The following is a 276,150-nucleotide window of genomic DNA, read 5'->3' as shown; positions in this document are numbered from 1 at the left end:
TGACAAGACAATTACTTATTTCTTACTTTTGGAAGAAAAAACAGTGTAAACCTCTCTCTAGGCATTCTTGTCCTGAAAGACTGGGAAATGTATTTGGAAGTGTATTTTGAACTCTAATGACACAATGGCTATACAGGAGAAAAAAAACTGTGCTTCTTGCATTTTTAAAATAGTGAAATACTTATATCATAATTTTCTTAGAAAATGGTATTTTAGAGGAATTACTGATCAATAAATTAGGGATAACCTAATAGAAAAGGATCAAGGTTGATAATAATATGAGTTAGGGCTGCAGTCCCTTCTCTTGCAGAAAGACACCACATTTCATTGCAGTTGCATTGTATCTTCTGGCTCCTGGCACACAAATTCGCAGCTGTTCTTTCTTTACTGAGCAATCTGCTCTGGAAAAGGGCTTACTCCAGTTGCTCTGAAATTGTTTTACAGTGAGATGAGGTCTACTCACAACAGCAGAAACACAAAGTGACCATACTGTTGTCTTTGTCATGATGCTTCTTGAGCTTGAAATCATAACAAAATCCATTAGAAGTGTGTTTTTGAGAAAGCATGAGACAGAGTTTAAAATCCATATTCTGCTTACAACAGGCACTCTTCATCTTGCCTCTGGAGTGATTCTACTGCTTCAGTCCTGTTTCCTAAAATTTTTTTATCAACTTCTGAGGACTGTGGTATCTGATGGAGGAAAACCCACAGTTTTAGAGTCCCTCAGTATTAGTGATTGAATGCTGCTGCTTAAGGAAAGAAAAAGAGCATCTGTTGAATTAAGACCACGTCAGGGTTGCCTTTTTTTAGGTATATGACTTTTTGCAGATTCTTCCAGTTCTACGGCTAATAAAATAATTTTTTCTTTTGTAGGTTGCCCACTTGTTTTATAAGGCCCAGCATAAGGTCGCTGGTAAATAATGCCTTTTCAATTTAAAAGTCTTTATTTTAAAAGCCCCCTTATTGTGGGGCTTGCTTTCTTCTTCATTCATATCTGTAGTTTTCTGCCCTTTTTTCAATCAGATGTCTTCTGTCCTTTTCCTTCCTCACTCCATATTTTCTTACACATGATCTCTGACCGTCTCCTCACACAATGTATTGGTCATTGTTTTAGTTGCAGCTTTGGGGTCTTTTTCTGCAGCATGTGGGAACATTTCTGTTAAATATTGCCCAGGATTTGAGGAAGCTCTTGTATTGTCATGATACCTTTACATATGCTTCTCTTTTCAGATATTACTTATATTTGGTGTTATGAACAAAAAAAAGTAACCTTTTTTTTAAGAGAAGGAGCTGCAGAGGAGTTTTGAGTTGAGCTGGGAATTGACCGTTGGCCAGGAGTTCTTTGTTAGTAAAATGTTGTAATCGCCAGTTGAGTATCCTTAAGTATCGCCGTTTAACTCTCTATTGTGGAGAATTCTTGTTTTTCAGCACCACCCTAGCCTGTTGCCAGGAGGATGACAACCCCCCCTCGGACGGTGGGGAGAGGGGGATATTTGCATCTCAGGAGACATGGAAATTTATCTCCAAACCCAGACTACCTTGGGACAGGACCTTTACCAAATCCTGGAAAATGCCCCAAAAGAGGTGAGCTGAAGCAGAATTTAGAGGTCAGGGTGGTGTCTGGACAGCAGGGCCGAGGTCCGAAGCCGGCAGAGACGCTTGAAAACCTCGGTCACTCCTCGCCCCAATTAGAACGATGCCAGTCAGACCCAGGACCCCCTGGACTGAAAACCCCGACAGTGAAATTCTGAGTATACCCCCACTGCCTTTGCGAGGACAGGACTCCCGGCCTCGCCTCCCTGGGGACAGAATTGCACATCCTCCTCTTCTGAATCACTGCAGGGAGCGGCGGCAGAACTCTGCGGATCTGCCATTTTTGAGCTGATCACTTTAATAAAGGCAATAAAAGGAGGGAAATCTCCTGCCCTGTTTATTTCATTTGGCTTCCTAGTATGTTTTTTATTGATGTATTTAATGATAGGTCGTCTTAGCAGCAAATGAAGCAAAGGAGGACAGCTCAACTTAGCACTCATACTGACGGTTTGTGAAGGGAAGGGCTGGGAATTTGATGATGTCCTCTTCCTCAACAACTTTTTAACTGACTCAGAGGTATATAATTCTGAAATATTATCTGCTTTTTTCTAATCAATGCCTTGATTGCACAAGTGATCCTAATGACCCTTTACCGGGGGAATGGACCCATCACTCTTTCCATCGCATCCCCGTCTGCGGGGCGGCTAAAAGGAGGGAGAGAGGGAAAGATCGGGAATGGTTCTTACAAAGCGTGGCGGTTCGTTGCGGTGGTGCTGCTGCTCCGCCGGGAGGTGCCCGTCCGTGTGCGGGGTGCAGTCTCGCTGAGCCGCTCCGTGCCGCCGGTAATTGCCCCCGCGCACCGGAGGATGGACCAGAGAAAAACAAAAGTTGTGAAAGTCTCAATTGTTTAGGAATGCTCGTCACTCCGGTTAGTCCCCTTGCTGCTCTACCACGACTCCATGAAACAACTCGCCAAGGCGGTTTCTAGGAAGAGCGATCGCTGCAGAACGGCGTTTGGTAAGGATTGCATCCACGGCACGTCCAAGGGATTGAGTCACGTAATGGTCCTCCACCGAAAGCATTGCGTCGGCCGGTTAGCTCAGTTGGTTAGAGCGTGGTGCTAATAACGCCAAGGTCGCGGGTTCGATCCCCGTACGGGCCATGGTCTTTTTTTCCCTTGGACATGAGGAGATCGCTGACTTAGCAGAGGATCACTTTATTTTGTTTTAGAGGCGGAGGGGTAACACGAAAAGGAAGGCGGTACCCCCCAAGAGGAAGCTGGACTTGGGCGGTCATGGGGGGACAGTGAGTGCGAGGTGGGCCGCCGCCTCTCCCCATCCTACCCCGCTCCGGGGGCCAGGCCAGGCGTCAGCAGTATGCGAGGAACCCGTGGCAGGTCAGGTGGTACGAGGTGCTAGCGGGGAGACAGTAGCTTTTTCACTGACCTCCTCGTTAGTATAGTGGTTAGTATCCCCGCCTGTCACGCGGGAGACCGGGGTTCGATTCCCCGACGGGGAGACAAATTATTCCATTATCTCTTCGAAAGGGGAGAAAAAATCCCGCCCCGCAAGTTGCTTTTATCACTACCGGCTCCTCAGCGAAATTCGAGGTGGGAGACAAGTCCTAACCTGGGAGGAGCGGGAAGGCAAAAGTGGATGCCTTACAGCAACACAATGGAAGTGGCTCAAGCAGCATTGTTCTGCTCTGTGATCCCAGCGCAGATGCTCAGTGCTGATTTTCTCAAACAGAAAGTCATCTTTCCCTTCTCATAAGGTAACACTGAGACCTCAACCCACATCAGCCAAATTATGCTGCTGCAGCACATCTTAAACCATTTCCCCCCTCTACAATCAACAAGACATCATCAAAATACATGTGATGAAGTACTAACTTTTTCCCAGCTTCCTGAAAGCACATTTTAAGGTGTAATGTAATTCCAAATACTCCCTTTATTCTTTAAAAAAATGTTTTTAAGCATACCAACATTTTATAGGAGTAAGCAGTGCTATTTAGGCACAGATAATGCTTTCATTTCTTTCATGTCTTCTTTCCATGAAGACACCACAGTAGTCTGCCATTTTGTGGTCATCTAAAGCATGCAGAGTAGTCCTGTGAGGTGTTCACCAGTCCTTCACAAGGCAACAGCAACAGGGGATGACAACGTTAGCCCATCAATCTAAAAGAAAGTTCACACACTTGCAAGTTTTAACAAGTCTACAGCATAATTAAGGCACGAGGTAAGAGTATAAACAGACACACTGAAACACCATGCAAGAGCAGATTGAATGGGCTGGTTTGCAGGTATTCCCGTTCTCTCAGAATGGCTCAGTGGAAGTAATGAATCTCGTTCATGATCCGTGTCAATGCACCCAGTCTTTGGGATTTCGCAGAACTTCCAGAATTTCTGCTTCTTTTGAGCTCTCTGGTGGGTTGTGCATGTACTCCCACCTGCAATGAGAAGAGAAAGTCACTCGGCCCAGCTGGCAGCCACTTCTGTACCAGGCTGTGTTTGGACTGGAGTTGCCTTTTCTAAAGATGCAAAGCTACATACACAGTTGATATTCTTGGCTGAGATGACAGATATGGTTACAAATCACAAGTTCAGTAAAAGCAAATAATAATGTCACCAGGGTGGACGGGAGAAATGTTAGCTTCATCTTTTTACCAACTTTTGAAAAACCTGGAAGGAAAAAGGAAAGAGCAGTACCCCATTTCCCACAGGGCATGCAGGTTTATTTGCAAAAATCTTGTAACAATCTCTTGTGACACACTAGTATCACAAGGAAGATGAACAAAAACAGGAACCCATGGAATTCTGACAATGACAGACCTTTTTCCAGAATCTGGACTAGAAGCTCTACGAGTCTTTGTTGAATCTTGGTTTTAAGAACAAAAGTGGTGAAAGATCCCTTTTTTTCATTGAAAAAGCAATTGAAAGAGACCCAACAGAGAAAGGAAAGTGTCAGCAGTCACAGAGAGATCCTCCTTCCATTTTGCCCCACAAGGAATGACCCCTTCATGCTGTGAAGTGAGCTAGTTACATTGATGAAAAAGAACATACCCAGACAATCACTGAAATTATGTCAAAACATAGAACATGCTACACCACCAGGTCAGAGACACATCTGGTGTTGTCAGTGGGATGGAGATACATGGTGAGAACAGCACTGCCTTCACGGTTACAAAGCAGCAGGCAGCTTTCCTAGCAGAGGGAGGTTCACTAGTAAGCTTTATGGAACTCATGATAGGATACCCAAAACCACCTGAAAGTGGGAATAAATAGTAAATGACCAAATCTGCTGGTGTGTCAAGCATAAGCAAGATGGGTTAAAACCTAAAAGGACAGTTAAAAACAGTATTTAGCCAAGCAACTGAGCAATAAAATGGCAGGTGAAATTTACTGTTGATTAATGTGATGGACAGAGAAAAAAGTTGCACACAGATTGAGTTAAATTTTATTGCCCAGAAAAGACTTTGGCATTGTAACAGTTCTATAAAAAAACTACCTCAATGCTGAACAGCAGTCAAAACCAACATACAGAATATTAGGATTGTGGAAAGAATAATAAATTAAAATACTGCTATGCCAGTATGAGTAAGGAGCACACCTGCATCTTGTAACCAGATAAGTAGCTTATATTGTGTATTCCTTATCCCCAGTTTAGAAAGGGCAAAGAAAATTAAAGCATAGCAAAACTGGTAAAGTATGAAACATCAGCTGTACAAAAGACTAAAAAGAGCAGGAAAACAAACTGTCATCCTGGAAAGCAAACAATGAAAAACCCCCAGAAACCTTGTAAAATAAAAACACTTATGGAGGAAGTGAACAGGAAGAAAATCATGTTACTCAGTGAAAAGTCAGATGAAGTCATCAGGTTTAAGCAGAAAACAAAGAGGTACTTTCTCATACAACACAGTTAGTTAAACTGTGGAGCTCCTTGCCCCACATTTGGCAGGACTGCCAGAGGCTCTCATGGTTTCTAAGGGCTACTGAACAAAACCCATGGAGTGAGAATAATAAATCTATCAAGAAGAACTAAGCAAAAAAAACTATAATTTTTTTTTGCCAGAAAATCTCTGCCACTACTACTGGCAACTAGGTGAGTGCAATGGAGAAGCATCTGCATTTGCAGAATAGAGAACTGTACTTGTCCAGTTCTTGTATCAGGCATGAACTTGTCACTGTTTAGAGACTGGAGACCAGGAGAGACCTTCGATTTAATCCTGTGAAGTATTTTACTAAGAACAGTGCCTGCTGCAACTCCACATAACCACACCCTTACCTTGCAGTCAGTGGCAGAGACATAAGAATGCTTTCGATTCTTGATCCTGGTGTCAGGAGGCCAAACTTTGTACCTCTGTCATAAAGCAAGTTGAACTCTACATACCTAAAGGAATGAAGAGATGCAACAGAAAAAAACCCCTAGTTTATTAGCAGAAGTTGGTTGTGCTTTCTTCAAATGGCAGACGTCACACAAAGTTGGGGTCAACTGTTCTTTAGCATCCTCTGCATAGGAATGCAGGTGTGACCTTGCCACTCCACAGAGCACAGGGAGAAGTGACCTCAGCAAAGAGACTAGAGCAGACTAACTGTTCTAAGGAGAGCAGTATATGCAGACTCCTGTGCTGTACTGTACTCCTCCCAGGCCTCAGCCCTGCTGGCAAGCTTGACACTACATTTACCTTGGTTTTTCTCTGTGGGGTTATAATAAAGAAAGGCCTTAAAGGTAGTGAAAATAACCAGAGAAAAAATTCTACTGTGCAGTCCTCCATGCTGAAGGACACATAAGCAGCAAGGCCAGAACAGTATTTCCTGGTTCCTAGGAAGATCTAGAAACAGCAGAACTCAGCTTCAGAGTGCTGGCTGGGATTTTTAAGTGATGAAATAGATAATTTTCTGCTTCCAGCATAGGAACAGACCTGTGACAATTCATCAGGGATTATCTCGAGAGCCAGTACAGGGTGTTCATACTTAAAGATACAGGAAGGGAAAAGCTCTTATCCATGTGCAGAAATGGGAAGCTTTACCTAACCCCATAACCTGCAAACAGACCCAGGGAAATAGGCCTCAAGAGCTGGTCCTGGCTGCAAGTTAGAAAAGCTATTTCCCCTTTTAAACTTTGCAGGTTTGCTAAATCCCATCCTTAGACTGGATCCTGAAAGCCCAATGTTCCCAAGAACACTTCCACCAAATAAAGGACGCTTGCTTAAGTGACCAACAGCTGCAGGCCAGTGATCTGAACTTGAATGCTTACACTCTTTCCATGCCAGTCTCACATTTCTTTGCAGAACAGGTAGAAACTAAAGACTGTAGTTAAGCACAAAGCATAGTTTCAATTCTCCATAGACTCAAACAGTCACAAGACATGGAGAAGAGAGTACAACTGTCTTGACCAATGTACTTAAGCTTTTGCAGCATTAACAGTTGGTGACATTAAGCATCCTCCTAAGTATTTTACAGTAACCTTGGACCATGCCAGAATAAAGAAATCCAACCCTCTGTATTCTTTTACACATATCCTCAATTCCTTTACAGGAATTTCAATGCCAAGATCAGATGGCATAAATATGTATGTAAGGAGCTGAAAGTACTCAAGTACAGTTACTTTCTGACTTTTGGGGTTTTCGTGCATTACTTAATAGGAAGCCACCATTCCCTCACCCTTAGCTCCTCATGTAACAGGGCAGCCCTATGTATACTACCTCTGGGCTGCAGGAGAGGGCAGGATTCAGGACATGAAGCACACCCACACCCCTTGGCCTGTTACACAGAAGCTTCTCTTGCCTTTTGAAGGAGTTGAAAAGAAATGGTGGCGCTTTGTTTGGGTTGCTTGTGTTACAACATGGGACAGTGGGAAATGCCTTCTTTGCACCCTGTTTAGCAATCTAGCATTGAATTTCAGAATTAATTCTATGCACAAAAATGCTGAAATTCTTGGTGAGCTTTTTTGGCCCACACAACCTGTAACTATGAAGAACTGGCTTTTCTCATATTTTTTTCTTGCCAGCCCAGTCCACCTCCTGTGTATACTTTTGTTCCTCCAGTACTCACCGTCCTCTCCGAAGCTGTTGCCATAGCTTTTCCTCTGGTGTGAAGGAGTCATGGCAGTGCTTTTTCACAATGGGAATGTAACAAGGTACAACAGCTTTGGCACAACTCTTAACAAACTGGAATACTTCCTCCTTGGAGGGAGAGTTCATATCATCAAAGAATATGCCTCCAATTCCTCTACGCTCACCACGGTGCTTGATATAGAAGTAGTCATCACACCTAGAAGCAGCATCAGATGATTACTAATATGGTCCAGAGTATTCAAAGACATGAACCGTATGCCAAAGAGCTGCATGCTGCAGGACAGAACCAGTGAAATACTGCCCATAAGTCAATTTCTGCAGGGCTGGGTGTCCCACTGTTTCCCTGAGTGCCCAGAGGCAGGACGGTGCAGCATCACCTGGAAAGCACTCTTGTGTCACTTTCAGTAAAAACTCTGATTAAATGGTCTCTCTAAAGATAAACATCATCACAAAGTCGCTGAACACAATGGCAAGATGCATCCATGTGAGTTGATCCAATCCATATCCTCTCCCTACTCGGAACAGGGACATCTGATTTACAAACTTTCAAAACTAAGGGCTCTTGATAGATTCCATTCCCGGCATTATATGTAGTTCTCAAATTATTTGGACAGCTTTCATATGAACTCATACTTGGAAGAGAATTTATTCTCTTTGCCATCCAAGTAAAAGAATTTTCTTCATCAAACCAAAAGTAATCTAAGGCCCCAAGACCATATAAGAAAGCAACTGTCACAGCATCCCTCCTTGGAAAAATGCTTTTTAATAGTTAAAGCTTGAAAGACTGAGTCATTATAGCAGTGGCTTTTCATGACTCATGTTTAAGTTTATAAATGAGTAAGGGCAGTTTATCCTAAAAGCAATCAATCTCTTTTGTATTTACAGGGAGTATTTAGTTGTGAAGTTACTGTAACTTGAATGACTTAACTCCATCTTTCTTACAATTCCTTGCTTGGGTGTGCAAGTCTTCACACAGAGGAGAAAGCAAAAGGAAGTAGGAAGCAGGAACCATCAACATCAAGAAAACCTGGCCTTCCATTAGGACTAGTTTTCCACAATCCACAATTGTTCTCAAGCATTATTGTTGTGGTTTGAGAAGAAACGAAGGGTTTTTTGAGATGGTGTAGTCACGCCAATCGGTGCTCAGATTTTAATATTAGCACCTAGTTTGTCCACTGAAGGCAAAAATATGCCTCTGAAAACACAAGGAGTTAAAAAGCTGTGAACTCCCAAGAGAAACTCTCTTTGGGTTCTGGTCTTAGAAGAGAGCAGACCTTCCCCTGCCCGGCTCGGAACTGGGAAGGGGGAGGGGAGCCATGTAGCCAGAGGGAGGTAGGCCAGGCCTGGGCTGAAAAGTAGAAGAGCACTGCGAGGCTTCGAGGCTTCGGGCAGCCATCCCCCATTTCCCTCCCCCACAGAGGGAGAGAGTTAGAGAGAGCAGCCTGTGCCTGTGATAGCACGGCTGGCGTGAAAGAAAAGCGGGGGGGGGTGCCCAGCAAGGCAGCCAGCCATGGGAGTTCATGAACCAAACCGGCAGAGCCTGAGACTTTTAACCCTTCTTGAGATAATAAAAACCTTGCAAATGCTGATTCTTCCTGAAGTTGAAGAGATAAAGTGAAATAACGAGAAAATAAGCAAGTGAAAAACATTGAGAGAAGTTGAGAAGAATCCTAGGTGAGAAGAGATGATAGAGTAGCCTGTAGCTTAACTTTTCTTCAATAGCCATGACAGAACCCTTGAGTTCCTGTGACAGAGAGACTGCCTTCTAGGGGGAGGCAATGGCTCAAAGCCAAGAGAGTGCAGTGATGTGAAAGTGTGAGGAGGGCGGTGGTGGTGCCCTCCGTCTTCGAAGAAGAAAATGATCTCTGTTCCAGAGACCCCTCAGCCCCAGAGGGTGAAATTTGGGAGGGTCAAATGTCCCAAAAAAAGAGAGACTGTGCTCTTTTTAAAACTAGACAAAGCATCCTTAAAGAAAAAACCCTAGAAGCAGCTCTGGTCCATGTGCAGTGGTGAGAGCACTGGACATGGAAGGAAAAGGTCACGATGGCAAATGTTCTCTGGGCGGTGCCACACGTGACACGGAAACACGAGAAGTTTTGACTGTTTCCTGGAGAAGTCTGTAGTGCAAGAGAGACTCCTCTCTTCTCGAAGAATTAAAAATTAATTATCTAAAGAGTAGTAATAGACAGAGAACGAGTGATCTAAAGAGTAGTAACAGAATTAGAAATTTAGTGGGGGGAGGAGGAGAAAATTTAAAAAGTTTTGATCCTCTGTTTCTGTGTGTTTTGTAGTTTTAAGTTAATAAAGTTTTTTTTTCTTTCAATCTTAAGTTAGAGCCTGCTCTGCTCTGTCTCTCTGATCACATCTTACAGTAGACACCAGAAAAAGAAGTATTCTCATAAGAGCACTGGCATTGCACCAAGCTCAAACCATGACATTTATATATGGCATAGCCCTAACAAGAGAGACATGGAGATGTAACAGATAACCTACACTATTTTTTTATTCACTGGGATAATCAGTGTTTTCTATTTCATGACAGCAGAAAGAGATAGGGAAAAACACCGAGTCAGAAGCATAAAAGAGAATAATCATGACAAAAATCTTAACTCTAGATCAGGTAGTCAATGTGGTAAGTGTAATAATGTTTATCTTTAGCAAAGTGAGAAAACATCTCCTACCCCCTGCAGCTGGCATTGCTAACCTACTTAAGCAGCAAAAAAACAGACCATTAAGGTAGCTTCTCTAAACTACCATGCAAAAAATCCTCAGACAGCAAGACTGTAATCTCAAGGCTCTACAATTTGTCTCTCTACTAAGTGGTTGCCACCCAAACTATAACACCCACTTTATCTCCTGTGCTCAGACAAGACCTAGTAGCTTTCAAAAGTGTACCCCCACCTTCCTGCATACACAGCTTGTGGCAGATAGGATTATCAGACACAAAACAGCAAGTTCCCACTTAGTAGTGGAAGATCCCATCACTTGTATCTCTCAGCTCAAGAAGAACATTCAAAGTTTGCACCTTAGAAAATGTGCTGTTAAACTCTCAGTGAATGTCTCACCAGAGAAAAAAATAGAGCTTCATCAAATTATGAAGCTTCTACATTAAGGACAATGTCCTTCACATACCTGGAAATTACCTGGCTAAGAAGGCCAGACTGAAGGCAGAAAAACAAAAGTGGGATTTTCAAAACTGCTGTGATGGCCCAAGAGCTCACCCTGAATCATGCACATTTACCATGAGTTCAACATAAAGAGAATTTGTGCAAGTCCATGGGGCAGAATTCTTGTCCTAGTTTAACACCAGAGGCTAAAAGGAATTTTAAGTTGCCTAGTGCAACAAAACCTTGATGAGTCAGCTTGGTTTTTCTTTGGGCTGTAGACTTACAATCCTAGTTGTCAGCCCTCCGACTTGAAAAATCCAGGATTCTGTAAATAAGATATTTCTTTAGACAACATTTTGTCTCAGTACACTGCTGATTTTCATTAGGGCTTTCTGATACTTTTCAAAAGGCAGCAGAACCCACAGTTCCGAGCGTACACTTAACTGCCAACATCCAGTGCTGCTTTCTGCTCCCCCCAAGCACTCCTTCCTCTACATACCATTTCTTGTACTTGGGATACAGCTTTAGATCATGCTTGTCACAGGCTTCTTTCAGAGTCTTGTGAAAATGAATGGCATCCTCTTCATTCAGGTAAGTTGGAGTGAGGTCAGTCCCACCACCAAACCACCACTGTTTAGTTCCTGTAGCAGAGGCAAGCAGCAACATATTTCTTTTAAACTTCTGAACAGCAACTTGTGGTTCACCAAGAACTAACAACTACTTTTACAATACAAAACATCATTTTTCAGTGGTGTCCCTAAACTTCAATAGTGAAAAATCTGACTACAAGGTAGTGCAATGATCAGTGACTTTAGGAAAAGATGAAACAAACTTCAATGTAGTGGAAACCATTTTGAACTATTGACCCTGACTACAGGGCAGCAGTTTCACAAGACAGGCTGGTGACTCTTGACAGCTGGGAGCAAACTCACACTGGTTCTTGATCTCTTACCCCAGCCATGCATTCATACTTCCTTGGGGCACAGTCAGACATTTCATACATTCCTCATTGGACTATAATCCTTACCATCTGCTTCCTCAATTTCAAAGTATCTGTAGTTGAAGTGCATGGTTGGAACATGAGGATTCTTTGGATGGATAACCGAGCTCACACCCATGGCACAAAAAGGCAGCTTCCCTGGAAAAAAGGTGCACAGAAAAAGCCGTTCAGTTTTTCAATAAACTTCATTTGTTATCATTTAAGGAATAGCACTATATTCTCTTAGGCTCCAAGCCGCAACAGGAAACTGTCTCATATTGGGGTCACCATCATTATTAATCAGTGGGCAAGTTACTTCTTATCAGCTATTTCTTTGGTATTTGTTCTAAAACGTGACAATGCTTTGGAGAACTCACTAGATGAAGACCACTTAAAAGATAAGGCACTGCTAAGGCTTTCTACCACCCCCAGTCCTCACAATTACCCTTTGTTACACAAAGGTGTGTTGAGTCCTCTTTAGCCTTCAGGTGTTGTTGGTTTTCTCCCTCCACCTTTTTGGTACATAATTCCTGCGCTGTTTTGCTGTTGCGCTACAGCCTCATTATTGAGAGGCACCTGTGCCTACAATACATTTCTCATAGCAGCATAACGGAGAGAGAAGTACTCCCGTACCTGGCTTTCTAGGGACATGAAAGTCCACCTGTCAGGCTTACTGATTAGAAATCACTATGATACAAATGAAAACCTTTGAACTTTCATCAGTCTGGCCTTCCTTATATTCTGCTTAAAGGCCAGGTTGTTTTCAGGGTACCTGAACAGGAATACTCAGGTAAACACGTCCAGGTTCCCTATCGCAACTGCGCGATAGTCGCCTTACCATCCTTGGCCTTCAGAGACTTGCCCCTGCTCCGCATCTGCCGCGCTGCCTCCTCGGACAGGAGCCCGGACACGACAGACACGTTCACACCCGCCTTCTCGAAGACCTCGCCGTCCTGCAGCACGCAGCTGATGCCGCCTCCGCCTGCCAACGCCAGACTCCAGGTCAGGGTCACCGAGGGGTGACCGAACCCGCGGTGCCGGTATCCGCGCTCTCCCCCGCGGCTCCCCCGTACCTTCCTTCCTTTCCCAGCTGTCAATGGCGAAGGAGGCTCCGGGGTCCAGGTCGGCCAGGGCGCGACACATCTCCGCCTGCGTCTCCATGATGAGCAGCTCCATGCGGCTCCGCAGCTCTCGCCGCCGCCGCCGCAGCTCCCGCAGCCCGCTCACCGGCGGCGCCATGAACCGCTGCCGCAGCTCCTTCTCTTCCTCGTCATCCCGGGCCACCGCAAACGCGGCTTGCCGCCGCCACAGCCCCAGCGCCAGCCCCAGCCCGCCCAGCGCCCCCACGGCCGCCAGTGCGGCCCGCCGCGCCCCCCAGCTCACCGGCCCCGGCGGCGCGGAGCCCAGTGCCCGGGAAAAGGCGAGGGCGGACGGGCCACGGGCGGCCCCACGGAACAGACGCGCTGCCGCCGCCATAACCGGCACCGGCGCTGCAGTGCCGCCGGGGCGGAGCGGGGACGAGCCGGGGCGGGGCGGGGCGGGGGCTGTGCTGGATTTGAATGTGTTTTTGCCCACGAAAACGAATAGGGAGAGCACCTCTGAGATCGTTTCGTCTGGTCTGTTGTCTATCACCACATTGTCAGCTAGACCACAGGGCACTGACTGGCACATCTAATCTTTCTTTAAACACCTCCATAGACAGTGACTCTACCAGCACCCTGGGCGGTCCAATCCAATGTTTAATCACCCTTTCTGTGAAGAAATTCTTCCTAATGTTAACGTAAACCTCCCCTGGCATAGCTTAACGCTATGTCCTGTCGTCCTGTCGCTGGTTGCCTAGAAGAGAGTAATTCCCACCTGGCTACAAGCTTCTATTAGGTAGCTGTAGAGAGTGATAAGGTTACCCCTGGGCCTCCTTTTCTTCAGGCTGAACAACTGCAGCTCCCTCAGCTGCTCCTCATAAGACTTGTCCTCCAGACCCTATTGTTCTTCCTTGGACCTACCCCAGCACCTCAATGTCCTTCCTGAACTGAGGAGCCCTGAACTGGGCAGAGTGTTTGAGATGTGGCCTCACCAGTGCTGAGCACAGAGCAAGAATCACTTCCCTAGTTCTACTGGTCATGCTATTTCTGAAACAGGTCAGAATGCCATCAGCACACAGCTGGCTCATACGTGTCTGTACGAGAAAGCCCATCCACACTGACTGCTGCGTAAGAGTGCAAGCATCCCATAACCCTCCCATCTGGATCTGGGCTGCCCATTGTGTGAGGGTGCCGTGACAGGGAGAGGCATCAATGAATGCAGCGCTCAGGTGCTACACCTTGCCTGGTGCAGCTGTGGGAGAGAGGACTGTGCTGTCCTTGTGCCTTTAAAACATCTCTGCATACTGCTTACAAATAACCTGATATTGTTGATGCAACTATGTGGGGCTGCAGAGTCATTTTGTGAGTAATGGCTTGTGCAGGGCCATTTACCCCTATTCCAGCTGGGCATTGCTGGAATAGGGGTAAAGTTGTATAGTCCTGTGAACCATGTGGAATTCCTCTTCTTGTATGGCATTTCTGGTTTTCTACTCATAGTAATGAGTTTTTAGATCCTGAATAGTTTGTGGGACCACCAGTTTACTGCAATAGGATTCTTCCCCATGGATCTTACAGGGCACATGCTTACACATCCTTTCTTCTTTTTAAAGTTGAAGCACATGTTGTTTCCTAATATAGTGGAGGAACTAGACACACGTGTAGTGAAAGAGCTTCGATCTCACTGCAATTACAGAGACATGGTTGGATAGCTTGCATGACTGCAGTGTTGTCATGAAGGGCTACACCTTGTTTAGGAGAGACAGACCAGAAAGGTGTGGAGGTGGAGTTTCCCTCTCTGTGAGAGAGCACTTGGAATGTATTGAGCTCTATCTTTGGGTGGAGAACAAACAAGTCAAGATCTCATAAGTTAGGAAAAAAGGGCAGACTAATAGAGGTAACACTGTTGTGGGTGTTTGCTACAGGCAAACACCCAGCATGAGGTCTTCTACAGACAACTTGAAGCAGCCTCACAGTCACAGGCCCTGGTTCTGGTGGGGGACTTTAACTACCCTGACACCCGCTGGAGAAACAACAGGTGACAGAAGTGATTAAGGGTCTGGAGTATCTCTCTTATGAGGAAAGGCTGAGGGAACTGGATCTGTTCAGCCTTGAGAAGAGATGACTGAGAGGGGACCTCATCAGTGTCGATGAATAACTGAAGGGAGGGGTCAGGCTCTGCTCAGTGGTGCCAAGCAATGGAACAAGAAGGCATTGAGTAGAAATTGAATCACAAGAAGTTTTACCTGAAGAGGAGAAACAACTTCTTTAATGTGACCAAGCATGGAAACAGGATGCCCGGAGAGTCTCCCTCCCTGGAGAAGTGTCTAGACACAATCCTATGCCATGTGCTCTGCGATCTCCCTGCTTGAGCACGGAATTTGGACCAGATGATCCACTGTGGTCCCTTCCAACTTACCCAGCCTGTGAATCTGTGAAAATAAGAATTCAAAATAACAAAGAGGAGGTCTGTGTAGAGCCAGGTGTTGAAAAGTACTGCATAGCACAGAAATGGCTCAGCCATGCAAAGACTGCACTTTGGTATGGGACTGTTCCTTGGAAACAGTAATCTGGTATTTCTGAACTGATTTGCACCTGTAATATCCGAACATAGATCAATTTCAAGTGTGGCTCTGAGGAAAGTGTGGAGATTAATCCCTATTATGGATCTGGGCTTCATTATCAGAAACGGATCTCAGCTTGTCTCTCTGAGCTCGTCTCTCTTCTGCCATCAGCTGGAGAACATGATCCCTGATGAGCAAGGTAAGCCGACCCAGTGGAGGTAGGAGTGTATGTGTTAAGAGAGGTCTGTGGCTTGTAAATAGCCACAGTGCATAATGCATACTGTTTAGCATCAAAACGTTTAGATGTATTCAAGAAGAAACTGAGCTATCACTGCCAGCCCTGGATAAAGAACTGTGGAAAGAGCAGCCAAAACCTCTAGGATGGTAGTGCCCTTCCAAGCTCTTCACTGTAGTAAGCTCTGCTCTTTCAGTAGTTTTTTTTTTAAGACATTATTAAAAACAAATAAATGTCGGGGCCAAGACATGTAAAACACATTCCTGCTGATTTAATATGTTGGTGGGTTTTTTTCTGTACTAGGTTGAATGCAATCTTTAATTGATAACATCTGGTACTTCAGCTAGAGGGGACCTCTGGAGGTCTCTAGTCCAGCCCCAGGGGTTCACCATTCCCAATCTAGATGAGGCTGCGCAAGGCCTTCCTTGTCCAGCTGCAGTTAGAAAAACCTCTTTCCTTGTTTTTCCTGGGCTCCTGCCTCAACACTCCACCACCCCCACCAGGAAGAATCTGGTGGGAATTTCCTTTGCTGCAACCACATTGCCAGGTCAATGTCTTGGTCATGCTGGTGAACTTTAGAAGCATGACTGGTTTACACACTGGGATTGCTCAGGCTGGATGCAGAAGCCTAGTCGGGCTTTCACTCTCTGTTGCTGCTGAGGAGTGACTGAGTGTAAAACATTCACACTGTTTCTGTGCTAAATCCTATCATGTTAGCACCTTGTGAGGACCTCCTCTCTGGCATCAAATTAAGGCTGAAATGTCAGCCAAGTACTGATATGTGTGAGATGCTCAGCAGTGATACAAGGTAAGAAAATGGCAGCTCACATTTTGATCTGCTTTTGCAGTGCACAGTGATAGTGTGTAGGGTGGAGTTTAGCTTAGGGCCAAGACTTAAACCTTGAATTGGTCTTGCATTTACCTGAACAAGAATTGTTCTGGTATCTGGAATCTGAGGAAATGTACCTTTTGCTTTCTTAGAGAGCTACATGAAATCCCAAGGTTTTGGCCTCCCTTAAAATCTCTATGTCAGTTTTTAAAGTGTGACTGAAAATATGCATGGTGAAATGAATTTGATTATTTTGTCTTTTAGCGTGTTGTCTATTTTCATACCTGTATGTGTTTTGTTGTGAGGGTCTTGCAATAGGTTTTGTTTTCAGTGACAGCAAAGCCATTTAGATTTGCTTTGTAGACAAAACCTCTACTGGTGCAAGTGACTGTGATTCTAGAGAAGGTTGTAAGGCTACAGTGATTTCAAGTAGATTTGAAGAACTGTACTTCTATTTACAGTATTATGTAAGGTGACCTCTTATGAAGAAAAGAATGCTTTTAAGTTGTTGTTGTTGTTTTCCTCTATACTTTGAAAAGAGTTCTGAAGCTTCTCTGCTGCTGCTTGTATTTAGGTGTCATCTACCTTGGTTTTATTTTTCTTTCTACTGAGAATTTATGGATAAAAATGATATTAACAAAAGAAAAAGAGATACTGCATGTTCTAAGATAGCAAAGCAGGATCAGGTCTCAATGCACATGCTTTCACTTAGGCTGTTGGATACTTTTATTTTGAGTACTAAATTAATGCAGTTGCTTAACAGAAAACAGGAAGAAAAAGATGCTTTGAGAACCCAAAAATTCCCCATCAACTGGCATTTCTCTTACTTCTGAAATTGAAAGAGCCATTTTCATCCAGTTCATCACACAAAGCATTGATTGTGACTTCAAAAAGCTTTTGAGGGCTTGCAGTTAGATAAGTACTCTTGTTTAACAGAGGTCATCTCATAGGTTTTGCATGACACTACAAGTTGAATTAAGTTATTACCTCAGTATAACAGTGAGAGAGAAGTGAAAGCTTTGGCGACTGAGCTGAAACAGTAGGTGCTGCGAAGGTTGTAAGAGAAAGATGAAAACCTTTCTTTCTGCATCTATTATCTCAGTAATTTGTCTGGATGGCAGATACATAGGAATCCTCCCTTTTTTTTTTTTTTTTTTTTGTCATTTGTTTTAAATGCAGGATTGATTCCCCTGGGTGTATGAAGGAAGGAAAGGATATCCGCAGAACAAGAAGCTGCTGGAATTCTTCCAGGCTAACTCCTGGGAGGTAAGAGGAGATATGCAGTGCCTTAGGAAAACCTTTCTTCCACTATTGATTGATCACCTTTGCATAGTTAATAAAAGAGAAGTGAAAAAGTGAAATATAGAGGTTTGCACCTAACAGTTATGCCCCAAAGTGTGCTTGCATGCAGCCTCCCCTGGAAATGCACCAGCTCTCCAGGTCAGGTACTACATCTTTTCTGTGGTGAGATCCATTGTTTTCCCACTTCCTCTGTGCCCTTCCTTGAGCTCTACCTTCAGATTTGCTGTCACACACCACCATCTTCATAAAACATTAGGAATTTTCCCCAGTCATAACTATTGCATATGTGACTTCATCCATGAAAAGCCAAAGGATGAGAGAGGTCTCCCAGATTTCCTTTCCTTGGAAAAGGAAACATTCTTCCATTGTTTCCTTTCCAAGGAAAGGGAAACAATGGGCAGAAGTGATCTGTTGGCAAGAATTCTTTTCGTGTTACTCCCTTGCCCCAGTGTTGCAGTAATTTTTTTTTTTTTGTAGCTGTTTATACACACTAAATGTAATGTTTGCTGTTATAAAGGTCCATCCAGAAGCCAAAATACATGGTTTTCTCTCCTCCCTGGAATAATAGGTACATTTTTTTATGGTTAAGCTAAAGCACTGGCTGAATCAGCTCATAGATCTTGAAAGAATTGTGTCTGCAGCTAGTTCTAAGTAACAGACATACATTGTGGTAGTATAATTGAAACTTCTTTACTGTTTGGGCAGCTCAGGATTATCAGGAAGACTAGAGGCAGGGAAGGGTGGGATGCATATGTTGAGAAGCAGCAGGGGGGTTTAGGACAGAAAAGCAATTTCTATGGGAAAACGTGCTATGCTCACCCTTGCTGACAAGGAAAGTGACCAATTGTCTTGGTTCAGGGCAAATCTGGGAGAGAACTTCCAAAGGGCTCTTCTAGGAAATCGGATTCTACCACCCCTCTCCCAACTGGTCCGGGAGAAAATACCTCGTGGAGAAAAGTGGAAAAAAACTGTTTATTAAACAAGAAAACCTAAACAATATTAAACAATAAAACCCCTTGCTGCTCTAAAAGAGATGACAAACCCCAGAAAGTCCCCTCCCCAGATTCCAGTTCAGCTCACTCAGTCCCTTATCAGTCCCTCCGGTGCTGGAAATGCCGCGGACCAGGGCCTGGCCCGGTGGCCACTGATGCGAGCTGCTGGTGCTCTTATGGTTGTTCAGTCCAGAGCAGGTGTGAACAGGTCCAAAGAAAGGGGAAAAAAGGAAAAAAAAAAAACAGTCCAGGGAACTTCTTTGCCTCAGCTAGCTAAACTAACTAAAACCAAAAAAAAAAAAAAAAAAAAAGAGCCCTGTCCCGCCATCTGTTCATCCACAGACAATGCAGTCCAGGAGCAGGGATGTGGAGGAGTGAGTTCAGTGTCTGAAAACAAACTGCGCGCCTCCTCTCCCCACCTCAATCCTTGGAGCAAGTCTTAAATGTGCAAAACTTACTATTCAGCATAAACAGAACAAGACGATTGGGGATAAAACATCTTATAGTCAACCTAGGACACCAATATTAAGAATTGTGGACAGCACACAAGAGGGCTTCAGTGGTCATTGTAAAGCTGGCAGTTTGGGACTCATGATGATCCCTGGCTCAGGCATTTTTAACCTGGTGCAGTGGGACTCATTCACTGTCTGGTAGAACTGTAGGCTTAATGCACCATCTTTATCTGATCCCTATGTAGTATATAGCAGAGATAATTCATGCTATAAATGTGTATAAAATATTGTAAGATCCAAATTATGTCTTTGACCACCCTGGCTGGGCGCAGAGTCTTATTTCTATTCAGTTAGTTCCTGGACATCATTAAGATAAAATCAAGTCCGTTAACGTATGATTGAAACCTTCCAAGGCCATGAGTGCTGACTTCCCAGGAATGTCTGAGCCACTCATGAGAACTTGCACCTGGGGAGATTGCATCTACCAACTCAAGCAAGGCCCACTCTGCTACATGTGAAAGAAGGCTATTCTGAAGAATTTCAGACAGCCATCCAGAAATCTGGACTGGCTTTTGTATATTTCTGCATCTGTATGGTCCCAGTTATACATGTGAAGGGACACAGGGGAACCTTCTGTCATTTCTGCCTCAGGCAGAATAAATGGGATATAAGCCAGCTGCATGAAGCATTCGGGGTGAACCCGCTAAGGAGACGCTGGCACTCTGTCAGATCCAGGTTCACCCAGTGCCGACTTCCGGGGTTGACGCTGCCTTGGCTGTGGTGGTTTTTCAAAATTCTATTTTTGTTGTCGATCTAATAAATCTTTGTTACATTTTTTTATAAATTTAGCTGCCAATTTGATAATTTATAACACTTACACTGTACTGCAGGGATAAGTTCAGGAATTCTATGAAAAATAAGATAAACCGCTTTGTCTCCAGAAAACTAATGATAAAGCCTGCTTAGTCCATTATTTGCCGTCAAGTAAGAGGTAACTCTTTTCTCATGCTGTTAGTTCATAGAAGTTGTAACTACAGGTTTTGCCAAGGCCATTGTTCAATTACCAGATCTAACATCTGACCTGACTGAAAGCAAGCCAAATCCAAAAGGAAGATGCCAGGAAGCAGAAGAATAAGGCACAATACTTCTGCCAGATAAGTTTCCAGACTATGTGTGTTTTCACTTTGGAGATTTCCTGAACCTGGTGTGATTGATCTGGTTAGTGACTGTCAACAGGTCTCTCTTCTAAATGCTTGTTCAGTCTCTTCTGAGAATTTTCAGCAGCTAAAATATCCTCAGGCAATAGCATTGTGATCTGTGGGTCTTGCCTAGAACACAGCTTTGGTGGCTTCTTATTCTTCAATATCTGAAGAGACAGTGAAGAATTTCTCCTATCCATGCCATCAGGCCTGTCTCTGCACCAGAGTAGAGGATCATAACCCTTTAACTCCTAGCATAGTGACCACTGTCCCCATCCACATGCAAAGGATGTGTCAAGAACACATTGCTTACCCATGAAAATGCATGTGTTTCTCAACCTGAAATTTCATCAGCAGGCTAGTGGATTCCTAAATGAACTCACTGCCTTCAGCAGTTTTTCTTCTCTCAAAACTCTAAAAAACAAAGAACAGTGTTTTGTTACTCCCTGTTCTTGTGTCTGGTTTGAAAGAAGCACTTCAAAAGGCCAGACTTGGTAAAAGTCTTGGCAGCACTCAGATTGCAGTCTTGCCTAAAGTCAATCATCACCTTTTGAATCACAGCTTTCACTTCCTTCATTGCCTGAATTTCTTAATCTTTCACCTCACATTGGTTTAGGTCTGTGGATGAGGAAATGTCACCAAAGCGGAAATATCATACCAGAGATTAGCCTGAGAACTGCAGAAACAAGTCTAGGCAGGAGTGCTGGAGACTGGGCTAGAGTGGAGAGGTGGTGCAAGCCCCCTGCAAATGGGGGTACTTTGAGGAGAGCAGAAGCAGAGAGCAGAATTCTCTGGGGAAAAGGTTGGGATAGTTTGTTTGGAGACTACTAATTTTTTTTTTAAAGTTAGTTTTCCAAAGCAGGCTGAACTTCTGCAAGGGAGCCCTCTTGAGTAAGTGTGGGTTGCAAGGACTGAAATGGATTTGAGTCAGTGTACTGAAAACCACAGAGTCAAATTCTAACTCATGCTAGAGCCTGTCAAGAGCTTACTCTGTACAACTCACTACCAGAGATTTCAAAAATGTTGATAAGGTATAGGATGTTGCAGGGCAGCTGCACCATCTCAGCATTAGACTTGCTTTTTTTTTGTCTATTTATAAAAACTTGGCCTTCTTTCCAGGGCCTGCCTTGTCATGAGTTCTGTGGGATTTCATTGTCTTTTCAGCTTTTAAATGAAATGGAGTGTCTTACACAATACTGGATCTTGGCTCTGCATTATCTTTCCCTTCTGGGTACTACTTCTGTTTCATTCTTTTTCAGTGTAATAAGCTCCATAGCACTGTTTTGATGCTTTTCTTCCCCTGTTCTTCAAAACTACCTTGAAAACCCCTGGCTAGACTGTCACATGCTCATCACTGGTTTTCCGCATGGATCCCATATCTGCTGATAACACAAGTCCTTACATTTGTTGTCCTGAGACTACTTTTCATGAGAGAGCTGTTTTCTACTCATTTGTGTGTAACACTCCTGCAGCCTCTTCTCTCCCACAAGTTTCAAACTTTTTCTCTCTTCTAGACTTCCTCATTCTCCACTAATGTAGGATATGACCTGTCACAGGAGCATGGTGCCTGCTTTTGTTGTATTTAGCTAGAAGAAGAGATATAAGACATAAAATATTAAGCTCTCTCAGAATTGTGCATCAAGTTCTGTAAACTTGTGGAGCATTATTTGAACTGTCCAATATAACAGAAAAGTGAGTTATTTTTTATAGTGCTGTAATATTTCTCTAGGTAATTCAAACCATATACCATACTCTCTATTAGACTGTGGAATTGTGGAAGATACTGTTCCTAAACATATTGACTTATTCCTGTTTTATTTCCATGGCAGTTTTGTCACAGGACTATAGTGGTATTATCTACTGGATGACTTTGAGGGCTTCATGAAAGCATGAGCATTTTAGAAAGCAGACACCTTTCTTGAAGAATAATCATACAATATAGAAAATAAGCAAGGTTCTTTAATAACTTTGTAATTTTTAAACTGACTGATTTCTTGCTAATTTGAAGTCAGTGTTATCTGAAGCTTAGTTATTTCACTTACACTTGTAAAAGACAAATTACTTAACTGTTCTCTATGTTTTAATGCTTGCTGTCTACTTTTTTGTGTAATTTTTGACAAGTTCTGCATCAACTCAGGTTGCAGGTTACAGCTTGCATGGAACAGATTGATATATTTGATTGACTTGTTTAATACTTGTAGTATATGATGTAGATAATTCATGCTTTGGAAACTGCATACAAAGTACAAAGATCCAACTATGCCTCTGACCCCCATGGCCAGAAGCAGGGCTTTTCATTTCCAAAAGATTTCCAGGACTCACACAGATAAAATCATGACCATTAATGAATGAATGAGCCTTTCCTGGGTGATCAGTGACCATTTCCCAAGAATGTCCAGAACATTCACCAAACAACACCTGGAAGAGATTACTAGAGCTGAAAAGAAGACCATTTCGAGGTCTGACCCCCATGGCCAGAAGCAGGGCTTTCCTTTCAAAAGATTTCCCAGACAATCATGACCATTAACGAATGAATGAGTCCTTCCTGGGTGATCATCGACCATCTCCCAAGAATGTCCAGAACATTCACCGAACACAGTAACATCCTGGCTACGACTGAGAAGAGGACTATATTTCAAGGAGCCGGACAGCCATCCAAGCCTATGGAATGACTTTTATATGGGACTGTATCTGTATAGTTCCCATTATACATATGTAGGAACTTACAGAAATCTTAAGTCATTTCTGCTCCAGGCAGAATAGACTGTATATAAGCTGGCTATCTGGAGCAGTTGGTGTGACACTCTGGGGAGACACTGACACTACGTTGGTCTGACCCAAGTTCACCCAGCATCAAAGTCCGGGGTTGATGCTGTCTTGGCTGTGGTGGTTTTATAATATTCTATTTTTGGTTGTTGATCTAATAAATTTATAAAATTTTTTATAAATTTGGCTGCAGATTTGATCATTTACAACAATACTGATGTCTTTGGATCTTGAAAAACACTAGCATGTTTCCCAGCCCTTTTGGAAGTACTGGAATGTGAGCTCTAACAGCTGTCATCCATTAGTCTGAGCATTTCTTTGTTAAAAGTACAAAACCCTGGGCTTATTCTGCAAGGGAGACCTATTGGATCGCTGAAGCATTGGGTTGTTATTTAGTGAGTTCAGAAACTGTTGAGATTCAATTAGATTCTTTTTCTGGAAGTTTTCTCTGTATTGTGGGTATGGTGATTGAAATAAACGGGGCAGGCAATCTTTCTTCTTCTAATGCCTTCATTAAAAGTGAACAGCTTAAGGTTGGGAGGTGAAATAAACAGGGCAGGAGATATTTCTCCTTTTATGATGTCTTTATTAAAAGTGATCAGCTCAAGGCTGGGAGGCCCGACGGATCCACAGGTTCACCGTTGCAGCTCCCTGGAGTGACTTGGAGGAGGAGGCAAATGCAGCTTTGTCCACCAGGGGGCAGAGCTGGGGGGGCATGTCCAGCCTCACGAGAGCAGCCAGGGGTATACACCCCCAGCATCCTGATTTTCAGTTGGCAGCCTCGGGTCCTGGCTCTAACCAACATCTGCTTAAGTTGTGGTGAGGGGCCATTAAGGTTTTCAGAGTCTCTGCTGGCTTCTCACCTCACCCCTGATGTCTAGAGACCACTTTGATCTCTGAATTCCATATTGGCTCGCTGGTTTAGGGGTTTATTAATTGCGTTTGGAATAGGGGCTTGCCCCATTGCATTTTGGCTCTAAACTTATCTGCATATCAACTCCTGGTTCCCTCCCCTCCACCTCTGGGGGGATGCCATCCTCCCACCTGGCCACAAGCAGGGTGATGCTGATACAATAGAGTGAAATCTCAACCATAGATGGCCAACGACCCGATACTTAAAAGGTGATTTGACAAGCAGATAACAAAAGCACTCCTCCGCCATAACTGGTTAAACTTGTAATTCTACTTTTGGAAAATAAAAGGGTAACCCTTTTCTTGTTCATAACAGTCCCCCCTCTTTTTCTTTGATCGAGCTTTAACTTAAGCTCACATCAACTTGCAATTTTTAAATTATGAGCATAGAATTTACCAGGCTTGCCTCAGTAGCATCACATTCAAAGCGCAACCAGGCTTCTCCTACAGGGCATCCTCCCAGGAGTTGCTGCTCAAGTGGTGGTATTCTGGGCCAATACATTTTCTCATCCTTTTGACAAAAAGACCAATCGGGAGAGGTTAACACAATCAGGGTTAAAGCTGGTGTGGACTCTCGACAACGAACTTATTTCTTCCTCCTAGAGGAGTTGGTAGCATTTATTGCATGGCTCTCCTGGGCTCCCCTGAGAACCACCAGGAATCAAAGCCATCATTACTAACCTTCCCAAGAGTCCGGTATAGGTCATCTTACACAGCCTCCCCACCTGGCCTTGCCTCTTGGGGTTTTTCCAGCCCTTTAGAGTCCCTTTTACCCATTCCTCTGGTTAAACCTCTCTTGGTCTGTCCTTACTAATTTGGTCTGTCTCGGGAAGGGTACTCTGTAGAGGACTGACCTGGTGTCCTTAGTCCTAATTTGGGGGAACTTAACTGAAATTACTCATTAACAGCCCTAACTTTTTACAACCTTTTTTCAAACACAGAACTTTTTAAAACACTTTAAGATTTGTTATGATTCTGATACCAATCTATTTCCTCATACAGTTCAGTCTTTTTGACTCTTCCTTCTGAGAGTCAATTTTAAGGTTTTTTTTTGGTCCTTTTATAACAGTATACCCTGGTGAATTAACTTGTGATGTGGTTGACTCTTGTCTTGAGTTAGGGGGTGAGTCATCTGGAATCTAGTCCAATGCTAGAAGGTGAGAGGGAGAAGGTGAATCCCGGTCCAATACCAGAGGAAGACTGTGGTGTTGAATCCTGGTCCAATGCTAGAAGAAGACAGTGGTGCAGATTCTGGCCCAATGCCAGAGGATGTGAGTGATGTGGTTTCTGGCCCAATGCCAGAAGGTGAACCAATGCCAGGAAGGGAGAGTGGTGTGGGATCTGGTGTAGTGGGTCTGACTCTTTCTTCTGGTCGGCACAGTTGAATTCGCCATGAGGTGTACTTGAAAGGGGCTTGTAAGTATAGGCATTAATGATTTCTTTAAAACTCAAATCTCTTGGGTTAAAGTTATGTATAATTGGTTAATTTCTCTTTTTTCTATAGCTTGCATGTTTCTCTCAGCTTTTTCATACTCTGTAATTTGCAAGGAGCCATATTTATTTCTGTTAGCTAACATAACTCCAAGATAGTGTTTGGGAGTTCTCTTCTGGTATGCCTTTTTCTCTTTTTTTTTTTTTTCATCTTTACTTACTAGTTTTCTGTTCTATTTTCAAGATCTTATCTACTCATCTTTTGCCTCTGTTTCTCAATTTCACTAACAGGTTAATAACTACCTTTTTAATCACTCACACTCATAACAAACTTTTTCACACACTACTTTTCAACACAATACACTTCCCTCTAAGAAGATGTGCACAATCCACATTACCTGTACTTTCATTCATCTACATTCACTCAATTTCTCATTCACCTTCCCACATTCCTTCACACTCTCAAGACACATAGTGCATCTCTGCAGGCCATAGACACCCCTTCGGCTAAAGCCCCCACCTACACAGGGACCATAGCCTGATTTGCAGGTCACACACACCCTACGGCTAAAGCCCCCACCTACACAGGGACCATAGCCTGATTTGCAGGTCACGCACTCTTTCCACTGTCCCTCACTTCCCACCCGCCCGGGAAGTTAAGGCTGACTTTGTGTGACTTCACTCTCACACACACTACAAGAAAACAATAAAGTACTTTTTGATCTCACATCACTTATTACAAATTTAGGTGTTACTGCCCAATCCTGGTGCTATTGGATATCTCTTCACCCAGCTGTTTTGTCTAACCCTAGATGTCTTAGTGCATTGCACTATATCTTCTGCTACATTGTTAAGACAGGCTTTATGTGCTCTTGTATCTACCACAAATTCAAATCCTTCATTTAGGGGTCTCCTAAAGCATACCAAGGGCTCCTCTCGATGTTGCATGGGATCCCCTAAAATATAGAGCCCTTGAAACCCTTAATAATCACCCCTAAGAATCCTCCCTAAGTCATCTTGTTCCCTGGCTATTGCCTCATCAGTACTGAGCTTTCTGCAAAACTTCCTTATATGACCTATCCCTCCACAATAATAGCAGCACTTGATTTGTGGTCTCTCTATTCCGCTTGCACTTGACAGTACTGCCCAATCCTTGCCTCCTCCTGGTGGTAGACCCTCAGATTGTGGGATAGAGTAGTTTGCCCCTACACTTTCTCTAGCTACTGCAACCATGATCCTGGCTTTGGCCTTTGCTCTTTCTTCATCCCTCCTTAAATACACCTTTAATGCATCTCTCAGTAACTCATTAATGTCCTTCTCTTGCCAATCTTGAATCTTTTCCAGTTTTTTTCCGTATATCAGGCCAAGATTTGGTAACAAATTGGACCTTTAGTAACACTTGGCCTTCCGTGGTGTCTGGGTCTATTTTGGAATACAGCTGGAAATTCCGCTTTAGGCGATTAAGCCAAGTAGTAGGAGTTTCATCCTTCTCTTGAGCACCTTCAAATGCTAAGTTGGTATTAGTTCCTTTGGGAACCAGCTCTTTGATCCCCCGAATTATCAAAGACCTATATTCCATCATGGCCTTCCTCCCCTCCTCCTGATTAGGGTTCCAGTTGGGATCCGTTAGTGGCAATTTCTGTTCCCCTGATGGCACCTGGGGTCCGGGACAGTTATCTTTCTCCCAAATTTTTATGCCAGCCACCCTAATCATCTGGACCTCTTCTGGGGAGAATAATATATTCAGAATGGAATTCATCTCCCCCCAAGTGTAGATATTTGGACCTAAGAATTGATTCACTTGGTTAGCTATGCCCACTGGGTCTTCAACTAAATACCCTAACTCCTTCTTGAATCTTCTTACCTCAGAAGCAGTTAGAGGAGCGTTCACAAAGCCAACACCTCCTGCTACCCCTCCCATAGGAACTTCTCTGAGGGGAGTCTCTCTACTTTGGAGGTCTTAGATCAGGTATTGCAGTATGGCCCATCCTCAGATACTGAACTACCAATCTGAGAGACATCAGGATTCCCCTGAACTCTCTGCAGGTCACCAGGTGTATTTGGTGATAACAGTTTACCAGGCAAGGAGGCATTTGTGTCCCAGCTAGGAGGAGGTAAAGGGACAGCATTCGCAGGGGGAGCAGAGCCTGAGTGCATATTAATCAGAGCTTGAGAAGAGGTGGAGAATGCAGCAGGTGGAGTAGGCACTTGTGGTGCAGAATGAACTGGAGGAGCCGAAGGAGGTGCTGAGGGAGTGGTTACTATGGGAGATACTGTGTCTGCCGTAGGGGAAGCCAAAGGGGTAGAAGAAGGAATTACAGGAGGTAGTAATGAGATAGCAGCCGGGGGAAAAGCTGGATCTGCCCTTTGAGGTGCCAGAGGAAGAGGATTATAAGGTGGAGGGGCATCAGAAGGCAAATAATCTAGGGGGTGCCATCTTTTACTAATTCCAGCATCCTCTCCTTCATTGCCCTCTTTCTTCCTCTGCGCTTTACAAATCTGCACACCCTCATCCCCAATAGCATTCTTTAACCAACAAGCTACATACAATAATTGCTCGGGATCAGTACCCCCTTGGATCCCGAGGACAGCTGGGGGATTCCCCTCCCCAGCTGTCAGATATTGACTCATTTGCTGACACATCCACTTGTCTCTTGTCCCACACCAAGGCCATCCTCCCTGCACCTCTAATTCTGGCCAGACTTCTACACAGTACTGGATCATCTTAACCTTATCTAATCCCTTCGTGGCCTCTATAGAATCCCATCTCTTCAACAGTTCTCCTAAGGGACTATGGGGAGCTATATTTTTCAGCCTCTTACCTGTCTTCTTGCTATTTTATCTTCCCATTTTTTTCAGGTCTCAACACAAAAACTCACAAAGGTGCCTCTCCTTGAAGAGAAATCCACCAGAAGGTACCTATTTGAGGAGTTCCAGCCTCTACTGAACTCCAAATTTGCCTGAAGCTCAGGACTTTACCTGACCTCCTTCGTCAGGAAAAACAACTGCCTAATTTCACTACGTATCAGGACTTAAAACCAGGCCTCCTTCACCGAGGCCTGACCTCTTTTGTCAGGACTTAAGTTTGCCTGCAGGGCTTTGAGCTTGCTCGAATCCTTCTCGAGACTTACAATCTGCATGACTTCCTTTGTCAGGACTTAAAACAAACCCTGGCCTCCTTTGCCGGGATCTGTGCGTGCCACTTACCCAAAATTCCTCCGCACGCCTGGAGGGGTGGGGCCCTCTCTCCCCATTCGGAGACTCACTCACACTAATTCTACACGATTCCCTCCGTTCCCGGCCGGCACCCTCGCAGGAGTCTGAAAATGCGGTACAAAGAGGCCCCACTCACTTCGAAGGTCTGGAAATAGCCAGCCGTCGTCTCATTCATACACCACTCACTCGTCCCCACTCCCGCCATCCGGGGCTCCTCGGGGTCACTGATCCTGAGCTAATCTTCTCTGATCCTGATAGCCAGCTGTCCTGGAGGTCACTGGGTAGGTGTCCGTCCCAGTCCTGGTGTCCTCTTCAGGCATGGCAATCCCGGATGAATCCCCCAGATTAAATTAACAGGGCAGGAGATTTTTTTTTTTTTTTTGATGCCTTTATTAAAAGTGATCAGCTCAAGGCTGGGAGGCCCAACAGATCCACAGGTTTGCTGTTGCAGCTGCCTGGAGTGACTTGGAGGAGGAGGCAAATGCAGCTTTGTCCACCAGGGGGGAGAGCTGGGAGGGGGGAATGTCCAGCCTCAGGAGAGCAGTCAGGGGTATACACCCCCAGCATCCTGATATTCAGTTGGCAGCCTCGGGTCCTGGCTCTAACCAACATCTGCTTAAGTTGTGGTGAGGGGCCATTAAGGTTTTCAGAGTCTCTGCTGGCTTCTCACCTCACCCCTGATGTCTAGAGACCACTTTGATCTCTGAATTCCATATTGGCTCGCTGGTTTAGGGGTTTATTAATTGCGTTTGGAATAGGGGCTTGCCCCATTGCATTTTGGCTCTAAACTTATCTGCATATCAACTCCTGGTTCCCTCCCCTCCACCTCTGGGGGGATGCCATCCTCCCACCTGGCCACAAGCAGGGTGATGCTGATACAATAGAGTGAATTCTCAACCATAGATGGCTAATGACCCGATACTTAACAGGTGATTACATCATACAGCTAACAAAAGCTCTCCTCTGCCAGAACTGGTTAAACTTGTAATTCTACTTTTGGAAAAAAAAAATGGGTAACCCTTTTCTTGTTCATAACAGAGGCCCGATGGGTCCGTGGTTTTTGCCATCGTCACTCCCTGGAGTGATTCAAAGGAGGAAGAAAATGCGACTTTGTCCACTAGGAACCAGAGCTGAGGATCCTCTCCTCATGAGAGCAGGTAGGGGTTTATGCCCCTGGATCCTGACCATCAAGTTTGCCATCTAGGGTACTGACCTCAGCTGAGGTCTTCTGTAGTTAGGGTGAGGGACGACCAAGGTTCTCAGCATCTCTGCAGGTTCTGGACTCTTGTCCTAATGTCCAGACATCTCTTAGATCTCCTAATTCTGTTTTGGCTCGTTGCTTTGGGGTCTTTTCCAGGATTAATGGGGGTTCTGTCTCATTGCACTCTAGGTAAGAGGTTACTTTGCATATACTCCTGAGGTCTCCTCCCTTCCCACCTTCGTGGGAGCGGATGGGGGGATGCCATCCTCCCGGCAGCAGGCAAGGGTGGTACTGAGAAAGGAGAATTCTCAACAATAGATGGTTAACGACTGATACTTAACAGGTGATTACAATATGCAGCTAACAAAGCACTCCCCTCTGCCATAACTGGTTAAACTTGTAATTCTACAACCTTTGGAAAAAAAATGGGTAACCCTTTTTTTATTCATAACAGTGATAGCAAAAGATAAAATGGATGTTTTATCTTTATGTTCTTTGTTTTGTCTCTATATCTTCTTTTGTACTTGTAAACCAAGTTTCAAAAGAAAGATGTCTGCTAAGGAAGGCAGGAGCCTCCCCTGAAATGAAAAATGTAACCCCCCTGCCCCCTTCCAAATTGCTATAAATTTTAAATTAAGGGGCTGCCAGGCAAAAGAAATATGGGAGCAGGGAATAACAGTTCTTTAATAGGGAAGAAAATAAAAGATAAAATAAAAAATACAGTAAATTAAAACAACACATGATAGTCAACAACATGATAGTCAAAACACAACCTTGACACCCTGTTGGTCAGGGTGTTGGTAGCAGTCCAATTGGAATTGTGGCTGCAGTCCTCCTGGAGTGTTGGGTGTGGTTCTATTGGAGCAGGGATCCTGTAGAAAAGATGTAATCTTCCTCTGGCGATCCAGGGAAAGAGAGCAGCTGTTCCTCTGGGAAATCCAGTGGAGAAAAGCCGTGCTGGTGTTCCAGAATCTCCACATTATATCGGGGTAGAAATGCTTTGTTCTCTCCTCTTGGTGGAGCATCCCATAATGGGATGCTATAGTTCTTATCAGTTATGTAGTGACATTCAATAGCCTGTTATCAGCAGATGTCTCCCCAGTTGTGGAAGAGATAAGGAAAACTGCCCACTTAACAGGAGACAACTGCCATACAGGTGGTAAATAGAATACATTTTGCTTAACAAACCACCACATCAAGCCACTTCTCCACAGAAGACTGTGGGACACACACTGGTGATTTTGGTTCCACTGCTGCTGACCTGGTATTCAGCTTATGGTCTGTGGGTGACTGGGGGGGATTATTCTATCACAGAACAAGAAGTCAGAGTGTCTACGGATATTACCAGGAGCAAGCTTAAAGCAAGCAAAGGCCAGTTCTTTTTACACAGCACAGTTGAAATAAACTCAGACTGAGAGGTGCAGGGTGTTACAGAGACCAGGGGTGTAAATAAGCTTAAAAAAGGAGCTTAAAAAAGAAAATAAATGCACAGATGTAAAAAGAGCTTCTGGCTCTGTCTGTCCCTGAGCAGTGAATTAGCAGACCTCACTGTGATGTATTAGAAGAATAAATCTTGCCCCATTTTTTTTACTCTTTCCCAAAATACCCATTACTGGCCACTGTCAGAGGAAGGAGCCTGGCTTTTTATAGGTTTGGTGTGATTCACTGTAGCTGTCCTTAAGTCATTGACCCCCCAACATCTGGGAAGCAGGACTCAGGATTCATGGCTAAGTGCACATTTTCTAGCATGCAGGAAAAAAAAAAAGTGAAAGTCCTCAGCCACACCAAAACCTGCTCTCACTTTGTTAATATGCAAGGTTAATCAGCATAAACACATCTGCTTGACCTAAATATACTCCCTAGACTAAGAGCAGAAGTGCATTAGATCCTGGGATGGTTTGAGAAGAAAGAGTAAAACAACATCAAATTACTGTTAATTCTGCTGTGTTCTTATTTGGTTAGCTCAAAAATTTTCAGAGATAGCAAGAAAAAATATGGTTTCCAGTGTAGTGCAATGCCAGGAATGTAATCCACAGTTTGTCCTTAATCCCATGAAGATCCTCTCAAATGTTTCCAGTGCTTTGGCAGGAATATTAAATTTCAAAATCTAGGGTGCTTGCCAGAAAGAGAACATAAAAGGTTCACAATAAAGCAGTGCTCCAGCTCTATGCTTCTGCAGGAACAAAACAGCCTGTCAATATGGACCATAACTTTCACAATAAAACAAATTAAAAGGGCAATTTCTCCTAAGTGTCTTACAACACTCCTTTCCAGTACTAAAATAAGCACTGTTTGGTACCTGATGACAGTTCAAGGAAGTAAGTGAAGGTGATTGGATTGTGAGCATATTGAGCAGTTATTTTGAGCTAAAAGTACTTATCTGTGTCACTTCCAGCTCAGCTCAGACTGGATCCTGAGCCCCAGAGCCTGACTTCTATTTTTTCTGTTGGTTAGAAGGAACTTGCAGAATACAGCAGAGTTGTTTCAGATTCACTCTGATACTGCCATACTTCAAAGATTGCTTGTTTTGTTGAATTTACCCTAAGAAGGTAAGTTCATACTTTTGTAAACTAAATACTTGACTACACAAGGAATTCCAATAAGAGAGAGTTGGAGAATTGTAAAGTCTTGAATATATATAATGTCTCTTTTGAAGCATGAATTACATGGAACTCAATTCTTGCTTTATTTTTCAAGGTGAATTCCCATTTATCTGTAATTTAGAGAGTGAGCTTTTGGCCTTTTATAATGAAGTTGTTATACTAGGGTATTGGCGTGGGTATAAGCTCCACACTAGGGAAAGGGAAAAAATATAAACTCTTTATTTAGTTAGTTTATACTAGAAAATTTTCAGCTTACATCAGACATGTTGATTTTGACACATTTTCTTCTTTCAGAGACAGTGGAATGGGTTGTCCAGAGAAGACATGGATGCCTCATTCCTGGCTTTGAGCAACCTAGTGGAAGTCTAGTGGAAGGTGTCCCTGCCTGTGGCAGGGATTTTGGAAGTAGATGATCTTTAAGGTCCCTTCCAACCCAAACCATTCTATGATTTTGTGATTCTCTCTGTCCCACATGGCTGCTTTCTGGGGTCAGCAGAGAAGAGTCTGACATTCTCATTCCTTCTAGGCAATTCTCCAGTTATTTCTGCAAGAAACAAAATGACCAATTATTTGTTTAGTAATACATTTGTGTTTTACTATTCTATTTATTCCTCTGGCTTTATTGAAGAACTGTCCTTAAGATCAGCTAGAAGTTAATTTAGAAATTCTAGCTATACCTTACCCAAAATGCACATTTTACATAATACCAAGGGTGTTTGGATGTCACTTTATTGGCTATTATTTTCAAATAGGAAGAGTATGAACTTCAATCTCCTGATTTTTCACAGTGCCCACCCCATTTAGGGCCATTGATGTTATGATGAAGTAAACAAAATGTGATGTAGTTACATTAAGCTAGTACCAGTATTCTACTGCCACGCTGTTTAGCACCAATGCTAGGAAGTCTTCATGGATGGTGCTGTACTTTGCTGGTGCCTCCCACTACAGAAATATACTAACTCAGGCATGAATGTCACAAAACCAGTCTTATTTTCGGTCAAAAATGGAGTGGCTGAAAAACACTTTTGTCATTCATATCAGACAGTTGCACTTTTTTGTGGTGGCAGGAAAGGGTGGAGAGGAAGAAGTGTTGACCTCAGAGTTGCTTTCATGCTTATCTTTCTTGCTTTTTCTTGGTCTGAGGGATATTTATGTCTGCAGCTGGGCTCACCTGCAGCTGCATGTCTTACAAAAGGAAGAGCTATATAAGCTGCTGAATTTTTACCAGATATGTTAGAAGCCACATCCTGTATCACATATATAATTGCAACCATAAATGACAAATAGGACACATTTTACACTTGCTGCTCATGTTTTGCTGAACATAACTATGAGAAAGCATGCACCTTGCTATTTTTATTCTTTCTTACAGCTCTGTTCAGATGAAAGGTTTTGAAAGAATGATGAAGCCAGAAGGAAGGTGACAGATCAAATACGTGGAGGAGCAATGCACACTCTGCCTCTCTTGAGAAAAAGGTAGATAGAGTTCTGGAAAGCTTTGTAGGCACGAAGCTTGTCAAACACACAACACATTTTTCAGAGGTAGGCAGGCATGTATTCAGGAAAATGTTACTGGCAACATGAAAGTTGCTTTAAAAAATAGCAGCACTGCTTTCTAAAAGCAACTTTCTCTTCCTTTTATATTATAAATCACTAGTTACTTTCATCAAAGGAAACTATAAGATATATTTTTCTTGTTAACCATATACCTAGTTACTTTTTTTTCCTTTTGAACATTAACTTGATCTTTTGTTAAAACAATACCACAGGGTAACTCATTAGTGTTGGGAGAAGGGGGGAGGCAGTAGCATTGAGAGAGAAGCAAATGGAGGTTTCTGACTTATTATTGTCAAAAATGTATGTGGCCAAGTGACAGCATATTTGGCTAATTTCACACAGCAGTTATTTTGCTCTGTGACCTCTGTTTTCAAAACCTTGAATGCTTAACTCAGACTATATGAAAGCAAGTAATATACATCTACTGAAAAGATATCTTTCAAAGGCTCTCTGGCAAGTCATCATGTAAACCCAAGTTCTTCAGCTGCCATGTTTGCTGAGCACCTGTGAAGGAGCATCAGCTGCAGAAAGAGCCATTTCATGTGCCTGTGCGGCAAACGTGATATATTGTATTGGGATTGTAATGGGAGGGACTAAAATGCATAAATAGTTGAGTGCATGGGATATCTGAGGCTAAACCTACTGAATAATTAGCTTCATGGTAATCAGAGGCAAAATATCCACCATTTGAACAAGAAATGCTGGCCTCTTTCCTGGGTACAGACAAAAAATGAAACAAAATTAACTGGAACACAACCTCAGATAGGCTTGGATTCCTAAATGAAAGAAAAAGAAAAAGGAAAAAGACACAAATTCAACAACTGAATTCAAAGTCTTCAGTAGGTTTCAGACAGCATGGCAGGATCCAGGGAGGGTGGGGCCCAAATATTTTTTTTTGCAAGGTTTGTTGGTGTACATTATAGCCCTTGAGAAATTGTGGTAATCACGTATCTTCCCATTAAGACTGACTCTTTCATTATACTCTCTACTTCTTACGTTATGTTGTTCAGGTTCAGTAAAAAGCCTCCACCCCTGACTTTAGGCATACGGTTGCATTGCTTAGTGCTGGCATAAATATAAACAGCAGCAGTTTGGGGCTCGCGCTGCTTTTCTGGTTTGTTTGTTGTGTTTTTCATGTTTGCTGTTTTTTCATTAACAACATTAACAACGTGGATAGTATATGGAATGCTTTAGCTGAGAAGAAATTGGACATTCATATTTTTTTATTAGTGTTTTTAAGGTATGTTGGTCCAATCATATTGACTGTAAAGACTGAGCAGTGATTAAAGAACCCTTTGCAGAATGTGGGTGAGTTCTGCTTCACATTACATTCTGATGAGTACAAGGACAACTACCAACATTTTCAGAATGTTTGCTAATGCTGCAAGCTTCAATGTCTGGGACATTTTGTAGGCCCTGTTAAAAGAACTTGGATTCATGTTGTCTGACCATATGTCTTTAAAAAACTATTGCCAACCAAAAACACTGGCCCTGGGATCTTAGAATGTGTTCACTTCTTAAGTCAAATAGAAAGATGCTGAGGACTTGCAGCCCTGGTTCTTACTGCTGAGAGCTACTTCCCCTTGGGATTTCTGAAAACTGGCAGAATGTGTTTCCAGCCAAGTATCCAAAAATGACTGTTTGAGTAATTCAGCAGTAAGACACTTGGGACTGAGCCAGTGTCGTGGTTTAAGAGGAAATGAAGTTTTTTGTGATGGTGTGGGCAAGCCAATCGGTGTTCAGATTTAATATTAGCACTTAGTTTGTCTACTGAAGGCATAGATACGCCTCTGAGAACACAGGGGTTAAAAGCTGTGATCTCTCTGGGGAACTTTTTCTTTGAGTCCCGCTTGAGAGTGAGCAGACCCCCCCCCCCCCCCCCCGCCCAGATCTGGCTGGGCAGGGGGGGAGGGGAGCCATGTGGCCAGAGAGAGGTAGGCCAGGCCTGGGCCCAAGGGTGGAGGAGAACATTGCAAGGGCTTCGGACAGCTATCTTCCATTTCCCTCCCCCCCCACCCGGAGAGGGAGAGAGAGACAGAGCCGGTGCCTGTGGTGCTTGTGATAGTAGCCCGGCGTGAAGGAGAAGGGGGGGTGCCCAGCAGGGCAGCCAGGCGTGGGAGTTGATGAAGCAAACTGGCAGAGCGAGAGAGAGCAAGATGGGAACTTTGCAAAAGCTGAGTCTTCTTGAAGTTGATGAGATTGAGAAGATGTTGAGATTGAGGAGATGTTGAGAAGAATTCTAGGTGGGAGGAGATGATGGAGTGGCTTTGGGCTGGACTTTTCTTGTGTAGCCACGGCAGAACCACTGATGTTTCTGTGACACAGAAGCTGCCTTCTAGGGGGAGGCGATGGCTCAGAGCCAAGAGAGTGCAGTGATGTGGAGGAGTGTGAACAGAGACGACGGGTGAGGAGGGTGGTGGTGGTGCCCTCTGCTTCGAAGAAGAGAAGAAGAAGAAGATGATCTCTGTTCAAGAGACCCCTCGGCCCCAGGGGGTGAAATTTGGAGGGGACAAATGTCCCAAAAGGAGAAGGACTGTGCTCTCTTTGGAACTGGACAAAGTATCTTTAAAATGAAAAACCCTAGAAGCAGCTCTGATCCATGTGCAGTAGTGAGAGCACTGGACATGGAAGGGATGTGGCGCAAGAGAGACTCCTCTCTTCTCAAGAGACTGAGAATCGATTATCTGAAGGGTGGCAGTGGAATTGGAAATTTAGTGGGGGGAGGAGGAAGAATTTGGAAGGTTTTCATCTTATGTTCTATTGTGTTTTGTGTGTCTTCCTTTGTAGTTGTAAGTTAATAAATGTTTTTTTCTTTTTAACCTTAAGTTGGAGCCTGCTTTGCTCTGTCTCTGATCATATCTCACAGTAAGTGCCAAAGAAAGAAGTGATCTTGTGGAGGCACTGGCATTGTGCCAGGCTCAAACCTTGACAGCCAGGCTTCCTGTTCTGTATTTATGCAATGTGTAATATTATAGGGGTCTGGATCCAGTGTCTTATGAGCTATGCAGTACACCAGATATTAATAGTAGTCATAGCTAAGAAATATGGCTGCTTCTGATTTTATAATTTTCAAATCTTGCAGAGCTGAATGTAGAAATCCAGAGTCTCTAGACTTCAGTCTTAATTATTTAAGCAGCAGGCCATCCACTGCAGTAGTTATTCAGTTCTAGACATAGCATTTCCCCATAAAGTAAAATAAAAACAATGAGATACAAAGAAAATACTTGATGCAGTGTCTGTTGTTTTGTTTGCTCAAATGGCAATTACAATTCTGTACTGTGTAATTGGAAATGAGGCCTCCTACTGCCAGGTCCAATACAAACATGCTGGAAGGTACCATCTTTTCCACACAATTCTCTTAAAATGAGATTCCCTGTAATATTTGTACTGGGGGACTGAGATTATCAGCAGAGTTTAAGGAGTGGTTAGGAGATGGGACATTGCCCAAGCCATCAATTTAAAGATCATTCAAAGAGCACTCAAAGTCACAAGATTTATTTAAAATACATAATAACTTAGAGTTCTTCTCTATTTGCCATGTTGCTGGGGGTGGGGGGGTGTGTCAGATTTTTCAGCTTTAGATCTTTAACAAGGCTTATGAAAGACTACTTTTATCAAAGCAGCTTAAGGTTATGTGTAATAGTCATGTGATCATATGAGTTAGTCTTCAGACAGAAGAGCAGATATTACACTGTTAAGCAATGTAGAGTAGCATTATTGCCCTTTTAAACTACTTTATAGCAGCAGTGAAAGATACTATTTCTAGTAATTCTTCATGAGAATATGAATGGACCCTCTCATGGCTGTAATCTCAAGGAATGATAATGAGTCTTCCCTATAGCCATAGGGAGATCATATTTTGCAGGATTTTGTGGGGATAAAGCACTTATTGGAGCAGCACGCATCTAAGTAAATGAATGCTTCCTTGAGGAAACATCCAGGTTTCTTTGCAGGGCCACATGTGTGTCATGCAGCACTTGCAAAATACCAGCCATAATTCAGGCACTCTCATGACTCTAAAAGAAAAGATTGAAAGTGAACATTGCTGAGAACCATAAGGATGTACAACCATCCTCTTTTCAATCTACTCTTGTTGGCTCTTCCTCTGTGACTGGCAGGATTCATGATAGTAAAAATGGGGTCTGAGTGAATTGGTTCCAAAATCTCCTTTGTGGGCTTGCTGTAACCTGAAAGCCACACACACCTAAGCTGTAAAATGCAAAACCTCTGTCAGCATTTCCTCTCCACTATACCTTGCAGAGGGAACTGTCAGGCAGCACATGTGGACCTCCCAGCAAGTCTACAACCAGCATGCCAATGGCCACATACTCCAAATCACCTGAGTTCAAGATAAGGCCTTGGCACCATGTGAGCCTTACTTATACAGGAAAGGAGTATCCTGAGTGAGTCTATGCTTTGTTTCCATTCTTCAGTATCCAGGTTAAACCAAATCAGAAGATACTAAATTAATTAGACTAGTATACCTTATTTTTCCATATAGAAGTTGTATATGTACATTACTATTTTATCATTATCTAGAAGCTAAAACATATATTTGTACATCAGAAGGTGGCATGTGATGAATTTACATTGGCATTCACCTGAAATAACAGTGGAGAGAGCAATTCCAGATAGAACTTGGGATAAGCCTCTTTTGTTCCACTATGATCTTGTCTATAAACTTAAACTACTGTAGCCAGCTGAAGTTACACTGGCCTGATGGCTGTCTTTACCCATCATAAGATCCCCCTTGGCTTTGGAGTTTGGGCGTGGAGTTTTGGGGTGGGGGTTTTTTGAGGGTATATTAAAGAATCTAAATTGCTTTCACTCCTTATGAACAAAAGGAAAGCAACAGCAATTAGGAAAACTCCTAACAAGATAGAGAAGGCTATAATTTTAAGGATAGGGAAACCTGAAGTTAGGGATTTATCAGACATAACTTTCTTGAGGTCACACCAGAGCCTCCAGCAAGGCAAGGATTAGAATGCAAGATGTTCTGGCTTCTTTTCAGACTTAATTCATGCCTACAAAACATGTATAAGGGAGCAAAGACAGAGAGGGACAGTTGTTTTATTCTTGAGCCCATGTGGCTGTTCCATAACCAGTCTCTGTCTGTGTATGCAAATGTTCAGATACAGAGGGCTCAGTTCTCCCTTCTGGACAGCAGAATTCAGATCTAAGCCTGGGGATGTGTATGCTCCAAGACACACCGTATTCTAGGCCCATGCATTGCTGTATAACATTAGATCACATAAACAATCTGCAGTGATGTAGGGACCTTTCGGGCTGAGGAGCCCATGTGACATAATGCCCCCTGAAATAGTAAGCACCAGGTAGCCATGATGTTTCTAATGCCAGCAAAAAGCAGCCTCTATCCCAGGTAGTTTTCAAAAGTGAAAACTGAATTGTACAGGTCTGCAAATTGGACTGACAGTTCCAGCCCTAGTAATGTCACTTCATTTGGGTGGTGTGTTTATTATTTTTATAGTCATTCAAGTATTCTTACTGAAGAAATTCTGGAATATCTTACTGTTTTTTTTTTCTCTTAATTCAGTCTTATTCTTCTAATACATCTTCAGTTCATGCACATTTTCCTTCTTAGTTTTCTTCCTTTGCTGTGTCTCTTCCTATCACTGTGTTTTTCCTTCAGCTCACCTCTGTTCCCTCTGCACTTTCTATTCTCCTACTAACCCCATTTTTTTGGTATGTACTGAATGCGTATTGCCATGGCATAATAGATGGCAATATGTGAAACCACATGGTGTGACAGTGAAACTGTGTAGAACCATGTATTTATTTTTGTTGCATGTGTGTTTATTATAATACCATGAGGCCTCAAGTAAAAAACTACTTTAATCCAGACATGTTAAACTCACCTAGTTGTTCTTCTAGCTCTGCCATTCTTCAGTTTTAATTGATGCAGACAGACTGGAAAGTGCTTAGATCAGAAGGTAACACCATTAAATATTTTCACCAGCATTCTGGCTGACAAAGTGCAGCAAGTGCATATTCCCAGTCAATGAAATGACACAAAACCACTGCTTTACCAAGCAGTGCTAGGTTTTAAGTATAACAGCTTTTATGCCTTATATCTCTTTCATTCCACCTTGTGATCTTTTTTCTAGTGGTCACCACGTGGACTCTAATTAGAAAAGTCTTCTGAGGCAATTGTTTTATCTGCATTTTTCCCGGAAAAAGCTGATGTCATTGCCCTTCTAAAATAATACAGGACTGAGAAACCAAGAGGAAGATGATCAAGACAGTTGCATGAGATTGACTCAATCAATTTATTTTAATCAATGCATGTACTGTTTGTGCATATTCTTCCTAAGTCATCAACAGCTGAAGCTAGTTCTGTCTATTATCTGTGGTTAATTAATTTCAGATTGTCAGTCTACTTTAAATCAGTACAACCAAGTAAGAGTATAGAGTTTGAGTGGACAGACACAAAGCTTGGCCAGCTGTACTATTCTGTGGAGTATGAGGATCTTTGCTGAGATTCTGAAGGTAAATAAATGCATGAAGAAGTAATCTCTTCCCATTGAGGCCTTGAGGAAATTTACATTGATTAAAATGGAACAAATACCAGCAAAATCAACAATGGATTCGGACAATTGTGCAAAGACAGCTCTTCTCAGTCATTGGCTTTGGGAACAGGTAGCTACCTTAAAATAAGTTTTTTTCCCTTTTCCACCTCCACCCCCTGATCCTCCTTCCAGCAAGACCTGTTTACACAGGGGTGCAGCAACCCAAGCTTTCTGCTCACTATCTCAGAGAAGAGCTGGTCTATAGAAGGCTTCTTATTTTGTTCCCCTTTGTAAAACCTAACTTTCAGTCCAAATCAGAGTGTTTCAGTGGCTTTCAGGAGGCTTTCAGTGTTTTAGATCAGGCTCACAGATTCTGTACCATACAACAAAAGCATTTTTTTAATTCTTTAGGGTATTTTTCTCTTTTGCTTCCAGGGGTTTTTTTGGAGGGCATATCCTGGGATCAGGGAAGTCTTTTTCCAAGTGACCGAAGACAGAAATGTGAGTGGTAAAAAGAAGACTGAAGAAGGAGAGAAATCTTTTGTGCCCATATTATTCTTTTCATAGGGAGGAAAGAAAAGAGGATAAGAAACTTGAGGAGAAAAACTTAAGTATGGGAATGGGCTGCTTTAATGCAGAACAGAAAGGAGGGAACTTGGCAAGAAAATATGCAAGAAAACAAGACTACTGAAAAGGCATCCACACAGAAAATAGTTGCCCAAGATAAGAGGTAGATTGTACCTCATGTATGAATTAATACAGAAATCACAAATTTAAACAAATTGGTGTATAGTGAGAGTAGTTTGTCATTTGTGGAGTAGCTAGAATGGCTTTACTAGACTTCTCTATTATTTTTCTCTTCAACTGCTAAGAAATTTGCATCATTCCAGCTATACCTTAACCAAGAGATCTGATTTAAGACCAAAAATGGCATTAATGAAAAGAGGAGAGTGAACAATGAGTGAGAGTGTGTTTGACTGTCCTATGACTGTGTCTTGTGGTTTTATTACAGAGAGCTAAAGCATAATCCAGTAGATGAGACAGATCAAGAAGAGCTTAAGGCTTTTCTAGATAACTTACATCTTTTTCACACATGGCCACTTCCTGGGTAGAAGCCTTCAGAACTTCTGCTCCATGGGTGAATGTTAATACCCAGGACTCTAAAGTTTTGCCTCCATAAGTTCCTTTAAATCTTGGTTATTCTCTACAGTTGATCAGCCACCTGCTGTGGACATTCCTGGGAGATCCAAGCTCAAACAGAAATACCTGTGTTGTGATGCTGTGTTGGCCAACCAGTGCTCCAAGGCTACAAGAGAGAAACAAACTATTTGCCTTTCTTTTTAATTTTTTTTCTTTTCAGTTCCTTGCAGTTTCTCCTTTCTTGAGGTGTGTGTGGGGACACCTAACAAGAAGCACTGGAAAAGCTGCTGGTGTTTTGGAGATGGTGCTTATGAGCTCTTAGTGTTGGTATTAGCAGTCAGCAGCTGGGTCAAGTGGCACAGACTGGACAGCACTAGTTTTCTGAAGGTATTTTCATTTGTAGGGATCATTAATGCAACTTCATACTCATTAAGTTACTCAAACAGAAAACTTGGACTGGTTTTGGAGCTATTTACATTAATAGTGTATTTCAGTGATTTCCTTCTCAGGACTTTAGGGAGTGTGACAAACACTTGGTAGATCACCCTAGCAATGCTTTTCTACAAATGTTTGGCACCTCTTGAAAATCTGAGTCACGTCCTTTGCAGTTTCCAAATTTCACTGGTGGACTCCCTATTAGTACTTGGCACCTCCCCACTCCAGCAGTACCCATGCCTACCTGCACACCACAAAACTTTCATCATACTAACCCAACTGAACTCTGCAAATGTTACAGTATTCTAAGCAGTCAACGTCCACTTTTGAGCAAAACTCTAACTAAATACTGAGCCTGATTCCATTGGTGTTTTGGACGTTTGTTGTTAATAGTTTTTAGTGATTATACTCATGTAAGCCAACTAAAATGAATTTTGAATCAAGATGCTTCAAATTCACCTGTAATTTTTCCTACAAAATTGCTGCAATTAATCACGAGTAATTACTGCGAGTAATTACAAGTTAGCAAATTTACAGACTAAAGATATTCTTGTAGGCAACAGAAGAACAGGACAAACAGACAAACTTACCAAACATACTTCATTGGTCTAAATATGCTATTACTTCTGACAATTAGGTTTGGGTCTTTTGCTGTTAACATAATAATTTTTTGGCAGGTTTGTTACTGACAACTGACCATACTGTATTTTGTAACAAAACATGCAGCAAGATGAACCATTAGATGCAGCTGAGCTTCCTGGCATGCAAATAAATAGCAGAAAAATTGTATTGTATGTATGAATAAGTTTGGGGTTTGTTTTGTTTTGTCGTTTTAACACTGTTGTATCATAACCATTTTATCCCCACAGTTGATAAAGCACACTCATCAACCCAGGTAAGTGTGAGCCCCACCATCCTGCATAGGTGAAACCTGCACAGAAACCTGTACTAATTTTGTCAAAACCCCAGCTTTTTTTAGCTGAAAGTAAGAACCAATAACAATAAGAATTGCTTTATAAACTAGGGTGGGGAAGAAAAGTCCAATGATGGTTTATTTCTCTTTACATTGGTAATTGCAATGTCTGTTCCTTTTCTGCAGGCATAACTATCAAACGCGCTGATCAAATAAGTGTTTGCTTACTCCAAAGTAGGACATCTTTCATCCTTAATTTTTTTGCTTTGCAAGAAAAGAAACGGTTACTTTAAATTCATAATACAGAATTTAAACACATGCATGGGAGTAGAATTGTTTTAGACCAATACCAGGATGGTCAAGCCTGCATTTTGTTTGTTTGCTCTGTATTTAAATCAGCTTGGGTGTCTCTTTGTTGCCTGTGAGGACTGTATATACACTTTATCTTAAAGATGATGGTAGAGTAATTAATCTGATTGCACCTCTGTTGAATTCCAGATTATAGTGTTGGAGTTCAAGAATTCTTTCTCAGTCAAAGGTATGGGTTGGTTGTTGTTCTACATTTTTTTGCCTCCTGTTGTTTAGGAAAAGCTGGTTTTGCTCAGTCTAATCAGCTCAACAGCCAAACATTGAATCTCCAACATTCTCAATAAAACTGAGCCCTAAAAAAGTGCTGAAGTAAAAAAACCAGCTGTACCAGTGGTCATACTAGATCTAGTTTGGCAAATCTCCACATGGGATTTTTCTCACTGTAGTTTTAATATTTTTTGTCCTTTAAATAGCTTCTAATCCTGTGGAAAATGTTTTTGGAGATGCATATTTTTTAAATCAAATTTTACATTAATAGGAGGCTTTTCCCACTGCAATATCTGCAGACAATTAATAATTACCTCTTCTTCAGACTTGTATTTGCCTGTCTGTCTTTCCAAAAACACAATTCTGATGCTTCCCAAACCAGAGGCAGGAAGAGAAACACAATTCCCATCAGAGATGACTTTGAAAATCGACATTTCTGTTTTCATTCCAGACTGCATTGACAGATAATTGCTAAGCTCTCCAAAGAACAGCAATTTGAAAAATGTTGGCTTGCTGATTTCAACAAATTAGGACTGGGGAAGATTAAGAAAATGGAGTCTTCTAATTTCAAAAGCCTCTGGGTTTGCCATAGAAGCTGGGGCTTGTTTGTTCCTTCCTTTTCAGACCATGCAGTGGGATGGCAGGAGAGGGAGAGGAGCACCTAAGATTCTTTGATTTTTAGACTAGTGGGCACAAGGAATCTGAAAATCCTGGACACTCCTCCCCTTGAAGGCTGCCAAGATCTGCTGGGCTCCTAATATTCCTGACTTTGAAAGAAAACAAAATCTGCTAAAGAGGCTGACTGCAGGCCAAGACACTGGGAGCACTCCCCAAAGTCTGTTTGTTGTTGAACTTACAAGGATCTTAATGACTAAATCAATAGGAGTTCAAGCAGGATCCCAAGGAAAAAGTGCCTCTTGACTTTGATTTAAAATGTAATTTTTAAAAGATCACTAGCAACTACAACAGTAGATGAGGGGAAGCAAGCAGTCTGCATAATAGTAGCTGAACATTCTAGGGAACACTGGCAGCAGTGACTGGCTGCAGAGTCAGATGCAGCTAATACGCGTTTTCTCATGGAATTTCTGCCTCTTGGTGTCTCACAGTGACATCACATCTGTACCAGTTTAAAACCAGTTTAAACCCCTTCCTTAGTTTTTCAGCTACATCTTGTCCCGATCTTCTTATTCCTAAGCTCTGAAATGCTTTTAGTAAGCTGTCAGTTGTCCACAGGACACATGGATCACAGCAACTGAAAACTGATCTGAATCATGATGTGTCTGAATTGAACTGCAGTGTTGGCCCAAAAACCTCTTTTTCCAGATACCTTGGACACAAATAGAAGTTACTGTAAAAAAGCAGGTAATGTTTGTTGAAAAATTAACTAAAACTGTGCAGTTTCAGAAAAACCAAACCAACCCCTTTCCAACAATTTTGGGGTTGCTTAAGTCACTCTTCTTTCCCTCCAAACAGCCTTGTCTTCTTCCTCTGTCTTTGCCTACTGGTCTTGAAAACCTGAAAAAATCAAGATGTATGTCATCATTTATGTGGGAGCAATTTGCTGTCTTGGTTCAAGACATGACTGAGCATTGTTTTGAAGAGGCCAAACAAATCACCTTTTTTGTTTGTAAAAAGCAAAAAGTTTCCACTTAGAATGGCACATGACATGATTCACTTTCCAGAAGCTTCTTAACACTGAAAGACGTTTTGATAAATCTTAAGATAATCTAAAACAATCAGGCAAGTTCTAGTAATAAGTGATAGTTAATTTGGTGTATTTTAGTTATCATCCACTTTGCAGGCATTTAGATGGTAGGTAAAATAGCCTGTTCAGAAAGCAGGCTATGTTACCTACCATGCTGAAACACTTGTTCACAAGCAGTGAATAAATACTGGATAAACAACAAGAAGAAGAACAGACCACTGGAGTACAAAACTGGAAACACAGGAAAGAGTAAAGGCAAAAAAGCTCAGCCTGGACAAGATAAAATCTTACAAGTCCTCTTCTTTCTGAAAATAAGTCTTCAATCCTTAGTATGACTTCTACAAAGACCACCTCTGCTTCTGAGGTGGTAACTTCTGCAACTATTGGCATCCTGTGCTACTTGATTCTTCCACAAAGTTCACAGGACCCTTCTCTCCAATAAAGTGCACCTTTTGACTTGCAGAATCAATGATTCAGATTCTGCTCTCAAATTTCTCTATCATTATCTCTGTAATGCTCTGCTAAAAATCACTGATTGTGATTTCTTGCCAGCAACAGTGGCACAATAGTAGTGGAATAATTGTCATGTTTATGGTCATGACTCTTCAAAATTATGAGAGTTACAAGAACATATCTACTTGTAGGATGTGGACTTTACTGTTGACTTTGGATCAAACTTTCTGTCTCCTAAAGGTAGATGTTTACTTTATAAAGCATTCTTGGTTTATCAATTCAGCTCTAAGTATATATTTAAGCAAATCTTACTGGGAACACTCCACCAAGGTTGTCTTTGTTTGCTGTGGGGTATAGGGCTAATTCCTGGCAGCTCTTACCAAGTACGGCAATGGGAGATTCTTAACAGAGCTATTTATTTAGGTGGAATTATTTTGAAATAACGACCACATGTACATTAGAGTTGATTTAAAAAGAGACTTCTGACCATCCCAAATATTGTGCTACCCAAGTTGGTCTAGCTTATGGGACAACTTCATAAACTGGCAAAGTGAAACTTCTTGTCACAGGTAATTTAATTCTGTAATTATCTTTTCCTTCTTCCTATATGCCTTCAGGGCAAGAATCTGCTTTGGTTTGGAGCAGATTCATAAGAAAGTTAAAAGAAAACTGAGCTTCCCAATTACTAAAATAGAGAAGAAGAAAAGAAATTAAACAAACTTAAAAAGAATCTTCAGAAGAAAAAAAAAAGCTTGTTAAAACAGGCAATGAGGTAGATTCTGCTTTTTGCTGTGAATAATAGAGGGGCAGTGCCTGGTTTTCACTACTTCCATTGCATGACAGCTGGGCTTCGCTTGTACTTGCTGGAGATAAGATACTTCCACATGGTCATACCAAGTTCAACAACCACCTCAAAAGCACAAGTAACGATGCAAACATCTGCTGTGCCAGGGAGGGTGTAATATATCTGAAAGCTGCTTAATTCTGGTTATATTTCTGTAAGAGAAGGTGTGAGATTGCTGCTTTCTATCAGCTGGGTTACTAAAAGCACTCTCCGGTTACGAAGAGCTTTCTTTTTTGTGTGTATTTGTAAGTATTCTGACTAAGCCCTTCCCTGAAGAAGGAGAAAGGTGAAATGCATTAGTCTTCAAATGATGCCAGTTTTATTGGATGAACCCCACTCTATGAGGCATGGCCATGCAACTTTGCACTGTGAGTTTGTTGTTCAAAATGTCCATAAAACATTTCCTTCATATCCCATCAATTTATGTTGTGTCAAGGGTCTTTTCAAGTGCTTTACAACAAACTTGAGGGTTGTAGGAAAAGGCCCAAGAACCAAAGGATAATGTGCCGCAGACAGAGGGGGAAGAAAGCATGGCAAGGGTACCAACAAGTCAGCAGGTTTCTGCTAAGGCAAGGAATTTACTAAATTCACAGTCAGTTTGTATTCCTTTGTTCTCCTGCCATCCTTATTTAGCTGCTCTCACAAGACAGACTGTCCATGCTCAGTGTAACACTTCTCTGTATCTTCTCCAGAACTGCTTTCTTCTCAAGTGTGAGAGCACAAATCATACACTATGTTCTGGGGGAAGCACCACAGAGAGTTCTGTACACTTGCATTACTGCTTCCCTGCTTCTGCTAGGGAAATACTATCTAAGGCATGTTCTCCTTTTCTGTGAGTGGTTGAAGATTTATTTATTATTTACTTCAATCATCTTTGCATGTTCCAGCTCATTTGACTTGTGACAAAACTGTCTTTAATCCTATGTGTCTCTACTCTAAAGCTATCTTTGTTGACCAGGATTGTTTACTATTTCTTACTCCTAAGAAGCTTTCTGAAGTGGTTTTTCCCCCATTTATTCCGGTCTAAAGTGTTTCCCAATAAGATTTTTTCTTGCTGGGAATATATACTTTGGGAGGTTTTGTATCTATGATCTAGATCTATTCCAATCTTCCTTCACAGTCAAGTATTCCACTCCTCAGTCAAGGTGAATTTGCTAGTGAGTTTCCTTACTTTGACAGTTTGCCCTTTGCTTGTGTTTGTTATTTTGTCCATGGAAATGGAAATGGTTGCTGAGTACTCAGCCCAATGCAGTTTTCTATGACCAGTTCCGTTTTAGTGTCTTTATTGCTTACTAATTTGAGGTTGTCTCTTTTTTGTCTCAGTGACTAGTGAGAAGGAATCTGGCAGCTATCACATACACGGCTAGCTGGGCCCAAGTTTATTATTAGAAGCATTTGTTTTCCCAAATAGCATCTGGGAAGTTAAAACTGGCCATGTGTTTCTATAATAACATTTCAGTGACAGACCTTTTCTTGATTATATTTTAGCTGCAGACAAGAAAGGCCAGGTTTCAATGATGTGTCCAAATCAAAAACAGCCACATCCCAAAAAAACAGAAGCTGTGAGCAGATGGCTTGAGCTGCTGGAAGTGGAGCTTCCTGTTTCCATACAATGGGGAATTTTATGATTGATTAAATCATGGTGAGTTAACTGACAGATGGCTTTTAATAAATTGCAAAGATCAGCTGATGTTTTCCACTTGCATGGATGAAATGGTAAACATTGAAATAGAAGGAGTATTGCACTAAGATTGCACATGGCTTGGATATTGGCTATTGATCATATCCACATAGGTCAGGTCTAGCTTCCATTTGGAACAGGGGCAGAGCAGTAAAAAAGAAAAGTCATCCATGAGCTATTGTTTTCCTAGGTTACAGAGACTAAGGCAGCCTTTTCTGCCATAGGATTGCTCTCTTCAGCTTGGAGTGCCATGAAGGGAGGATTCTTTCTCCTGTGTCAACAAAACCCCAATTTTGTGGGGGTTCCTACTGATTCTTCCAAACTGTGGCAAGTGACCATTTGCTCACTAGCCATGGCATTACCTGGCAGGAGTTGTAAGTGGGTAAGTCAGTCATGGAAAGGAATGCATTTGAAATTTTCCCATGTTTTGCTTACATCCAAGACTTTGAGTGCAACTTGAAGTCTTAAAAGTAAGAAACATGCAAAAGTCTTAAAAGTAAGAAACACTAAATTAGCATGCTGTTCACAAATGACAAGGCTTCTAGCAGTTTGTCATAACATTTCTGAATTACAGAGGCTCACCTACCTTCTCACTCTCCTTCTCCCTGGTATCTAATCATAGCTTTTGTATTGCTTTTATAGCCCTGTTTTGTGTACTGACTTGCTACATCACATTTTCAAGTAAAGACCTGTCTGAAGAGTACCTGCCAGAAAAACTGTGTATCTGTTCCTAGATCTTTAGCAGCAAACCAGTAAAGAAATCCAGGCCAGTTAACACTGGCCAAAGAAGTGGGCTGAAAGTTTGAAGGGGAAAGGTCATATATCTGAGAACTGCAGTAGCTGCCTGAGCACTGTACAGATGAAGCCAGCAGGACACAGGACAAAAACTTGGGGGTCTGAAAGCCAGAATCAGAGGCTGGTGGAGCCAGCAGGAAAAACAGGGAAACATTTTCATAAAAGGCACAGAGAAAGAAACTGGGCATTAAGCTGAGCTTTAAATGGCAAAGGCATCTTACATGCAGGCCTCTCCTTGGAAAGGATATAAGGAGAGTGGGTCTTGGCATGACACTGTAGGACTAACAGAGCTATCATAAAGGGGCAAGGATTCCGTCTTCCAGAAGCAGCTTATGTCAGTCATCTGAGCACACAGGTCAAGTGGGTAGGGACCCAGAGCCACAGGATCAAGGACTTGTTCTATCTGAGCTCAGTGGCCCCCGCATTTGGCACTGGGGAGTGACCTGGTAGTAGACTGCAAGTAAGAGTCTCCCACAGCCCAGCTGCCCCCCTCAGCTGCTTAACTGTCCCATGCACCCCTCCACCTCTCTCCTTGTCCCAGATTTCCCTTGTGCCAGATGCCACAGCTGACATTCTCTGGAAACAGAAGTCCAGTGCATACCTGCAAGCTACAGGGAGGGGTCTGCTGTGTCCCAGGCAGACGGGTAGGAGAACTGGATCCTGAGAGGTTTGTGTCCTACCAGGGGAGGAAGCAGCAGCTCTTGCCTGCTTTGCTGCTTTCAGCACCATGAAGCTTCAGTTTGAGTTACCCACAGACACACATAGAGGTGGAGTCACTCAGTATACTGACATGCATTGGGAGGATGAAGGGACAAGCAGAGAACTTGAATTCCATAAGACACTGTAATTAAATGGAAAAAAGAGAACAATTGGTGCAGTGAAACCTGAGGTTTAATGTTGCTCTTGACCTGGTGAAAACCATAAGCTGCTCAGAACATATTTTCTGAATTTTTAAACAGTTTTCCTTTCTCCTTTCCACTGTTTTGTTTGCAATGCTCTTCAAGTGGGTGTGCTTTGACCTATTTGTTCCTCTGCATATGCCTAATGAAGCACAAGAATGCCTAATGCCTATTAGATAATGTACTTCTTTATGGGTTTATAGATGTTCACACATAAACACATGCATTAAAGGCTTCACTTTGGTTGGCAAATAGCACATTGTAATGTGCTCACCACCCCAGATTGCATTGTACTGGGGTAAAAATAAAGGGAGGCTGTCGCAGCCTACCTGGGTTACTTCCATGACATTTCCTGCCATCATGTTTTGCTTGCTGGTGTCCTGTCTCCCAGACTGAGTGTAGGAGCACTGCACAGCCCGGGGCAGGGGAAACCCCTCTGCAATTCCCAGCAAAGGCAGGCCCTGGGGACTGGGAGAGCAGTCACGACCATGACTTTGGTTCTTTGGTTGTCTCAGCAGTTCTTTGATTGACCAGGTCTTGAAAAAGTGACCTCAAACCAGGTGGGGGTTGTACACTGTGAGCTCATGACAAACACTGTGGGCTCTGATGAGATGTGCTACAACCACTAACCACATTTTTTAAAGCTCGTGGGACAGGCTTCAGCAAGTTGTCTCCTGGCAAAGTGTCTCCGGAAGAAACATCATGCAACCACAGACTGATGACTAAAGCTATGTAACGACTGGTGCTTACCTCAACTGGAGCTGTAAGTACAGTGAAGAGCACCTGGGGGCAGCCCCGAGCACCTAGGCAAGGGAACTGGAAGAACCTCAGAACCCATACAAAACATAGTGCTGAGACAGGTTTTGGAGCTCAGGAGGAAAGATTTGAGCATGAGTGGAACTCAGGGCAGTTTTCATGGCATGACATAAAGATTAGGATCAGACTGTGATGGTAGGCAGTAAAGCTAGAAGACGGGTGGAGAAGGGATCCCAGAATCCCAGAATATTCTGAGTTGGAAGGGACCCACAAGGATTTTGTGACAATCTGTATTTCTATAAATGCATTATCTGCCAAAGTAATTATGAAGGGTGACAGTTCTGTTGCATTTTAGTTCAAAGAACAGACATGTATGATAGATATGGTGCATTGCCTACATGCAGCTTGATTAGTCATCTTCCTTATTGGATTGATGGGGAAATCACTTTTGTGATGCTGCAACTTTCCATTCTCTTTATTCCTTCTTCTCTCTAATTTTGATTTTCCCAATTTTCCCTTCCATTTCCTGTAATTTTTCCTCTTTATTTTTCTCTGATTTTGCAAGCTGGGATAGAGGCAACAACATTTTCTTAGTTTAGTAACGGCTTAGGAGGTACATGGTTTCTCCTGGAACTAAAATATGACTACATTTTATTCAGATTTATTTTAGTTATTGTTTTACTTTTAAAGGTTTATGGGGTTTTATCTTTGGTTTGGGGAGAGATTTGTGTCTCAGGAGTGTTGATTTTCAACTGAAAGAGCAAATCTGTTGACTTCTTGGTCACATGCATTGCATTTGTTTGAAGGAGCATTCATTTGATTCCCACATAGTCATCCATTTCAAAAGCATTTTGAAAGATTCTTATTGCTGTCAAATAATTTGTTTGCAATATACTATCCCAGTGATTCCTTATATTTTCCTTGTACTTTGTGCCCAAAAATTCACTGGGTTGCAGATTAGTTACTACTTGCTTGTACAGATTATTTGGAAAACAACTAGGAACTAAACTTTTCCTGCACTATATTAATTATTCAAATTGCCATTTGAATCCTTGAATTTAGCTCAACATAGTTAGATGACAACAAACACCAGCTTTCATTCTGTTGCTGATGTGGGACAGCTACAATTGCCAGAAGAAACCAAAGTGAAGTTACATCACTGCAAGTTGGATTATTACGTTACTTGATGAATATAGCACAGTTTATTCCAGATAAAGGTGTATTCAGCTACCTTAGAATCAATTATTTGTATTTCTTACACACACTGCCTTTAATGGAAGGGAATAAAACTGTGAGTGAACTGTATCTGCTATGGACTTTGGGCTGCAATTGTGAACACCCGTCTCTTCCTAGAGTTAGATGCCTCATGCAAGATTCTGAGAAAATAGGCAAACACTAAACTTGCAGTCAGCTGTAAAATCAAATGACTTCTAAGTTGCCACATGGCACCACCACAGGAATGAACACTGCATGTGTCTAGCTTGCTTCAGAGGTGCACCAGTAATTTGTACCGGCCTCTGAGCCGTGGCTCAGTCCTGCCCACAGCATGTTTGTGTTCTTCCTGTGCACTTCAGCCTGCCCAGAGATCCCTGCTGGACTGGTACTGATACCCCACCTTAGCCAGTGTTAAATAAGCTCATGCCCACGAACTCATGCACAAAGTTGCAGCTGCAGCACATACATCCTGTCTGGAACAGAGGCAGGAATACCATCCATTTCCTCAAGGTTTCCTGCACTCTTCTGTGGTGAATAGTCCCAACATCTTGTTCTCCAAAAATCGGGTACATCCTGAAAGTCCAATCCTGTATCCTAAACAAAGACAAGGCCTTGCAAAAAAAAGCAAGGCCAGAACAAAATAATACTGGACTACATAATTTAAGAATGTCCTGAAACATATGAGCGGGGGGACTGATATGAAATCACAAAATCAGTCTTCTAATATATCCTAATTCTGAGTCCTTTGTTGTTCAATCTTAATGATTTTTTAAAAATTATTTGTGTGCCTATGATACCTAGATGAATTGAAAGGGAAGGACTGAAGAGCTGACAGCTAATGGGAAAAGATATAGGAGAGTTAAATAAAGTAACTTTAGAAGGCACACAATTTAGCTATATACTTGGAAGAAGCTTGGTTTTGTAAAGGGCAGGATGTGAAGGGTGAAGACCTGAGGGGCCTCTTGGGAGAGGGGGAAAAGTACTAAGGTATTTGCAGCTCCAGGGAAGACAAATTACAGAGGTCTGAACTTTGGTTCCCAGCCCAGAATACATTGACAATTATCTCGGCAGGCTAAAGACTAGAATAGTCCCTGAAAAATACACAAAATTTCCCAGCTTTCAATCTGTTATTTTTATTACGTGTACACATAGGCTGTAGAAAACCGCTGCTGAGAACTGAGTCCGCTTCTGGTCATTCCCAGTGACAGCCATCAAAAAGCAGGAGCTGCATTTCCAATTAAGGAAGTATCTTGTTCTGATACAATGCGAAAAACATACTGTAAGGTCACTGAAGCATCATATAGAAAATTTTCAGATTGGAAGCGATCAGGATCATAAAGACAGAAACAGGAGAGGGCAATTAAATTATTAACAACCCCTCAGATTTCTTCTAGCATGATACACTCCTCTGGGCAAAACACAGCATTGATGCAGCACAGGATTCCAAACAAATTCATTTTTTCATTCTCTTTATCAGAGGCAGAATTATTTAATAACTTTGGTTTGAAATAGGAAGGTCCAGCCCCAAACTCTCGGGCGCTGAGGTCCGGAGAGATTTTCCAGGAGCCCAGTGACTCCCGCCTCCGTTGGGTGGGGCTTCATTTTGCTCCTGGCAGCCGCTCCTCAGGGGGTAGTTCTTCTCCCGCCGACTTTCCCTAGGTTTCATGGCAGGGGGCAAAACGTGGGGAGGGAGAATCCTGCCCCTGCAGGATCCCAACCCCCCTCGACATACACACGGCGATGATTAGTTACTTAACAGATGGTAATTCTGTGGGAAGCGTGGGTAGTTCGCTGCCCCCCGGTCTGCGAGTCTCGCACCCCCTCTCGGACTGTCGGGGCGGGGGATAGGCTCCGGCTGCCGGCCCGAGGAGCGGGAGAAGGAGGTGGAGGAAGAAGAGTAGTGTCTGCGGCTCCGTGGGGAAGTCGGTCAGAAAAGACACTACTAAGGGGAAGACGTAGCACTGCTTCATCTGTCTTCACGTGAATATCTCCTCCACCTGGTGGGCTTTGGTATAAATGGAAGAGGAATTTCAGCAGGCTTGAGCTAAACAACGTTTCTGTGTAAAGACACAACGTGCTTCCTGCTACGTTTTCTCTTGCAGATGGGGTTCAGCTGAACAAGCCCTCCTCTTGAATCCCGTCGTAAGCACTACCATGCGGGAATCGGGCTGGACCTACCAGAGGCTGCAGCAACAGTCTGGGCGGCCCTAACCAGAAGCGATGAGTTCTGTCCTCTTCTCTGATGATTTAAAGATAAAATAAGCTGCTCTGTTAACAACCGGTAAGTGAACACCCCTGGTTTATCCAGTATAGCTCTGTAAACCATTGCACAGACTGAGTGGGACTCGTGGACGGTGCCAGAACCCATAGGACTGGATGCCTTGGGAGTCTTTGTTCCCGAGTTTGCCGGCCTCTCTGCCGCGGGACACGTGACGGTTTTCGGGAGACGTTCCCGGTCGGACACGATGGATCTTGGGGGTCTTTTCCAGCCTTAACCGTTCCATGACCTTCTTGCGTCATTTCAGACGGGAAAGCTTTTAGCTTTAAACTCATGTAGAGTTTGTATGCATGCTTCCAATTTTAAAATTTCCTTCAGGTGAATGCTGATGGCAGCAGTTGCCAAAAACATTGTTATTCAATGTTAATTACAGCGTGTTCAAAGGCAGAGCTAGCTCTTTCCATACATCAGCTTGTTCCTTGGTGAAAGCACTCAAGGAATTAAACTGAATTTCCAGAGGGATGGAACCTGCCTCTACAAGCCTCCTTTGAAGAGAATACAATTTTAGTCTGTTTTGAGAGCTGGTGAGATGAGACGTCCCAGACCTTTCCCAGAGATTCCTGGGAACTTCACGGGAAAAAAATCTTAACACGGCGGTGTAGCCCGGAGCCTGTTCCCGGTGGGGATGAGCCCAACAGAAACCGAAGTGCCGCCGCCCCCCGCTTTCCCAGCGGCGCTTGGATGCGCCTGATGCCGCAGAAGGGCGTTCGGCGCCGGGGAGCGGGGCACAGGCCGGGCTGAGGCGCTGCCCGGGTCCGCATGCGGGGTCGGGTGTCGCCACCTCGGGCAGTGGGGAGCGCGGGAGGGTCCGGCGGGCAGCTGTGCGCCTCCGCACGCAGGCGGCTCCGGGGGGAGAGCACTGACTGGGGGAAGGGGCCGCCTGACTTTCCCCGACTGCTCCTGGTGGGCTCGGGGCGGGGCAGCCGCCCGCCATTCCCCAGCCCCCTGGAGCAGCTCCGCTGGCAGGCCGGGGCGGCGGGCGGAGCCGCCTCGGGGTCCACCGCGGGCGGTGAGTCGCGGCGGGCGGGCGCGGCGGCGGGAGGCGAGTGCGGGAAGGGGGGGTGGGGAGATAGGGGGATAAGGGGCGGCGGGGCCCGGTGCTCCGAGGTGGGCAGAGCAGGGCTGGGGGACGCTGAGCTCATGCAGGCAGAACAGCCCCATGCAGGGGGAGCGTCCCAGTGGAGCTGACGGCGATCCGTAAGTAAAATAGAACGGGAGATTTCGTGGCTTCTGCTGAATTGCTTGGGTCGGGTAGTCCCCGACTGTTTTGCCATGGCTGCCGGTCGGGCAGGTTCGGATAAAAGATTGCTTCTAGCGCGGGTGCAGAAAGGGAGCTGCTCCTTGGAAATTCTGAAGGCCTCGGGGAAGGAACAATGGCTTTGTGGGTAGACTCTGCCTGAAGCTATGCAAATCCATTATTTGCGTTTGAGGAAAGAAACAAACCCAAGAAGTTTAATGTCCGCTGCCTTTTTTTTTTTTTTTTTTTTAAACTATTTGTACTATTATTTGACAGCGGGGGTGGTGTTTCAATTTTAGTCAGAGCAAGTGGTGAGATCAGTCCTGCTGCCCTTTCTGAAAATTTCCAGGGAGATGAGTGACTGGTCTGAGATTTGTGCCTGTTGTGTTGTTACCCAGCTGAAACTTTCTATCTAGTTTTTTTTCAGTTTTTGTCTCTTTCTTCATCCGTGTTTTACTGAGCTATTCTCACATAGTGTGATTGCAGAGCGATTAAGATTGAATTTAGTGATGGGATAAGATTACGTTTTATAACCTGGTAATTCAGGTGAACTATCTGGAAATGTTACAGATAAAAAATTTGACAATGTTACAGAGAAAAGGTGTATATATAAATTATTACTGGAGAGTGCCATGGTACTACATGGTCACTCCTAACCTGAAGGAACTAAATCCAGAGAAGTGTTGAAGGAAAAGGAAATGTGCACGGAGCAGGGTTTCCTACCCATCAACATGCAGTATACTTGACTGACTAGGTCTCGGAAGTGATGTTTCTGAACGTAAAATAACTCTCCTTTCACATGTAGGACTTCACGAGCTGTAGCTCTGGTTTTTATTTAACTTAAATAAATTTGCTTACCTTTTTTTTCCCAATCTGATGCAGTACTTGCTCCTTTACCTCATCTGTCTCTGCTGAACTGATACAGTCCATTAAGTTACATTTTAGGCTTATGGCTGTTACTAAGGCAGCAGAATTAAAGGTGTCTAAGTCTCAGGTCTCCGTGAAGGCCATACTGGCTTTAGCAGACTTCTCATGCTTGTGGGATATATGAATCATCCCCCGAGGCTCATGAGTCGCCCAGTCTCCATATCCCTCCCTGTTGAAAAGGTGCTATCCCTCCCTGTTCAAAGGTACGAGGAAAAGCTCTTCTCTGGAAGCAGTTGCCAGTTGGGGATGTGCCCATGGGAACAGCTGCAGAGTGTTCAGTTGAGACACTAGAACCTGAAAGCTGACAGAATGATCACCAGTACCTGAGTCCCAAGTTATGAACAGGTGGGGAGATACTTGAGAGTTAGTGTTTTTGGCTAGAATAAGGTGTTGGACAAGACATTATGTTGAAATGTACTATGCGTATTGTTAATGGTTTTAGGAATTATGCAGTGGAGTTGCCTGTCTGAAGAGGAAAATACAGCGGGTGAAGTGGTGACAGATCTCCTTTGCAGCAGGAAGTGCTTGAGATGCTTCTCCCTCACCTTCTCCTCAAGACATTGATAGCTTACAAGCAGAAGCAGCTTTAGAAGATTTTAGATGATTGCTTTCTTCCTTAGGTGTTCATTTTTGGTTAGAAGCTGTTGTGATACCTTATTTGTGCCATTAGTGCTTCTGTCTCGGGCTTGTTCTCTTCATTGGTTTCTGAGCATGCTGTGATCGGTGTCTCTTGGTAAAAATTTGGTTTGTCTTCCCAAAACAGGTTTGGAAAAGTTACATAAACCTGCTTTGGCTGATTTGTGGTTTTCTTCTTGGTGTTGTTTCATATGCTCCTGGGTGTTGATTCAAATACACTGGCCTGGAAGAGGATGCAGTCAGATGGATCATTTGAAGATAAAACTTGTGAGACCACCATGAGTCTCAATGAGGTGGTCTACACCATCGACTTAAAAGGGCTTTTGAGGAAAGGCTCTTGGTTTTGTGGGCTTTTTTTCATTCCTCCACAGTATAGCTTGCTAGCTGTAGACAGGATCTAGGTTTGTCTTTGTACATTAACATTTAAGGTTATTTTACTTATGAGCATAAAAGGTTGGTTTTGCTTCCTGTATGATGTGAGGTACTCTGCCTTGGTCCCCTAGTTTAGTGCATTTTAGGGATGGGCTCAAGACTTCTTGAAATACCTTTTTTTACTAAGAACTTTCCCTGCAGATGTTTTCACTGTTTCAACTAAATCAGTTGAAGTATGCCCTGTGTTTTGAGGAGTTTAGTTTTTCAAGCTTATGACATGTAATTTCTCATTCATTTGAATCTAGCTTTATAGATAAGCTATAGTATATTAATACTAAGTAACTAATTTATGGGCTAACTGAATGTACAGAATTTTTCCTTTTTCAGAGTGTCTATTTTCTACTATCAATTTTCTCAAAATATGCGAAGCTGTGTAGCAGAATAAACCACCCCCTAAACTTTCCCTTTGATCAATTTCTTCTACTTTTGCAATGTTACATATGGTTGCTTGCATACTTATTCCCAGTCTTCAAGGGAAATGAAAATAAAGCTGCTTGAACATACTATGTGCTGTGTGAATTTCCTAAAGCTTAAATTTTTATCTTACCCTCCTTCCAGAAGAGCCTGAAACTTCAGCTTTTCTTGATTTGATGTATATTGAGGTCTAGAGGAAAACAGGATGTGCATGCTGTTGTTTTCTTTGTAAGTCACTTTTCAACAGTGCTCACTTTGCAGTTTAGTGTATTAATCACTGATACCAATACCAGTAGTGGTATTTGTACAGAGAGGTTGAGAAGTGATGGACAGTTCTAGCTAGCATGGGCTGTGAAGCAAAAGCAGGGAATGCGTGGGTCGCATGCAGTGTTACTACCTTTTGAAAAATGAGTTGAAAAAATGCAGGTACAGAATGTGGTAAAATACTCTGCAGCAGTACTTTCTTGCTGTGTTCTGTACCTATCATTCTGAAATACCATGTCCTTTTAAACTTTATTTTGCTCAGGTGGATTGGCTCTTCAGTGTTCCAGACTTGGTTGTTCTTTGGTCTTGAAGGCAAAAATGAAGCCTTGGTATCCTGTGAGGAAGACCCTTTACGGCACTGTCACAGAGTAAGAAAACTGTGAGTGTCCCTGGATAATAACCTAAACTTGTGTGGAACTGTTCAGTTATATCTGCTCCCAGCCCGAACAGCAGCAGTAGAACTGGAGTATGGTGTACCAGGACTATTTTTTACATTCCAGTGTAAATAGAGAGCCAGGAAGAGCAAGGTAAAAAAAATGGAATACCCTCCACTTGCCCTGACTTTGAAGGGAAGGCTGGAAAACTACAGATCCAGTTGATCTTCCCTTCTGTTAGGAGGGCCAGAATGTAGTAATCTAGGCACTGGTTTTAAGAGCAGGTAGGAGTGAAATGATGGTCTCTCTTAATCACTGAAACTCTTAATGTCTCTTGATTTATAGTGTAAGTTTCCATTTCCTGAGCTGCAGTATTGCTTTCTTTTGGGCCACTAGCCAGTAGGAAATTTTATTTGTGAGGTGTGTGGCTAGCAGTCTTAGATTTGCACAGACTCTTCAACTCACTTTTAAAAGAATAGTTTTACACCTGTGAGTGCAGGTCAGAAACACTAAAATAGGGATCTACTGCAGAGCTTAGAAAAGCTCTTTGTTGGACTGGATCTGCAGACTGACGTTCGCATTGCAGAGGTATCCAGATGCTGCTTGTTTTCCCTGCTTTTTGAAGTCCTGAGGCCAGCAGTGAAATGAAAATGGTGTGAAGGGCATGAGCTTACCCTGGGCCTTAGCAGAGGTGGGCAGAGGAAATGTGATGGCCATTTAATAGTCAATATGGAATATGTGTATGTGTGTGTATAAAATACAAATTGCATCATGTGGGATGAAGGGAGAAGTCCCTTTCCCAGAGTAATAAAGAAATTAAAGTTGGGTTTTTGCCATAATATTTTTTTCTTTTCAGGTTTTTTTTTCCCCTCATGTAGTTGTGCATTACCATAACTCCCTCCTGGGCAGGTAATTTTTGAAGGTGGGTTGTGCTGACAGTTTTTTGCCTGCAGGATGATGTGTGGGGGGAATTGACCTGTTTCAGAACAGTGACATCCAAGCACAATGTGAGGGAAGACCCTGTGGGTTTTTTTTACTGCAGTGAAGAGATAGGAATATGTTTGCTGGCAAGGAGCTGTTGGTGAATGAAATCTTGTTCATCATTTGCCATTTGTTCAGACAGGTATTTCCTGGTTCTTTGAAGTTACAGAACCTGTCAGCCTCGTATCATCCACCAGTGGCGCATCTGAGCACTCTGAAAACATTTCTGTCTCTGCAGTGCTTGGGTAGTCTGAAGTTGATGTGTGGGACTAAGAGTAGGAGAGGGTGGTGTAGATGTGAGATACGCTGTAAGGTTAGTTTGAACACATTTGCACAAGATTAAATGGAGACATAATATTAAATCCACTTGATGAAGCATGGGAACAAGTTAGGATTTGTCCACGTTGCTGAATGTGCACAAGGCTTGCTGGCAGGTGGTAGCTAGTCTTGATTGTGCCCCTTGTGTAGACAAGTTACTGCCTTCTCATTTTGTATCTGGAAAAAGCCTGGGGATTTTTTTTTTTGTTGTTGTTTGTTTTTAATTTTCCCTTGCAGGAAACTGTTAAAACTATGGCTAGCTTTGCCGTATTTAGTAAGTCAGGGTGACACTTGTCTCGGCTTAGAAGCTAGAGTGCTCTATAAGCCCCCTTCACTACCTCCCAGTTTTACAGCCACCAGTGGCAGTTTTAATTTTCCATTCTCAGAAAGTTGAGATGTGGGGATGTGGGTGCAAAATGGGAATGAAAGAGAAAATGGCCATGAAATACTACCTCTGGGTAATCATCTCCTGCTGTTACTGCTGGAGACAGAACTGGGCTAGATGGACACTAGTCTGACATAGTAAACTGTTTCTTGTGCTTTCATTGCTTGCCTTCTGCTATGGAGCACAAGCCAGGTGTGTAAACTGGATTTTGAGTAGCCAGGTGATTAAAATGCTGGTTAGCGTACATACCATTAGTACAGTTTCTCAAGAGTGACTGCCTTTTCTTGCAGTACATATTAAGGAAATACTGTTAATTCATTTTCATTGAAACAATTTGAATGGAATAGTTATTTTCATTCTTGTGTGCTAACGGCACGCTATAATTTGTTTTCAGTTTGGGACATTGGTTCTTAGATGGCTTGACCTCCAGCTAAGGTAGATTTTATATTAAAGATTTCTCACCTAAATAGAAAATGTTATTCAGAGCTTTGCAGAAAGAAATGGAAAGTGAAATAGAATATCTCATTCTTCAGTTTTCACAGAGAACATTGCTTATAATAAATACTGGTTAGTGTTGAAGTGACTTTTTGAAGCTGGGTGATGGAAGTTAGCTAACACGACCTGTTAAGTGGTTGAAAAGGGTATCTAAGTTGTTGAACTTCATACAGCTCTTTTGGGAAATTTGGACACCTACATGTTTGTGCAAGGCATTTCAAAATTAGAGCGCTTTTTTTTTTCCTCAGTGGCTAGATGCTCTTATGTACCACATAGCTGTGTGACAAGATAAAATGAAACCATATTTTTGATGTCTTTATGTTGTATGTACTTTCTGATATTTAATGAGAAATGAATTTATAGAGCTTTTTTGTACTATCCAGCCTAGTGTTTATTTTTGCAAAACTTGAGGAGGTCTCAAATGTACTAAGTTCCTGATCTCTCACATTTGACTGAAATCAGCCAAAGGGGTTCAAAAGTTTTTTAGGGAAGGAAAGAGAAGGGCATGCATGCATACAAACAGGGTATGGTTGCATAAATCTCATTTCATGCTGAGAACACATGCAGTAGTACAGAACAAAAAGCCTTTTACTGTATGGCATTTCATGCTCTGATGGAGTTCTGCGTTGTCTGTGGCATGGATAGCAATCTGATATGACATGGTGGTGCTGGAGGCTGAGCTGCATTTGGCATGGTCCGGGTAGCAAGAAAAGATGTCAATAGGCAGCACAGCCAGTGCAGTGTATATTGCTCTAGAGAACTTCGAAGTTTTATGCTGAAGGAAATATTAGTGTTTTATCACTGGTGCAGCATGGGCCAGTTTGGTTATAGGAGAGTAGATCTGTGCCACAAAATCCATTGCCCTGCTGTGATCTCATAGGGGCGTGAGCCGTTGTCTTATTGGGCTCTTACTCTCTTGTCATCAGAGGAGACACTCTCATGCAGCCCTGAGTGTATCCAGTGCTCAGAGATCAGGTAGAGGTGGATAGTTAATCTGTTTAAAGTTACTGTGGTCCTGAAGAAACTCCTCTTCATTTTGCTGTAGCATTTAAGGACTGGTGAAACAGAATTGAACAGCAAAACCAGATGCTCTGTTTCACCTACAACAAACCAGACTTGGATTGTAAAGGAGCAAAACAAACTGGCAGAGGGAGCTGTGATATGCAGGAGAAAGTACTCTGTGAAGCCACTGCTGTAGCAGAAACCAGATCTCACTCTCCTGCCTGGCTGCCTTTGTACCTCATTGCTCTCATCTGGGATTCTAGGAATTTTAGCAGCCCCCAGCAGGAGGGCTGTGAGACTGGCAGGGAGGGTGCATGGGTGGGGTGACAGGCACCTTTGACTCCCCTAAGTTTTAGGCATGACTGTCCTTTTCAATTATTTTTTAAAAAGAAAAAGCCGTACATCAGTAGTGAGGAGGAAAGGGGTTGTGTTTAACCTTCTATGAGGATTGAGGTCTCAAAGTCTTGTAGATGGGTGTCTCTGTATAGCTCTGAGAAAAGCATATAAGCCTTCCCAGCATGCTTTAGTGACTAATGTAGGCAGCTTTTCTCCCAGACAGATGGCAGTTGAAGATTACAATGAGATATAATTAGCTTTCCTCTTGCATAGGTAAGAAAACTGAAGTGCATAATTCAGGGCTATGAGCAGCACTGTAAGATGGATACCCACTAAAAGTTTGCGCTGCAGTACCGACTGCTGTAGCATCACTTTATTGCTCTGAATACACAGAAGTACGTAAATGAACATGTGCAAACTTTTCTGCAAGGAGCTGAATTCTGTTACAGCAACTAAGGGTTGCCCTGTGAAAAATTCCATTTCTGGGTTTACACTGTTTACCCTGCTCATTTGTTCTATGTTATGAATTTGATTTCAGCTTTGTTTAACGAAACATGATGAATGATACTCTAAATGCTGAACTCAGATACACCTTCATCTGTGTTTCACTTGGGAGTCTCACTACCTTAAAAACAATTTATCTTTTTACATTTTTATGCATGTAGACTCACTGGTAACCTTTTCCATTCAGAGAAGATGCCAGGACTTTACGCAGTGTTAAATATTGTACAGGCCTACATTTTTCTGCAATGCTCTGTATTTTGTAGCTCACAGTCCTCAGGATATGCACTGTTTGAATAATCTATGTGATAGTTTTTCCTGTCACATTTAAGAAACAAAACAAAGCACTAAAAGTCTTTAGGGGATCAGATACAGGCTCTGATGCAAACTGGATGACTTTTTTTTGTGAGTTCTAAAATATTTTATGTCCATAGAGCATTCTCATGAGCATTACGAAGTAGCTCATTAGAGCTTTTCTTATGGGTGGTTTTGTTGTTAATGTAAATAATGTATTTGAGCTGTAATGCTAAGAAAACAAAGTTGTGTATAAAGAAGGCTTGTGAAAATAGTCTTAATGTTTACAACATTCAAGTTTTTCCAGTGTGGCACTGTCAGTTTTGGGTTAGTTTTCTGATGGTAGTTAGCACTGAAGTTTTGTGTTCTGATTTTCATCCAAAGGCAAAGTCAGTGCATTCATTGAGAGCACTGGGAAATGTAAGGCTTTAACATTATAAGAGAAGCTGCTCAAACTGCTGGTGTACCGCAGATTTTTCCTGAGCTGGCAAGATCCCGCTGTGAGAAGCTTCCAAGATTTTGTAGTAGTGTGGGGTAAGTGCTACCACTTGTCTCCATTTTCCTCCCTTCCTGAATTAATTTAGCTTTACACTTTTCACTTACTTGTTTACTGCATTCCTGAGAATCCCAGAGCTCTCTTCTGCACAGATGCCTTGCAGCAGATTGACTTGCAGAATTTGCTACTGGGGCGAATTGCATCACAAACAGCTGGTGATTTAGGGGATTTTTTTGGTGGTTGGTTTGGGGCTTTTTTTGGGGTGGTGGTATGGAGGGTTTTTATTTTTCTTTGGAAGTTGAGGCAAGACAGGGAGCAACACAGCAAAAATGAAGAAATGTATTGTGTTTGGGGCTCTGACTACAGACATGTTTGGCATGTTATTTAAATGAAAATTTAACTGTTCAGTTTTGTATGCTGGCCGGGTGCATTTTCACACCTATTTTTTGGGCTTCTTAATCAATACAAACCTGCTTAATGTAACCTGTTCCTTTTTAAAGTGTGGTGACAAATGGACCATAAAAATCACAGTAAAAAGCTGTACCATCTAATGATGGTAGTCCTAGTGCATTTGAAATTTATTGCAACTTGGGTTTACAAATGTTACTGTGAAAACTAGTCATATAAAGGGTGCCTGTTTCTGTTTAGGGACAGATTCTGACACCAGTATGGATCAGAATTGATACTGTTACAGTGAAGTAAGAAAATAGTCTGATCTACTTAGGATTTATTGGCATTGTAGATGGGGGGGGGGCATTTAATTCTTCAGGTGCTGGCAGTGAAGCTAGTAAATTAGCCCTCTGTTATCCATTGGGGAAAAAAGGCAACAAAAACCAAAGCATATTTTTTCCATGCCCTTGAGAGCTCTAAATTTGCTTGTGAGTGGGCTTTGGTGTTGTGGTTCTTTGTGTGGTTTGTTTCCTTGGATTTTTGAGGGGGATTTATTTTAACCTGATGTTAAGATTTGTTCTTTGTTTCCCCCTGACTGGTAGATTTAGTTTTATAATTCCACCCATTTTAGTGAGAGCTGAGGTTAAATCACTAGCTCCAAATCAGCCAGGATGTTTTAGATATCCTAGGCATTGTTAGAAGACAAAGTGTGGCTTGTTTTAAGGTAAACTTAATGCTGTTGTGAATGTGCATAAAATAAATAACAGATCAAACTTTCTGGTTGGACCTTTATTTGCTTAGGTTGATCATAGTTCCTGGAGGAGAAAATGACGTGCCAGATAGGGTTCGTAACTGAACTGTTTTGAAACCTGACTAATTTGCCTTTTTCTAGCCATTTCTCTTACTTTTTTCCATTTTTTTATCTCTGGGAAACCTAAGAAGGATTGCTGGTTTGACCTCAAGCCTCTAACTCGGCAGGCACTTGTGGACAAAGCAGCATGTGAATGAGTGATGGGTTATGTGATTTAGTACTGGGTTGTGTATCTTTCTTTTAATAATTTTCTATTTTTTTCCATTGTGTAGTATTTCTGTGGTCTTGGCTTTTTTAAAATGAGGTGAAGAGGCAAAACTACTCCATCACGATGCTCTATTCCTTGCAGGAAGAGCAACTCAAGTTGACTGAAACCTTTCAGTTGTGTAAGTCGAAGTATGAGAAAAAAATGACCTGAACTCTGACCCCCAGAACATGTTTCATGGTTTGCTTATTGCAGCAGTGAGTAGCCAATAGAAGGAGCATCCCTTCAAATCGCCCGGCAAGCCTACAGCACTGCTTGCAGCTGGGGGCACTCTCTTGGGTTTGGTTACCCGGGAGGGTGCCTAGGGAGAACTGTCCCATGTTGTAGTGGACACAGCTCCCTGTTGCGGACGCGGCTCGCGGCAGCAATCCAACAGGAAAGAATAAGGTGACTCCAGCCGAGGGTTAAACCAGCCCTATTGCTGGGGAAATTCCAAGGCTGAAGCCAAAAATCACTGGCTCGAAACAGTATATTAAGGGAGCTGGAAACAGGGGTGGAGACAACATCGGGACCAATGAAAGACAAGAAAGGAGTGGTATCCGAGGGAGTGACAACAATAGGAGTACATAAGGGATGGGACCCTGGTGCCTGAGCCAATCACCCCACGCTCCAGCTAGAACCTTCTAGAGGGAAGGCAGGGAGCGCCGAGTGACAGGCAGGGCACCAGGGAGAAGTCTAGGGAAGGATGCATTGGGATTTGGGAGGAGCGGGGGTGATGGGCAGTGAGGAGGAGGGTGGCGTGAGTCAAGCCTCAGCCATATAAACTGAAGGGGGGAAACAGAGCCATGCACATACAAACTGAGGGAGAAACAGAGCAACTTAACACAACACAGCAGTTTATATTTCAGTCCCTTCTGGAAAAAGAGCTGAAAGAAAACGGAAAACAGACTGGGAAGGGCAGTGTTGTCACCACAGCTTGCAGAAGACCTACCTGGATTTATAGTACTCTGTTTCTTTGTTCTTTATTATACAGACACCTATGTTGTGTAAAATATAATTAGCAACCTAGGTTAGGTTGGCTTTAAAGGTTAATCTGGGAGAATGTAAGAGGGCTAGGAAAAAATTTATCAGCTAAGGTTGTATTACTGACTTCGTGTATGTGGGTTTCATATATATTTTTTTTAAGATATAGTTAGAGCTGGATTCTTTTATGTTTGGTTAAAGCTTTGGAAGTTGAGGAAGCAGAGCTATTTGTGCTCAGCTCATACTTGTGTTTGACTTTGTGCACACAGGTTAGCTTCTAACCAAACCCCAAATAATTGTTTGTGTACTGCATGGCATCTCTGTGGCCGCTGGCTGTGACAGAAATTGCTCATCTTTATACGAGTCCACGGGAGGAAAAAGGAGGGAAAAGAAGTGAAGTGTGCTGCCGGGAGGGCTGTAGAGGGTCAGGACAGGGCAAGTATATGGAAACATCTCTTCCCAACTTATGTATGCCTTTGCATAGATTGTCTGCTTCTTGTCCTCCCTCATCTCAAGGCACAAAGACAGGCAAGAAGATGAGGCTGTGGACTTGATCTTACTTTTGATTGTTATTATAGGCAAGGTTTCTCGAAATCTGTGATAGTGACAAAGTACCAGTTAGATGAGAATCCAGCAGTTATTATTCTCTTTCACCTCAAATCCACAAGTTGGATTTGGATCCATCCACTTTTAAGCTTGAGTTAGCAGTGTTTAACTGTGTGTCCATTATTGGACTAAATAGTGAACCATCTGGGAACATTAAAGAATACTGTTTTCTATCTTGAAAGGAAAAATAATTAAAACTATAATTTACCAGCTGAAAAATATCAGTTCAGTTATTTTTTTTTTTGTGCTTGCAGTTTTAGTGGTGTGTGTGTAGCATGCCATGGAGCATGCTGTCACTTTGAGCTGGTGCCAGCCATCCACACTGCACTGTGATAATAAGCCAAAATACTAGCTCAGATCTCAAGGGTGGCATAGCAGCCCTGTGATAGCCCCAAGCTGGAGGTGACATATTCTGCCTCTCAGTAGGGCTAAAGAACTCGGCCTGAATACTGTCCCTATTCAAGGGCCATTTCTGTGGAACCCAGTGCCTGTGGTCCCTTGTATTTTGCTCACCAGGATTTTCTGGCAGGATGCACTGGCTGATGCTTTGTGCTTGTGTTTCTCATCTGTGGAGCTGATATTTCATGTCAGTTAGAAGTGATGTGAAATTTTGCATCAGTAGGCCCAAAAGTGATATCTTTGTGAAACAGTGCACATAATTGATTGTGGTGCCTCAGAGAGCAGGATCACAGCTTTTTTTTTTTTTTTGCAGCCAAATTGGGACCTCTTTTAGTAAGCTTTAAAAAGCTTGTAACTTGACCTAGGCTTGTACGTATGCCTTTGCTCTCCAAGACGAGCAAAGGCATATGTACAAGCCTAGGTCTGATGAGTGCATGCAGCCTCTAATTTCTTTCAGATTCTGCCCCTGCTGTGGGTTGTGTGTCAGAACTCCTGGGTCCTCAGGCAGAACAAGGGAGGAAGAGGGAAAAAGCAGTTAACCACTGAACAGATAACACTTTATCTCATGCAGTAAGAACACGGGAGTCTGAGCATGGTGATGAGACTGTAAGTCAGGGCATGCGGGTCTTTTGCAGCTTTTGCCAAACCCTCTGTATTGATAACATGTTGTCTTTGAAGGCTACAAACTTGTGTTTTTCTGATCTTGTTTGATCTGCTGAGCTGAGAATGTGTGGACCTGGAGATACGGATTGGAGAGCTGTAGGTCTATAGGTGCTGTCATCTGTTCTGCCCAAAACACAGGGATGAACTGTGCTTGTTCCTGCAGCCTTTGGGAAGGCAGGTAACTTTCCTCTTCCAACAGATGTGCTTTCTAGGTAAATTAGTATTAGCAGGGCTGAAAGTACAATAGACTTAACTGGACTTGAAATCTTTATCAGTATCCTTTAGCCAAAGGATATGCTTGTGTAGGGAGAGTTTCTGAGATTATAAATGTGTCTGCACAGTAACACCAGTGGGAAAGTGATGCAGAGATCTTGTAGACTCTAGACAAAAGCAAACTGAAATAGCAATCATTAGTGAAAAATACTAAGTTGTTTTTACATTTTGCTTGGCCCAGCTGGCAGTTATGTTCTGAAGAACACAATACCAGTGTCTGTTATTGAAAGACAGAAAAGGAATAAAAGAATCCTGAATTGTCCACAAAGTCATAAATGTATTGCTGTCTCTTATGGTACAGAATATGTTTCACCATTAGCAGGATGATGAAGAGGAGGGAGATAAGTGCTTAGGCCCTAAAACCAGTCTATTGCAGCCTGCCCTGAAATGCTGCACTAGGTCAAAGATGGGCACAGCTCTAGTTTGTGTCTCCGCAGTAAATTAATGTCAACAGAGGTTACATTTCTGCCTGTGAGAGCTGATAAAGAACAAAGATTGACTAAATCTTTTAAACATCTCTACTGCTCTGATATCATATCTACTGGACATTATTGCTTGCTGTTGGGTACTTGGAGAAAAGGTTATCTTGCTATTTGTTGTCAGGCTTGCTGCAATATCCTTGGACAGAGAGAAAATGGTAGGGGAAACATTGGAAACTTTCCTTAACAGAGAGAAGTTGTGTTTGGAGAAAGACTGTCTTCTTTTTTTTTTTTTTTTCTTTCCTCAGGTACCTGCATACTGTAGAAGTAAAATGGGTAGCTCGGTGTTTTCTTGGAGAGGAAGAAGGCATCAGTTGTCATAGACAGCAAGTTGTTCCTCTGTTGCTTATCCCCATGTTGTTGGAAGAGATTAGGGCAGAAAGTGTTTTATCTTCCAGTGCAGGGAGTAACTTTGGCAGCAGTTACTTGTATATGTTGTATGATGTGGTATGATGCTGGCAGCCCTTAGTGACATTTTGACACAGTAAAACTTAGGTTTTTTTAGCGTCATGGCTTGTACAGGTTTTCAGGAACCGGAATAACTGCTTTGGTTTGGTGTGGGGCACAACAGATTAACAAGAACCTTTACCAATTCTGATGCTGCTAAATGTACAACTTCAAAAGTACAACTTCAAAATTAAGTCTGTGTTGTTTGAGAGTTAGAAAACTAGTTTTAATTCCGAGCCACTTTACTAGGATAACCCAATACCTCTTGCTTAAACAATATTTCTGAGGACTTTTTGTTTCTTAAACTATGATGATAAAGAACATTAGAAATTATGACAATTTCAGGTGCATGGAAGTGAGGGAAAGCTCTGAACTGACTTCAGTACCTTTTAGACGGTGTGGCATGCTGTTGGGTAGCCTCTGCAGCATTCCCTTCCTGAAGAGGGGGAAAATTAATGAACAGTGTAATTAGGCACATACTTGGAGCAAGAACTGAAAGAGTGAATAGTGTGAATAGATGAATAGCGTTTAGATTTGGCAGAATACATCTGTGCCATAATGTGCTCATGTTTTACAGCTTGAGAAAGATGATGATGAGAGAGCTCCTTCCTCAATTATCTTCTTGCTGCATGGTTGTTTCACTGGGCATGTGCTACATCCAGACCAAAAGGAAGCAGTGCTGCAGGTCACAAGCTCAAAGCCACAAAATACTGACTACATCTTAAAAATTCTGATGCTTCTTTTTAAACCTTTTTTAGGTTTTTGTGTGCTTTTTGTGATGTCCCTTTAAATTTCAAGTTTTGCTCAAAGCATGTTTTCAGGCTCACTTCCTCCCCCATAGCTACAAGGGCTAGGAATCTTAGGTCCCAGTGAGCTGAAATTTTCAGGCTGTCACTTAATGGCACCACCAAAGAACTTAAATTGTCTTCTGACAGTTTATGGAGCTAAGATTGTTTTAAGCTGCCTAGTATTTAATTTAGTAGTAGCCACTTTATAGTTAAATACTTCTTATCTCAACTTCAGTAGTAGTCAGAGGTACTTTACAAAATAAGTAGGACGGATGGAAAAGCCTCCTGCATTGTGCTATTAACACTAGTAATTTTTAAGGAATAAAGGGAGGCTTACAAGAGTTATGAAAGAAGGGTGATGAGTGTGGTCATTTGACTGCCTGGTCAACAGGTGTAGATTCCTGCAGGGTTCGTTCTGTGGCATCACTGCATTGTCTGCAAATGTAAGTTGGAAGATAAACAGAGGGTGTGAGATAGTGGCTCATAGTAGATACCACACTGTACTTGAATAAAAACTAATTGTATGTAATAATGCGCCTCTGACAAGGATTGGGGTTCCCTGCTTCCATCAAGGGAAGAAAATATTAGCCTCAAGTCTTATGTAGTTGATAGATCATATACCCAAATGAGTTTTTCTGGTGGGTTGATGGGAGCTTGGGGGAATCTTTCTGTCAATAGGAGATACAGGCTGATCTCTGAGGTTGTCTTAATACCATAATAGAGTCTTTCTTGTCTAATTCTGTAATTGTCTCTGTCCTCTGGGGGAGGTGGGAAGTTAACCCACAGAAGTTAGCTTAGATTAATATTAAAAAAATGCCCAAGCATTTTTTGCAGCATTTCCATATCCCATTGGTTGCTTTTAGAAGATTGACCAGCTGACACCATGATCATCAGACATGGTCATACTGGGTTCCTTGTTCCTTTCATTGTGGAGATCACTGTAAGGTTTTAAGAAAGAGGAGGAAATTGAGTAGTTGAGTTCCAGTGTTGTCTTCTTCATTTTTCTTAACTGATTGACATTGACCTAAGGGAAGGAACCATGGCCTCTGTCACATGATTGCTTCAATCTGCTGGCTCTTGTGTTGAAGTGAATAAAGTGGAATGGAACTGCTGTTTTCCATCTGAACTGTGTCTTCTCAATTCCCTATTTTCTTGCATCTCTGACTATGGGAATTTTCTAGCGCGATATTTGCATCGTAGGAGTTTGTTTCCCTTTGATTAACTTTCTACAACACTCAGCTGTTTTAAAACGGGAAGGAAGAGCTGGAAGATGCTGTCATCATTAAAAATAGTCCCAGAATAATTTCTTCTGTAAACAAGACAATGGTTCTGTTTACTAAACCAGATTAAGAAAAACAGTCTTCTTAAGGAAGACTTTCTTGGTTACAGAACTTTCTCTGAAACATAGAATGAAGTCAGGCACTGGGGCATGGGATGGTGAGAAGATACTTATATAATTAAAGACCATTTGATGTGTCTTAGGGCTGTGTTAGGTACACTCTTAATGATTGGTTGTTTGGAGCTGGGGTGGACCCATTATCACAACTGTGCTAGGCTGAGTGTCTAATATGTAAAACACAGGAAGTTGTTACAGATCCCTTATTTGGGATCCTGTTTGAAGAATGATGCTGACTTCTCTTCTTGTGTTTTAATATTTTTTTTATCCAGGCTGTATGAATGTCATTGTAAACACTTTGCAAATTGAACAGTTTCGTTTCTCCTCTGTGAAAAATACTGTTAAAAATTATATTTTTGGTTTTTAGTAGATCCTTTATGGGCTGCTTTTCCTTGTCTTTTCTCTGTTTTGTAGCTTGGTCTGACTCTTCAGCAAGGTTCTTTCTTACACTGAAGTCAGCAAAATCAGCAATTTCATCAGTTGCTAGTTTAGCAACTTTATCTAAACAGCTGGTTTGTTATGTTCTGTGTAGCTGAAGTTTGCACTGATTGAATTAGGGAGTAAGGCTAAACACTTGAGTGGGATGTTCTGGCAAACTTTTTCAAAGCAGGCGGGGTAAAAATACTAATAGTGAAAGGAAAAAAAACTACTAGAGAGTGCAATGTCTTTTTCAAGTAAATAATAGCATCACTTAGGTTGGAAAAGATCAGGGAGTGCAACCATTAGCCCTGCACTGCCAGATCCACCACTCAAACATGTCCTCAAGTGTCACACCTAGACATCTTTTAAATACCTTCAGAAATGGTGATTCAACCACTTCCCTGGGTAGACTGTTCAGTCCTTGACAACCCCTTCAGATTTTTTTTTTCCCTGATACCTACTTTAAACGTCTGCTGCTGCTGAAGGCTGTTTCTGCTTGTCCTGTCACTTGCTTCCTGGGAGAAGAGACTGACTCCCACCTTACTAAATATCCATTTCAGGTGGTGTAGAGAGTGACACGGTCCCCACTGAGCTGCTGCTTCTCCAGACACTTCACCAGCTTTGTCCTTCTCTGGACTTGCTCTGACACCTTGGTGTCTGTCTTGCAGTCAGGGGCCCAAACTGTACAGAGGGTTCAAGGTGTGGCCTCACCAGTCCTGAGAACAGAGGAGGGAGTCTTCCCTCATTTCACTGGCCACCCAGACCAGGATGTCATTGGCCTTCTTGGCCATGTGGGCACACACTGGCTCACATTCAGCCAATGCTGACCAGCACTCCCAGGTTCTTTTCTGCCAGACAGCAATCCAGCCACTCTTCCCCCAGCCTGTAGTGCTGCTTAAGGTTGTTGTGACCCAGACAGAGGTCTTCAACTTGGCCTTGTTGAACCTCCTCCAGTTGGCCTAGGCATGTCCAGCCTGTCCAAATTGTTCTGCAGGGCCTTCCTGCACTCTAGCAGATAAATACTCCCATTCAGCTTGGTGTTAACTGCAAAGTGACAATCAATCAATCCCCTTGTCCAGACCATATGTTTTCTTTAAAAATATTAAAGAGCATTGAGCCTTGGGAGCCCCACTACTGACTGGCTGCCAACTGGATGTAACTGTTCCCCACCTGTGTTCGGGCTCAGCCAGCCAGCTTTTTCCCCAGTGGAGGGCACACTCGTCCAAACCATGAGCAGCCAGTTTGTCCAGGAGAATGCTGTGGGAAATGCTGAGAAAGGCTTTACGAAGGATTTGGTACCCAGCATACGCAGCCTTTCCCTCATCCTCTGTACAGGGCACTCTGTCATACAAGGAGATCGGGCTGGTCAAGCCAGACCTGCCTTTCATAAACCCATGCTGCTGGGCCTGATCCCTCACTTGTCCTGTATGTGTTTTGTCTTGGCACTCGAGATCATGAGCCAGTTGCTGTTAATGACACATGACTGAACCCAATAGGTGAGTTTTCCACTATTTTGGAGTTTGAGGGAAAAACTCTTACTGAATTACTGCAAAAACTTAGAGATGGCTCTAGAAGTTGAGAGTGACTGTCCAGACAAATCTGCAGCGAGCCTTCAAGTAGAGTCAAGGGAATTGGAGCTGAAAAGTGGCAGTGCTACTTCCCAAAGAGAGTTGAAAGGTTGGAATTGCAACAGCTGCAGCCTGTGAAGTATTTCCTCCAGAATAGTGCAGGATAACCTGTAGGATATACTTAAGGTTGATAAATTCTACTTCGTTCATTGCCTGGCTTTCTTACTGGTAGGTACTGTTACAAAACCATATCTCTAACTCTACAACTAAATTCTGGTGCAAGATATGAGTGGAGAAGAGTAAAGAAGTAGTGGCTGGTTGCACTCAAGTAAAGTAATCATGAGACTGTTAGGGGAGAAGTGGAATAGTAGGAGGCTGTACCTGTCAAGTAAATTTCCATAGTAACTTGTGGCTAGAATGGCTACTTTGGACTTTCACAAGATTAGGCAACAGTAATTCATTCACAGCTACTGATAAGGCTGCTCACTGTTTAAGATGTGAGCAATACAGGACTAGATTTTCCTTGAGTCTGTCTTGCCAGATCTGTGTTTCAGATATTTCTCTGTTTTTCTTTTACTAGACTCTGTAATGAGGTGAAAACTCTATTTGAAAAATGGATCCTTTCTTTGATAATTCTCCGTAATTTCACAAGTTCAACAGATGGGATCCTAACTTTTCTTCCTCACTTTGTAATGTGTGAAAATAACATTTTTCTGTTGCTTAAGCAATTAAGTTTGGCTTGTATCTGTAGCTGAAGACTGCGCAGACATAAGCAGATAGTTTCAGTGCAGCTTTAAATGTCAAAACTGGGCTTTAAGAACATTCAGTGATCCTAAAAAAGGCAGTAGAAATTTGTGGCAGGTTCTGTTTCATCAGCATCAGCCTATCTGCCTCCTGCACTGTGTCAATACTTGTTTAACTGTGTAATTATGGAAACTGATAGCGTGTGGCACAAGAAACAGGAGAAGCACAGGCACCTATAAAGGCCAGCTGGTTTCTTACGGCTGCCAGTGGACAGAAGAGTTCTACTCTCACATGGCCTTGGAGACAACCTAGAGTGAACCCATGCTTCTATGCAAAGAACACACACATGGTAGGTGCAAAACAGCATTCAGCTCCTGGCATTGGGTCATTGTGTGAGAAACCAAAGTGGAGGGATCACCTCTCAGACTTCTGGTTGTAGAAAATGTCTATAATAACAGTAACTTCTCTTTTCCAGATGCTTTAGCGAAAGTTCATGCATTATTTCATCTAGTGTTTCAGTTTCCTCCTTGGTTTTTTTTTTTTACATTTCAGGTTTGTTAGTCATGAAACGAATTCTTCTGGTTTTTATCCTGGCTGCTGCTGTTATGTATGGTATCCTGCATGGAAATCTGTGGAGAAATAACTTCTATTGGTATGGTGATGCTTTGTTCATTTAGAGTGCAGACAGCTCATGGCTGTGTGAGAGATGTGTCTGTGAGTTCTTGTGTTGCTCCATAAGTGTTGCTAGTTATCATAAGTGATTACTACTCTGTGTGTGTTTTGTGGTTGAGATCTTTTGGTACACTGAGGAAATCGATATGATTGTTTTGTCCTGTCACCTGTTCTCCTGTGTCACTTTCAAACCTAGTAATTAATTTGAGCCTGGTTGTATGGAGAGGTCAGGACCTCAGTGGTAGGGAGCCCCTCTGAGGTTCGTGAAAATAGGTGTGCAGGTGAGGAGTTACATGAAGTGCAGAAATAAGGTGTCCACATTCCCCTCCACCCCATGTGGGCTTTGTGCTAGTTTGTTCCATTAAATGTTTGATAAATGATGTGGGAGAGGCCTTTTCTACACATGGGAATAACTGCAAGTGCAGGGGGCACCTTTTGAAAAGCTGAGATTTGTTGAGGCCCAGCAACAGCCCTTGAGGGCATTGAGGCTTCAGTGTCTCCAGGCTCACAGGACAGGTGGCTTGGGACCTAAAATTTGGGGAACTTACTTGAAGAAGTTGAGTTTCCATTGGTCTTTGCACAGCTGTGACCAGGACAGACCAGATTGTTAGGAAGATAAGTGATAATTTTTAAAAGTAGTGGTTAATGTGCTCCCTTTATCTTGTTTATGGTGTACAATTGATACAAATAGCTTTCTGTTGTGGTTTCTATTTACAGCAAACCACAGTGTTGTGACATTTCCCTTTTTTGCAGGATTAGCTTTTATGGACAGACTTCCTCTGTGAGGGCTTCTCCTTCCTATGTGACTAGTGGAGTTACAATCAGTTACAATCAGTAAGTTCAGCAGTTGAGTATTTTTGTGGTGGGGTTGTTGTTTTCTTTTGGTTTTGGATAGGTGGGAGGGATTGAGGCTAAAATCTGTAGCCTTTTTTGATAGGCTCCCTGCTCAATTGTACAGTTCCGTCCAGTGGCTATTGCTGTTACAAACACAGTAGTAGGGTGTTTGTCAAAAAGGAATTTGTTCATGTTATGTTTCCAGTGTTTGTTTAATATTTATGGTCACTTCAAATTACTGTCTCTAACAAGCAGTGAATTGTTGGAAGGACATTGGCTTACAATTTTCAAATCTGTGCAATTCTGAATTATACCTGAACAAAGTTAGCACAGCTTGGAGGGCAACTTCAGTGCTTAAAACTTACTAAACCAGAAGTGTGTTTCAGTTGTTGTGTTCAAGTGTGTGTATAGGCAGCTCTTATGCTTGTGACTTCTTGCAGTTAGATTTGTGGGACTAATGAGCACCTATGCTAAAAACTTGATATCAGGCCTCTCTTCTCTCTGAAGCTGTGCTGCAAAATGCCATCTGTGGGGCTGATGCTGGAAAGCAGCAAGGTGGCCAGCTGATAGATTTCACAGGGTGCTTTCTCAGCATCAGTATTCACGTAAGAGCTTGAGGTTACCAAAATCAGTTAACCTTAAGGGTCTCTCTGGTTCGTGGTTCTGATGTGGTGGTTTCATCCTTCTGTCCTTAATGCAGGACAGCGGCACATGTTGCTCATGCTGAACTTTACCTTCCCTTTTGGTCTTCGTATTTGTGATTAATTGGGCTAAATCTCCAAGTCAGGAGTGTGCTTAGGAGTGTAAGTCTTTACCTTTTTATGGGTGGAATGACTTATCTCCAAAGAATATAATTGTCGTTAAAGTACCCTATTTCCTTCTCCAAACAAGTCTTTGTCTCCTCCCTGAGAAGTGATGGGGATGCTATCTGGAGTGGTTGCAGGGGTGATTGAGCCCAGGAGTCATGCTTCTCTGGAGGTGGGCCTCAGTTCTCACTTCTGATTATGCCTGCATTGGTACTTGCCAAGCAAGGGAGGTCACAGCTCCCCTTGGAGCAGCTGTGTGAGATAAAAGCCTTTGCTAGTAAAAGTAATTGTGCTGCAATTAGAAAGTTGCATCTCTAGCACACAGGGGGAGGGAGTAATGAAATCTTGGTGTGATCTTAACTCCTTAGTCAGCTTTTACTAATCTGATCTGTCCAACTTCCCTTACTTTGTTTCTGCTACCTATTCCTGGTCTTGGTATTTATTTGGAGTTGTTTTTTTGCAGGCTGCCACCTACGGCTGTCAAGAGGAGGAATGCATTGGACACTTGTCTCCTGAAACCAGCATTTGAATCTTTACTAGGGTGAGTCTTTGTGAGAATTGAGATGGGGAAGGAATGGCTGTGCTGATTGAGATAGAACTGGGCTATTTATGCATTTTGGAGCAAACATTGAGTAGTGCCATGAGAAAGCTTGGAAAGATTAGACCAAGAACTGGCTGAAGGAGTCTTAAGCCTCTGCACAAAGACACTGTGGCCTTTTTTCCCCCCGGTGCTTTTCTGTATAAGAAAATGTGGCTATAATTTTAGTGCTGTTGTGGGTTTAAAGCACATAGAAGCCTGTAAACTTTGTGCCGCTCAAAGCAGACTTGCAGCCTTTGAGTTTTAGTTAGCTCCTGGTCTGGTGAGGTGATCCTAATTCCCTTGCCCATGGATTGTGCCCAGGCTGTCTGGGTGTTGGGTGCAGCAGGGTAGTTCTAGTGTTCATCAGAGGGGCAGGAATGGGCTCAGAGGTACGCAGCAAGAAGAAGGTACATGCAGATCTAGGACAGTCTCACACATTTCTGTAATTTCTTTATACAGACAGTTTGCATGAGCTGAAGATGTGTTCTGTGCATTTTGGTAATAGCCTGGGGAGGTTGAAAGGTTTTCTAAACTCTCAGAATTATTTATTGGAAAGGAGCCAGAGCTAGAAAAGCTAGAATTGAGGATCTTTTCTCAGTAGGAAAATTATTTATTATGTCTAAGCTTAGCAGCTGTTTCTGAACATCAAAGCAGGTTACTAAATTTAATATGGATATTTAGTGCATCATGTCTCAAAGCTAGCTGATCTTGCTGAGTTAAGCTATGGCCCATTTCTTGGTGTGTGAGCTATAGTGTTTTGGTTTTTTTTTTTTCCTTTTTACTGTCAGTATCTTCTGACTACTACATAGAGCTTAAAGAATGAGGTAGTTGATTAGGGAAACTGAAAGAGAAGGTTTTCTTAACAGCTGTTAATGTTCTTAGTGGACAAACAAGTCGTGCTGACTGGGACTTTTTATGATTAATATTAGGTTTTCTGATGACTGTATACTTCTGTGTTAACATTTTAATCTAAGACCTAATATGGAGGATCCTTCCAAAGTCAACCAGTACACTAAGTGCGTGCTTAGTTAATTCAAACGTGAAGCCAAGGGCATGATAGCATGTGACATGTTTGTGTATGCTGTTCACTCAATGGGGTGGACTTGGCACTAAGGCAATAGGAGTGCCTTCCCTGCTATGAGAGACCCTTTTCTGTGGTTCCTGTCTTCCAACAAAGAGGTGACCCATTCTTTTTAGCATGACTCTTACAAGGTATAATGTCATCATGTTCTAGTTTGCAGGAAGAATGTGCTTTTGAGTCAAACCTTCTTGTGATCCCCCCACACCGTGCTTCTCATCCCAGGGTGGCCCTTGTGTGAATGCACTAGGATCCTTTCAGACATCTGTTTAGGCTGGAAGATGCACTGCAGGAGCACAGCCCATGTGGTGCAGCTGCTAATGGCTGGGACCCTTCTAGAGTTAGTCCAGAATATAAAATACCCAAGATGCATGTAATGTGGACATGAGAACTCCATACTTTTTTGCTGCTTGGATACACCCCTGTTGCCCCAAACAACTTACTAATGTCAACACAGTCATACAGTGTCACTTGTTTGGAATAGGAGTGCAGCTCAAATCAGAAGATGGTATTTTCAATTTAAAACACCTAGCTTCAAACCCTGTTCTTATTTATTCGATTGCCATGTACAATAATAACTCTTAATTTTCCTTTCTACCTCTATTATTTTCAAAACTGAAGTTATTCACTGTCTTGTTGGGTTATGTATTCTCTTAAATACGTGGTCTCGTGGTGTAAGCTTTAACTCACACAATTTTAATGAGTCTATATAAATTGAACAAATAGACAAGTCTTTTTATCTCACTCTTTGCCTATATTTTCTGTTACAAGATCTTATGCTTTTCCATCATCTGTTTGCTTTCCTTGTGTTCATGTTTTTTTTTCTTTTAAAAATGAGTTGATAATACGATAAAAATGAATTACCATTTATATAGTAAGTATAGAGAGAGCTTTTCACAAAGCACTTGCATGAATTACTGGCTTATGCAGGTACATCATGCGATTTTGAAACTTCTTCTCTTTTTCCTTCCTCAGTGTTGACAAAATATACCCATTCCTGTGCGCTAATGATTTTATCAGAGTGGCAGAGTTCCAGGGGAGCAATAAGTTTGAACTACCTTATGGAATAAAGAGAGCAGGTTTGTATTTCCCATGTACCTTATTTTTAATCAGAAATACCTAAATGGTTTGTAAAGCCACCTGATCTTTCCTGTGCACTGATGCAAATCCTTTTGGGGTGTGTAGCAGTGTCTTAATGGTTTCATTCAGTCTCTCTGACCTTGCACCTTCCTGTTTTTAACAAGTAAAACACTGGGTTGGGGTTGCCCCTCTTAGCAGAGAAGCTCCAAAAAGGTGTGAGTGAGGAAGAGTGGACCTTATTCAGCTTCCTTCTGTTTGTATGTAGGCTGGAGTGCTAGAGATACTCAGCTATGCTTTGCTAGGGGAAATACTGAGTCAGTGTGATGGGCTTCAATCAAGCACACCTAAACTGGTTGGAACCCAGAGTCCTACTGAGGCAGAAGTCCTCAGGTTTAGGCAGTTCCATCACTGAAGTTTTCCTTTTGCTGTCCTGGTTTTGACTGGAATAGAGTTCATTTTCTTCTTAGTAGGTGGTGCAGTACTGTGTTTGGGATTCAGCATGGGAATAATGTTGACAGCACATGGATGTTTTAATTGTTGCTAAGTAGTGCTTACTCTGAGTCAAGGACGTTTCCCATGGAGCTCTGCCAGTGAGCAGGTGCAGAAGAAGCCGAGGTGAGGATTGCCAGGACAATTGACCCCAGCTGGAAAATGGCTATTCTGTGTCATATAACATGTCAATACTTAAACAGGAGGGGCTGGTTGCTGCCTGGGAACGGGCATCAGTCAGTAGGTGGTGAGCAAATGTATTCTCCATCACTTGTATTTCTCGGGTTTTCCTCTTTCTCTTTCCTTTTCCATACAAATGTTAGCTTTTTATGATGCTTCTACCTTTCAAGTGGTGGAGACTCAATGGCTCTGTGGCGCTAATTGCCATCTGGGGCTAAACCACGACACTGAGCTCGCTGCTCCTGCTGTGGAAGGGGTCACAGGGGGGAATTGATGGCACTGCCTGGCTGCTGGACCTGTTGAAAGATTTGCTGGCACATGCCCACTGCCCTTTTTGGTCAGGCTAGAGTAAATAGGGCTGACACCCTAAGAGCCTTAGCCACCCTTTTGGAAAGAGTTGTAAAGTCTCAAATTTCAGAGTTTCTAACACTAACAGTGCACCTTCCTAATCTGGGCTTTAGACTTCTGATTTGCCTTCCATCTGTGGAATGAGTTGATTTCTCCTCTGAGGCAAATTAAGTGTCCAGCAGGAGCCTGCCCACGAGGGGTGGGCTGGGAAGGTGTCTCTGTCTAGCTTGGCCACATTTGTCTTCTCCAAAGACATGTAATGCTGTTACTGTCCCTGGCTGTATGAACACTCGAGTCAGCTGAAGGTGGGTAGAAGAAAAACCAAAGTCAGTTAGGATGTGGATCTTGCAAATTCTTCCAATTCTTATTTACTGTAACTAAGATTTTTTTAATACAGATCTCATGCTATTTTGTATTTTAAGGCAGAAAAAACTCAGAGTGGAGCTGTGATAAACCTCATTTTCTTTGGCATCATTGGTTGATTTGTGGCGCTAAGTTCCAAGTGTTCTGACTTTGATGCTTTTATGCACAGTGCGCTACTGTGTTTAAAAACATTGTGGTCAGGGTGGCATGCTTATTTTTATATTGCAAATACTGAGTGTTTTCATTAGTCTTGTTTATATTTGCTTTTTAGAGCAATTTTTTCGTTTAGCTCTTTCAAGACTGCAGAACTGTGGCCTTTCCAGTGAAGAAGACAGGTGAGATGGTTTATTTGCTACTGTTTCTCTTAGTTGTATTTTTAATATTTAGCACTTACCTGAAAAGGAGTGGCTGTGAAGTTATCCTGAAATTGCTCAAATTAGTCAAGACATGTAGTTAGAGCAGACTTACAGGGTCCAAGCTCTGTATAGCTGATTCCAAAGTTTCAGTAGGCTTGGTTTTACACTTCAGTAGTACAAACATGCAAGAAAAATTAGTCTGTGAGAGAGCTTTAACTTAGAAATTTCCTTTTATAAGAGCTTTAGAAATTCACCAGCTGAATGCAGTCCCATCTTCCTGTAGTATCTTTTCATACTTAGATTGAATGTGACCTCCTCTTGCAAATTCAGTGTAAGATGGAGAATCTTTGAGATAAGCAGGTGCAAACCAATGTCTGCTTCTAAGCAGAACAAATCTTGGGCATATCCCTGTGCCTCTGATCTGCTGGCTGCTGTGCACCCTTGTTCCTACATACACTCAGTTTCCTTTTCCTTCTGGATGAGGGAGACCTAGGAAGACAGGAAAGGCTGTCTGTCCTTTTGGAAGTGACAAGGGTGTGGCACAGAAGGGAGCATGCCTGAGATAACTTGCTTCCTGTGGATTAGATAGATTAAATTAGATTAAATCTTTAATTAGAATAAATCTCTTGTTGGAAGCCATGTCTGCCAGGTATTGTTTTGTTTTGGAGGGCCTTTGTGTTTGTGTGTCTTGTTTTTTGCTTGGCTTTTGTTGGGACTTTTTGCAGGCAGGTTTGGCAAGTAGACTAAAGTCCTGTGTTTGCAAAATGATGCAAATGACTCCTTAGATTTGCAGTGTAGCAAATGGGCTGACAGCCTGCCAGATGTGATGTTAATACACACATTTCTTAATAGACTTGAATGCACATAATACTGAGCTGGGCTGTACTTTTGTTTTTTTAATTACAGAGATCATAAAAGATTGCTGCTTGAAGCCAAATGTCAGAATCACAGTTTAATTAAACTTGGGTGGAATATGTTCAAACCTAAGGACTTGTTTTAAGACAGAGTTTTTCTTTTTTTTTTTTTTTTCCCTACTGTACTCCTACCTTTCTCTGTGTTTAGTCTGTTTCTGGGATGTTCAAGTTTACTCTTAAGGAAGAAAAAAAGTAAAACTCTGTATTTTCTATCAGGAGTGTAATAACGGGGTAAATTTATACCGAATTGGCTGACAGAAGTTGCTCTTTTGTCTGTAATTTGAAGGAGAGTGCCAAATGTTATATTAGAAATTCCCTGAAACTTTAAGTTTAGGACCTTAATTATTTGTGCTTTAAAGCAGAGATGCTTGTATCTTTTAAATGGAAATGCTTGTCCTGTAGATGAAAAGTGAGGAAATTGGTATTCATCCTTTAAATGTAGATCCTCTGAGATGATCTGTAGTTCTGGGAAGTGTGCTTCATTTCATTAAAACTAACATACTTCAGTGGTACTGAAGCAAAATGAGACCTATTACTATTTAATAGACATTAATATAAACAAATCAAGAAGGCAGTGACTTCTTAAAATATATTCTTTCTAGATCCATCAGGTTTTGTGTACAGCACTCTTAGGGCGTGAATCACTGTAGTCAGGAAGAGTTTTAATACATATATTTGACTGAGATATAGTGGCTTTTAAACTCTTTAGGAATTAGTCCTAACAACGTTCTCCAGTAATAAAGAATTATTAGGCAGCTCTGTAATACTGTTGTCCAATTCAGCCTTCTTGGCAGAACACAAACCAGATTTCCCTATAAATGTTTTTAAGGCAGACAAATATTAGACTAGATAAGAGTGAAGTCTGTGGTGCTTGTATAGCTGTATTTGTGTACAGCTTAGGTAAATCTCTACACAGTGAGCCACAGAATTTTTTTCCCCCCAAACTAAGATCAAATTCTCATTTTGTAAAGGTGTGCTCTCCCAAAGAGTTTGGAAATGAACAGTATCATTGACTTCAGTTTGATTGTGACTTCAGTTCCTTGCTGAGTGCCCTAAGGTTTCTGAGCTCAGCAGTTCTTACAAACGCATTTACACAGTCCCGAGTCAACAAAATGTGACCTCTGCATCCTCTTTTCATCAAATAACCTCAAAGGAAATAATTTGCATTCCTCAAGTGACTACGGGGGTGTGTTGAAGGCATGGAGTCTGAGATCTTTTCTTTTTCCACTGAAACAGTATTTCAGTGGAATGTGGAGGATGCAAACCTGACCTTTAGAGGCTACATTTCCATTTAGCTAGTTTTTCTTCTATAGACTAGGAAAATGTTTGTTTTAGCATTTCACCCTATAAACAAAATACATAAGCCAAGGCCTGGCCTTGAGATTGAGGCTTTTGTGCACAACCTGAATGGGGCACTGGTTTGAGTGACTTACTCCCTGCAGACATTGGAGGTTAGTTACCATGGTGTTTATATTGGCATCTATTTATATTTTTAGTAATCTCTGACATATAAAGGCAATGTGTTTGTCACTCAGACCATTCCTACAGCTGTTGGTACAGCCAAGGTCTTCATATTTGTCACTGTCACAAATACTGTGCTACTGAACATCCAGACATTGCAATCTGTTACATTTTACTTGTAGCACAGCTGATGTCATTTAAAGCTATCTAAACTAATTTCTCTTCTTGTCAGTATACTGACTTGGAGAAAGGTTGAGTGTTTGAGGTTGTTCAATTTGAAAACAGGAAAAGGAATTTTAAGTGAGGTTGTTAAAGTAGCAGTAACAGTCTGCTGAAAATTTGTGTATTGACTTGTGATCTGGTGTAAGTAAAGATCAGTTTATTTAACTTAAGAACCTTTAAATGCAGTTCAGCCTTGCTACATATTTTTTATATCTTTGTCATGTGTTCATTTTCTATGATACTATGCTCTGGTTTTTAACATAAGCAGTTTCCCCCCCTGCTTATTGTTGTTAGTGGGCTCAGTACTACTATTTGTTTGACTGTACTCGTTTACACTTCTTCAGGCATATTTGATCTGCTTGTTGACTTTACCTATTTGAAAAGTTCAAATACTAATTTTAGATTTTTATTGGATATTTGATGGCAGCTGATAACTTTGTTTTTGAGTGTGCATGTTATGAAGGGCACTGTAATTCAAAAACTTAAACTTCAATTTTCACTCTTTCTGTCCAAGTAGTACTAGTCAACTCTTAGTCATAAACAAAGTCTAGTCTGCATTTGTCAGTAAGAAAAAAGCTTAAATTTTCCTTGAGAACAGGTACACAACTTCTGTAGCTGAGCAAACCTCAGCTGCTCAGCTCTGAAGTCGCATTTTATTTTGCCCTCCATGCCCTGAGTTTGTCCTGCTGCATCATGACTACAGAAAGGGGAAATTGTATACCAGAGTGGAAGGCATTATTAATTGCTAGAGATTAACTTGCTGAACAAGTATCTTAAATCAGCTCTTCCAAAAGTTGAAAGGTATGTAATAAGGAATTACTTTAAGTTAATCTACAAGGAACAGAAAAAGCAGTGCCTCCTCAAAGTAAATGATACAACCATATGCTAATCTTGTGCTTTTTGCCCCTCTCCCTCACTCCACCCTCATCACTTACTGATCACATTTTTTCATCCAGTTTTCCCTTTTCCTTCCTTACTTTGAGCTCTAAGCTATAGCTGTAAGCTACAAGGTGTAATTCAGGAAAAGGGCAACTTCTGCATTCTTACTCTTGCTGTAAATTGTATGAGGCATATGTTCATCATTCTGCTTTCTTAAGATACTTTCAGACTAGATAGAAAAATAAAACAAAAAGGAATGGGCAAAAAGAGTAGAGAGGGAAGTGATTTAGGGGTGTAGAGGGAGTGAGTGTACTGCAGACAGGATGGTATAACAGGTTTTCACCCCTCTGATTTTCAAGATACCAGGTCACTTGAGTTATGGTATTACCTGGAAGTCTTCTAATGAATGCTTGCCTTCTACTCAGCTGTTCAGGAAACAGTAGAGAAAGGTATGCTAGCTTTTTTCATGAAACCCGACCCTGAAAGCTGCATTTAGAGCACTGGTTTTATATATGTGTGTGTGTATATATATGTATGTATGTATGTGTTTGTGTGTATATTTAAAGGCAACTATCTCTGCAGAGGTTGTTAATTCTGTAGGAAATTCAGGGAACTGCTTTGTACATTGAGATGTTGCTCAGTCTTGGCTGGAACTAGCTGTTTTGATTGATATTGAATAATAACTCTCAGCTGAAAAAACAGGTTGGACTGTTTGAGGAGAAAGAAATTAATTAGTTTGCATGAAGTGCCGTGTTGGGAATTCAATATAAATTATAGTGGTTTTTGTGACACAGTTTTGGTGTCCTGAACCTAGAGCAAGAAGTGGCATGGAGCCTTTTTCTTACTTGAAGAAAGAACTAAAGGAGTGGGGTGTTACTGTGAGGTGACTCATATTTTCTCATTGTTCCTGCTGCAACTAAATTGAATGGCTTTTGCTCTAAACAAAGAGGCATTTTTACAACAAAAAATGATGTGCTTATTCTGAAAGGAGTTTACAGTTTTACGTGTTTGATTTAAACCTTCCTAAAAAGGCAAAATATAATGAGTGAAAAAACCAGGAAGCCTATTTGTGAGCTCCCCCCCTTTTTTCAGCATTGAAACATGATGGTAAAATCTAAATATGCACTAAAAAAATCTGTGGTAACTTTGAAAATCTTACCCTTAAACTTTGGTAAGTTTAACATCTCTGCAATACATATTTTGCATGCTTTTATCTCTGAATGTATTGTAAATTTTAAATTTCTCATTTGATTTGATGTAGTATAAAATCTTATTTTTTAGCACATAGTATTTATAGGCCTAGGAATGGTGTCTAATTTGAATCTGGTCATATAAGAATGCAACCTTTAATTAGAGGATCGATCTTGATCTTCAAGGGATCTTGTTACATTATGGCACCATGCACAGTCACTTGTGTAAACATGTTTTGACTTTGACAGCACCTTTTAAGTAGAGGGAGAGAAATCCACACTATAGTCATTTGTAAAGCTGTCATGTGTCCTTGGGCTGAGATTTTTCACATGTACAGTTCATAGACCTGTAAGGTGAACATAAATTTTGCTGCATTTTTGTGTTGGAGGTGTGCAGTTGTATAATACTGCAGAAGCACCTTAATACTGAGTTAGCTTTTCCAGACTGGGACAAGTTTGAAGGACTGTGGCAGATAATTTATCAAATGGCACCCATATTACGAACTGGTTAGGTGATCTTAAACAGCAGACCACTAGAAAAAGGAGATGTGTAAAAACAGTTTCACAAGACAGAAGCCAGTTATGGACTTTGTCAGTCCTTGAAATATGCCTTTTTTTTTTCTTTTTTAAAGCAGCCATAGTACATGATATGGGATTGAATCTTTGTAGGGGCCAAGGGCTGCAAAAGATAAAGGAACTTACTTAAAAAAAAGCCAGTTAACATGCAGAAGTATTATTAATAATATGAAACCAGGGAAGTCACGTATATTAAAACTTCTCTTTGTTCCACAGCATTCCCTGTCGACGGTGCGTTGTGGTTGGTAATGGAGGAGTACTTCGAAATAAGACATTAGGGGAGAAAATTGACTCGTATGATGTCATAATAAGGTAAATGCTATCTCCTTTTCATTTTGTGTACATGGAGCAACGGGTAATTCTCCAAGGCCAGGTACTCTCTCTGCCCTTCTCTAGTGTGTGTGTGTTGGAGCCAAATCAGATTTATGCTTGAGTGATACATGATAAGCAATTGTGTGACTGTATTCTAAACCACCTTGGCCATGTTCCCGTGTGTTCTTGATCCTTCTGAGGGTAGAGGGTGAGTGCACCTGATAATTGCTCCTCTGCTGTGTAATGTGATACATAAATGCTGGGCTGCTAAGCTTTTGGTTACCCAGACGCAGTGTCTGTCCTGCAGACTAATAACATGTGTGGCAGCCACTGCCCAGAAGAAACACGGGTGGGGCAGTCATTGATGTCTCTGTGCCTCTGTCCTCTGCAGAATGAATAATGGCCCTGTGATAGGGTATGAAGAGGATGTTGGGAGGAGGACGACTTTCCGCCTTTCTTACCCAGAATCTATCTTCTCAGATCCCATCCACTACGACCCTAATACCACTGTTGTTCTCATTGTCTTCAAACCACGGGACTTGAAGTGGCTTTGGGAGATACTTGGTGGTCAGAAAATAGTGAGTTCAATTATTCATGTGCCTTGGCTCATCTTGCCACACATTTCTTCTGTAAAATACACATTTGCTTTTAACTGTAGTCCTCCCAGCTGAGAGGGAGGCACTTGGTGCCCATGGTTTAGTTGAGATGTTAGGGCATAGGTTGGACTCAATGATCTTTCACGTCTCTTCTAACCTAGTCATTCTGTGAATTCTGTGAGGAGCTCTGGATCTCCTTGTAGTCAGTTTATTTAATATCCCTCTTCCATAAATGCTTTGTGTTGTTTCTAATGCACATATTTGATCAGTTCCTCACCACTGAGCAGTTTACCTCTGGGAAATGTATTTTTATCCTCTTCCTAGTGCTGTTTGATATTTTAACATGCATGCTCCAGCCATTTCCCAGATTATTTTACCCGCTGCACTTGCAGGAATTGCAGAATAATGTTAAAAGTGACCTCTCTCAGGAGGTGTTAAGTCCAAAGTCTTTTTGAGTCTTCTTGATTAAGGACCAGGTTCAAAGTCATACTGGGCTCTCAGGGCACTGTCTGAGTAAATTTTGAGTATTTCCAAGGGTATTTCTACAAACTCCATTTCAGTGCTTCAGCACACTTGTAGGAGAAAATTTCTCCTTGTCCTTTCACTGTGTGCTTCTGAGAAGAGTGTGATGTCATCTTCGTTAACCCCTTCCAGATAGCAGATGATGGCCTCAACAAACCCAGCCTGCTCAAACCATTTTGTTCGCTGGGAGCTCTGGCCCCTTGGCTGTTGTAGTGACTTCTGCTGTTTGACACTCTCCTGCACAGAGGGGGAGCCCAACACAGCATTTGTGGGACTGCAGAAAGGGCACAGTGCAAAGTAGTTGAGAATAATAGCAACTTCTGTATGCCTGTTGTCTATGCTCTTACTAACATGGCCAGCATGCAGTGAGCTTTATGGCCTCCAGGGCATATTGTTTGTACATGTTGTTCATCACGGACCGTTCTGCAAAGCTGTTTTCCAGCCAGCTGGCTATGGCTGCAGCAGTCTGTTCCCTGTTCCAGGAGCAGGTGGTTTTGAACTTAGAGAGATTAGGCACTTTTCTTCTTCTTTAACTCATGCTCTTGGAGTTTACACTGGTTAGAGTTGCTACAAAACTAAATTCAACTGTTTTCCATTGTTAAAAATATGTATTTACTTGCCTGTCACAGAGCACGAAGGGCTTTTGGAAGAAACCGGCTCTGAATATGATCTACAAATCGAGTCAAATCAGGATTCTTGATCCCAGCATCACCAGGAAAGCTGCTTATGAGTGGCTTCATTTCCCAACAAGGTTTCCTAAGAAGGAGGTATGTTTTTTTCTTTTGTCTCTTCTAGTTTTGTGCAACCAAATATGTATTTAGAGGCAATTGTATCTTTATTACAGTAGACTGCAATGTAGAAAACCCTTTAGGTTTGCATTAAAGTAGTTTGCCATTTAGATGGTGGTTTAAGAAAATGGGAAAATGGCTAGCTCTGTGTACCAAAAGTACCTTTTTATGGGTTCTGTCATTGGTATGAAATGAAGTTGCTTTCCAGACAGACAAAATGCCTTTACTGGGGAAGACAGGCAGGTAATGCAGCATGACAGATCCAAAGAGTTTCTAGAAATAATTGGGAGTCTGGATATGAATTTTGGGTGGTTTTCTTAAAAAAAACCCCAAGGCACACAAAAATACAGACAAAAAAACCCAAACAAACAATGAAACCTCCACCAAAAACCAAAAAACCAAAAATAACCCCACACCAAACAAACCCTCCCCTCCAAACCCCAGAAAAGTGGTATTTCTGGCACTCTGCAATTTCATACTCCTGGGACTAGGGAAGGGACTAAGGAACACGGAAGATATTCCAGCCCTGTGCTAATGATGAATGTCTGGCAGCATGGTTGTACTTACTGATTTGATGCCAAGCATTGTAATAATATTTGGACATAAAAATAGATTTTAATTGTCAGTTCTTGATGGAAAATTGTTTTTGATGAAAGGTAATGCTTCAGGCTGGGAACCTCCCTTGTGCAGTCAGGATCAACCCTGTGCTGTTTTGCACAGAGACAGTTACCTGGGGTTATATCCCCACTTCACCAACACCACCTAAGTGACACATGTGGAAATGTCAGCAGGCTGCCACTGTGGAGTGTCTGCCACAATTTTTTTTCTGGTTTACTTTTTCTAATACTGAACAGGTGTCACGGGGGTAGGTTTTGTACCTCTTTCTAAAATTTCTTTCTGTTTTCTGAGCCTAATAGTGGTTTTTTTTCTCCCTTACTAACACTCAGACTTACCGAAAATACCCATTTTCGTAGGTGCTTGCTTGGGCCTCTGGCATTTCAGGTTTTCAGCCAAGGGTGGCAAGAAAGCAGCATAGTAATTGAATGCCTGACTAATCTCCTAAATGGCCACAGAACGCACATGGCCTCCGTGGGTCCAGAAGTCCCTCCTGACTCTTCTGGGGCTCCCCTCTCAGGGGGAGTGGATATTAAAAGCAGTGCTGTCAGTGAGTCAGAGAGATGTGCATGGTGTCAGCTGGTATGGAGGCACAGGCCCCTTTGCTCTTCTCCTGCCTTTGAGTGCCCTGCACAGACCTAGAGTCCCCTTCTGTGACCTCTGTACTTATTGTGTGCCAGGAGTTTTGCAGTTCCTCACACCTGTACAGTAAAGATCAATCTCAAGCATGCTCTTCCTCCCTTTTCCTCACATCTCAGAGGTGGGCTGTGACTGGGAGATTACAAGACCCTGCAAATCTGCAGTGGCCCTGGCACAGCTTGGTTAAGCTGCAGGTCACACCATAGGCTCTGTGGGCAGGAAGGTCTCACACCGGGGCCCTCTGTACTATTGCTTGTCCCTGGGAAGGGCTGGTGCTGCCTTCGCTGTCCTGCGCTTCAGCCCCCTCTGCCTGCAGGACATGCCAGCAACCACTGTTTCTTTCCCTGCTGTCCCTGCCTTTTCCATTAAAGCAGTCTCATGTTCCCAGTGAGCACATTAGTGCATAGCCAGCAAGCATTTCTGGTTGTTAGTAGAGCTGGGAATAAAATCAGATGTGTTGCCCCAGCACCTCTAAATTCAGTAAGTGTAGTGGAGTCATTTCAGGGCTGTGCCTATTCCCATTATGTAGGCTGAAAATAGTTAATTACAGGTGAAGGATATCTGGATATTGCAGGATAGTACATTTTAAAAGAAGTTGCTTTTAAATGATATTTTTTTGAAATTAATTTTATGATACTTACAGGTGAACAGAGGTAGTTACAACCTGTGGTATTCCTGATATTTCCAAATAGCGCTAAATCCTCACATGTAGCATTCCTGCCATCGTTTTGGGGTCCTGTTTATTATGGATGTTGCAGCAGAGTCACCACTAAGTTTATGATGTTGGGCCCCTAGGGCAGAAAGTTATTTTTCTAACTGGCAGGAGCCCTGGGCATGGTGCACATTTTAAGCAGATACTATTTCTGGAATACTCCAAGAGTTGCATAAACATACCAAAAATTTTTCCATAAAAGGTGATAGTTCCTTTCTGTGACTGCAGTTAGGCTTTAAAGAGCTGAGAATAGTAACTTCTTCCTGGGGATTTTTTGTGTTGTCACAAAGTGTTGTCACAAAGAAATACATTGACCTCATCTGCCTTTTCTATGCACAGAGTTGTCTAGTACTGGTTTGTCTGCGTCTTTTTCAGAGACAAACTGAGCCTTGGGGTCAGCGTTGGAAAAAAAAGCCCGTGACTTTGTGCTCAGTTTGAGGTTTGACTGCAGCTACTAAGAGCATATGATAGCTCATTTGCTCTCTGAGAAAAATCTTTCTTTAGCTAAGAAGGGTATTGGTGCCTGAAAGTTTTGTCCATTTCTGGGGACACCTTTTCACCTTAGCTTCGTCATGGTCAAATGAATGAGTTTATCTCTCTCTAAAAAAGCATACCTCATTTGCTTCCCCAGATCATATTAGCCTCTGCTGGTAGCTGGTTCTAAGGAAGTCATGTATCTGAATACAAGATAGGGCAGATAGTTACATGGACTTCTTCTGTGCTTTTGTGAGAAATGCTACCTTTTGGTTAGGTGCTCTTAATTTTGCACAGTTAAAACCTGTTTATGACATGCTCTTCATTTTACATTGCATTTGCTTCCAAACCTATTGTAGGAAGAAATAATTTTATTTACAATTTTGTTTCTTCTAATGGGGATAGCATGGGAAGGTCTAAAGCAAAGTTCTTCTGGAATTTCCCTGCTTTGAAGAACTGCAAATTCAGTCAAATTTCTGTAGTCATAGCCTTCATGCTTTTTTAGTTTGTTGCTATGAAAATTTTATCATATCGTATTGTGTTCATCTGGATCTCCATCGTGTGGCAACTTCTGAACACATCTCATAATTCAGTCAAATTTGAGGGGGTTGTAGATTGTTTTCCAGGGTAGTGAAGCCTGCCCAGTTTTATGAAAGTAGCTGCGCAGAGCAATGGGGAGACTTCCTGATGCCTGTGTGAGGGGAAGGGCTACACTGTGGGCTCAGCCCCCACTAGAAACAAAGGAGTTCCAGAGATGCCTGTGGGGCTGGCATGACAGACACCCTGGTCATGGGAAGCCTGTGGGGGCAGTACCTTATTTCTTTAGACAGGAGGGGATCAACCTCTAAAATGAAACATCTGTAGAAGACCCAGGTTGCCTGATTGCTCTTGTCTCTGTTCTTAAGTTTGCAGTTCCGATCAGGCTGTCAGGTATGTATGTGTGTGTTGTCTTTGTGTTTTGTTGCAGAAACCTAAGCATCCAACAACGGGGCTAATTGCCATTACACTGGCATTTCACATATGCCATGAAGTCCACCTGGCAGGCTTCAAGTATGACTTCAATGACAGAAATAGCTCTTTGCACTACTATGGCAATGAAACCATGTCTCAGATGATGCAGGTAACTAACACTTGTTTGTGCTGAGAGTAATAGAGCTGGTAACTGGGGAAGGCAATTCAATATAGATAGAAGTGTGGTCTGCAGGTCAGAAGGGCCTCCCACCTTCTCCTGGTTCAACTGCTTGTGGGTTAACATTGCTTGAGTATCTTCCTGTCTGCTGTTGTTTCTGAAAAATGTAGAATACTGATCTTTATGTCCCTTGTGCTGTACCATATTCTGCAGTGTCTACATGCGATGTACATTTGTGTTGTGTTTAGCTTTGCTGGTGTTTTCCTTAGGCTGCACAGCTCTTGTCCTAGAGACATCTTTGTTAGCACTGTCAGCACATGAGTGGTGGTGTTTCTTTTGGTGTTGTCTTTTTCCTTGGCACCTACTTGTACTGTATGTCATAGCTGTCAGACTCCTTAAAAGGTAGAAAGAAGAGCAAAGGGGAATGGAAGGAGTTAAGACCTATGAACTTGTATTGGTCTTGCATAGGAAAAGAACTGAATTTTGGAAACAAAGTAGAAAAGAAAAGCAGCTCTTGGAGGAGGGCAGGAAGAGAAGGAACTGCTTCCAGGAGGTGGGGAAGCCACAGTTCATCAGGAAAGGGAGCCACAGGAGCCTGGAAAACATTAGTAATGCCTTTTCTTCCCTGCTGCTTTGCTAAGACCATTCCTCTTTTTTCTTTTATGTCTTGCTCTTGTATTCAGTTGTCTTCATCTCTGTGTTTAAAGCAACCTTGTCTTAGCCCTTCACTGCAGTGTGAAGTTTTCTTTGCCATTTGCTCAGAGCATATGGGTACCATTTTCCTTCTCTTCTGTTTGCTGAAGAGGAAGGGTAGAGACAATGCCCATAGGAGCCTTCCACGTTTTTCTCAGAACTCCTAGATGCCTGCTATTCTGAGATAATTTTCCTCTGACACTGAACTTGTCTTCTTTTGGAGGCTCCTCTCTGCAGGTGCTTTTCTGCAACATATACTAAGTTTGAGTAAGGCTGATCATTAGTTGAATAGACATCTGCAAGTTTCCTAAAGTATTGAAACTTCAAAAAACAAACTATTAAACAAAAATGTTCTTTTAGTTCTTTAGTGGCAATAAATCGCAAATATTACACTACATCTGTATAATCTTTTATGCAGTATACATATTATAATATGTATACTGTGTAAAATATATTATAATTTTAATTTACAGGATTCAGTGTCTTTAAGTAAATTTACTTTCCTTGTGCTGCCCTCCACTAACCGTTGTGGTCTCCTATGTATTGAGAGCCTGGATACAGCACAGAAGATGGGTTGCTTTGGGCTTGCTGAACCTAATTGGCAGGGTGCATCTGAACTACAGGTGCCTGATGTGCTCTTCAAGAAACTTCACTGAGCTTTGAGGATTACTCATTTTCTTACTGCTTGTTTTGTAAACAGCCATTGTTCTGAATAAGCAGGGCAGGATTTAAGAGAATTAATAATGGCAGGATTTCTGTGAGACCACATTTCACCTTTTCTTATCACCAAGGGATCATCCTTTTCAGTTGTGTCCTTATGGAAATATCTAATCTAGTTCTGAGCATCCTGTTTTCTTGGGAAACTGTGCTAAGCCTTTGCTAAGAAGACTTTTCCCCAGATCTTTTCTTAGCATCTTCCAAGTATCCCAGGTAATAGAAAGGAACAGCCAAGTGATGCTGCTAGTTATAATTTGATTTTATAATTAATTCTATTATTCCCTCACATCTCTTTAGAATGAATACCACAACATCACCGCCGAGCAGAAATTTTTGAAGAAGCTTATAGACAAGAACTTTGTGGTCAATTTGACGTGAAAGCTGAATTGGAAAATACAAGGAACAATCACTATTTTCAAGATTTGAAAAATGTTTATTTTTTTGTATGACATTTTTATTTTTTAAGTGCAACAATACTGTTTACTGTTTAAAGGAGCCCAGAAACCTCATCAAGGCAAAAACTTTTAACTGAGGGTAATAGACTGTTGCAGCGTTAACTGAATTTCTGTGAGGCTATTTAATAGTGGGAAAAGCATGAAACTTTCAACTGAAAGTATCAGGGATATATGAAAATGTGACGTACCTCACTTATTTATCAGTGAGAACTCTTCGAAATTATTAATTCTTTGGAATACTTTTTTTTCTGATACTGTCCTCCAAAAGAGTTCCACTGACAAGAGACTGAGATGACCAGTGTTCATTCAGTAGGTGGATGTAAAGTCATGACTATCTGTCTTCTTGTATGAAAATTGCTTTAAAACTATGCATCTAAATTGTTACTGTGTGTTTTGGAGAAGGGGGAACATACAGACTGTACAGGTTTTGTTCTGCCATACTCCTGAGGAGAGGATGTCCACCTTCAGGCGAGCAGCCACAGCTTCTGCACTGAACATCAACTCTGAGCTTCTGTCTGCCTTTGCCAAAGGTGAAGACCCTTTGTCCAAATTGTGGAGATGTTGGTGTTGACAATGCTTGTGTTATACCCATTTCATAGAATAATAATAATCCCTGTGCTGTGCATCCAGTAAATTTAACAGTTGCTGACTAGAGTTAAAAAAGAGGGAATATGAAGACTGAAGAGCTGTCCAAACTACCTGTGTGTCAGCCCCCATACCGCAATAGAAATACCAGCTTGGACAGAGATATTCATGCCTGAGTTTAGAGTCAATGTTTGTTGGAGTCCTAGTTCTCCCGACAGCATCTCATGCATTTTTTATTTAATCCTCAAAAACAGGTGGATTTTTCCAAATGAGGACAATCTCCTTCCTCAGATGTTGTAGTGCATCAGTACAAGCAAGGAATACTCCCATTTTTGGCATTAGAGTGTGGTAGGGAATGTCCAGGATGTATCTCAGCTGAATTACCATTTGGCATCTGTTTACCTCTTCTGTGTTGATATTTAAGTTTGAAGTGTGTGGATGAACTAAATCATTTAGCAGTGGGAACTTGCTCAAGATTTTAGTTGAAACATTTAATGGGATGTTTATATTTCCTGTATTGGTTTGTCTCTGACAAGCCTATGAATAAATGAAGTCTGCTTGGGAACACACTTTACAGCATCAAAGAACAACAATATGCAGTTTCATTGTACTTACTGATTTGATGCCAAGCATTGTAATGAGCTAACCAGCAATTTGGACATAAAAATACTTTTTACTGACACTTGCAGTCAGTAAAAAAATACATAAAAATAGTGACTGACGCTTGCAGTCCCAAGCGTCAATGAACAATGGTATGCAGTTCCAGTTCTCTCACAGGACATCTATATAAAATTTTTATTTTAATTATGGCAGAATTTCTGGAAGATTTTGTGGTTATCTTTATCAATCAAACCTGAAGAAAGCACAAATAAGTCCACTTTTAAAAGTCTTTGAAGTTAGCAGGAATACCGTTGTTGCTTTTCAATAAAATTATATAGAGAGGACATTTAGGAGTGATGCAAACAATGACAATATGAACATAAACCAGGGTATTTGTTATTTTCAGAAGGTGAGGATTGCAAGTGTGCTGAAAACAATTTATTTTACTGCAGCTATGTAGAGGAATGGCCATTTGGGAATTAGGGGGGGAGGGCAGTGTCGCCTGGAGAGGTGCCACAGTTGAAGGGAAGGAGGCTTGTGTTTTCACCCAGTGATTCCTGAACTTTGGTCTGTTTCAAACAAGCTGGACATACCTGAAATAACTTGAGATGTCAGAAAAATCTGTGGCATGGGTTGGGGAAGGATGCAGGTGTGTCCCAGCAATGGACAGGGTGTGCTCTGGTGTCTTGTCTGCTGCATGTTGCTTGGCTGCAGCTGCACTCCAGCTGTGTGCAGGGTGGCACCTGGGGGTGTGGAGGAGAGGGGAGCATGTCCCCAGGTGTTGGAACAGGTGACACTGGTGGTAGAAATGGAGGCAGAAGGGCTCTTAATTTTTTGTATTTCCTTTTTTGGAGAGATTTTTGCTTGAAATTTTCAATACAAACAGGTGGGGTTTAAGAAAATAATAGTGACATTATTGTCTTTGTGTCTCTGCCAGCATTTATTTCTCCTGGTTATTTCAGTTAATTAAAAAGGTTTGTTAGTGATTCTGCAGCCCCAGAACTACAGTGATTTAAACTCCTGATAATAGTAATTCCACTGCAAAAGCTGCTGTGGTGAGGCTTTTTGCAGACATAGCAGTGTTCTCCAAGCTGTTGTTGCAGAGGAGCCCCTGGTAGATCTTAGACTGTGTTGAGAGCCAAGGCCAGCCGAAGTGGGGGGCTGCCCCTTCACCCTCAAAACCTGTGGTTGCTTCCAGAGCTGGGGCCCCCTGCTCTCCCAGTGGCTGTTGCCACAGTCCAGCTGCATCCATGTAATGTCTTGCAGGATGCTGTGCTGGAGGAATGTTTTCCAGGAGAGCTGCTGAATATGTTCCAGACACTGAGGAGAGTTCTTGTGATGGTACAGACTGCATCCCTCTGCTTCTCCCCCTCTGTCTCCAGTTCCAGGAAGTGGGTAGGGAGCTTTGCTTTTGAAGATGTGGTTATTTTCTCTGATTTATTTCATCTCCAGAGATACTCTTCCCACTAATCTAAACTGATTCCTTCTCCAATTTTTCTAGTAGGTTTTCTGTTTTTTTGGGGAAGATGGGATTTGGATTCTAGCTGTAGTAGATCAAACAAAATAATTGGAAAAAAAGAGAATCCTCATGGCAAACAAATGATGTCTCCCAAACTCTTTGTACTTAAAAAAAAATCCCTTTAGTCTTCTTCACTTTTGCCACATCAGCTTTTTGATCTCCCTAAAATATTTTTTAAAAATAATGTTTGGTGTTCTCAATGAATTTAATATGTTCTCTACAAGCATTTGTCAATGTCAGCTGTTTCTTTTCATATTCTAATAAGCCTTCCCATGGTATGGCTGACTTATTTTAAAAATTAAGCAGTATTTCCAGGAATATTTTTCTCCCACTTCTGTGCTCCTCCCAGGGGTGTTGAGTCCTCCACAATTACTGTCTGTGGGTGGCTGGGTAACATTTTGAATGAAACTGTTCTCTCAGGATCAAGCCAAGAGCTGATGCTGCTGATAAACTATGGGGCATTTGTGGTGGTTTTATTTATTTTTTTTTTTGGGGGGGGTTTTTGTTTGGTTGGTTTTTGGGTTTTTTTGATTTTTTTTTTTTGAAAGCCCAGCTTGCAGGCCAGTAGCTTTTCTCCTCTATAATAAGCAGTGAGCCAAGTCATGAATTTTTCTCGCCACAAGATGTTTTGTAGGATCCTGTGTACACCAGCCCTGTTCCAGCACCTGCTTCATGTACAGCATTCATGCTGCTCTGCCTCAGGGACAGGTCTTGCTTTGAACTTCATTCAGGCAGGAACACCCATATGTAGTGTGTTTCTCAGCAATGGTCACAGATTAGTGTCTCTTCTGTCTAGGCACACATTTTCACAGGTTTTTTGCGGTACCAAAGACTTAACTTAGGGCTTTTAGAATAAAACAATAATGTTAACACCAAATATTTAGATAGTTTCTGAGCCTGAGCTGCTATTAAGACTTTTTTTGCTTTTTGCCATTTCTGAAATTGAGATCTGCACTGAAACTTCCCTTTAAAAGCTATCCTGTTTTTTTTTTAATCAAATCAGGAGTGAAACTGCCAGTTTTGAATCCCAGGGTGCTGCCAGCTTTATTTCTGTCTGATAATGATGCAACTGTGTAGGTCTCCAGTGTCTCCCATCATTTTTTCATCTGAAGTCAGATGTTCTCCTCCCTTCTTATTCTGTTCCTGTTCTCTGGCAGATTGCTGAATTTACAGCAAAGGTGCTTCTGCATTTTACCTGCCACCCCTCTCAAAATTCTCCACTGTCAGGTAGTCACAACTCTAAAATACCAAACTATGCGCAGAACAGGCAGGATGACACATGTTGGCTGAAAGCTCTGTTTGGCTCAGACTTTCAGGAGGTTTCTTTGTTGGGAAACTATTATTTCCTCTGCTGTAATAATTAAGGGAAGTCACAGACTATGGCACTAAATACGAGTCTGAGAGTGCCTAAAAGATGTTCATAAACATATTCCAGCTATTTCCAGTGACTATATAGGTGATAATAATACAGAATCACAACTTCGGTGTTTAATTAGCATGTGGTACTTCTTGTTTCCAATGCCATGCTTTCCTTTTTAGCAATGCTCTGGGGGAGAGTATAAATACCTTCACTTTTAAGTGGACTCTGATTTTTAAGAACATACAAAGCTCAGCAAATGTTTTTTGTATTGGGAAATATTTATTTTATTTGCCATTTGTCTTAAGTTTTATATGCCTTTGAAGTGCCACCTGTATTTTGAAGAATTCCTCGAGTTGTTTCAAGTGAAATTTTGAATCTTGATATGGAAGGAGATTATTTTCCTGTAAATAAACTGTTAAAGACAGTGCCCTCAGGCCAGACCTATTTTTGCAGGGCTGGTGCTCTGCGTGTGAGTGTGAATGTGTGGATATGCCCAGGGCTGTTGTTATTAGTGTGTCAAGTAAATGGTGTTATCAGATATGGTTTCAAGTTTTGGAACAAACTTCAGTGCTCTGTAAAGCAAACAGCTGAATGTTTTTGAACCTAGGTGAGCAGAGTTGTACTATGGCTAGAGATTGTACTCCAAGCTGAGTACAACCATAGCTGAGACATGATTTTTGTGGGTAAGATCAAGAGCAGCATCCTTGTGATTTCAATTTTTCATTGTATTTTGAATCTTGTTTGTCTTACTGTGGGCTGGTGGGGGATTGCTAAAATAGGAGATGCAGAATGAAGATGGTGTGTGATAAAAAAATTCAAAAAGTGAAAATGGCTTTAGATAGCACTTTCTATCTAGAGATGCTGAGTGCAGTATTTCACTAATTATTTGTTTTTCCTTTGTGCAGTAAAAATGAGATGCTGAGGGCTTCACAGAGTCCAAGGGAGATTTGGATAACAATATTCTGGCACAGTAGGTATTCAGTGCATTGCTTTCAGTATGGACAGTTCAGGAGTTCACTAGCTTGGATGAAATGCTTGTCTTTGAGGTGAGGTGGGGAAGTCACATCAGGAGAGCCAGCACCTCTCATCCTGGGCAGCCAGTTCTGCCTTTTCAGGCAACACAAGCCCTTAGCAGCAGCCTCTGTGGCCGATTCCCTGGCTGCCTCTCTGCTTTCTTCAGCTGCACTCCCATGTTGGCTCATGCTGAGCAGTGTGTCCCCAGGAGCTGCCTGAGGGGGTCTCTCCCTCTTCGTGTATCCCTCAGACCCTGCTGTGCCTTCCCACCAAATGGGATGTGTTCCCTCTCTGGCTAAGAGCATGTTTTACCGGGAGATGGGAACTAGAGAAAAGGGTGTATCTCTTAATTTTTCTCCCTTATATGAGGCTGTCAGTGGTTTCACAGAGCCCTTGTGGGCTGATAAATGAGTTCAGCAGGATGCATGTTCCTTCTGGTAGTTCTGAATGAAGACAGAATTGGTTTTTGGTTATATTTTTAAAGATATTTAGTAAGATATTTCTTTCAAATCAGTACAAAAATTTTAAATACAAAATTATTTGCTTTTGACATATCTCATGTATTCTAGGAACATACTGAAGTCACCATTGTCTGGTAAACTGTTCGTCCATTCCTGCCACCATTCCATAAAACTTCTGAGAGAAAGCACCACATTATATCACTGGAGTCCTTAGTCAATGTTAGACTCCATTAAACTCTGCATTTAAATAATGGTCATGCCAGTTAAATCCAATCTTAGTTCTGCATGAAAAAATCTAGTTCATTTTTGAATCAAAAGCAGTAGCGGTAGCTAAAGACATTGAAGAAGTGATGAGCACTTAACTCCTTGAACTAGCGCAGCCATGTGTGATGTGCAGCACTGTACAAGGAACCACAGCAAGGTCCACTGCCCTTTGGAAACAGAACACTTTTTGACGTGAGATTAGCACCACTGATGAGCAGACAAAGACTTCGTGCACAGAAGTCGCTGTCCTCAAGTACAGAAAAGTATTGAGGCCTGCAGGTTCTCCTTGACAACTGGTAACATATAAATAAGGATTGGAAATCAGTTTTTAGATAGAACCAAGTTCTTGGATAAATTTGCCTGATCAGTATTGCCAGTAAAGTTATTGGTCAATCTCAAGCAACAAATCTGTTAAGCAAACAAAGCTAATTTCGCTTTGCCTAGTCAGTGAAGAGCAAACTGATCCAGCTTTTGCTGAGTGGCAGAATAGGTTGTTTCTTCTGACAAGCTAAATAGGTTCTTGGTACAAGCACAGAAATCTAAGCAAATTTATGCCACCCTGCAGTATTGCCATGTGTTGGCCAAAATGTCTCAGTGACATGGCACAAGTAAATGGGGGAGATTTACCTCATCTGCTTGAGCTGTGTGAATAGAGGACGGAGACATTTTAAGTGCTGTGGCATTTGGAGGTGAAAACAGTGCCTGCTGGAGGCACTGGTGACATTTTAGGTCCAGTGACTGCTGGAGAGAAGGCTCAGGGGGAATGGTCATGCCATCAGGATTCCTCTTCCATAATAAATAAATTGTTCAGGAAAAAACCCACACGTGCAGGATTTTATCCCAGGGGAAGGGAAATAAAAGTCTCCAGCTAAGGGAACCTTTGCTTGCCAGGTAGACCTGCTATAAAAAATTCAAGAAAACCCCCACCCAGACAAAAAAGCCTCTCAATTTTTTAAATATAATTAGAGACTGCCCTACTCTGCTTTAAGTCACTGTTTTTCATCTCATAAAAACAGTGAGTGAGTGACATACACTGATTTGAACTTTAGTACTGAATTACTGTGAATGAAATTAAGTAAGCATGGCATTGCAGAAATATATAATGTACAGCTAATATGTCCCTCTTGGGTGCAAAACAACTGTTTATGAACCTGATACACGTATTTAGATATGTTCACCACACCTTTTTTTATAACTAGCTGTGCATAATGTTAAACTTTGTATTTATTATTTTTGTTCTTGTACAAGATGGTCCAAAATGGTCATAAAATGCGCCTTTTGTTGTATAAAAGTTAGAAGCAGAGGAGAAAGGTTTTGATTTTTTGTGTGTGTAGCGTGTGTGTGTGTCTGTTTTGTTTCACATGGGATACAATAAATACCCTGAAAAAGATGAATGAACGTACTGCCCGGCATAGAGTCCTGCCGCCTGCTCAGATGGCATCTGAACATAAACCTTGTCTCCGTGCATTAGCTGCACCACGGCACTGCCTGAAGCCTGGTCCAGGAAGCCTTTCTTGTACTCGTCATAGGTGTACATGAGTGGCTCGTTGTTCTTGTACAGCGCCACCCACACGTTGGCGCCTTTACAGTGGACATGGTAGGCGAAATAGTAGACACCGGGGATCTCGCATGTGAAGATCCCTGTCTGGGGGTTGTAGTTCTGCCGGCCGTTGTACAGGAGCTTGTCAAACTTCACAGGCACCCCGACGCGGGGGAAGGGCATGAGAAGCTCTGCTGTGAATGCAGGCATCTCATAGACAATGCCGCCAGCCTTGTCTTTCTTGCCCTTGTAGCTGTAGGGTGGCTTCAAGCCGTCTATCCCTGGTCCTACCTCAGGCAGGTACTGTCCCACAGCTGGTGGAGTGGGCGGGATGATGACTGGGGGACCTGGCGGCCCAGGGGGGCCTGGTGGCCCCTGAAGACCTGGCTGGCCAGGAGGACCGAGCGCCCCAGGCTTTCCTGGGGGTCCTTGCAGCCCCACAGCACCGGGTTTGCCTATCCCAGGGAAGCCAGGGGGGCCGGGCATGCCTGGCTCGCCCTTCGCCCCTGGCAGCCCAGGGGGGCCGATGGGACCGCTGGGACCTGCAATGCCCGGGATGCCCAAGGGGCCCTGAAGCCCCTGCGCTCCAGGGAGCCCGGGCTCACCCTTTGGTCCCACAAGCCCCGGGACACCCGGCAGCCCTGGCAAGCCTTTGTGTCCAGCTTCCCCCTTGGGTCCTGTGGGGCCCGGCAGACCCCGCAGCCCCGGGCCCCCCACTTCCCCAGGAAAGCCTGGCTTTCCTGGAAAACCCTGCAGGCCAGGTTCCCCTTTGGGGCCGACTGGTCCTGGTGGCCCTATGGCACCCCCCTCCCCTTTAGGTCCTGGGAAACCGGCGGCCCCCGGGGGGCCTGTTATGCCTGGCAGTCCTGGCTGGCCGGGCTCCCCTGGTGCCCCTCCCATACCAGGTGGCCCCGCGTGCCCCTTCTCCCCCTTCGGCCCCAGGGGCCCAGGCAGACCACCCACACCTCGCTCCCCTTTGGGCCCAGGGAAGCCCGGCTTCCCAACCCCAGGGAGGCCGGGAGGCCCCGGCAGGCCTGGCAATCCCTGCTCCCCTTTGCCACCCGGGAAGCCAGGCTGGCCGGGCACGCCGTCCTGGCCTGGTTTGCCAATACCAGGTGGGCCGGGAGGGCCTTGGATCCCGGGGGGCCCTGGAGGCCCCTGCAGCCCCAACTCTCCTGGGGGTCCAGGTTTGCCCAGGGGTCCCTGTGGGCCAGGGAAGCCAACCATGCCAGGTTTGCCAACCCCTGGCAGTCCCACGGGGCCGGGGGGACCAGGCAGCCCAGGTGGACCCTTCAGACCTGGCAAACCTGGGATCCCAACCCCCTTTTCCCCTTTTGGCCCTGGGATCCCAGGGATTCCTGGTGGCCCCTTCATCCCAGCCTCACCCTTTGGCCCTGGTTGCCCCTGCAGCCCTGGAGCACCTGCCTTCCCTATGCCAGGAAGCCCATGAGGCCCTGGTGGTCCTTGTGGTCCGGGAATCCCCATGGGCCCAATCTCCCCCTTTGGCCCCATCTCCCCTCTTGGCCCTGGGGGCCCCATGACCCCTGGTTTTCCTGGCATCCCTGGCAAGCCCGGCTTTCCAATTCCTGGGTATCCTTGCGGGCCTGGTTTTCCTTTGGCTCCTGGTACACCATGACCTGGTAATCCTGGTGGCCCTGGTGGCCCTCTTGGTCCAGGCTCACCTGGGGGACCTTGCTCACCCCTCAGACTGCGCATGGGAATTTCTGGGAAGAAAAGAAGAAAGGGGAGAGAGAGAGATAAAAGGTGAATGCAGTCGCATCCTTCAAAAAACAGGCAGTTTTGAATTGAATATTGTTTTAATGATGCCTTTGGTTTTGTGGTAGACAGAGACAGCTAGCGAGTTACTTGCTGATGTTTAGAATTAAGAAGATGTTACTGTTTTTCATACTCCGGACTTCCATGCATGCTTCTGTTACCACCAAGTAATTACTGTGCATCATATGTAAAAGCCATTTGTGCTTTGGTGGTGTTTTCTGCCTATACAGTCTTAAACAGCAAAATCTGCTTTTTGTCCCACATTGCAGTCGATCAATCTACCTTTAAGAGTTTTTGAAGGAAACTCGGCGCTCTTGTGCTGTGGGAGGAATCTTGGCATAAAAGGGCTTTTTCTGGAGGGGTGTAAATAAGCAAGATCAATTAAATAAGACTGTATTAGTAAAAAGTTTATACATAGGATGTGTCTGTATTTTCCCCAGGGCTTTGGTTCCCATTAGAGTATTACTGGAAACCTGCAGCCTTAATCAGTATTGCTCTTTTGTTATAGCCATGTCTAGTTATGGCTCTTCTAAACACTTTGCAAAAGGTTTTTATTGTTGAAACCCACATTTTGTGTATGTCACCACTTATCATTGCAGGTCAGGGTGGGGAAGTTGCTGCTGGGGTTGGTTGCTTTTCAAGCTGCTGCTTTTTGGGTTAATGGAAACTCTGGCTCTAAAATGTGTAAAGAAGTGAGAGATTTGGGGAAGGACAAGAGATGAGGTTTGAGGACAGACCTCTGCTTTATGGGAGGCAGAAACCTTCCCTCTCTGCACATGTTGTGTTTTATGCACATCAAAAATCTTTGCTCGTGAGGTAGGTTGATTTTACTACAGCCAGTGGTGCTTGTTCAGACACTTCAAAAATAGGCCCTGAAATCTTCCATTTCCCTCTGAAGTCAGTGGAGGCTGTGGTTAGCTGGGGCCTCAGTAAGACAAAGTTACCCAATTTGTGTGCAGTTGCACAGATCCTGGTAGTCCTCACAAGGATTTTATGACACTGAGTGTTCCTGGTCACCCTTTGTATTTTGGACTTTTTTTTTTTTCTTAAATACCTTAATACTGTCCAAACTTCTTTACTGAATAGGGAAAGTGATTTTATGTGCAGACCTGTGCATTAATCCTCTGTATTTTCAATGCCTCTGTTACACCCATGAATAACCTACAGAAAGCGGACTCCGGAGTCTGTAGAGCAATTGTATGTTTTTATCTGCAAACCTCAAAATCACAGGGTCTGGACAGTGAGACAAAACGGTGATGTTCACATAAATTTAAACTTTGGGGCTCTTAGTTCATATGTCTGCTTGTTCCAGTGAGAGTGGGAGCAGATCCAGACAGGACTCTGAGCCATCATTTGAAACCCCATCAGAGGGTCTTCTACAAACAGGTGGAACAACAAGGTTTTTCCTAGAGTTGAACAGCACCTGAGCAAACCTGTATGCTGGAGGCTCATTGCAGGTAGGGTTGCTCAGAGGCTGTGCTGCAGCCCAGAGGATGATTGTGGTCTTGTGCTTGTGACCCTGAGCTACCCCACAGCTCCCGTGAACCTGTTTCGTCCACCTGTGTCCAGGTATGAGCCTGGCCAGCCCTTGTGCCCAGCCTGCAGCAGCAGCCTGCTCCAGTGTTCAATTTCCCCATGGCAAACAGTGCTCTGGCACGCTAGATGGGACCGTGCAAGAATGGAGACAGACATGCTGACCTACCTTTCTCTTTCTTGGGACCTATATCCTTGCCGAGCATGGGCATCTGCGGGACTTCCTTCCTGTACTGGGGCAGATGGGGGTACTCCTTCCCGTAGAGCATGCGGGGCACCTCCTTGCCGAGGTGCTGCATTGGGATGCCTTCTTTGCCCAGCGACATGTGAGGTACTTGTTGTCCAAGGGGTTGGTACTGGGGCACTTGAGGTGGCAGCTGCTTGATCCCATAGTAGGCACCACCTTGAGCAGACCTCACCATCTCTAGGTAGACAGTGACAGTCACTGCCAGCAGCTTCATGGGAAAGAGCAGCATGACCATCACCTGTGAAAACCACCACAAAACACACAGTTGAAAGATGTTTTTTCATGTTGTGCATTCCTCATTAGGGCAAGCTGTTCTTATTTTCTGCAGCAAACTGGAACTAAATCTCTGAGAAGTAGCCCTGGTTTGTGTGCTGCCCTGGAGGCAGCAGGCCTATATCTGATTTATTGGAGGGTCTAATCAAGCAGTGCTATTACAGCAAATGCCCTTCTATGTATTTAGTTTTTGCTGCCACAGAGGAGCTCTCTGCGGTTACTCCACACAGGGGCCTGCTCCCAGTTTCTGCCTTCTCACTTGAGCTTTGGGGAGTTCTGCTGCAAGCTCTGGCGCACGGGAAGAGCAGGCAGGGGATGTGGGGATCTCCTAAATGTGTTCTGCCCAAGGAGAACACATTTAGGAGTATTGTCAGTTGCCCTTCTGCTTTCCACAGCAATGAAAGCTCTGTTTCTGAGCTTAAATCTGTGCCTGGGATTGTACCCTGTGGCTGCAGTGTCCAAGGGGTGTCTTTTTCTATCATAGGTCCATGCCAGCTCTCCTCTTAGCTGGGCTGGATCCTCTTGGCCTCCTCCCAGAAAGAGTGGGCTTGGTTAGGCTGCCACCACTCCAGGTAGGATCAGCCAACCCAAGCCTTCCTCTGGGAATGTTCAACTATGTTGTAAATGATAAATCAGTAGCCAAATTTATAAAAAATTGTATAAATTTATTAGACCGACTATCAAAAAAAAATAGAATATTATAAAACCGCCACAGCCAAGACAGCATCAACTCCGGACTTTGATGCTGGGTGAACTTGGGTCAGACCAACGTAGTGTCAGTGTCTCCCCAGAGTGTCACACCAACTGCTCCAGATAGCCAGCTTATATACAGTCTATTCTGCCTGGAGCAGAAATGACTTAAGATTTCTGTAAGTTCCTACATATGTATAACGGGAACTATACAGATACAGTCCCATACAAAAGTCAGTCCATAGGTTTGGATGGCTGTCCAGGCTCCTTGAAATATAGTCCTCTTCTCAGTCGTAGCCAGGATGTCACTGTGTTCGGTGAATGTTCTGGACATTCTTGGGAGATGGTCGATGATCACCCAGGAAGGACTCATTCATTCGTTAATGGTCATGATTGTCTGGGAAATCTTTCGAAAAGAAAGCCCTGCTTCTGGCCATGGGGGTCAGAAGCATGGTTGGACCTTTATAATTTTTATACAGTTCACAAAGCATGAATTATCTATATCATATACTACAGCTATTTTCTGAAGGTCTTCCCCGCTGCAGATCCTGGCCCATTGCAAGGTGGTCCATCCCAGCACCTCTCCAGTCGTGCTAACACAACAGAATGGGGTTGGGCTTTCTTTCTTTTACTTCTTTATTAAAATGTTATCTTGGGACTTCTGGTCCCACCTGTTGTTGGCTTTTCTTTTTACAGTTAAGGGCATTACCATCAGCTGAACAGCAAATTAGGAACCAGGAACTCCCTCAAGTAATGCAAATTAGGGGACACCTTGTGTTAAAAAGAGACTCTTGTGTGTTGAAGTATTTTGGCCCACAGCCAAATCTGGCACGCAAGTCCTGCCCTTTCCAAATACACATGGCAGTTGCCAAGCCTGATGGCTGTTGCCACTGTCCCTTTTTTCTACCATGCAAAAATGCCTTGCACCCCACCTGGGTGCATTTCCAGGTCATTTGTGCTCCAGGGCTTTGCCAAACTACTTGTCAGGACTTGCTCCCAGCAGCTGCTGTGCTCTGGTGTGATGAGGGTAGCCTGAAGAGGCAGCAATGGCCTTGTGTCACCTGCTTATTTTTCTGTCCTTCTCCAGCAGCCTGGCTTGACATAGAGGATAAAAACGTAGCTCAGTAAAAGGGCTCACTCAGCAAAAGGGCTCAGCACTGTGTCCTCATGTCTGGGAAGTATCATTTATGGGGAGAAACTTTTCCCTGTGTGCCCTCCAGGATTTATGTTTTACTCCTGCCTGATGTTTTCCATTCACTTGGTGTTAGCAAAGCACCTGAGGAAACCCTTGCTGCTCTTTTAAAACACTTCCCCTTCATTTTGCTCTATGAGATTTAATCTCTAAATGGAAATCAGTGTATAATTATTACTGACGGTGTAAGTGGAGGCTAGATCAAAATGGTGTAGTTGAAATAAGCAGCAGGTTATTTTCAACAATGATCACCTATAGACATACAAACTATAGGAAAGATGGAAATATGTGTTAACAGCAAACCAAACCTTTCTAAAAAATGAAATGCTACAAATAAACACTAGATGGAGCACGTTGCACAGCTGAGTTTCTACAATCACTTTCCCTCCCAGGAATTCTTGGACTAATCAGCTGCCATGTGGCAAAGAAAGCCAGAGCCAAGATGTACAGGAGTAAGGTAACTAAAGCCCAAACACAGTTGCTCATCCTTGTTCAGCAAAGCATTTCATTTGAAATGCTTTGCTGAACAAGGATGAGCAACTGTTTAAAAGCCACATTAAACTCTCCTCCGGTGAGTTTAATGTGGCTTTTAGTTCACAGTTGGCTTTGCTGCTGTGAGCTAAAGGATTAGGGCCTTGGGATGTGGTATTTCTGATTAAAGCTCACTGGTAAGCTTTGGAGTGAGAGGACAGCCTGTGCATGATCATTGGCTGGGGTGGAGTGACTGAACTAACCCACTGCAGCTTCATCTGGGCACATGGAACCTAAGCAAACTTTTGGGGTTTTTTGGTGGGGGGAATGGGGGAGGCAGGAATATGTCCCCCCTTGTCTTTCTTGGCCTTCCTTTTCCTTTTTGTACAGGAGTAACTTGCAACACCTTTGCCTCCCTGTAACTGAATGCCTACCTAAGTTTGTAGGGGAAAGTCCCAGTTACTGGAAAATTTGCACTACTCTCTGCCTCTCTCTCAAACGAAAAAAACATCTGTATGAAGGGAGAAATTCAGTGAAACCTTTAAAAAATTATACTGGATGATATAGGATGGTTTTGGAAACCTGTTAGTATGAAGGGCAAGGTCGATTTTAAAGAATGAGGTTATTAATTTAGCATCTTGGCTACTTTGTTGTTCCGGTGGCCGGTTTTGGGGGGATTGTTTTTTTAAAAAAGATAACTTCAGTGGAGTAAGTAGAAGGGGGAGTAGGTAAAATTCCTTTGGATGAGATTTTCTTCTTGTTTTTATTACAAAACATGGACTTTGTGTGTGAGTGGGAGGCATTTGAAATAATTGAAAAAACTTTCCTACAGGAGACACCAGCCTGCCTGCAGCTCAGGGTGAACTCGGCCTCCTGCTGCTTGTGCCAGGCTGGCCTGGCCCTGCCAAGCATCACACAATGCACCTGCGCTGGAACAGGCACAAGGTACACGAGATGGTTTTGTGTATGCACATGGAAATTTTGAGGGAGATCAGGCAAGACTTGTAGAGATAGGAAGGCTCCAGAGAGAAAGATGATCTCACCACATCTGTGTTTCCTGTAGTGTTTTTTGACTCATCCATAACCGAGCCAGTGTGGCCTGGAAATGACAGATTGCTTCTCATGTATTGATTTTGGCTTGGGCTGGTGGCTGTGACTAGCTGAGGTGGAAGGTGGGAGTTTATTTGCTGAACAACCTTGGGCTAGATGGGACTTGGCTGACATCTTTGTGGGACGAGGTCAGAGCATCCCCTGTGGCCTCGTGAGCTGTCTGGGGCTTGTAGTCTGCTGCAGGTACTGGAGACACAGCCTGTGTTTGGTACTGTCTGTCCAGCTCATCTCCCCCTGCTCCCAGAGGAAGGAGGGATCAGACAAAATTAGTTTCGATGAGAGATGTGGTAGAGTCATATGTGCTGCTGCTGGATTATTGCTGTCAGATACCATCACTACAGGGAAAGCCTGCTCAAAAGCATGAGAGATGCCAGGGATAGTCCTTCAGAGTTTCTGCTCATTGCCTCGCATCCTACTCAGCTTCTCTAAAAGGTTATTTATGCACTGAGAGAAGTTGAAGGTGTGTTTTTTCTGCCATGCAGTTTGTTTCTGAATGCCTGGGTTCACAGCTCTAGTTTGAAGACCTCACTAGTTTCCTAGTGAAACCCATTCACTATGGGCATCTTTAAATGCCTAAAAGCTACTGAAAATCTTGCTTTTGGTTTTCAGAAGAGGCCTGTAGATCCTGTTGGAAATGTTGGAAAGGTCCTCCAGAGCTTCTGAACAGCAAAATGAGATGCTTTCCTGGTGGTGACAGAAATCAAGGAGAGTGAGAAGGAGAAAAACCTGTTTTGAAGATGCAGCCAAAGTGTAAGACTTCCCACCCCCTTCACCCAAATACCAGCAATTTAGGGATCACCTCCAAATGCATTAATGTAATGCAATCTGACATGCTTTTCAAGGTGACTGTTGGTGGAGCAATAATTTGGCTTTGGATTGGAATTTTCCAGGGTTTTTGTCAGAAAGCAATAGGAATGTGTCTGTGTATTTGTGGCAGATTAATAAGTGCATGAGTACACCTTTAGAGAAGCCAAAGGCTTGGAGAAAGCAAAGTTTTACTGTAACTTTGCATGTTGAAAGGAAGATGGAGGAGAGGAGCCACTAAGCTTTCCCACAATGTGACATGTCATTTTGCACCATTCAGATTAAGCCACAGCAAACATTTTGCTTTACGTAAGGTGGGACAAGACACTTCAGGGTGAAGGAACATTATCCTAAACCACAGTGTTCGGTTGCTTGTGTGTGAAGGCAGCTGGTTGGCTCTGTGGCTGAGAGAGAATCCCTGAAAAGACACATTTTTACAGGCAAAGCTTGAGTGAGAACATTTCTCAATAATCTCTTTGGTAGAGCTGTTCTCCTGAGAAAACTGTAAAGGACCTTCCTCTGGCTATTTGAGTTTGTCAGCAGAAACAGGAGACAAAACAAAATGCACCAGCAGTCATAATTCTTAAATTGGTGTGAAGAAATAATGGCTGTTTTAGCATAATTACGTAAAGAATGTATGGAAAGAGTGATGCCCATCCACTTTGGACTTGAAATCATAGGTGGTCTTGCAAAGAGTGGAAACTAGACCTTGATTTATTGGTTCTTACAGGAAAATCATCACTCTACAACCAAGGTTGGGTTGTCTGAGACCTTCTAAGATACTCACCCAGGGACTACCCCTGTGGGCTTAATTTATGACCCCTTGCTTTTGAATTGCTGTATTTCCCAAACAGGCAGAAGGCATGAGTAGATCTCAGTGACCTGAAATCTTATCCCTGTGGTCCTTTCCACAGAGGCTGCCTAAAGCTGTAGGGACTAGTTCCCCACTGCACGGGGGGGATGGCCTTGCTAGTGCTCTGGTTTCCACATAGAAAATGAGTGCTGCAGAATAAAAATCCTAGTGACTCTGGAGATTTTGTTCACAGAAGAGTGCTACTAAATAAAATTGATGATAAGAAGCTAATTTCTCCAGCATGGTTATGTCTTGAGATCAGAAGTGGTTAGGGTGACTTCTGGGGTGACCTTGAAAACAGATCCTGTTACCAAGTATCTACAATGGTGTATCCAATCCCCCAGGAGCATTATACACCTCACTAAAGTGTCTGTCACACAGAGACATGCAAGAGCAATATAATGTAATGGAAATGGCAAACAGGGTGTTGAGGTGCATAAAGAGCAGCCCCACTGCATTGCAGAGAGCTGGTGGGTGAGGTACACAGCTGCTCTCTGGGGGGTTTCCACTGGCAGGCCCCAGTTCATACCCAGAGGTACATGGCAGCTCAAGAAATGTCACAGAAGGGCTTATAAGAGAGAACTGAACTCCTCACATAGTGATAGCACTTTATTTTTCTATTTTCATTTTTAGTGCTACTTTGGGAACAAGTACCTATCCTGTCCCTGCTTTCTACACTGCAGATCCCTTAAACTGCTGATTGATTTGTGCTTGCAAATGTATGCACCCTCCCCCTCCCCACCCCCCCAGCAAATACATGTCTTTCTTAAGGTCTCCACCACATGAAAAGCATTGGATTAAAGCACTGGGTTTATAAACTGGGGAGGGGTGTGTTGGCATTTGTAAACCAATTCTGTTAGCTAGCTACCTTTTCTGGAAGAATTCTAATCACGAAATTAGAAGAGCAGCTATCTAGGCTTTAGTTTCTATAGCAAACTAAGCTATTCATATCCAATGAATAGCTGTTGTGACTTCAAGGGTGGGGTGTTTTCAGATATGAGAATCAAGCAAATGTTGATTGTTGTTCTCAGCACTGGTGCTGCAAAGTATAACCGACTTGAGCAGTGAATTTCCCAGCACATTCTTGTTCACAGTTTTCAAATACACTGTTTTAAAACTTCATCACAACTTAAATTCATCTCTGGATCATTAACTCTGGATCATTTCCGGATTTCATTAAATTAATCTCTGGATCATTTGGGGACTAACCTGTCAGTCAGTGAGTACTTTCTGAAGAGGTCTGAGGGTACCCTGTACTGTACAGAGACTGAATTTTAGTGGAAACTTGTGTTTTCATGTACAGGAAAAAACAAAACCTTCTGCATGCCAAATAATTTTGTACATGCTCAAGTGCCATTTAATGCGCACATTGCCACATTTCTGTCTTTCTGTGCCAATTAAGTCTTTACGTCATTTGGACAGATGTTTTCCAGTTTGCCAGCAAACTAATTAAACACTAGTGTAGGGGGTTTATTTTTTTGCCAATTCAATAATATTCCACATAAAAGCAGGGAGTGAAGGAACCAAATATACCTTGAGATGGCTTTCCTCTGAAAGCTAACCTGTTTTGTAACCCAAATTAACACTAGCTGCACTGATTTAATCTTATTTTCAGCAGTGAAGAGCAGGAGGACAGTACAGGGAAGCACAGCCCCTGGGCAAGGACACAGCCATGCTACTGGCACAGGGTGGTTGATCTATGTTCCAGCATGTTTGGGGTCCTGCACCATTTTGCTTGTAACAGTACCTAAAGCTTCACTGAAGGCAATACCTGTTTCTTCAGTAGGTGAAAAATTTACCTTGCTAAAGTGTCTATAAGGGCTTGTGCATTCAGTAGGGAGGAAAGTAGGATTTATGGTAAATGTAATCCTGCCTTTTTGCTTCTTGAGAAACTCTCCCACAGAGATCAGGTTTATTTTTTTTCCCCTCCCTCCTTTTCACTGTCCCCTCCAAGGAAACAAAGTAGTCGCAAGTGTCTGTGTTCAGTTTAGATTACCAAGAAATAGCTATTGTTCAGTATGTTAAAAATAAATTAAATCATATTTCGCTCAAGGTCTAACAACTGTATCTGATTATCATGTGGTATTTACTAAATCTAAGGCAGTCATAACAAGCATTGTCATAATAAACATTTTAAAATGCATGCATGCATAAACCTGCTGCTAATGGGGAATGTTCAACATGTGGCAGATGCTTGTTTCTAGGTTTTTTTAAATTCAAAATGGTGCCTAGAGCTTCTTTCTTAGAGAAGTGCGATAATATCTAAATAAATGGCTTCATCTTAAAAACCAGTGGTCATCCATAAGCTGTCTTTGGCTTCACTGGTAATGATACGATCTTTTCTTGCAATGCCTGGGGAGGTCTCTGTTTATCCATTTATAAATGCATTTCCAAAAATAAAGCACCTGCCTCTGCTCCAGTTTATCCGCAAACACATTCATGTGTGTGCTCTCTCTGGATGATCACCCAGCCTTCTGTATGAAAATGGCACCCTTGGGCTTCCCCAGTTTCTTACTTTCAAACAGAGTGTATCTGCATGTGGGCCTGTATCTGTTGCTTGTGTGCAGGTATTTATGTGTGCCTGTGTATGAAAACACACCCTGCCAATGAAAGCAGCTACAATGAGAAGGACATTTTTAGCCCATGCAGACATATTTATCTTGCCTCTAGTCTTCCTCCTCATGCCCAGTGGGCTGTATGCCTTCTTGGGCTATGTGGGCTCAGGTAGGCATCTCCTCATCTCTCTGCAAATCTGGGCATGATAAGTTACACATCATCACAACCCCAACTCCCATGCACAGGCCTCTGCTGGTTCAGCACAAACACGAAGCTCACAATCTATGATGATGTTAAGATGCTTGGCACTGGTAAGTGATTTCCAGGCGGGTTCATCTCTTGCGTGATTTTGAGGGTCTGGTCCAGATGCTGTTTGCTGGAAAATGCCTGAAAGCTACTTTGAGTCATATGGCAGAAAGCTGTGACAAGGATCAGAAAGTTGGGCACCATGGGCAGGGTGACCATAGTCCCCAGGGATGCAGCTCTCTTTCTTGGTGGCATGTATTTGTTTGCACAGATTGGTGCCCGACCTCAGGCTGGGGAGGAAGGTCCAACATGGGGGAATGTTTGCAGAAAGGCATGCGACTTTAATTATAGGATTAGAATTAATTATAGGTAGGATTTAGCAAATACCTGCCTTTGAATATGTTTTCCTGTTCTCTGCCATACGGCATGCACTCAAATCCTCTGCCTAATGCTGTCTTCTGGGCAATTTGCCTGAAGTCTTTGTGGCAGGCAGATTTGATGGAGACACTTAAATGACTGCCACTCAATCCCCCATTCAGCCAAGGGCAGTGACCGGTGCACAAAGCCAGACCCAGTAATGTGGAACACACAAAGTGATCAAAGTGAAGAGCCACCTCCCCACTTATCGGCACGGAATCGTGCTGCTGGCACAGAGCCTCAGCCTGGCGGCCAATGTGTCCAAGCACAGCTGTTTGTTCAATGTGGGAACTGTGCTGAGGGCTCCTTCTTGGCAGGGCTGCTGCTACCAAGCCCTGCAGAAGGAGCTTCCCACAGGCCACAGCCACTGACAGTGTCCAAGGTATTCTCCTTATCAGATTCAACGGGTTTGCCATGCACAACACACTGGAAAGGAGGCTGGTTCTCGTGGAAGTGCTTGTATAGTCAACCAACCATTTCGTGAGGGTGTTGTTGGTTTGGGTTTTGTTTTGGTGAGAACGCTTCACATCTACTGCCAGTCCACTAACCCCAAAATAATTCAAAGACAAATAACTGTTGATGCACTTCAGACTGAAGTGTGTGGTCAGTAGATTGAACCTTGAGGTGTTGATAATGAACTATAGTGATTACTGGTTCCATCGCAGGATGAATAGGGAACTGCAGGCTTGCTTTGGAAACCTCCCTTCTCATCTGTCACTCATAATTCTTGGCCTTGCTCTGCCCTGGGGTAGGTTATGCTGGCTTCCTGCAGTAGAAGTCTCCCAAATTTTCATTACACAATGTTTGTGTGTTAGTATGGTACAATAGTTTGCAGAGTGCATCACAACATTTTACTGTTTTAATCTAAAGTGGTGCCTCTAGCGGTGCTGCTATGAATTATATTCACAGGTAGAAGTGTAAAGAGTTTCCGTTTCACTACCTCTTGGGTTAGCCAGCTACAGTTTTGAGAACAAGCCACAGGCTAGCAATTGCTTCTAAATGACAAGTGAATAATCCACTGTTAAACTTATTAGTGAGTGAAATGCTCCATCTCATCAGATGTGTGGGAGTAGACAGAAGTGAGGGAAGAAGACTGTCTCTTTCTGCGACAATTAACAAACTCAGGTATATCCTCAATCTTTGGCTAAATATGCATAAGTGCCAGAATGCTATTCTGAAGGATATCTACCAGTTTTACTGGTTAGAGAACTCTTAGTTTTTAATTTCATTAATTGAATTACTGTACTAAAAGCAAAAAAAGATTTTGTCAGCTTTGTGAAGGTGCACTGAGTCTTAAATCTATCTATATATATTTTATTCTGATATGGCATGGTTTAGGATTTTATGTCTTGTGTCTGAAGGATTGCTTGGAGAAGGAGCATTCTGTGAATTAGTAGATCTCAACACCTTTAGGAAAACTTAGATGTGCATGCAGAAATTCCCTTCATTGACACCTGCAAGACACAAAGAGGTGCTGAAGTGTGTCTTTTTCTTGTACACTTCCCAAAAGATGGCAGTGGAAAGAAAAATCCTGGTTATAGAAGTGTTCTTGATCATGAGAGGGACTGGTTGTTGCAAGTGTTGCAGGGAAGATAATCTGTCTTCTTATTAGTGTAAGTGTTATGTAAAGCAGTACAGGGGTCTGCAGTTAATATTTCTGTAGGCTGGACTTCTCAGCCTGAGGTGCACTTGCTGCCAAACGTAAGGACACAAGGGAAAAGTGGCCAGAAGCTGCTCTTGGGCTTCTCTTGATCCCGACGCTGTAGCAAGTACTGTTTTAGTCACTAGTGCCACTTGAGGTCTGACCTGCCCTGCATGGCCTGTGAGCCACTCACAACACCCTGTGTGGTGTGACATCCTGCCATGCCATGGGCACTGTCACCGTGCCTTTATTTTGGGGATGCAAAGGCTGCTCTGTCATAGGTGGACAGAACACAGCCACAGCTTTGGAAAGGAAGGTGTCAGGGGTCTGTCTCAGCTAATGTCTGGTGTGGCCACTGGTCTGCTGTGGGATAGTTTGGGAGGTGAGGGCTCCTGCCAGCTCTAGGGCGCCTGGAGCAGACAGGAGGGATGGCTTTTCGGAAAGGGGTAAGTTTTAGCTTGTTTATTATCAGGATGAAGCAGGACCCTCTATAAGGTGTAGAACTTTCTAGCTCTTTTTAGCACTGTATGCATACCGATTAAATTTAAATGCTTTACAGTGATCCACTACAGGAAGCCTTTAACCCCTATCAAGGAATCAAGACCATTAAATCTCATTAAGAAAGAGAGCCTAATTCTGTGTGCACAGGTTTTTCAGTTGTAGTCTTTTGGTTATAAATAAATTTTATTTCTTGTGCCCCTTTGTAGTAATCATACTTCAGCCTTTGCAATCCGAGCAGTGGTTACTTTAACAGTCCAGCAAGTTCTTGCTCTACAAAGCAAGAGATCTGTGTGGGACTCCCGAGGTACTTGGTCTGATCTTAATTTGAAATAATTTATTGTTCTCTGTGACTCCTGTTGCAATCCTGTGACAACAGGAGTCACAGGATTGCAACAGGAACAACAATATACATTGCCTTCTTGCCAGAAAATTTGCTTGATTGCCTCTGTCTGAAACTGGCACAGCATTTCTGTTCCTTTTCTCACTTTGATGATGTACAAAATGTGTCTTCTTGGCTCTTTCCCTCATGCTGTTTCATGACCTTTCTTTAAAAATAAAAGCAAGAGGCTTTGGAGACTTTATTTTGGAGACAAATCATTACCATTTTACAATATTTCCGTTCACTCTGCTTTGATGAGCCTGTCAAGAAAAAGAGCAGCTCCTATCTGCCTTATTTTTTTTTGCTGTGCTCTACCTCTGCCACTTCCTAGAAACCCAAAGTCCCAGTCCAAGGGAGATATGAAAACAGTAACAAAAGTCTGTAAAATATTTTTCTTGAAAAAACTTCCTCTCAGATGATTTTTTTGGGATGGTTATTTGCCACTAAAAAATTTCCTGCCCTTTGCATGCTTTTCCTACCTTTGCTCAAACAGTGGAAGAAATAATCTTGCCTTAGAAGGTTAAACATACTAGACTACTCCAGCAGGAGTGAAATCAGAAGCATGCTTTAAAATTATTTAGCAGTAATTATTTTCCTATTTTATTGTCTAATATTGCAAGTATCATTATATTTGTTAGGATGTGCTAATCATGACCTGACACTCCATTCACAAAATTCAAGCAGGTCTTAGCTCACAAACATATTTCCTAAATGGATAAATTATTTTACTTATATGCTACTTTTCTTGATAAAGACTAAGATGACAATAACTACAACCAAACACTCACTTCATGAAAGACCATCTGTGTTCTGGGTCCCACCTCTGGGCAGACATGAAGATAGAAGTTGCTAGATGGTGACAGTGGATCTACCAATGTAGGTCCCTTCATCATCTGGCACTTGCGTAAAAAACATGGCTGAAAATCACTGAAAACTCCTCTACACTAATGTCATGGCTGAATTGCACACACACATCCCTGAGTCATGTAGGAACAGATCTGTTTCTAAACACCTTCTGTCTTTTCCTCTTGTGTAGCAGGTAAGAAATGCATCTTACTCAAGTCTCCTTCAGCACAAAAGCACACATCAGTGGAGGGGCAGAGAGACAAAGCTTGAAGTCGCTGTTATTTGTTAGCAAGTGTTAACATTTACAGGCCTCCACAGGTACCACCCACTTCCCATTCTGCGAGTGCAGAAATAAGGGTAGCAGGACACAACCAAAAAAATTTTCAGCCTGAGTTGTGAAATACTCCATGTAGGTTTGATTCAGGAAATACTTACAGCAAGAGTTTACCATGCCCCTCAAAAGCACAGCAAAGGAAAAAAAAACTTCTGAAGCACACACACACACAAAGACCCTCCCCATTACACTCACACACACTTATCTTGGATCCATGAAAATATACAGTCATTTGAACTCCAAAAATGTCAGTGGATGGAATTAATTTCCTATATGCAATCCAATGTACTATGGTTTAAAGGACTTGAAATTACCACATCTGTCACCTTGGAACAACCCAAATGAGGCCAAAGGAGAGCAAAGTCAAGCCCTGAGGAGCAAATACTATCAGTCACTCACTTAAATCTCTCAACTCTGCTCAAGAAGAACAATCTGAAATGTTCAGTGCAGCCATTTGGACCCATGATGACTGAGACTAGCAAATGCACAGATTGGAAAGATGGTCAGTGCTCAGCTCTGGGGATTAATAGTTATAAAATATCTGCACTGGGAGCCGGCACTTGCATTTCATCTGTGCTGCAGCCAGGATGAAGGAATAGACTGACAAAGGTGCAGCTACCAAGCTGCTCAACTGGGTCAAGGGTGAACACCAGCCTATCTTCAGCTTCCTGCAGCACTACAAGGTAGAGCTGGGATTGGAAGCACGGGACAATGTAGGATTGGTGGGGGAAATCAAAGCGCTTCAGTCCACAACTGAAATCCAAGCCCCTTACCAGGGCCTGAGAAGCTGATGCCTGAGCTGTTAGACCACTGAAATCCTCCTCAAAGGCACGTTGGTCCCAGTGCACAAGCCTTTCTTAGTGCTGGGTGCAGAGTTAAGGCTTCGTTTACCTGTGGACACTTCCCAGGTTTTCAGACAAAGTCTATCATTGGTTTCCCTCCTCCCTGTGGTTTTTTGGGTCTGCTGCGACCTGTGCCAAATCTACCGGCTGATGCCGGTAGCCTGCTGGCTCAGGCATGCCCAAGAGGGAGGGGCATGCAAACCTCAGAAGCGCCTTTTGCTAAAGGAAGAATTAGACCAATGTTCCTTAGCCCAAGTAAGACTGTGCTTGAGCTGCTGATGGTTGCTTAGAGTTTGAAAGAAAAATTTGGCACCTGCTTTCTAAAGAAGATTGTGAGCTGTGAGCTGTGAGCGGAGGGACTTGTGCCTGTGTACTTCATTCACCACAAAGCACTTAAAACCCAGAAGAAAGCTAGGACTTAGGATGCAATCTTCAGCCTTTGCTATTTTGCTGGCTTAGGCAACTCCCCAAACAGTAGCTTTTGTGAATCCCCCTCCAAGGCACTTTACTTCACTTACACACATGCATGGAGTGCCAGCATCTAATTCAGGCATGTGAACTCCATTATGGAGCCAGATGCAAACATCCCCTCATGGATTAGGATCTGAAAGGTTCTATATCCTGTACTGTCAAACAGCTAAGGCCTTCGTTCCCTGCCCTGTCCTCCTTTGTTTAAAACCTAGATGTTTTAAAAGCAGTTAAGTATTTGTAAAAATTATTCTTGTATCTGTGCGAAGGCGTAGTTTAAGGCATGTGCTAGATTTTCCCAGGATGATGCAGTTAGATCAACAATGACTAATTCCACAAAAGCAATGCACTTAAATTATGTCATATCCTTCCCTCTAAACTCTGTCCACCAGATTCTCATTGCTGAACATCAGAACCAAAAGGTTTATGGCTCCCTACAGGACTGTGGCTCAACCAAATTCAAAAATAAATCCACTAGGCTGGTATTTCTCTAGCCAGCAAAATGGAGTTGTGTTTCATACAGCAGAATGGCTATCAGCAGTGCTTAAAAATATTTTCATTTGTGTGTTTTGTTTGACTCTGAGATGGGGCACCTACATTAATTCCAAGTTAATTTTCCATTTAGTCTAGAAACATGCTCAGATTTTCAAATGTTAGCAGAAATCATGTGTTCTTGACAGAAATATTTCTGATCTGCTTTGTGGTAACTATGCTAATGAAAGAGATATTCTGGAGTACATAATTACAGCCCACAGGATCGGAGTGAGAGGGTTTTTTCTTTGGTTTGAACTATATTGCCTGAAAATTGTCACAAATTTCTCAATAAATTAAATGGGAAGGCTGATTAGATCCTGCAGGAATGAGCTCCTTAGAGGAATGTACTCATAGTTTGTATTAGTAAAGTCACCCAAAGGCTGGTGTTTCCAAAGGTGTGTTTGCAGCTTTGTGAGACATTTGGACAAGTGCCAGCACTGGATATAGGGTGCAGTTTGGGCTGTGTTTAGAGCAGGAGCACTTTGCTGCTGAAACAACACTAAATGACAAGGTACTTGTAGCTAAAAAGCAGCCAAAGCAGCAGCTCTGAGCAAGGTGCTGGGAGAGTGCTGGGACAGCCCAAGCACTCACACCTGAGCATCTGCACACAAATGAAACAATCAGTGAGAATTCAAATTAAAAAATCAAGACCCCAAATCAGCTTTGCTGGTATTTCTGCATCTATATGGGTAGCTTGTGCTGTCATAACTGTTTCACACTGAGGGAAAAAGCACAGCAGTTTCATGGCAGGCAAAGGAAGAAACACCTGGAGGAGAGCTGGAATGGAGGGGAATGTGTGAGGAAATTAACTGAGATACCAGAGATTTAACAGCTCTCTGCTTGGAACCAGGAGGTAATCCAATTTCTTCCATTAACACTGATTTAAGCTTTAATAATAAATCAGCAGTGATTGTACTGGTTAAAAATCTAAAAGATTTTATAGTCCCTGGGAGTGTGTAGCATCCATGTTTGCAGAATGTACAAACTGCTGCCATATGACAATGTCATTGCCTTTACATGGATTCATTTTGAATAGTATCTATAGAAATAAATTATCACCCTCCTTTTTAACCTAAAAGGCACTACCAGTAATCAAAATAACTAAGAAATTGCAAAAAACCCTCAACTTCATATATTTAATTTTTTTTCAGTTTTGGGGTTTTTGCTTATTTAGCTTCTAGACTGTATTATCTCTTAATATGTGTACAAATCTCATAAATCACCTTTGAGAACTGCTGCTAAATTCTACTCCTGCTTCTTGTCTTCCTGAATTCCTTCTTACTTCTCTCTCTTCTCTCTATGACTAATAGCTATATCTTGTTTTATCCATTTGTTTTATCCTATCTTATGCTTAATATTTATTTCCCAAATTAGTCTCTTTAACAGTGGTCTATTGAAAATTAAATACTTTTTTTGGGTACTATAATAAAGATTACATGCTGTTACGTCTTTGGCTTGGAATGAAGTTCTCATCTTGATTAAATGTGACACCTCAAATGAGCTTGTGTTCAGAGGACTAAGCCATGACAAGTTATCCAGAGGAAGGGGAGAGATTTGTGTTTTCCCGCACTTGCAGTCATCAGTGTTTTGTGACCATACAACACTGCTGTGGCATTCATAGCCCAGTGATAACTGTTATGGAAGAGAAGACAAACCTACTTATTTTTCATTTATAAACGCAAAATTATTAACACAATATTGTTGAAGAATTTCCTGGCTAGTTTTCCCTTGTCTGCCTCAGGCAAAAAATGATTGCTCAAGTTTAGTACTTTATGAAACCTCCTGACTATGAAGGTCTAGTAATTCTCCTTGGGAGGATCTGTGACGCAGATAAAATGCAGAAATCTGAACGGGCGTGATGGAAAACTACGTGCAGTAGAGACTTTAACTTCGAGAAAGTTGTATCACACTGGTTCCTGTGCATTGATTATACTGGTGAATATCTATTTTGTAAAGTAAAAAGTATATATTTCCTAGAGTTCAGTAATTTGGGCCACTACGTGATCTGGAATAGATTTTTCTCAAGTAATTCTATTAATTACTTCCATGTAACAATTAGCAACATTAGAAGCTTGTGAAACTCAGGAGCTGCAGTACTGGTCACTTGTGCAGACAGGCAGTTTAGCATATGTAGATAACCCCATTAATTTCAAGGAGAACTGTAACCTGTATAAAACTTTATAGTTGTTAAATATTTTAAAATTAATTTTAACTTATACATACCCAGACAGTTAACCATGCAGTAGACTGTAGCCTGTTTTTCCTAATCAAGCAAAACTACAATAAGTATTTTGCTCAATTAAGAACTGAATAATTTGGCTGACTTTTACTCAATTCTTGGCAGTAGATAAAAAAATTAGTCTTTCCAGCAGTAAGTGCCAGTGCAAAATATTTTGGCAAGGAAGAAACGTCAGTTTAGATCTATGAAATTACCATTTTCAGGCAGTAAAATTAGAATCACTCTGGTTTGTATTAACTTAAAAATACCCAAACCCTGGCCAGCTATTTTGCGGCTAAATAAACAGGTATCCACTACAGGCCCAGATTCTGTTCTCAGTTATAGAAGCATTTTGACTGCAGTGGAGGTAACTTCCATTTATAAGGAGAAAAACCAATATCACTGAGTCCCAACTTCTGCATGCACCTAATTTATTGATATTGCTATTCTGCTGTAGAAATTATCAGAGTGGTTAATGTATCTGGTTTGAAGTGGACAACAGTGATTGTTACTGAGTCTATTTTACTGCAACTTACCTTGCTAGTTATGACATTTAATGGGATGCCCCAGATGAGCAGCTTCACTAGCCTAGCCCCTCTGAGCTAAAAGAAAATTTTCCAAAGAGGGAAGAGTTGGAAGACAGGTGGGAGTGTTGCTTGCCTTTTATTATGTTCTTTTAAGGAAATGTTTTTCTTATAATTCTTATCATCTATTCAAAACTATCCCAAAGTCTTCCTGGAAATTGGGCTGGAAATATAATGAGAACAGACATTATTTCATATATCTGATTTTTTTTTTCAACTGGCGACAAAGATCCCATTTAATTAAATGAATGCAGATTTTGGATGTCTCTGTTCATGTACAGACCTACAGGCAGTAGGAGAATGAGGAAAGAACCTGTAATGTAAACCTTTCACATTAAAAATACATGTGTTCAGACTTGAATATTGTTTTACAAGGAACTCCTAAGAAAACATGCATGTGCATCCCATTGCCTGCAGAAGTTTTCTTTAAACACTCATGAAATCAACAATCATACTCCAAAGATTTCTTGGTTTAGCTGGAAGTAGGGCTATAAATGTTCTACTCATATCCTTCATCATGGTTTAGCTGATGCCACCAGCAAACCCACTTCATACCTGTGGAAAAGGCTATGTCTCATTGGCCTGCTTGGAGCTCTGCAGGCCAAGTGTCACTGCTGCAATCAATCTGCTACATTATCTGTGTGCTGAAGCTTCTCTTCCCACTGTGATGAAGAAATCATTGAGTTGCAGAATTCCACCAGTTACATGTGAAGCTCATTGAATTTTATTCTCTAACAAAATCATTATTTTGTAAATTGGGGACAAAAAAGTTTAAAAGTTAATGGATACATATGGGTTTGGTACTAAAACCCATTTAATTACATCATTATTTAACCAAATAACATGACATGGACAAGTTAGATGTTAGCCTTTTTTATAATTTCACCAAAGTGATCATGCATATTTGTGTGCTGGCTACACAACAGCGTTTGATCTTTGACCAAGCACAGAAAGTTTGTGCAAGAAAAAGCACAGGAGCATCCAGGGCTTCCAAATATGTTAAACTCATTACTAAGATGCTTTGAACTTTCTCATAGTTCAGCCTTGTCCACTCTTGGTGATGATGCCTCACTGACTGAAAATAATAATCCTAAATTGAATTGTCTTGTGAAGAAATGCAACAGCGTAATTGTCATTTTAACATAGATGCTTCTCAAAAAAATCCCGATTTGAATTTTACCACATTTTAAAATACATTTCTATGACCTTGTTGATCTGTGTGCTGCCAAAGGGTGCACATTGTAAATGAGTTGAAATGTTAGTGTGCAGATAAGCCAGTGCTTTTTATTGCAGATGCAACACAGCCTTCCAGAGTTGTTATCTGTGAATGTGGGGCTGGTACTCTGATTCAGAATGGTGAAACAGACACATAAATGTTTACTATTCTCATCAGATATTCTTTCCTTCTACAGTGCTGGAGGGAAATGGGTTAGAAAATGATAATTGTGAAATACTGTTCCCATCTCCTAGGAGAACATGCTGCCTCAAGAAAACTAAGGAATTAATGGCTTACACTTTTCCCGAATGAATTTGCACTAAGTGTGGCAGTAAGCTCTTTTATGCACTGTATTGTTTCCCACAGTTTACAGTCCCTGCAGGTGATTGTTTACAGGTGTCTCTGAACCTCTGACTTCCAATAAAGCCACACAGAGACCACAAGTCAGTCTTGATGAGCAGACACATTTCTTCAGTTTCTCTTCAAGGCTGTGAGATGCAAAAGAGTTGTTTCCTGAAAGACATTTGTCAAGAACATCTTACTGTAAGGAAACTTTACAATAACTCTACACTTTTGTGTAGAGAGAGGAGTAAAGTTTAGGCCCTGATGTTCATCTCTGAGTAGTGTAATTTAAAAGAATCCTCCACTGCATCAATGGCAGTGTCCATGTGTAAAATTGGGATATCATGGCTGAACAGAACCAGTGCTTCATGTTTGTAGCTCATTTATCTCCTGACAAATAGGAAGGCCGCCCTGGTTACTGCCAACTTTCCAATACCGTATACACTGAGACACTGCAGCAGTCCTGGGGAGTAGGAGGTGAAGAGAGTAAAGAAGCACTGACCAAAAATCACACTGACCTTCTGCTGATTAGTACATTAAGAGAGAGAAAACAGTGTAGTGTGGTCTGGAATAGTTTTTTGTTTTAATCATGTAAGTCCTTGTCATGCCATAAAAAGCTTGGTTTGCTGAAGGAAGACAAGACAATGCAAGGCATGATTTGGGTAAAATGCATAGGGAGGCCATGTCTGGGGCATGCACTGGCCTCCTACCACAGGCTGTTTCCAGTGCTCTGGCTGGGTGGGGAAGGAGTGCTGCAGTCCTTGTGTCTTCACCTATGCTGTTTCTGGCTCCTCCACCTCCACCCTCTCCCAGCTTGGCAAAGCAGGCCAGCCTGGTGCTGGTCCCAGAGGATTAACCCTTTGCTCTAGGGAGAAGGACTCCTACCACCATCAGTGGCCCCACCTTCAAGCTCAGCAGCTCAGCCTGCGACCTGCTTTTGGAGGTGACCTGTTAAGACTTGAGGACTAGGTAGTGCTAATGAGCAAAAAGAGAGCTGAAATGGGTGATAGAAATGAGCCTCTGAAAGCACTGGGAAGGCTGGTACTTGCACTGTTCTGTAAAGGCAAAAGTGTTAGTCCTAAGGAAAGGATACTATTTCTACAGCTATAAACCAAGACATTTTCCTCTATAGCACCAAAGCTGCACTCTGGGATTCATCTTGGCTTAATGCAAACACTGCACAATGCAGTTCAGGGATGATCAGCCCTTATGAGCAATTGCTGCTTTGTAAACTTTGGGGTTTTTTAGACTCCCTACTGCAGTGTTTAGTTGACAGAACGGGTTTGGCATTTAAAACCCATCTTGTATAATTTTTCTAACTCCAGATACAGTCACCATAACTAATTTGTGGCAATAACAAAGGAGAATTAGATGTCTTTGTAAACTTATCTGTAACCAAGATAAAAATGGGGTTTTAAAAATATTTAGAAAGTATATTTATAAAATATAAATACAGTGTGCTTTTTTCAAGCACACTGAATGCCAAATGGTGTAGCATCTGAAGATCAAATGTTTCTTATAGATGCTACAGCCAGTTCAAATGTCTGTTGGAGCAATTTTTGATAAAGATGGAAACTGCATTGGGTTTTCATGGGCACTCCTCAGGAGCAGGCACGTCTCGGTACTGAAGTTGCCCTGCAGGTGGCGTGAGCCATCCGCTCAGCACAGACAAAGGTCTAACGCTCTTGTCTTTAAAAGAAGAAAAGCAAAGTAATAAAAACATGCTCACATAACTGTCCTTTATATAGGTGCTGTGGGCCGTGTTGGCTGATGCACAGTGTTGTGATAAATGAAAGATTTTTTTCTGGTAAAGGTAAAATCGTATTTTAAGACACAGTGTTTTCCTGTGCCTTTGAACGAGGAGAGTCTGCCTTTCTTTCAGGTACTTTGATCGCTACAGAGAGCTCATTACAAGCACTGTATTCCTTGTATTGGTGAAGGCAAATATATAAACTACGCATTAAGAAATACTTTTCCTTTTAGTCGTTTCTGCCTTCCCGTCTTTTAGATTGTGTTTAACTTTTTAGACTCTCTCTCATTTGTCAAAAGGCTTTGTTTTCTAGCTATCATGGAAATATATCATGTTGGAATGTGCTTTGCTCTGATCACAGCAAAATCTGCAGATTTTTCTGCTGGTGAGTAGAAAATGGTAAGCATTAGCCCTTTGATCTTAAGCATTCTAGATTTAGGAGAAAAAGAGAACAAAGTTTGATTGTGTCTGCAGTTCCTATGCATTATAACTTCCATTTAGGGGCCATATCCATTCCTGGCTGAGTTTAATCACAGTGGGAAATGGTGTTTGTATTACACATCTGGCCATGGTAGGAGGAGGAAACACCTATATTCAGGTGTCTTTTCTGTTCCATTCAGCACTACTGAGTCTCAGAGAAAAATTGTCCATATCTAGGTAAAAAGTGAGAGGGGAGAGGAAATAAAAAGGAGAGGGAAGTCAAAGGAGGACTGTCTGGCAAGACCTTAAATCTTCAGCTTTCACAACCACTGTTACTCGTGTGGGTAATGAAACTCCTGAGCTAGGTACAAAGGACATCAGGTTTTAGGTACCGTAAAGAAATTCATATCTCAAGGTATAAAAATAATTGTCTCAAGAAGGATATGAAAGAATAAGTTGCTGGAATGAATATTCTGCCCGAGCCTGAAGGTGTGCAAAGTATGTCAGCATCTGAGATTGGAAATAGATCCCTCATGACATTGTCAAGTATGCCTGTGGGAGGAACAGGGAAAATCCCACCAGGCAAGTTCAGCACCTGTAGACTCAAAGTGGGCTTGGGTGTTTGGCACTCACAGTGTGCACAAAAATCTCCTCATATCTCCTCTTACCCTCTGTCCTATTTTTACTGTTTAATCCCAATCACACTCCTAAGATATCTTTGAATATTCTGAGTCCAGGAGAGATGCATCCAAAGACAAGATTAATACAGAAATTTGTTTTTTTTTTTTCATTGCCACAGCATTTCCATTTTCCACATTCATTTTCCTGAATACAGCAAGTACTGATTTCACAAAAAGCAGTGGTTGCAGTCATATCTGAGATACATAGTAATATAACTCTTCTTCAGATTTCTGAGGTTACATACCTCCAGGAAAACAATTTCTACTTGGTATATATTTAATTGAGTTTGGGAAATAAAAATGTCATTGTCAGTGTTTTCGAGGCCAGAGCTAAAACTTTCCTAGAAGAGATGTTAATAATATCCAGAAGAGGGAATGAACTCACTGCAGTCAAAAATGATAATATAACAATAAAAAGTCAGACTCCTCCAAGACTCATTTGGTTCAACTGCAGATTGCAGGAGATTTCTCATGTAAGTCTTTGATGTATTTTATGTGTACAATGGTTGGGAAAAAACAAACATATCTTGTTGAGAGTTAACATATTATATAACTCTTCCTCATCATGCTAATTTTTTAGCAGAAAAACTGCAGACCACTGGGCTTACCTGAGCTGGGTAAACCTTTTAGCTTACCAAACGTCACATCAAAAGTTGGGACTGAGTACGTGTTAAAGCTTTGTTAGGATGGTGTGTCCTAAAGTACTTGTAGAATGCCAAAGACAGAACTTTGTGTATTCCTTCAGGCTGAGCAGGAAAGCCAAGTATACAGAATTGGAAGCTGTCTATCAGGGCTTTTTTATTTGCTTGATATTAAGCAGACAGCAGAGACAAAATATCAAAAATGCTTCAAATCCTTATGACCTTTCACTGCAAACTGTGAACTTCATCTGCTAAACTCAAATTTCTATTTACACTGTCAGGAGAGGCTAAAGCTGTTGCCTTTTCTTTGTCTTTTCAGTTTGTCATTTATAAAGGGATAGCGTCACAAACACTGCACAGGAGGGGGGACCTAAGCACATACCAGACTTTTTACACATTCAAAATACTTAGTCTCCATTCTGTGGATTGCTTAAAAATGGCTGTAATGCAAGCATAGTAGCATGAAATAGGCTGTTTGCACCCAAAGCAGAAAATATTCTATAGAAAGTCTTAGCTTTGCCATCAGCTGGCGTAGCTCACATTCCCAAGTTGTGTCGCAAATCCTTGCTTCTGCACAGCTGACTCCATTTACATCATCTTCCATTAACACAGGAACACACAGGTGACTGCTGACTAAATGGTCCAAAATATATTGAGCAAAGAACTGCATAACCTTCTTAAATGAAATATCCCGGATTTCAGCCTTTTCTTCAACATTCATCCAACCTTGTAAATGAGGAGCTAGACTGTTACACAGAATAAGTGCAGAGATTTCAGGTGTATAAAGTAGAAATTGTGAGAGTGAGTAGAGGGAGTAGAAAACTGAGGGTGACTGAACACTGGCATCGGTTGTCAGGGAGGTTGTGGAGTCTCATTGTGGGAAATAATTCAAAAGTTTTCTGGACATGGTCTGGACTGGGCAACCAGTCTAGGTGTCCCTGCCTGAGCAAGGGGATTGGACAAGGTGACTTCCAGAGGTGTCTTTAGACATCAACCACTTTTGTTCCTATGGAAGACTACTGTGACCTGTAATATTCGTTGCTATTTGCATAACTTTGCCAATTAAAACAGGACAGGCTAATCAGTTATTTAAATAAACCAGACAGCTACATAAAATTCCTTTGAAACTAAATATAAGGTTGAATTATATAACAAATGTTTTAGCTGAACTCTTAGTATTAGATGGGCAATTATTCTGACTGTATTTCAAATTTCATTTCACACTGTGGTAGCATTCATTGAATTTTACAAGGCAAAGGCATTAATAGAGTCTGAACTCTTTATGGTCTAGAAAACTGTCTTAAAATGAGCTATTTCCTTAGAGACTTCTGCATAGAAAATACATTGGTGTTTCCAAAAGAAACTTAGTTCACAAGGAATCATTTCATTGGTACATTATGTTAGTGAGGCTTTTGAAAGAAGACTTCACTTAGCGTTACTTTTCTCTGAATGTGAAAACTATGGAAAATGTGTGGAAAACATTGGCAAAGTAAGGATGGCAGTTGTATGCTCTATATGTGACTGTTAATGAGCTAGATGTTTATAAACCATATGCTTTAGCATATAAACAGGAGGATTTATGCATAATGCAAAACCCATAAGAACATTTATTGTTTGGTATAACTGTTTCCCAAATCAGAGTGGCACATTGTTTCAGTCTTCCACAAACTTCCTGTTACCAGAATAAAAATCTGCTGCCTACTGCCTTCAAGTTCTTTTCATGTGAGTTGGTCTAGGGCATAGGGGGGCTTGGAAGCAGAGAATTTAGTGAGCAGCAGCTTCTCTGCTCTGTACAGGCTGGGATCATAAACTTGTCATCATGGTTACTAACAGCAAGCAGGAGGTTTCTGTACAACGCCCCCAATTCTAATAATTCATGGAGGCAAGTTCATCCTGTTCTTTTTATGTGTTCTTCTGTACTGGAGCTTTTTGTGTCAATTATCACTACTAAAGCCCTAAACAAGCCCCTTTTCTTCAAAACACAGACCAAAGCAACCACTAGATTTATTCACAATAATGCTTGGATTAGTCAAAGAAACCACATTCACCAATAGGAGAAGTAAATTTCTAAGCTATTGAATAATACTGCTATGTTTGAAAAAGATTTTTCTTTTGTAATTCTCCTTTAATTTCCTCCCATCCAAAGCTGCTGTGAGGAGTCTGAAGCTAGGTTTTAATGAGTGAGTGAAGGAGTCCAACAACTGACTCCTTTTTAAAATAAATTGTCCTGGAAATGTAAGGTAACATTTCCATAAATACTTGAGTAATTTGAGGTTTAGGTTCCACTAAGATCTTCCAGTATTTCCAGCTCCCCAAGTCAGACAGGGAAAAGGCAGACCAGTAAACTAACCCCTACTATCAGATAAGCAGGGACTGAATGGAGATACATAAAGCATGAGAAAATGAGGAGGAAACTGTGGACAGAGGAGAAGGCTATGTTCAAGAGGTTTATACACTGAGAGGCCTAAAAGGCAGTTCAACAGTAAAAGGGATTGACAAAAAATATCAGACTGTATAAACTGAAACATTACTTTCAGTCGCTTAGGTTTGCTTTGGATTTTGAGGTACGACCTCAGTAAATCCACATAAAATTGTTTAACGTATCACTTGACTCAGTGCCTCTGAATTCAGAACAGGTTTTTTTTTTTAATTTTTGCTTCCTGATCAGATTAGAAAGTGTCTGAAGTCAAGCTGTGCATTCTGGTAATGTTTCTGAATAGTTTTTGCTTTCTTTGTTTCAATTGTTGTTTTTCAATTTTAAAGTATTATAAAAATACCACTTTTGGGTGGGTAGTGACTACCACGACATTGTGTAGAAAACCAAAGCAATTTGAAGCGAGCTAGACATTCTAAGTACATTTTTAAAATACCTTATTACTTAAATAAAATAAATCCCTTAGTCTAGCAATTACTTTCAGATGTTTTATTGTTTATTTTTAAAGAAATGTCATGTCAACCATTTAGAACTGACAAGAACTATTTTGATACCTTCATGAGTTTTCTCTAACATCTACTCCCCTCCTTATGTTGGGAACTACTCATCTTCATTGTCTCTTGTATTTATCCTAATTTTGCTGTATTTTATTTTATTATTGGAGGAAAAAGTTCACAGAGCTGTTTGTGGCAAGATTCAGTTACAGGAAACCCAACAGCTAAGCCCCAGTTTCAGCTGAGACAATTAGACTGTTGATTTTGGTAGCAGCTCAGGGCTTCTATTTGACCCAAATGCCTTTCAGGTCTATCTGCCAGTTGATGCTCAAGTCTGAAAATTTTCTGTATTCTTGCTACAGATAGAGGGCTTTGTTTCCTTTTCCTTAGAGGTATATTTCTATCCAGATCTGAATGTTATGCTGGAATTCTTCTCCATTCACTGGAACAGATTAGAAGAAAAAAAGGAAATAACAATATTTTCCAGAACTTTCAATCTCTTTTTGTTTTCCCCTTAATTCTCTGTTCCCTGATATCTGTGAATTGTTGAGGATGGTTTTTTTTTTTCTCAAAGTAATTTTGCCACTCATGAAAAGTAGTGGGTGCTAATTTGTAATGCTTAGCTTAACTGTTGCTTTTTTCTGTCTAGCTGCTATATTTAATAGCTTATATTACTGTTTCACCTGTGTAATAAAGGACTCTAAAACACTGAAAACTCAATACTTTTAAAAAGTGATATATATTATGTAACACCAGAAGATATTTATTGAAAGGTTTGAAGAAATTACTAATGAACTGAACAGAGTTGTTATACAGTCTTTTCATCAACTGCTACAGAAACTTTACAGCTGAATTATCAGAGTCCACTGACATTATTGGATGGGTATTTTCTTAAGTGGATGGGCATTAAAACTTTATGGATGCTCTTGGAGAATGTAAACAGCTCTTGGAGAGGTGTTTTAGTCTCTGTTTGTGGGCTAGAGTCTTGAGCATTTTTTTTTCCTCTTTTTGTTCCTTCTTTTTTCTCTTGTTAGACTTTTCTAGCCCCTGATGTAGGGTAGGTCACAGCTACTGATGCTGGGTAAACACAATTACCAGGGACAGCTCCAGCCATGGAGTGGCCAGATACCGTAAAATCCTATCACTGCACCAGTCCACCCCACTGGGTTCATAGTTCAGAGCTCCCCAGGGGGTTTCCATGTTTGTGTGACCCTGTTGGTTTTTCATCTCAGACAAATCACGTGTGACTTCTCTGCAAGTGAGAAACGGTACTGAATGTGGCAGTCATCCTCCTTAAAAGATGTCTGGAAAGTCAGAGGGATTTCCATGATGAATTCTTACCATATGGATTCTTTCAATTCATTAGCTTTCTAGAAACCAAAACAGTGCAGGACACTACTGCAATGCAACTTGTTAAGCAATAATGCGTTTTTTCTTCCAAAAGTCACACGTGATAACAAACAATACTCAAGGGCATAAGATGACTGTGGACAGTATGAGCTAATGTCTCGTTGTCAGAAAGTTTTCCATTAAGGCTTGGAATGATGCTTAACATATTCTTCCCATTAGTGAGCTAAATTAAACATCGTATTAAGTATGGATTTCTCAATGAATGTTACTGCTGTTTATTTTAGCATGTACATACATCTGGAAGTGGACACATCTACATAGGCATTTTGGGGAACAAAAGCACATCAACAGCATGTGATGTGCTTTTGTTTTATCCACTCTAGTTCCAGGATAAAACCAATCTTCTTTACAGGAACACAAATATGCCAAATGCCATATATGTTCTCTCCTATCAAAAAATGGAGAATGACTGAAAGGGTAGATTTCTTTATCTATGATAAAAAGTGTTGCTGAGGATGATCACCAAAATTTATGTACCCTATAATTTTCCAGTCAAAATTCAAAAGCTTTGGTATATAGCAAACACTTGAAGAACTTACTAAATCCTGTGTAGATAATGGCTTTAAGACAACTTCAGTTTTAAGCCATTGTGCTTTGTTTTTGGCATTACATAGAACTCTCTTAGGATTGCAAAGCTTACGTTACAAAAGCTAACTACTTACATTGAGGTTTTGGGACAGGGCAGAAGACAGACAGGTTGGCTGCTTTTCACTCTAAGAGACGCAGATTTCCTGATTGTGTTAGGCCCGGTGTTACTTTGCTGATTTTAGGTTGGTCCTAGGGGGAAAAGAAAGCTATTAAGAAATGTGTGAGCATAATATCCTTTTTTTAGCTCCCCAGAAACATTAAGAACCATTAGTCAAAATTTTCAAACATAGTGGCTTAACCTAGTCTTTTAATTCCCTATTCCCGCTTCTTATTCAAGGTCTACTGTTCAGAAGTATGAAAACCTGGCAAATCATTCACTCTGAGTAGCCTTTTTAGTTATTTAGTGATTGTGAAAACTGATGTAGAAGTTTGAATATGGACCAAAAATCCTAGTGTTCGGTGGTTTTTTTTTGTCAATCCTTTAATAATTATGCTGTAAATCAAATTATGGGTTTGGATTTCAAAAGTGCCTTGAGCCTTGTTTCCACCCTTCTACAGAGACACTGCATAACTGTTTCAGATTACAAGGTATAAAATTATCAGTCTGAAATACAGATGAAAAAAATTTACCTAATCTTATATTTCCCCATGTGTGTCATGCCCATGAAAATGTACATATAAACCCTTTCATGCAATGCGTTAATAAAATCTTTAGTTCCCAAGAGGCGTTGTGCTTGGAAACTACCAAAGTCCCAAGCATTGCTGCACTCATAATGTGAGGATACTAACAAGGGGAGCCACAGACAATGCTAGTGTTCTATACAAAATAAAATCTGCTTTTCTGTTTTATATTCTGATTATTCTCACACGGCTGCTACCAAGTCCTATGTGCTTTGCCTGACACAAATCCCATTGACATGACTGGGAAGAATCTCTGTGATTTTCTGGGTTCAGCTGCCATCAAGCTGTTTAGGGTTCAGTTGTGAATGGACAATTCTGGATGAATGTGCAGCTGGAATGAGCACATCCTTGAGTGCTGTGCTGGATCAGAGCTGGGGAGGGCCCTGCACCTCTATGCATAGCCCCTTCCCTCAGCTGCTCACCATGCACTGCTCAGCATCTGTCCCACAGGGAGCCATGGGCAATCCAGCTCATGGAAAATCAGGGTGATCGCTCTTCATGTACTGATTTGCTTTGTGGTTGAAAATTGAGGTATTTGGCCTAGAGCTTCCTTGCCTATGTTTTTGCTCTCCACAGCCAGTGGTTTCCCACCAATCAGAGTAACTCCAAGGAGCCAAACACACCCAAAGGTATCTCTCCATTTACTTTAAGCATTTTGTCAGGCAGGGGAAAATGCAAATTCAAGAACACTAACTCCTGACCTCTTCAAGGCTGTGCTGCAGCAGTGCTCTGTACCCCAGCACCCAGTGGACCCCAGGCAGCTCTGCCCTGGGTGGCCTGGCCACCAAGAGACCATGCAAACTTTAAGAGGCAGGAAACATTTGAAAAGGAAAGAGTACTGAGTTCCCAAGGAAACCTGCCTGACTGTTTTATCTCAGATTTATTCAAGTCTGTTTGAAATGTGCCCACTACCCTGTTTCATCTGAATGCCACAGCAGGGCTATTGTAAGGTCTCTCAAATCTAACAAAAGAACTAGTGTAATTATTCTCAGAACAATGCATTTTAACAAAACAGACTTGAATTTTCTAGAGCCATGAGTTTTCTGCCAGAAGGGAGATCTCCAGACATTAGCCCCAGTACCTCCATAGTACATTGATTTCCACCCAGCCCCTGATTTTCTGACTGCTGGCTGGAATCTGTTTCTCCCTTCAGTTGATTTCAGCTGCCCACCTAGTCACAGCACAGGCTCTGAGAGCTGCTGCATCATAGAAGTCAGGTAGGCACCTTCCTCTCAAAGCCCAAACCCCTTTCAGATAGAAACTGGCTGCTTTTCAGGCCTTTTGTCTTAGACTATGGATTAGATTAATCATGACAAAGTTTTCTGGTCTCTAGTGTAAAATTTATTTTAAAAAAATCTCTTGATTAATCATGACAAAGTTTTCTGGTCTCTAGTGTAAAATTTATTTTAAAAAAATCTCTTTAATGATAGCAGGCTAGGTTTTCTGGCAATACCAATCTGGTCTCCAATTGACCCTTACTTTTACAGATAATCTGTGTTGATTTTCTCCTGACTCCGCCCCTCTCTTGCAAGCAGATTCCTGATGAGTTTGGAGTGCAGTTTAGGAGATATGTGATCACCTGGGGAACCAATAGGAGATGATGCCTGAGTAGCTTGGATTATTTGTAATTTATTTCATCCAGTTCATTGGAGCTGTACAAGGAAATGTGTATTTGCCACCTTTCTGGAACGACTCCAAAGCCTGAAGATTAATCATTGGCAGCAGAAACTGCCAATGTGTTATGCAGAACTTTTGTTGTCATTTGCTTCCTAGTTTTCTGAAGAGTAGGTTCTTGTTTATCCTGCCAAACAGGCCTTCTGCTTCAAAGGATGAGGCAGTAATTCAGAACACATCTACACCCTATCAGAACTTTTAGAGACACCTCTGTGCTCTGCAGTTCAGCTTGGGATACAAACTTCTCTGCAACTTGCAGGTATTTAAGGTTGGGGCTTTGGCTCAGCTTCTTGAGTGAATGAGGGAAAGTCACCAAGTCAGAAGTAGCTTTGTACACTTAGCAAAATGGAAACCTGCCAGACTGAAGGGGATGGCAGCTCCTTTGCCTGTGACTGAGGAGAGAGGGATTAGGCATTTCAGCCAAACAGCTCATTCTTCCCTCCTCTTTGTACCATCCATGTTGGGGTTACTACCTTTGTGGGATTAGGGAAAGGGTAAAGAAGTGCCAGTGCATAGCAGTGGGCCCCAGTACAGCAGCAGCAGTCATATCTGTCCTTTTATCTGCAGTAGGATTTCTCTGCCTTTCTGCCCTGGTCCTGGCCTAGTTCCCACCCTTCCAAAACAGGACTGAGCCCTCCTTGACAATCAGTAAAGAACAGAAAAATGTATATATGGTGATGTTGGAAACAATGGAAGTAAAGGGAAGGTCTCTGGGTGTCTTCCCTCCAAGGAGGAAAGAATTGAAGGAAAAGAAGGGGTCACAAGGAGGAGAAGCAGCTTCATGAGCAGAAAAAATGCCCTGTCTTCTTTAAACTTCCTCACACAGAGGCCACTCAATCCCCAACTTTCACTCTCACATCTTTCACCATCCCACACCACCTCTGCTACCCCTGCCTGCCTTGTCTGCTCCAAGGATGCCCTCAGCTGGGAGTTTGGTTTTGCTACACAGTGTAACAAATAAAAAGATAAATTCCAGTTCCAGTAGATCACTCAATAGGCTCCCACAGATTCTTAGGAGAGCTCCTGGCTGCTTTGAGATGCTTTATTTTACATTAATTTTTTTTTCCCCCCAGCTCTTTGTGTTCTGAGACCAATCACTTGATGTGCATTCCTCTGCTTCACTACTTTCAGAACTGATAACCTGTAATGGTGAGAGGTGGCATTCACAATCTCTGAACAGAGAGAGACATAATTCTCTCTCTCAGGTTTTTTCCTGGAGAAGCACAGAGTTTAAAACAATTCTCATCTCATTTGCTGCTCCTGTGTTTTTGCCCATGTGGAATGTATTCTGGAGATTGTTTACCCGGGGTGACCAGTTGGATCCATGTGTGTGGGTTGGGACTCTCGGGCAGAGAGTCACGAGTTTTTCAGTTAGGAGAGAAGTTGGAAGTTAGAAGTACGTACGATGTAGTATATTATATATCTCTTTAATATAGTATAATGTAATATAATATAGTTTTAATAAAGCGAGCATTCAGCATCCCAAAGCCATTTAGTCAGATCTCAATCATTTTCCTTCGTCGGGGGCACCGTGAGATAATTTCTTTTAACTTGAAAAAATTAAATCTTGAAAGATTTCCTACTGATACAATTGCTGTCTTCCCTATGTTGTTTCAGTCACGTGCAGATCCTGATATATAGATTAGGACTACTGGGAGAAATCCCAAGTACAAGCCATGAAGGGAGCAACTTGAAGCAACAAGTCTTTCTTTGCTATGGAGAAAATAAATCCTGAGAAAGAAGGGAGGAAGGGAATATGAGAGAGAGGAGAATGAGAGAAATCATTCCTAAGAGAACATTTAAGCATTGAATTTCCTGACTGATAGTGTTTTATTTCATTGCTCTGCTTTTAAGAATAATTTTGTGCAAAATTGTATCTGAAAAGAGAGGAGAGAACTTATTTTCTGTGTACTAATCTTCAGTTAGTACGATTAGTACAATTCTGTGTACTAAACTTCAAAGGTAGTGAGGTGGCTTGCAGTCTTGTCTCCTTTCCACTCTGCTACTTACAGGTGTTAATTGTGGAAAACAACATTTTCTGTTTGTAATTCAAATGCAGAAAGACAAAAGCAGAAAGGTAGAAAATCACAAAATCACTGTATTCTCTCTCTTAGCACAGAAACAGCATGATCCCTAGTTAATTTAAGTAGTCACAGAAATAAAACTTCTATTTTAAGCAGGCATTTAAGTCCTGCTGATTCAGTATTAAGCCCAAGTGCAAATGACTTTCGTGGAATGAAGCTTGCACTGAACTGGATCCACTTAGTAAAATATTTCAGTCTGCTATTTGAGGGAGGAAAGAAGAATCTGGTCAAGTGTTGGAAATGCCTCTGTAGCAAAATCACTTCTGTACTGATTGATTGTTCTGTTTTCTAGGGAATTTTTAAGGGTTTTTTTGTGAGAAAGTACTACTGTGAGATAGAAGGTTGCTCTGGAGAAAAGTTATGGGAGTATATACACATAATTGCCTTTTTTGAAAGTAGCATGCATACTACATAGGATTTTCTTAACTGTACCAGAAAACATTAATACTCTGGAACTGATATTTACAATTTTGAATTCCAGCTTTCCAAGTATAATTAGTGTCCTTGCAAATGTTTTGGTATCAAAGTTTGGACTCGCTTTGGGTAAGACAGTCCATAAACTCAGGGTTTTGTTCTCATTTATTACTTCCTTTTACAGGAAGTTCCAGAGATGACAGCTGTAATATTTAATACTAAGAAATAGCAAATTGAAATAGCATGTTTTAAAGTATTTATTAATTATAATATATACAAGTTGCTTTCATTTATAATTCACTTTTCTCCTGACATTGTTTTCTTTTTTGCCTAAAGTACCTGTGATTCATATCTTCCATTATAAAAAAACCCCACAAATAATTTTACATAACTACAGCATTTGTCTAATCACACACAAAATAGAAGGTAGAGGATATGAAAATTACTTATGACAGATGAGTCACATTAATATTTTGTTCTAAGCCACAAGAAGAATGAGACTGAAGGGGTGGGAAGCAGAACAGATCAAAACCCTTAGTGCTTTATGATTCAAAACCACAACTAGCTATTGAGGTGCAAAATGTTCTTTTTTAAATAAAGTGTGAGAAAGACACAGAGTTTTGTACTGCAAATGCTGGCAGCACATAATGTTGCAATTATTTTCAATATTTTGAGATGCTTGAATCATAACCAAAAATTTGAGCAACTGAGGTAAAAGAATTTTTATGCTCCTTCACAGACACACGCAAAAAAAAAAGAAAAAAAAAAAAAAAAAGAAAAATTGAGTTTATTGCAGTTGCATCAGAAATGGTGTGCCAAGTTTCTATCAGAAAGAGAGTAACAACAGAAGGACGGAATGTCATGGCATCCTCTTGCCTATTTTTTTTCCATTGTAGTAAATTCAGAATCATTGAGATAGTACTCCTGTTAGCTTTATGGGATTTCTGTGCTGCTTAAAAAATCTCGTGTTTTATGTCTTTGAAAAGAATAATTCTGACTGCCTTTTAAAGGGAATTTACTGTTTCAGTATATGTGGCTAACTTAGTCTGTGTATGTTTAGAGCACAGTAATTAGGATCAGTCACACTGGGTACACTCTCAAGTATGTTACCACTCACTATTGGACTTAAAAAGAAACATTTCTCACTCCATCTGATGTGATCAGATAATACCATCTATAATCTGATTGACTGTTGGGTGAACAAGGTATTCTGTTTTCTAGGCTCGGAGTATTATCTTTTTTATTCTGTCTTCTTGATCCAGTATCCAACAAAGAACTCAAGTCAGTAAGATAGTAAACTTCCTTCATGAGCTTGTCAGCAGCCTCAGCTCTTGGGAAAAGATGTGCTTTTTGTGGTGCGTGATGGAGGCAGGCAGACTCCTTGAGGGAGGTCTGTGCACTATCAGAGTTTCCAGCTTCCCTAGCTGCACCATAGCAGCTTCAATATGGACCTGAGAGACACTTCAGCCTGCCAGGCTCCACTCCAGCAAACAGTGGGGAAGGATCTAAGCATCCACGTGGAAACCTGTATTTTGCCATTTAGGATAACTTCAGTGCAGTTGTATGTGTGCTGTTAAGTCCACCAGTTACTCTTTAGGACTGAAGTGGAGCCATGTTTCTCATCATGAAAGTGAATTAGGTAGATAAGTATTAGCTCTGCTTAACACCACTTCTTTGTTTTTCTGGTTTATGAGCAGGGGCCCTGTTCCTACCCAACCCCACCAAAATCTGTCTTTTCCTCAGATGATAACAAAAGTAGCTGTTCAGTGCATTCCATGCTGGACTGGGCTGCATTTACACCACTTCTTCATGCTGTGTAGGACACACTGAACATGGAAAGTGAACAGGCACTTTATGGACAAATGGTGAAAATTTAAGAACTAAATGTGTAGCCTTGACCAGACAATTCCTGAGGACTTTATTCAGAGAAATATGTGTCTGAATAATTAGGAACCAGCACAATGCTTTCAGTATCTAGCCATAAAGGTGTTCTCTTAAGCTAATAAAATAAAGTTCTCCTTTTTCTCCAGTTTTAATTTGCCTCATCGTGCCCAAGGAATTTTTCTGTCTTAGTTTATGCAGTACTTTGGACTTATTCTGTAGGTATAAAACACATTTTCTATAATCCATCAAACATCAGTAACTTGATTTTTCATGACTGGGCTATCAGAGGCTACTGGGGTGTGATTGCAACTTGTTTGCAAATAGGTATAGTTGATGTTATTTTGTTTAGTCCATGAAAATGCAATAATTTAGTATTTGCTTGCTAGGCAATGTGTGAGATCCATGCCTGGAGGTAAACACAAGCACATGGGGTAATGGTACTCCATTTCTTACTGGAACTATCATAAGATGTGTTTCTTGTTAATAGTGGCTTATAACTGTGATAAGATTTTCAGGTGTTTCAGTGAAAGTAATTCCTCCAAAACCACCTCCCCAGAAAAAGTTTGTTGGAGCACACTGAACTGCAATTGAGTAGGCCTCCGAGGGCCAAGAAGATTAAAAGGAAATATTATTGGTCCAGAAAGAAATTTTGCCAGGCCTTCAGGACAGAGTTTTGTATCTCTGCATGTTTATCTGTGGTATGTTTCTACACCATGAACTTGGACAGAAATTCAAATTTATGATGAAATCTAAACTTCTGTTAGGACTACTAACTTTTGTGTTGAAATTTTTCCTGATTGTAACTAACACATAGAAGGATTTGCTAGTGCAGCCAAGACTAGCTGTTTCTGGGAGAGGTACTTGTAAAAGCACACAGTAGGTATAAAGGGCATGGTGTAATTTAGTCGGGTTATTTGTGTGTGCCTCTTAAAAAAAAAAACAGAAAAGAAGGGAAAAAGAAAATTAATGTAAACTTTCCAGTTCCTTACTGCTGCCAATCTCAACAAACCAATTCTTTATCCATTCTGGAATTTTTATCAGCTTAGTCTCATATTATAAGGAAAAATGAAGTGAAATGCACATTTTTTATACACTCTAATAAAAAGTTAGAACCCATAATTTGCTAATATATCATGCAATGACCAGTTTATGCTGGTCATTGCATGCTCTGTTTATCACAGGTATAGGTAGTGTTCCTTACCCTGACTGGCACCGGGCAATTCTTGCAGCTTTGTTGATTTGTTTGGCAAAACTCCATGACCCACATCACATCCATTTATGTAATTTCTCTCTAAAAGTTAGGGAGAGCCATAAGGACTATGCTAACTTCTGTAGTGTGTATTTGAAAGAAGTGATCTAAATTCCATAAATGTAATCCAGATGAAACATATCAGGGCAGAGAACAACTTTGACTGTCATCTGCACACTATATATGTGCAGAAACAAGCAAACAAACAAAAGTAAATTCTGTCTTTCATTGATGATACCCAGGTAACTGAATATAGATCACTCCATACGTTTGATTTGTTGCAAATGGAAAAAGCCTAAAGGAGATGAAATTGCCAAACAGTTACTACATTGTCATTATAGAATCTTACATCATAAAGAAAAGGCAAAACTTTTCCGTTTAAGTCTCCAGTGCACTAAGTTGATGAAGTAATTAAGCAGGCGTCTCATTTATTTTTGAGAGTGTCAGACGCTGAGCTGTGTACATGATTAGATTCTTTGCTGAACAAGGGCTCTTATTAAAGTGGTGGAAATGCCCCCATATTTAGCAGGGATCAAAATACCAATAACAGGAAAGTATGGCTGGTTTTCTTTTTCACCATACTTTTCCTCTTAAATAAAATCAAAGTAATAAAACATACTCAAATGGACGTGTTTTATACTCAGGTTGGGAGTAGGAAATCAAAAGGAACATGGTGTAATACTATTTCTCAAAAAGGAGAAATGTTATATTTGTACATTTCATCACAGAAGAAAATGCTTTCAGGTTTACCAAGGAAAAAGTGGAGAATATGTTCAAAATGCTCCACTTGGAAGTAAAATGCCAACATGGACTGCAAAGTATGACCTCCTCTTCATTCCCCTTAGGGATTCATGCTGTTTGTTGTCTGTTCCTTTTAAGGCAAGATTCTAGGAGTTTCCCATTACAGGCAAGAAGGAGAATTCCTCTCCATGCTAATATAGTACCCAATAAGCTCATGCCAGTGGCTTATTTGGTCATCTTTGTAGTAGTACCTAAATATTCACATATTTATCTTCACAGTACCTTGTAAGATAGGGAAGAAGTACTACTCCCATTTTGTGGCTGGAATGAGGCTAAGTAAGTCCTCTCCCCAAGGCTGGTCAGGAGATGTGTAAGAGATGTGGGACATAGGAAGGAGGTATTCCCTGTCTCAGGTACTGCCTTAGTGGGTCTGCCTTCCTTTAGAACACTACTTGTGTTTGAAGGAATTATGACACATCCCACCTCTTAAACTGTGTTGTACCTGGGATATGTTCTTGTGAACTCAGCCAGATCTCATGCTCCCCCACCTCTTGACTCCCTAACCCCAAAAAGCAATGCCTCCACTTTTCCAAGCCCTGAATTATTTTTACCTTATAAGTGTACTTTGCCACTTAAAACTTACAGCACATACTGTGTTTCTATCACGCTTGGAATTTCTGCTCTAAAGTTTCATCCCTTGATGCGTTTATGTAGGTGGTATTTACACATGTGACTGCATTAGGCTCTCAGCTGTACAGGTGACTGTGTTTTAAAGGGAAGTGTAACTATGATTAAGTGTCACTTTGCAACATGCAATACACTACAGGTAACACAATTCCATCAGCTCGTATCTGATGCAATCACATCACATGTCATAATGTCTTTCAGTTTCAATAAGTACTCTGTTTAATTTTTTCTGCTTTATAGTATTTTCTTCCTAAATCTACCTCTAGATCCTGTAATACTCTTAACATATCTGCAAATCTACTACAGTAGCTACTTTATCTAAATAACAAGACTCCCCCTTTACTGCCGAATTAAGCAACCTTTGTTGGCAGCAGTCTGCTAGAGTGCTTAATTCTGTAAAGGTTGTGCAAAATCCAGGCTAAACTATTGAAAGAATGTTAAAAAAAATCAGAACTGAAGATTTTCTCTGTTGCAGAGCATATAAACTTGCATTAGGTCTTCAAAGCAGACCTCATTGTTCAATGTCTGTGAGGTAGCTGTTACCTTCTCAGCAGAAATGTCTGTCATTCAGTTTAAACTGGTCCTCTGACTTTTTTCACTGCGTCAAATGATATCATCAGAAAACTCTGTGCTCTACATGACCAAGAAAGTATTCTCTGGTATTTTAATTGTCTGTCTTTACAGCAGACATGAGATTATCCTGATTTGGCTTACACATGGATGCTGTTGCTTCTCTCAGCCTGAGCAAGTCTTTGATTATTAATTAATCTCAGTGCCTCTCATGAAAGAACTCGGGGAGTGATCAGTACAAGTCAACGTGAGCAATATGCACAAGATCACTCTTCAGGTCTCATGAATTGCTATTGCTCAGCAGCAAACCAATACTGCTGCTATGAGCAGCCCAATCTCATTTCCACTTGATGGAAAAGCCTGTGAATCAATGGTATAACAATAAATGTATGTGAAAGTGTAAAAAGCCCACTGAAAACAGCATTACCATGTAGACTGCTGTTTTCAGTCAGGATTTAAGAACAACTGGGAAAAGATATTGCTTCCTTTGGGGGCATGCTGACATACCACAACCAGAGAAAATGAAATGATGCCTCTGCTCTCAACAAAATGAAGTGGCTAACACTGCCAGTTGTGTACTAATGCTGGTTAGAGCTGAAGACAACTTTCAGCCGCAAGACTTTCTAGGATAAGTATTCAGGTTTTGTTACTACCAACTTTGAGTTAGGAAAACAAAGGAAAATTGAAATAATTGTTTGCCTTAAGATTCCCAGCAAGTCACTGGCAGTGCCAAGCTTAGGTCTTGTTACTGAGCTCTGTGTAGAGTCAAGTATCTGTTTGAACAAAGATGTTAGCAGCCAAGTTTCATTCCCATTGGTGAAAAAAGTCCAATTCATGTCAATTCATAACTTGGCTTAGGTCCTGACTAGACAATAAGTAACAAATTGTCTTTTTTTTTTTTCCCCATCATTCGATTCTGTACTAAAAAGCAGACTCAGACTTTATTTTTGTAGTGTGGTAAAAAAACTGCATATACCTATCAAATTAGTATATATTAGTGTATACTAATGGTATAGGTCTCAGCTTTTTCATTTTCCAAGAATTTAAGTAAATTCCTTATCTATTGATGTGGTGACCATTTATATAAAGAAAATACATGAAGGTAACCTGTGTTGTTAAGCAATATGTGTATGCTACTGAGACATAAAATTTTGAAGGTGCAGTAATTTTGAATATTTCTAGCATGCCTAGCTTAAATAAAAAAAAATCCTTAAATCTTAGTTCTCTTTCACAATCCTTTAAAAAAATGTAACCTTCCCTTTGAAGGGCTGGTGGTATCAGATATTGATGAGTTAAACTGGGTGTCTTTTGTTTAAAGTTGTTAATGTCTATCTCATCTGTTCTATCTTATCATTTTCAATTTATTAACAGTGTGTAGTAACATGTTTGATTCATTAGAAGAGAAAAAAGGATGGCAAAAGCAAGTAAATATGTCAGTTAAACCACTAGAATTAAATCACCTCAGTTTGTTTGTCTGGTAAAAACTGGGCTCTCATTAGGTGAACTGAGGCCAGCTTGATTTACCACCAAAATGCGAATCTGGATCTGACTTTGAATTTGCAGATGTGCATAAGAGAAACCCCTTGAGTCTTGAAATAGTTGACTTTAAGGAGAGGCAGGAAGAATGTAAGCAGTGTTGTTAAGCAGAATGAAATTAATCAGTTACTGTCATTACTACTGAAATCAGTCTCAGTTTGACATCTTGTTGATTTTCATATTATTTTGTCTAAGTAAAGATTGTTTTCTTCAATTAATTTAGATTACACAAATCCAGGATATTTCTGAACAATCTTCTTGCTTATAAACAACAAAAGGAAGTGATGTTGTACATTAAGATTATAACTAAGAAGTGAAGCTTTTGTCTGTGCAAAAATTTCAGTTTTAGAGCTTTCAGGAAAGAATGAGGTACAAGCACTGAAAGAAAACCAGCATGAGTTGGAGTGAAGAGTATTGAAAATATCAAGCATATATTGAAAACCCCAAACATGTAATTATATGCTGTCTTTGTAGAAAATGCTTTCTAATTGTAAATTTGGGCATTTGGAGGCAATCTTAAAAACAATGCTGTAGTGAAAAAACAAGACAATGTCTCTTTTTCTTGTCTGTCTGTTTATGTAGGCTGTCATCCAAAGCTGTCAAAGAATCAAGCCCTCTTAGCAGAGCTTTTCCAGGTGCTTTCTCTCTGGTGGCAGTTTACATACAGGCTGATACAGAAGTGCAATAACTACAATTGAATTACCCGTGTCCAAATTCATTTACGCTTCTGTTCTCTGGTATTCAGTTGAGCCACAGAGCATATTTTGGGTCATTCAGATCCACAATAGCCCTTCTAATGGGAGTGATGTACTTTACATGTCAACACAGACTAACTTATCTGGCTCTTATTTTTTCTCTTGGAATGCAAGAACTAATAGAGATGCCATTGTAATACTTGGCTTTCATTTAAATACCCATCTACTGATGCCTGATGGAAACATTTTTAAACACTCCATTTAGAGATAATTTTGCTCATATATTATGGATCTCTTCTATTCCTCTTTTTCCAGCTTAAACTAGCAGGGGGGAAAAAAAGGGTTTTGTCCAATTAAGATTTCAGTCTTATTTTATTTGTGGCTCCAAGGTGCTGAAATTTGCAGAGCAATCCATGACACTATCACAAAAAGAAAATCACACCTGTTTTTTAGAAGTAATGAACATTAATGTCTCACCTTCCTTATTTTTTTTAAAAAAGTAACTCTAGAATTATGCATGATAGAAATGATGACAGTATGCTAAGTTATAAAAGGGTCTGATCCTCAGAAAACACTTTGAAACACTTTGAGGCAATCTTGTTCTCAGAAATGGGTCGTCCGTACTTGGTGAAGGTTAGCCTTGTTGTGCTGTCTCCAGCTGGGCATTTAGAAATCTAAATATCCAAAATCCCTCTTTCCTCTGAATGTGTGTTCCAGTCACCTGATGTGTGTGGAATTTGAAGCAGCTAAATTTGTGCCCACAGACTGAATGACTGATTGCAAGAACAAAAATTGAAATCAGTTTTATAATTATCAGTGATTGTTCAAATGAAAGTAAGTTACAATTTGAGAGCTGAAACCAGCCCAAATAAAAGATTACTAAGAAACTCTGTGAGTGCAAGTCTGTCTTTAGCAAATGCCATCAGTTTTATTATCACTGTTACCAAGATTGTGGCAAGTGGTCATGAATTATGGCAATTAGCCAACAGAAAAAGACTGTCTTGAGTTAAAAGCTAGTGAATTATATGATTTGTAAAGGATTATCTGCTTTTGCCAGAACAATCCCTAAAAAACTTTAGAAGGAAAGAAGCATGTGCTGCAAAAGAAAAATAAAAGGGTCAATTATCAAGTAAGTAGGATACATTTAGAGTGTCTGAGGTTTTTGCTTTTCTATTAAATTTTCAAAAAATTCTTCACAATTCATAGTGCTGCCTGTCATGTCAGGAAAAACACTGTTTAAGCCCTGAGATATGGTATAAAGCATTTTGCATGTTTAATCCATGGAATGGCAAAAACAAAACTTGTAATTCTTAAAAAAATAACATCTAGGAAAGAGTAGCCTCAGGTTTATGAGTCTTTGCATTTACCAGCCATCAGGTGGACTCCTCTTAGCCACCTCAAGCTAATATTGCATTGGTATTGTATCCTTCCAATCAAAATGTTCTTTTGTGTGTATCTCAAGCACTGCTACCTATAGCCCGAACAATGATTGCTTGTTTGCTCCACATTTACAAAATTCTTTATCAAGATTTGTAGAGCTTAACCAAGGAGCTTTGGCCAACATTTTCCAAATGTCACTGCCTAAAGCCTGGCTTCTTTTCAGAGATGCTGAGCATCAAAATTTTCTAGAGACTGGGAAAATGAATTTTTGTGCTCAGTTGTGGTTAAGCGCAGATTTAAGCACCTTAGTCCAGGCACTCAGTATTTTTATTTAAGGTTAGGGACCAGATGTAACAGGGCTGAGCTTACAGAGCTTCTATCATACAAGGTGAATATTTAGGGTACACTAATGATCTGTTACAGTGATAAAAACAGTATTACTTTATGTACACATTATATTTGCATAAGGCTATTTCATCTTGCAGGTATTTTTCATTCTGACTTTCTTCAGAGGAAATTGCAAGTACTGAATATCTATCAGGACTGAGTTCCTGCATGTGGACATGAGTCCTCCCTGCATGATTTCCTGTTGGCAGAAGGAGTGACTGGAAGTCACCCTCGTCTTATGCCTTCTGACCTGGAAAAGTTATTGTTTTAGGACCATAAATATTGTGTAAACAAGATTAGTGCAGAGATCAGCATGAGAGTTATTTGATTTTTTTCACCTTACTTTTTCTGGACTGGATAATTAGAAGAAAAAAAAATTCACTCCAGTCTGCACTGATTCCTTGGAAACCTAAAGCAAATCACTAATAGCCAGCCATATGTACATGGGATCTGATCTTCACCTGTCAAACTCTGCTAGAAGTATGATGTACAGGGGTCGGGCTTTGTAAGGTCTTTAAGTCTGGATTAACTGTTTTATGGAACAGCATTGAGCAACAAACTTTTCTGTCGAGTCATTCTGAAAGAAGTAGGGCTAGGTGAAAGGGAGAACTGACTTCAGCTTTCATGTCTGAAGCCATCAGAGGTCAGGTTCAATGCAAGAAATGTAAAGTAGAATTAATATAAATGTGACTAACTTCCACGATTCAAGCATGTTCTCAGCATAGCAGTGCAAGGATAGGGAAATGTTCATGGTAAAATGTTATTTCAGATTTCAAAGTTTGCTTCACTTCCCTGACAAGTTTTGATCTCCTTTTATTACATTTTCCTGCAAAATTTTCTTATTTGTGTTAAAGGAACACCCTCTCAAAGTCACATGGTAGGAATAAGTCTTTCTCGAGACACAGATTCTTATTCCTTATATGTTCTTGCTTTCATTTAACTTCAAACTTCAAGCATCCTAATAAATTTGTCTTTCATGTTCTTCTACGCAAGTGGCTTTGTCACAGAAGGAAGTTCTAGAAGTAAGGCACCTTTGAAGTTTAGGTCTCCCCATGCCTAGGTGGCAGCTCTGGGGTGGTTTTAGGGTTACACTTTCAGTCCAAAGTATGTGTGTTGCAGTTAAGCAGCATTATGTTCTCTAACAAGCAAATTAACAACTTTTTGTAAAATAACCTGAGATTTTTTTCACATTGTCCATGCTAATAGATTTATCCACTCCTGCCTTCCAAAAATAAAGTCAGAGGTAATTATTCCTTATTTTTGCTGAGAAAGAAATCATCTTGTGTTTATGACAGTGCTTATGTGTGGGCAGATAACACAAACTAGCCAAAGCACTGGAAGTTCATTTCCTAGCTGGCTACCAGCCACTTCTCTGTGTGCAAGTGTCTTGACTCCTGCATGAAATTAGGCCTAACTTTACTCAGTTTTGTCTTAAGAGATAATTTTCAGCTACTTTCCAGGAGCTTATAGAAGTTTGTTTAGTTATTAATTAGCTTTAAATGAATTTAATAGCTTGGAACTTGGACAGAACTTGAAAACACTAAAAAGTGTTCTTGTTACAGAATGAATAACAACAACAGACCATGAAAAACAAAGATGCAGGAAGAAATTAGAAGAATTGTGATGATGGAAAACACTTGTTAACTCCTCCTTAGTACTGAGGTACACCAGGCGTCTCACTTAGCCCTTCCCATAGCCTGTTAGTATGGTGTGTTAATGCCATCTCCCAGTCCTTAGACTTGTTCAGAAGCTGTATGCAGGATGATTGTTTTGATACTTTGTGCTAGCATGTCTATGTAAATATGTTTTAATAAAAAAATCTTTGTTTTTGTTTCTAAATGCAAAAATCATATAGGCTCTTGAGGACATCTAGCTCTTAATGAAAAATTCCATATCTGAAAACTGGCAAGACAGCAACAAGAATTTTTCTCCCACTGTGCTTCTTTTGTGGCTTTCTCCTCGTTATTGGTAGAGCCAAGAAACTGCAGCCCTAGCAGGGCCATTTAGGAACTGGCTGCAGCTGGCTACACCTTCTTCTTCCAAGTGCTAAGTGCTCTTGACTCTTGCTGTATTGTTTTAATACTCTTCTTTGTTTTTCTCTGTCACACTTAAGGGAATAGTGAAAATGGAAATATTAATTTCAGAACCAGAATGAAACACTAAGGCTTTTGAAGTGGGTTTATATTTGTTAAATGTCATTCTTCTGGGGAAAAAGTAATAATGAGTGTGTGTGTTTTTATATATATATATATATATATATATATATTTAAAAATTCATGCTGATAATATATCTGCCATACCACACTTTGAAAAAATACTACTAACAGAGGAATGATTGTCAATCTTTAGGCCTCTAAAAAGTGCTGTGGTGTGGTTTTGTACTTTTGGGGGAGGGGAGGAAGGAGGGAAGGTAGGATGAGCATTTAACCACTTCTGAATTAGTTTGCCAACTTCCCTTTTCTCTATACCATACATGCATACACTTTCTCTATCCTGTATCTGTTAATAAAATAAAGGCAGAGATGTTATAAAGGTATTGGTTAGTTCTCCTGAAATGGGAAGGATTATATTAGAATTTTATATCTTATTTGGTAAATCTGCTTGTGAACCTCATACTTCTGGAAGGCTTGAATTAGTCCTGAAACATATGAATTAAATGTAATGCAAATGTAGTAGGTTTTGAACAAAAATACTTTTGAAAATGATCAACAGCTTTGTAATTTTTAATGGCACATTAACCTCACAAACACTACCAGGGCTACCTCAGCAGGTGACTATAGAAGATGGAGCACAGGGAGCTAAACCTGCTTGTATTTGTGTGTCTCTTCCCAGGCAGGGCAGGGAAAGTATCTTGTGTTTCTGCTCTGGGGGGATCTCTTCTACCAGCCTATAGGCAGAGTAATCTATCTGGTGTTTCCCATGTTCTTCCGGGCTATAGAGGTCGATTTATGTAACGTGAAGAGCCATGTTGCACTGAAGGCTCTTGAAGTGCCTTGGTCTGATGTCACCCAACTCCTTGCTTTTACCATTCTGAGTTTGATAGCAAAAAATACTGTGATAAGGAATAAGGCATTCATAATTATGAAGTCTCTGTTTTTAGAGCTAGTTTAGAGAGCGTAGTTCCTGTTTCTAATTTTCATTCTAAATAACCTCTGGCAGGAAAGCACCAGGTATTGTGGATATTGTGAACTGTGTCTATACCTGACTCATCTTAAGCAAAGTTCTGCTTTCAAGAAAGTAGGAGCATTACCTGAAGGCAAAGTGTTGAACACTGCCCTTATGTGGATGGTTTCCATATTTTAGTAAAAGCTGAAGAACTTAGTGCAAATATCTGAAAATGGTGAAGCTTGAAATATGCCTGAAGTGGATGCAGATAAGATTCTAAGCTACAAAGGTAAGAGAGAAGTGACTCTGACAGACTGTTAATGGAAAGGTATGTATGCCTGTAAGAGGCAATACTGCTTATGACTGCTTAGGCTAATGACCACTTTATCACTTTTCCGCAGTCTGACTACATTCTCTAGTGATTAACTGTTTATTTCTAAATTTGCAGATTCCAACATTTTGAAGGATGTTGTACTATTTTTTAAGGTGTTCTGTTGCTAACTCATTTTGCTTAATCCCCAAGATTGAGTAGGACTAGATAAAAAAGCCAAACATAGAATCTGGTATTTCAATAGCAGTAAATATAGTAGAATACGCGATAAGCTTTCAGGTTTCTACTACGTGTACAGCATTCTCAGGCAAGGCTTTTTTTTTTCCCCCCAATAGTGCATTAATTCCTTCATGTTTTCTTTCAAACTCAGTACACAGTTCCCTTGCTGGACACTGGCATCTGTTTTCCATCCTGTGGGATGTGTAGATCAGAATGATGGTTGCTCTGTTTTTCAGTCATCTGTTTCATTACAAATCTGAAGTGCTTTAACTTTTCCTCCAGATTAAAATGTGTTGCTAAGTGGAAGGTTTTGCATGAGGAAAAACAAATGAGCAGTAGAAAGGGCTCATTCTTTTTCAAAAAGATAGATCATCAGGCTGTTCTCCTTCCACAAATTCTGTGTTTATCTTAACATTAGCCTTGTACACAGGTAATGTGTCCTTGATTTGCCATGGTTAGGATGAGGATAATATTCAAAAGAATTTGCATATAGAAACCTAGCTGAATTTCGTTGCTGAAGGTGAGTGAGCACTGGAAGGACCAGGCACGAGTATGTGCGCTGCAGAAGAATAAATAATTAAGATGATCTGAATAATTATCATTCCTCCTAATCAATTCAATATGCCACTGAGGCAGGATGCTGGATGCAGACAGTGCACAGGAAGGCAAGCTTGACAGAAATGTGGCTATTTCAGCATAATAGCAACAGTCTGGTGTGCATGTTGGCTATGCCATATTCAGTGGTGTTCTTAACATGGCAACCTACTTTTTCACTTAGCTTCTCTGGTAAGTCTGTTTCTCTAAGCAAATACTAGTAGTAGAAAACAAAATCCAGAAATGTTCATCTGTATTCTTTGACTGTCTTTAGGCTTCTTTGCTCAAGTTCTAAATGACAAAATGTCTTGTTGGGCATGTTCTTTGCAGCAGCCAGTTGCAGTTGAATCGATTTGCAAGCAGGCTATTAAACCTGTAATGGCAACTTCTGGCCCTTAAAATGCAAGGCTGAGCATTCCCTTACTGAGTCAAGAAAAAAGTATCTTTGTAATATATGTTCTCATATATGTCCATAATGACAGCTCATATTTTAAACATCAAATATCAAATGCTAAAATCTGAATCTACTTCAATAAAATTCTGATTACAAACTGATGACAAACACTTTGTTAAGAGTAGAAGATAACACTTTAGTACAAATGAAGCGAAAAAGCCCTCTTTAATCTTTTTCTAGTTAGGATTTTTTATGATCAGGATTCACACTTTGTCAGAGGGTTTACAAGAACCTTATAGATCTATAAATGAAGTTTTGGAAAAAAGCATGCAGATCACTTAAATAGCTTTGAAAACTTCTTTCCCCACAGGACAAAAGCTGTGGTAGATCATTGTAATTTTATTCAAGGGAACATGGAACCCAAGTCAAAACTTGTTTACCTAATGGATGAAGTTGGTAAATTCTTCTGTCATGCTCAAACCAAGTGTAACATCCATATGGCGAAAATATTAATCCATTTTTTGTGAATCACTACTGTTAGCAATAGGTAATTTCAAAATGGGATATGAACTCCTATCCCTGTCTGCTTTTTTTCATAATGAATTATTCTAGAGATTTTTTTCCTTTAAGACCAGCCTATCCCTCTCTCTCCCTTGCTCAGTCTACAGCCTAACCAGGAAAATATCTGCTTTGTTAATGGAAATTGCCTTTTGGTGACACCCAAGAGTTGTAGTCAGAGTTAGCCTACAAAGGAGCCCTAGCCTGATTTTACATGACAAGGTAAGCCAATGAAAAATGTTGTAATGAATTCTGGTTTTCTGCCATGCAGATCACCCTGAAGCAGAATGCTGGCTAAAAGTGAATTATGTGTTTATCATTGCTATTTAGTATCATTAGTCTAAACTGGGTCCTCGAGGAATAGTCTCATCAAACAGATATTCCCCAAAGAAAAATTCATTATTCTGAAACATGTAACTGTCCTGTGACACTTTAAAACAAACAAACACAACACAACAGAACCCAGCCAAACAGTCTGATGTTTGGAAGATGCGGTGTTGGAGTGGAATACAAGACTAAGTTCCTAAACTGTATTATCTCACTGTATTTCTACTGATATTCCCTTCCTACCTCAATCAATAGTGAGGAAGCAGGATTGGATCCCTTATGGTTTGTTTATGTATCAACCAAGATTTAGATTTTCCAAGTTGCTATGTTAGCAGCAAAACCAATGAATTTTGATTTCTCCTGGATTTGCATACTTTGCTTTTCTGAGGCCAAACTGAATGACTAACAGATGAATCTTGTCTGCTTTTCTGTCTGTGAAGATGCCAAGTTGTGTCTCTACCCATTGCTCACCCACTGACTTTCAGGAACTTGTGCAAGGGTATGGGTTTCTATTAGACTTTCAGGATGAGTTTCAAATTGCCCAGCAATCTCAAAAGTTATTCAGGGGAGGAATAGATGGATAGACCAGGAAGTATCATCCTAAATAAACATTGCTTTTTAGAAGGACAAACAAACTAAAACCAAAAAAAGCCAAGCCCAAACAAACAAAACAATAAAAAAAAGGTAAGCCTCCATGTTTTACTTCTCACAATTAACATAGCATTAAGGACTTCTTGGACACTAAGTCCTGCTATCCATGCTGGAGTCTAAAATGCTTGGAATGGCATCTGGCACCAGTGAATAAGCAGGCTCAGCCAAGGTAGTACAGAGACTATCAGAATCCTTCAGGATTTTTGGTCGGATGGTGTGGAATTGCAGATCTTGCTGTTGGAAATGTGTGTATACTGTTTTGAATCACACCTACATGTAGACACATTCAAGATCTTCAGAGGTGCCAAAACTTTTGCTATCTAACTTGGCAAATATATCTTTTCACTTTTCTCTCCAAAGTAGACTCTTGGTTTAGCTTGCATATCCTATATAGTGATTTAGCACTTTTTAAAAAACTGGGTTTTTTAATATGTTGATGTAATTACAAAAGCATATGTGTATTACTTAATCCTTTAAGCCTTTTTACTGAACTGAATTACATAGCATTTCTACAGCCAACCATATGATCACTTTAACACTGCATGTATATGAGGGTTATTGCAATAAATCAGATGACTTGTTGGATATTTTCCCTTTGCTTCTGCTTCAAAATAAATTCCTAGTCACTTGGAAAAGGTGACAGTATATGCTTGCAAATGCAATGCATGCAGCAAGCAGCTGTTCTGTTTTTTAAAATACAATTTTTAAAAAAGGTTGCATCAGATTAAAGATTACTTTGGTCCTGTTTCTGGTTAAACCTCTGCAATGTAAGAAAGCCCTGCTTTGAGGCACAGGACATGAGTAAGGCAGTGTTTCTTGTGACAAAGGGTGTAGGCCTAACTCAAAAACTTTCAACTGTGGCAATGTATTTAGGTGAAGAAGAGATATTTGGAGCAAAACACTGCCAGAAAGTTACTTGTAGAGCATACCCTACTCCTCTGCTTTACAGAGGCGCTGGACTGCGACTTTCTACCCCTGGCCAAAAAGCAGGGATGAAGTGAAAAGTTAGAATTGCAAAGGAAAGATTTCAAACACATCAAGTGCCTCAATTTTTACATTGTTTTTCATGACTTACTGCAACCTTTTTTCTTTTTTCCTTTGATGTTTATCTGTAATGAATACCTCTGTGCAAATAAAACCCCTGTAGGTATATGATACCAACAGAATTAATTGTGTTTGGCCTCTCCATTTCTGCTGCTGTAAGTACACATGCAATTCCTGCTGCCAATTCCTGTTTCATGGCAGGGGTACGTGCACGATGCTGTGTGTCTTTGCAAGACCAAAGCACTGGCTCATTAGGTTTGCAAGGAGATCCAAGATCCTCCATTTAAATGAAGTTAAATGTTATGTTAAGGGCTATTGATAAGCTAGAAGCTGAAATGGCAAATACTTGGACTCTCAACCTCTACAGCCTTACTCAGCTGAATACAGGACAGCAACAGCAATTAATTCTATTGCCTTTCTTACAGATGTAATGTCATCAAGGGAAGTGATTGTCTCCCTTTTTTTTTTTTTTAATTGGGTAGCAGAAGCAACATACTGAACATGGACTAGAAATGATTGTGAGCTCATAAATCTGAAAAAAAAAAATCTGATAGCTCAGTTAGTGTTTATTTCCAGATTTCCTACTATTATTGCATTTTTAGCCATTTATCTTTTTCTTTTCCAAGATGTGACTCACTGAAGTATGTTTCCTAGCTGCACTGCAATCTTTGTGGTGCAAAACAGAAACAGAATATGTCTGGATTTTATTTCAAACTTCATCTCATAAACATTGTGCAAAGACCCCGTGTAAACACCCTAATTGAGTTAGCATTTGAACTTACCATAGATTCATCCTTTTAACAAATTTAAGGTCTTACAAATCCCAGAAACCAGTCTGTTTCATTTAGCATACTGAAGTCTGAGTAGAAATAAATAAATATTAATGTTTTTAAAGTTTTATATCCATAGAAAATGGTAAACGGTGTCCCAACAAATGATGTGAAAGCTGGTGTATAATCTGTCCCTATCACATTATGAAGAGCACTTCTGCCTTTTGTCAGGAAGCACTTGTTGTAGTGTGTGTAGTGATGCTTTGGCTACATTTATAATAGGAAATTACCTGAGTATCTAGAAACAGGGTGTTCTGATTTAAATGCAGAATTTTCTTCACTTTGAAGGGTGGATTGTCACATTGATAGGTTTGTGAATCGCACTGGCATCTCATGGAGGACTAGAGGATCTAGCTTGGAGTATAAAGCCCCTTAGTTCAGAGGTGTACTTATAAAGTGCCATAAAGAAGAATTGATTCAGGACTAAACAGTCAAGTATTGTTGGGTTTGAAATATTTCCTAAAATTTTATGCATTAAATTATTTCTTTCATGGAAGAGTACATGTGTTAATATGCACAGAAAGTAAAAGTACTTGCACTCCTTTTGTTGTCTCCATAATTATTTCCTGCCCTGTCTTGTATTTAGCAGTGGAGGTAGAAAGACAAGTTTGTTTCCTTTCTCTTTGGTTTGGCAAAGAAGTAACTCAGAGCAAAAATGTGTTGGCAAGTCCGGTGACCTGTGAAATCAGTCAGAAATCAGATGAATCAGCTAAGGAATTAACTGCAGAAATAAATTACAAAATATTAGTGCATCCTCATTTCTGCTTTAGCTGTGTTTCTGCACTGGAATCTTTCTATTAGATAGTCATAAGAAAAGCATAATCTGAGTTCCCCTTACTAAACCAATAAAACAAAAGTGAACTATCAGATAAAAATTTCCATATAACTTAACAGGAACACTTAATTTGAAATGTTCAGTAGACCTTGCCATGTAAGTGGGAACCTGCTTTATGGAACCTATCTCCAAAGTACAACAATTGTGAAACTTGGATGAAATCATGGGATAAAACCAAAATAGTTTAAAAAGGAAGGAAGGAAGGAAGGAAGGAAGGAAGGAAGGAAGGAAGGAAGGAAGGAAGGAAGGAAGGAAGGAAGGAAGGAAGGAAGGAAGGAAGGAAGGAAGGAGAAGGAAGGAAGGAAGGAAGGAAGGAAGGAAGGAAGGAAGGAGCAAGAAAGGAAGGAAAGAAAGGACAGGAAAGAAAGGAAGGAAAGAAAGGAAGGAAAGAAAGACAACAACTTAGTTGTTTGAGGACAGGCTTGGAGTTCAGGTCTGCATGTTTATATTTCTCTAAGTTTTTAGAGAATCTCGAAATATCCTTAAAGAAGAGAAAGCAGTGTATCTGATAAAATACGTCTCTGATTTGAGTGCAGTGGTCATCTCACATGGACAACACAAAGAGGGAGTCTGAACATCATACAATCTAGCACACTGCTATCTGGGGAAATTATTCTGCAGAGAATGTGTTAAATAAAATACTGTCACTTGTGTCAAACTCACTGGATAAATATTGCTACATAATGTAAATGATTTGGTAAATTAAAGAAAGCAGATACAAATTTGAGGTCATCCTTCCCTGTCAAAAACCCAGAGTTTCTTTTTCTTTTAGAGAAACTGTCTTGACAGCATGAATGGGGGGGGGGGGGGGGGAAGAAACCACCGGAAGCAGTACCTGCCAGTAGCACTGCATATTTATTTTAGCAACTCTTAGGTGGCTGGCAGAGCTTAAGTGTCATATCTGATGGAGAAGGGAGACCAAGTGTTATTAGTCAGTATGTTTGCTTTGTAAATGCTAAAGTTACTGGAATTAAAGTTACTGGAATTTTTTCTTAGAGGACTTGATTGTGACCTCCATAATCAGAAACTGCCCTCTGTTCCTCACAGTTGGATGGTGTCAGCAATCATTCACACCCAAAGAGTAACAGTGGTTTGTGTAGCTGTGTACAAAGCTGGGAGGGCTGTGGTTTTCGCAGCATTGTTAAAACACCTGACTGAGCTCTGTGGGCTGAGCTGGTGCTCCAATGGACAGCACAAACAGCAGTGAACTTTTCATCAGCTTTCATAACCTCTACTGCTTGCTACAACTTGTGCTTCTACTGGGTTGGGTTCCATGATGCAGAGCAGCAAAAGCAATTGGGATGAGGCAGCATCCATGAAATAAATGGCATGGAATATCAATTGAAATTTAAATCGAAATTATTTATGTCAAACTGGCTTCTGTTGGAAGAGCCATACTGACAACTGCTTAGCCACAAAGGTTTTCAATTGCTCTGCTCAATGTAAAATTCTCAAGGCTTAATAAGGAAGGTGGTTCATACACATGTAGTGATACAGAGTCAACAAGCTGCCCGCAACTGGATTAGAAGTCATTTGCCTTACAAGCGTTTTTGCTGAACAGAGATTCTTTTGCAGGAGAAGGGAATGAAGCAGCTTGAATCTGTCTCTGCAGTGAGTCTTTCCAGGAACAACATAATTGCATTAAAAAGAAGTTATTTTAGATGTGAAAAAAATATTATAAACACTTTACAGTTTGTTGTATTTACTTGATTTCATGTTCTTCAATGGACTGTTTAAAGGCAATGCCATCACTAAGCTTGGAAGCTCTTGTGAAGTATTTGTGAAGATGCTTGATGTGCTTATTCATTGGAATTTGGACTTAGAAAGTTTTTTTCCCCCTCTGCTTTTATCAAAGTAGTATCTCAAGCTGTGGAACCATCTGACCCAGCCACAGAAAGAAGCACCATCCCTCTCCATTCTAAAGAATAATGAGAGGAAAACAGGAAATGCATCTCAAGGAAATTTTCCTCCTGTGTTCTTAAAGATGATGGTTTATTAAACAGACTTCACCTGTTTTGCTGGGGTGAAAATCAAATAGCTTTAACTAGTGTTATACTGCCCACCTATATCTCTGTTTCATACTTACCTACCAAACTGACTGTGGTGTGTTCAGGGATGTGTGGTGTCTGGGGTATTTTTGTGGGGTGTTTGGGGTTTTGGGTTTGACTTTTTTGTTAGTTTTTCTGATGGCAAATTCCTAAATTCGTAGATACACAAGTTCTTTGATTTCTGTGAATTAGGAAAAAAATAAGCTTTTGCTTTTTGTGGGTGGGAGTGGAAGTAGTGCAAGTACCTAAAATTCCTCCTTTTCAATTTTATAGACCTCATACAAGTGTTGGCAAATACCTGACTATTTTGCTGCTTGTATAGGAGAAAAAGCCTGTGATTCAGATTTCTCTTCCCTCTGATTCTTCAGGGGAATTGTGCTTCTTTTACTAAGTTTTATGACTAACTGTGCCTTTGATTGAATAGCTGGAAATACTACAGATGGTAACTTCCATGCATAGGTCTAAGTTGCTCCTTTTTTCTTTTTCACAGTTCCTGTGACTGTTGACTCAGTAGAAGGTATTTTTTCTTTTTTTAATCTCACCACAGATATTGAGCTGATCTTAAGTTCTTTGCAGTGTTACTGTGATGTCTCTGCCTTGAAGCTACTACCTCAAGCCCTAACAGAAGGAGGCTTGTCCAAGCTGCAATCCTGTCCATAAACATAACCTTCACTAGAGGTGGATGATTCTTCACCTCCTGTCAGGGTGAAGCTTAAAATTTAGTTTAGGATACCTCATCATTTGCTGTCAAAAACATTCTGTGGCATGGGTGAAGCTTGTGCACTAAAATGGGACAAGTTTTCTATTGCTTTCCCAGGAACTGCCTTTCCACAGTTTACTAGGAAATAATTAATTGAAACCCCAAATTTACCACCCATTGAAGCTGTACAGATGTGCCCAATAGAGCTTCACTGCCCCTGCACTGCCAGGGAGTGCATCACTGAGGTAAGGAAGCATTGTGTGCTGGTGGGACCAATGGTTACTGTGTTGCTAATTAATAATTCATCACTGCAAAACACTTTAAATTATTTTTTCCCCTCTTTTCAAAACAAGAAGTATATCTTTTTCTATTTACATCAAAATTTAAAAAGCCGCCTTTTTAAGGCTGACCTATGTTTTAAAATAGAAATTGGATGTCAGTTGATGATCATCCAATTTTTGGTAATTCAGGACGAAAATCTTGCACTTCACAGGAATTTTGTTCTGCTTATCTCCTTTTTGAATGCTCTTACAGTTCTTCAAATGAAGTATGTAAAGATCTAATTTTTAGCCTGTTTTTTTCACTCCAGATGTGCTTGTCTTTATTCTCACTAATTAGCTTTCATTCCTGAAATTGATGCTGAAGTAAGCAGCACCCGTCACTTTCAGTAAAACATAAAAGAAAAGACACTGATTTAGCTCTCTGAATTTTAAGTGAAATAAGGTACTGATGCAGCTTTTCTATCTCTACATTTTTTTCTAAAAGAGCAGCAAAAGATTTATTAAAATTACATTGCCTTGTATACGTTACAAGTTATAGATACTTTCCAGATTTTCACAAATTACTTGTAGAACTACTTCCTTTTCTCTTTTGAATGCTTTAAACACCTTTAAGAACAATTATATTAAAAGAGAAAGTTAATTCACTGTCAAAGGAAGTCTGTCAGAGACACTCAAACAAAATGGGGCTGAGACAGTTTGAAGGAAATAATACTCCAACTTTGCCCTTCCATTTGTAATCGGCATAAATGTGTCAAAACAAAGGACACATCCAAGAATATTTCTATCCCTTCAAAGACCCAGACCAAATTACAACCAAATTCTTTCATAATTTTTGTTTTATATTTGGCCAGTATTTTGAGTTAGATAATGGAAACTTAATCCTTCCCTGCTGCAAACTGTTCTGCAAGACCAATGACTACGAAGTCCACCTGCTCAAATCTGAAGAACAAAAAGATATTTAACATTTGTTGTTGTTCTCAGAAAATATCCCTGAGTATTCTGGCAAGGCTTTTTCAAGACAAAGCTAAACCTCTAGTTCAAGAATGACATTTATCATGACCTGTAGTACAGTGTTGTCATCAAGGTAGCAGACTTGGACTGCTCAGGTTAAAACGCTCTATTCAGTCTGACAAGCTTAACACTTGCACTCAGCAAACCACGCCTAAATTCCTGTCTTGACCTGACTATTCATATGTCTAAAACCTTTAGACTGTATTTAACCCAGGGTTTCCTAGGAACCACCAGCTTTTGCAGGAACTGCAGAGGGATCTCTTCACCAACACATGCCAGGATTTCATGATGCTGAGTCTGCACACAGCCTGCTGAGTGGTAATAAATCTTTTTCTACAACTACTCTGTCAATAAGAGAACTGCTTGGAATGAGTTGCTGCGGGCTACTGTGTTTGTAGCATGACTGCGAATATTGTACCTATATGTGATGTTCTCCTGAGCACATCCATCCAGCACAGATGGGTTTGTATTCAGTCTCCACTGGGCTAATTGTTTTCTTTCTGTATTTTTCTGCCTTCTTCAGGCCTCTTTCTTGTGTTCTTATTTAAAGGGACAAATCACGAGTGACATAGTACTTATTTTTCACTGCAGGATGTTCATTCAGCTGTCCTTCTTACCTGATCTGAGGCAGTCAACCTTTGGTTTCAACAGATATTCTCCCCAAAATTCATACTGAAGAATTTAAAATATTCCAAGGTGGTTAAGCACCTTTCAGATGCATTCTGCCCAGCACACAAGGACCAGCAAAAGGACCTTACTAGAATGTTCTCCTAAAATTGTCTGCTATGCGTTTCCATACTGTGAAATATCCTATTCTGGGAATATCTGTTCCTGTAGGCAGGGTGTCTCCCTTCTGGGTTCCTGAAAGGCACTGGCACTAAGGAGGAGGAAGAATTCTTGAGTGGAAGATGAAGTATGAAGAGACAGGAAATGCTTGATTGAAGAGAGGGAGGATAAACCTGCCTGACAGTGTGCCAGTATGTGTCCAAAGGAAATGCTGGAATCTCCCTTCTCAAAGGACTTCAAAAACTAAGCATTAGAAAATGTACTGCAGGGAAGAATACTGCATTGGCAGGAAAATGGGATAGATGATCTAATTGTTTTCCATCTTGTCTAAGTCTGTGATTTATCCAGATCTCTTTAGCTGCTCTTTTCCCCTACTAATTTCCAAAATATTCTAATTTGGGAATGAGTTATTTTGAAAGAAATTATATAAATAATTATTTATTTTAATAATAAAATAATCATCAGGTCTGAGGTGCAGCATATTCTGTAGCTGACTTCCAAAATTTGTTGCTAGATGTAGTACTAAACTCAGGCAAATATGTATAGATACAGCTTGTTTCTACTGGGTTTATCTGGAGAGTTTTGGCGACAGTCATGCTCAACTGTTTGGAGTAATTCTGTGCAAGTAAATCTGTAAAGTTTGCATAACAATCTTTGAAAAGACTGAATTTCCTTTGTTCTCCTGCTATCACAGGTTTTTCCTGATACAATGACAGCAAGTGTCCCAGTATCTATATGAATGTTAGTTAGCACAACAAGCATACACCACCTATTTGTCTCTAGCAGACTTGGTAGTAGTCATTCATTTATTAAGGGAACAGAAATAGTAAGGATATTTTTGCTGAATTGGAAATTTTAGGGTTTTTTTGTGCTGTTCATCTGCAAGGTTTAAGGTAATTTATTTGTGCAAAGAGCCTTCATCTTACTTTTCCCTTATTTCTGTAGTCCAAATTTGGTGTAGTTTGTATTGTTTCTATGTGACTTTTGATTTTAGCTCCCCATTAGGAAAATTATATATATAAGCAGGTGTACACAAGCATAAATATTAAATGAAATATCAGGGAGATACTTAATTCTGTCCCTGGTATGAAGTGTATGCATTGCTTTAACTCCAGCCATTCACAGACTGAGATAGCTGAATCAGATCCCAGGTTCAGCAGGTTAAGCTGAACATTATCTTATTGTTTATCTAAGCAATATGGATGTCTCAAACAGCAAGACTGTAAGTTCTTTAGGACAGAATTCATATAGCTCTATCCTTGAGTTCAGGGAGGTGAGCTAAGCAGATTCCAATATGCTATTACTTCACAAACACCAACCAGTTTATCATCCTAACTCGTATATTAAGGAGTGTATCACCAGCATGTTTTCGCACAAAGAAACTGAGACACACAAAAATTGTCCTCAGGCTTACACAAGCAGTGGGTGACATTGCTGCTGATCATTGAAGTATTCAGGGAAAGTTATGTGCCTCATGAGTGTGCATACAGATTTTGCACCCAAGTCCTGCACTTGAAATGCAGACCTTGGCATGCATAGTACCCTGACCCCAGAAATGTCTTGTTTCATAATTTACTCAATCAGTGACATGTAGCTCATTCAAAAAGCACAATACCAGCATGAACTTTCATTTAGAAGAAATAGTATCAAGAAACTACATCCATCTAAGTATCTACCTATTAAGAAGAGAACTGATTCTCTTTTGCAGCCAAGACATTGTGATGACTTATTTATGATAGACTTTCAAAGGTGGCAATTAATGCTGAGATCCAACTACTTTTGCTAAACTCGTAAAATTGTTAATCCCTTTGTGAATCTATTATGGAGAGTTTGTATTAATAATCACAATGAGAAGCTTTTTTGAAATGTCCACACTAGAATTCATTATCCTGTTTAGTAACTTGAGAAAATGACCTTTTATTTAGCTCCTGTCACAGTGAAATTTGTACAACACACTCAAAACAAGAGCATTCAGCAGTAACACAGTATGTTCTTAATCAGAAAAAAACTTACTATAAGCCAAAGTTCAGTCAAAAAGAGAAATAGGAAGCTTGCAGCTAGCTCTCTTTGTGAGCTTCAATAAACCCACCCATCAGTATGTGTTCAGCAGTTCTCTATGCTGCAGGAACACCTAAATATTGGTCAATTTAAATTTACCCTGTAAACTTCTGTCCTATATACCATAACTGTTCATGATTAAACTATTTTGTATGTATTGTAATTCTTGAAATAATGTTGTTTTAAACGTAGCTGGAAAAAATCTTTAGGTTTAGGACAAGAAGAGCTAAACTAATGAATAGTTTATAAAAATATGAAATAAATGTTAATTCACCATTTACAGTTGGTAATAATAAAGTTGTACCTGGAAGAGCTATATGAAAATAAAATTGCTGAGTCAGTTTCAGCTCTGTCCAACACTTGTTGAAATCACTGAGCTTTTTGTAAGAGACCTGACTGATGTTTGAATAGTCCTTTGGGTTGGGGAAGTTTCTTCATTTGAATTGAAAATATTTTCAGTCTTTTTAAATTTCCTTCTTTTATGCACTAGAAGTTTAGCTGTCCTGAAGCACTTCAGTAAGAACAACACATTTCTGTTTGATCTCAGCATAAATGAATTTGAAAACCTATGCCTAGCAACCACAACAATAAGATGCTATTGGTTTGGGTTTTATTTTTTTAAGGTTTTATTTTTTCAGTAACACAACTTTAGGTTTGAGCATCTGATGGAGGGAATGATTCTTCTTTTTTTAATTAAAAAATTATCTTTGAGCCTCACTCTATAAAGGGGAAGTTTTCCAGCTGTGTCAAGCCATGTGCTTGAATCTTCAAGCATTTTGGCAGTCTTACATATTTTCTCTCTGCCTGTGTGAAATCAAGAATTTCCTATGGAGGATGTGATTGCAAGTTTACTGAGCTGAGGGACTTTTTTTGAGTATAGATTCAAGTGCTTTAAAAAGGTATTTACCCTAAAGAATGTGCAGAACCTTTCTTATAATATGCTTATGATTGATAAAAGAAAGGACTTTTAATGTATGCATGTGAAATATTCAATAGGAATGAACTGCTGCTCCAGCTCTGAAAAAAGACTGAGAAAGAAACTTTGCCAGATGACACCAGGTCGTGAAGTGCTTTGTGAGAAATGTCTTGGCCTGTTCTAGTTACTGCTGATACTTGCTTTCGACTTCAGTAATGCCAGAATTTCACAGTTGGATGATGCCCTGGAGATTATCAGGAACACTAAGAAAAATTTTCCATCACCTCTGATTAATTATCCAGAGTAACAAGTGTTCCCCTGGGCCACATTTTGTCTCAGCTATGGAGTGCTGTGTGAATTTTAATGAAGTGCAAACTCTGTAGCAAGCAGGACAAATTCACTTATGCACCATGTGGTCCTGTTGGCAACCTGGTAATATAAATCTAGAATAATAGCGATTGCTGTCTATTATAATATTGCCAAGAACTTTAAGGTTACTGATTCAAGTATATTTTTATGTGGAGAGGATGAAAGGAGGGGAGAAACACACTAAAAGAGCTTCAGCAGAACTTACTTTAATGTATAAGAGTTATTTGTAGAGGAAATCATAGACTATTAGCATTAGCACAGTATCTATGAAAAATTTCCAATCCTTTCTACAGCATGAATACTGACTTTTTTTTCTTGTTAAATATTTATTCTCTAAAGTATTTTTTCTTTTTAAGTATTTAAATTTTTTTTATCTTTCTGCCAGTTAGTGCATTTAAAGTATTTACTAGTGTCCATAAGAATATACAGTAGGTTATCCAAAACAGATGTGGTTTTTTAATTAAAATAAAGAACTCCTGTGTTATAATCAATATGTTACAACTCATGATTTTACAACTCATATAATTAACTCATGAATATCATGGTCACATGAGGTTAGTACATTGAGAATTATTCAGAGAAGTTAGATCTGTTGGTAGATTTGGGATGCGTGTCCTTCACTTGGTTGAACAAAATCATTGCCTTTCCCAACATAGCTTGCCTTGTTTATAGTCCCACAGCTGAAGAAGAAAAACTGAAGAAGAAAAAGTATTTGTTTAGCAATGTAAAGGAAAATTCATTTGGGACATATTTTTGTTTTGCCAGTTCATGTGTTTCAGTGTCTTTCTTCCTCCTTTTTAGCCCAAAGCTGAAGCAAAGCTTTGCTTAACATTGTAGTGGAGAGTGTATGTGTTTTGAACCTTTTTTTTCCTGTTATTTATACAGAACACAAGTTTGAAAGAGCTGGAATAATAGAGACACAAGTGTCTCTTAAAAATCTGCATAGTTTCAAAATTTTGCGTAGACTTGTCTGTAATCCTCTAAGAAGTCCTCTGTGAGTAGGGAAGCATAATTTGTCTCTTTATAGATAGAAAACACAGAAGTGGAAAAGCTACACAACAGTAAAAACAGACAGATGGTCCCTAATCTTTGATACGAAAAAGGATCAAGGGTGGTGGTGGAATAAAAGAACAACCTAAGCAAACAAACCAAAACAAACAAAAAGAACCCAACCCAAAACAATTACCAGAATACCTATCAGGTTTACTACTGAGTTTATCCAGGGAAAAACTTTGAGGATTCACAAGTGGCTATTAGCTGCCAATCTTTTCACTTTGCTTGCTATGCATGTAGTGCTGCCCATCACCTGTTGTTAATTATAACATCCTATAAATCTAATGTTAGAAGACTAGCACTGGGACACAGTGCCTGCCCTGGCTTAATGGACACTCTAGGAAAAAAATAATTTTTCAAAAATTTATTCCTGGACAAACTTCTATGAACCTGACATTGTCATGAACTGACATTCTATTAAGAAAAACACAAGTGAGTGCCTTTAAACAAATAAGGTGCTGGCTTTGTACAATCATTGTGGTTTCAAATACCATATCAAAAACCACTGTGATGGGAAGCTATCATTTAATAAATCAAAAAAGCTTACTCAGTAATAAATATTTTTCTTAGAAACCGCAATATTCTCTTTTCTATGGATCATATGACTTTCCAGTTCCTGAATTTTTTTACATTACCAGAGTAACAAAGGAACGTGGGAAATAACTCTTCATGGTGAAATCATTCAGTTAAGCTATGTCTACACTGTGGCTAGAACAACTTAAAAATATGTGCTTTCAGGCATAAGTGATCAAATTATTCCCTTTTTCAGGTAGCCACGAGTTGGCTGAATTTGGCAGTGCTACCTTTCTGAGATAAGAAAAGTGTTTAGTTTTGACTAAATCATTTAAATTTAATTTCTTAGCTTTGTATTCTACAAGGGGGTCAGCAGTATTTCCGTCTCCAGTATAGGAAATAGTTTCTTGCCTGTACAGGCTTTGAGCATTAAAAAAACCACAACAAACTAAAGAAGACCATGAATTGCTGCTATTGACTCTGTTCTATGTTGGCTGCTATTCGGGTAACTTCCACTTATATTGATAAATCAGCCTTTGTAGTTAGCAGTGAAAATAAAGCCAGTATTTAAAATAAAAATAAACATGAAATAAACTATACAGAGACATAGATTCTGCTTTCAGTGACAGCAGTCTAAATTCAGATTTGGTCTAGACACAAGTACTATAAAGACGTGCACATAAACGTCTATAAGAAACATACAGTTGCATTTACACAGATGTATTCTCACATGTAGAATAACCTGCAGACATAAAATACCAAATTGGCTGGCATCTGTCTATTGATATTACCACAGACTATCAGGTGGTCTTAAATATTCAGCGACAGGCTTTGCTGGAAACATACATGCACTTCCATACTTGCATGTATTTGTATATCAATTAATATGTAAGTTTCACCTAAAGAATACAAGTAGTAAATTCTTCTCTAAGTAATACTGCTCTGTACAAAGTCCTTCAAGTTTTCCAATGTCTGCTGTATAAACTTTTTTATGCAAGGCATAAAAAGTTTATACAAAGTCTGAAGAATCACCTTGTTTTACTGGAATCCCTTTTATGATGCACTTCTCATGCAAAGACCACTGAATTCTTCCTTTTTTTTTTTTTTTTTGGTTCCGCAATTATTCAGTATTCTGAATTTTTGTGTTCCTGGGTGTGAGATTCTTTTTCTAATGAAGTGCAATGTGGACATGAATATATTTGTATAGCTTCAATGACTTACTGGCTCTGCTTGCTAGTAAAAATGTGGTTTTGATTATCTTTAAAATTCTTGATTCAACCTACTTTGGGGAAGTTGAGCTATTCTGGTTTTTACTGCTCATATGACATGATGTGCATTCTAGATGAGATCCAAGGTACTGTACAGTGGACTCGCATCAAAAGAGAAACTGGTGCAGCAAACCTTCATTGGAAGCTGAAATGTAACTTAAGGAATATTAATAACAGAAACGTATTGAAATCAGAGTCCTGGCTTTAAGCAAACAGTTGTTGGCTTTAAGGAAACAATTTCTCAGCAGTCCAAAGTGCTGGTTTAGGAGATGGATAGGACAAAAATTTCTGAAAATGAATAAGAAATATGAAGCCTTGGGAAAAAAAAAATAAAACTGGGGTATCATTTGTTTAACAGACAGGCTTTAAATGACCTCAAATAACTATGTTCCATGTTGGTTACTGTTTTGCAATGGAATTCCAGTCCTTTGAAAGCAAACATGGAGCCTGCAGCAGCTTTGTTATATATAAGAGAGAATATATCTATCCTCTAGCTGATTTTTCTGTGCTCCTAGCTCTGCATTTTATTTCTTTTTGTCTGGCATGGTGATTTTATGACAACCCATTTAAATCTTCAGGATTCATGTTAATATACTGTGTATGTTGTGCAATGTTATTAGGGTACAGAGTTATTAGTGCCCTATGTATTAGTGCAGAAAGTCACAGAGCTCCTGCTAATAATGACGTTTGCTTCATCGAATGTAATATCAATTTGGAATATGTTTAAACTGACAGTATCTTGATTACTGGTGTGCCAGGAAAGGAAAAGATACTTTCTGAAATTCTTCTTTACGTAACTCAGTTCTGAAGTTAATTATAGCTCTGCATGCTTATGGGCAAGTCTCAGAGCCACCTGCTTAGGTTGTATTTTTTTACTACAATTCTGCAGTTGAGTGCCTTCCTGTCTGCATCTTCAGCTGCATGCTCCTGTAACACACTGTGCCTGCATCATCCCTGTGATGCTGAACTGCTGTGAGCAGTTCCATTCTCAAGGGAAAACATGCTGACCAGTGACTGGTGGGCTTTCAGAGGCACCTTTTCTGCTGAGTGAGTCATACTTATGAAGTAAACCACTGTAGGGATGCCTATCCCAATGAGCAGAAACTGATCTCAATTTGTGTCTGAAAAGATTATGTCCTCAGCAAAGCCTCCCTCTTTTAGAATACCCTGACATTTTCTGGCTTTGTGAATAGAGAAATTCTCATCTCTGGCTAGAGATCAGCATTCTCATGTAGTTTCTACCTCTTGTCTCTGAAGATTTTTGACAAGATAGATCCTTTTTGATGGCAATAATTTTTCTTAGGAAATGGAACTTAGGCATGTTAATCACATTGTTTCACCATTAGACTTCTTCATTAATTATGTCAGAAAATTACCTCAGTTTAATAGAGGAGTACTTCACTATATCAGTTCTGATATCCAGATTCCATATCCGGTAATGAAGAGATCATAACAGTGCTGAGTATCAAATTTGAAGGATTCTGACAATCTGCATTTTCTTTTCTAAAAAGAGAAGGAAGAAAGAATGTATGTTAATAGCCTTCAAAAAGGCAGGAGAGCAAAAAGATATTTTTAACTTGAATAAATGAGCTACTAAGAGTTTATTTTATTTTCTTATTTTAAATTTTTTACATAATCAGACATTAATACATGAAATAAACATGAAGCAGCCAGGGAAAATTGTGTTTAAAACTGTTGCTCAGGTTACAAAGGCGCCATGAATGGTTCATATTTTGGTTTGTTCTGTTTTTATGTGTAATATCATCTGCGTCCCTCCACTATGCTTTGGTGCAGCTCTATAATTCACAGAAAACTGTGTTATTTTCTCACTGGACAACTTCGTATATTACAAAGGATCATTCTTTACAGTTGTACCCTACTGGTTTTTCTTTCTTCAACAGCAGTCAGTTTCAAGCTTGGTCAGAATTTTAAACAACCAAAAGCTGGAAAGATAAAGGAAAAAATTGAAATACTTCACTGTACAATGTAAGCTCTGGTTTATCACAAATACCAGACAACAAATTGCATCAACCAAAGCTGAAACCCAAGTAGTTTTTCCCCTGCCTCATAAACGAGTAACAGTCGACAGCTCTGGAATGTGCTCCCGTCTCCTAAGAAAACATTTTTCCTCTCTGCCTTTTCCAAAACTCAAAAGTTCAAAGCTAAACTATTACATGTTATAAAAGAACAAATTTACCATGACACTTAAACAAAGACATGAGTCAGTGTATTCAGATTTCTTGAGGGAGGAAGGAGTTATGTTTCTTGTTAAGGCAAGGTTTGCAATAAAGAAGTTATTTTCATAGTTTTATATATCTCCTTATAATTATTTATTCATGCAGATGTTCTGTTTTACTGCACAGTTAAAGCTGTAATTAATGCCCTTTTTTTAATGGATGTATTAATTGAGGTTTACAACATTTCTCCTCAGAAAGCAAAATATTAACATCCATGTTAAATAAATGGGCTAATGCAATCACAGACATTAGGACATTTGGTTCACTATTATTTAGGATATCCATGGCAGTCTGGGAACCTCAGCAGTTTCTCTTTGCTCTGAAAAGTGCTACTTGTGTTATTAGAAATGGCATGAGCAAGGTGGTCAGCATGTATGTTAACAGCAGAGACAAAATGAGGTGGCTGTGGACAACCTATATCTGGAATAAAATGCAAGCGATTTTGTGTCCTCTTAAATGTGAGATGTAGAACATAACAGATTAAGCAGCTGAATTACTGTATGTAGTTTTTAAAGCTGTCTAGGAAACTTGGAACACCATTTTAATTTATTTGGAACAAGTGGCTGACTTATTTGTCTGCCTTGAAAAACCTCTACAACTGTTCCTGACTGGAATAAGATGAATATTTTGAAATTGCTCTTGTGAAACAGGAAAGAAGTACAAAAAGTCACAGAGCTCCTGTTAATACCGAACCTCATAGAATGCAATATCAATTTGGAATATGTTAAAGGATGCAAACTTCTTCTAGGTTACTATAGCAGCTTTAAAATGTCCACTCTTTCAAGAAGATGTGGCCAAGTCTTGTCCCTTCTGGATTTTGTCCTTTGTACAAAATTTGGGGTAGCTAGATCAAAGGTCTGCTTTAGATTCAGACCTTTGACACTGAATGTTATATTCAGTAGGACGGAACCAAAATCAGAAAATCCTTGAGCATGGAGAAAACTGACATATCAAACTGTATCCAACAGCCCTTGCACACCATCAGGATTGAGTTTTCCCTTATTAATATGTAAAGATTTATTAGCCCAGTCTCTAAAAGCAGTGTTTAGCAACTGTAGAGACAATATGCTCAAATTGAGTGGCACAATTTTTTTCCTTCAAATGTATTTTTTTTTTTTCCTAGCTGGTTGCTTTACCTATAGTCATAAGTTCTCTTTAACCTTTTTAATATTCTATTATATTTCACATGGGAATACAGAGAGGCTTTAATGCAATTAATAAATAGGGCTTTAAAACTTTTAACTTTTTCAATTGGAATGTTTTGATTTTTCATTTGTCTGTTTTAGAGGCCTTTAATAAACTGTACCATTGAATTTAATGTTGGTTAGGAAGGAGATCATCTGTGGCAAGTAACATTTCTAGTTAGGGAGAATGTCACAGTCAGTTTTGTTGGATACAGGCATGACACACTGGAGACAATGGCTAGAAGCATGTCACCTGAAGAGGGGAACCTGCATTAAGTGGCCCACTGGGTAGATGAACCATGTTTGATAAACTTTGGAATAAGGACAAAAATGAACTCTCCTTGATAGACAATAAACTAATTTAATTTTTAGTCAGCATGCATTAAACTTTCAAAGTTACTAATAAAGCAACACCAGGATATAAATGTCATTGAGCAGTAGGGGGCAGTTAGGAGGCAGTGGCTTGATAGAGGGCAGCTGATTAGTACCAGGCCAGTGGTAGCTGTGCGGGCGTCCTGTGTGCAACCAAGAATGAAAAGGGGTTCCCTCCCGCCTTTCCCTGGAGCCAAGCTCAGTGCTCACCTACAAGCTGCTTTGTTTGGCTACATGGGCAACACAGGCAGCAATGTCTTACACGTTCTTCACCAGTCAGAACCACAGTTTGGGCAAAATCAGTACCCAACAGTGCAATTAGGATCAAACAGGGCAAATATATTCTTTGGCCCTTGCTTCCACCTCCCACATTATTCAAGTGAGCAGGGCAAGGACTTCCCTTGAAGAAGAAGAAGTTAGGAAAACTGTGATTTATAATGTTGATGGCAGGTAGAACAGGGGAGACTGTGGGACCAAGGGAGTCAAGTATTTTAGGCATCTGTTATAGGCCTGTGCCAGATGCAGGATACCAGACAAGATGTGCCATTTGTCTGTTCTTGAATGGAATTTCCTATGTCCCTAATACCAAGCAAACTCTGTTTATTTATAATGTAACTACTTCTGGTTTTGTAGAGATGATTTACTGCACATTTCATCCTTTTACTTTCACGATGACATTTAAACACTTATACAGTTATTTATTTAGCTGTGTCAATTCAGTCGGGAGGCTGTTTTGCTTTGTCATGAGTGAATCTGTAAAGGCTGGAAAACTACTCAGTTTAGGGAGGCTGCCTTTTGTAATTTCATGAAGTACAAAACTCTCTTGACTGGGTTAAAAATGGGACATGGGTTCTTACAAGTCCTGTATCAGGCAGTGATTTCAAATGATAATTTGCATGGGCACAGAGAGAAGAATAATTTGGGAAATGCTGACTGTTCTCTCCCGACTGAATTTTCTTCCAATTCTAAGTGATTATATTTAATAAGTAATTCCAATTATTTCCCAAAGGAATAAGCAGGAATTTATAAGCAAAACATTTTCTCAGAATATATAAATTCAAAGCGACAGCTTCCTAGTGGAAATTCAAGCATTAGTAGTAAAAGGAAATGTTTCCCATTTCTTGACAAATTTTGACAGAAACACAGACTTCCCAGAGTAACAGCATCTCATAATGAGACTGATTATCTGGAATTGATTATCCTACCTTTAAGTCTCTGTGCAATCTTGTTAATACAAAATATGTAAGCCACAAATTACATTTAAGACCAGGAGAAAAAGTCAGTACTGATATATATATAGCTCGAAAAGCAAAATGGAACAGCCCTACTATCCCAAGACCTGGACTCCAGAGTAAGCCAATTGCACAGAAGGGTCCTTTTGCATATCAGCCTTGCTTACTGTCAGCATCCTTCCCTGTCACCAGTGGAATTCCTGTTTGCTCTTGCTCCAAAGGCACATCAGGCTGGACTATCAAACTTGCCAGCCTTTTTCACGGATCCTTTCTGGTACCTCTGTTCCAACATCACATCTCCCAGTCCTTTACCAGCAGAATGTGTACTGATTACCTCACTGCTCTCTGAACTAAGACCTTTCTTTGAAGTGTAGGTAGATTTTGAGTTTACAGGAGGTGACACCCAAGACAGACTTCTTGACCTGGCCCTCAGCTGACCCCAGCTTTTTCACTGAAATGCCTTGGTTTCTCTTGGTCAAGAGAATTTAGAATGAACAAAAATCTACAAGATGGAAGAAGTGAAAAGTTGTAGCGATGAATTTACTAACAAAACCATAAGGTCCACAATACAACTAATCATAAATCAAGTTCCTTCGTGACATTCCCTCTAACAACATACATCAAAGCATGTGCCATTAACTGCCTCCATAAATGTGCTTCATGAGCTCATCCCTTCCTGCCTCACTTTTTCCGTTTGTGAAGCTGAAGCTGTATTATTAGACTGGGGCAGTGCTCTGAAGTTTAGCTTTTGACAAGAGCTGTTACAATAATTACTGCAGCAGATGTCAGAATCAAGTGAAAGCAGCCATTCAACAATCAAAGTACAAACCACAATCTTCACTTATGTTGTGTGCTATTGCAGGTACAGAACCAGCAAAGCAGAAAAATGCTCACACTTACTTCCAGATGTAATCCTCTGTTAGGAGAGTATCTCCCTCCCCCCCTCCACCAAAAAGGTTTTTCTAGTACACTTTGCTGGTTTTAGCTGCAGCTAGAAAAGATACAGCTGCATTTTTTGGCTTATACAGCTTGAAGCTTGAGCTCAACATTCAGCAACAGCTCAGTCTGAGCTGTTTTACAAAACTATTTTTCTGTAAACATTTTCATTCAATATGTTACCGTGTGATATCTGTGCTCCCTTAAAGCATACTAGTGGTGGGTGCCTTATCTTCATATTGCCTGACTAGTCAAATACTTACTTGGGAGGTGATCTGAAAGCTGGGGACAGAGGCAAGACAGAGAACATTTAATGAAAGCTGGATTCCGACATGGAGTCCTGTGATAGACAGTCCAACAAACTGCTGCTGAGCGACACAGAGAGCAGCATCTCAATTGGCAGGTGAACATAGTCAGTTTGAAGAAGAAATTTGAATTTAGCCATTAGCTCATAGCTTTGGAAACTGTCATTTGCAAATGGACCCCACACATACAGGTCATAAAATAGAGGCTCCATGGGGGTTTTGCACATATTTACATTCTCAGGTACTCAGGTATTTGCTTGAGGTTCAGGACAATCATAAATGTAGCTAAATCATACAGTGTACAGAGGGTGATTTAAGGAGGCTGCTGCTTCCCACAGAGGTAAAATCTGGCCAAGACTAGCATGTGTTTCCTTCTCTGCATCTAAGTGGTTTCTTATGTTCAAAACTGAATGAAATATTCAATGAAAACAAGATTCTTCACTGACACGATCACTGCTTCTTAATATCGTTACACAAAATAGCGTTGTCTTGCCCAAGTGTGCCGGCTCTCTGAGAATAGTGGAGACAGGACAGTATTTGGATAGCTGCTGTTTTTTCTGAAGAGTGGGGAGGGTGTGCCTGTTATGGGGGCATGTTCACAAAGGTTTTAGCCCAGAAAGAAAGAGGTACATCTGGGAAGAGCATAAAACAGGTTGCCAGACTCTGGCACTGCTACTAGAAATAATTCTTTCTCAAGAAAGTACCAAAATGTGGCTGTCTGGTTTGCCCACAAGTCTCTGGACATTTTTCTTGGCAGGCATGGATACTGGCAGCTGTATGGCATTTTGATTGCTGCCTCAAATAGTGTCTATTCTTTCTCTCCTGAAGATGGAAGAATACACTTGTGGTTTAATTACTGGCCTAGGGATTAGGCAAAACACTTCTCAGATTTTAGTCTGCATGCTTGGCCAGGTCACTTTAAGGAAGAATTTTGAGAACTGCCCAGCACCCACAAACAGGATCAGATTTTTCAAAAGCTCTCTGCCTCCACTGAGGCAGTGGACAGATGATCAAAGGAACTTCTTAGAAAATCTGTCTGCAAGTGTCATTGTGAGAGCTACTGGGTGCTGATTACTTGTGAAAATCTGGTTCTCATTGAGGTGCTCAGATGGGAATCAAACTCTCTATCATGATGGGAAGATACTTGAGAATCTGGCCAGGAGCAATCTCTTGAAATGCTACACCAGCAACTTTCTCTGTGCCTCAATTTCCTCTAAAATGAGAGTGATGTTGCCAGGGTGCTTGTAAGGATAAATTTATTAACCTGCTGTGTGTGAGGTTCTTGGATGCTTCTGAAGCCAGGAAAGGGAGATGAAGCATTTGTAGCATAGTGTCTTTCCAGACATACCAATCATCTGTGAAAACAGGACTGTGTTAAAATGACTGGAGCAGGAGTCAGCTTTCCTCTGTGTACAATTTACAAGCCTTGAAGTTCAGGAGCTGCTGCTTTTTGTTTGTCTCAATCCCTTGATCATGTGTCAGGACTTCACCATGCTAGCCGGTGTAACATACAGAACAAAAGAACTCAGCCTTAAAAACCTTTGTGCTGAACAAAGCAGCGCCAGGAAATTACATTGTAAAGAAATGATGAAACTGTTCCATTCAGCTGTTTGCCTTCTGAACTCCCTGCCTGTTGAGTACAGTAGTTTTATCATTTTCTTTCCTCACATGATATTTCTTTCCTCACATCCCACCCAAGTGTTTGGTATTTTTTGGGAGAGTTCTGAGGGTTTAGAATTTCAACTCTACAGACTGGTTACTCTTACACTAGATACCATATAGAGTAGTGTTTTTTGCAGGTGGGTTTTTGGATTTTAAGATCCAGGAACATTAATTTTAAAATGGACCTTATTTTACTTTCATCTTTTTTAAACTTTCTTTTCTTTTTTTTTTTTTTTCCTTTAACTTACAGCAGTTTCAGTTTTGCCTCCAGATGTGGAAATCTGAAAGGTTCTGAACCTCCTGGAGTGTGTGCTGGAGCAGCCTTCCTTCTCTTTCTGAGCAGCATTCCCTCACATGATGTGACATTTTCTTTCCAGCCGAGAGTAGAGCCCACCCCCCACCTCACAGATCCCTTCATTTTTGGCCTTCCAGCACTGTCAGCATCTGTGCCAGCTAATGATCCTTCTCCAAGGGGCACCGAGGGCTGGCACACAGCAGCAGCAAAGCCCTGGGGCTGTATCTCCAAAACCCAAGAAACCTCAAATGCATTGAGTGTTTCCATAAATGCTCCTCAGCTGACTGGGCTGTGGGGAGTTTCTGCTCCCCCTCAACCCTTGTCTCTCCTTTGGGAATGGGAGGTGCAGGTTGTAAATGAGTTTTCTGACTGCCCCTGTGCAGAGATGGCACTGACGTCGGAGCGTGAGGGAACCACAACCACCACAGGAGCTGAGAGGTGCTTCACGGAGAGGGGGCCCAGCCTGACTGATTGGGGCCCTGAGCCCGGGCCATGCTTGGGCTGGCCCTGCCCTCACCACAGCCTGGTGAGGGTGAGATGTCTCCACAACCTGGTGAGGGTGAGCTGTCACCACCCCGCCAAGCCATGGCAGCTTTCCTCAGGACCATGCTATCAGCAGGTAATGGCCATGGAGCAGGGTGGAGCCCTCAGGGTGCCCTGCAGTTTGGTTTTGTTTTAGAGTAAACTACAACATCATTACAAATCAATCATTGCTAAATGCAATCCTCTTGTCGGAAAGTATGGAATATGTAAAATTTTCTTACCAAAGGATGATCTTTAATGCTTGATATTTGTATACTTTTAAGCCTAATCAACAAGAAGGGAGATTTAATCCACGAAACAGAGAGCAGCTAACAAGCAAGCTCCAAGCGATGGCCAGGGGGTAGAAAAACTAATTACTTGTTAGTAAAATTGCCTTGTTAAGGTTTAGGCCTTGATGTTAAGGTTTAGGCCTTCACATGGTTCTGTCACCTTAGACCTGAGGCAAGGTTAACAAAGCTTGGGAAGATGGATGCCCACTGATAGTGGACACAAAGAATGGAGAATGCACAGAATGCAGACACAAACTCCGGCTATCTTGATAGCTTTTGGGCATTAGGTACAACATTTCATGTTTTCCTGAAGATCTCTCAACTTCTAGGTGGTTGAGAGAGCAAAAATATTTCTCCTCATCATGTCTGGTGGCAGAGAAGGAAAAGCCAGGAAGGAAGGATTGCTGCATCCTGAGCTAAGGCCTGTGATGCTGAGTGCCCCCAAAAAGTGCCATGTTAGTTCTTCAGTCTCCTTCAGGTTTGGGGGGAATTGCAGGAGCAGTTCTCGGTCTCAGCTGCAATCATTGTTTTGAAGGATAAGGCTGTGTTTATATTATGAATGTCCAAGCTAAAATTCCAGCTCTTGAAATGTGCTTGATAAGTGGAGCATGGAAAATATAATAGGCTTCTATTTGCTTATTTTTGAAATACTTATTTTCATGAGATAAGCAGTTAGTAAAAGTTCAAAGCACATGTAGCAGAGAAAATGCCTTTGAGTAAACACAAATTTAATTTATTTTGCTTGTCAGTCTTTTTGTATTGAGCTCCTTACAGGTTTAGCATAGAAGTGAGATGTGATGTTGAAAATAGGGTATTTAGAAAAATAATATAAAATATTCATTGTAAGTGAATTCTGAACTCAGTGAAAGGCAGTTTTTGTTCTTGAAATTTGAATCAAAGAGCTATCTTGTCCTGACTGTAGAATAGAAATATTCCATAAGAATCACAGGCCAGAACTAACCACCACTGCTTGGATTTTAAACACTGAGTATTATGAGCTAGTTGCTTAAGAGTAATCTAAAATCGAAATGGAATGAAGATGACATTACAAAACATATCTGAGACTAATGGATTTCCTTTAAACTATAATTTAAAAGCCATCTGATAATTTTATACCAATGCATTAAAAAAAATTACTCCTGTAAATTACTCTTTCATCAAGTATGATGACTGAATGTTAAATATACAGTTTTCTGTATGAACAATGTTTTTAGCTGAGACTAGTACTGCAAGCTTAGGGAACAATCCTGAAATGTCTTCCATGTTTCCTGATGTATTAACTTATGCTCAGATATCCAAAAGATAATAATAGTCTGTTGGAGTTCCTAAGCATAAAAACAACAAAAAAAAAAAAAAAACAACAAAAAAAAAAAAACAAAACAACCAAACCCAAACAAAAAATCCTTGCAGTGGCAGCTTGGACTGTACTGCATAGACATCCTAAATTTAGATAGGGTGGATGAACTGGAGGAGAGCAGGAATTCCTCTAACAGACACAGAATGTCCAACTATGGCACCAGTTTCTTCTGTGGAAGACAGGAGCTGCTGCTGCATTTGGACCAATAGGAAGATAGAGCAGAACAGTCCAGAGCTATCACTGCCTGGCTTTGCATGCAGCTTGTGTGCACAGCAGGAACTCAGCTCATCACAAACACCTTCAGCCTTCACTGCAGCATATTTTTGAGTTATTCGTCTATTAGGCTGGGAAAAGGTGGGACAGAATCCTTCCAGTTGTTAATTCACTTAGGGAATTAATAAACAGGCATGGTAGCTGTTCTGAACTAATATTCAGCCTGTGATTACGTAATAAATACTGAGGCTTCTCCAGTAACCTACAGCAGCATATCACAAGGTGTACCTGCAATGAATGTTGCAGTCCTGGAATATCTTCAACTAGAGCCTAATAATGATTACAGCCATTTTTGAAAGCATAGCTAGATTTTGCTATTCTCTGCCCAACTTCAGCAGAAGTCTGTCCATTTACTGTAAGGCTTGTGTTCTGTTTCAGTGGTGGATTTTTTTTTTATTTATTTATTTTTTTTTACCCAGAGTTAACCAGAACTTGAGAACTTGGCTTTGATTCTTTAAATCCTTTTCCCTATCAACTCAGCAACCACAGAGGCAGATTATTACTGAAAAGAAATCTAAGAATCAGTTTTGGCCAGCATTATCTTGGAAAGTTCATTTTATTAACATGGTTTTGGTTTTATTTCAAAAACACTTTGACAAGCACTGACATTTTTGGAATCAGTAAATCACAAGAGACTAACTCCTAAAGGTCTAAGCTTTGCATTTTTCTGCAGTAAACAATGTGACATGCTACTATGGTAAATTCAGTTCAAGCCACTGACTGAAAGGAAGTAAGTACTGAATGTTGTCTTTTTCCCCCTTCATTTTCTAATATATGTTTTGTGTGAATGCTAGTGCTTATAAGATATACTTCCTTAACTGCTCTTTGCTTATTTGCTTTTCATCTATAGTGCAGGTTGCAGATGTATTAATGCTGGCAACACAGACTTTCCTCACACACCTGCTTTTATTGCTCAGCTTTGACCTAAAGCAGCTACCTCTTGACTTTTTGCTGAAATCTGCCAAGGGTCCCAGTTGTGTTTTGCATTAATATCCATCAACTGAGAGTTCAACTAAGATCACCTACTTCATTTAAAAAGGAATAATAGGAAATATCTGAACCCTTTTTTGTTGCTGTTGTTGCTGCTATTCTTTAAGGCAAGCTGAAAGAGAATTTCCGGTCTCTAAGCTACATAAAGACTCTAGTTCTGATACTGTGCATTCACTGGAACTCCATGCATGCTGGGAAGAATGGAAGGGCAGAAGAGAGGTGAGTTATGTGCTGGCATAAGCAGACTTGACTGCTAGATTCCTTTAGTGGTAAATTGATTATCTTTGTTTTGTGTGTCCCTGGGGCTGTGCCACCTTCCATTCTATCCCTTTGAAAAAACCATGTTGAGTGAGAGGCAAAGTAAGCATCTCCATTCCAGAAAATATGTATTACATACATGTGTTGTTGCTTCATATAATTAGAGTGGGTTTTGTTAGAAACTTGTTTTACTCTCCAGAATTTTCTGTTGCAAAAATGGTCAAATGCTTTGGTTGGAGTTCCCTATGCAAATCCACAGTGTGCTACTGTCAACCTCTTACTTTCAGAGTGAAGAATGCAGAAGTATGTCTGGTCTGGAAAGAGTGGTTGCTTTTTAGTTCGCAGGAAACATATGCTGCAGATGTTTCAATGTTCTGGCTTTTAATATACCTTTGATATCTACTATGTGAAGCTATTAGTTTTACCTCATTCTCCCTTTAATGCGATAGGTTTTATGTTTCCTATATATTGCCATTATAGATTCCTAGGAGCTGAAGTAAACTGGCATAGCTGATCCAGGAGTTTGTGATTTTTGGTGCCGTGGATATTTTTTTAAAACAAAAACTTTTTCTTAAGTTTGCAGTACTTTTTTTTTTTTTTTTAATCTCAGCTTTATTTCAAAGTGACTGCATAAAATTTATGACCTTTATGACCTGTTTCTCCAGTTGTACAACCAGGTTTTATAGGCCTTATCCTAGAGGAACGGAAAAGAAGTAGTTAGGTTATTTTTTCTATTTTGTTTTGAGGTGCAGTTTTTGTTAGTTTTGCTTTGTTTTTTTTTTTTTTTTTCCTTTTTTTTGTAAGGTTAGAGTGTTCTTTTTGGTACCATTTACTTCTTACTTGAAAACGTGGAGTTCTCAGAAGCTGTCATTTTGGAGTGTTACACTTCAGGATTGCCAAGAATATTTGTGCTAACTGCCCAGATGTCTCTAAAATGTAATTAGCACACACACACATTTGTCTTGAAGAGGTGGAAAAGGCAAGGTGTGCATAAGATGCAGAACAGAAGGATGCCCTAGTTGTGTAGAGTTATGTATGGCATAGCTGCTGGCATGCTTCCAAATCCAAAGTGGAAAATATCTTACCTACCAGGCAGTCCATATTATTTTTGAGTGCCATCATGTTGAACTCAGTGTGGTTGTTGTTGAGATCCCAATAAAGAATGATGTCCACAGATGTGCACAGACACCACAGTCATCAGTTCACCACAGGCTCACAGCACTGAGAATAGAAATTCAGACCTTTGCCTCTGCAAACAGAGCTGCTCATTGGCCTGGGTTTTGTAGCCAGCAGAAGGAACTGATAAACACTCTCACAGGGCTGCTTTACGTGTTTTTTATAACCAAGGGACGCCACTGATTCTCACTCCATTCTGAAAAGGGTCCATGTAATGTCACCCCTATACAGTTTCACCTGCCATTCATAAGTGACAAACTTACAGTTGTCTTGCTTTTGCTATAAAATATGGACTTGCATGAAGTTTTAATCACCTAAAGATGTCCTAAGACTTCATAGTGGTATTAACTCCCTGCAGTACAATTATAAGATGTTAAATTCATTACACATCAAGACAATTACAGAAACACATCCAACATCTCAAGAGTGCAGGGAGACCAAGCATTATTGTTTGCTGGTGACTACAGGGAATAGGCATAGTTATTGCTCAAGACCCACAAAAAGGCTTCAGAACCAGGAGTCATCATTATCTTTTTTTATATATATGTATATATATAGATCCACAACTTTTTCTGGGATTCCTATTTGCAGAGGGAAAGCCACAAAAAAGGCAAGAACACTTGCACAAAACTCTAGAAAGTGTAAGTGGCAAAAATAAAAAATATTTGTACACTTAAGTACAGATGTTTGCTAGGTTTTTAACAGGCAGAACACACCACCTCTAATGTTTTTGTATTGTCTTGTTTGTCAGTACATTACCTCCACTAAACCATTGCTTTTTAGGAATATGACATTAGTGTAAATTAAAAATTATCTCCCTGTAGAGGGAAAAAACCTACAGCCTACAATAACTGGAAGGCAAAAGAAGGGAAAGTATAGGCATATATTTAAGCTTAAGAGATAAAACCTAATCTTACCTCCCCTGAGATACATTAGCAAGATGCAGAATAAGGGGGCAGAAAATTCTGCCATGCAGATATGGTCATAGATATATAAAAATTGTCTTCTGTGGCAGATAGTGAGATGACCATTAATGGTTCCTTTTCTAGTCCTACAGTTACCTGTCACATGTTCACAACTTTCTCTATGAACAATGCATGCTTAACAGGAATTTTTAAGTTAAAAGAGTAAGAGAGAAGGCCTCTATTGCTAGGGTAATAACTCTGGAAATTGAGCACTGGAATTTGTTGGGTGAGGTCATTTTTTGTTTATTTAGTTTTGTTGGCTTTGAGGTGTTTTTGAAATTCCATATTTGCAAGGCCACAGGAACAATTATGAATCTGTACCCTAATAAATTAAGGGCTGAAAACTAGAGAGATAGGACAAAGCTGGTGATTGGGGCTTTGGTTTTTGTCTGTTTGCTTGCTTGTTTGTTTGTTTGAATGGGTATGAAATTATATCCTGTATGTTTATAGAAGGGAAAAAGAAAGGAAGATTAATATTAATGTCCCCTAGAAGATCCTTTCAATAATTTTGCTTAAGCCCTATGAGCTTCTCTTTGAGCTCTTTACTGCTGCTGAGTTACCAAGGCTGAGTTCTATAGTCAGATTTTGTCTATGATTTCTGGTCCATTGCAGTGGATCTCTGCTTCCTCAGCCTGCCAAGACTGGGCTGGTCTCCTTTAACCACAGTGTGTAAGAAAGAGATGAGCATTTGCTGATTTGTTTAATTGTTTATTTACACCCTCCAAGAATGATTTATTTGTAAATCCTGTAAAGGGGTTTTAAAAGGGTTTCACAGGAATTTTGAAAGTGTTAGGAGTAAATTACCTCTCTCAAGATTTTTCACTGGAACTCTCCCTGATGTTCAGCCCTAAGCAATCATGCAAAGACAGAGAAGCTGCAAAGGGGTGGACTTTAGAAGGTAGAACATAAAATGAAGTGTGGGATTAGTGCTGTCCTGGAAACCAGAGGAGCTAAATCTGACATTCTTCCATGAATTTTCAGTGTGACCTTGAGTAAAATAATTTATATATTTAGTGACAGCAGGGCAAGAGGAAAACATAATTTCTCCCTAAAGAGAGGTGTGAAAATAAATTCCTGAAGGTAGGAATTTCTCCCAAGCAGTGGCAGTGGCAGAACTATGCATAGCTAAGCAGAGAGTTCTATGTTTATCCTCTGTTTTATGTATCTAGTCTAGCACTTTAGACAGCACTGGGAGTTACACTAGTGGATTAAGTAGATATTACTGCCCTAAATAAATGCCTAAAAACCTAAGAGTAACTGCCAGTAGAAGTGACTTAGCATCCCTGCTTAAAACTTAACTGGTCTTTGGCTGAAAAAATTAATATAGTCTCTTTACCTTTATTATTTTTAAATGTTATGATCATTATTTAAAAAAAATCTGAATTCCTTGTTCTCCCAGTGATTCCCTTTTTTTCCCCCTTAATTCAGGTTATAGCATTACTTTCAACAGTACTTTTATTTTAATATCAGTGCGCTTTGATCATGTAAAAAGGAGTTTCAGATGAGCACAGAGGTCAATATATGCATTCCTAGACATCTGAGTTCTCTTGGAGACCTGCTGGGCGAAGATTCCCTTCATCCCTTGCTGCAAAGTGATGCTAAGCTGAATTATCTACTCAGCCTGAGAGAAACTGCTCAGAGCAGATTCTGATCTAAATTAGATGCATTCCTTTGAATAAATTTTTCTTAATATGTCCTGCAATCCATTTTTCAAATGCCAAAGCATTACATTTCACAACAGGCTTTAATAAAAGGTATTTTGCTACATACACATTTCCTGTGGCAAATGTATTTTTTCCATGAAATTTGGTCTATTAAAAATTTTGATTTATCTGATAGAGTAAAATTCTGTGTGAAAAAAATCAGGCTTTACTGCCACACTGTAGACATAAATTCTGTATGCATTGAACCTAAAATCACATATCTGTGTTTTACAACAGGGATGTTTTTGAAAAGGGAAGGTTTGCTGTAAAAATCACATGTTAACTATGAAATAAAATTTTGTAGCTCAGAGTTAATGCCAGTTTTGAGGAAAATCATTGGGCTTTCTTCCTGTCTTCTGTGGGCAATTTACATTAATTACCCAGATGCAAAAATAGTTTTACTGTAAGTTTGCTCTAGAAAACACTGTACATTGTTTTTTGAATAGTTCAATTTATTTGGGTATTAGATTTTTGTTGTTTGGGGTTTTTTAAAGATACTTATGTAATCTTGCAGGCAAATAGCTGAAGGCAGTGGTTTTTTTTTTCCCCACTAGTTAGAATAGTTAACATATAAAATAAGAAAAAATCTTAGATACAGTATGCAGAAAAGAGTACTTGGAGCAGAGTTCTGCTTTTATACAGTACTATAACTTAAAATATTGCAGCTAATGTGAATACAGTTATATATGGACATAATTCTTTTCTAGAGAAGACTTTCTATTTGTGAAAGACTGAAAAGGACTCAATTTAGAAAGATAATTAAGAAGAAAATATCACTATTTAACTGAAGACTGTATTTTGTATTTACACACAGCATTAACTGCTGCTTCTGGCAGCTCATGCTTTCCCTCCTCTCTGAGCACTGGAGAGAGGCATTGTAGGATTAGGATTTCTGTGATGGAATTTCTTTAAACAGGTGACTGTGTGTGCTAAAAGTACACTGACTCACACAATGTGAAAAACTGCTACTGGTAGATAGTATCCTAGATGCTATCTACCAGTAGCAGTTAATAGATTAATCTCTGTGAGGATGGACAGATGCATGGATGGGAATGCAAATATAGTTTTGAAACCACTTTTAAATGTTTTAACTGTTAAGTAGCTGTCTCTGAGGCACTTAACTATTCCTTCCTCTAATGCTAGAAATGCCTGTGTAGGAAAACTGCAGAAAAATATAAACAAGCTGATCTAAAAGTTTCCTAGAGACACAAGGTCTGTTGTTCCAAGAAACAGGACTTTGCTTGTAAAATATCTAATTATATTTGGTACAAGATAATGAATTCCATCAGTCTTATTACTGTGCTTGTGTGAGGGCTTAAGTTCCATCACACCTTTTTTAAAGGCAGTGAAACCTGTGAAGATGCACTTTTCCAAGATTGTCTCAATCTGGCTAGTCGATGACAGTAGCAATAAAACCCAGTTCCTTCCTTAAATTAACACTAACCACTTTTTTTTTCCCCTCAAACAGAATTTAAGGAAGCTTTACAGTGATTTTTTTTTTTTCATTCCTTGACTGGACTACAAAGGAGACTATTAAGAGGGATAATAAATTGCTATAATTGGTCTGGGTATACTAATCTCTTCAAAATCCATCCATAAAGGAGAGAAGACCTTTTCCCAGCCACAGTGTTTCCCAGCAAGATCTGTTTATATTTCTCTGCTAAAACAACAGACTGTTACTAACTTAAATGTCAGATGACACTACATCTGGAAAAAAAAAAAAAAAAAGGCGGGGGGGGGGGGGGAAGCCAGCACCACCCAGCAAGGCAGTGCTCGAGCTCACATTAAGGCTTCCTCTCAATAGCTGGTTAGAACAGAAACCTGAAGTAGCAGTAATCTTACCTTGAGTACACAAGATCCAAGGAGAGAAGGTCACTGGCTCAAAACAGTGGAGGACTGAGAAAGTGCTCTGATCTGCTGCTGGTAGCATGCACTTGGCTTTTTATGTGCAGGTGGGAGGAGCTGCTCCCTACGGTAGGTGGGCAGTGAAGATAGCAGGCAGACAGCCTTCAGAAGGCATTGTAGAGGTTTGTGCTCTTTGGGGACAGAGAGAGGGAGTAAAAGCAAGCTGGATGGCATATACATGAAAAATAGTGTTAGATTTATTTGCTGGAGTTTTTTTGGTTTGGTTTGGTGTTTTGTTTGTTTTTCTGAAAATCTGTAGTAAACTGAAGACTTTCTACTGTATTTATTTTTCTAAATCTGAATCTCTGAATTATTCCAGTTTCAGTTACAATGCTACTAGGTCTCACTTCATCTGTTGGAAGGATTTTTGTGGCAGTGAGATACTAATGCAAAGTCTTTATCAGAAAGGTCAGTGTTTCCCTTTCTGAAAAGGGATAGCTATGAAGAACCAGCCCCTTGATCTTTGAAGTTGTCTGTTTTCTCAAGGACTGAACTTCCTTTAAATTCCAAACATCTGCTAGATCTCAGCTCCAGAACCCTCCTAAGTTTCTGTATTGCTGAACTGCACAGCTTTTTCTTGAGGCAGCTGTAACGTGTTCCATCTACACACTGACTTTCTAGCAGTTTAGTTTAGAGCAGTTTTATTGTTCGCTGTTTCTGCATTCTAAACAATTTTCCCAACTGGTATTCTCAAAAGGCAAATGTAGCCAAAAAGACAAACCAGTAGGAATATGCATTCCTGGTGGTTTCTGTGTAAAATCATTCATTGTTCATTTTAACTCATTCATTGCTTTCCACTTAGAAGAGTGGATGGCACAGATTGCAGACACTGGCTCCCACAGGTGAAACAGTTGTACCCATCTAAAATACACTAATTCTCTATTTTTGTGTCTTCCTGCATGAGGCGTCCAGGCCTGTATTATTTTCCATAATACACAAGTAAAACCTGTGTCCTATTGGAAGATATGGAGAAAGCTGGAAAGATAGAACAGCAAGGGGAGAACAGTAGTGTGCAATTAAGGGAAAGTCTAGAGGTCCATCCTGACTTAAAATCTGGCAAGGAGCAGGTAGAAAAATGAATGGGTATCTTAGTTATAGAGTTGAGATAAGTTTGTAGCAGAGGCTAGGGCATTTTATACATTATTGCAACTAACTGGGAAAAGAATTCATGTTAGTTTGTTATTTCTGCAGCACTTGAAGTATTTTTACAATTCTCATAAGAAATGAGTTTCTGCTGTGAAGAGATTACAGTGTGCTTTGAGGAAGGCTATACAAACTAATTATAACATGGGAATAGGGAAAGAAAGGGTACAACTTACTGCAATAAGTTAATGTAGTTAGTTCAGTTATGGCACTTGGTAGTGGTTCAAGCGACTAAGTGATACACATGAAGTGGAATTCTACTCAGCTAGCATCCAAATAATCAGATAATTTTGTACTTAGACAAATCTAGGTTGAAATTTTCAGAAGGTAGATAATAAATAGGTACCCTCGTCCTTGTTTGATGATTAAACTGCTCTGCTCTCTCAAAATTGCTGAGCTTTTTGTAGGTCCCTTCTAAAATCAGTGGATATTTCTATAAACTCAATACATTCAAGAAGTGAAGTTCTGTTTTTTTATTATCTTGGGAACAAAAGTTTGAATATAAAGGACTAGCTGTATGTTGGTATATATTTGTTTGTTTTTTAGCTCCTGACCTTAAGCTTCAGGTGCTAAGCACCATTTCAGTTCTCAGAACTGAGTCAATACTCCTCCCTGTTCTGTGGGTTGCATGCACTGATCACGTCCTACTGTACTGCAGACTCAAAGATAGCCTTACTTTTTTATACTTCTAGAAGACAATAATAAAAATTTTTCTTTCGTTCCTTCTTTTGGGGAATCCTAAAGCACTTTACAAGTGTTAAATACCAACATATAACATGGATAAAAAGTATTAGACCTATATTAATGATTATTAAAGTACCATCGTGATGAAATTATATGGAAGATTATCTGATGAGGTTACAACATTATGCAGAGACTTCATAGAATTATTAATTCCCTGAATTAGAAGGGACTCACAAGGATCATCAAAGACCAACTTCTGTCTCTGCATAGGGCACTACAAGAATCACACCCTGTGCCCAAGAGTCTTGTCCAACACTTTCTGAACTCTGCCAGGCTTGGTGCTGTGACCGCTTCTCTGGGGAGCCTGTTGCAGTGCCCAACCACCCAAGGAGTGAAGAACCTGTTCCTAATATCCAACCTAAACCTCCCCTGACACAACTTCATTCCCTGACATTCCCTTGAGTCCTGTCATGGTCACCATAGAGAAGAGATTGGTTCCTTCCCCTGCACATCCACTTGTTGGAAAACTCCCCTCAGTCTTCTCCAGGCTGAACCAACCAAGTGACCTCAGCCACTCCTCATATGGCTTCCCCTCAAGGCCCTTCACCATCTTCATTACCCTCCCCTGGAAGCTCTCTCAGAGGTTCATATCCTTCTTACATTGTGGCACCTAGAACTGCCCCCAGCACTGGAGGCAAGGCCACCCCAGCTCAGAGCAGAGTGGGACAATCCTCTCCCCTGCCCGGCTGATGCTCGGCCTGATGCCCCCAGGACAGGGTTGTCCCTCCTGGCTCCAGGGCACTGCTAACTCAGATTTCAACTTTCCATTGACCAGGACCCCCAGGTCCCTTTCCATGGGTTTCTGGTCACTGCAACACTTATCTTCCCTAATGAGACTTTTAGTAGATGAAACTTTACCAAAATATCCCTGGGAAACTTGAATTAGGTCATCATACGATCAACTGGATTTCAGGGCACACTGCCAGGCTGGACTGTAAATTCAATGTGGACACATGACAGGGAAGGTTTCTATGACCAGGAGTGATGTCCAAACTTTCAGTTTCCATCTGCCTTTTAAAAATAAAGCTACTTTTTCAATAAGACCCTCCAGCGCTCTAGCCCGCTTACTTCATTCTTGCCTCATAATATCTAGATTGGTTTGCTATGAGCTTGAAAGAATTGTTTGAGACAGTCTGTCCTTTCCAAAATCTGTATCAGGCACTTGCTTTACTTGAGGGTAGGTCTGTACACATAGTGCAGAACAGAACTGCTAGTAACGGAATCAATTTAATGAAGTACTCAAACTTGTATAGATAGTTCATCACACTTTTGAGAACAATGCACATTTTCTTTTTAATGATTACCCCCAGTTTGCCTTGAATGTGACAGAGCTAAAATTAGGTGACCTAAAGTATTGGTAGTGGAAAGAATAACCATGGATAGATTGGGAGGTTGAACCTCTGGAGATAAATGACTGTTTATGTAGCATGACCCAGTAGCTCGGGTAGGTTGCTACTTGCTGTTTGGCAATATTATCAAAGGAGGAGAGTCCCCAACAGCTGGATAGCATGGTGGTGGTAGAAGATTAGCTATCAAGGTAAAGGTGTCAATGTTATTAAATGTTATTAATGTTTTTAAACACAACCCAAAAAATATTACAAGGAGGCCTCCTAACATAAAGTGGGATGACACAGGCAATAGCAGCCTTGTGAGGTAAAAGTTAACGCTTCCAAATTTCAGCTATAAATGTAAAAAATTCATGATTCAGGAAAGGGGAAATCATTTCAGGGTTTTGTTTTGTTTCAGGGTTGTTAATATAAAAATATTCTGAACACCCTACAGGTAAATTTCTGATACCCTTTGCAACCCTCATGTAAATATTTTCTTTTCATCTTATTTGACTGCAGCACTGAAGGACCACAGACACCAACAATGTCTCCATTTCACCATTGGTATATTTTATTAACCTGTGGTTTCAGGCAACATTCTGTCTTCTGTCATGCTTCCTATCATTGTAAGTTTTATTCAAAGTCTTTCCAGCGAGTTTGCCTTTTAAAGAATTAAATGTGACAGTATTGCAGTTTTTATAGAGTATTGTTGGCTGCTGGGTTTTTTTTTTTTAATATTAGATTCATAAACTTGGAGGGGAGAGTAATGGGAGAGAGTGAACAGTTCTCAAAGTTTTCTCTGCATGATACTGAGAATCTGTCTGATACTGCCTTTCACATTTGTATCTGTAGATTAGTGCCAGTGGGATGGTCGGGCTACAAAACCACTGTATGCCATCCAGTGTAGGATACAAAATCAGGACACTCTTTGAAAATGCAGATCTTCCATTGTAGATGAGCATACACCCATGGCCTTACTGCATGTGGAGGAAGCACATGTCTACCTCAAACAATGCTTACTACAGTATTACAAGATTGATTCTTTAGCATGTCACCTGATAGAGGCCGAATTGAAAAAAGAAAGATAAAAGAATTGATACAGACTGTACCATAGCTGTAACTAATGCCATTTTGTATGTCTTGACTGTTCTGATTCTGTTACACCCACCAGTGAAAAGGGAATGCAGTCCAAAGCTGTTAGTATCAATTCAGTCAATCCAGTCTACAAATGCATAATTTATCTCCTATATTTACTGAATTCCTTTATCTGTGTGTCAGCTCTAGAATTTCCACTGATTCTCTAGCTGATGTTGATACTTGCCATACCAAAATGGAAAAAAACTATAATACATTTTTTTAATGGAGCAACTCTTTGCAGTGTTAATTTAAAGACTGACAGTTTTTCTCAAAGGTGAGCATGCAGCATTAGCCCAATTGAAAATATAAAATCTGTGAGCTTAGTGACTGGGGAAGCAATTCTGCTAAAACTGAGAGAGTCTTGCTAAACAGTCTAGCAAACTGAATGTGAGCCCGTAGTAGTTTGTGGCAGTGAAGAAGGACATTATCTTGGACTGTAATCAATAGAAACATAGCCAGTAGCTTGGGAAAGTGATTATCTCCCCCTGCTCAGCACTTACTAGGCCATATTTAGAAGATCATGTCCAGTGTTGAGCCTCCTGGTGCAAGAAAGATGCCAGTGAACTGCATCAGGGTAAGCAGGGGCCACTGATGTTATCTCTGGGGCTGCTGTCCCTGCCCTTGGAGGTCAGGCTGCAGGAGTGGTGCTTGTCCAGCCTGGCAACAGTCAGGTTTGGGGTTTGTCAAACAGCTGCTTCCCGTACCTAATGGGAGGTTATTAAGAAAGTGGAGGCAGACTCCGTGGTGGTGGAAGGACAACTGACAGCAGGCCTAAGTTGAAAAAAAGGGGCTTGTGTCTGGATATAAGGAAAAGCTTCTTCCCTTGAAAAGCAATCAGGCAGCAGAACTGGTTTTTGGTGGTGCTGTGCTAGCTCCATCCTTGGAGGCTTTCAAGAGCCAAGTGGATAAACCTCGAGAAGCGTGTTCAGACTTCATGACTGACCCTTCTTCAAGCAGGAATTGATTCCATTAAAGATCTTCTAATATTCCTAATGATGCTCTCTTGCTATGTCATTGTACAAAAATACTGAGTTTCCACTCAGGTGATATTGTACAGGAGTTCAGATTAGATGGGTGTCAGTTCATCTGCATTTCAGAGATTGGGACATTGGCCCAGATGATGATCAAACCTGATAAATTGTCCCTGTATTTAAACTTAGTGTTTGTCCATTTCTGAGAAGTAACCAAGATAAAACATGGAAGTCATAACCTTTTAACACATGATTGAGGATTAAATAAAACTTGTGTTCAGTTCCACCAAAATGTGCTTGGTGACAGTATTATGCATTCTGTGTGTGCATTTTGAATATTTTTCTTTTAAATAAGCTTCCTGAAATTTTATTTAATGAAGCCAAGTGGTACACATCTTGTCTGTAAGATATGTATATTCTTTGAAAAATTTCTGCCAAAAGATTATGTAGGGTTTTTAAAAATTATTTTAGAAAGTTAATTTGTGCTCTGTTTCAAATTAAATATAACATCCTTGGGAAAATAAATTTATGATCAAAGGAAATACTTGGCCCAGTGACACTGAAATTTAAAAGGGAATGAAAGAGAACCTGAATAAAAATGTTCATGTTTTCTAATCCATCACTACTGCTTGGGTCTGACGTCTTATCTCACAGATATTGCTCACTTCCTAACTACGCAATTAACAATTTTTAAAATAATAGACTATTTTGATATCCTGGCTACATAATTTATAAATTATTTTCCCTTCAGCACAAAAAAAAAAAAGCTGGATAGAGACAGAATTAAATTTTTCATCTTCAATAATGTTCAAACTGCCTAATAGTATGATAAAATCACTAATAGGAATTTGATTCCAAACATCATTACAATTTTTTTCTTTAGGACTGGAGAAAACATAGTTCTAGTGCATATTTACTGCTGGCAAAAATAGGTCTTGTAGCAACATCCCTCTTTTTTTTTCAAATTGCATACCATTTTAGTGCTGGGGGAGACACAGTATTTTTTTATTCTAACTCCTGAGAATGTGGTATGAAGGAAGCAGGGCAGCTTCTGCTCTCAGTTGTGCTGTGGAAAAAAAGGAGCTTGAGCAGAGGCATGGTTGGCAGTGCTCACAGATTTTGGTAGAGCTCCTTTTCAATCCTTCATTCTATTTCAGTCTTCTTACTTTGCTGTAATAGATCAGAGCATGGTCTATGGAGTGTTTAGCAAAGAGCCTGTCAGCTCAATGCCATTTGCAGACCTTTCATCAGTCCCCATTATTTTTTATTATATATTAAGTTGCAGTAAGTTAAGTTGCAAGTTACTGATTTTGGTTCACAGTTCAGTATTTCCATTGCTCTCTTTTAGTGTAGACATTAAACAATGTTAACCTATTCCCAAGAACCATAGGCTGGCAAAGTTCATGAAAGTGAAGGACCACTACAGGGTTTTTTTCCCTGCTTTAGTTTTCTTCCTACCCTCCCCCACCCCTTTTTTTTTTTTTTTTAAGAACAAAGTACTTTAGTGAGTTTCTAAAAGAAAAGTCAATTATAGAAAAAAATCCTCTGAGTTCATCTTAGCAATATGATGAAGAAGACATGAGTTTTCTGTCCAGCTTGTGTCTGATCTTTGAAATCATTGCTAGTGAGCAGCAGCTACAGCAAAAGTTCTGATGTGGATGAAAAGTTTGTCTGACATTGTTGGTGAAGACATAGAACACTTAAGTAAATTTCGGCACTCTTAAGATTTTTCAAGTTGTTTGAGTTTTATTATTGAGTAAGAAATTTTCTTGCCACCATGTTCACCAGGAGGAGAGAAGGAATAAAAAATAAATGCTTAATGACACATCAGCATTTCTGCATGCATTCTCAAATTGATACTTTGGTCTCTTTTTTTTGACATGGCATTTCTTCTGGAAAGAAATGCTCTTTTCTTGTGAACATTCAAAACATTACCTTGAAACATTGACTAGAAAATGGTCATTTCTATGTATTATATTCTGGACAAAGGCCTTTTCCTAACTCTAGAAATACAGACAACTCTTTAAGTTCATAACAATTTCTTTGGTTTTATAAACTTGTCTCATTTTACATAATGGATACATTCTCATACTTTTCATATAGGTGGAGGAGTTAGATCAGTGATTGCTGTTTTAATTTAATTTATCCAAAACTTTAAGTAGCCTTCATTAATGCATTTGGTAATGCTAGACCAATGACAGGAGAGTAAGTTCACCACTTACTTAACTTAGACCTTTTGCATTTAAGATAATAGTAGTAAGCTTGTTTTTCATTTCTGTTTGTCTCTTTGAGCAACTTCAGTGGCAACATAGAAACCAACCTGCAGAAAGGATTTTCCAGTATTCTTCATCTCCAATCTCCCTTTGGCCAACATATTAAGAGGAACATCGGTAAAAGGAAAGAACATTTTATGTTCTTTCACAGAATTTTTCTCCTAGTGCAGGCCAGTTATATTAATGTCAGGGAGGTGAGTCATCCATAATTATCTTATCTTTTTAATAACAGTGTGCTTCCACTGCCAGAGAAGGAGAGTAACTCGTCTAGTACAGACCCTACATTCTCCTCTGGGAGATATGTAGACTTATGCTATTCTAACAATGTGGCTCTTTTCCACTAGAATACTTTCAGATTCTTTATCAAACTGCTTATAGTCCCATCTCCATGTCCAAACTCAGTGTTACAAACTTTTAAATGTATAGAGAACTTGACATTGTTTTATTTCTGTGAGTGCTCTGTTCAAGGTTGTTTATTTTACAAAAGAACAGGAACTCCTCTAGCATCTGTCATTCATGCACTTGCAACAAGAAAAGGCAGGCTGAACTACTGAAGCTTTAATTCTCAGCATACCATGTTATGTGAAAGCCTTTTTACTCCATCCAAATGCAAAGGCCCTTCATATCTTAAAGCATTTATTTCTATTTATGTTGGACTGGATGGAGTGAACAAGTGTTACTTTTTCTCAAACAGTTCAATGTTTGTATGTTACTGTTAACTTTTGAATAAGCTCTAAGCCAAAATCGTTTTGTCCCACAGACATCAAATGAAATTTATGTGAATTGAAGAAGCTTTTTATTTGTATATTTTTGGGTGGAGTTTTTTGTGTTTTGTTCTGATTTTCAAAGCTGATGGAGTCAGTTCTCTGTAGCTCCATTAGGCTTCCCAGGAACAATTCTAGAGTAATTCCTCCAAGAGATGTTGAGAAATGAACTGGGTGTACACAGTTGACTATAGAAGGAAGTAGTTTGTTTGGCAAGTCAGCTGCTGCTTGACAACTCTGCATATTCTTACCATGCAACAAAACTGAGGCAGCTCTGAACAAAGAATCACTCAGGGAAGAGAAATTTGGTGTAAAATGCTGTCAAATGTGCTGCACCCCTATGTCTGTGCCATGGTTTATCACAGTTTTGCATGATAAAATGTTGTCTAATCACATATACATTCCAGAGAAACTGGGGGGGGGGGGTAAGTCCTTGTTCATTTATTGGTTTGGATAGTTAGCAGAAGTTAGAGGAGGATTCTTTTCTGGTGTTGGAGGAAATACCATGACTGCATTCTTTCTCAGGCTGTTATGATGAGTAGTTTTGAATGAGGAGGGCATTGTTATATGTACTTTGTTAATAATTTGGAACTGTAAGCTGATTTTCTCCATAATTTTTTTTAATAACATTTTCATATTAATTTGTTTGCTTAGTATTATGGAAGAAAGAAAATCACAACATGTACTGAGCTCTTCTTTTGTTGGCATCTCAGAGGGTAAGGTGCACTGCTAGAAGAATACAGAATCACAGAATGGCTTCAGTTTGAAAAGACCTCTAAGATCAAGTCCAACCATTATCCCAGCACTTCCAAGCCCACCACTAAGCCATGTGCCCAGGTGCCACGTCTACCCATCTTTTAAATACCTCCAGAGATGGCAACTCAGCCTTTTCCCTAGACAGACTGTTCCAGGGCTTTACAATCCTTTGCATGAGGATTTTTTTCCTAATAACCAATCTAAAAACATTTAAGTCCATTTCCTTTTATCCCTTCACTAGTTATTTAAAGGAAGAAACTGACCTCTACCTCACTACACCCTCTTTTCAGGCAGTTGTAGTAGGTGATAAGGTGGCCCCTGAGCCTCCTTTTCTGCAGGCTAAACACCCCCAGCTCCCTCAGCCACTCCTCACAGGACTTGTGCTCCAGACCCTTCCTCAGTTTCATTGCCCTTCTCTGGACAGACTTCAGCACCTCAATATCTTTCCTGAACTTAGGGATCCAGAACTAGACACAGGACTCAAGGCAGTCTCACCAGTGCTGAGTACAGAGGGACAATCCCTGCCCTGGTCCTGCTGGCCACACTATTGCTGATACAGGCCAGGATGCCATTGGCCTTTGTGGCTGCCTGGGCACACTACTGGCTCATGTTCAGCTGCTGTCAACCAGCACCCACAGGTCCTTTTCTGCCAGGCAGCTTTCCAGCCACTCTTCCCTCACCCTGTCTTGCTGCCTGGGGTTGTTGTGACCCAAGTGCAGGACCTGGCACTCACTGAACCTAATTAAACCCCATGTAACTGCCTTCAGCCATCAATCCAACCTGTCCTAATATCCCTCTGCAGAGCATTCTTATCCTCCAGTAGATCAGCACTCACCAACTTGTTGTCTGTGAACTGACTGAGGGTGCACTTTGAAATGCAATACACCCTTTGGATGTATTTTGAAATTCCAGTCATGTTGCCTGAAGCAAATTAAAATTTTTAGAGTTTAAATATGGCAAACAAAATAAATCAAACTGGGATGAAGTTGCAGGCAGATTGAAGGCTGTGTAATGCACTCTTTTTTCATGAAATCTAGGTTTGTCCATTTGCTTAAGACTGTTTTAAAGTTTTTTACCACTTTTTATCTTACGCTCCACTCTGATTCTTACCTTCAAACTTGCTTCCTCTACCCAGCAAAAATAATTTTTTTTTTTTCTTCCCTCTATATTGCAGGTGGTGAAGTTGTACAGTAATGGCAAAAGCCACAGTATGGTAACAGCAAAAAAGTGATTTCATTTATTTTTTCATGGTGTTCAGTTCATGAGGACCAGTTTCCATCAGGCCTTTCCAAGCTATGTCTCTGTAGCAGCAAATTTCAGGGTGAAGTTTGTGAGAAGTAGTGAAGAGGTGAACTTGATCAAAGTTTCTGACTGTGGAATAATCCACAGGGGGAGACAAGACAGAGCCAATAACACTCCAGAAATTTGCCGATCCTGTTATATTTTTTGTAACTTTTTTTAAGAGTTCTCAACTTTCCAAAATTACAACTTGAGGGTTCAAATATGGCTATACTTCAGAAATGTCCTATTAATTTATTTTCTTATTAGACATAATTTTTGCTCTTTTTTATTGGTAGTTATTTTTCTCAATGAGATCCCTATAATGGGTCATACTCCCATTGCTGAAGTTGCTAAAATTGTGGTAAACTTTGCTAACAAATTTATGGATCTCTTACATTTAAAAAAAAATCTCTAAAAACTACTTAAAAGGAAAATTTTGGAAAGATGTTGTGCATTTCCAACATTTTCCTTCAAATAAAACTGTTTCAGGAAGAAATTCTGTATAACATTTAGTTTCTGTAGAAATTCTGCCAAAAAACCCTAACAATAACATACCCACATAATATTCATTGTCAATCAAAAAAGGTCTCAGTACAATTCTGAGATCATTTTCCTTCAGCATATTTTTTCCCAGACTTATGAGAAGAGGGAAATAGGAGGGTCCTTGTCATGGTTTAGGGCAAATTTTGGAGAAAACCTCCAAAGGGGGCCCCTCCAGAAAGCAAACCCACGCAGCCCCTCCCCCCAATCAGTTTGGGAAGGATTCCTCAGAGAGAAGTGGAAAGAACCTGTTTATTTAACAAGCACAGCACCCCCCAACACACAAAATGAACAATACCGGATGACACCACTCTTTCACCGTTCTGAAAAAGATGACAAATTCAAAAAGTCTCTCCTGGGGTAGTTGCTCTGTTATCGGTCCCTCTGGCACTGGGGCAGCTGCTGCAGCCACAAGATGCAAACTCTCAGCATTCACAGGTCCCAATCCGGAGCAGGTTCGAGTGGTTCCAAGAAAAGGGAAAGAAAAACAGTCCAGAGAAAATTTGGTATGCCTAGCTAAACTAACTAACAAGCAAAAGCAAAAAGCAAGAGCAAAGCAGGAGCAAGAGCAAAGAGAAAGCAAGAGCAAAAAGCAAAAGCAGCACTATGTACTGCCCTCGTCTCTGTGTCCCGCCAACTGTGGGGGAGTGAGCAGGCTGATAACAAAACAAAACTTCGTTTTTCTGAGCCAGTCTTGAAGGCACAGAACATAATATTCAGCCTAAACAGAACACATGAATGGGGATACAAGCATCATAACATCACCCTAGGACAGTCCTCAAGAGATTTTTTTTTCCCTTGTTTGACTGAACTTAGGATCTTTAGGAAAGGGAATAGTGTATTCCAAGTGTGACTGTCTGGTGAGGGAACTTCTAACATATGTATTAATTTATGTACATAAAAATGAAAGTTGGGAACAAGTCACAGTCTGTAGATTGGCTAGTAAGTTAAATGGGAATGCAGTTATATTTATATCTGTAGTTTTAAAATATATGCACTTGTGCACACTGGCTACAGAAGAAGGATCAAGGGTGTTTACTGAATATAAACATTTAACTTTCTTAATGCTCCCAAATTGCAATTCATGTCACAATACTTCCACAATATTTTCCATATTATCAATTGTCCAAAGACAATTGGGAATAAATTATACTATATATGAGGAAAAAATCTATGACCTTTTAATAAGAATGAACAGACGTTTTGAGTGCTGTTTCTATGTAATTATTTGATTTAGCATTGAGGTTGTGGGTTTTTTAATGTATGCATAAACATATATAGCTGTGCTATACTGGGTTGATATAAAAAAACCGTAATAGTGAGTCATTAGAGAGGTGGCTTATATCTCTTAATTTAGCTCCCCAGCTATTAAACACCCTGCTATTTTTTTAGGTGGACTACTTGAATTTTTGCTCAGCAACTTCCAATGAAACTTGCATGGACTGATATGTGTGCAGCTGTTAAATGGGTTCAGTGTTTTCCTGTTGATTGATTATACGTTGTCATTCAGCTGGTGCTTAATACAGGTTGAACAAAATAAAAACATAGATTATGGACATCCAGAGACAGAAAATTTATTTATTCAAACTAAAAAAGACCAGTTCTGGCTTTTACCATCTGAATATTTGGGGTGCCACCTTCTCTCTGTTTGCATTTGTTTGTTCACATAACACACAGTAATTTTAAAACATGACTGTTTCTGCAAAAAGGTGTCTTTCTGCATAAGAAACTATTCTTATTCTCCACAGAGCTGACATGGGCCCACTTCAGGCACCTAGCTTCTAAAGATATGATTATACAGAGGCAGAGAGTTCAGAATGCAGCAGAGAATGATCACAGTGGTCTGTGACTTCTTACTTATAAGAAATGTAGGATAGCTTGGGTAGTTTGGTTGAAAGAGAAAGTTTAGGGGGGACACTAAAAGCCTTCAGAAGTATGTAAAAGCACATTTCAAAGAGGAAGAGGCAAATGAATAAAAGGTCAAAATTTGGATTAACAAAAAGCAGTTTGCTGTCATATAAATTCTTTATTTGCAGAAGGATTTCAACTAGTCTGTTTCTGTTGGAACATCTATACAGTCAACTTTAGAGAGTTCTGTGTTGCACTGGGAGTGATACAGTGTGAGAATCAGTATCAAACACTCTAAATGACATTGCATGTTTTGAGTAGTATGTACTTAGGGCCATTGTGATTATGAAAATGTTGTGTGCAGTCTATAAAGTGGAATACACACACATTAAAAAGTTACTTAAATAATTTTGAATGCTGATCTGTTCAGCAATCAAGTCTGAACTAAAAGGGTCTAAGTTACTCCTATGAATTGTCTGGCCATACTCAGTATTTATTTTTAACTTGTAAATAATTCAGCATTAATATTTCCAGGTTTTCCCATGTATTCAATCATCATGTTTCACATTACTTCCTATCACATGGACATAATTTTTAAAAGTGTGGTTGTTTTCTATTGTCTCCTGTGTCCATCTTCCTCTGTATGTTTCTGTATGTTTCCAATTGCCCATTGTTTGCAGTTTATGCCCTTTGTTGGTAGAGCTGTTAATAGAGAATAATGTGTTTCTTGGAAAAAGAAAATATGTGCCAAAGGTCTTTTCTAAATTATATTTTAAGATATTACAGAAACACTGACCCACTTCACATTATCTTTCAGAATCACAGAAATCAGATAAATCCCATAATACTAAAAAGAAAAAAAGTTACAATTTCTAAATGATATTTTTCCCTACCTTTCAGTTTCCCTCTTCTTCCTGAAGTGACTTCACCCATTGAAAAAATCAGATTATCAGAGTTATCAGAGTAAGTTATCAGATAACTTACTATCCTAGTAAGTTAAGAAAATAGATGTTAGGAGAGAAACTTATTAACCTTCTAGATAATAAGCTTGATTCTACTGATGGCACATTGCTGCTTTTAGTGAGAGAAGAAAGCAGGCTTGGTGTGCAAGTCCTGGGTCTTAGCTAATGTGCAGACCTCCAGTAGATGAGAGGGTGTTAGTGTTCAGGAACACATAATCATGAGAAATGATTATATGCAGGTGAATTTATTGAAGAGCTCTGGGTGTCAGGGGTACGAATCCAAATCTGACTCCGACATGGGTTCAGGGTGAACATACTTTTCTATTCTACCATTATATAACTTTCATGTTAATTATTAAGCTTGTATTGTTCAATTGTATGCATAGATTTCAGCCAAGCATAGCCTCCTTAGATTAGGAACATAGAGTTTCTCATGGTTCTTCTTATGATTATACAATTATTATTTTTAATTGCTAAACAATCATCACATCTAACAATTATATAATTTATCATACTACTTACGCAGGTGAAATGCAAAGCTTAACATTTCAGAGTCTATCTTAACATTTTTCCAGGGCCTCACTATCAAGGGGTACTGCAAAACCAGGCTTTTCATATTACATCCTAAATTTGAGGCATGCAGGTGTAAAATGGGGAATCAGGGTCAGCATCAGAAAATAGTAAACTATTATAAAAAGTTTTACAGAACCCTATATTTGTATCTGAATCATGATCCAATACTCTCCTAATTTTTAGAATAAAGCAAATTATAAACTGCTGCAGTTCAGAGTTACTATGTGCATGTGTGTGACTGCTTGTGGACATCTCTTAGCAGAACAATATAATTTAGACATCTTTTTGTAAATTGAACTGTCTCATGGTTTGACTGTTGCCAATCAAACATTGACAAGGGAAATATTTTTTAAAAACTCAAACGTGTTGCATTTTTATTTATGCCATAAATTTAGACATTTCTTTGGAGAATCCATCTCATCCCCTGTTCAAACTTACACTATTTGTAAATATATTTAACTTTCAGTTGTATCTGCAAATCAATTTTTTATTCACTTAAAACTGATGCTTTAACATTTTAATAGGGAGAGGTGATAGGTACTCACAGGAAAAGGGGTAGTAAATTAAAATTAGTGTAAATACAGTTAAAGAATTATTGAGAAGAGAGATTTGGGCTGCACATGTGTTGCAGGGGAGTTGCAGGAGAGTTGTTCTTTGCTGCAGGGGCTCAGAAGGATTCCTATGGCCTGAGGAAAACATGCAGGCCATACAGAGGGGGTCATATCTCAGTGTCTGAGACAGCAAGCCTGTTCCATAGCACCCAAAAGGTGCCTCTGCAAAGGGAAGAAAGGAGACCAGAGAACTTTGCATCTTGTTGGCTTTTTAGGGCACCAGTGAGCAAAGTATAAATCTAGATTCTTATTGCCCATGTGATGGAGTCTGTAACTGCAGATCACAGTTCTGGATAGTTTAAAAGAAGAGCAGCTATTTCCTTAATGATTCCTTCCAGAGAGAAGAAGTCTTCACATAAAATCCAAAGAGGAAAATGAGGAATAAATCATCATATAGAAATTGAAGCAATGCTAAGTGTAGACTCTGTAGTTAAGAGAGAACTGATGTATATTAGGCAAAAGGCTGGTAATTCCAATGGTCTGTCAATCTGTTTGGAGGGTTTTTTTTCTTTCTTCTCTAACTTCTTCCCTCCTTGTCTCCTTCCCCATCGTTTTGTTGCTCTCATTTTCTCTCTTGCACACATCACAAAAGATGCCTTGTGCTACCTAAGGACACAAACAACACAAACACAATGTTGCATTTGCTATTGCACTCTGTGGAGTAAAATCTGAAATAACTTCCTAAGATGTCTGAAATAGTGGTAAAATGAGAGAAAAGAAGGGAAAAAAATCTCTATAAAGAACTACGGAGACATGGGCCAGATCTTATTGTACATGTCCAGGTGTACAACAGGGCTTTAACTGCTGTGGAAGGCTCCAATACTGAACTACTTGCTCAGTTTGTCCATGAGCAGAAAAAAAAAATCTTTTTTTTTTTTTTTTTTTTTTTTTTTTTTGTGGACTCAGTGCTTGCTTATCTAAATTTGATTATTTTTGTATAACTACTTGCAAGACATAAATAAGACAATGAGATGCGTTTTGCCATTCTTGTTTGTAATTGATCTCAAATACAGCTACTGCAATGCAGCTGTCTTCTTGCAGCTTGTGTTCCTAACTTCCTCATATATTTTTTCATGATGTGCACAGTCTTCCTACCTGCTTAGCCATTTTTAAGCTCTTTCTCTTAAGTCAAGTTCTGTTTGCACCTATTGAGGACTTGAGTCTAATTCTGTAATATTACCTATTGCTTGGAGTCTAACTCCCTTAAGTGAAAGAAAAGCTGTATGGAACGATTTCTGTGTAGTGACTGGGCATAACCTTATCAGTTTTCTACAAAGAGCTTCTAGCACATTGTACATGTATTTCTGAAACAGATTATGGTTTTCCCAAATGCTTTTAAGTTTTCTTTTTGCTGCCAGAGCCACCCAAAGAATTTGAATTTGAGCAACAACTTGGCCCTATAATTCTTGTGTGAAAGAGACAATGAAGAACTATCATAATTTCCCTTGAACAGTCATGATTTTATGGGCCACTACTATAACCCTTCTTGGCTGTCATTTTTCCCAGATAATAATCTGTGGGCCTCACCCAATATCCCCTGCTTTCTGGGTGAAATATCCTGGTCTATGAGACAAAGTGCAGGATACCTACATCACATAATCACACTCTCATGAAGTGGCCTGTGGCATGTACTCTGACTTACACCTGGAGCTTATATTTGACCGTGATGTGTACAGAGGCCTGATTAAGGTAGGGGGGAAGCTGACTAAACAAACACAGAGTAAATTAATTAATCTGGATATAATTTTTTGTGTTACTGGAAAGCCTCATAGAAAAAACCTCGGTGTAGGACTGCCATTCCTGACCATCAGGCAGTTAGAAAGAATAGTACACAGAAAAGTTTAGTATAAAAAACTACCATACACAAAAATATACACATGCAAGCACTTAGCATAGGAAAAGCCTTGGCAAGAGTCCTAAAAATGTGATTATGGAATCAATACAATAGTGAAAATGTCGCTGAATATATAATTAAACCAGTGAGTACATAGAAGAGAGAAGAATACTTGAACTTGTGTACATTGTGGTTATTTGCAGAGCTTCTATAACAGCTGCAGTGCAGGTATACCTAGCTATGAATATTCACTCCTGAGTCTGAACCACAGAACTGAGCATGTAGGAAAATTATATTTAAATTCAATATAAGATTGTTAGTAAGGGGGATGATGTAATATTGTGGCATAGTTACAAAATAAATAGTGTTTTACATTTCTCTGAGTGTACCCTGGCTTCTCAGTGGGCCTTGCTCTGGACAGAACCATGTGTCCCTGTTTCTGGGGAATAACAGGAGAGCCTTTCCCAGCTGTATTGGCTTGTCCACTTGGGCACCTGTGAGATCCTTCACTCTGGGAGGAGGTAGGTCTGTCACTGGGATTCACCTCAGGGGACTTGGAAATGTTATTTGTTTTATCCTTTTCACATGTGCTAGGAAAACAGTAGAAAGAGTAAGATACTCGTATGCCTACATCTATCTTGTACCTTCATCCTTCCTTGCCTGCACTGAAATCCCTTCATGTCAGAGATTCTATGTCTATTTAAATCTGAGACCCTGCTGCCCTTATCTACACTGAGCTGCAATTTTCTACCCCAAACAAAACAAATGGTTAGAAGGAAAAGACGACTTTTTCCTTGTGTCTGAATGCCACAGATGCCACCAAGTGAAGGCGTCAAGCTGACCCTTCTTGCAGAAGGACTAACTAGTCACTCTGTGTCTTCTGGGTAAGAAATAGAAATACTCTGCATTCTTTCCTTGTTGGTCTAAAATAGATCATAAAGAAGATATTCCAGGCACAGTGTTTAAAAAAACCTGGAGAGGACTGAGTGGCACTTAAATCTTTAGTGTGGTATTTTCCACAAGGGTCACAGGATGAAGGAAGAGACGAGAAAGTTGACTCCATGTATCAGAAGCTTGATTTATTATTATATGATAGATATTATATTAAAACTATACTAAAAGAATAGAAGAAAGGATTTCACTAGAAGGCTAAGCTAAGAATAGAACAGGAATCAAAACAAAGTCTTGTCTCTCACCGAGACAGTCCGGCCAGGTGAACTGTGATTGGCCCGTAATTGGAAACAGCCTGATGAGGCCAATCACAGATTCCCCCTGTTGCATTCCACAGCAGCAGATAAGAATTGTTTACAGTTTGTTCCTGAGGCCTCTCAGCTTCTCAGGAGGGGAAAAATCCTAAGGAAAGGATTTTTCATAAAACATGTCAGTGACATCTCACCCTTTTTATTTTAAATAAATTAAAAGGAAAAATATTTGCAATTTCATCTGCTGGACCAAGGAGAGGAAAGAACAAGCACCTGAGAGGCTATGTGTTGCCAATCAAAATATCAATCAAATGCTGGTGTGGAACCATCAGGGAATTCTTCACCTGCAAAAAACCAAATTCCATCACATCACCAAAACAATCTCAAGATAGAAAAAAATACAAAAACAATGCAAAGAAAGTTCATTGCTCATTGCTTCAAGTCCAAACAGCTGAGTTTCAGGAAAAAGTCCGAACTGAAGATGTTCCTTTTTGACATTGCTGAAAGTCCCTTTTGGTCCTGAAACAGGCTTGTAAAATTTTCTGAGCTGCTAGCTCTTTCAACTCTTTTTATTTAATTTTTTTTTTTTTTTTTTTTTCCAAAAGAGCAGCAGCAGAGAAGCAGAGAGGGGCCACTGAGGCCCTGCGGGGCGCCCGGCCTACAGAACGGTGGCCCAGGTCCTGACGGGGGAAGCAAAGCCCCCAAACCCAACAGGCGCTGGCTGGGCGGAGGCCCTGGCCCAGGGAACCGAGCCAAACAGCCCAGACCCGGGCGCGGAGCGGGCTCTGTGTTCTCTCAACCCGGCACACAGCTGCCGATACCTGGGCAGCACGAGTGACCGAACGCTTCATCCCCTCTGAACCGGTGCAGACCAGCAGCTGGGGAAGAGAAGCTTTCCCAGGGATCAACACCCCAGATCTGGGGGTGCTTTGTCCCCAGAGCAAGTGAGCGATGCTCACTTTCCACTGTGACTCCTGCCTCCGCAACGCAAATGCAAAAGGTGTTCCCTCTTTCTGCCCCTCCGTACCACCCCCTGTGGGCTGAGGACCAGAGGCAGAAGGCTCAGGAGCCCCCTCCCCCACGCCACTGGGGCGCGCAGGGAGAGTCAGGCATTCCAACCCCCAGCGGGAACCTCCGAAACAAACCCGAATCGGCCCGCGAGAAACACTGAGTTTGAAGGCAGGCAGATGGGCTGAGCCCACAATCAGCTGTCGAGCCACACCCCCCCCACGGAGGGGCAGGCCGGAATCCCCTTCCCCTGTCCCAGCTCCCCCCGCAGGGGCAGCCTCGGGACATCCTGAAAAGCTCGGGGGGGAATCCAAGCTGATCGCACGGGCTGCGGCCGCCGCGAGAGGCGGCGGGACCACGGGCAGCTCCGATGATGGTTCCGCTTGGTGGTTCTCAACCTCAGCCTCCTCCACCGGCGTGGCAGGCGAAGGCGAGGCCGCTGCGGTCGGAGCACTCACGGGCTCTGCTGGAGGGTCGGACGCGGGTGGGACTGGCGCGGACGGTGTGGGACCGACCCCCGCTGGCACCGCTGTGAACGCAATTGCCGGCTGCGATGCAGAAGGAGAAGGGACAGGGGCGGCAGGTCCCGACTCCGGGACGGGCTGCCGTCGATTGTCGCTGCTGTCGAGTGTGTCGCCTAGCAACTCGGGCGAAGCCGTGGGAGGCGGTGCTTCTGCCACGGGAATGCCGACAAACTCTGCAGGAAGCGATGGGTCCGGTCCGGGCTGAGGCGGTGCCACAGGAGGGGCCGCGGGGACTGGCACTTCCTGCGGGGCGGGCAGGGGTGGGGCCCGCGGCTCGGGCTCGGGCAGCGGAGCCAACTCACCTCCCCCCTGAGAGCAGCGAGGGGACACAGGCGGTTCCGTCGGAGCATGCTCCAAAGGCGCAGAAAAAAACTTTTCTTCTGCTGCGGGCAAAGCTTCGCCCCCCCACCACCATTCGGGGGGGCTGGGAAGCTGCAGGCTGTGGTTTTGCACAAATTCCACTCTTGCCAGCTCCAGCAAAAGACAGCCTCTTGAATACGCAATCTCCTTGAATGAATATTCTATCAATTTCAAAATTGAGAAGAGAGTTTTGAATGCTGGATAACAGTGAGGAGTTCCAAATCCCTCATGGTGCAAAGCATCCTCGAAAACCAATGCCATGCAGTACACTATGCAGGAATCAAGGGAATACAACAGATCAAGGAAAAAGCCATAGTATTTTGTCCACCTGAAAAACTCATAGAAATGTCTCTTCACCATAGGAACTCTACATCGATGACCCCATTTTTGCCAGAGGTTAATAACTTCTTCATCTCCGAAAGAGAATGGAACCTCTGCCTCCATAGGCACCCTCTTCCACATCCTAGCCCACCCTGCACGAAGGGCAGCATTTTTAGGAAGGGCAGTGTAAACAGTACCTTGTGACAGTGTCCTCTGGGCTTCAGCAGGCTGCTCTGCGCCGCGAAGACTCCCGGACATCCTGTCACAGAGACTTTTCAAAAGGTTCTCTCTGTGGCCAGCCTTGGCTGTGAACTCTGTCCAATTTCAGGATCTTCAGTTCTTCAGTTCCTGGCTAGAAGCCACTTCTGTGGTCACTTGTGTAGGTGACCATCAATGCTAAACACTCGGGGTTTACCCAAATGTAGCAATGCTCCTCTGGGCTTACCAAATGAAGAATTCTTCTTCACTCAGGGTCCAATTGTGGTGATTTCTTCACTCAAGGCACCATCTGTCAATTCTGTCCTCGGTGTTCACCTTTCGTGGTGATGTTCCTTTTTTTCACTCGGAGGTCACCATATGTGGTATTTTCCACAAGGGTCACAGGATGAGGGAAGAGACGAGAAAGTTGACTCCATGTATCAGAAGCTTGATTTATTATTATATGATAGATATTATATTAAAACTATACTAAAAGAATAGAAGAAAGGATTTCACTAGAAGGCTAAGCTAAGAATAGAATAGGAATCAAAACAAAGTCTTGTCTCTCACCGAGACAGTCCGGCCAGGTGAACTGTGATTGGCCCGTAATTGGAAACAGCCTGATGAGGCCAATCACAGATTCCCCCTGTTGCATTCCACAGCAGCAGATAAGAATTGTTTACAGTTTGTTCCTGAGGCCTCTCAGCGTCTCAGGAGGGGAAAAATCCTAAGGAAAGGATTTTTCATAAAACATGTCGGTGACACTTTAGATGGTATTTAAAAGCTGATATCTGGCACAGTCAAGTTAAATTTGAATTTGTATACATTGACTGTACCTGAAACTCTGTGCTACATGTGCTAGGGGCAGACAGGTGATAGAAGGAATGTGTGGTTAATCTGAGGAAATGAAAATACTTTTCAGACATGTGATTCCTTTTGTCCTCTTTCTGTGAAATGGGTTGAACAAGCTGCAATTTCTTTGTCTTGTGTGATAGAATTGTAATACAGTGGTGGATGTGGAAGAGGTCTTTCTCTGGGAAGTTTCTGTTGTCTTGATAGCTGGATATTAATATAGGCTGTTACCATGCATAATTAACCAGCTGTGAGTAAAAATATCTGCGATGTTAATTCCAAATTATATATAGAGGAGTGGCATGGTAGGTAGATGCTAAACGCTCCATGATGGAGAAGTCATAGTCTGGGTTGTTCAGTGATCATCTCCAAAAGTTGTGCTTTTTCTTATGAGAGAAAATCCTGTGCATTCTTACATAATAAAAAAGGTAATCTTTAGAGTTGTCTTCTAACCCAGGTTTTGAAGATATGCTTGTAAGCAAGAAAAGAGTGAGGGAAAGCAATCTTTTTTCTGAAGTGACAAGTGACAACACCCCCTTTTTTTTTTTTAAGCCCACTTTCCCATGGATCTCTTATCCAAGTGGCCTTACACTTTCCCAAAATAATTTTTTCTGGCTAGAGACCAAACACAAGAACTTAAGGCAAAAAAAAATGTTTCTTAAAAAAAAAATGTCTGAAAGAAGTAATAAAAATGCAATTGTATTTAATGATGTTGATTTAGCACTTAGGGCTAATAATTATGTATTAAAATCAGATTTTGATTTTTGTATGGGTGCTATAGATTTTTCTTCTATCTAGAAGTGTACATACATCATGAAGGAAATAGCAGATGGAAAGACTTCAGTGGTATGTCAGACTTGTTCCCAGCCATATTCTAGCAGTGTTCCATCCTGTCACCATTAGCAGAACCCCTTCCCAAGGTCTCTGGTGGAAGGAAGTGGCATAGTTCAGGGCTTGCTGACCTTACTACTGTTTACTTACATGGGAACAGCAGCTGGTCCAGTAAACACTATAGGGTGGTGTAACCCTTTCATTCCATTATTTTGCTCACTTGCTGTCTGTCACAAATGTCAAATTCTCACCCCACAGCTCTCAGTGGGGAGAGGCAGCAGCTGTTGCTGATTTCATCAGCTTCTACAATAGCTGCATCCTCAGTACAGACATGTGCCAGTGGCAAGGCTGAGATTTGTGTTTGGGGTTTTTTTGTTTTAAAATATTGCCTATACGCCTTTAACTAGATGAAATCTTTGTTCTTTGCCTTGTACAAAAAATAGTAATATGAAAAAACATCTCCTGGGAATTTAAAAATCTTGACAGATTTATTAATCTAAATATCTAAGAGCACAGCAATTGCACTCTTTTAGACTTGTTACAGAGTGAAATAAAACACCCACACTCACTATCTTGCAGCTGGGGAAAGACGAAGGGAAGGATCTTGTTAGATAGAAAAGAAGGAACTTATTGTTAGCTACTGATTAAACTAAGAAGAGAGCCAGCATTTAGATTTCTTTTCACAAAATATTGGATGACGTTGCATGTCACTGGACTGTAATCTCTGTATATCAGCAATGTTAACCTTCAAAACAGCAACAAAACAATTCTTTTGATCAGTTGCTGAATCTCACATAGAAACCTTGTTTTTTGGACATCCAAGTGGACACAAGATTTCTTTGATTGGATTCTCTTTGCCTTCTAGGGTTAGATTTCATATGGCCTGTAGCTTTGTAGGAATGGCATCTGTATCCCTTTCCCACATGTGGAGGGAAAGATGGACAAATTCTGCTGTCTCTCAGAGCAGACTGTTTTGAGGAACTGGAAAAATAAATGTTCAGTAGCATCAGTGCAGTGTCAGACTGCTGGATGTGTAAAGTGTAAAACTTTACATGGAAATGACTCATGTGGCCCTCACACTTGCAAAAGTTTTCTCACATCTGTATGCCATAAGTAGACTCGATTAATGAAAGTGTGAATGGGGTAGAGAAGACTTAAACCTGCTGATTACAAAGGAGATTCCATGATCTAAGAAGGGGTGTACATACATTGTGGCTCAGAGTAATTTATTCCATGTTTAAATAGTGTTCTCTTAAAATGTATAATGTGGGTGTTTGCCTGAGCTCTTGACAACAAAATTCATTACAAATTATGTGTTTTCTGACAGGCACATGCTAATTTCCATTTCAATTTCCTACAAATGTTATCTTTGGATTCAGCAATGTACTAATTTGGACTTAAATATATTTTCCTTTTTAACAAAGGAATTAAGTCAAAAGTGTGGTCGTTTTTTCTCATTTTTTCTCAGCCTAGGCCATCAATGTGATAATATAACAGTACCTTCCAAAATGCCTCAAAACCTCACAAAACACAGACAAGTGACGGTAGTAGGATTAATTGTAAGTCTTTTGGTTGGGTTTTTTTTTTTTTTTTGTTTTGTTTTGTTTAGTTGTTTTTTTTTTTTTTATGAGGCGTTTTTTTTTATGGTGTGGTGGTTTTGATTTTTTTTTAAATTATTGATTCATAAAGTAGATCAGGGCCTGTCACTTTCCTGAAAACAGATAACAAACTGAAGGAGGCATGATGACATACTTCACAGATCTGAGCATCTTCCCTGGGGATCTTTCAGCAGTTGCAGGGCATCATTGGGGCACTATCAAGGAGAATCAGGATGGGTAGGGCATTGGGGGTTTTCTTCCAGCAAGGAGGCAGACACTGGAAGAAATGCTGTCTGCACACGCTCTTGGAATTGTGCAGCCACCTTGCCAGAAAGGAGAAATGTCTGCAACTCATGCAATCCCTGCCATCTCTAGCAGACTTATTTTGGTGGGTGTTGTGATGCAGGCTTTTGTTCTCTTAGAACTGGAAGGAGACATTTAAATGATAACTTTTGAATGTGTTATTAAAAAAAACCTTTCAAATAAGTAATTGTTCAGAACAGCTATTCCCAAAGCAGTTTTCTTTCTTTAAAAGTCTCCTGGGACTTTTGTTCTTGTTTGTTTGTTAGTTTGTTTTTCTTGACTTTTCTCACATTTTCTTCACATTTCTCTCCCATCCTCCCAAGAGACTCAAAATTACTCTGTAGCATAGCAGAAAAAAAACCAATCGAGGTGGAATTCCCCCCAGTACTTTTTTTTGTCTAAATCCCAGTGAAAGTCAGTGGTGTTGATACTCCAAAACCAGTTAATGATTTTAAAAATCCTACCTAAATAAAGCTATCTACCGCCTTGGTTTTGCTGAGTAACATTTACAGAGCCTGTACTGTAATAGAGCATCTCCTCATTGACAGAGGAGGACAAAACATTTTTAGATATCTAGTTTGAAGGTAGGGGTCATGTCAGTTAGAGCAAAAGTAGCAGTATTTTTCACTCCTGTGTCTGATGCAGCTGAAGTTTGAAGCTATGTTACCAGTCAGCTAAATGCTGGTAGCCATGGAGAGAAGCAGCAGCTAATTGAAACTAATAAATCTCTTTGTGTTAGATAGTTTTGTCCAAGAAAGTAAAGGGCATGTGGTAACAATGAGTATAACTACATTTTATAGTTTTGTCCAAGAAAGTAAAAGGCATGTGGTAACAATGAGTAGAACTACATTTCATTTTTGTTGTGAGGTTACAGTTACAGATAGAGTTATGCCATTAGCTGTTTCATTGCAGTATTAGAAATTCAGCAGGGCATGGTGTGAATGAAGCAGTTTCTTTATATGCATGAGTGACACACAGGAACTTCATTCTTGCTGTCTTTCAAAATTTCTCCTTCATTGTATGCTTTCTCTTGGAGCAGAGATTTTTAAATCTGCCAAAGGCATCACAGTACTGGTTAACAGTCAGACTTAATGATTCTAAGAGTCTTTTCCAATGTAAATGTTTCTATGAGTCTATCCTGTGGTTTTATCTAACTTCTCTGACAGGCTTCCACTTCTCAGTCTGGCTCTACAGACCCAAAGTGCCTATTCAAACTCTGTGTGTAATGCAAGAGAGCAAATACTTGCCTCATTAAAAAAAAATTTGGGAGAGGCAAGTGACTTGTCCAGTTACAGAGTGGAATCCTTTCATCTTGGCACTCTTGAATGGTTTTTGGACCTAAATATTGACATTTTAATACTGTGCATCTACAGAAAGCAGTTAGTGAAAATGAAACAGAGCTGAAAATTTGTCTTGGTCTGAACTTTGCTCACAAAAACTGTGAAAGAAAGCATTTCATAAATATATGCTAGTATAGGTAAGGTTTTCTGTTCAAAATAAGTAGTCTCTTATTTTTGAAGTTTTGTATTTAAAACATTTTGAAACAAAGCTTTTCAGATAGGAAAAGAAACCTACTAAATTTTTGGAAGTGTGTTTTTGAAACCATTGTTTTGAAAATAAATTAAACACATCATCCTTTGGATTTGCTAATAATTGAAGGCACGCATCGTTTTAGATTGTTATGCTGTAACTTTTTTAATTTTCAGCAACTGCAAAAGGGGTCTGTACAGCCTTGACCAGGAGTTCTTAGATCTGTATGAGAGCTCCCTGATACAATGATCTCTGAGGTTAGTACTTCTGCATTGCACTATATTTCAATTACTGCAATGGTGGTACCTACAGTTGCAGACTCCAGCTTGGCTGTTCCTCAGTCTCTCTGAAAAAGTAATATAGTGGTAAAATTATAAACAGGAAAGGAATTAAAGAAGATTTTGATTTTTTTGTCCCCTGGATTTTTAAAGGAAGTAGACAGCTATTGAACTATTTCCACAAACGGATGTACCCTTTGAATTTCATGTAAGTTCTGTTTTAAGAGCTAAAGTGGAATATGAGTTTTGCTGGTTATTTTGCAGGGAAGTTAGCTTTACATTCATTATTTTATTGCATGCAGTACACAGCTGCTTCTGGCCACCAACATTAGCCAAATTGTTCAGAAATTTTCAGTTTAAATCTGAAAGGAAGGAGAAAACCTGAAACAGAGTTTCTTCATTTTTATCCCCATGACAGCATTTCATTCCATCCCTGATGGAATGAAATGCTGAATGGAATTTCTGACTGCGTTTAAGCTCCTTTTTGCTTTATCCTGTGCCTACAAAAAGAAAAGTAGCAAAGTACCTTTAAAATAAAATAAGCAAGACAATTGATTTAAGAAAAAATAGAAGCGGGTGCCAAACTAAACCCCTGTATTCAAATATACCTACATAATGAGAAGTCCACAATGAGACCTTGAATTTTGTGGTCAAAAGTCAAAAATCTGATCTCACAACTACATGTGAAGTTCTAATATGGTAAAAGGACAGATTGAAAATACTTTATAAAGAGGTTATGAGAAAAGACTTACCTAGGAAGCACGACCAAGAATTTAAGCCATTACTTCAAGTGTGAATCATTTGGCAACAAGAGATCATATTCATCAAAAATGGTGTCCTAGTTCATTATTTTTGATCTGAGAAAAATTTGGTTATTTGCTTAAAGCTACTCAGTGTACCAGCAAACAAGCATTACAGAAATAGAATCAAAATGCATTTTTTCCTTAATCAAATTATATAGCACCCTAAACAAATTATTAACGTTATTTTACAGCCATGTGAAGTGTGAGATATGATCTGTTAATATACAAAATTGATGCACTCCTCCCATGCAAAATCAGCCTATTTTTGTCTGGGTTGGAACTGGCACAGTTGGCCCAAGTGACTGGAAAGCTCAGGGGCTTTGTTTGTTTATTGCTGCCGTGCAGCACAGTTTCCACTGGACAGCTGTGCTAAACTCAGGCAGAACTGGACATACAAATGGGCAGACACACTCAGAATTCATTGGACTGTACATCCAAGTGTTTTAATCAGAGCTGATTAACCTAGCTGACCATCAAGCCCTCCCTTCTCCTTAGTGCACACATCTAATCATCCTGTCATGCTAGGAAGCAGTTTGCTCTTCTTTCCCCTCTTCCTTCCCATAGTACAAGTACTACAGATTCGACTCTTCTGACAATTTGTGGTATGTAGGTCTCCCTTCCCTGCCCAGTTCTTTTGAGGTGAGAAATGCTTTTTTGCTGAGCTCTGGTGCTTACTTCAGGGAATGATGGAAATTCAGAAGTATTCGCTTCTCAGAGGTTCAGTTCTGTTCTACTGGATTTGAAGGATTTTATTGCAATAAGAGCCATGCCTGTGGAAAAGCAAACAGACCTCAGAGATAATTTTTTAAAGCAGGAGCACCTTTGGAACAGGAACACAAGCTCTGATAGGCTGGGCACAGAAGAAGAGGATAGAAGAGAGGCCAGAGAGATCCATGACTAATACAGCAGTAGTCCAGACAGACCTGAAGTTTACGACAGATTTCAACTAAGGCATAGACTTACTTCACTCTGATCCCACTGAAATCAGACTTCAAGGAGGGACAGAAGGGTACCACTGATTGATTTTATAATCATTCTACTTTTCAGTCCTGTTCTGATCAAGTGCTGGAGTGTGTTTAAAACACCCACAAATTGCTTTTAAGCATAGCTCACTGCTACTGCTGACAATAAATTCATGAAATAACATATACTTCCGGTGCCTTTTGTGTGCCAAGTTTGTGCATGTCTACATTCAAATACAGATGAAAAATTAAATTTGTTAGGCTTAAGCAGTTTTCACTGACAGCATAACTAATTCCTCTTGAGTTCCTGGATAAGCTGAAGCTGAAACTATTTGTTCCTTCACTGCCCAATTCCTGAAAGCTGGGGTTAGAGCTGGCTTGCTTTATATCAAAGTTGTCCTGAGACACACCAACAGCCAGGGCAAATAAGCTGTCACTTTCCCAATCCTCCAGTACCACCACACTTGAGTATAAGATCTTAGAGAACGACTAGACTTAGTTGCAGATAATATTGGAAATTCCACATGACTTTCAGTAATTACATGAAAATGGGTTTCTTAATACTATTTTTTAAATTGCCTGATATTTGACAAGAATCATATGTCTAGATATCCTTCCTTTTTCTTGTTGGAAGTACTGATAAATTCATGTCTTGCAATAATGATAATTGCAGTGAAAACATAGTTGTAAGATTAGAACTAGTTTTTGTTGAACACATGTCTGCTTTATCTTGACACCTAATTTACCTCAGCACTTTTCCAGGACCAAGAGAGTATCACTCCTGTTAAATGGAGACTCCTTCTGACTGATAGAAATGTTAGTTTGCATTAGCAATTGCACCAATACGAAATACAGCTTCATTTTAGAGGAAAGTGTGAAGTTTTTAATCCCCCCTATTGATTACATAGAGTGACCAAGGAAAAAATGTGGGAAGGCTTAAGAATCTGTCTTTTAAAAGTGTTCAAAGATTTTTGCAAGCACATCTAGTAAATATAGGACCAGTTCTGATTTACAGTATGATTAGTGCCATTACTCTGGAAGCATGATTTGGCCATAAAAGGTTGCAAATCAATTAAGTCCATGTTCCAAAACTGAAACATGGTTGAAAAAGAAAATTACAGATAAATGAGAGTCCATCACTAGAACATCCTGTAGCTGGATTATTCTTCTATGTTCTCGACAAGTATATTTAATATATGAAGATACTAGGCATGCTTACCATCCTGTTCATGTGAAATTACTGTTTTGGGGTGGCTTAGTTTAGGACCTACTCCAAAGAGCACAGTTTTCAGCAGAATCAGAAAAGTGTACCACTTCAGGGTGTATCAAGTCAGTAGAAATTATCAGCTGCCATTTTTGAAAGAGTAGGCAGTGTAGCAGATGGAGGCACAATTTTGAATTTCCAGGATTTGTACTAGGAGTGTACTAAAAAGACTATTTGTAGGCCCAAATCCTACGTCTTCTATGCTTATTTATTCCTTCAGAAAACACCTTTTAATCACTTACTGCTTCCAGTGCATTGAATACAGACTTTTTCTTTGATACTGCAAGTTTTCCAAAATACCAAAGCAATGTGAGAGAAACATCATCTGCATGTTTTGCCAAACAGATTGACTGGCTACCCCTGTAAATTTTCTGGATCTTTTGATCAAATATTTCACAATATTTCATTTGTAGCAAATTTGAAATTCATGCCAAATATAGTGTCCAGCAGTGAGGTAAGACTGAATTCTTTCATGTGAACTACAGTGGAGTTTTAAAATTCTTATTTGTGATAAATATTCTGTATATACTGTTACAAACATTGCTCAAATAATTTATTCCTCAAATAATTTGAAAATACTGTTGTTGCTTTTGAACTCAACCAACTTAACATTCATTCTCAGAAAGATATTTGTTCCAATGCTGGTACAAGTGCTACTACTTCTTATTTCATAAATGTGTGCAAATACATATTGCTAGCTTTTTTTATTATCCAAAATTTTAATAGTTGGTGAAAATTATATTTTTACTGGAAAATGATGTTTGGATATTGAAAAACAAAAAGCAGACAAGGCTTACCCACTGAAGGCAGTGGGACTTTTTCTGAAATTTCCATTTAGTATGTCTGACAGAAATGGGCTTCATGCTGTTTCAGTTCCAAAAACATTGTTGGGAAACATTATAGCTGATAGTTTTCATCAGTCAGGAATACTCAGTACAGACAGATTACCTGTTACTTAAGAAATCTTAATTTAAAAACAAACAGGTGTAAAAAAGTGTTCCCAGGATTGGAAGGATCCTATGAGGAAGAATAAGAAAGCTTAGCCAGCATGTTCAGGCAAAACAAAAAGATGGGTAAGATTGTATTCTATAAATACACTAGAAAAAAATTCTATAAATACACTAGAAAAAGTGCTCTTTAAGCTAAGGGAAATGCTGAGACAAGAACAAGTGGATATAAAATATTTGTGTACTGTTATTTTGGATTTTAAAAGGTTTCTGATTCTAAAAGAAATGAGACTCTATGAAGCTCTCCCATTAAGAGTAACAAGAGTGAAAGCACCAAAACAACCCAACCCCCTCAAAAAAAATCTTAATTGATTATAAGCAGAGCCATCACATAAAAAAAGATTATATGGCATGGTTGCCTACAAAAACAAGGGACTGAACTTAATGACCCAAGAGTCCCTTCCAATCTGCTGTTCTTAATTAGATGTATGAGTATCATGGGAACTCTTCTAGCCTCCAGCCTGTTCCTGCAAGAGGATACTTTTACTTGTGTAACTTCTTTCTAATAGCCCTGCAAATGTACAGATCCCCACTGACATGTAGGTGATATGGATTCTTGGATCAAATTCTAGGGAAGGGTTCATGATCCCCGAAGAAAATTCTGTATCTGACTTCTGTTTTCCATCTTGATGATGCATGCAGCTTCTGTTTCAATCCCCAAAACTCCTTTCTATTCATTGCTTCATTTTTCTTGTGAAGGTAACATTTCTTATTGAGGAATGAATTAAATACTCATTAAGAATACATTTATAATTAAAATTTGTATGACTGGGAATAATTTTACATGCACAATACCTGTCGCCAAGACCTGAGTGTTCTTGTCACTGTGAAATCTGTGCAAGTGGAGGGTTCAGTGGCTTTCAGACACTTGAACCAACATTATAATTTTCATTACTGCAGGTCAGGTCTTGTGCCATAAAAGTTGAAGCACATAAATCTTATAGTATCAGTGGGTAAATGTTAAGGTAGCCTAAGCTTTCAGTGTCAGTGGGGAAAAAATTGTAGTGGGAACCTCTGAAAATGAAGTTCTTGATCTGGTAGTATCATAGACAGTGACACAGTTGCCCTTTATGGAGCTCCATAGTGCAATAGTTTTTGAGACTGAATCCTTATCTTACCACTTACAGTCACTTCAAAGTCTTCACTAAAGTATTTCCTTTACACAGGATATAATCTGGCTATTTCTGCCGGTGTTGCTTCACCCGTAAATCAGGGCAGTGTGTTGAGGGCTGCACATACTTGCAGGGGATATCCGGAGTCTCTGCTAGAAAGTCCTACTTGTAAATTATTATGAAAAAGGTTTTTCCTAGAAAATACATATTGCATTGCAAGTTCTAACTTGCCATGATGGTAGATAGGAATGGAAAGATTGCTGTTAATTTGGCTGGTAAACTCTATGACTTCAGTTACTGCTTTCAATTGTTCAGGGGTTCTCTAATGTGCTATTTTCACAGTGAAGTTCACCAATGGCAATAACCCCAGCAGTTCTTACTGTTCATGAGCTTGCTGTGTGAAAGCCATGACCTCCAAAGCTCAGAAGGACCCATTTGCTCATGCCAGCAGCCATGCCAGGTTTGCCTGCCAGGAATCCACTGCCAAGAGACAAGTATGGTACCAGGGTCTGAAAGGAATACAAGACAGCCTTCAAATCCTGAATAAAGAAGACTGAAATTTTCTTAGCTCTCCATTCTGAGTGGAAAGGAGTTGATTCTGGCATTTTCCTTTGGCAGTGTTTTATCTTTGTACTGAGAATAGTGTATTTCTTCCTATTCTGGACATTGTAATCAATAATCCTAGAATTTTATTGCATTTAAAAAAATACTTTATTAGGGCAAACCTCTGCCTTTGACATGATTTGTGCCACTGTTAAAGCTTTTAAATTCAATCCTGACAAATCAATGAAAAATACATAATGCCACTATTTCACTCTGCACTGCAGAAGATAGCTGAAATGTCTTTTATCTGGAAGTCTAAAACACAGCCACTAATCTGTGGCAAGCACAGGCCAAGAACAACTTGCAAGTAGAAATCTGTAGCTCTCATCAGACATAGGCCAAGAGGTTTCTTTGACCATGGGCTTGCAAACTCTGTTAGCACTTTTTTTACTCAAAACCTTGTAGCATGTGAATGGAGAAGAAAGATATTTTATCCAAAGCAAGTCAGCCTGAGACCCAGTGCTGCCTTTTAGCTGTAAAATAGAAGCTGAAGTGACTTTCATGTGCCACCCAAAAAGCTGATTTTCTACTTGGTCTTTTCTCAATATTTTCTGTATGCATGACAATTTGCAGTTTCTCACAATGTTTCTCAGTACATTACAAGCAACAGCAAATGCAAGTTACTTAAATTTTGACAGTTACATGTTTTAGAAAGGCAAACTGTGTTCGTTTTCTAGTAAATAGATGAACTGAGCTCATAAATATCAGATCACCTTTGTTTATGCAGAGAACATGGGCAAAGGCAAGACTGGACCTGTAAGAGGAGTCAGGGGAGCCTCCTTGCTTTATGATGTTCATGTTCCTATTTCCCATTTAAAACCACTGTAATCTATACTGCTGTTTATCTTCAGGGACCATCAGCCAATTTAATTAGTTAATTTTTTAACAGCATTGGGAAATGGAAAATATAGCATATGCATTGAATATTGTAATTTAGTCTGGAAGATATTTCAGTGTATGTTTTGGCCAATTTGATTTTTTCATAGATATATATTAGCTGTCTTGGTCCCATTGCCAGTGCAAATTTTTTTGAATTTAACTGAAAAAAATTCTGCTTTGTTTCTTCACATTTAAGATAGCAATTGTTTTGTGTCTGTGGGAGTCCTAAATTCCATGATCTGCTGGCTTTTTTCCCCCTTTCTTATGACTTGCAGGATATACACATCCCAATGAAGTTTTGGAGGAAAGCAAATCTGCCCATATAAGGAAACACATGGAAAGCCATTCTGGAAGCATAGAAAGCATAACCATTTATAAAAGAAATAAAATCTGTTGTTTTAGAAGGCACTTTGAGTTTACTTCTTTTTGCCTTAGAGTTTGCCTCTGACAGAGGTCACCAAGATTTATCATTTGGTGAAACTGGGTGATTTTGAGATCTTTTGATTTGGACAATTTGAAATAAGAAGTTAAAATCATTAGCTGCACATCCATCTCTTCAGCTGGCCTCTAAGAGCAGTCTTAGGTTGACATCTCAAAGGGATGAAATCCCTGCTCTGATCCTTTTACTTTCTCTATGACATCTGGATTTTCATTGCATTGCTTGTAGGATATTCAACCTATTTAAAACACCACTTACTGAGGCCAATAACTTTGATTACAACGTTCCCAGTCAGGAAGAAATCAATTTTACCTTAGCATCCTTCCGCTGTTACACAGGGACTCACCATGAGAGAGGTTAAAAGTATTTGAATATCTGTGTAGACTCATCTGGAGTCTCACGATGTAGGTAATCTGGGTGTCCTCTTCCTGTATTTTTTCCTTTTTTCATTAAAAGCATATTAATTTAATCTGCAAGTTATTCAAGCAGCTTTCAAACATATTTATAGCTCCTGAAGGCCTTTGCTATTGCTTCTCTTGAGTTGGAGCTGGATTTATTTGCCAATTAACATAAACTTTCATTTTATGAGCCACATTATGAGCGGTACAAAATAAAAGGTAGGGGATTTAAAACATTTTTCTGAAATAGGTACAGGTAGCATAATCTTTTGAGAATGTGTCAAAATCTTAATTCCAATTTAAAACAGTTTAAACTCAATAAGATTGTTGCCTCTGTTTCACTGGTTTGGGAAAACACACTGAAGAGACTTTACCACTACCTGCTCAACATGTTCATTTCCAGACCTTCCTGGCTGCTATTCAGAAATCCTATATAGTTCCATTACCAGTTAAAGTTAGTATTAACAGTGATGAACACCTTATGCTTGTCATTCTTAAAATTTCAGAAGTTTTTACATTCTGGCAATCCCTATACTTGAGTCTCAAAGCAAGCAATTTTACATTGCCTTGTATTCCAAAGCCTTCACTACCTGCCCTTTGAGGATTTGTTCTCCTTCTCTTGGTGATACAAACACAAGGAGTAAGATGTCTCAGAGTGGGACCCTCAAAATGAATGGACATATTTTGGGAAAAGACATTAAATTACTTATAACAGGATTTACTGTAGTTTTCACTAGAAGAGAGCAAATCAGGAAATTGTCATTCCTTATACTGTGATTGTTGTTATTCCTTTCCTTACATGAAGCCAAATGGAATCTCTGAGAGCAAAGACTCTTATTTTCTATCCAAGAGCAGGTGTCTGAGGCATGTTGAAAATATGTCATCTGATCTGCTTTCTCTGTATAATCCCAAACATGCCATCAATATTCTTCAGGTTAGATATGTCAAAATGCATAATGATGCTGACCAAAACCATAATTCTGTACTTACAAATAAAAAGAAGCCAAAGTTCCCACATAAGACTAGTCTATAAGCTGGTGACCTATTTTTATTTGCAACCATTATGCCATTCCTGCTGAGACACAAGGTAGAAAGTGGTCTATTGAACAGTAGTACCAGAAGAAGTCAGATTACTTTCTTTATACTGTTTTAAGGTATTGGGGGAGACAGATGGGTTTTGTTTTGTTTTGGTTTTTTTTTTTTTTTTGGTGGGGGTGGGGTAGACTGTTAGATTTTTGGTTTTCTTGTTTGTTTTTGAGAGGCAAAAAGGCAAAAAAATTACAGTAGATGGAGAACAGTGTTTGAAAGGTGCATGGATTTCAGACCAGGACTAGATTATGTCCCTCCTATTCAGAGTACAATCAGAGTGATTGTACTCTGAATAGGGTCAATCTGCACCCACTGGGGTAGACAAGTTCTGTGTGGTGTTTTTTGTGTTATGTAAGGATGAAAGTCTTGGCAAATAGTCTTATATGTGTCTTCCCTTGTATAAATAACTTTCACAGCTTTGTTGAATAAATCAGGATTGATTTAATATACAGTCCTTGAACACTTTTAAAGTGTTTTCCTATAAATCTCTTGATTTCACAACCTGTTTATGCTAATCTCTTATGAGGCCAAGTGGATGCAGTGAGAGCTTCACTCAGTGCCTGTAGATGTAACATATCTCTTCACTGTGAGAGAAGAGCAGTAAGATTTACCAGCACACTATTGCAGCTTCTGTAAATGAAGTATCCTTTTTACCCTCACTCTCTTACTAAGGATAAGTTTTCATCTTTTCTTCAAACCAGGGAAAAACTGCAGGAATTTGATGGAATGGATCTGTATGAAAGAAATTTGCATTTGTTACATTGGATGCATTACCGTGTGTGATTTTATGAATGCTGTTTACCTGCATGTGAGAGTTTGTTGGAACTGTCATTTAAACTCATTTTATAAAAGTGGAGACAGCTGTATGAACCTTGGCTAAAACATCTGTGCTGTAGTTTCTCTTAGGGCCTCAGATTTTCCTAGACTTCCTCAGTTTGTGGCTATGGAGAAAAGGAAAACATTTTTTCAAATGCTCAAATGAATCTATTTGATAATGTTCAGCTTCAGTAACCAAATCCCTTTTGAGAATGAAAGAAAATTAATTTTTTCATTCATAAAGTAAAAGCTTACAGTCTTTTAGAACAGATGTACTCCTAAGGTGGGTGTGGGTAGAATGTTAAATCTGGTGGGAAAGTTTCCAGAAAGGGCTTTGTGCATTTGAATGTTCTCAGAAAAACATAGCTCTTAATTTTTTTTTTTTTTTTTTTTTTTTTTTTTTTTTTTTTTGGTAGGGTGGGATGATAGCTAAAGAAGAATATTCTCAATATATTCTTTTCCTCATAAGTCAATGCTGTCACTTTGGCATGATTGTTTGTGAACAATACAAAGCTAACCTGCCTTTGAGGGAAAACCAGAGGCTATTCTCTTTCTAGACTCACAAAGCCTTCAGGAAGAGCCTAATGCATGAATAGAGCTCCAGAGAAACTCTCCCTCATGCCATTGTTGCACATTTTTGCTCATGGAATTTAGAGTCTTGGAGCCTGCTCTTTGTCATTTTTATGGTAAGGCAAGCTTCCATCAAAAGAATTAGGAAGCTGCTGTTGTACTATCCTGAGATGGGAGAAAAACGTTTTTTCCCTAGAAGAGACAGTTCTTCCTTTCTCCCCATCCTCATCCTACAGAATGAGTAGAAATCCAGGAAAAAGGATCAATACTTCCTTCCAAGATTATGCTTAGGATTTTATGGCAGTCAGGAATAACTACAACATGTTGTGGCATTACATTTATGCCTTTGCAAGTCTATAGCACAGGGCAGCAACAACTGAACTTTTAATGCATCTTTGTGTAGAATTTACCTATCCTTTGTTGACCTCTCCTCCCATCACCCATCCAACTTTCTAGTAATTTTATAGCAAACACACTCTAAAGGGTATGTGTGTGTGAGAGAGTTGCTTAATACTATAGTTATTTTTGTAACATTTCACACAATATAGGATGAGTTATGATGCACAGACCAGTGAATTAATGTGCTTCTGGGTTCTTTTGCGGTCAGTTTTTTGAAGCCATACTCTTGGGTTTGGAATATCGATTCTCTTGGACTACAGAACTTTAATCTCAAGAGACAGCTGTATTAAAGTAATTTCATAACAGAGTCAAAGGGTTTGTTTACACAGAAATTTGATCAATATTGCTACAGCAGAAATGGCTTTACTTCAGTGCTACTCACTCATGTGCTCTGGAATAGAACCAACTTAATTTTGAAATAATTACTCTTACTAATTGTACCAGAATAGTGTCGACAGGAGGTAGTTATGGCAGATATAGCCATAACAGAATAGTTACAGCATTCTGATGACATTTACTGGGTAGGAATGCCTTGTGCAAGGGTGGCATGAGATTTGCAAGGGTAAAAAATGCAGTAGATACATTTCTGCTCTTGTCAACTTACTGGGTTGCTGGTATTAGCTTTTTCTCTGTACAAAGATTTTTTTATTGCCATGATGTTCTGGGAAACTCCAGCAATTTTGGTTTGATAGCACTCTCCAAATAACTCTATAAATTTAATGTAAAATGCAGCTCTGCCTCTTCTCTCCCTCTCCCCCATTTATTTTCACTTTCTAAATTCAATTACAATTTGAACATAAAATACTTGGGTGAAAAACAAGTTTTTATTTTTTCTTACAGTGTTTCCTGACCTGCTGGTATTTGGCAGTTCACTGATGTTTCGTGTCTCTCATTACCTCTGAGCTAAAGAATACCTTCTAGAATAACCTTTTCAACCTTGCCGCCATATAGTCAGGCTTTAACACCAAAAAGAACATCAGGATGTCTGTTTTTCTTGGCTGCTTTTCTCCCCTATAACAGCAAAGAACTTTTTGCTAAAATGGCTTTCCGACATTGCTGATAGCTGCCTGAATTTCAAATGGCTGGGACAAAAACCCCACAAAAGCCAGAGAAGCAAGTTAAAAGTAAAATTTTAACTTCTCCCATAAAACCTGCCACTACAAAATATATTTTTTGACTCTTCAGAAATCTTAAGGAATTGAGGGTTTGGGCACTTTTGTAAGCTATTCTGTAAAGGTGAGAATTGTATGTTTTAGTTCTAGTTCTGCTAAAGAATGAGTCTGTGGCCCTAACAGAATCTCGTATGGGCCATCATTTGCACAGAGACACACTGTCCAGCATGTCTGTCACTTCTAACCATCAGGGAACAGCTGCCATGTCACTGCAAGTGCTGAACATTAATTTTTACTGCTTAGGTTGCAAGTTCTAAAAGAATCATTCAGGGAAGTGGCTCAAGAATGAAAGCAAAGGTTCTGAAATTCTGATAAGCTCTCTGTGATATGTTATGGGCCATGATGAGCTTACTCTTTCAGTTCTTCAGGCCAGTTCAAAGTTAGATGGTTTCATTGCCATAGGGATGGATCTGAGTTAATATACCTTCTTTTCCAAGGTGTAGCACTGTCTTAAGCCAGTCACTCATGGTGCACAGTAACCTGGCTACCTCTGGGAGTGCTGCTCAGCAGGCTGGTGGCCAGGCAGAATATAGTGTAGACATTAAATACAAAGGTTCCTGTGTAAGGACAGCAACATATTTCAAATAATCACCATCAATGAACTGGAATTTGCTTTCTGATTTGCAGAAGAGTACTCCTAGCTAGTATATTGGAGAAGAGATCTGAAAAGGAAGGAAAAAATTAACTACAGTTAAAATCAAAGGAAATCCAGGAAAATGCTGGCTCACTCCTCTGAGTATAGCAATATAGGTGGTTCAAAATGGTGATAATTGGTACTGTAGAATAAAAGAATCTGCACTAGTGAGATCTGTCTAGTGAGACAGTGTCTGTAGTGAAAAGGACAGAATACACCAAAATTGAAAGAAATTCTCATGGAATCACAGAAAAAACAACTAAACCAGATGGTTTCTTTCCCTTCTCTCAGCAAATAGCCTGTCCCTCTACCAATGCTATTTCCAGTGAGCACAAAAATCAGTGGAATCCTCTCCACTCTGCTACAGCCCTTAACATTTTGAAATATTGCTGTTTCTCTTCAGTGAAGAAAACTGTGGAGGGGACCACAGGGAAGATGGGGTGGAGATGCCCTGGGAGGACACTGCTGCCTGAGAGCCAATCAACTGTAGTCCACTCCCTGATTCCAGAAAGTTCTCTTCTTTCCCTTTCCCTGTTGGATCTCAACAAAGGACCACCCTCTCCCCCCTCCCTCATTGATGTACCCCATGTCACCCCACCTCAACTCCTCCCTTGACTCCCCTTCCAATTGGATACATGTACCCTGACCCTGCTTACCTTCCCCCAGTTATAAACCCTGGCCCCTCCATTGTTCTAGGCTTTGCTACTGACTTCCCTTTGACAGTGATTGTGCTCCTGCCTGTTGTGCCCCTCTCCTCACCCTCACCCTACCTGGACCCTTCAACCTTCCTGCAATAAACCCTGTTGGATCTACAGTCATGTTCAGAGCCCTCCTTCTTCATCTGGTCATGCACACGTCATATCTTCTGGGCCTGAGAGCAAGGTGGGCTGGGGGAGCTGGTCACCTGGACCCACAGGAGACCGCTCTCGACCCCACCTGCCCAGGGACACCACCCACCTCCCACAGAAAACAATTTCAGCTTACTCAGTTTTTCCTCATCAGTTTTGCTGTGTAGACCTCCACTTGTTCTTGTTGCTCTCTTCCAGACTGTTTCCAGCAAGCTCCTGCGTCATTCATGCATGACACTTGGAGCTTTACCTGGACATCACCTAGAGGCCAAAGGACTACTTTATGAATTTTAAGTACTTTATAAATTCCACTATGTTTTTTATTTACACTAGTTTTAATGTGAGGAAAAAGAAGCAAATAATTTTCCAAATAAACTAAACTTACTCGTTTATATTCAGACTAGCACTCAAAGTGAAAGGAAGGAAATGGGCAAGACTTGTGCTGCTACCAAGTTTAACAGAAGCTGTGAGTAAGGAGTGATTTCTTCCCACAGCAACGGTATAAGAGAAGAACCCGGAAAATGGCAAGAGAAAGAGAAGCCAATTAAAAGTGAGGTTCTCTCAGCTACAGGCAGCACAAACACCAAGATTAATAAAAAAGATCATGCCTTGATGTTAGAGCTACAACTCAGTTGCCTCCTCTAATGTGAGACTCCTATGCATCATACAACAACTGATAGTTCAAATGGAGTGTTGGTGTTTCTAAGTTGGATTAGGAGATAATAGAGGCATTCAGTCTCACCTGGATCTCCAGAATCACTGCTTGCATTCAAATCAGGCTAATTGGAAGGAATCTCGTTAAATATCAATGTTTAACTGTGCAGTGATTAATAAATGTATTTTGGCTGGCTTGATGTGGAAAGAAAACAGAAGGTAGAGTGAGGAATAAAGAGGGATCTCAAGCAGATCAAGAGAACCAAGTGGTCAAAGGGGCTCTGTTATGGAAGATGTATTCACTTTGGCATGACTTAGACATCATGGCAAAAAGGGGGCCATGTATTGTTCATGCAGTAGCTTTAGCAAAGCTCTTCAAATGGTATATTTCACAGTCACTGTGGTTACTTTTGTCCAGCGCACTCTTTCCAAGGCATTATTGCGGCAGCATATTTTGCTGTTTTCCTTCAAAACAGTGTTTTAGCAAACCTGAAGAAAGTGTTAAAAAATAAAAGCTATAGAAGGAGATCAGGTAGAGCAGAGAAATGTCTTAATTTGCCCATGAAGTGCTGATCCATAACAACAGAGGCTTTGAACACTGAAAACTTTTAATGCCCTTATTTCTAACCTAGTGCAGTGCCTTTGTGGAAAGAGAACTCTTAAATCTGCACTTAATTCTGACAAATTGGACTGAGGCATTGAAGAACTTTTTTTGTAAAGAAGAGTGTCAGATCTATTTCTTCTCCCTGATTGTTGAGTTATTGAATTCTGAAACTGTCTACCTGTCCAGTGATACAATGCCTTTCAGACACTGATTAATTACCTCTGCAGAAGGAATAGAGCAGAGCATTTTTCCCATCCTCCCATGTGTCCTCATTTCTCAGTAGATTTGTACAAGACTACAGTATTTACCAGCATTAGAGCGAAGCACATAAAATTGGGTCACCCATGGCAGTGCTGACTGCTTTTTCCAACAACATGTGTCATTGTGAGAGACTGAATATTTCCCTGAGGCAATATTTCCTTGAGAATGATTATTTGGTAACTGTAACAGTTAAAGCAATGTGCTATTTATCATTGTTCTTCATTAAACTGAGAGACAGGATGTTCATTAAAAAGAAGAATGTTTCTTCTAAATTAAAAGAAGTTATAATTCAGACCAACTGCTTGCATGCTAGATTTCCACAGCTGTTGTGCTCAAAGTGAGAGGATTCAGTGGAACTTTTTTCTGAACAGCACTCAGGTGGTCAGATTAGTCTCCAAGGTCCTGTCCTGAAGTGTTGCACTGCAGTTGTTTTAGTAGAAGTAACTCATGTTAAAAAGTATGTGGATATTAAGAAGAGGACAGTGGGCACATCATTCCATCTGTTTCCTTGGACACACAGATCCTGGCTGACATACATAGAATCCCTGGAGAATTCTTCCCTGTTCCCTGTGAAATTCAGGAAGAAGTCAGCCCTGTGCTGCGTGTCAGCCCTCAGCTTGCTATCTTCTCTAAATATCCCAGTCCAACATGAAAACCTGATTTGGCATTAAACCTGTGGCAAATTAAAAACTTGTGTGTGAAGCTGTCCTTAGAAGGCTGCAAGATCTGATGAAGAGGGTAAAGACTGAGTTTTCTATCTTCTTAGCCTGGCATGTGAAGCTGTTTCTTAAAGAATTTAAACTATGTAATTGAAGTTCTTTGTTTCATTTTGTATTTTTCTTGAAACAGGACTAATATGGAAATTTAAACATCTAAGTGGTCCCTTCTGAAAGTTCCTAACATTGCTATCAGTATAATTTCTTTTTATAAACAGAACTGTTACAGTTGTAAGAAATAAAGTATTCAAAGAATGCACTCATAAAAGATTACACATACAATGGAATTTTTAGTCTCAATGGGAACAGAAGGCTTTGTGAGAAATGTTTGTGTGCAATGAACATAATGTTTGAATCAAATTTTTAAGCTGTTGCTAATGAAGCACCACCACTTGAATAAGGGCCTACAAGGCATGCATCTTACAGATGCACAGTGTATCAGTTCCTGCCTGGCATATCAAGACCCCAGGGCTTTAGATTGTGAAACAAGTGTTCAAAAAGAACAATTCTAGAAAATGAAGGGAGGAGGGAAAGAGACTGAAATGCAGCTTGAAGTGATGTGAGATTTAGTCCCTTAGCTCGTGTTTTCTGTAGTTTCATCATATGATTTGGCAGTTCTGCAGAGCTGGTCTTAAGTACATCACATAGGAGTGTCACAGAGATACTTCTGAGCCTTGAACAAGTGACAGACCTCACAGAGAAGAAGTTACATGATAGTTCCTACCTGTTCCACTTTTGTAGTTTAGCTTTTCTTTTTTAAGTATTCTCCAGTCTGTTTCTCCCATCACATAACTGATCTCCAATCACACACCTCAGGGCTTTCCTTCAGGGGCATGGCTGGTGATACTGCCCCAACTCAAATTCTTTTTCACTGAAGGGGAAGGTTGGGGGTATCCTTGCACTTCCTCCTTCTTTCACGTATGTTATCTGCTGCTGGAGGTTCCCCAGGCAGATTCTCTACTCAACTCAACCCCAGCATTGCTCAAAATTATCAATAAAGAAATACAGTTAAGGATGAATTGGTTATTCTGAAGGGTTCAGTGAATAATTCAGATGGTTACATGTTGTCCACATTATGAATTATTTCCAAATAATTTTCTCCAAGAATCAAAAAGGTTTGTTTCTTGAGTCTGCAAAAAGGCATATTGCCAGACAATGTGGGGGCTTGGTCTTGAATGGATAATTCTTGAGCTTAAAATTAATTTGCAGCATGATATGTGAATGTTTCTGTTGCCTTCTCACAAGCATCTCCAAAACCTTGCCATCACAATTGTTCTCTGGGCAATATATTTATATCTATGAGCTTCCATGAATTACAAGCAAAATGAGACACACACACACACAAAGCTACTAAGTGCATTTAGTAATTCTTTATTCAAGTGAATGTTTAGGTTGACTGTTGCACAACAGTTGCCCAGAACTGCGTGGAGCTGGGTATCTCTTCTATGAACACATCTCTGGAATTTCCACTGGTTAGCAGAGTTTGTTGCATACTCATTCCAGCAAGGATAACCCACTAGAAAACAAGCCATTGAGAAATACTGCATTTAGCTAGACCTTTCTTTGGTCTGTTTTTATATGGTGCTTTTGTCAAACAGTCACTGCATCTGGTGACCACATTCAAACTGGGGAGACAAAAAAAAAACCAACATAGAGAGCAAGTGAGAAGTTCTTGGAATATTACAAGCTGCTGTGTGACTTGTAATGTCAGGGCACACAGGCAGAAAGCTCTCTTCAAAGGTGACACTACAGTGGGAAAATTTGATACTTACTAGCTAGCAAATTGCCTGAAGCAATAACCTTGAAGTAAATGTTCAGCTGCAAACAGATACTGAATGTCCTGCTCTTTTTAATTTCTTTCTCCATTGATTCTTATACCCTATGCTTTTCAAGATGTCTTTTCTGAATTGTATTGTTATAGTCCAGACGGCATGTTTTCTAGATCCAGGGACTACTGTACATTTTTTAATTACGTCAATTGTTTTTATTTTAAAGTGATTGTCCCATTTAGACAATAAAGCAGATTATTGTCTAATTACAGTTGCCATTTGGGATGAAACACAGATTACTTTGTATGCATTAAAGAGAGAAATTAGTTCACTATTCCATCTGCAACAAAGCTGATATGCTGAATCCTTAGAAACAGCAAAGCCTGGTTCCCCTGCTATCCTGTGCACCATGTTTCCCAAAAATGCTGTCTTCTGGCAGCTCCTTTAATCTGCACATGTGTATAAGCTGTCATCTAAAACAAGAGGATGCATTGTCCTTAAAAAAATATGAGAGCAGAAAACCTCTACCCTCATCCTTCAGACCTGAACTTCTGCCATTATCAGAATTACATAATTAAAGTGTGAGTTTTTTCTAGTCTTCCTTTTCCTCTCCCTTAGAATTTTGTTCTCTAAGGGCTTTTCAAAAGGAGGGAAAAAAACAATCCAACACTTAGAGGAGCAGTTGAGAGGGGCCAATTAACATTGGCCATTTTGAACCTTTTCTTGGCCCACCCCTCAATGGCTCAACCAGGACAAGAATTAGCTTTAAAATGTGCTCAGGTCTGGCTATATTCATGGTTTAGGGCTTGATTCCCAGAACCACTGCATAACAGAAGTTACCTTTCCTGGCAGTTTAGGTATTCTTAATATGCCTATGTTGCATGGTAAGCAACAATTTTTGCTACATGACAAGCAAAAGTAATGTTAAAAAGGCAAAGTCGAACATGGGGGAAAAGAGAGGAGGTAAAGCAGTAATCCATGCTCACATACCTGCAGGTATCTGTAAGACTGGGACCTGGGTACCCATCCTCTTGTTATGAGTGCCAAAGGAATAGATCCAATGAAGTCTGTGGAGTTCTTGTGGTGTATAAACAAGTGGAGTGTGCAGTCGCTTGGTCAAGTGTTGCTCATCATTCACCCTCCACCTAAGAGCACTCCTAGCTGTTTCAGTGACTGAGAGAATAAAAACTTCTGTTTTTTAACCCAAATGTGCTGCCTTCTGTTTTTTAACCCAAATATGTCGCCCCTTAATGTTTTAAAAAACCACAGCTGAGCTTCAATGTTTTTGGGGTGTATCTGCATAGTGATGGTAGCTCCACCCAGTCTGCAAGCCACAGGGGCTGGCGACTGCTCAGGAGGGCACCCATTTTGGTGCATGTTTTGTGTTCTGGTGGCTCAGGCTGCAGTCCCATGCTTGTGCATCCAAGCATCTTCTGGAGCAGCATGCATCCCAGCATCTGAAAAGACAAGCAGTGCAAATTCACAGTTGTCTGCACCTGAGGCTGCAAACATCCCTTCTGATGCAGTAATTGCCTCAAAATTTCCCGGTTTCGCTGGAGCTTAGCAGCTCATCATGAAAAGTTTGCAATGGCATTTAGTGAATCGAAGCATGCTGACTTAATTTTCACTTAGCATCAGCTGCAGGCAGACTCGCCAGTTCATTAACAGCACTTGGCCGTGAAGGGCGGTGGAAAGGAGGCCGTGGAGCACCGAAACAGGAAGCTCGGGGTTAACTGTTGCCTGTGAACAGAGCGCTTCCGTTTCTGGAGGTGCAGTAGCACGACTTGTGTTATGCTGCCACAAGTACCATTTGGGGACAGAGGAGGCGCAGAGGAAGGCCTGGCTGGTCTAGATGTCGTTGCCATGTCGGTGGTTCACAGATCTCCGGTGCCACCCATCAAGGCCAGGTCACCGGTGGGATTCAGAGACACTTTCACGCAGGCAGTTTTATACCTGTCCCGGAGCACCTCACAGGCACGGGGACAGCGTGGAGCTATGTAAACGAGACGAGAATTTGTTGTAAACAAATTGTATGTAAACAAACGAGAATTTGTTCCTTCCCCTGTTCTTACGCAAGCATTTGGTTATACGGGAAATGTCGCCTTTCCGTACACGTGGGAGAGGCATTTACGCAAACAGTCCCGCCTGCTACTGAAACAGGCGCCTCCCGCCGAAAGCCGAGGAGTTGGGAGCACCATTTCCTGCGAAAGGTGGTGAAACGGAGCCAGGGAACGCCGGGTGACAGCGACGATCCAGGGGCGGCGCTGGCCCCGAGCACCGCACCCGTGGCCCCGCCAGGTGGCGCCGTCCCCCGCCCGCAGGTGGCGCAGCGGTTTCGGGGACGGGGGTTCGTGTCCCGGGGCTCTCGTTCAGGAGCTTCCCAGAGTCCCAGAGGGCTTGTCCCCGGGAAAAGCGCCCAGGACCGTGGGCTCTGCCTCCCGCGTCGCCTTACTCTCGCCATTGAGTCCGGCCCAGGGGCAGGAAGGGCCAAGGAGGATGATCTGCCCTGGGGAAAATTGTTCCGTGTCTCGACAAATTCATGAGCTGGGGTGGGGGGGAGGGGAGGGAGTATGTGTGGGGAATTATTAGCTATTCCCCATGGATGCGTCCAATCTCCTTGCACCCTCACGGCTTAAAGTCTTGCGGATCAGAGGAGGGGCGTGGGGCAGCCGGAGGATGGGGATGCACCCCTGCCACTCCAGCCATGTCTTGGGAGGCTAGACCCAGAGAGAGGAAATTTCCAGCTGAACAAGAAGTGTCCCTGTCATTCAAGAAGCACCTCAGAAATATTTATATTTCAACAAAATTTTTTCCCTGGGGAAACTTTGAAGATGAAGGAAGAGTGACTTTATATAAGGACTTGTCCCTGTTTTGTCTGAATGAAGTCTCTGCTCAGAATCAGAGACCAGCACTGAAAGACCAAATTAAAAGAAAACAGACCACTTACCTAGTTCTGTCAAAGTTTCTATGCAACACTTTGCTTACTTCTGTTTTTTAATGAAACAATTATTTGTTTTAATTTTATGCGAAGCAAATTTTATTTTGGTATTCCGGAGGGCTGCCATGAAATGAAGTCATAGTCCTCCTGGCTGTCATGGTGATTGATTGCATTTTTTCCTAATCATGGTGAGAATGCTGTGGTTTCTTATCAGGCTGCTGTCTTTATGTTATATTCTATATCTATTTTATTATCTGCTAATTATAAGAGCTGAAACCAATAAAGTGTGGTTGCTTGACTGTTGCTTACAAGCATATGGAATATACTTTTCATAGTTTTTAACAAATGCTGTAATAGATGTAGAAAAGACTCAGTTAACTGTTTGGGTCTAGGGCCCTGAGAAAGACGAGCACAACTGAATGCTGTCGGTTCTTGTCTCAGTTCACATTAATTTTACAGTGACTGATAAGCACTCTATTGTATTTCTTAGAAAAATCTGAACTTCCCAGAAATGTCTGAGGTATTACAGTGGCAAAACAGTTTTGCAGACTTTTGATGGTTCTGAATTTGATGACAAACACAGATGCAATTGTGTAATGCAGTGCCTTGTATAGGCTCTCTTTAGTTTAGCCAATTCCTCTGGTATGTTTTTGCACACTGCCCTTCATTGCTGGGGTTGTCTTTCCTGTAACCATTCACAGGTAGAAGACTTGTTAGCACTTTACATTATTAATACGTGATCTTGTTCATTTTGGCCAAGACAAGAGGCTTGAACAAATTTCTGGGGACCCATCACAGTGACTCCCCATGGGACTCTAAGTTGCTTCTCTCAGCCTTATATTGGGCTCAGCTGTAAAACAGGATGGTATTTTATCTATCAGAGAGGTCAAGACCTGTAGGTGAAAAATGTGACTGTAAATTCAAGCTTTTAGGTGTAGATTAATTGGCCATATGCTGTCTAGAGAAACTGAAATAGAATGAAAACCCCACCCTTGTGTGGTGACTGATCCAGTTTCTCTGAAGTCTTTTGGAATAGAACTGAAGTATTTCACATGTACAGAAATCTACACAAAGGTTGTCCAAGCTTGTAAAGTGTCAGATGGACTAAGTTCACTAAATATGTGCAAGATTCTAAAAGCACTTCAGAAATCTTTTTTTCCTTCTGCTGCAACACTGAATTTTTTATATCTCTGCATAAAAATGTTTATCATACATTAAATTATAACTGTGTGACATCCATAAAAATTATTTCCTTTCTCTCGCTACTCCAAAAACAAATATGAATTTTATCTAAACCTAAAGTATATCTCAATAAACTTTATCTATACTATTTTTACCACTGAAGTGCTCAGTTTACACACTATGAACATCATCTAATCAAAATAACACATAAGAGCATATGTGATCATGACAGAATTATTTAGCTAACAGCAATTTTTATAATGATGAATTAGACTTGTTGTTTGCACAGAATTTTTATAATGAGAACAGGGGTGGTGATGAGGGTGTCAGTTAAAAGTTCAACTATTTTTGTAATTCAGCAAGCTGCTTCTTTCAGATAGTCATAACTTTCAGAACACTCAAGCAGAATTATTACATTCTTGTTTATAGACAAGTAAAAAATTGTCAGGAGATTTTCAACAGAACACATCCACCCTTTATTAAGTCATACTGATGCCAAGTATCAGAAACCACAGCCTCAACAAGGAATGCTTTTACTCCTCCTACCAAAACATAAATGTACATGAACCTATCTTCACCATAATTTAGCTGCATGTGAAATAACTTGCCTTTTTATAGTTCTCATTGAGTCTTACAACTCTGAAAATAGGCTTAAAAGTTGTAACCACTTGCCTAGACTTTTCAGTGCCCTAATGTTTGCAACCAGTGTCAAGGACATAGGAAATACTGTGCTTTAGCAGTGTCGGTACTTAAATTTTGGCACAGCTTTGTTGGAAATTGCAAAAGGGAAGGAACAACTATAGCTCTTTTGAAATATATTCTTCATCTTTTGTATTTTGATGTTGGTCTTCCTTCTGTAATATTGAGCTCTGATTTTCAGAGTGCAGCATGCCTTTGTGCAATTTAAGGCTTACAGGTTCTTTAAAAATAACATGTTTTCATAAACACTTTAGGAAACCCATGAGTTTTCGTGCTGCTGCTGATGTGCTCAGGAGGCTTAGAAACACAAGAAGTGGTAGGATGAAGCATCCCAATTTCTGCCTCCCACTTAGTTGTCACCTGGACATAACAAATATTTCCATTACCAGAAGTAAATAGGCATCTCATTAGACTGGTTATTACAACCATTTCATAGGTGGGAAAATGGAATTTCAGAAAATGGAATTTCAGGAAAGGTTCACAGGCATGTATGTGTGAGGAAGGAACTGGCATCTGAAACAGGATACAGGTCCACCATAAGCAAAATTCTAAGCCCCATATGTTAGCTGTTTCTTTACCTTCAGGGAAATTGCTTCTTCAGTCTCTGCTTTCTTACCTGGAAATTAAAACAAAACCATGAAACCCCACAGGTGATTGAAAAATAATGTCTGTCAGTTGTTTAATGCAAAACTCGTCCTTTTCTTATTACAACTTTTGTGTTGATATATGAAGAGGTCTAGGGAGGCCACCATGGTAAATTGTAAGTCAATACATTATATAATGCAAAGTTGAAGTGCAGTCAGTTTCAGTACAGTGCATGTATTTTTCCTATGTGGCTCTGTCCTCAAGTTTCAAAGAAATATGCATTCAAGCCAAAATCGAAGAAATTTTTTTTGGAGCTTTCACACTGAGAAACTTATTCAACTTTCCAGCAGCTTAGAAAGCCATGCTTTTGAAAGTTTTTTTATGTAGGTTCCACTTATATTGACTTTATTAGAGTTGTTAATCATTGCTGTTCCTTCTGGTCTGAATTAAAATGCTGCCCTAACTACAGAGCTAGAAGGCAGCTCTCTTGAACATTTATCCTATTTCTTTCCTTATTTTTCTGCTGTCTCACCAGTGTCTAAAAAAACCTATTTTGACATATGTCTCTACAGGTCCACCTAGTTTGTCCATGGCCTGCAAAAGATGAAGCAGGAACTGTAGTGAGAAATTTGTTTCCTGTCTGTCAGCTTGCTTGTTGTGTCTTTAGCTATGCATTGAATATGTATATGCCAGCTTAGTAGCTCTATGAAAGATTTGGTATTGTACATGTTTTAGAAGAGCTGTCATTTTGGTTATGCTGCATGTGTAATTTCATAAATAAACATTTCTTCACAGAATGTAAATTTGGCTGAATCATTCTGCATATGTGAATCATTTATTCTTGAACAGAGTAATGTTCTGTATTCAGTACCTTAAATATTATATAACCACTGCAAAGCTTGTCCATTTGAAGGGAAAAAGAAAACACAAAATTTTTTTTTGCCTCTTTCTTTCATGTCCTTAGAAACCTTTTCAGTTGTGATTCAGCTTTGAAACACAAAAACATTAGCTTCTTTTCATTCAACAGAGCTTTAGCTTGTGTTTATCAAAGGCATAGTGGAAAAAAAGTAACCTTTTACTGCGTTTTGCTTCTGTCATGATTTAGACCTAACACTGCTCTGAAATTACTCAAATTATGTTGTCACATGCAGCATCAAAGCAGATTACTGAATTTTAAGCATTTGCAATACAGGAGAAACCCACTGCTTGAATCACAGTAGGATCACTGGTTTGTGTGCTCAGTCTCTCCCGTGCTGTCTGCAATATATGAGAAAATAAATACTTCACATAATTTGCATAGCATTGGCTGTGCTTGTGCACTCTGTGAATGACTATGTTCAATTGGGAGTCACTGAATGCAGAAGTAGGGAGATGCATGGGGACACTGAGGTCCATTTTGTGGAGCTGTGGGTGACTTACTGCTGCCATCCAGAGGGACCTGGACAGGATTGAGAGCTGGGCCTGTGCAAACCTCACAGACTTCAACAGGCACAAGGTCCTGTGCCTGCGTCAGGGCAATCCCAAGCACACACTCAGGCTGTGCAGAGAATGGATTGAGGACAGCCCTGAGGAGAAGGACGTGGAGGTGTTCATGTGTTGATGGACAAGAAGCACAACACGACCCAGCAATGTGCACTGACAGTCCAGAAAGCCAAACGTATCCTGGGCTGCATCTAAAGCAGCATGGCCAGCAGGGTGAGGGAGGGGATTTTCACCCTCTGCTCCACACTCATGAGACCCCACCTAGAGTGCTGCATCCAGCTCTGGGGCCCCCAACAGGAGAAGGATGAGGAACTGCTGGATTGGGCCCAGAGGAGGGCGAGAAGATGAATGATCAGGGGTTGAAGCACCACTCATGAAATGACAAGCTGAGAGAGCTGGGGCTGTTCAGCCTGAAGAAAAGACTTTGGGGAGACCCTCCTATAGCATTCGATACCTAAAGGGGGCCTGCAAGAAAGCTGGAGAGGAACTTCCTATGCGGGCCTGTGGATTAGATATAGGGAAGAAATTCTTAATTGTGAGAGTGATGAGACACTGGAATAGGTTGCCCAGAGAAATTGTGGATACCTCATCCCTGGAAGTGTTCCAGACCAGGCTGGGGCTTTGAGGAACCTGGTCTAGTGAAAGGTGTCCCTGCCCATGGCAGGGGGATATCGTATATTTGTAGCTTTGTAGCTAGGTGGCCTTTAGACCCCTAACTTTTCTATGATTCTATGATGTGCACATATGAGGTTTTATATTAGGACAATAACAATCAGGCGAAAAGGTGCAGTCCTAAATTGTGGAGGGCCTTGTTTGATAAGAGACAGGGATAGTTCTTAGTTCAGTTGTACAGGCATGATTCACTCATATAAGCAGCAGTCACCTCTGACTAAGAGATGGAGGGATTAAAGTATCTGCATGTTTGAATATACATTTCTACATTATTTATTCTTTTTCTTCTCCTTTATGTTCTTCTTTGCCTTCATGTCCTCCTTTATCTTCTTTGTCTTCTTCCTCCATGTAACAAGAATTTTGCTGATAAAGGAATGAAAAGCTTGATAAATTCAAGGAGAGAGGACATAACTGGTCCTTTCTGGGTCTCCACAAGTATCCCCTAGGCATTTTTAGGTCCTCATGCTTCCTTTTTTTTTTTAATATTCTCACAGAAGAGCAGCCTGTCATTCAGTTGAGCTTACCCAGTAGACTCTCCTGTATTTCTGGTAACCATGGTTCTTCTCTTGGGCTAGCAGATTTGTGAGTGGGAATAAAAAGCCAGTCTGTTTAAGCTAAACTGTTGTATAATTCTAACAGCAGCAGCAAAGCATAACATTAGAGAAACATGATATTAAAATTATACCAGGTCTGTACATAGTTCACCTTGACAAGGGCCTGACCTTCCTCTTCCTGGGATTGCTAGAAGGTAAAGGTTTCCCTAAATTCTCATACAGAAGAGTCTCATTTCTCAGTCTCAAGACATAATCTCTCTCTCACACTTTCTTTCAAGTGTATTTCTTGAAAAAATATTGAATCCCTGTATTCCTGCTCTCCTTGAAACAACTGCTTATTTCTTAAAAAAACCCCACCAACAAAAAAACCCAAAACTGAACAAAAACCCCCAAATGACTCCAATTTGTGTGTTATAGATTCTATAAAAAACAAACAAAGAAAAAAACCCAAAACAAAACAACAAACCCCAGGCTTTTCCCTTATGTCTCAGGTGTATGAAGAGTCTTAATCTACTCCCACTGTAATTTTCCTGCCTGACTGTGCCACTATTACACTAGTTCAGTATCTGTATGCAGGAAGTCTGCACATAGGATTCAGGAATTATCATGGGCATAGATTTAAATAGCTTTAAATCTATTTAAAGGAGAAGATTTTCTTTGCATTGAGTAAAAAAAAAGTAAATGAGGAGAGCAAAATGAGATATTACTGGTGTTCAGTATCAAAAACAAATCAAAGTTGGGATGATGTAAATACTTATGTAGAAAAAGATTGAAATTGCTTAGTCTGTGTTCTGCCTACCTGATATCTTCGAGCCTAAGCATGAGATTAAAAGTATCTAAGTGATTAAAGATCACATCTTTTTGAGACTTAAAGGGCTTTTGTGCATTTAAAGCCTATCTGTTAATTTTGGGCTGTCCTTTCATGCTAATTTTTCAGTCCCTAATGGCGGAAAACTGGAATGTAACAACTTCTGTGAGGTAAACTGTGTGTCTGCTATGGTACTGGTGGGCTGAGAAGAGTACTTTAGGCCAGATGCATGTCTAATGTGGCTAGGCTCAGTGATCCTGAAAATAGGATGTGGTTTGATCCAAAGTGAGAGATATTAGCTTAATTTTCCATCTGCAACAGTTCCTCTGTTCTGTTTACATTACTTCTCTGAGCCTGAACACTTGTTACAGTTCTTTGAAAGGGAGTCATTTACTCTCTTCCTTCACAGGATATTTATCTGCTAACTCTCAGGTCTCCAAGAGCCCCCTCTATTCCCTCTTACTTTAGCTTTGCAGACATTGGCACACAGCTAACTAGTCTTCCTGGCCAAAAAGTTCTGGATCTGGCTTCAAGCAGTGGCATCCAATGCTGCTGTTGGCTGAATACAAAACATGAGCTGCTCCTGCTAGTTGTTACACAAGCTCTCCTTCCTGTCTCCACACTGCTCATCAGAGTTTTGCTGTGCAATCCTACTTAATGAGAACATCTGACAAAAAAAATTTGTCTGTTATCAGCTTAGAACTTTAAAGATGTTCTTTAGGCTGTTTATTGTCCCAGAGTCTATTATGCCTTTTGATCTTTTTCATATATTGGTAGTTTTATAGATTGCTAATGAATGGCTGTAGCTCCTAGTACTTTCCTATCCTCTTTCACTACATTTACGAACAATAAGCTAACCTTCAAAACACATTCCTAAAATATTGCTTAGTCTTATTCCAAGAAGAGAACCAAAAGGGACATTCTGTTTTCCAACGAGAATCTGGACCAAACATAACTAAACTGGGCAAAGAAGCCCCTGGACCATTTCCAGTGAGTCAGAACACAGGGAATTATTAGCTTACCAACTCACCTTTAAATTGGACAATATATAATAGGTATAATAATCAACTTATCAAATTGTAGAATTACTGTACCACATATTGTACCTGAAAGCTTTCAAGTAAAGATTCACTGTTGTATTATCACTCTAACATTGTTTGGGAAATGTCTTCTGTTTTCCAGGCAACGCCATGTTATTTGCTCCTCTGTTGCTTCAGTAGTAAACCTTCTGTTTTCTGGAGCCTCATCCAGTTTTGTGTGATTATCTTTAGGAGGAAGGAATAAGGAAAGAACTGGAAAAGGTTATATTCCAAAAAATAGAGTAATCTTTGCACCCGAAACAGTGGGGTGTTGTATTACAGCATGTGTACTGTTGTGCAAATAATGCTGAGAACAGTATCCTACTTTTGAAAATGTGTTCTATCCAGAAGAAACTTTATACTTTTCAAAGGCAAACATTTCAAAATATATCATTATGTCATTGTAAGGAATGTGGTCTATATGTCTTAAAAGACTCGGAGAAACTCATCAAAGGCAAAATAAATCTCCAAGGCCTTCACAGTTTGTGAGGACAGAGATTTGTGAGTTGTGGTATTCCCGAAGAACTTAAGGCCTTCTGCGGCTGAGCCTGAGCACAATGTTAACATTTAAATCCTCTGTAGTGATCTGAAAACAACCTGAAGAAAGGAGTTCTCCACCTGCTCAGGACCACAAAAGCCACAGGCAGCTCTGTGTAAGGATAAGAGAGCAAAGTTGCAGTGAAGCTCCAGGGAAGGTCCAAACGACAAAGTAAAGGTGATGAGGGTGTGGAGTAGGTAGTGAGGCATGATAATAGCAGAGAAAAAAATACCATGAGATTTTGAACCAAGCATATGAATGGCATTGATGGGCACACTGCAATGAAGGGGAGAGGGCTCTCTGCAAGATGCACAGCCATGCAGTTGAGAACACCCGACTCACACAACTGGCTCTGTGACTATGCCAGAATCTTCTCCTCGTGTCTGATTTATTCAGCTATAATCTGGGAGCTTGTCTTGTAGAGAGTATTTATATTATTTTTGTATTTGCCAGATAAGATGTAAGAAAGAAATACTTAGGGAAACCATATCTTCAGCAGAAGCCTCAATGAATTTGAGAATTATGCTGGCAGACACATAAGTACTATCCTGTCATTGACAACATATTTTTTCATACAAAAGCAATTGATTGTACTTACTCTGTAGTGCTCTTTATCAACCTAATTTATTTCAAAAGTACATATATTCACAGCTCAGATTCTGTTAAATCATTACTGAACTTTGCAATGTTCTTGCTTATAGCTCATAGGTACAAGGAAAATCCTTATATTTTCCATTGTGTCAGGTGGAGCAGACACTGTAAAAATCAGAGCTTTCACTATACCATTCTCCTGCCAACATCCTGAATGCTGAATGAGCTAAATTTTATATTTAGGAGCCAAAATAAATATTTCTGCCACTTACTGCTGGCAGTGTTAGTCTGATTCCACTCTAAGCTGGAGTAAGGCTATTCCTGGAAAAAGAAATCGTTGGCCAGTGGTACTCTTTCAGAATGTATTAGAAAGCTGACCATCAAGGATACAGGATTTAAGTGAAATTAGGTTAATAAGGTTTCTATGGTGTTTCTGTTGTGTCTGTATGCTAACATGCTAGTGAATATTTATTTCAGCTAATATGAAATGTCTTACAATATAGACTATTAGTCTGGCTCCACATGTAGTCTTTTCATGGGGTCAGCAGATAAACAGTTCCAGAAAGTAATTATTCAAATTACCTCTGACATCTATGCTGGGAACTGGTGAGTTTCCCTGAGGTATCTTGTCTCCCTTCCTTGACTACAGAGGAAGCCTGTACAGTCAGCCAAGCCTAGATGTATAAGTGACTACAGGTATCTATGATAAATTCACACAGTACTGTAATATATGTACAATATGCAGCACAGAAACCTGGAGAGCTCAGGGAATGCAAAGAGGTTTGGTGTGGTGTGGCATTATTGTCATACACAGAGTGCAGACAAATGCCTGTGGCTTATCCCAAATTTATCCCATTTCTGCAGCCTAGAACCTTGCCTTCCAGGGGAGGGTAATTGTTTAACCACACACACACCCTCACACATCAGTGACTGTTGTTTCATCTGCTGTGTGATGTAGAAAATTGTGAATATAGCCTGGTCCTCTTCCAGTGTATTTTCATAGAGTCATAAAACATTAAGGTTGGAAAATACCTGCAAGATCATTGAGTCCAGCCTTTAATTGATCGCCACCTTGTCAACTAGACCATGTCATTTAAGTGCCATGTCCTGTCATTTCTTGAATGCCCAGGGATGGTGACTCAATCACCTTCCTTGGCAGCCTATTCTGATACATGACAACCTTTTCCATGAAGAAATTCTTCCTGATGTCCAACCTGGACCTCCCTGGGCACAGCTTGAGGCTCTGTCTTCTTGCCCTGTCCCTCCTTGCCTGTGAGAAGAGACTGACACCTGGCTACACCCTCCTTTCAAGGAGTTGTAGAGAGAAATAAGGTCCCCCTTGAGCCATCTTTTCTCCCAGCTGACCAACCTCCAGCTCTCTCAGCTGCTCCTCATAGGACTTACCCTCTAGATCCTTCACCAGCTTTGGCGTTCTCTGGACAAATGCCCAGAGTCTTTCTTCTGTTGTTCAGAATGTTCAGAATGTTCAATGTCTTTCTTCTTGTGAGGGGCCCAGAACTGAACACACAATTGGAATTGTGGCATCACCAGTGCCGAGTACAGGGGGTTACTCACTACCATGGACCTGCTGGACACACTATTTTTTATACAAACCATGATGTCATTGGTCTTCTTGACCACTTGGGCACATGCTGGTTCATGTTCAGCCAATGCTGACCAGCACCCCAGGTTTTCTTCCAATGGGCCACTTTTTTCTCCCAATCTGTAGCATGGGGTTGTTGTGACCCAGGTGTAGGACCTGGCACTTAATCTTTTTGAACCCCATACAACTGGCCTCAGCCCATCAATTCAGCCTGTCCAAATCCCTCTGCAGAGCATTCCTACCCTCCTCAAGATGAACACTCCACCCAGCTTAGTGTTGTCCATGAATTTACTGAGGGTGGACTTGGTCTCCATGTCCAGATCATCAATAAAGATATTGAACAGGACTGACCCCAGCACTGATCCCTGGGGGACAGCACTAGTGACTGGACACCAGCTGGATGCAGAATATCCCCCACCATCCTCTGGGTCCAACCTTCCAGCCAGTTCTTAACCCAGAGAAGGGTGCACCAAGCTGTGGGAAGCTGGCTTTTCCAGGAGAACACTGTGGGAGACATTATCAAAGAGTTGGCTGAAGTCCAGCTGGACAACATCCACAGCCTTTTCCTCATCCACTAAGTGAATCATGTGGTCATAGAAGGAGATTAGGTTGGTTGAGCAGGACCTGCCTCTCCTAAACCCATGCCTGATCCTCTGGTTGTTCTGTATATGCTGTGTGATTGCAGTCAAGATTTTTTATCCTCAAAATGTCTTCTAGATTGAAGAAAAGCAATCTATACAACAATATCTATTAGTTAAAAGAGTTGAGGGAAAACATTGAAAATACAGGGAGCATGGGGTTTTTTTCACAGAACTGAGAGAAATTAGCATTGAGTTATCAAATATTTTTGTTCTTACTGGAGATGAAATAATATAACAGTTTTAATAATCCAAATTTCCTGCTTCAAAGTCATACTAGATCATATTTGAAATAGTGGCAACAAGGGGTGCCAGCCTGAAGGGGGAATTTAATTTATGTAAAGTGGGCACTTCTTTAGAAGCCTTACGTGAGATTTAAAGGAAAAATAGTTACATTGGTCTAAGATACCAACAAGTAGCTAGAAACTTAAGATAATGACAGCAGTTGAAAGGGATGGCCATGGTCCCACACTGGTCACAGCCAACATGCCAAGCAGAGAGTGAGGCAGTGGTTTGTTAGCAAAAAATCTTCTCAGTGATTGATTGGAGTAGTGCCTGGTAAGCCTGTCCTCTAGAAATAAACATCAGAGATAGCAACCTGTGGTAACTCATTTATAATCATCCCCAATGTATGAATGCAGGCTCCAGGAGTTTGTTAAACAGTGGAAATTCAGTTTGTGCTCAGAAGAGTGACCCAGGGTGTGAATTCATTTTCACTTAGTGGAAAAGGGGAGGCAACAGCTGGTTCACACACAAAATATGAAGTTCAGAAACTGCAGAAAACTCCCTCATGTTGGTCTTCAAGGTTTTGGTGGAACAAGCTGTATGTTGTGATCTTTCTCCTCTTTCCTCCTCCTCTTCCCAGTTTATCCAGAAAATCACTGCTCATTACAGGCTATTCAAGTACCAAGTTTTATGTTTTGTTGTTGTCTTGGTTTGAAAAGACAGGTGTCTACTTAAGGAATGCAAGAGCCTCCCCTGAAATGGAAAATGTAATCACCTCCCTCCGAATTGTTATAAATTTAAAATTAACGGGGGGCACTCAGGCAAAGATATGGGAGCAGGAATAGCAGTTCTTTATTAGGGAAGAAAATAAATTAAGAAAAAAAACCCCAAACCACCAAAAAACTAATGCACTAAATCAAAACAGCACTGACAGAGACAGAATACAACCTGACACCCTGTTGGTCAGGGTGTTGGTAGCAGTCCAGTTGGAATTGTGGCTGCAGTCCTCCTGGAGCAGCAGGTGTGATTCTGTTGGAGCAGCAATCTTGTAGAAAGGGTGTAGTCTTCCTCTGAAGACCCAGTGGAAGAGGCAGCTGTTCCTCTAGGAATCCAGTGAAAAGGTTGTCTTGCTGTCCCAGGATCTCAGATTATATTCAATTAGGAGTGCTTGGCTCTACCCCTGGGCAGAGCGTCTCACACTGGGTTGCTGTCTTTCTGCTAATAATAGGCTATTGAATGTTACTGCATCAGTCATGCAGTAACATTCAATAGCCTATTATTAGCAGATGTCTCCCCGGATGGAGGGTTGGTTGTGGAAGAGATAAAGAAAAACTGCCCAGTTAACAGAAGATAACTGCCACACCTCTAACAGATGGCAAATAGAATATTAACTTGCATTGCAGTCTGGGACAGTTGTTTAGCTATCCTGGAACAGTTGACCTGGAAAAGCTTTGTAACAATCGTCAAAATGTGTAAGATATTTTGTATTGTATTGATATGTATTGTATCCAGTACAGATTGTGTTTCTCACACACATATCTCAGAGGTGTCTCAGTAGATTTTTTGTTTTGTTTTGTTTTTCTCAAATGTTCTCAAGAAAAAATTGCCTTTGACTGAATTCTAAGCATGGAAGACTTTGGCCCAGAAGATCAATATTTTATGAGGTTAATGTATTATCATGGAAATTACTTGATAACCAATGGCAAGATAGATAATAATGATGTCAGCTATGTCACCGGTGGGACTGGGACCACTGTCTGTCTGCCTCCCATATTCGAGAAGACCTTTTCTTTTCCTTGCTTTATAATGTTGTTGAACTCAGTTTAGGCTGCAATTTTCCATGTCAGGTGTCTCCCCAAGGCTGGTTATTTTGGAAAACTCAGTTCAACCATTTCCAAAAATAAGACTAGAGGAATATGTGTTGGTTCTGACTATGTCTAAAAAGCTGTGGCAAACTTTTTGTTGAAAGGCTCTAGAACTCCAGTGCTTTAAGGCACAGACAGGTGAACCATTTTCTGGGGTGATGAGGCTGAAAGCAGAACATAACTTCTGTTCTTCCACTCAGTGCTGGGCACATATGGTCAAGTTATAAGGCTCTTAGAGAAAACATTTTGCATGGGCTCTGAAAAGGCCTACTTGTGTGTAGCAGTTTGATATTACTAAGTTATATCTCTGCTCAGACCATTTTGCACCTTAACACTTGGCAAAAGAAACACTAAAAGTAGGGCCTATGACAAGAAATGTGAGTAAATAGGAAGATGAACAAGGAAATAAGTGTGAATTATATTAAGATATAGAAGTAGTGTGAAGGAATTGTCTGACTAATCAAGGTGACAGAAATAGGGAAAGAACATCTAAAAGAACAAAATTATGAGTTTCTGTACTAGAAGATGGGTGCTAGGTTTGGAGTCCTGGGGAATGACTTCAAGGCATTGAAGTGAACCAGTGAGGAAAATGAACCCTGCAGACACAGGCAAAATACTTACAAGAGCAAAGTCCATTTTCTTGCTGCATTTTTTGGCCATGCTAAAGCCCTGAGAGGCTGACAGGCTTCTGAGGATGATAGAGGAGGTGATGGGATATGCAGGGCAGCATGTGCTTCTGCTAAATCTCTTATGTCCCAGTTTTTGCACGAGCAGTATCTCCTGCTCTTAAGCAGTCACTTTCGCAATTTCACATGGGCCTCTTCTTCCCAGGCCAGCCCTGAACAAGCTCTGACATTACCTGTAGAGTGGCAACAGGCCCTCTTCCTCTTCCTCTTCCTCTTCCTCTTCCTCTTCCTCTTCCTCTTCCTCTTCCTCTTCCTCTTCCTCTTCCTCTTCCTCTTCCTCTTCCTCTTCCTCTTCCTCTTCCTCTTCCTCTTCCTCTTCCTCTTCCTCTTCCTCTTCCTCTTCCCTCTCCCCCTTCCCCTTCCCCTTCCTCTTCCCTTATGTAGTGTCCACAGCTGGCCTTGAATCCAAGAGAAGCTGTGTTGAGTTCTTGGCTGCTTTTCTCAGGAGCTGCTCCTAAGCAGAGGGGTTTGCCCTCAGTTCTGTCGGAGCTGTGTTGTAGCTATGCCCGTGCCTGACCATGTCTCTTGCCCATCCACACCAGCTCAAATAGGATAGGAAAGTGAACCTGCTAGTGAAGCCCTAATCTAGGCTTTACCAATCCAGCAGCCAACACTTACCAATGAGACTGGAGCCCAGTACGCTAAATGTGGTGTGTTCTCGCCTATGGAAATGCAATCTCAGTAAATAAAATATAGGAGGGAAAAATATGACAGGGGAAGTACAAAAATATGTGAAATCATCAAGATCAGTCCAGCTGAAAATCTAATTTGTTATCCAGGTTTCCTGACTTACATACAGATCACACTGACAACAGTCAAAAATATGAAAAATGTTATCTAAAATACTTGTCATTTCTAGGTGGTCTTTGACCATTACATTGTTTTTTATTTATTTCTTTAATAGGATGGACTGGAAGTCTGACTAGAAAGGAATCATAAGGGAAGTAGTTGGGGGTTGTCTTTACAAATGAGATAGGGATGCAGAACCATAAAATTAAATGCTTTTCTCTGTTGGGTAACTCCTTTGGCTTTTTGGCTTTCATTTGGCACTTCATTGCTACAGCTTTACACCACTGTAGTCGTGGCAGTAACACTAGCAAAGAACTAGAATTAAGCCTTGGCAGATCCTGAAGGCTAAAATTATCTAAATTTCTAAACATTTTTCTAAATTTCTAAACATTTATCTTACTATTTTCGTGGTAAAATAGCAAGTTTTCACTTAAAAAATAATTTCATAAATAAAAATTGATCATATTGATACTTGCTTTTCCACTTAAGACCTTTTAAGGATTTAAATGTCACTATTGTATATCAGCATCCATAAACTTGATCTTGATAGGAAGACAATACAGTATTTATCTCCAATAAATATGAGTGAAGTTCCCAAGGCCTTTGTGTCCATAGGGAGTTTTAATACTGTACATTCATATTGTAGTACATGAAAGTAATTTTTTTTGTGCTTATTTTATCCAGGTTTGACACATAAATGGACAAAATCATATGATTAAATCCAGACCTCAATTTGTGTCAACAAGTGCACAGCTGATTTTAAAAAATAAACAAACCCAAACACACTCCTGCTCTGTGCCATTGTCTTGGTCAAGCACCTCTGACATTCTCCTGACTTGTACTTCCCTGTGTGCTGGTAATGAGACAGGTATGAGGTATTTGACAGTGTGTCTGTGACTAAAATAAATTAAACTAGTGGAGTACATCACTTTATAGCAGATGGTGACATGCAATGTAGGAAGAAGAGAACGTGAAGTTGTGTGGTGTGACATACACAGTTTAGAAGTATAGATTGGAACATTTTATCTAATGGGAACACAAGGAAAGCTAATCACAAATGACTGCCACTGACCACTTTTTTTCAAACTGGCTGTTATGTATTTAGTGTATGCATACCAGCAAAACTACTTTGGGAATGTTCTTAAAGTTTGTATTTCCAATTTAAAATAAAAGTATTGATATATAAATAGAATAATAGTGACATAAATAAATAGAATAATACCAACTAGATTAGAGTTGGTACTTGAACACATTTTGAAGTATGTGGATTTGGACCACTAAATTTGGAGGCAAAACCCCAAAAAACAGGAAGCCCCTGCCCTCTGGGAAAATTCAAACCTGATTCCATGGTGCCTGGCTGAGGTCCAGACATATAATACAGTATTTGCCTGCAAGCATGTACACATAGGAGAGACTGGTAAAAAGGAGATTTTGTTTCATCACACCAGAAATATCTCGGGTAATTCAACTGGAGTAGGAAGAACATACTTAGAGCTGCATGTCTAAATGAACAATATGGTCCATAGTCTCTAGAGTGTTTAAAAAAATGAAAAAACAGGGCAGTCTTTTGAAATATCCCTCTGCTTTTGTCCTATTGAAATTATGTAACAATTAATCCCTTCTCTATTTTCAGACATATTTGTTAGGTCCAGAAATTATTATTTTTTTCTTGGCAACAGCTATTCCATCATCCTCTAATTTCTCTACCTTGGAAATTGCATTTTTTGTTTTACAGTTGGCATCATCCTCCAAACAAAACAAACAAGCTAGTAGTCAATGAAAGAAATTACAAGAAACATTAAAGAAAGGAAAGGGGAAAAAAAAAATCTTCAAATCATATTTAGCCCTATCTGGCCCTAAAAAACACATGGAAATAGATGATCGAGTGCACATTCCAGGATGGGCTGCCTTTCAAGGGAAACAAAATCTGGATATTTCTATGTCTAGACCACAGAAGAAAAAATGCTTTTGGTGCTAATTAACCCATTAAAAGCTTACGAACCCTGAGTGGTTCTTGGCAACCTATGTAGGGAAGTTCACAGATTTAAGCTGACAAAGGAAATGTGTGAGGGTGCAGCCTAGGAGTCAGGAGATCTGGGTCCTGGTGCTTACTCTAGCCCTGGCTTGCTCTTTGATTTTAGAGTCAATACTCAGCTTTTATCTGCCTTGTTTTTTCTCCCTTTAAAGTGGGATTGTGACACTGCCCTCCCTCCAAGAGGTCTGTGATACCAAGAGAGGAAAAATGCTATGAAGCCAGTCTTGCTCTTTTATGTTGTGTACAACTTATCTGAATGTTGGCTAAGTACAAACCAGAGTCTACTTTTGTATGTTGTAGTCAGATGTTAAATAGACACTGAGTAAGCACTTCTTTAGCACCATCTATATTGCTAAAAAGGTACATAAAGCAGAAAATAATATGCTCCATGCTTTTTTTTTTTTCAGTGCACATGTTCAGAGTTTCCTTCTAAGTGAGGTTTAGAGGGATATACTGATATTAGCCCTCAGAAACCTATTAATTATGCTTTAGACTGACTGTTTTTTAATTACTAAAGCACATCACCATGAGTGTGCCCTTAAAAACCACATTCAATATGAATGGAAATGAAAAAGTAGAAACAATATTTCACCCAGGCAGGTGCTGCCTTTTATTCTTTTTATGCTTCTCAGCCCATCGTTGCAACCACCTGCCATTATGGTCCTGCTGATTTGGAACAGAGTGGAAATTGTTCCCATATGACTGCTTTTTGAGTTAAACAAATACCCACTAGAAGACAGAAAAATCAATATTAGCTGTATTGAGGAGAAAAAAAAATCAAAATCCAGGCCTGCCTGGATCTGGGAAATACAGTGATCATCTAGTACCTGAGTTTTACCTCTTGCTCCCTTGTCAGCTCCCTCTAATGTCTTGGAAACTCTCCCATTCCTCTGTCACCCCAGCTGCTGGCTCACGCATTGCTGCTCTAATTTCACAGTCTGCACTATCCCCTTTTCCGTTTGGAAACACATGTTCCTCATTTGTTTACATACCACCCTTTTCCCGAACTGCTCTGACTTTCACAAACTGCTGGGGAGGGAAGGAAAGTTGGTGATGGTTGGATTGGTGATGGCTAATGGGAGCTCTGTGACAGAACTTCAAAACTTAGACAAACCTCCAGCAGCACAATGTGGGAATCAGAAAAAGAGAAGTTAATTAATAATAAATACTTTGAGAAGGAGCATGAGAGGGAAAGGTCTCTTTTAGCAATTTGGCATTCCTTCTGTGTTCACAGATATTTCACACTAATAAATTAGTTCAGTGTGTTTCTTTGCATCTACTTAACCGATGTTTGGGTTCTCACCCGCTGATTGCTAGATTAAGAAGTGCCCAAGCAAAGATTTGCAGTCCCAGGTCAAGATGCCTGGGATTTAGCAAGAATGCTGGCTTAGATGTTTAAATAACTATTGGTACCTTGAGCTTCTAGATTTGCCTGGTAGGATGTTGTACCATGCTTTTCTTCATTCTTTCCTCTATATTGCCTCTTTCCCACTCCAGCTTCCAAAAGTGTATTTTTTTCCTCCACTCTTTATAATTTAAGTCTGTATTTTCATTTATTCTTATTCTGGACCTCATATTTTCTTCTCTGCACCTACATTAAGTCCTCCACATCTTTGTCACTGAACCCCAGAGTGACACAGAGCTCTCTGGAATCTCTAATTCAATCTGCATGTTCAAAGCAAGCTGCTTAGAACCATATCCAGTTGGGTTTTGACATACCCAAGGATGAAAATTTCACAACCACAACCTCTTTGGGCATCTTTTACAATGTCTGCCCAGCCTTAAAGTAAAAGAAAATATTTGTCTTCCATCTAAATGGAGCTTTCTGTATTTCTGTATTTCACTTTGTTCCCATTGCCTCTAACTCTGTCAGTGCATCCTGCTGAGAAGACTGGCTTCATCTTTTTACTCCCCTCCTCCACTATTTACACATTTTTACAAGATTCCCCCCCTTGTCTTTTTTTTTTTTTTTTTTTTTTTCAATTTTCATTCTCTCAGTTGTTTATCATATCAAATGTTAGACAGGGAGAGGACTACTGCAGTGAGAAAGCCCTCAGAAGTACTGGCGGATTAGAGAATGAGACTGCCTGGAGTTATCAGACTGCCTGTGCTTGGAAGACAAGTGCCCCAAGGCAAATGGATATTTCCCAGGGAGGAAATAGGCTGAGCATGGGCAGGAGCTTTCTCCTGGACTTCTCTGACAGTGGTGACAGGGAGGTGAACCCAGTATTCAGCTCAATATTGGCGTGAAGCTGGAGTAAGTGAAGCAGTGCCAGAAGAAAGTCTTCCCTGGAGGAAAAAAGCTCTAGACAGAAAAACAAATAGCTTAGAGGGAAATAGGGTCAGGCAACTTACTTTTGGACTGAGGTAAGAATGGAACATGGGTTGTTTTTATTGAGTAGGTTGTAGAAATCTGGATGGTGGCAGAAATCTGAAGTTCATTTGGGGGACACAGGCAGAATAGTACCCAGACCCTTGAAAATATGCCTTTGCTGACAGAAAACTTAATGGAGTTTTGATAACAGAAAGTTCATAAAGAGTGGCATTGCAGGGTGCAAAAAGGGTATCAAATACCAGCTGCAAAGCTCAGGTTTAGCTTTAGATCCTTTGCTATAGCATATTTCAGCATTTCATTTTCTGTCTTTGAGCTAGTCTCCAGTTTGAAGATATAAGAGTGTTTTGCCCTTTCTGTAAGTTCATAGGAGTGAAGCCTTTACATCATATCCTGCTAGTACTCGTGCCAGAAGTGTGAACAAAATCTAAACTCTAGGGGAGACAGTAATAAGGGAAGTCAAGTCAGCCAACCTTTTAAACCTGGTAAGCAGATTTTTAAAAACATGCTCTGATGTTTTGATAATGAAGGAAAATTGTTTGAATTTGGAGGTTTGTTACAAATTATCTTTACTCCTGAGTCAAATAGAGCATGGCAGCATATTAAATTCAACCTACATAAAGCCAGACTGCCAAATGCATGTTGGTTTATAACCTGTGAGATTATAAAATCAATTAAAGAAAATATGGACTGTGAATAGTACAGCTGTGAGTTCAGCTTTGGTCACTTAGGAAACTAGCTTTTGTCCTTATCAGTCCAAAAGCATTCTCCTGTCTTAATGGGAAACATTTCTCTTAGATTAAGATTCAAGTGTATAACTTCAGAGTTGAAAATGGAAATATTTTGTTATTCTTTGTAGATGGTCTTTCCACTCTTCATGAGATATAGTGAGTATGCGTTTGTAGTGCATGCATCTTCCCAATGTAAGCTCTCACCTAGTCAAGTCTTCCATCAAATAAAGTTACTAACTTCAGCCTAGATTTCCTCTGCTGAGTATTGTGCTAACAACTGATTTTTGGTTCAGTAGCTGAATATTTAGAAAATCAGATCCAAATTGAATTATATATTCCTGACCAATGTGAATAAATGATAGGGGTTTTTGTAAGTCAAACTAACATTTTGGCATTTGAAGAGAACAGATAACTGGAGATGAATGGCTAGACTTGAGGAATGTGGACAAAGTAAGTGAGGAGGTTTTGGCGCTAGGAGATAAAAAAGGAGTATTGAGATAAAAAAATTCTCCCTTTGATTCTCCCTTTGGCTTTTTCTTCACTTTTTGTACAACTGTTGCAGAATGTACTGTTCTGTTAATGCTTAAATCAAATACTGAGTGTGCAGAAAATGCTTACTTTCCTCAGTTTTCCTCTAAAGCAAGAAAAGTAAGCAAGAATTAGTTCAGTCTAATATTTTCAGAATTTTCTGTCAAACAAAAAGCAATTATTTGCTCATTTCTACTGGTTTGATCTTTATATTTTGAATGGAAGAAGATACACCCAGCAACAGCACTCAGTAATAATTTCACAATATGTACAGAGAGCTAATACTTGATTTTGAGTTGTTTATAGAAGTCCATCATTCCCATAAAATTTTGTGTGTCCTATAAACTTGTTATATCTTTTTCCTCTGAGAAAAAAGCCACACTATACTATATAATATGCAGCATAATTCCTATTAATATTTTATATCACGATTGTAGAACATGGTGCTAAATTTTAAAATTATCTATTTCTCCTTCTTTCTAGATATTTTATTACTAAGTAGTCAAAGTGAAGTTAAGCAGACTATGTCTTTAAAAGTGAAGTTATTTTATGTGATGCTGAAAACCACTGTGTTTTGCTGACATGGGGTCATTCTCTTAACAAAGTAAAATGGTGAACAATAGCAACTCTGTTCATAAATCCATTTTGTTAACATTTTTGGGTAAGCTTTTATTTCCTGAGAGATTAAAGCACATCACAGAGAATTTGGAAAAGACAGATTAGAGGACATTTAAATATTTTGGTAAGAGGAGTTCTAATTTGGTTGTTCCAACCAGTTCCAGTTGAACCAAATTTCATTAGAAGCAGAAGTAGGCAGATAAAAATATTTTAATATATTTTTAAACAAAACACAGTTTTACACCGAGGTCATAATGCCCTCTTTTAGTATTCCAACAGTACTTGTACAAACCAAATAATTTAGCGTGGAGAGTGCTGAACATCACAAATTACAAACATACTTGTGTATCAAAGTTCTCGCCAGAAGTATTCAGATCCCACTTTCAAACATATTTGTTTGGAAGTGGGCTTATCTGTGAAAGCAGTAAAAGGAAACCATGCCACTTGGTCAGTCATCATAGTAGGAGGAATGAAAATGTATAAAACAGTAGCTGTTCCAAATTTTCTGTGACGAAATTACAGGTCATCCTTAGTTTGCCTAACCTGTTTCATGGCACGGAAGGTCTCTAGAACCTGTGAACCAACAAAAATGCTAATTTAATTGAATTCATGGCTCTTTGTGAATAGTTAATACATCTGAACAAAGAGCAATATTTGGCCTCATTTGTGCAGGCTGATTAAATCATCCTGGAAGCCATTACCATTGTTGTTTTACTCACTGTTTATAAACTTGGGTCCTTTGTTGGTTCTGATTTTCCTTTCTCACACACCTCTCTAATGAGGTGTTTCAGTTACTTTGCAAACTACGTAACTGAGGAGCCAATTTCTTAGCATTCCAGGGCTAGCTAGCATTCATACTTCTCCCATGTTTTCCTGAGTGCTATTATCTATTTCTTAGTTCTCCTTGAAGCCCATCATTGTACTGTATGAGTTATTTAAGTCACACCAAGATCATTAATGGGGACACCATTTTACATTAAACAGTTTGTCATTAACTTCTTGAGTATCAAAATACTGCAAGGAGTGTGGTTTGTGCTTTTCACTTTTTTGGTTTATAATCTTATTGATTTCCTTTGTGTCTGGAAGAGGTTTAAAGGTTGATAGGTCATAGTTCTGTTGAAATGACTTTATGTTTTCAGTAGTGCGGTCCAGCCGTTTTGCATCTCACCATATGATGTCCAGCTGTTTCTTTCCATTTTCCTGTTATTCATTTACCCTTTGGGATGTAATGGAGTGATATTTGTATGAGCAAAATGTTCTTTACAGAGCTGTGATTGTGTAAAATCCCCCTTTGTATTTCATAGATAGCAGCTTTGCTGTAAAATGCTTTAGAAATATGCAAATACAACAGTGGGATTTCACCACACGCACTCCTGTATTGTTCAGGATGTTTGCCTTTTTCTTGAATAACAATCTCTGCCATAATTTCTGTCTTTCTGGAGGTTAAACAAGCAAAAAAATATATAGCATGAAGAGGGACTCAAAGGATTGAAGCCAAAATGACTTTTCCATTCCTGATTCCCTTGGAGTCTGTGAAGGCACTTAATTAATGTTGTGCTTGATTAATAACCGTTCCTAAGACACTCTGAGTGCAGTATTGTGGAACCAATTTTCTAGTTCCAAAGGAAATTTTAAGGATCTGAATTTAGGTTTTGGTTATAATATAAAAAAATCTTGTAGAGAAATAAACACTGCACAACAAATTCTCATATGGTTATTTATCCCTCAGCATGCAGAGTATCCGAGTATCTGTGGTTTGCATGGGTATTTGTGCCTTCAAAACATTTGTTTTGGAAACTCCTACCCCATTTTCAGCACAAAACCCCCAAATTCCTGTTCTTCATTATCCCATATCATTTGGCACTGCTACTGATATTGCTTGAGTGCCACAGTGTGGCTGGTGCCCTTCTGTCATGAAAAAATACTTCTGGTTCAAATGCTGTAGCACATGTTTTCTCAAGCTACTCTTTCTCTCTCACTTTCTCTTTTGTATTTGTTGTTTAAACCTTCTTTGTAGCCTCTCAGCAGCGCTGGTACTCTTTCCAAAAACAAGGGTGAGGTCCTGGGCTGCTTAAAGCAGCTAGAAGTTTTGCTTGGATGTCAAAGAGTACATGAAAGAAGATCTTCCCTCATAGGAAAAATCCTAATAGGGAGAAATCCTGATAAAGGGCAATTGTGTTTTTTCCTGTTATGACTGCATAGTAAGATTTTTTCTGGATCTCCAGTGGGACAAGGATAGTGCAATGTAAAAAGCAAAGAAGAATTATGGTGAGATTTTTTTTTTTAATATGACCTTGCTCTGTTAATAGGAGTGCAAAATGTGTAGGAGATATTGGTAAACCCAAGGCAGTTTGTGCTTGCATTAACAAGAAAAGAAACTCAGGTCTGGGATCTGTGCAGGGTGGAGAGATTGTGGGAGTGCCAGAGACGTGTATGATTTTGCTACTCTTGTGATGCAATGGTTCGCCTCTGGCAGTTATCCCAGCACATGTTTTGGTAAGCTTAGTTATTAGAGATGCTAAGTTTGCTGTCTGTGAAACTAACCTGGGTCACAAAGACATGGGTTTCTTGGATTCTTTGTTAGCCACTACTGAGCTCTTGTGCATAAAATCTCTGAGGTCCCTAATTCTATGTTTGCTAGCATTCCCATGGGATATTGTACCAAAATGGATGCCAGAAACAAAATGTCTACCACAACTGGAATTTTTGTAAAATGTTTTGTAAAAGGACTTTTGTAAAATCTTGGAATTTTTTTGTTTATTTATTTATTTGTTTGTTTGTTTTAATTTGGCAGTTGTTTATTTCTGGGCTTTACACTCCAGATCAGGTTTGCAGCTCTTATTTTCAAAATCCGAACAACACCTTATAGAGATTATTTTGCAAGATAAAAGCTTTATAGGATAATAATTGTATTAAAGATAATAAAACACAAGTACTTTTATTTCTCTTTGACTTATGACAATATATAAAAAACCACATTCTTCTTTATGTAGCTATACTTAAGTGTTGCAGATGTGCAGGGAATGGTAATGATATCTTGTTTGACTGACTAAATGAAGACTGTCACTTCCTTCCTAATTGAAAACAGTTTTGGCCCAAGATGAAAATGGGTGGAGCACAGACTGATCTGTTGCTAATAAAAACCGACAGTGAAAATTACTTAGCACTGCAAATTCATAAATATTGGTTACATAATATTGGGCACATTTGACATCATAGTACTTTCATCAGAATTCACTGGTAAATAAAGCAATTATATATAATTAAATAAGCCTACAACAATGTCAGTGTACCTTCCATCATATTTTAGGTTTTCCATAATTACATTTTGGCAAGTAAACTTGATTTTTTTCTCCATAATAAATGCACTTTGATATAATTAAAGGCATACCACAGCAGTCAAGCTTCCCCTGTTTATCTGGCCAGCTCCATAACAGGAGAGGAGAGAGAGTTGCCAGATCCCAAATCTCTCTGTCTGGTGGACGCTCACAGCACAAGTCTTGACTATCATGGCTTATGCTCACTTTGATGGTTGTTTTGCTTATATCCAGTGTTAAGCCTATACAACTTGTTTTATTACCCTTTTCAGCAAAGTTTTCCACTCATAACAAAATAAATGTCTTTCCTGCAAGGAGTGCTGTGTTCGGTCTCCTCAGGAGTATGTGCTGTGGGAGGAGGAAGAGGGAGAAATTGCAGAAAAGAGCTGTGTACTGGAGAGGCCCTGCTACACCAGATTACTTCTGGTGGGCAGATCAGTACCTGACATTAACCACACAGAACTAGGTGAACAAAAGTAACCAAAAAATGCACTAAAATAGAAGGATGAAGAGACACTTCATAAATCTGTAATTCATAGAATAGTTCACCACAGATTCTAGGCTGACGTTCAGGCCATCTTATTGCATTCAAACCTATTCCTTTCTCTTAATCTATCACTGGCTGGGGGTTATGTACAAATTCCGAATGGGACGGGACTGCTGTGGAACGTGTTTTGAGTTGTTTTATTTTTCAGCATCAGTTTCATTACATGGTTATGACACTGGGAAGATGCCAGCAGCTCACATCTTAAGCAGCAGACAAAGAACTTAATGTTACAACTTACTTTATAACTTTTTTGACCAATCACACAAAGCAGAAGCATATTGACAGTAGTTCCATCCAACTGCTAGAAGCACACGTACCTTTGGTTAAAACAATGCTTGCTTATTTCAAATACAATGCCTGCTTGTAAGCCTTAAAACACAATGCACAGAGCTCTATTTTTAAGCTTCAAACTTCCTAATATCTTGCTAGATAAGCTTTTCTGCAGCTTAGGAAGTTATCCTAGACAAACATTAATACATGGACCATTGTTCTACTTGTCCTTGCTTTTCTACTTTTTAAATAATTTTTCTGCTGACCTATCTCATGGCTACTGCTTAGCTCTAATCACAGTTCTGCTGTCTCTGAGGCCTGCCTTTTGCATCTTTCCCAAAACCCTCTGATTTTGTAAATTACCACATCAATCCATGCCTTTGTAAGGTTGAATTCAGCAACCACCATTACAAACAAATGGTTAAGGTAATGTAATATCTTGGAGTAAACTAATCCTGTAAAGGAACTGCTTAGTCTGAGAGTGTTGAGAGAACAGAAAATTGGTGGGATGATGGGCTGGAGGAAGGCACAGAATGCCTTTTAAGTATATTGCTCCCTATTCAAATTCTCAGCTGGATGCCATATCAGGAATGTACTTTTTCATTTGGCCAATATAGTCAGTTCTTTTTAATTCTGCAAGTGGTTGTTGGACTGTGAACCTGAAATCAAAAGAAGTAAAATGGAAGAAGCCAAGTACTTTGTGTAAGATTCAGAAAATAGTGTTAGAGGCACGTACAGCATTATGCAGTTATGATACTTTCGCAGTATTCTTAAAATACAATAGAGAAAAATAAAAGGTCAACACAGTTACCAACTTATATCTGTTATGGGGATTTGATGGAAGAAGTGCATTTATCCATCAGCAACCTGATTCTGCTTCAGTTGAATTCATATGGAGTTATGCCAAAGGCTTAGTAGGTGAAAGAATAGGATTGAGGAGGCTACAGATGAGGAAAAGCCAGAGCTTGTAAAGTTTTCTCAGCATGTTATTGGATAGGTGCCACTGTCTAGAGGGCAGTGGGTGGCCCAGAGAGAAGTTTCAGAAAAAAGACATAGAGCATGAATTCAAACAATTTTTTTGGGGAAAAGTCTTGTATAAAATAAAAGGCTTTTAAGAAATATCATATCTTTCTGTTCACTAGTGGCAGTGGAAGGCTCCACTGTGTCAGAAAAAAACCAGTAACAAGTATAGATTTGAGTTTTTAAGTGTGTTGTTTCGCAAAGTGGTGGTGTTAGAGAGATTCACCAGACAAAACAAAATGGATTTGGGTGGCCAGTTGATGTTCATGGTTGTCAGCCCAAAGGAGCCAGACCTTGTGCTGTGGAGACTTTTGTTTGTACACCGTTACACTTTGTGGGAACCAGTTCTGTAGTTGTCATTCTCGGGAAAGGGCACAGCCATGGAAAGGAGATACATAAGAGCAGTTCATACATAAACTAGGAACAAAATGGAATAGTGAGCTTGGCTATTCAACTGTCTTTGTTGACTTCCACAGGTGGCCTGCTGAGAACATCAAGAACGGTGGCTTACCGCTTCAGAATATGTTTTTTCCACTTGCAAATGAAAATTTTGGAAATGGATATGTAGCTCAAGAGTTTATAAAGGCCACAGATTTTCTAGTCTGTGATCCATAAAGGCATCAGGAAGATGCTGCTGGATACACAGACTAACTATAGTTACACTACTCTCCACAGTAGTCAACATAATACAGATGAAGACAGGGAGACCTGGATTGTCTGGTCTTTACAGCACTGCTGTTACCATCAGAAAAAATACATTATATTCACTTCATATCCTGGAGGAGACATTGTGTATAGACTATACTCATGAAGTTTTGTATATCTTAAATTCTCTTGCCTTTTTACCTTGATAAAAATGGGCAGTTGACTACATGTGCAGACATCAACACACTTCAATCTACGCAGTTCCATCATGGTGGGCATGGTTAGAGGTGTGTAGGATGTGCACAGAGACTGATTCTTGGAATACCAGTGTTAGGTGTATGGAAAGAGACCTGAAGGTGTTAAGTGTAACAGGGTCAGCCTTTGAGAAAGCAGAAAGACAGAGGTACTTGTATAAGTGTAGGACCATTATACTGAAAGACAGATTCAAAGTCCAGCTCTGCCATTCTCCTCTTTGAATGCTTGGACACACCATTCTGCCCTCAAATCTCATTTTGTAAAAACCATTAAAAATGTATGTTTTTTCTGCACCCTTTTTATTTCTGGTTTGGGAATTCTGAACAAAGTGGATACATGGTAGTATGCTGAAGTGGAACAGAAACTGTTGCTTTAAAAATCCATCTCAAAAACCCCAAACAAACCCAAAACAAAACCAACTGTTGGCTTCAAGCATCTTCAGATATGCAGCGAATTAGAGTGCAGAGGCCTGTGGGAACTCAGCACATCACTCCTGATGTCCACAGCTACTGAGAGAACCCTTGGGGGGCTCGGGGGCCTTGAAATGTTGCCAAAAGCACTTGGTGGCTTGATTTTGATCCATCTAGGGATGTGCCACCAATGTATGAGGAAATGGAACCTGTGGGAATCACTCGGGTGTGAATGGTGAAGGGAAAACATAGTTATAGGGTAAATCACATTTATTTGGGGTTTTTGTACAGGGGGGTTGTGAAGACAAGATGGAGGAATCAGGGCATGTCACAAGACTCTTCTTTCTTCTTCTTGTCGTCCACCTTCTGCTGTGGTGTTGGCACTTGGGGATTGGTCTGGGGTGAGGGTGTACTTGGTGACAAGGGTGATAGGTATTGGAGATAAAAAGTAAATATGATATACCTTTTTGTTATAAAAGATGTGACCACCTTGGGGATGGGCAGAGTGCCTTTGGCTGCCGTGCTGGTCAGATCCAGGTCGGGCAGAGAATGAACTTTGTAGATAAGAAACAATAAACAATTCTGAAGACCGAAAAAACCTAGAGTCCAGACTCATCTTTTGAGGCCCAGCAAGCAAGAACCATCCTAAGCGTGTGTGGGAGCAGAGACGAACAGCCGAACCCCATAGAGGCCAATATCTTTATGGTTTCAACCAGGGTTCAGATGGCAAGACGAAGATCTGAAACCTTAAGCACTCTGCATTTCTGGTATTTTTCCTTATTTTTTCCCTGTGTTTGATTTCACATTGTGTATGTCTACTAGCAAGGATTCAGGCAGTGGACACATGAGGCTAGAAAAGGCATGCAGGGGAATCATGGCAGGGGACCCACATTAATGCCTCTACACTTTACTAATCCAGGAAAAAAAAACCATGGTGAAAGGGACCTTACCGGCTGCCCCAAGAGTCCATTAGGGTTAGAGCTCAAAGAGCCAGAAATCTAGCAGTCTTGGGGACACTGGGGCTCAGAGTCATGCCAAGGGAATCACACCTCTACACCTTTCTAATCTGGGTCATCCATGGTGATGGGATGAGTGGAAGTCATTTGAGGAGCGGCGGAGGTCACTTGATTTGTTCAGCCTGGAAAAGATTGAAGGGAGATTTCATTGTGGTCTACAGCTTCCTCATGAGGCAAGTTCAGGTGCAGGAACTGATCTCTTCTCTCTGGTGACCAGTGATAGGACACGAGGGAATGATATGAAGCTGTGCTTAAGCCAGAGTGTTTGGGCACTGGACCAGCCTCCCCAGGGAAGTGGTAATGCACCAAACCTGCCAGAGCTCAAGAAGTGTTTGAGCAATGCTCTCAGATAGTGTGACTCTTGGGGTGTCCTGTGCAAGACCAAAAGCTGGACTTTGATGATCCTTGTGCATCCCTTCACACTCAGAATATTCTAGGAATCTATTATTCTACTCTATTTTTCTACTTGGAAACAGCAATATGTATCACCACTTGCAACAGGAAAGTCAGAGCACAGGATACAAAGTTTGTACTCTTTAAAGTAATATTCTGGAAGGCACAAAGCTGTAGCTGAAAAGAGGAACTCCTACTTCACCTTTTATATCCCATTGTCAGCATTCACAGAAGGGGATACATTGGAGATTTATATATCAGAATTGCTAAATTAGGTGAAAATCTAATATCTCTGAATGACCTGATACTATTGATTAAATGGCATCAATGGGGATTGTTGAAGAGCTCTCTGTATGTAATCCCATTATATTTATCAGCCAAGAAGCTTGGCTAATACATTCATCAGTTTTATAATGGAAAATCAGTTTGTGTATAGTAAAGAACTTACATTTTCTTAGCAAGTTTTTAATATTTACAATGAAAAGGTATGCATCTGGTCTACAAGCCGGGCAATAAGTATTCTTGAGGAGGTAGAGGAGTATAAGAAAAAAAATTGGAAAGAAGAGGGACTTCTGTTCCACTGGTATCTCCTCTTATAATCCTTCCAGCAAACACATATTTAAGCATTTCTATAAACCCATCGTCTTAGAAGAAATAGCAACACAAATTGCATTTCAGCCTCTTTTACAACCTGAACCTAATTGAATGTTCTTTTTTAGGGACTTGTGAAGCTCTATTTCAAACAGAAGACACTATTTTATATTGCCTAATGGCTTTTCCAATTTGCTCTGGTTAAATCTGAGAGTAGTGTTGCGTGTTTCATATCGTGCATGCATCTTTTTAAAGAGCACCAGTCTTCAATTCTTCCCGCAATGTTGCAAAAGTCCTGTCTTACACCAAAGAATACGGAAGGAGCTTTTGCTATGAAGTTTCTGAACTCCCTAGGTTTAGTTGCACAGTGAGGCCACACAGTTAAAAGAAAACTGAGCATGAGAAACTTCCTTTATCCTTTGCAAACATAAGGTATTCCTGTAAGGTGTTTGCCTCAAGCAGGTAAGGAAGTTTCTGTAATTTGATGCACAAGTTTACCATATTGCTGAAGAGCTGCAGTGGCTGTCTGAGGAATCAGCCTACTAAATATACTGATTTGCAGGTCACACACAGGTCAGAGAGATGTTCTAAGACAGTGGAGGCCACACCTTGTGGCCCCCAGTGATGTCCACTAAGCACATGTTCTGTTCACAGAATAGGCTGCAAAAATACCCAGCACTCATCATCAGACCAGAACTCTGTGCTCTTCTGCAAGCAAAACAGAATTGGCATCCTAAGCCGGGTTTGGTATGGTTGTATGAATGATTTCAGGCTTCTTTCAGATTCGGTCTCTTGATTTCTTGTTGTCTAGGGTGCCAGGACAGGTTCAGTAATGGAGTGAAGCATTAAAAAAAATCACAGTCCAGAGTTTTCCTTTGTTTGCACTAGCTAATTTAAGAACTTTTAAATTTTGAGGCTGCACCAGATGTTCTCAGAACAGTACAGAGATCTATGCTAGAGTGAGAATCACTGGCAACTGCTCTCTTGTTAATGTCTTCTGTATGTATAATCTGAGGAACTCTGCTATCAATGGCACACCTTTCATAAAGAGAAAAATTCTCTTTATGCCAGCTGTGCAGAACACATCTAAAGGTTTATTTATTTGTTTGTTTATTTGTTATTACGTGCAATTTCACACACACAACTCGAGGTGGATTTTAAAAGGGCTCAGGATATTCCTTGAAAAATATATTTCTATTGTAAAAAATGCTAATTAAGGCCATCCAGATTAATCAGATTGTCATATAGGGTAGAATAAGAGAATAATTTTGAAATAGTTTAATGTTGTTTTAACTCTAAGTTTCAACTTATCTTGAAATTTAACCTAATTATTAAAAAAATGTTAATCTTGGAACAAAGCTGGCAATGATTCAGGTCTTGGGTTTGGGTTTTTTTCCAGATTCTTTGTTATTTATTTCCTGTAAAATATAAAAAATATCTTTGCATTTGTGTTTCATATTTGTAAATTTTAATATTCTCCCAAAACTCAAGAGAAATGGAAACTGACAACAGCATATCCAGGAGAAACAGCTTGGTATGTGAGAAATTAGTTTATTTTGGTAAGATACAATGGTCTGTACAACTAAATGCAAACTGCATTTAATGTAGTTCATAGTTTTTAAAACAGTGAAACTAGGAGTATCAATTTTAGGATAATAAGGCATGATTTTATTTTCAAAATAAAATGTAAGGATTGTTATATCTCAGTAAAAATAAAACTCCTAATTTTGCTTTGTGTGAAGAGGCTTTTTGCAAAACACCATGGTAAGGGTGGATGTTTAGTTTTTGTGATTTGGGACCATTTTGAGCAATTATTTTCAACACTGATTTTTTTTAGTCTGCTCATATGGAGATTGTGGTAGTTTACAGTGTCTATGTTTCCATTCCACCTTTCACAGACTCTAGAGAAGAAGTTCAGTGGCCCTATGTTCAGAGTCAGAAGATAAACAGATACTAAGAGTAATATTATTAAATTACTTTGTTTAACATGTCCAGTATTGACAGAAAAAAAATTATACAATGTCCCTGTGGACAATCTTATCTTGTGGCAGGGTAAGTATTAAAAGTGACACAATGGTATCATGACCATGTTGTTTCATGTATTCTGTTTTTTTATCTGAATGTCCTTTTTCTTAAGGATTTTAGTCATGCATCTGCTGCATTTCCATGCAAGTACAGCTGTCCAACACACATGTTCTTTGGTTCATGTATATCACATATGAAATTAGATTAATTGTTTTTGTTGCCTGGATTTGCATTTTGCTCTGTGAGGTCTGAAAGGTGGGGTTGCTGAGGGAAAACTAGAGGCAGTGTGATGTAAATGGGTCTTATAAAGTCATCCTGAAAAAAAAAAATATATATATATGCCAAATGGTGGCAAGTTCCTTAAAATTTAAGCACATGAATAACTTTTCCTACAAAGCAACTAATGTCTGGTCTTACATGAGAGAAAACAAAAGAAGATAGACCCCAGATTACTCACTATATTTTACTTTTTAGCATAGACTATTACTCAGATGCCAAGCCAACTAACTGTGCCCTACATTCAGTATGTGGCTGAAAACACTGATGAGTACTGTTAGTAGGAAGTTTCATGCCAAGCAAGCTAGCAGCAACTACAGTAAAAAGAAACTGAAGAGTGGGATAAATGACAACAGATGCTAACACTGTTTCAGTCTCCGTTTCAGAGACATATGGTTCTCCAGGAATTGTAACAAAGACACTATGATCTTATTGAAAACCAAGCACTGTGATTAAAGCAGTAATAACTTTAAGATTTTTCTTCTTTTTTTTCTTTTTTTTAAGATGAAAACTCATTTTGTAAAAAAGGAAGTTCACATACTTGATAAGGTGAGGGGAAAGCCTATCACTTGGCTAAAATTAAGAATACTTTCTATTGGACTTTACAATGGTTTTGATTTTTGCATTTATAATGAGTTAAAAAAGAGGACATTTGATTTGGATTTTCTGAGTTGCACTACCAGAGACTTACGACAAAGCCAGACTTTCAGGAACCCATTTGAAGGAAGTGTATTCCACTGAATCTCTAGGACTTGCATGGTCTGAAAGAGACACTGGCTTTTGTGGGGTAAATGGTGGTGTTGGCTCTTCCCTGATCCAGCAGAAAGTCTACCTACAGATCCCATTCTGAGAGATTCAGTGCTTATTTGCGAGAGCAGGACAAACTGGCCTGGACAGCACAGGAAGATGAATTTACCTTCCTTGTTTTAAACTCATTTCCTGGTCAAAGAGTGTATGGAAATAGCAACATTTACTCAGTGCAGAAGAATAGTGGGGTAATGAGCAGGTTTAAGGGTCTGTACTTACTTTTTATTATGTGTCTTACAGTGGCAGACAAAAAGACAAGAAAACATTGAGCTCTGACAGATACTTTTACAACAACAAAATTTGTTGCAAATGCATTCTGCTTATACCTGATGCATTTCTGAATGATTTGCCTGTGAAACTTGTCTGGGTATCTGACAATTTGCAGTTGTATGTTCATCTGTTAGATGGAAATAAAGTTTGAGGTGGAGAGTCCTACTTGTATATTTTTCATGGCTGCTAAGCCAACAAACATAGCTGGTGTGTTGCCAGTTTGTGGCATTGTTTTCTCCTAGTCTTAAATTCTCACCTATGCAGATTACTCCCAGTGATTAAAAACTGACTCACTCCTTGAATTCTTTTGCTTTTCAAAGTTTGCTTTGGATTGCTGAGGTTTTAATCAGATTTGTCCTTTCTTTTGTCATTACTAATCTGTTTTTTCCTATGTCTGGACAATTAGAAATATCATACCATTCACAAGAATTTCATAACACATTTCTGTGATGCTTTTTATGGCATTATACTGGAGGGTTTTTTTTTATATAGTCTTTTTTTATATATATAGTCTTTTTTTACATGCAAAGCTCTTAAATGCTCCCTTCTTAAATTTGAGATTTTCTAAGAGATCTCTTTATAGGTCTTCATTTTAATTTGAATTAACTTTGCCAAATTTGAGCTGTTTATATTGATATTTTCCATGTTGCTCTTAGGCTGAAAATCTTGTTTTAATGTTTCAGATTAAATGGTACAGATGTTTCCAAGAACAAGATTAGGGATAACTGCATTGTTTTTATCTATTGCTGATCTTTTTTTCATAAGTCCATCAAGAAACTTTGGAGGTTTTTATTCTCTGGAACAAAGATTTGAAGCATTAGGAAAGAGGAAAGCCATGAGGAGGAGGTGCAAAAAGAAATGAGATGGAAACAATACCTAGGGGATTGAACAGTCTCTCTAAACAATGTTCTCCTCCTGAATGTTGCTTTGAACCTGTGTGTCCCAAGTGTTTTTTTCCTTTGCTCTCAGCAGTTAGTTCTGGACATTTTGGAAAATAATTGTTAGTCTCTTCCTGGTGCATATTGATGCCATTTGGACAGTCTTCATTATGGCATTTCCTGAGGGGTTTTTTAAGCTTTGGATTGTAACTAACTTGATATCAACTTTTTTCCTTTTGTATGAGTAGGCATGGAGTTTATATCATATGGGTATTCCAAAGGCAGCTAAAGCAAAGGTGAAGAGAGAAATGCAGTTCCACAGACAGCTCCTATTTTAGTGTAAAGACTGATGCAACATATGAAAAATAGTAGTGCAGAAGGTGACAAGGGAAATACAAAAACTAAACAAAAGATGTATATAAAGTAATTGTTAGGTTTTTTTTGATATAAAGCATGGCATGTAGACTGTCTGAGGAAAATGGAAGACTGAAAACACGGCTCATATGGGCACTTGTTTTCAGATGACTCTTACCAAACGAAGAGATTGTAAAGTCATGAGTAAATAAAACTTTGTCATTCCTGCATCCATCTCTGACAAAAAAAAACAAACCCAAAAAACCCCCCAACCCCCCCCCAAAAAATAATAAACAAATTCCCCCCCCCACCCCTTAGAAGAAAAACCCCAACAACAAAACAAAAATTATTTTTTAAGCTTTCTTTGACTGATGTAAAGATAAACCCTAGTGCGTATTATTTTTGATAGGGACATTTTCTCACATTGAGTTTTCAGTTTTTACAGAACACATAGTCATTATTACTTTCCAAGCAGAGACTTTGCTTCTTGCAATGTATGACTTATTCTAGTCTACCATACTCCTGTGTTTTCCCTGGCAACTCTGTGTGACCCACATGGTTCTGTCTTGCATTGTCACTAATTGAAGTCTCCTTCCAAAATAAATGCCAAAGCATTAGCCAGAAAAAAACATGAAGATTCTACATATGGAGTGGGAAACCCTGTTCTGTAGTCCATTTTTAGGATAAACAAAGTAATGGTAAATAAATTTGTCAAAGAAAATTCTTTCACAGATCTAAACATATGAGTATTAATAAGCCCTTTCTTCATCCTTGGCTCACACAGTCCCCCCACGACTGCAGGGAAAAAATCCTGGTGCTTAGAAAACATTTTCCCTTCATGTGTCCAGCATATTTCACAGATCTGCATTGCCACAAATCATAGCCAAAGATGAGTAAAACTTATATTTTCAGTGAGAAAGATCTCTGAGTCTGGAAAGGTTAAGGAACACATGGGCACCATGAGAGTACACATCCATTGGACACAATTTACTGAGTCAGATACAGAGACAGGAGCTGCCGCCCTAATGGCATCACACCACTCCCCAAAACAGCCATGTCCCTCTGTGGCTGGAGAGCAGTTCCCTAAGTTGCTTAGACTAAGAATAGACTATCAAGATATATTGAAAATCAAAAACCAAAAAAAAGCCTGGGAAGAAGCTTTATTGGGAAAGATGATACAGAAAGCAGGACAATTGAGGAGATAGAGCAAAGAATCTGTAACAATCCCAAGGAAAAAAGATAGGATCACATAACTAAGCAGGCTGTCAACATGCACATGCAGAATAAGGAAAACTTAACCTTACCTTTGACATTTCCCAATTTTTGAGTATGTGACTCTATAATTAGTTTCTAAAGTAGGTTGTTGGGTTTCATTTGCTTGTTTTCAGATTGTAACTATACATACATGTATAGACTGAATCAAACTTTGAAAAGACATGTAAGGGTGTGTGCTGCCTTGGGCTGTCCTGCTTGTACATGCAAGTTAAATCTGTAATAAGCATTTTCAAATGGAAGATTTGAAAATGCACAAAGCAGTAGAGCTCAAAGCAGCAGAGATGGAGGATAATGTGATTTGTTGGGATTTCAGAAGGAATCTTATTTTGTACATATACATGTTCTTCCCCATGCTCCTCAAAAGGCCAAAAGAGGCTGAGGCAATGTGTTACAAATCCTTCTAGTGTGACAAGCAGGAAAAGCTTCTGAGCACACTGGTTAGGGACAACTGGCCATCCGAAAGAGAGTATACCTGGATAAAATGCACAATGGAGATGTTTTGCGAGTGGAGGAGAAGACAAACTATTAAATCTGCCCTGGTTGCTCATTCTCTCTTGTCCATCTGGCATGGAGCATGGTTGGTTGAACGTCTCAAAATGCTAAGTATGACCCAGACATAACCTTTAAAGCTGCCTGGTGTAACCTGCCCTTTCTCTGCTCTTGCTCTGCTTGAGTGAATGAGAAAAGGCAGAGAGGTAAGGAGTGTTCATGCTTATCTCCTCATCAATTCCCTTGCCTGTTAACTGGCTAGCTGATGGGCTAAGAACTTAACTTGTCACAGGGTTCAAAATCCTTGGTCATTTCTTGCTTTAAAATCAAATTTATATATTTGGCACACAATGCCATATGCCTGTTACAAGGATCAAGATAAAATGCAAGCCAATTTCCTCCTGTCTTTTTCATCTGCCCCTCCTTTCTGCTTTGCTAAAAGGAACACCAGACAGTACCCTTTGACAAAGGGATAGAGCTTCCTGCAGGTCATTTCAGAAGCAGTTCTCAAATTCTCATGGGAAAACCAGATTGCAAATGAACAGCACTCCACACAGAGCCTACAGTATAAATAAATTCTGATCTCATAATATTAACATCTAGTGAATATGATAAGTTATTAAAACAATGGGAAGAATTTCAGACTGAAATATTTGTGTATAGGGAAAAAATTTTTAATCGATTTGTCATAGTGTGCAGGTACTGTTAGTGAGTGAATGAAAACTGGAATTTGCAAAGGGAAATGGCTGCCAAATGTCCCTTTTGGTGAGATTTGAATACCTTAATCTCAATTTGAACTTCCCAGCCACAGTTCTTAAATACATTGTTTTAGTATATAAATGTTAAAAGATACTCCAAATTTTTCAAGAAAGATGTGTTTATCTAAAGTGATAAAGGATCTGGGTGTAGGATAGTAACACAAGTTCTCTTCAAATGTTTTTTCCCCCCACATTTGCACACAGGAGAATAGGGCTGTCCAAACCCCAGATTCTTCCCCCCTCCAATCCAAGCAGTCCCCACTTCCTTCTTCCAGATGACTTTACAAGTCTTGATGTCCAGGCTTTTACACTGCCGCTGTCCATCAACTCATGACAGACAGTCCAGAAAATAGTGTGCCCTAAAAGTTATGTAAATGTTAGTCTTAATCAGGCAGCCAAATACAATATTGTGATACAGCTAAAAATGAATTAAAGAACCTGCCACACACACTTTTAAAAATTTCCCTGGAAAGTAAGGTTTAGGGAAAGTTCAAATGCATAAAATAAGGAGAACATAGTCATAACAGGATATGTCTTTTGTTAACTGAGAAAACTGAGGAAGGGCCAGCATCCAAAGAAATTACACCCATTTAAAATGTTATGGTAGAGGGGAATCCATTGCTGCTGGGTGAGAAGGCCTACCTGTCTGTTCTGTCTGGGCAACATGGAAACAGTATAGAAAACGAAGAAGACTCAATATCTCAATGCACTGTGGAAAAAAAAAAAAAAAAGTGGCAGGAAAAGCCATTTCCATTATTTCACTTCCATATCATCAATAACTTTCACAAAAATTGGCTGAACCCACCTTTCTTTTATCCTTACCTTTTAGCACTATCCTAGGGATGAGTGGTTGGTTCCTTTCATGGTAGAGCTACCACTGTAGCAGTTAAAACATTCCCTATTTCTTAATGGTCTATAAGGAACTTTGCAAACTTAAAAAAACTATTCTGTGGATACTTACACTGCATTCTGATAACCAAAAGGCTATCCAAAGGAACAGTCTTTCTTGTGGTAAGCAATTCCAAGCTCCTGATCCAGAAAGTGATAGCAAAAATGAAACAAAGTGTCCTTTCTTGTGCCTCAGTAATTTTCAGGTCAAAGATTCACCTGGCTGGCTATTGAATATATTTTTTCCCTGTTTCCATACTCAGTTGCAAAAGCTTGCTTTGTGTGACACATGTGGCACTTTATCCTTACCGTGAGTTGTAGTATGATTCCTTTCCCTTGTATTCCGGTCAAGTCCATCAGCTGATTTTGGTTTGCTAGCATGTTCTCAATTTATTTCCCCCTGGGACATGGATAATCAGGTGACATTTGCTATGTTTGCTAACAGCTTTACTGGCTGTTGCGGACATCACTATTCCTTGCAAACTGCTTTGGGGTTGGAGCTCAACAGCTTTGCTCTGACTGTAATCTGAAGGTACTCACTAGGTTTGTTATTCTTCTGTGCTCAATACAGACTCTAATATATTAGCCTGTTAGTTGTCTGAATTTGTACTCTTTTTAAAATATAGGCATATAACCAAACAGCTAATCATATCATACTATTAGTTTCTTGTAGGGAGAATGAGAATAACCAAAATTGTTTCCTTTTGTAGGGAAAGTTGATATCCCTTTTTAAATGCCAGCAATTAGGCAATAAAAAGTTCCTACATGTTATTTTCATGTGGAAAACCACCCTGATGATGGTAGAGTGAAGCAGTCCTGCCTATGCATAAAGGATGTACACAAGCCATGTTCATCTGACCACATTTGAGCAAAAGCAGTTACTAGACCTGTAGCTCCATGCCTGTCTCTCTGGCTGGTGCTTTGCCATGCTGTCTCCTCTTTTCTGTTTTCTGTTGTGTTGCATTTTTGAAGTTTTAGTTATGATAAGTTTTACCTTGTATTTTGGAGTGTTCCGTTTTCCCCCTCTTAAAGGTTCTACCCGGGTTGTCTCCACCTCCCCAATGTATGTCAGTTACCCTGTCTACTCCCTAGTTACCCTAGCAATCTATGTATCCTTTCCTCATGTCCCTCCCCAGTACCCAGTCCATCACTTGGCGACCCATCCTCTCCATCAGGAAACTTCTCTTCAGGGCATCGAGTGATTGGCTCAGAGGCCAGAGCCCCTCCCCAAGATATCCTCCATTGGTCCTCCAAAGGTGTCCCTCTCCCTTTCTCTACTTCCCCCTGTATCTCCATTGGTTGGTGAGCAGGCTCCACCCTCTGTTCCCACCTTCCTTTAAAAACCTTTGTCAGCCCTTTCCTGGGGTCTTTGGCCTTTTGGTCTCCCGTGTGTTAGATGTTGTGCAACAAGCCTGGCTTGCGCCCATGGCCAGAATCCTGCTCTCGTCTTCTGCCTCTTGTGGCCCCAAGTCTCTGCTACTACATAGGCTTTGAGCCTTTAGGCACTCTCTCTGCAAACACTAAGCAGAGAAGATGCTGTCTTGCTGGAGCTCGTGTGCCGGAGCTAGACGAGGCTGTCCTGAAAGGACAAGCAGAAGCATGCGGCCACAGTTATACTCCTTGCTGTTTACAGTACTGCCTAGGGTGGAATCCATGTCCAGACCCTGACGGTTTCTTTTGTTTTCTTGCATAACAGAAGGGCAAGAAGATTCAGGGCACTGAATCTTCTCTGCCTTTTCTTTAGTGGCCTCTCCCCCTTGATTAATTGCAGAGGTGTTTATGATTTCCTTTAAATCACAAGCTAATTGAGTAGTGTCTAATCAACCTGTCAATTGTATTCTGGGCAATTGTGTAAAAATTTTGTGTATCCATTTCTTTTTGCATATTTTTCTTTCAGTATCACATAATTCCAGGAGTAAAATCAGATTCCGAGCCAGAATTCCTTCTACATAATTTGTCGCCTTTGAGTTAGAGTTGTTTTGGGATTTCAGCAATCAAAGGAGCCAATCATCTGGCTCACTTAGCCTGGGAATGAATTCACTTTTTCTCTGCCCAGCTGTAAGGTGTCCGTGATACAATGGCAAAAGGCAGGTTTGTTTCCAGGTCCTTTTAACTTGAATTGTTGCTACTTAAAAACTATAGCTCTGGCAGCACTTCAGTGCATCAGGTTTGTAGTATATTGGCAAAACTGTCAGCTTTCATGAAACTATGAGATCTGTATTTGCTTCCTTCAAGCTGTGATAAAATAACTCCATCATAGTATAATCTTCCCAGTTAACAACTGATACAACATGTCTTTACAAAGCTTAAAGCTCCTATTTTTTACTAAAACATACAACTTTGATTGATTTTGGCATTAACAACACTTATTTTTTACTTGATTCAAGTTCTTTGATGTAAGTAACATTGACATTTGGGTGGGAATGTATTGCTGTTTTGAGAGACTATGTGGGAAAGACGTATGAAAGTTCATGAGGTATTAATTTGACACTTCATATTTCAAGTCTGGATACAAACATTCATTGCCCTCTGTTAACTGCTACTTATGCTCCACTTCTAAATAAGAAGACATTTATCTGAAGTTTTTCATGACATGTTCAAATCATGTACAATTGTAACTTTCCTCTGTATTGTGAATATTTTTACTGTTCATAAAAATATAAATCCTTCTTTCAGGTTATACATTCAGAGGTTGGCCTTTTTCCTTTGATGAATGATGTAGGAGCAAAAGCCTTTCACCCACTGCCTTACTGAGCACTGGGTTGTTAAGTCTGGTCTACCCCTAGTCCTGCCAGCAGTCATCATGGACCTACCTTGCTCTCCTGAGAAGATCTCAAAAATGAGTACTTCAGAAGAAGTTTAGAGCCACTGTGGGCCCCTAGTTTATGTAGAACGTTATTCTCCTCTGGGAGAGAGCTGATGAAAGTTAAACTTGCTTTAAGGTTTTTTCATATTGGGGCTGGATTCTCATCTGCCTCAGTTCTTAGGAATCAAGTCATTTGTCTGTTTGCCTGAAGGAGAAAGATGATGTGACAGGGTAGACTAAAATATATCAGGCTGCTTTCAGAGATAGAATATTGCACTAACATGTGGGTCTCAAGCTGGCTGCAGCCAGACATATCCCATCTACTGTGGAGTCCGGCTGTTCGTCTCTGCTCCCACACACGCTTAGGATGGTTCTGGCAGGCTGTGTCTCAAAAGATGAGTCTGGACTCCAGGGTTTTTCGGTCTTCAGAATTGTTTATTATATCTTATCTATAAAGTCCCTTCTCTGCCTGACTGGGATCTGACCAGCACGGCAGCCAAAGGCACTTTGACCTTCCCCCAAGGCGGGCACATCTTTTATATCAAAAACTACGTATATCATATTTACTTTTTATCCCCAATACCTATCACCCTTGTCACTGGATACATTCTTACCCCAGACCAATCCCCAAGTGCCAACACAACACCAGAAGATGGACGACAAGAAGAAGAAAGAAGAGTCTTGTGACCTGCCTTGTTTCCTCCATCTTGTCTCCATAACCCCCTGTACTGAAACCCCAAAATCTGTAATTTACCTTCTAACTACGTTTTTCCCTTCACCATTCTCACCCGGGTAATTCCCACAGGTTCCATCTCCTCATACATCGGTGGCACATCCCTAGATGGATCAAAATCAAGCCACCAAGTGCTTTTGGCAGCATTCCAAGGCCCCTGAGGGTTCTCGGTAGCTCTGGACATCAGGAGGGATGTGCTGGGTTCCCACAATTTACTTCTGACCCTCGTGTCTAGTTGGCAGAGTTTTGTAGTTGCAAAGGGAGAAGACCCTCAGTAGGGTAAAGCAATGAATCCTAAATCTTGCCAGTTTATCTTTTATTGCTCTTTCTTACCTCGCTGTTACAGGTCCTGCTCAACTAGCATCACCTTGAGCCAGGCCTTTCTTCCTCATAAATACTTCAGTGTGATAACTCCCTTTACCCTCACTAGGGAGGGATTTTGCCTTATACTATACCCATCTTATTTCTGATTCCCTTGTTCTTGGCTTCTGACTAGTCATGGGCCACAATATTTGACTCTCCCTGTAGACCTGGATTCTTTGTGTCTAACAGCATGGTGGAGCTGGCAACATTTGCCTGTTCTGTGATTCTTCCATTAAATGAGCCACAAAGCCATGCAATACATACGAAGATGAAGAATTATCAAAGAAAAAAAACTTGGAGCTCTGTATGTGTGTCTTGTTTAGACACTGAAACAATCTACAGAGAATAACACCCATTACCTGCTGTCAGTCAAGTGGAAGTGAGAGGTGCACTCATTCCTTCTGTTAAAGGCAAGAACCACATCCCTTGTTCCCGCATGTGCAACCTGAGCAACAGTCCATCTGTTAGTCTTCGCTCTGCCCACCTGTGTCCACAATGCCTCTCTTGCCTTGCAGAAACTGTGTGACACTTGAAATAAGAACTGGTTCTGCAACCGGACTCACAACAAGGAGGCACATCAGATGTTTTCTACTGAGCATTTCTTTTAAATTGTAACTTTCTTTTTTGTCCTTGACTCCTAATCCTTCTGCTGCATAAAAGCCTTGACAAGGTTTGAGAGGGACTTTTTTGTTCCACTGCAGGAGCCAGGAGGACATTATCTGATTGGAAAATAACTCAGCAGCAGGTACATCATTCCAGGATCCTCATCACCTAACTTACCATACACAGCAATTACTAACACAGTTCAAATGAGATTTTGTGACCCCCTCTCTTATAGGATCCGTTTGAATACAGTGATATTTGTGGGGTTCAGTGTGAAGAACTGTGAAAACTGCAGCAGTACTTTCCTTGCATTTTGAAGAGACCCCAGATTGCTTGTGAACTTCACTTCAAGGTACAGCACTTACTATCGAGGCCTCTTTCTGATGGCACAAGCACACACCATGAATCCCATGCAGTGGGCCAAAGATCTGTAATAATCTCTCAGGAACTGAGAGTTAGATGAAAATTAGTTTCCAAACCAGAAAGGTCTTGCTGTTACCTAATATACTTTTGACACTTTTTTACATGTGAGTCTTTGGCAGTAACTTCTTAACCACCTTTTCCTGAAACTCTCACAGTTGGGAGTTGCTTTCTCAGATGAAGGATAAATTACTTATGAACACATAAACATAGTTATTTTTTTAATGCTTTGGGTATTAGTGTGAATAATAACATGGCCCTAAGCAAATTTCTCTTCAGATTTTAGACTTGTGAAGGAACAATAAGATCAATGATTCTAAAAGGGGTTATTTATTGTAACACTTTTGTTGTGTCTTTGCAGAGCTTGCAATTTTTACCAACTAAAATGCAGGGGAATTCTCAAAAGCAGTTTAAAATAATAAACTTGTTTCAAGTCAAGAACAGATCCTGTCAACCTATTGGCTCCTGCTTCTGTTTTGAAAGGAGCATTACTGCACCAACAGCCATTTTTCTGGTGAGAGTTTCCCATGGGTTTTTTCTGTGAGTTATCTCCTAAGTTTTGACCAGATCTTAGACATTGACATTATTGGCATTAAAGCTTCTGAATGAGTCCTGTGCATAACATTTCCATGCTGTACAGCTTGTATGACAGGTTAACATAAAGTCTTGACATCCTAAGATTAGCTGTTTCCCTCTTTCCAGCAGATGTCACTGAGAAATAGGAGAGAAGATTTAAAATAATAATCCCCATTTCAGACTGTCTTGTTTTAAGTTTTGGTTTTTTGGGTTTTTTTTCCCAAGAAGTGAAATGATCTATAAAAAAATCTGAGTAATTAATGTACATTATTTCTTGACTTGAGAACTTGTGTAGGATGGAGATCAAAATACAGAGCATACACAGTGAAGAATGTATGCTTGTCCAGGGGAGCTTTCTCCCTTAAAGGACCTACAGCCTGTGGGCTTGTCCTGCACTGTGTGCAGGGCAACCAGCTGCTGTTGAAGCTTGAAAATTTCTCTTCTTGGACCTTAACAGGTTTACCACAAACATGTCTGACCATAAATTAAGCCATTTGATTGAGGGCCACCAAGGAATGTCACAGAAAAGCTTTGGATGCAGAATAGTGAGGAAAATTCCAGAAACATGAGCATAAAGGAGGGTCTCACCACAAGGTTTGTTGCATGCTAGGAGGTCAGCAGGCCTCTGAAGCACTGTAGCCCTGTTCCTGGATCCAGCCTGTCAGTTACTACTTTATTGCATCCCTGTCAGCAATAGGGAGCAACACTTGGTGGCTGCAGGAACCTCGGCAACCCAGAAAGTGGGATGTCTGAAGCAGCGAGAAGTCCCTGGGGAAGGCTTGTACCTTCCCGTCATTCGGCAAGCCTTCCACACTGCTTGCAGCTGAGGGGCACTCTCCTGGGCTTGGTTACCCTGGAGGGTGCCTAGGGAGAACTGCCCCACGTTATAGTGGGCACAGCTCCCTGTAATGGATGGGGCTTGCGGCAGCAATCCAGCAGAAACAAGAGAGGGACTCCAGCTGAGGATTGTAGTAGCTTTTAATGCTGAGGAATTCCCAGAGCTGAAGCCAAACACCCCTGGCTTTCACCAGGCTATAAAGGACCCTGAGAACAGGGGTGGAGACAACGTTAGGACCAATGGGGAGAAAGAGGGGAGCGGTATACGAAGGAGTGACACTGGGGGAAAACCAATAGGGATACATAAGGGGCAGGGCTCTGATCCCAGAGCCAATCACTCGACGCTCCGGCTAGAATTTTCTAGAGGGAAGGGAGGGAGCGCCGAGTTGTCACTCGGAGGGCAGGGCACCAGGGAGGAGTTTGGGGAAGGATACATTGGGTCTGGGTAGGAGCAGGGATGGCAGGCAGCGAGGAGGAGGGTGGAGTGAGCCAGGCCTGAACCATATAAACTAAAGGGGGAAACAGAACCATCCACATACAACTGAGGGGGAAACAGAACAACTTAACACAACACAACAGATGTCATCTATACTACCAAAAAAACTGCCTCTACCTTCATCCTGCCTGGAGTAAATGGCATCCCATAACAACTGACTCACTGTTCCTCTCCAGTAGAGCTCTTTGGAGGATGGTGGTCAAAGCAGCTTGCAGATTTTACTACCTGGTGCTGGTGCTATATCAGATGATACAAAAAGGTTGGTGTCCCCAGCTACTGGAGATGCAGGCTTAGAGACAGAAAGAATCTCTTTGTTTCAGTCAGCACCATTAGCAGGGCTGCAGGCTGAGCTGTGTCCTCACAAGCATGTGCCAACTTTTTTCTTTTATCAGGACAGGAACCTGCACACAAGTTCAAGGTACCTGGCTTGGGAAATTACTATCAAAACAAAAGATGAAACAGAAAAAAACAGAAGACACACAGAAAAGTGTGCATGTGAAAATGGCAAATCTGCTTAGAAATGTAAGATCCATAAAAAATATAAAATCACACAGTGATAACTTCTAAGCTGATTTTCAGCGTAGACCTACAATACCGATTCCCCTTGTTCATTCAGGGATCAGACCAGGTATGGTGATGATCAGAACAGGCTGGCTGGGAGTATGGATTCCTTGCTTCTTTTCCAGAGCTGTAGTCAATCCTTTGATCCTGCTGTTTAAGTAACAGCAACTGCAATAGCCACAGTCATGTCTTTGAACAGAATATTTGGATTAGATCCCAAATGAGCTCAGACAAGCCAATTACCATCCTTGCTATGTCTCATCTGCATTTGGTTTAGTAATACTTTTTATACATGGCATCTGGGAGTATGCCGTGGCGCTGACCTTGGCCTGGCCAGGTGACAACGACAACGGGGGTGCAACAGATGCCCCTCACAAGCTCTGCAAATCCCAGCTCCCAGCAGTGGTTCTGCGCAGGAACAAAAGGCAGCAGCACGGGTCTTGGGGTGAAGGAGGGATGGCTTTATTTACCCATGACGAGGACCCAAGATCCCAAGACCCCAAGACTTGGGGACCCCAAGACAAAGACTTGAGCAAACAAGACCTTTTATAACCACACTCGGAAGGAGGGGATTTTAGGGTAACAAGCCAATAGGGGTACAGTTGGGAAGGGGTTGAAGGTGGGACATTTTACACTTGAACCTAGGGAGGAACCTAACTTGGGTAAACAAATAGGGTTCTAAAAGACACAGGATAGAGAGGGAATTTTCCAGAAGGGAGGGCAGGTTCGAGGGAGGATTGACACGCTGGAGGAGGCAGAGACAAGAGGGATTGACAACTGGGGAGACTGGGGATTAACACTTGGTAGGGAGTGGCTGGGTGGCAAACAAAGAGATTGACATCTAACTGAACTGAAAAACAGTGAGGGAGTACGCCTAATTTTAGAAACACAAGATACAAAATGAGGAGCCTGTGCCACTCCAAAGGCAGGGGGAGGACAATACAGGGGAATTACAAAACCCACAGATCAAACAGTGAACAAAACCACAAACTAAGCAATGAACCTTTCAAAGAAAGAAAATGTACTGCAACAGGAGTGGTGATTAATGATCAGAATGGGGTTTTGAAATCCTTGAAAGGAAGCGGCTGCATGGGTACAATGTCTAAATTTTTTAAAATTATACTTTTTTTCTCTTAGTGCCAGTATTTTATACATTGTAAACTCTTCAGCATAGCATGACACTCCAATCCCATTAAATTTTATTGAACAGTTTACCAAAAATCTGTGTAGTTCCAAAAAGAAAACTAACCACAAATATGAGCACAAGGAGTGGTTTTGTGAGCTCTCTTCTGGGTCTGTGCAAGGATACCTGGGTGCATATGGAGCCCTCCTTACTCCCTTGGTGCAGGCTACATTGTCTTGACACGTTGTTCACAAATAACCACAGGAGATCATCTTGTGTCATGTGTGGCTCGTTTTACAGCAGCAGTTTTTGTTTGCACAGGAAAGTTGGCATTAGAAAGCACTCCATGTACCCAAAGCCTGGTTTGCAAAGAAAGAAATTGATATTTACTGGTTCCACTGCTGTGGTTGACAGAGGAGTTGTCAGAGTTCCTGATTTGTTCATGACTTTTGCTATGGGAATGCTTTGTGGCAGTGAATTGGTCTGAGGCTACTGAGTCTGCATTAAGCCTTCCAATAGTATGCCTAAAAAATTCAATAGGTTTGGAGTCAGTGAACTGCAGGAAGACAGAAACAGTGCTCACAATTGAAGTGCAATATTTGTCTCTTTATATCCTTCTAAAGTAAAGCTAAGCAAGTAACAAAAAGGTGTTTCATTAGTATAAATATTTCCTGGTTGTGTTCAATCTCTTCTTAATACTTAAACACTTTTCTCATTGTTGCTTCTCTTAACCTGTAAAGTCACAGAACTTGTGGGCTTCTTTGCTTATAAGGATATCCCATGATTTAGATGCAGAAATTGCTAAAAATGGTGAAACTCTCCTCTACACAGCCCCCTAGGAAAATATTATGGTAAGCCCAGGCCACAAGCAGGAAGCCTTGAAAAGGAAAGTAAGACATACCTCTCTGAATCTGTACAAACCTTAGGAAAGCACAGCTTATTCAAAGGGACTACATTAAGCTTTTCTTTTTTACGAATCAATTTGTCTATCCAATGTGAAACACATGTCATAATCCATCCAGGTAATAGGAACAAGGAAAATATCTTTCTGTGATCCTGCTGCTTCTCTGCACCCAGATGTGACCCTGGCAAATGATCAGAGTTTTGGTATACATTTGTTGGTCAGCAGTATGCATCAATAAGGCTGTTAGGGAGCTGCTGATTTTCCTGCTTGCACATCCCTCCTGAGACAGAATTGCCTGAACCATGGGACATCCACAAAACAACAACACAAAATCTATTTTATAAGAAGCATTTATAGATGGGAAATTGAAGACACCATGACTTAGATCATCAAGATAATAATGTTCTTTGTGTGCTGTACTCCTAGGATGCTTAGCATGGTAATGCTAAGGGAAAGGAAGAGGTTAGAAACCAGAATTTTCTGGGAGTGTTCATGATTTCAAACTGTACATCAAGAGTATTAACACCATCTGACTTCAGTGTCTAGCTTAGTGGCCTTTGGAAGGTCAATACCTGCAATGTAGTAAAATCTGTCTCACAGGTTCTGGTCACCTCTGCAAACCCTGTTCCACAGTTTTTGTTGTAGTGTCCAAAGTGAGAAAGGATCCTTACTTTTCAGCCCCTTGTGTGCGTGGTAAGAATATAGAAAGAGTTTTTGTACTTGGGTAATTTTAGGTGGCATTTTATTAGCAAATTCTCTTCTTGTAAATTAAGGACAACTTTCAGTGCTACAGGTGAAACCCTGTTTTTACAAAATCATGGCTAACCACATGAATATCAGTTTTGTGAATCATGGGGAAGGAGGTTAAAAAAAAATTCCCAAACTCAACCCCAAGCTATTTCTTGGAGTGATTCACCATGAGTGCAGTAAGCAAGAGGAAATCTGCAGGTAGGTGCCCTCATTTTTCAGGCCTGCCCTGAGAAAACCTACTGTTGTATAACTCAGGGCAAGGCTGGATAATGGCTTACTGAACAGAAAAACATAAAATATTATATGCTTCTGTGAACTTTTGGAAAGCTCCCTTGCCTCTGTGTTTTATGTTCTGTTCACTAAGGAGGTCATGTAACCAGATATCATGCCACACCCTGGAGTCTGTCAGAGTGCAAGTATTGTATTCCAAACCCTGTAACAACCAAAAAATACCCCAACCCAAACAAATAAGAAAAAAACACCCAAACTCCTGACTTCTAGCACAGTGCACTGAGGACATTTTTCTAGAGGACTGTTTTCCAACCAAGAGAATTGGAAGATATATAAAAAATCCAAATAATATACTTTGCTCAAAGTTGAACTGAACTTTGATATTTGCCTTTAACCCTTGTACTATGTCCTCTCACTCTAACTTCAATTGCATAGTGGCCTTTCCACGTGGTTTCTTATCTCCTAAGTGTGAAGCATGCTTTTAATGGGGTCACTTAGGGTTTTTTAAGGATAAAATACATGTGCTACGTATTACATATTTAACCGGAAATTGAATCATGAAGTGGTCTTAAACTACTTTTGATGGCATAGAAATAGCTAAGCATTCCAGGTAGGAGAGTATTCCTTAGGTCAAGGTTCTTATTTTGATCGTGGTACATGTGGAAAAATAATAATCATCATCATCATATGTTCACAAAAGCTGCAATTTACTGG

The 276,150-nt window shown here is 40.5% G+C and overlaps 3 protein-coding genes and 2 non-coding genes across 27 annotated transcripts; 3 read left to right on the top strand and 2 right to left on the bottom strand.

Annotated features, from left to right (window-relative positions):
- Nucleotides 1-2,621: 2,621 nt before the first annotated feature.
- TRNAI-AAU (transfer RNA isoleucine (anticodon AAU)) lies at nucleotides 2,622-2,695 on the top strand. Its single transcript has one exon. It is a non-coding gene; the product is annotated as a tRNA-Ile (tRNA).
- A 284-nt stretch (nucleotides 2,696-2,979) lies between these two features.
- On the top strand, nucleotides 2,980-3,051 carry TRNAD-GUC (transfer RNA aspartic acid (anticodon GUC)). Its single transcript has one exon. It is a non-coding gene; the product is annotated as a tRNA-Asp (tRNA).
- Nucleotides 3,052-3,462: 411 nt separating this feature from the next.
- On the bottom strand, nucleotides 3,463-13,205 carry CPOX (coproporphyrinogen oxidase). Its single transcript, XM_018908085.3, has 7 exons — nucleotides 12,768-13,205; nucleotides 12,533-12,676; nucleotides 11,743-11,853; nucleotides 11,215-11,356; nucleotides 7,586-7,804; nucleotides 5,817-5,921; nucleotides 3,463-3,981 (listed from the first exon to the last, which is right to left on the bottom strand). Exons 1-7 carry the CDS (start codon nucleotides 13,168-13,170, stop codon nucleotides 3,894-3,896), a joined length of 1,212 nt encoding a protein of 403 aa, XP_018763630.3. The 5' UTR covers nucleotides 13,171-13,205; the 3' UTR covers nucleotides 3,463-3,893.
- Nucleotides 13,206-53,760: 40,555 nt separating this feature from the next.
- On the top strand, nucleotides 53,761-220,940 carry ST3GAL6 (ST3 beta-galactoside alpha-2,3-sialyltransferase 6). 20 transcript variants are annotated; one of them, XR_007777905.1, is made up of 14 exons: nucleotides 73,753-73,902; nucleotides 74,106-74,205; nucleotides 74,979-75,059; nucleotides 76,329-76,406; nucleotides 78,499-78,602; nucleotides 80,255-80,318; nucleotides 85,798-85,893; nucleotides 86,285-86,471; nucleotides 87,641-87,778; nucleotides 91,207-91,359; nucleotides 93,076-93,763; nucleotides 107,591-107,703; nucleotides 108,478-108,618; nucleotides 220,923-220,940. XR_007777905.1 is itself a non-coding variant. In XM_050976336.1 (13 exons), exons 4-13 carry the CDS (start codon nucleotides 74,117-74,119, stop codon nucleotides 93,154-93,156), a joined length of 1,071 nt encoding a protein of 356 aa, XP_050832293.1. In that variant the 5' UTR covers nucleotides 53,762-54,252; nucleotides 58,422-58,538; nucleotides 63,230-63,379; nucleotides 74,106-74,116; the 3' UTR covers nucleotides 93,157-97,730. The 20 variants fall into 20 exon arrangements, 17 of the variants coding, with proteins under 17 accessions (XP_050832336.1, XP_050832293.1, XP_050832299.1 ...); XM_050976336.1 differs by lacking the exons at nucleotides 73,753-73,902; nucleotides 107,591-107,703; nucleotides 108,478-108,618; nucleotides 220,923-220,940 and adding exons at nucleotides 53,762-54,252; nucleotides 58,422-58,538; nucleotides 63,230-63,379 and having other exon boundaries at nucleotides 93,076-97,730; XR_007777904.1 differs by lacking the exon at nucleotides 220,923-220,940 and having other exon boundaries at nucleotides 108,478-109,756.
- On the bottom strand, nucleotides 100,243-185,235 carry COL8A1 (collagen type VIII alpha 1 chain). Of its 4 annotated transcripts, XM_050976300.1 has the most exons (5): nucleotides 182,540-185,235; nucleotides 166,317-166,443; nucleotides 131,142-131,256; nucleotides 104,055-104,370; nucleotides 100,243-102,300 (listed from the first exon to the last, which is right to left on the bottom strand). In XM_050976300.1, the coding sequence occupies exons 4-5, from the start codon at nucleotides 104,365-104,367 to the stop codon at nucleotides 100,394-100,396; spliced, it is 2,220 nt and encodes a 739-aa protein (XP_050832257.1). In that variant the 5' UTR covers nucleotides 104,368-104,370; nucleotides 131,142-131,256; nucleotides 166,317-166,443; nucleotides 182,540-185,235; the 3' UTR covers nucleotides 100,243-100,393. The 4 variants fall into 4 exon arrangements, with proteins under 4 accessions (XP_050832257.1, XP_050832262.1, XP_050832269.1 ...); XM_050976305.1 differs by lacking the exon at nucleotides 182,540-185,235 and having other exon boundaries at nucleotides 166,317-167,126; XM_050976312.1 differs by lacking the exons at nucleotides 166,317-166,443; nucleotides 182,540-185,235 and having other exon boundaries at nucleotides 131,142-131,739.
- Nucleotides 220,941-276,150: the final 55,210 nt, after the last annotated feature.

This window comes from Serinus canaria, chromosome 1 (assembly GCF_022539315.1).
Source record: "Serinus canaria isolate serCan28SL12 chromosome 1, serCan2020, whole genome shotgun sequence".
Classification (NCBI taxonomy): Eukaryota; Metazoa; Chordata; class Aves; order Passeriformes; family Fringillidae; genus Serinus; species Serinus canaria.
The sequence above is the reverse complement of the archived record's forward strand: the minus strand, read 5'-3'. Positions and strand labels throughout refer to the sequence as shown.

Coding starts and splice junctions, on each gene's coding strand:
- ST3GAL6 (XM_030235196.2), top strand. CDS start 73,875: ATGCTTCTATGCAAAGAACACACACATG. Junction 73,903..74,105: donor ATGCAAAGAACACACACATG/GTAGGTGCAAAA, acceptor TTTACATTTCAG/GTTTGTTAGTCATGAAACGA. Junction 76,407..78,498: donor GCATTTGAATCTTTACTAGG/GTGAGTCTTTGT, acceptor TTCCTTCCTCAG/TGTTGACAAAATATACCCAT.
- COL8A1 (XM_050976300.1), bottom strand. CDS start 104,367: ATGGTCATGCTGCTCTTTCCCATGAAGCTGCTGGCAGTGACTGTCACT. Junction 102,301..104,054: donor AGGTCCCAAGAAAGAGAAAG/GTAGGTCAGCAT, acceptor TTTTCTTCCCAG/AAATTCCCATGCGCAGTCTG.
- CPOX (XM_018908085.3), bottom strand. CDS start 13,170: ATGGCGGCGGCAGCGCGTCTGTTCCGTGGGGCCGCCCGTGGCCCGTCC. Junction 11,854..12,532: donor GTCTCTGAAGGCCAAGGATG/GTAAGGCGACTA, acceptor CCTTTTTTCCAG/GGAAGCTGCCTTTTTGTGCC. Junction 3,982..5,816: donor TCTCTGCCACTGACTGCAAG/GTAAGGGTGTGG, acceptor TTCTCATTGCAG/GTGGGAGTACATGCACAACC.